The sequence below is a fragment of the Eleutherodactylus coqui genome, chromosome 5 (assembly GCF_035609145.1).
Source record: "Eleutherodactylus coqui strain aEleCoq1 chromosome 5, aEleCoq1.hap1, whole genome shotgun sequence".
Taxonomy (NCBI): Eukaryota; Metazoa; Chordata; class Amphibia; order Anura; family Eleutherodactylidae; genus Eleutherodactylus; species Eleutherodactylus coqui.
The window spans coordinates 249,321,835-249,583,037 of NC_089841.1; the positions used below are offsets into that span (position 1 = coordinate 249,321,835).

Consider the following 261,203-nt stretch of genomic DNA (forward strand, 5'->3'; position numbering starts at 1 on the left):
GCCGCAGCCAAATATGTAGTTGTGTGGACTTCCACATCCAAATCTAAGGGCTTATTCACACAAATACATTCGCACTGCATATGTGTGCAAAATTTGCGCGCGTAATACGTAGCGAATAGAACCCATTTCATGATTTCAATGGTTCCTCCACATGAGTGTATTTTGCATACACATTCTGTTTGTGCACAAAATATCCAGCATGTTCTATTTTTGCGCGCATCGTGCACGAATATAGCACATATTAAATAACTAAAATGACTGGCCCATACAAATCAATAGGAGCGTGCTTGTGTGAGGGGTTTTGCACACACAAATATGCAGGGCATGCATGCACAAAATATAGAGGATGCACGCACAAAATGCAATGCAAATCACGCAAATGTGTGCGTAAAAATGGTTACGCCTTTGTGAAGCTAGCCTAGCAGCCCGTGTCACGTGAACGTACGCGTATTTTTCACACATTTCTGCGAAATGTTCGTTGCATTTTTGTTTGCTTTTCAGCGCATTTTACTGAACTTTTTGCGTGCACAAGTTGTGTGCAATTAGGCGCGCAAAAAAATATGCACCGATGCGCTCAGCCATTGAAATGGCCAATCAGCTTAATGAGTTCCAAATGTGTTCTTTTCCTGCGCGACCAAAATGTGCGCGCAAAATTTGTACTCGTGAACGAACTTCTTGTAAGTCAGCGGGTTCTGTTTTCTGCAGATTTAGCTGCGTCTTGTGGTGTAATTCCGTCCTGTGAGAAAGGTCCATAAAAGGAATAAAATATAATGAATTATTGGTCGCCACTCAGAAAGAGTCACTAGAAGGGCTTTATCACACAACCGTATGCGTTTTTCCGTTCACCCGTACACGCCGTAAAATCACATAAATGCATTGCCACGATCGAGTCTTGAACTTTAGCCGTGTATTTTCTGCCGTCCACACAGGCGGCTGCTGCGCATCGGCAAAAAAATACGCTGCAGCGCGGAAATCCCTCGATCGGCAGAAATCCTTGGAATGACTGCTAATGCTTACGTTTTTTTCCACTTCCATTGAAGTCTATGGAAGCTTCATGCGTATCTCATCAAAAGATGGGGCAAGAACTATCTTTTGATGCGGTGTATAAAATCAGCATCCGAAAACGGTCGCCGATCTACTTTTTTTCCCAGCAGGGTTTTTTTACACGACCGAAAATCATTCATCTGAATGAACACATTGGAATCCATTGCTTCGGATGGCCACGGTCTTTGGGCGATTTTTTTTGATGTGGCTAAATAGCTGCGTATATACGGCTGTGTGAGAGTGGCCCAAGACAGTAAAAATTGCTGGGCTAAGCACATGCTTGCGATGTGTCATGCGGCCTATTCCGTCCCGTGTGAAAGGTCCCTGAGGGTGCATTCACACATTGTGGTGGGGCCTTCATGGATTGGAGTTATTTTTTGGCACATTCCACAGATGCCCGACTGACCTGAGATCGGGGAATTTGGAGGGTAATTCGTCACCTTTAACATATTTCACAAACCATTCCTGGAGACTTTCTGCAGTCTTGCAGGGCACATTATCCTGCTGATAAAAGCCACTGCCACTAGAGAATACTGTTGTCATGAAGGGGAGTACTTGGCCTGTAACATTGTGATTCATCAGTCCAGATCACCTCCTTTGAATTTCTCCATGGTCCAGTTGTCATGCGGTGGTGCCTATTGTAGGCATTCTCATCTGTGGGCAAAGGTCGGCATGGGCACTCTGATCGTTCAGTGACTATGCAGCCCCATAGCGAGCGTCTACTGACATATTTCTATCACAGTCAGCAGTAATTTCCTTCTCTCTGCAGGCATCAGTGAGCCTGGGCAATGGGTATCCATGACCATGTCAACAGTTCATCAGTTGTCCTTCCTTCGACTACTTTTGGTAAGTACTAACCACTGCATTCTGGGAACACCCAACAAGACCTACCATTCTGGAAGTCCTTCGTCATTTGTCTATCACAATTAGGTACTTGTCCAAGTTGCTCATATCCTTACATTTGCCCATTTCTCCTGCTTCCTGCCTTAAGGCTGGTTTACACGGGCCTATGATCGCTCAAACGACAGTTTGAGTGACAGCTTTAAGTGATCATTTCCCATAAACTATAGCCCAAGGCTCTTATCTGCGTTCACATCCTTTGTTCTACACGAGGAAACAATGCATTGAGAACTGCTGATAAGAATGAACGACGATTTTTAGGTTGGACTGAATTTAAAAATCAGCTAGCAGTGCCCGAAAAGCGCACGATGGGCACTTGTTTAGACGCGCTGATGATCGCTAAAATGATCGCCAATAAGCGATTTTTTTTTTTTTAGCGATCATTGGCTGGTGTAAATGGGCCTTTTCACATGGGTGGAACCTTTCCGCATTCTGCTCCTCCACTGTGTAAAGAAACTCCTTGTGTGTGTAAAATTTGGGTTTATACACATTTCCCCAATTTGTGTGCGCACAAAAAAATAGAACATGCTATATTTTCCTGTGCATTTGCACACTAAAGGTCCCCATAGAAGTCTATGGGGGGTGCATAAATATGCGATCAGTCTGCAACAGGAAGCACAATACGCTGCGCGATTCAGTGAGAAAAAGGCAACTGGAACTCATTAGGCTGAATTGCCATTTAAATCGGGACATGTTCATCGGCCGCGCACAAATAAACATGCCCTCTGAGCCCAAAAAGTACAGTAAACTTTGCCGATATGAACGCAAACACATTGCGCTGAGGCGTGCGCAAAAACGCATTATGCCAGTGTAAAGAAGCCCTAAATCTGCACCAAAATCTGCGCTGCTCAGTTTTTGATGTGGAATAAAAATGTCTTAGTACTGCCCGCGATTCTGCATCAAAATGCGCAATAGTGACTTCTGGCTCTTGGTACGGAATTCGCAACGGCGTTGGATTAAATTCTACTTGTGTGAAATAATCTATATACAAGTGGTGAGGGCATGGAAAAATGTTGAGGAGTTGCAAATTTTTGTGCAAGTTTGTGCAACGCCAGAATTCTGATGAATCCCCCTAAATATAGATATATATATCCTTCATCCTAGTATCCTTAGCCTTTTAACTCTGACAGCAATATAACATATAGGGAACCCCAAATATCACAGGCTTGCCCCCAAGAACATGGCCACTTCATGAGCAGCCAGGGTAAGGGGGCAGGGAAGGGGGGGAGTCACCCCTGCTGGCACCAGGCTTGGGGGAGACCCTTCACCTCTCTGGTGACGTCACAGAGTCCCAGGAGTGGGGAATCCTCAGCTGGGGAGGAAGGAGGACACAAGAGGCGGATTCAGCTCCTTCCTCCTTCCCTCTCCAGGCAGGGAGGGGGGATCGTGTGCCCGGAGTGCCAGCTGCCGCTTCTCTGGGGATAGCAGCCACTCTGCTCCCTGGATTACTCCTCCTGGCACTGCTTGGCATGGAGTGACACTTCCTTCCAGCAGCCTGGAACTTCTCTGCTGGCTGGCATTAGGTGATGCCGATCGGACAGCCCTCCGCTCAGGACTGCTGCGCCCAGTGCCACCCGGCAGACAGGCTACGGGACCCCAAGCAGCAGCAGCAGCCGCCAGCAGGAGGCGGTGACAGCGGGGGTGGAGGAGGAGGAGGGCTGCTGCTGCCGTTCCCGATCTGCCTCAATCCCAGGCAGGCTGAGACAGGGGCCGAGGCTGCAGCGGCCACCAGCAGGGACGCCGGGCACTGGGGCACCCTGCAGCCGCTCCCGCCCGCTCTGTCTGCCCCTTCCTCCTTCCTCTCCTCTCCCCCCTCGTCCCCTCTACCTCCTGCTGCTCCTTCCTTCCTACTCCCAGCTTTCCTGGAGCCCCCAAGGACTAGATCCAGATCTCGGTCTGGATTCATCATGAACCCACAACAGCAGCAGCTGCATGGCATGACTGGGGTGCCCCACTTCCACCAGCTCCAGACACCCCCACCACCCCCTGCCCACCTCATCCCAGCTGCGCTGCGTCTGCCAGGCATGGACAGAAGTGATAGCAACCCCCCAGAGGGAGCAAGGCAACCCCACAGCCCACCAAGGAGGAGCCCGACCAACAATGACCACCACCACCATCATCACCATCACTACCACCACCACCATATACGACCTCCGGCAGGTAGGAGCAGATGCTACTCTGACAACACATACTGTCACTTTTATTGCTACAAAAGTTTACAAGACGGGGGGGGGGGGCGGCGACGGCTCGTGACCAGCCTTGGTCAAAAAGTCCTCAGCACTGGCATCCAAGGGCATGCTTGTTAACCCTTGCATGGGGTTAACACATTCAGGAGTTTGTTGCATGATTTCCTAAGGAAAGAGTTGAGTTGTCTTTGTATCCCGAAGAGAAGGAGTTAAAGTAGTTTTGGATATAGAAACATTGTTTAAGGGTGAGTCTGGAAGTTCATGGTTGTGTGTTTGGAGATCTGTTCAGAAAGGAAGGAGTTAAAAGGCATTGATTCAGGGCAGCTGAAGGGTTAAGGTGGCAGCTTCTGCACAGTTCCTCTTCTCTCCCTCCTGTCACACATTCCTGTCAGGCTGGACACATGCTCCTGTGGGTGGGTGGGGGTGAGAAGGAACTTGTAAGGATGTTACTGCTGCTACATTCCCTTGGCACTGATTATTAACTAGCACTGTTTTTTTAGGGCACGATGGCTGCTGAATGGGGCTCATATGGAGCAGATGGCTAATGATATACATTATATAGGTCTACTGCATATCAGGTCATTGTGGCCCCAGATCCTACATGTGAAGAATATTATTTCATGCAAATAAGCGCAGTTATATCCGTTTACAGTTATGACCGAGAAATCAGTAATAAAAACCCATGACGATATTACTTATAGAAAGTGTATATAGACCGCAGCGCTTTATCACCAGTGGGGCACACAATCCAATATCCCTATCATAGATACTAGGGCTAATTAATTAAGGTACTAATAACCTATCAGGATACCTTTGGAAAGCTCGGGGAAAACCATACAATGATGGGTAGACCATACAAGCGCCATGCAGGTGTCACTCTTGGTTTGGCTGTGCTGCATGGTAATTTGTCGCTGTCGAAATCCATACCAAAATCCACATGTCTATAGGGGGATTTTACTCCCGGATGGCAAATTTCGCTGTGTGTTTGCAGAAGAATTCCGCCCATTTATACAGCCCCCAAGAGCTTGTTCACACCGGTGTCATAGGATCTGTTTGGAACCGCCATCGCTGATTTTTGCTAAAAACAAAAAAAAGACAAAAATCCAATCTGGCAAAATGTAGTCAGTGGGGTCGGATCAGTGCCATCCAGTTCTGTATATGATGGTTCCTTCAGCCAGGGGTTGCCTTTTTTTCCTGCTCCCCGAACGCTGATGTGAAGCAGCCCTTACAGAGTTAATCATCTCAGCCCTGTTCTGTCAGTCTACAAGGATATCATCATGTGTTACTTGTAGGCTGTTTCCTCGTTCTCATCACTTGTTTTACAATATTGGTTCATGTTGATGAAAACCTCCATACATTGTATCTTATTTCCATCTCATCCTTGTCAGCTAGTCTGTATGGTGAACACTTCCATAGTGGTTGTGGCATTCCTAAGGGACCTTTCACACGGGACGGACGGACGGTCGCAGCCAAATCCGTAGCTGCAGAATTCCAAACCAAGCTCCGCAGGTCTAACATACAGATTTGGATGAGGAATTACAGGCGGGTTCTAAGCCATTTTCAATTCTGTATCAAAATCCACAGGTAGCCTGCAGATGCTGGTGCGGAATTTCCGGCAGCTTGCGGTGCGTCGTGTGGCCTGTTCTGTCCCGTGTGAAAGTTCCCTTATCAAATATTGTTGACTGTTTGGCCAGTTTATGTTTCTTTTGTGGTTGGTCTGGTGGTGGCTTGAAGATGTCTTTCTTATGTTGTTTTAGGCCTATTTCACACAATTGTAAGCAATGTTACGTTCGGCCGTAGGCGCTCTTTAGCTGCGTATTGGCTACCGTTTACATAGCCAGCTGCAGCGTGTCGGCAAAAAAATACACTGCAATCCCTCGATCCCTACTAATCCTTAAAGGGGTTGTCCCGAGGCAGCAAGTGGGTCTATACACTTCTGCATGGCCATAATAATGCACTTTGTAATGTACATTGTGCATTAATTATGAGCCATACAGAAGTTATAAAAAGTTTTATACTTACCTGCTCCGTTGCTGGCGTCCTCGTCTCCATGGTGCCGACTAATTTTCGCCCTCCGATGGCCAAATTAGCCGCGCTTGCGCAGTCCGGGTCTTCTCCTCTTCTCTATGGGGCTCCGTGTAGCTCCGTGTAGCTCCGCCCCGTCACGTGCCGATTCCAGCCAATCAGGAGGCTGGAATCGGCAATGGACCGCACAGAAGCCCTGCGGTCCATGAAGACAGAGGATCCCGGCGGCCATCTTCAGCAGGTGAGTATGAAGACGCCGGACCGCCGGGATTCAGGTAAGCGCTGTGCGGGTGGTTTTTTTAACCCCTGCATCGGGGTTGTCTCGCGCCGAACGGGGGGGGGGGTTTAAAAAAAAAAAAAACCGTTTCGGCGCGGGACATCTCCTTTAAATAGGGCAGCTGTCGTCTTTTCCCAGTGTTGGACGCAGGAAAACGTTCTCCGCCTCTTTCTTTTTCCAGCTCCCATGGAAGTCTATGGGAGCTTCCAGTGTATCTCAGCCAAAGACAGCGCAAGACTGATCTTTGGACGAAGCGTATAAAATCGTTGATGGAAAGCAGCCGCCGATGTTCTATTTTTGAAGGTGCAATTTTTTTTAATGCGGCTTTAAATTGCTCACCTGAATGGGTACATTGGAATCCAATGCTTCAGATGGTCGCGATTTTTGCCCAATATTTTGACGCAGCTATACAGTTGCCTATATACGGTCGTGTGAATAAGGCCTTGGGGTGGTGTCACATTGCACTTGAACGTCCAATCGGAGGTTCAGTCTCAGATGCGGCACAAAATACTGTAAGAAGAAGCTCTGCATGTAGGACTTTCTCTTCCAGTAAAATGTTGGGCAGCTGAGCGGAAACAGAATGGACCCCATTATAGTCAATGGGGTCCGTTTGGCGCTGTTTGGTTCCATCATAAGACAGACCCATTTGGCTAGAGAATTCCCCTTTCTTTCCCTCCGAACGGAGCAGGAAAAGAGAACCCTCGATGCAAATGTGAAACCACCCTTAGTTCACCAAAACTGAACCAGAAAGAGACCCAAAGAAGAGTGTAGAGTGCGCCGTCACCCCCAACATGGCAGTTGATGATTATAGCACAGTGACTCATTGTACTTGGCAGAAAACTTTAGTAGATCAGTAGAATGCACAGTAATTTGAGAACTATGCCCCCCTTCTTTTTGACACATGAATATTGCATTTTCAATTATGCCATAAAACTGGCTTAATTGAATAAAAAATGGTCACCCGCTGTATTAATTGGGCTAGAACACCGATACTGTATTTTTGGGTCATAGTTACATTCTCCTCTGTCGGAAATATTTCCATGCATGTTTCAAAAAGAAGTCCAGTTTCCCCCATTTATAGCAATCCGTCTGTAAGCGTAGGTGAAAAAGATCTGGCAGTGAGAGGGTCAAGAAAAGTGGGTGGGGTTTAGCAGGATGGGCCTCGCACAGGATGACAGATGTACCATTAGCCAGGGCGACACTCATGTGACATACTGCCATACTGCACACAATGATCGTCAATAGTGTCATGTTGTGACGTAACACAACTGCGACACTGCTGTCACAAAAAAATCCAAGTTGGATGTTGGTTGCAAGTCGCTTTTCCACCATTGGCATCTATGTAAGTCATGTGACCGCAACTTTCCAGTGATTTGGCTGGATTTTGTTTTACAGCCAATGCAGTTTAGAAATAGTTGAACAACTTTTATGCACCTTGTTGTGGTGCGACACATATAGCTGCGTGGCACAGAAATAGCTGCAAATTATAGTGCAAATCTACCCCCGCTCAGAGTAGGTGAGGATTTCATTTTTTGGTGTAAGGACAGCCCAAGATGTGCCAAATGTTTTCAGAGGTGTTCCTCTTAGTTTGGCATATTTGACTCCAGTGAACTTCGGTTTAACCCCTTGAGTGGCACGCCTGGAAAAGTTCCGTGACGAGCTCCACTGCTCATAGCAACATAGCCCGGAAGATTTCCGGGCTATGTATCACTATGGGAGCTGCAGAGCACAATGCCACAAGCTGTGACAGTGTGCTCTGCCTGCACAGACCCACACAGAGCAGTGCAAGGGCTTTGAAAAACCAGCAGAAGATATTGCCGACATGTCGGCAATGTCCTGCTTTGTTTACAGGTTGCCATAGAGACCATCGGCTTGTCAGAAGCAAGCCGATGGTCTCTGTGGCAGGGAGAGCTGGTTGTTAGCTGTCAGAGGACAGCTAGGTACTAGCTCTTACAGCAGAGATCAGAGAAAACCTCCGATCTCTGCTGTGTTAACCCTTTACATGCTGCAGTCTATGTGACTGCAGCATGTAAAGGGCTGTCACTGCAGCATGTAAAGGGCTGTCACCATCGGACCCCTGGAATGTGATCAGGGGTCCTGATGGGTCCCTGTGGAAGTCCCCTAAAGGGACAAAAAAAAATAAAAAATTTTTAAAAAATTAAAAAAAAAAAAAGTTAAAAAATGTTAAAAAAAATAAAAAAAACACTTGTCTCCCTTTACTTTGTAAAAAATCAAAAATACAATCACACATGTGGTATCCGTGTGCGTCGTAATGACCCAGAGAAGGAAGTTAATACATTATTTAACCCCTTAATGACATGGCCCCTTTTTTCTTTTTTCCCCATTTCTTTTTTTCCTCCCCCCTGTTTAAAAAATCACAACTTGTCCCGCAAAAAACAAGCCCTTATATGGCCATGTCAATGGAAAAATGAAAAAGTTATGGCTCTTGAGACGCAACTGCAAAACTAGTTGAAATTCAATGATTAGACCATTTTAAAAAACCTGCCCTGGTGGGCACGACAGGGTGGTAGGAAATCTGCCACTCAAGGGGTTAAGACTGGCAAATTAAATCTCATCTATAGTGTTTTGCGCTAAAATATCTGCATGTTTTTTCCTTTGTGCTTATAAGAGGGTCAGGATGCAACAAAAATAAAATATTGGGCTTTTCACATGGGTGTCAAGAATTTCTTAAAATGTACCTTAAATTCTATAGAAGAGCCGTTATACTGAGGGAGTCAGCGCAATAAGCTTCTTCTAAATACAATACGTTGCATAGCAGATTCTGTATATCATGGGGAAACCATAGACGCTCCATGCAGGTGTTATTCTTGGTTTGGCTGTGCTGCAAGGTAATTTTTGGAAATCCATATCAAAATCCACATGTCTATAGGCGGATTTTACTGCAGCATGGCAAATTTCGCTGTGTGTTTGCAGAAGATTTCCGCCCCTTTAAACAGCCCCTAAGAGCTTGTTCACACCGGTGTCGCAGGATCTGTTTGGAACCGCCATCGCTGATTTTTGCTATAAAAGAAAAACAAAATAAAAAAAAACAAGACAAAAAAGCGCTGCACGCATCTATTCAATCTGGCAAAGTGTAGTCAGTGGGGTCGGATCAGTGCCATTCAGTTCTGTATATGATGGTTCCTTCAGCCAGGGGTTGCCTTTTTTTCCTGCTCCCCGAACGCTGATGTGAAGGAGCCCTTACAGAGTTAATCATCTCAGCCCTGTTCTGTCAGTCTACAAGGATATCATCATGTGTTACTTGTAGGCTGTTTCCTCGTTCTCATCACTTGTTTTACAATATTGGTTCATGTTGATGAAAACCTCCATACATTGTATCTTATTTCCATCTCATCCTTGTCAGCTAGTCTGTATGGCGAACACTTCCATAGTGGTTGTGGCATTCCTAAGGGACCTTTCACACGGGACGGACGGACGGTCGCAGCCAAATCCGTAGCTGCAGAATTCCAAACCAAGCTCCGCAGGTCTAACATACAGATTTGGATGAGGAATTGCAGGCGGGTTCTAAGCCATTTTCAATTCTGTATCAAAATCCACAGGTAGCCTGCAGATGCTGGTGCGGAATTTCCGGCAGCTTGCGGTGCGTCGTGCGGCCTATTCTGCCCCATTTTTCCTTTGTGCTTATAAGAGGGTCATGCTGCAACAAAAATAAAATATTGGGCTTTTCACATGGGTGTCAAGAATTTCTTAAAACGTACCTGAAATTGTATAGAAGAGCCGTTATACTGAGGAAGCCAGTGTAATCCTCTTCTAAATACAATACGTTACATAGCAGATTCTGTCGCTTATGCCCAAACGATGATTGCTATCCCTGCTGGAGTAGGATGTGCTGTGCATAAAGTATAACCGCCTCGTCATATACTAGGTGTATCTCAGGCCGTCCGTACACCTAAACGGAGATCTACACCATCTACAGGCTGGAGTAAGATTCTGGTATAATTTATGCCAATTTTAGGTTTAAATTCTACTTAACTTTAGGGGGCCTGGACCGCCTCCCCCTTCTGAACAAGCCATGCCTACTTAAAAAAAATTATTGCAAACTGGCATCAATTTTTTTGTGCTTTTTTACACCAGTTTTTGCATCCTGCTCTGTCTCATAGGCTACCATTGCCATTAGGAGAGCCAATGCTGTAGAATTTAAGGGGATTCTACAGTGCTGGCTAGCTACAGGATATGAATCCTAAGCAGGGGCGTAACTATAGAGGGTGCAGGGGATGCAGTTGCACCCCGGCCCAGGAGCCTTAGGGGACCCATAAGGCCTCTCTTCTCCATATTGGGAGCCCAGTACTATGAAAAAAGCATTATAGTTGGGGGCCCTGTTATAGATTTTGCACCAGGGCCCAGGAGCTTAAAGTTACACCTCTGATCCTAGGAGAAGGTGCAGAGTGGTCCTAGTGTATCAGTATGAGCAGCTCTCGGTGTGGACTGTGAATGGTCCTTGCTACTATTTAGAGAAACAATTATTGTGCTCACTACTGTTATTCTATACAAGCAGAGGTACCTGATCACCTTAAAGGGACTATATCACAAACATTTTTTTTGTATTGATTAAAAGCAGGTAGAGAAACACTTTCCATTTTTCTGATCTGTTTTTATTCTCTAACTGTAGATTTTTGTGTTCTATAGTCTATACATGGACGCCCATCTTTCCTGAGCTATAACAGCATTTAGAGAGATGCTTTACAGCAGCTTCATGGGCCATTCACACAATGGACAGAAGGGGACCTATTGACTTGTATGGAGACTGTTCTAGGCATGCTCTGTGACCTCTACATGGGTCATTTTGCAGGGAGGAGGAGTAGATAGTCACAGCTTATAACTAGCAAAGCTCAGATCAGGAAGTGACAGACTATTATTAGGCTCTGTGGTCAGAGTGAAAAATGCAGGATTTTAGGATTTTCTTTAAAGTATAGATTGTGACAAAAAAAAAATTAAATTAAAAATTCTTAAAAAAACATATTAAAAGGGGTTGCCTGGTTACTGGCCAACCCCAATGTGAAAATAATAAAATAATAACATAAGTATACTTGCCTATCCGCAGATGCTGGGATTTACTGCTGCAGCCCTGCTGCGGTCCTGGTGATTCCTGTGACCAATGAAAAAAAGTGTCGGAAAGGGTCCAAAACACATAGTAAATGTGGCACAAAGCATGCCTGGTAGTTTTCTTACACAATTGTGCCCATTAAACTGCTGGATTTTCAATAGTAAGTCCCTAGGCGTTACCTCTAGCTTCCTATCTGCTCCAGTACAATTCAATGCAATCAGATTGTTAGGCCTCCGGCTCCTTCACACGGGCGTATATGTGCATGCAACATGTGTGCGCGCAATATGCAGAGAGTAGAACCCATTGATTCAATGGGTTCATCACTGACATGCACGTATTTTCCTGTGCATTTTGGGGGCGCGGTATGCTCTACTTTTCTGCGCATTTGCACAGAAAAGATCCCCATGGAAGTCAATGTGGGTGCGCAACATGCAAGCAGATGGAACTAATTAGCCATTTCAATCGGTGCGTCTTGTTTGATGCGCACAAATGAACGCGCCTAGTGGGGGCAAAGAGTACGGAAAAACATGTTCCACTAACATTGTGCTGAGGCGTGCGCAAATGTTCATCCGCCGGTGTGAAGGAAGACTAAAGTAAAACAAAAGTGCTTCACCTTTTCGCACTACAAAATGTGAGAACAGCCCGACAACCCACGGAGCGCACAAACTGTTGCCGACATTGCTACTTATTTTAACCCCTTGAGGACCAGACGCTTTTCGGGTTTTTCCTTCTTCTTTCTTCATCCCCACTTTCAAAAACTCATAATTTATTTTCCTGTAAACTCTTCTGATAACAGTCGCTTTTTCTGGGACAAGTTGTGTTTTTTAATGGAATCATTTAATATATCATACAACGCATTAACAATAGAGATGAGCGAGCGTACTCGGCCATGCCCCTTTTTCGCCCGAGTACCGCGATTTTCGAGTACTTCCGTACTCGGGTGAATAGACTCGGGGGGCGCCGTGGGTGAGTGGGGGGTTGCAGTGGGAAGTAGGGTGGAGAGGGAGAGAGAGAGGGCTCCCCCTGTTCCCCGCTGCTACCCCCGCTCCGCCACGCCTCCCCCCGCCCCCCGGCGCCCCCTGAATCTTTTCACCCGAGTACGGAAGGACTCGAAAATCGCGGTGCTCGATCGAGTAATTACTCGAAACGAGTAGGTTCGCTCATCTCTAATTAACAACCTTTCAAAAATTGAGTGGAGTGAAATAAAAAAAAAACACAATTGTGGCTTTTTTTTTTTTGTGGAATCTGACTTTTACGGTAGAGAAGAACAGATTACATGCTGACTTTATTCGGGGGGTCAGTAGAATTACGGTCGTGCTAAATTTATATAGTTTTCATTATGTTTTAATAGTTTTTTAAGAATCTTCTTTGTCGCCACATTGTGTGCACAATATCTGCCAGTATTTCATTTCTTTTAACCCCTTAAGGACCAGCAGCTTTTAATATTGCGCTCTGACTTTCAAAATATCATCATGTTTTTATTTTTTAATTTTATGTTAAAGCAACTCTCCAATCCTGGAGAAACAAAGATGGCCGCACCACTTCTCTAACTAAGTGATGCACACCGTGTATTAGTATGCATCGGTAGTCTAAGACACTACATGCTGATGTGACTGGCCAGTGTGTCTCATGTGGACAGCACTAGCCAATCAAAGCAGGTGTAGTATAGTGTCTTAGACTAATGATGTATACTAATACACAGTGTGCATCAGGTAGTCAGAGAAGCTGGTGCGGCCATCTTTTTTTCTCCAGGCCTGGTGGGTTGCTTTTAATTTTAAATTTTTTTTTATAGCTTTGATTTTTTTTATATTTAGGCTTTAAAGGGGGGTGAGTAAACCATAATGCTTAATATTATCTCTAGAATTTAATTTTTTGTTAATCACAATTCCTTTTAATTTCAGTCCCCATAGGTGACTTGAACCTCCAATCTTCTGATTGCTTGTATAATATACTGCAGTACTTCTTTATGGCAATGTGTATGTATGTGTATGGCATAACAGACCTGGGAGCCTTCCAAAGGCACAGGTTGTCATGAAAACCCATCAGCACCTTACGATCGCGTCGCTGTGGGGTCGATGAAACGCCTGACCCCCCCCCCCTCCCCCCGCTAATCAGATACTTAGGTGCTTTTGATTGCGGAATTTAAAGAGTTAAACAGCGGAGATCAGAGCTAACTCTGACCATGGCCGTTGCCAGCAGCTTTCAGAAACAGCTGCCGGGTATGTAGTGAGCTCAGTTTCCGAGCTCGCTTCCTACCTCCCTTGTGGAATCCCTCCACAAACCCAACAAAGCAGGAAGAGACCCAAGACTGAGCACCTTAGAACATTTACTGAGGTGGACACAGAATAGAAACAGCAGGTGGCGCTATTCTAACATCAGTTCTGGAGTATTTGCAGATAGAAACACTTTTTTAATAAGTGTAAATACAAAAATATTTATAACTATGGGCTGGATTTATCTACAAACAATATTTTTTGTGGGACAACCCCTTTAAGGCAAAAACCGCTACAGCCAGATGTCAGCTGCAATTCAGTGGGGAAATTTTTTTGGTCTTTATTTTTTGGGGGTTTTTTTCCACACTTGTCACACATTTTTGGATTTGTATTATTTTTTGTGATCGCAGCGAGCTGTTGCTTTGGCAGTTTGTTTTTGGCATTTTTCCAGAGGCTTCTCTATAGAGCATGAAGAATGGCAGAAAAAAAGAATATATTGAAAATGTGTAAATTTAAAAAAGTCACTCATAAAGTTTTTTACAAGCAAAAAAAATACTGCCACATAAATTTAGTATGTGAAGAAAGCCTAAAAGTCAAGTACTGAAAATCATCGCCAAATGGCTTTGTTCTACACATATATATGGTATACAGTTTGCTACGTGGTTGAATGGAGTCCAGTCAGGAAGGGTCTCATCTCTCCTTAAGGAGAGAACCTAGAAGGTGTGTGAGGAGACCTAGAAGGTCCGGCAAGCTCCTCTGGGAAATATATGCAAATAAGGAAGATGGAACATCTACAGCGCCACCTATTGGATGGTAGCATTCCTACAAATCAATGTCCAACCCTTTATACAGGTCTTTAGAACAATGATTGGGAATTGACCAAAAACCAGAAAACCATACACGGACAGCTGTTTCGGGGTTTTTGCCCCGTGCGGTAGGATTCAGGCTAGTGAGAGGCCTGTGATGTGGCTGTGGAAAGACTGACTGTAATTTTCTTGGAAGGGAGTAATATATAAAGGAAGTGAGTCCAGATGAACGTCTGCTCCCATCTTCACTACCGCCAAGTACATTTACACATTTACTCATGATTGGTATTAGCGGCTATGTTAATGCATTTTAATATGGCGTTTAAGTTTAGTGTCCCTTTAAGAGGAACTGCTGAGAGAATGTGAGTGAGAGCTACAGTGTGCGCTGCCAATACAAGCTGCATGCAGGCAAGCACACAGCAGGAATGCACATGTGAGAGAAGAAGGAAGGGAGAATTAACCTCTACATGGGAGGACTTTGCTGTAGTCAGTAGTAATTGCCTGCATTGCTTGTAGCCCTGCTGCTGGGCACAGCTCACTGAAAACGTTCCTCTCATGCAGCGCTACTGAGAGAGCAGTGGCGCCGGCTGCTGTTCCCATCCCTCGTAGGACGCAGCACCCATGCAGGCTGCTATATGACCGTCCACGGCCGCCTCCTTCCTGCAGCTCTACTCTGACACGAAGAGCTTGTTTGTGTCTTTCTAAGGCTACATTCACACGGGCGAACGTGATGTCGCTGCGAGAAAATCGTGGCAATACCGCATTCTTGTACTTGAGATGTTTGAGCGTCAGCGATACCTTTTCCTGCAAATAATCTCGCTCCGTGCTGCTTGCAATTTTCTCGCGCAAAAGACACTAATGTTACAAAGGCATCGCATCGCACAAACATCGCAAGTTCATGCAATATTTTGGAGGCCCCATAGGGAAACCTGGGCGAGGAAAAAAGGTGTGCACATTGGCGCTGCGTTTTCACGCATCAGATGTTGCCTATAAGGCGTGCTTAATTGCGTTTTTACTGTACTTTTTGCACACACAAATCGTGTGCACGCAACAAACCCCACAGCCACGCCGTTGTACAATTTTTTTCATATGATCTATTTCCCTGAAATGCGCAGGAATATAGAACAGACTGCATATTATTTGTCATGATAGAATTGCGCACGCATAATATGTGCTTCTTATAGAGCCCATTAAAATCGATGGATTCTATTTCCTGCATATTGTGTGCGCAAATTTTTTTTGCATGCAAATATGCTTGTGTGAATCCAACCTTAGGGTGTTTCACACGGGTGAGTTTCTCCGCGCAATACTGAAATGGGCGGAATTCGCATGAGTGTTTTTTCTCTTGCAGCGACACTGCGAGATTGTAAGATTGCTGCATGTCCTTCTTTTCGGGTATTTCATCGCACTCGCTTGCCATACAATTTGCATTTCTCACATGCAAAAAAAAAAAGAGGACCAGCTCTATTTTGCTCTCAATTGCGATTTTCCGCTCACAGAGGAAAAATCACGGCATGTTCTATTTTTGTGTGGATTCTGGGCAGATGCTTTCCATTGAAGTCAATGGAAGCCTTCCGATCCACAGGCCTGCAGCAATGACTTTGTGGAAGGGTTGTGGATTCCATGCACATGTCCGGTGGCTCACCGTGCGGACCATCTGCGGTACAGAGATAAGGCAGGTACGCACGGATGCCGGCTGGGCACAGGGTCGTATTCCACTGCAGAATTCCGTATGCGGAATCCGACCCGCCTGTGTGCAGCCGGCATTGTGTCCTGGACTGGAGTTAGCCCTGATCCTGCCAATTCAGAGGTATCTGGCTGTCACAGCCAACTCCTGCTGTAGATGCCACAGGCGCAGCTCTTGATCTTGTGCCATCTACAGTATATGCTACATGTGTGACATGGGGTGAAAAGGAGTTATGGGCCTGAGTCTAATGTCTACACACAGTAATGGATCACAGAGGTTAAAAATCAATCCAATCTTTCCAACCATGTTTTGTGGATAAAACCCCCGTTGTTCCACAGTGTCACCCTTCATTGTCGGTGGATTCCATGTATATTGGCAGGATCTGTCAACAAATATCTCATTTTTATGGCCAGCCTAAGAGTGGTCGCTATTTTGGAGGGACCAGCCAATCATCCAATGTGTTTGGTAGGCCACCAAATCTCCCATGATGCCAGATGTAGGGGAAGATAAGTATCGGGCTCTTGGATTTCAACGAACGTTCATCCTATAGACCCCGCACATTGTAATAATAAGAGATTAAGGTGGCCAGACACATTACAGAGAAGTTGGATGATGGCTGAATAAACTATTGTTATGCCGATGTAAACATATTCCTTCTACATGATGTTGGTCGTTACCGTTGTTCAAAGAGGTCATACATGCTCTATTAAAATCAGGCAAGTGATGAGCAATGTATTGCCAGAATAGGCTTTATAATAATGAGTTGGTATTGATATCCCATGCCCACCCATTGGTTTAGCAAATGAGCGATCCTCCGCAGTGCAATGGTCTTTCACAAACGATCATGCGTGTATTGAATGAGTGACGCATATGCATGCAACAGATGAAAATTTTGGACTTGACCGACTCCTTTTCGAAAGGTGACGGTCCTTCATTGGTCAGCCAAAACAATCTTTTCTTGTTAACCCAATGATCGTTCATTCTAGTTGAAATCATCCTTTTTCATACCCCATAGTCTAATATGACTGTATTCGAGACCATAAATGAAGACCTCTCAGTATCTGAGGGCATAATAAAGTTTTCAACCGTAAAATATATAGGCTGAGAGGAGATCGGATAGAGAAGGATGAGGCTCGGCTCAAATGTGCTCTGGAGCAACGGTGCTTGTACTAACTGGGGCTGGAGTGTAGCTCCTGTATATGGGAGGCACAAGCTGCACGCAGCGCAACACTGGGGGAGCTAATTTAATTTATCCAGTGCCGGTGACATCATAAAGACAAGAAGTCCCTGGGAACAAGTCACATAGAGCGAGGAATCCTCATCAGGGAAGGACATGCCACAGAACCGAGTGCTGGATATATAGCTGAGAGATGGATTCAGCTCCTTATTCCTTCCCCTCTCCAGGCACAACACAAGGAGGAGGGGGATTGTGCGGATGAAATGTAGGGTTTCTTTTCCCAATTTATCTCAGTTCCAGCCAGACTGAAACAGGGGCTGAGGCTGGAGCAGCCACCAACGGGAAAGCTGGGCTCAGCAGCAGACTGCTAACCTCTTCCCCCAGCACTCCCCTCTTGTGCAGATCACCCGTCTTTCCCTTCCTGATCCTCCTTCCAGGCTTTCTGCTTCCTTTCTGCTCACATCTCCTCCTCCGCCTCCTCCTAGTGCTCTTTGCTTACTATTCCCAGCTTTCCTGGAACCCTCAAAGACCAGATCCAGATCTAAGTCTGGATTCATCATGAACCCACAACAGCAGCTGCATGGCATGGCACCTCACTTCCGCCACCAGCTCCAGACACCCCCACCTCCTCATCTCATGTCTAATGGCATGCATGGGCCAGGTATGGACAGACATTATAACAACCCCACAGAGGGAGGAAGGCAACCCCACAGTCCCCCAGTAGCGACGAGAAGGAGGGTAAACAGCCTGATCACCAATGAACATCTCCACCACCACATACGACCTCCAGCAGGTAGGAGCAGGTTTTACTCCTTGCATGACATTAGAACTTGACTTCTCAGATATGTCACATATGTTTTCAAAAAGTTCCCATTTTCAGAAGTCGTGGGTAAAACGCCACAAGCTCATCCTCCCAAAATAATGTACAATGTTACAGTTGGAACCACCTAAGATTAATATAATGTATCTTTAGTATCTTCTTCCTCAACATTGTAACGACTGTCTATAATGACTATGTTGCCCTAATTTGACGTTATCTAGGAACACATCACATGACAGGACATTAGGTACAATATCATGAAGGTTACTGAATTATCGCTTTTTGCAACCTGAAGTAGTCTCCAAGGAAATCTGTTCCATGGTAGTAAATTAGTTATGTGCGGTAGGGGTGAAGCTGTTGTCAAGCCATGGTACATCTGAATGTAGAAAAAGTGTGAGCTTTTATGCTTCATGTCACGGATGGGAGAAGAGAAAGAGTGAAATAAAAGTATATGGATTGTTGATATTGATAAAGCGTAGATAAGGACAGCTGTGCGGCTCAATGGGTTAAGGCAGTAGCAATCACACAGTTCCTCTCCCCTCCCTCCTGTCATACATTCCTGTAATGCTGGACTCATGCTCTTGTGGGGAGGGGGGGGGGGGGCAAGGATCTTATTGCTGCCTTCGTTTTATTACATGTAGTATTCAGTCTGTTGCTTCATTTGTGTGTTTTATGCGATCAGGCTACAATGACTGTTGGATGTGACAATAACTGATTAATATAATACTTGTAAAAAAAATCATCCCTCCCTTAAAAGAAGTTGTTGGAATTGGAAGAAACTTTCTCTCTGTGATCTGTGTGATTATAACGTGGATATAAGTGATTACAATATCAGAGCAAAAGTGAGGCTCTCGTACCCTGTTGTACCGCCTCTAGCTTGGATACAAGATGTGATATGGGCAGAGATAGAGGCTCTAGTACCCTGTTGTACCGCCTCTAGCTTGGATACAAGATGTGATACAGACAGGTATAAAGACTCTAGTATAAAGACTCTAGTGCCCTGCTGTACCACCTCTAACTTGGATACAACTTGAAATGCTAAAAATGAATAAAGCATGCCGAAGTTTACAATTAACTTTTCTTCATAATCTGCCATATAGGTGCATGAGCTATAACGCTATTACTGCCCATTATATGACTTGTATTCTGTATATTATCAATTTTCCCCTCTGCAGTGGGTCCATCTGACTCTGGGTCCCGCTGTACTAAGTTCTATGGACTGTGCACAGAGAACTGCAGATTCTGGCCTCTTATGCCACTTTTACACATGTGATGAAAATCGTGGCGTTTTGCTGTGATTTCACTTTCGTTTTCCGACACAGGTTCCTGCCTCTGACAGCTGGTTTTAGCGCACCCCGTCATTGTGATAGAGCAGACAGTGCTCGAAAACCGAGGCCCCATTGAAATCAATGTGAGCGTTATACCAGGATTATTACGGCGTTCAAAACTCTGCGGTGATCACGGGAAAAAGGGAATGGTGGGAGTGGCCTAAATGTCTGCAAGGCCTCGTTTACACAGGCTACAAAATTTTTTATATCAAAATTTTTGCTATGCTTCGTAGTCTGAAAGAACCCATTGGAATCCATGGGCTTCACATACATGCGTTTTGTAGCGATGATTTTTTAGCCCGTGTGAACAAGGCCTAACACACAGACATAAAATCATCATGTAATTCAGTGTAGGGCAAGAGTGAGCAGTGGAGATGTGATTTTTGCAGCTAAAACACAATAAATAGCGACTTATTATGAGCTTGCAGCCGGTGTCTGTGTGCTTCTCTCCTCTCCTCTGCCCTGCACTCTATACATTTCAATGAGCACAATGATTTGTTCCCCTCCTCCACCCGTTTTAATATCTCCACATCAATCAATGAACAGCAAGCTTGTAGGAAACGAGCCCCCTAGTGGCCAGCACTTTACAGGGATTTTTCAGCACAAAAACATCATTTGAGGTAAATAAAATAAATAGCGGTTTTGCTTGTTATCACAGTGGTTGCCATATAAGCACAAGTTGTTTGAAAAGTGAGCGACCAATTAAGATTTTTCCATTCGTCCTAATTTAATGGTAATGTGAAGTTTTTGTTTTCTAATTTAATATTAAGTCCAGAATGTTTATTTAACACTTTAAGTACCAAGCACGGTAAAATTATGGCATTTGGTCTTGGATTTTAATCCTGGCCAAAAGTAAAAATATTGCGCAGGATTAAAGCTCCTGTTCCTGCAATGTAGCAGGTTGGGTCACCAGGTCACAGCTGAAGACCCAGAGAGGGCCACATAGCACTCAGTGAGCACCATGCTTGACTCCACAATTAGGTAGCAGACCAGATCAGCCTGCCGGTGAATACTGTCACTACAGGGGGATGTTTACCCCTATAACTGGGGCTCCTATGGATGCCCCAGTTAAATTGGAAAATTGTGAAATGAGAGAAAAGAAAACGACAATGTGAAAGACTCCCAGAAGTCTTCTAGAACGTCATGAGGGACATAGATATTAAAAAAATAGTTCCAGAATAAGTTTAAAAAAATTACATAATAAAATAAAAAGGTGTGTGTATGTATATATATATAAGAAAACGACCCACCGCCAACCTAAACTGTCGCCATATGAGTCCTGTTATCCAAAACTATACAAATTTTATATCAAAACGTCCGAAACAATATTATTAACCCATTCCTGTACTTTATTTTAGTGTAAAAGTACTAATTTTAAAAATAAACAACTATACATTCTTAAAATTGCTTATATTTTTGCCCCTAATAAAACTAAAAAATGTAAAAAGATGTAAAGTAATAGCCCTATATGTCACAGAAAAAAAGCAGCAAAAATAATTTTGGTAGCTGAAGAAAAATCCTATAGGGCAGTAAAACCACCACATGGGTAAAATCCCTAAAAAGTGTCTCGTTCGTTAGGACCAAAATAACCTGGTCCCTAAAGGGTTAAATATTGGAGAATTCATGGACCGCCAGTGAAGAGCAAAAATACTACTCTACAATAAAAGAAAATGGAGATCCAGGGTCATTTACTTGATAGCATATTTGATGTACTTGAGAGCTGCGCCTGAACCCCTACAGACATGCGCACATTTCTTCTGCTTATATAGTGCTGTATAGAGTTAACAGCAACCATCCCTAAAGTATCAGATCTGTTATCTACAACTGGACAATGTCATACGAACCTTATTCATCTACAAACATATCTCCATGAACTCAGTGGGGTCTTAGTCTAATAAGGGGACCCCCCAAAAACAACAGTTCATTTAAAAGGTCCATTGCAATTGCTTCTGGAATAAAGATAAAGCCAAAGCTGTAAGCACTCTCCCCTGGAGGCTTCACCTAACCCGCTCTGGAGGACATACCGCAAAGGATGGCAAATTACAGAATATATTTCCCATTATTTTCCTTACTGATATACAGATGCCATCAATGCTGAAATACCTGTTTCTTAACGCCTTGAGTGGCACGCCCGGAAATTTTCCGGGGACGAGCTCCACTGCTCATAGCCATATAGCCCGGAAGATTTCCGGGCTATGTATCACTATGGGAGCTGCAGAGCACAATGCCACAATCTGTGACAGTGTGCTCTGCCTGCACAGTCCCACAGAGAACAAAGCAAGGGCTTTGAATAACCAGCAGAAGATATTGCAGATATGTCGCAATCTCCTGCACTGGTTTGTTTACAGGTTGCCATAGAGACCATCGGCTTGTCAGAAGCAAGCCGATGGTCTCTGTGGCAGGGAGAGCTGGTTGTTAGCTGTGAGAGGACAGCTAGGTACTAGCTCTTACAGCAGGGATCAGAGAAAACCTCCGATCTCTGCTGTGTTAACCCTTTACATGCTGCAGTCTATGTGACTGCAGCATGTAAAGGGCTGTCACTGCAGCATGTAAAGGGCTGTCACCATCGGACCCCTGGAATGTGATCAGGGGTCCTGATGGGTCCCTGTGGAAGTCTCCTAAAGGGACAAAAAAAAAAAAATTAAAAAAAAAAAAAGTTTAAAAATTATAAAAAAAATTATAAAAACACTTGTCTCCCTTTACTTTGTAAAAAAATCAAAAATACAATCACACATGTGGTATCCATGCGTCGTAATTACATCATAAATACATTATTTAACCCCTTAATGACATGGCCCCTTTTTTTCTTTTTTCCCCATTTTTTTTTCCTCCCCCCTGTTTAAAAAATCACAACTTGTCCCGCAAAAAACAAGCCCTCACTTGGCCATGTCAATGGAAAAATGAAAAAGTTATGGCTCTTGAGACGCAACTGCAAAATTAGTTGAAATTCAATGATTAGACCATTTTAAAAAACCTGCCCTGGTGGGCACAACATTGTGGTAGGAAACCTGCCACTCAAGGGGTTAAAGGGATAATACCATCAGAACAGCCCATGCCCATATATCCTAACATACCCAAGTCACCCAAGGACAGCCATTTGTCTGAAAGGCCACCATGCAATAGTACAGGGGGTGGACCAAAATATGGAAACACCGTACAAAATGCATGCCTTAATTTACATGGGATTATAAATCGTATTTCAATAAGACATGTGGAGACCGATTTAAAGTAGAGATAATATGCAGATGCTGCCAGGTAGAAGTGAACATCTGCCTTAACAACAAGGCTCCATTGGTCAGGGGTTTGAGCCACTCAGCTGCTGTTACCACCCGGTTCCCAAAATCACCCAGAGCGGGGCAAGAGGTGAAGTCAACACAAATTTGGCGGGAAAACTCTCAGACAGCAGGAGTCAAAAAGGCAGCTCAGTGCTAATGATTAAATCCCATGGATGAACTGATACTGGACTTACGAATTTTGGTTTACAAAGGTTGTCTATAATGAGATAATAGAAAGTCTATGAATCCACACACCGTTTTGCTTGCTCTCCAAGGAGATCTGAGCGGAGTTATTCGGAGCCTAAGGGCTCATGTCCACGGGGAAAATAGGATTTAGGATCCGCAGCGGATTTCCTGCATGCGGATCCGCACCCCATAGGGATGCATTGACCACCCGCGGGTACATAAATACCCGCGGATCGTCAATAAAAGGCATTTAAAAAAAAATGGAGCATGAAAAAATCTGGACCATGCTCCATTTTCATGCGGGTCTCCCGCGGGGACGGCTCCCGCGGGCTTCTATTGAAGCCTATGGAAGCCGTCCGGATCCGCGGGAGACCTAAAATAGGAATTAAAAGCATTTACTCACCCGCAGCGGACCGCGAAGCTCTGCTCTTCCTCACGGCCGCATCTCCCTTGCTTCGGCTCGGCGGATGTGCCCGGCGCATGCGCGCGGCACGTCGACGACGTGCCGGCGACGTGCCGCCGGCGTCAGGAATTCATCCGCCGGCCGAAAATGAAGATCCGGCCGTGAGGAACAGCTGACCTTCGCCGCCCGCTACGGAAAGGTAAATGCTTTTAAATTTCTATTTTCAGCGCTCATGTCCGCGGGGCAGGAGGGACCCGCTGCAGATTCTACATGTAGAATCTGCAGCGGATCTGATTTTCCCCGTGGACATGAGGCCTAAAAGACACTGTCTTTCTGACCTTTTGTTTCAGCAGTTGTTGGGGGGCTGAGCACCAGGACCTCCACGTCTGAGATGACACTATGATATGTCATACAGTTTATGAAATGATAGTTAGGCTTTAAGGACATTTTAATGAAGAACTTTAAAATAGACTTATATTTACTTGGTCAATTAAAGGGAATGAAAATGACCTGTTGTTTAAATCAAGTTTTATGTAAAACATGCTTTTTTATTTTTTGGGTGATTTAAAAGAAAAAAAAATCCATGTTATCTATATAAAAAATAATTCTGAAATCTTGCAGTTTGCACAAGTAGGCTTAAAATTAATTTAACACTTTCTGTTCTGTCTGGAGAAAACTTGTGTGGAGAAAACTTTTCAGCAGTCATCTCATTATCATCACTGGCAAGATTACAATGAAAAGTGACTCCTATATATAGATAACACAGGATCCACTATTCAATAGGTGAAGGTCACAGCTTATCTGCTTCACCTCCCTACACATTGATCTCCGCACGTCACAGAGCATGTCTAGAACAGTCTTCCATAGAAGACAATGAGTCCTCTCTAGTCTATTGTAGATAGCAGAAAGGTTAAAAAATTGTGTATAGGGCGCAATCTGGATATATGTGATTGCACAAAGAGGATATTACAAAACTTCTCTTTTAAAATCAGCTTATATGCGACTTTTGAGGTCAGCTGATCTCTTCCTCAGTACTCCGTATTTGCTAGGGACATGCACCATGGCCTGGGTGCTGAAGGTTATGCCTTATATCCAATTTTTTTATTTATCTGGTATCTATTATCCATATTACCACCCAGAAGGTGTGATGGTACTTGGAGTCAGCTGCACCTACCATATCATAGAATCATAGAATGGTAGAGTTGGAAGGGACCTCCAGGGTCATCAGGTCCAACCCCCTGCTCAGTGCAGGATCACTAAATCATCCCAGACAGATATTCGTCCAGCCTTTGTTTGAAGACTTCCAGTGAAGGAGAACTCCCCAACTCCCATGGTAACCTGTTCCACTCATTGATCACCCTCACTGTCTTATATCTAATCTGTGTCTCCTACCTTTCAGATGAAAGGCCATATTATTAGACTTGGCTGTCAGAGTGAAAATGTAAGATATTATGATTTTGCTTAAATATACATAAGACCATGGACAATTTAAAAAAAGCACCAAAAATGTAAAAAAAAACCTTGATGTAAACAATAGGCCATTTTCCGATGCCACATTGCTTTTTAACCCTTTCCAATCTACTGTCTGATGTCTTCAGACATTCTGATTGAAAACTGTACAGCTCTGAAGTTGGAAGACGTCCGGCAGGGTATTCATACTGTATATTACTAGATACTCTGTTGTCGGGGGCATCTTCAGCGTGTCCCATACCGCAGTACTGGCACTAGCCAGCAGATGGCACCATTGTATAATGGCAGAAAGGGAAAGCCCCCTAGGAAACCCTGAATCCAAAATTGGATTGCAAATGGTTAAAGGTATGACTTATCATTATGTTGTCCTACAAATTTTGCACAAGGAAAGCTCAAGAATTTATAATCATTAGTGATTGCATTTAGGCAATGATGCAGGGCTTTTTACACTGAACGATTATCATTCAGATTCTCTCTGGATTGCGGAAATGTGAAGATGATCATTTAGTGTAAATGCCTCCAGCGTCGTATTGTTGTTCAGGTTCAGCAGACATGACAATAAAACAAGGATCGGCCCATGTGAACAGGCAGTCATTCATCTATGAAGGACGGCCTGTTTACGGTGAATGAAGGTGGGTGGGTGGAAGCAGTCTCCGCCCCTGGTCCCGCCTCCATTCATTGAGTGCTGATCACTCTTGTATGAAAGCACAGGAACAATTATCGCTGTTGGGAGCTCAAGGCCCTGACAATCATCCCGTGTAAATTGACTCAAAGTCTCTATTTGGTGGTTTTTTTGTTATTTTTGTTGCATTCCTAAAAAACTTTTTGAAGAGTTCCACTTTGTTGTTAACCTTCCAATGAACACTGTATGTTTGCTATTCCTTGTATGACAAGAAAACTCTGACCTAATTTTAGCTATAAAGCTTCCAGAGAAGGTTTTGATGTTGTTAGCACTGCAAGCAGAAAATATAATTCTGTCCGTCGCAGCTCGCAATATAAAGCTATTATTTAATTTCCCTTTAGCCTCTGGAAAATGTAATATTAAAATTGAAGCTTTTTTTTTTTTTCCCAGACAAAATAGACATTTAGCGAGCCAGCGATATATGTGTGGGTTTAAATAGAAAAATGCACTTGTTTACTAGTGACGGCGTCCAGCAATGTGCAACTCAGATCTCGCCAGTTTAGGATGGATCCAGTTTCCCTTCCGTTTTTTCTTGTTTGGTTTCTGGAATCCTTTCCTATTCTTGGAGAGCCTGCCAATGATAGCAGAATGGGAGGGGAGGGGACTGCGCCATTCACAGAGCAGTGTGAGCTCCATAGTGTGGGAGGGGAGGGGACTGCGCCATTCACAGAGCAGTGTGAGCTCTATGGTGTCCCTTTCACAGGGAGGCCTATTCACACAGGGCAGATTTCTTGCAGAATTTTTTTTACCTTAATGGCGATATTTTTGCAGCACAGAGGAGGGTTTCTGCAGGTCCTATTCGGATGCATGGGACAGTCACAGACATTTCTACAAATATATACCTTAAGACCCCCTTCACACGAGCGCTCACGTATTTGTGGACCGAAGGATTTTTTTTGCGTTCATATTGGTGTATTTTATTGTACTTTTTCTGCTAGCAAGACCTGTTCATTTGTGTGCAGCAAACAAAGACGCACCAATTGAAATGGCCAATTAGTCTGAGTTCCAGATGTGTTCTTTTTCCTGCGCAATTATGCCGTGTTTCACATATTTTCTATCATATTTTGCGCGTATTTACGCATCCACATTGACTTCTATGGGGGTTTTTGGTGCACAAATGCTCCTAAAAATAAAGCGTGCTGTGTTTTTTTCTCGGTTTTCTTTTTTATGCGACCAAAATGCACAGAAAAAGTCTGCAAACTTGAACAAATCCATTGAAATCATTGGGTTCTATTCTCTGCATATTGGATGCGGACATTCTGCACGCACGAATACTCACGCAAATACGCCCATGTGAAGGAGCCCTAAAGTGTTACTTGTTTACCTTAAGGCCGCCTGCACACAAACAGGTCGGATTCCGCATGCAGGAGGCCGAAGCCGACCGTGTGGCCCACCGGCGTCTGTGCATACCTGAATTATCTGTAACGCCGTCGGACAAATGCGCAGTACAGATTTCTTTTTAAAAACCCCTACTTTTTCCGTGTCATCGCCTAGCGATGACTCAGAATCCGCAACCTTTCCACAAGGACAATTGTGGAAAGATCACGGGTTGTATGGCTTCAATGAAAGCCGTCCGCGTGGAATCCGCGGAAAAATAGAGCATGCTGCGATTTTATTTACGCAAGCGGAAAATCAGGCGCTGTCCGCTTATGTGAGCAGACGTGAATGCTCTATTGATTTGAATTTGTGCAGAACGCTGCGGATCACCTGTGCGGTAGACTATGACGGATTCCGCAATTTTAACTCGTTCGTGTGCAGGAAGCCTAAAGTTCCTGGTCAAACTGAAAAGGCCAGCTCAGACGGGCATATTGTAACACGTCTGTAATACAGATCCGTAATATGGATATGTTAGAGAGGACATTACCACCATATGACATCAGTATGTGATCAGTATTTGCCTCTGTTTATCTTATCTTCTACTGGTCTAATACTGATCCATATTTGCCCAATAGAAAATACTACCAATATGGAGGCAAGAATGGGTCCTGCTACATTTAGATGCATGATTAGATACATAGGTTTATATTAGCTCCGTAATAAGATCCTCAAAACATGGATCAAACATGGAGGTAAAATATGCTGGTCTGAAAGCGACCTGTCAAAAAGTTTTCTTTTTCCTGATACCAAAAAAATTTTTTTTGCCGAATTTAGAAAATCAAACCTAGAGAATGGATTTTGAACCACATCCGGCTACATCAGTGATTAGTGCTTCACAGTCAGCTAAGGCTTTGCTCACTTCTGCGTCATGGTTTCCGTTCTTAACAGAACGTACGGTTTACTGTCCGATCCATCACACAACTGATACCACCAGACCCCATCTGTGGTACATTGGGTCCCATTGTGGTGTTCCTCCATTTAACAGGAAGCATAGTGCTAGATATATTGCTAGTTTCACCATTAAATCTGACGGAATCTGTCGCAGAGGCTCCAAATGGGATCTCCAGTGCAGATGTGAGCTCAACCATTCCACAGTATGAAAATAACTCCAATCTATCCAAAAAAACAGCAGGTAGAAATATAAACCGCAACTAAGTCACCTGTTAATATCGACCCCTGATGAAAGCAGTTTGGGTGGAAACACATTGGGTCAAGACTTGGGTCTACAAGGATCTATTCTAGTACCTTCCCCCTCCCCAATCTATGGACCGATGATGATTGAGGAGGTAGAAGAGGAAACACCTTCTCCATTATTATAGAGTACCTTCTTTCTCTTTAGTCTATGAGCTCAAACAGCAACAGACTGAAGTGATAGAAGAGGAAATTGGATGATTTTGATTGGCATAGTATGTCCTATGTCGAGTAAGTGAAAGCACTCCATACTGGACTTGATTTTAAAAAAATGTAAAAGAGATTTAATAAGATTTGTATTTTATATAAATATTTTTTTCTTAGTAGTAAGCTTATCAGTGATTCCCTTCATTTGTGGCATAAAACCAGATAGTTGGACTCTTCAGTTCTGGTGATGTTATGGAAATATGTGCAGAAGTAGGAGACCCATGTATCAACTGAGTATTTTTAACCGGTGACTTTTAGCAACAATTTTTATGAAAAATTACACTTTGATGCAAAATTGTATGAAGGATCCTCCGTATAGGAAATATGGTATATAAGATATGGGGAGAGGTAGGGGAAGGAGGGGGGGGGGGGGTGTTATTATTATTTTTCTTTATTTTATAATCGAGGTTTCATTTGTACATCTCAAAAGTGTCAAAATTGTCCTCAATTGGGGTGCAAAAAGTCTCAAAACTCCTGGCAGCAAAAGGGAAGAATGCTACTATTACAGGAATAACCCCAGTCATTAGACTGAAGAGCTGGGCTACGTGCTCCACCCAATCAGCTGCTCTCATCTCATCTACAGTGGAGGCTTTGTTCGGAGCCTTCGTTGCAGTCTCGAGCAGATTTGACAAGAAGAGTTGCGCTCTTCTTGCCATCAAAGAGATGGACGCCATAAGTCACTGGGGGGCTATGAGGTGCTGGTGGCATCTGTTGTGCAACAAATCTAGCACTTCGTTGTGGTTTCAGATATAAATGAAATCCACCATGCAAGTATGTACAGAATTTTAGGTACAAGAAACTCAGAATACAAGATGTGATATGGACAGGCATGGAGGCTCTAGTACCCTGTTGGGCTGCCTCTAGCTTAGATGTAGGATATTATATGGACAGGCATGGAGGCTCTAGTACCCTGTTGGGCCGTCTCTAGCTTAGATGTAGGCTATTATATGGACAGGTATGGAGGCTCTAGTACCCTGTTGGGCCGTCTCTAGCTTAGATGTAGGCTATTATATGGACAGGCATGGAGGCTCTAGTACCCTGTTGTGCTGCCTCTAGCTTAGATGTAGGATATTATATGGGCAGGCATGGAGGCTCTAGTACCCTGTTGGGCTGCCTCTAGCTTAGATGTAGGATATTATATGGACAGGCATGGAGGCTCTAGTACCCTGTTGGGCCGTCTCTAGCTTAGATGTAGGCTATTATATGGACAGGTATGGAGGCTCTAGTACCCTGTTGGGCCGTCTCTAGCTTAGATGTAGGCTATTATATGGACAGGCATGGAGGCTCTAGTACCCTGTTGGGCTGCCTCTAGCTTAGATGTAGGATATTATATGGACAGGCATGGAGGCTCTAGTACCCTGTTGGGCTGCCTCTAGCTTAGATGTAGGATATTATATGGGCGGGCATGGAGGCTCTAGTACCCTGTTGGGCTGACTCTAGCTTGAATACAAGATGTGAACAAATGCATATGGAGGCTCTAGTACTCTGTTTGCAGCCTCCACTTTGGATACAAATAGTGATATGGGCAGCATGGAGGCATACAGGTTCCATATGGTATCCTGCGGCATATTGACCCACATTTGCTGTAACTGAGCCTCAAGATTGTGCAAACTCATAGGCTGTCAAACTTGGCGACCTTACTAAAGCTGCTAGTGCTTGTTGGACAATCATAGGATCCTCTCTACTGGTGGTCTGTGAGGGGCGTCCTGAGCCCGATCACCTTGTGTGCCCTCACACATCTACTGGTCCCAACTCCTTCTAACAGTCTGGTCAGACACTCCCATCTACTGGTAGTCTGTCAGGGCGTCCTGAGCCCGGTCACCTTGTGTGCCCTCACACATCCACTGGTGCCAACACCCCCTTACAGTCTGGTCAGACGCTCCTCTCTACTGGTGGTCTGTAGGGGCCGTCCTGAGTCCGGTCACCTTGTGTGCCCTCACACATCTACTGGTGCCAACACCCCCTAACAGTCTGGTCAGAACAGCCTGATGGGGGATAATTCATCGATACAACCATCCAGCTTCTCACATTCCAATAATGCGCCCCTCTCAGACTCTGGTAACCGGGTGAAATGTCTAGAGGCGTCTAGTGGTCAACAAGCTCCACACAAGCAGAAGAAGAGGTCACTACACACAAGGAGGCTCCAAGAGCCTTTTATGGCCTCCAGTGACAAGACCGTTCATCTAATCACCACAACTCTCATCATTTACAAATCTGCCTGAGATGGAACCGCAGGACGGGTTTTGCAACAAACGACAACTTCCTCTAGGTGATGAATTTTTTCTGACAGTGTCTATGCCTCATAATATACATTGATCTCTGGTTCAGATCTATTTTAATAATTGCGATTACCTCTAAGTATTTAGTATCACCATCGGCTCCTGTTCTATTATCCTAAATACATGTCATTGATTCAATGTTGTTACCAAAAAGTCCGAGGAGGGAGATATTTTTTCTTAGCACCGTATAACCTTTTTTTTTTAAAGCAATCCTATTTAAATACTAAAAGCAACAAACCAAGAAGCGCACCAACTTCTGTTAACTTATTCCAGTTTAACGAGCTGCTATATCACAAGGGAGTGAAATGAGCTACTTGAAAACTGGATGTTTTCCTTTAAAACGAGCCTCCTCGACCCTTTTCTTCCTCCGTTCTAGATTTTTTTTCTTGCCAAGCGAGCATCCTGTTGGCATTTTTTCCCTGATTAGTAATGCTTGACTACATGAAGTAGTGACACACGGCTTGAAACGGTGACACCCGGGTCCTTTTCATCTCCACTAGTTGACATGTGTCAGCCGACCATTTTACCAGTGGACCAATAAGAGACTTTTAAGACAGTTGACATTGCAGCTTCTGAGCTGTTTCTCGTACCGGTGAGAATCGGCTGGCAGTTTGATTTTCTCCAGGAGGAACAATCTCCTATATATGCATTTCCTGGTTTTTAGGTCTAGATTATAAATCCTTCCTGTCATATAGTTGTACCGGATTTATGGAAACATATTAGTGGGTATTTTCAATGAAAAATGCATTAAAGAAATACAACGGTGTACGTGACAGTAGTGCCGACTGTACCACCGCTTAGTAGGTCAGGAGCCATCTTTAGTCACATAGCAACAGAAAATTATGCATAATGTCTTCAATTAAGTTGTTTTTGGTTTGCACAACAATTTAGTTTTTTTTTTTTCATAACCAAGTTAAATGTGTTAATTCTCAGAAAATGGCAGCTACGCTAAAAGCGCGGCTTGTGGAATATCGCAGGCAGGTTTGCTGCCAGCATTGTCTCATTTCAATATAAGGCTTTGGTCCCAATGGTCATAATTGTGGCCTTAGGGTGGTTTCACGTCTGCACCAGAACTTTCATTCAGTGGTTCCATCGCAGATCCGGCACAAAATACCGCAAAAACTAGCACTGCATAGAGCGCTTATTCTTCTGGTAAAATGCCAGGCAGCTGAGCGTAAACCGAACTGACCACATTATAGTCAATGGGGCCCATCGGCGCAGTACAGTTCTGTAATAAAACAGAGCCGTTCAGCCGGGGGATTCTCCTTTCCTGCTCTTTTATGTTAAAACTTGTCACCTTTTAGAAATTACCTATTTGGTAATTATGATGTGATGCAGTTATTATTAACCCCTTAAGGGCGCCGCCATTTTTGTTCATTTTTGGGGGGGTTTCTCCGCTTTTAAAGAATCATAACTTTTTTTGGTTCATAAATGTAGCTGTATGAGGGCTTGTTTTTTGCGGGACGAGTTGTATGTTTCAGTGATACTATGAAATGTACCATGTAATGTACTGAAAAACTTCTAGGTGGAGTAAAAAAAGGGGGGGGGGGGGGAATTCCGCCACCTTTGTGAGGCCTTGTCTCTACAACATACGCACTGCAACAACAATGACATGATACTTTTATTCTATGTGATTGCTTTTTATTACATTTTGTCTTGGAGATGGGGTGACGGAAAAAGCTAAATTCTAGCTTTTTTTTCTGATGATGTTCACCGTACGGGGTATATGCGTTACTTTGCTAGATCAGACTTTTATGAATGCAGCGATACCAAATATGTTTTTGTTTTTTAATACTTAGATTTTTTTGTATAAATATGGCAAAAAGGTTTTTACTTAAACTTTTTATTACCTTTTTATTTTTTTATAATTAATAAAACTTTTTAAACTGATCTTTTTTATTTTAGTCCGCACAGGAGACATGAACTTGTGAGGGTTTGATTGCTCTTGCAGGATGAGGTTATATCCTAGCATTACATTATAGCAGGGTCTATTAAGCCACTCCACAGGCATGGCTTGATAGGCAATCTGTAATGGCAGCTATGGGGGCTTTCAGAAGACAACTGATCGGCACCCCACAATCTCATCATGGGGGGCTCGTTCAGGACCCCCAAACATCAGTTGGGGCATTTAAATGGTTAGCAGCTGTGATCAGCGGCGGGGCTGATCAGAGCTGTTGTGGGCGGGTGTCGGCTGTGAGAAACAGCTGGCATCCACATTGCATAGAGCCTGATCCCGCTCCCGATCCCTCTCCACACAAACCCAGAACCTCCATGACATAAATGTGCGTCCTGAAGCGATAAATGATTAATAATACTCCAGGAAATAAAAGGCATAGAATAATAAAGCAGATGTGATATATACAGGGTTATTCAAAAAGAAGGAGCAGATTTGGAGATTTAATTACAAAAACTGCAAAAGAGAGGGACACAATCCCCCCGTGATGAAAAGAGGAAGAGGTTCAAAGTTTTTTATGACATAGCAGTAAGTTCCATTTCCTACCACATTGCAGCGCTGGGTGTCTCGTTAAAGTTTTATGGTCCTTGAGGTGCGTATCCAACCAAGTTCAACAAATTTTCTGTGCCACTCATACAATTGTTTCGATGAGGCGGCTGTTTTTTAAATCGATGCCAGAATTCTCTTTGTAATTCAACAATGAAGCAAAGAAAACTATTTCTCCTGTCGTGTCGCCATTTTCCTGTAATGTGCAACAAGAAACAGCGCTGCGGTGTGGCAGTATATGGAACGTACTGGTATAGCATGGTAAACCTTGAAGCTTCCTCTTTTACAGTGATGTGAGGATTGTGTACCCGTTTTTTCTAGTTTGTTTGTAATTAAATCCCCACATCTGCTTCATCTTTTTGAATAACCCTGTATATCCACATTGCTTCCTTTTTGCCCTACTGATACAATTTTAAACAGTTGAGTATCGTATCTGTATTTTTACGTTTCAAGGGATTTTCTAGGACTTACATGTTGATGATCCGCCCTTGAGATAGGCCATAAATATCAGATCAGTGGGGGTCTGCGAACTAGCATCCCCACCCATCAGGTGTTTGGAGGGGTTGCGGTACTCGGGCGAGCACTGCAGCTTCTTTACCGAATACCGTACATTGGACTGTATAGCAGCTGTATCTGGCATTGCAGCTCAGTCCCATTGAGAATGCTGAATTTATTTACCTGATGAGACTGGAGGAAATGATTGCAGCTGAGACGTCCTCCTAGTCTAGTTTTGCTTCTATGTGGTTCCCTTGCTCCAGCTTTTGGGAGTCTCCCTCATTTCGGACTTGTGTTTCCCAGTCTTGTACCCCTTGGTGTCTTCTTCTTGTGTTTTTAGTTTGGATTGGTATCTAAAAACTGTCTTCCCCTTGATCTCTGTTTTAACGCTTCATATACTTTGATGGTCTATGTTTGTGGAACTCAATTACTGTTTTCTAATTGTGTTACTGTGGCCAAAGCACCATTCCGTCAGAGTTAATAACCTAAAACGCCTTCAGTGCCTTTGACTGGAAGACATTTTGAAATCAGATGTTTTTTTTAATACTGAACAGCGCCACCTAGTGGTCAAATTTTCATGCAAATACCAAAACTAAAACCAAAAATTGAATAGGATAGTATGTAATACAGTAATTCCCAACCTTTTTACCCTGCAGGGAAATTTATGTTCCCTGTAGGGAAATCTTATAATTACTGCGCCCCAGGTGGGAAAACGTCTAGGGAACCCCGCGTCACCTCTGAGAAGATATCGATGTAGATTAGAATGGGAAACAGCTGAAAAGCCAGAAAGCAATAATAGGATGGGATGCCGTGTCCCTGTTTGATGGGGACCGCCAGACGCGTACACCTTGGCTGGTACTCTTATACTTGTATATGTACCTACTGAACATTTCTCTTTTTGGCAAGCTTTCCCATTTCATGCTTTCACCTGTATGGTTGTATTTAGATTTCCCCCTCACTAGTCCTGCCACCACTGGCTGCTCTCTTACTATCTTCTGTTACAAACATTTGACACATGGTGCACTACTCTTCCAGAATGAGCCCATTCAGTTGTGTCGTATGGGAAAGTGCAGTAATCTTTAATAGACATCAAAGTGTGAGACTTCAGAGCGGTCTGAGAGAACCACACGTCTCATTCTCCAAATGTGTCCAGCAGATCCTTGTTTTTAATTTGGTATAATGAGAAGAAGGAACTGTATACTGAGTCACCGAGGGACACAAAAGGAAACAGCAGGAATGGCATCCATTTACTGCGGAGAAATAACATATTAGATCATAAAGAGACAAATCAACACATTGATTTCTGGGGAGAATCCATGTATTAATAAAACTGACAAATTACGTACGGTAGTCTCATCATTTCCAGCTAAAATCTGTACAATGGCTGCAAACCTCATCCTCAATATCTATCTATCTCATATCTAACTATCTATCTATCTATCTATCTATCTCATATCTATCTATTTATCTCATATCATATCTATCTATTTATCTATCTCCTATCTATCTCCTAATCTATCTATCTATCTATCTATCTATCTATCTATCTATCTATCTCCTATCTATCTATCTATCTATCTATCTATCTATCTATCTATCTATCTATCATCTATCTATCTATCTCTTATCTATCTATCTATCTATCTATCTATCTATCTCTTATCTATCTATCGCATATCTATCTATCTATCTAATCTATCTATCTCATATCTATCTATTTATGTCCTATCTATCTATCTAATCTATCTCATATCTAATTATGTATCTATCTCATATCTATCTATCAATCTATCTCATTATCTATCTATCTATCTCTTATCTATCTATCTAATCTATCTATCTCATCTCTATCTATTTATCTCATATCATATCTATCTCATATCTATCTATCAATCTATCTCATATCTAATTATCTATCTCTTATCTATCTATCTATCTCATATCTATCTATCTATCTAATCTATCTATCTCATCTCTATCTATTTATCTCATATCATATCTATCTCATATCTAATTATCTATCTCCTATCTATCTATCTATCTCATATCTGTCTATCTCCTATCTATCTAATTATCTATCTCATATCTATCTATCTATCTATCTATCTATCTGTGTCATATCTATCTATCTATCTAATAGCTATCTATCTATCTATCTATCTCATATCTATCTATCTATCTATCTATCTATATATCTTATATCTATCTCATATCTATCTATGTCATATCTATCTATCTCATATCTATATATCTATCTATCTATCTCATATCTATCTATCTATCTCATATCTATCTATCTATCTATCTATCTATCTATCTAATATCTATCAATCTATCTCATTATCTATCTATCAATCTATCTCATTATCTATCTATCAATCTATATCATTATCTATCTATCTAATCTATCTATCTCATATCTAATTATCTATCTCATATCTATCTATCTCTTATCTATCTATCTATCTCATATCTATCTAATTTATCTATCTCATCTCTATCTATTTATCTCATATCATATCTATCTCATATTTAATTATCTATCTCCTATCTATCTATCTATCTATCTATCTATCTATCTATCTCATGTCTATCTCATATCTATCTATCTGTGTCATATCTATCTATCTATCTATCTATCTATCTATCTATCTATCTATCTATCTATCTATCTGTGTCATATCTATCTATGTCATATCTATCTATCTATCTATCTATCTATCTATCTATCTATCTATCTAGCTGTGTCAAATCTATCTATCTATGTCATATCTATCTATCTATCTATGTCATATCTATCTATCTATCTCATATCTATCTATCTATCTCATATCTATCTATCTATCTCATATCTATCTATGTCATATCTATCTATCTCATATTTATCTATCTATCTATCTCCTATCTATCTATCTATCTATCTATCTATCTATCTATCTATCTATCTCCTATCTATCTATCTATCTATCTATCTATCTAATCTATCTATCTCATATCTATCTCATATCTATCTATCTGTGTCAAATCTATCTATCTATGTCATATCTATCTATCTATCTATCTATCTATCTATCTATGTCATATCTATCTATCTATCTTATATCTATGTCATATCTATCTATGTCATATCTATCTATGTCATATCTATCTATGTCATATCTATCTATCTCATATCTATCTATCTCATATCTATCTATCTATCTGTCGGTGTTTTCATATGAGCGAGTTTCACGCACAAATTCCATCCCTAGTAATATGGACTGAACTCGCGCATGTTAATAGCACATTGATTTCACCTACTGTCTTCCTTGGCGCAATTTGTGTTCTAGGAGACCCTGTGTGGGGCTGTGAAAACCCTGTGCTGCGATTGACCCCCTACACCAATTTTTTGGAGATTACCCAGTGTGACTGTACTCCCATGCATTGCGGGGAGGCTTCAGTTGCATTGGGAAGCTAGTGGAGTTCAAATTAGTGAACCCAATTTTACTCCCATTGACCTTAGTGGGAGTCTGAATCAGCCTTTCTGATTCACGATGCGTTTGGTGAAACTGGCTTGATCCCGGCACAAACGGATTATTCCAGTAATCGCTCATCAGTAAAATACAGCCTATAAGTGTATGTTCACACAGGGATTCGTTGCAGATATTTCTGAGTCTGTCTCTTTAAATTGTTTGCAGAAATCCATGCGATAGCCGCAAAAATTGCCTGTTTAGATGCATGAAACTGATTTTCTGTGGCAGAAATTTCTGCAACCAACCGCCACATATGAACGAGTGGAAATTTGTTTAATGAAATCAGGTCAATTTCACCCAAATCCTCCCCAAACTTCCCAGTCAGAGAGGTAGTTCACTGTCAGCTGCTCTTGGAAAACAAGCAGCGCTGCAAGGACTTGGCGGCTCACAATGAGCTGCCTCTCTGTGCGGTTCGGGGATCAGGGATAATATTTCTTCTTGTGTAGAATGTTTCGCTCTTCTTAATGTAAATATATGAATAAGAGCAGAGAATAGCCCGAAGCAGAAATCAATGTACTTAGTACATACTGCTCAAGGTCACAGATGATCCAATAGCTCTGAATGAGGGAAACCTTCTACAATCACAGAGGCCGCTTTTACACCATGATGTATTCATAATTGTAGTAGCTCACGTTTCAACATGAAGTCGCAAGAAAAAGTAAGTGAACCCTTTGGAATTCATAAAATGTAGTCTGATTGTTATCTGATGAAACTGAATGCAGACAAACAGTTGTACCGTTCAGTGGTTTTATTGAACAAATTGAGTAAACATCCCCAGTGCGGGTGTGAAAATAATGAAGCTTCAATTTAATAACCTGCAGATCCCCTTTAGTGGCGGTCTCCTACACCAAACATTTCTTTTAGCAATTTTCAAGTTGAAGAGGAATTTTGGACCGCTCCTCCCTGCAAATGTTTCTCAGTTCATCGAGATTTCTGGGATGCCTTGCACACACAGCCCTCTTCAGATCATGCCGCAGTATCTTAGGGTTAGGACTCTGAGTAGGCCATTTCAAAACACAAATCATCATTTTTAACCATTCTTTAGCTGATTTACTTGTGTGCTATGCGTTATTGTCTTCTTGCAACAGCCAATGTCTCTTCAGCTTGAGGTCACGAGCGGCTGCCCTTACATTCTCCTGTAAAATGTTTTGATACACCTTGGGCCCCCTGTACACGGGAGTTGCGGAATCCCGCGGCAAATCTCAGCCGCGGGAGCCGCCGCTTGGGTGCAGGAGTCGGCAGACAGGCTGACCGTGGAGATTTGGGCAATTAGCAGCATCCTGCGAATTGCCGGCTGTGAGCAGAGAATCGCAATGATTCTCCGCTCATGGACACGGGGCTGGCACTTTCCATAGCAACGCTATGGAAAGTTTCAGATGGCGTGATTCGCCAGCGATTTACCGCCGGCGAAATCAAGGTCGTGGACAGGAGGCCTTAGAATTCATTGTTCCCTCATTGATTGGAGAAACCCAGGCTCCAAGGCAGCGGAGCAGCCCCAAGCTATGATGTTCCCTCCACCGTACTTGACAGTTGGGATAACGTTTTGTTGTTGGTGTTCCTTTGTGGCATTCTTCCATGAACTCCATGCTTATTTGGCATTTTTCTAATATTGGGGACATGAGCAGATGTTTTTGGAGTTTGTAGAGTTTTTTTGTAGGTCTTCTGCTGTTAGCCTTGGGTTATTACTCTTCTTTTTCAGTATGGCTCATTCTGTCCTTGGAGTGATCTTTGCAGGGTGTCCATTCCTAGGAGCAGGAGCAACAGTCCTGAATATTCTCCATCGGTAGATTTGTAGATAGAAAATACATGACACCAACATTTATGCATCTTGAGCCTGAGAGTGGCTCCTAATCTTACATTACACCTTTAGGTCTTTTTATATTTCATTCTGGGTTGAAAAGGAGGAAAGGTCTTTTAACCGACGAGTTGCATCTCACTTAGAAGCACCAATGACTGGTCAATTGACCCCTTAAGGATCGGGTTGCTTAGATCCTAAAGTACCAGACACATTTTAGGGATTTTACAGCCCTATATTAATTATATAATAATTATTTATGTCTTTTGTTTTTTTTTTCATGACATATAGGGCGATTTTTATATCTTTCTTTACTACATTCTTTTCCCGTTTTTAGTTTTATTAGGAGTGAAAAGCTAAACAAAAGATTTTTTAAATTTATAGTTTTTTTTTAAAATTAGTATATTTACACAAAAACGAAGTACAGGAACGGGTTCCTCATTTTGTTTTGGACATTTTGATGTATAATTTGTATAGTCTCGGATGATAGGGCACATATGTCGACGGTTTTGGTTGGTGTTGGCGGTGGGGCGTTTTCTTTTTTTATATATATATATAATTTTTTTTTGAATTTCATTCTGTAATTTTTTAAACTTCTTTTTATAACTAGTTATTTAACATCTCTGGGGGTTATTCACATTTGTCTTTTTTTTTCTATTTCACACTTTTCCACTGTAACTGAGGCAACCATAAGATCCAAGTTACTGGAGAAAACATCCTCCTGGAGTAACAATAGTCACTGGCAGAGCTGATCTGGGTCTACTAGAACCCTGCAGCTCTGCCATAGCAGTGGGCACCTGGTGATCATGTGATCGTCGTGTCAAATAGCGGAAGTGACATTTCCTCTTTCTCTATTCACTACAGAGCATATAGCACTGTCATTGCCTTCTCCTCCGGGTCCTCGGCTATGACTAACCACTGAGGACTCGACCTGTTCCTGCTACATTACAGAAGCAGGAGCTTTAATCCTGCATTGTATTTCTACCCTTGGCCGGGATTAAAGCCCAGGACAGAGCATCGTAAATTTACGGTGCTTGGGCCTTAATGGATTAAAAGGACCTCATTATAGTCAATGGGGTTTGTTTTGGGCCGTTCGCTTACATGATAAGACAGACCCATTCAGCCGGGGGATTCCCCTTTCCTGCTCCCATAACGGAGCAGGAAACCAGAACCCCAACGCTGGTGTAAATGCAGCCAAAGACCTAAAGAACAACTAGAACTAAGTCCCGTGAAATGTCACTGAACAGTAAGTGGGACTCTCTGGGTAGTAATAGATGCAGATAAATGTGGCAGATTTGCTGTCATCTGTTGGTATCATGCTCACGGTTACATAATCAGCCCGACTCGTTTCATCCCCTGGGAACAGCGATTTGATTTGAAAGCATATTTATTTTTGGAATAAAGGATGACTTTCCTTGCAGCGCTCCGCCGCATCCATCCCGCACCCTTCCCACAACACAGGAAACTACTTGTTTTTTTGCTGTGGTAAATCATGACAGGTTTGTTTGTACTTTGTTTTTCATTTATTATTACAGTCTCCTAGATGCAAGCGCTTCGTGGGCTTCAGAGCAGTCAGCAGACGCCTATACAGCTCTATGGAGGAACACACGGTTTATATATGGTTTTTCTATTAACCCCTTAGTGACCGCCGATACGCCTTTTGACGGACTGTATGGGCGGTCTGTGTGTGAAGAGAGATCGTGGAGTGATCTCCATGCATACATCCTGGGTGCCGGCTGTTTCTTACAGCCAACACCCGACGGCAACAGCACCGATGAGCCATGCAGCTGATCGGTGCTGGTAATCTTTTAAATGCCCTGAACGATGTTCATGGGTCTCGTATGGCGCCCGCAATGAGATTGCATGGAGCCGTGTGGGTGTCATGGTAGCAGGGAGCCTTCTGAAAGGCCCCAGGGCTGTCATGGCAGAATACCTATGAAGCCATCCCGTAGGGTGGCTTGATAGACTGCCTGCCTGATCGCAGTATGATGTAATGCTATGGCATTACATCATACTGCAGGAGCAATTAAAGCATCACTAGTTCTTGTCCCCTGTGGGACTGTAAAAAAAAAGTAAAAATAATAGGAAGGTTTTACTAATTATTATTTTTAAAAAGTAATAAAAATTAAAAAAAGTCTTTTGCCATATTTGTAAAAAAAGAATCTTAATAATAAAACAAAAATACATAAAAGTCAGATCTATCAGAGTAACGCATTATTTTCCCCCGCACGCTGAATGTCGTTTGAAAAAAAGAAAAAATAAAGAACGCCAGAAATGTGCTTTTTTGGTCACCCTGTCTCCAAGAAAAAATGCAATAAAAAGAAATCAAAAAGTTGTATGTATTCCAAAATGGTACCAACACATTTTCTCGCAGCAGGATGTGAGCCGTGCCCCTGCAGTGACCACCGCGGCTCACCTCCTCCCAGCGCCGTCTTCGCTCTGCGATGTGCCAGCTGCGAGGCTCGCACAGAAATGGGACATGCCGTAATTTGCTTACCGCATGAGTTTTCACGCAGTCAAATCGCAGCTGTCTGCATAGGATTGCATTATCTAATGCAATCCGATGGCAGCGGGCATGGGCGGAAATTCTGCGGGAAACCCTGCCGCGGATTTTCCGCCCGTGTGCAGGAGGCCTAAGTTTGGTATCGTAGTAATCTTACTGACCCATAGAATAAAGTTATCATGTAAATTTTGTTGCAGTTTGTGTGCCGCAGAAACAAGACGCACTGAAAGATGGTGGAATTTCCTTTTTTTTTCCCATTTCCCTCCACTTAGAATTTTTGAAAAGTTCTTCAGTACATTATGGTACTATTGAACAGTTTGAACAGTTTTTTGAACGAAAACCTAAACCCCCCCCTGAGCGACCTCTATCAGAACACCCCTTTAAAATACTAACGTTCCGCGCGGAGAACGTGATGCTCGTCTCTATCGCAGTAATCAGATTACGAGCCGTAGTGCCGATTCTTATCATGGCGCAGAGTCGTTCATTTGATTCTTGGATATTACCTTGATGAGATTTTGGTGCGATTACATTGCATTCAGAGTTTAATGAGATTTATGAAATTTGCACTTTTACTGCCCTGGAAGGAAAATTACATTCTTTTCTAAAGACACCTAAAATCTGACAAACGTAACTGGCCTAATTAAATGTAGCCGGTTTCTAATAGAAAAGGGATGATTGCGGTAAAGTCAACACAATCTATCAGCTTTATGTCACCTCTCTGTATGTGAATGCCGCTTTGCCTTTTACCCACAAAATTAGGGCTAGAATGGAGACATACGCACTCCATAATGTGTCTGCTTTTAATCGATTGTGCGCCGCTTTCTTCATCTACTCCGCGCCGCCGCGAACGGCTCTGCCAGGTGTTAATTTCACTGTCTAAAAATGTGTGAAAATAATTCAAACTTTCTATGTATCTTCATACCGGACTACGTAATATATCACAACAAGGTGGGCTTACGGTGAATGCATCCCCCATGCACTTATTAGCCTTTGTTTCTGATAGCAATCACTTCTGTAAAAGCCATTATCTTTATGTACGATTATTTCTACAGATCTTCCAATAATCTTTAACAAAATGAGCAGAGCAGTAATTACCGGCGCAGCATTTATACTTTCTGCTGGTTTCTCCCTCTGTGTTTAGCCTTAAGATATTTTATGTGTCCAAGGCTCATGTAGAGATGAGCGAGTATACTCGCTAAGGCACATTACTCGAGCGAGTAGTGCCTTAGCCGAGTATCTCCCCGCTCGTCTCTAAAGATTCGGGGGGCGGCGCCGGTGACAGGTGAGCGGGGGGGGGGGGGGGGGAGAGGGAGAGAGGGATCTCCCCTCCGTTCCTCCCCGCTCTCCCTTGCTGCTCCCTGCCCCCCACCGGCCCCCGAATCTTTAGAGACGAGCGGGGAGATACTCGGCTAAGGCACTACTCACTCAAGTAATGTGCCTTAGCGAGTATACTCGCTCATCTCTACTCATATGCTATATTTATTGCTAGAGCTGTAATAATAACTAGCTCGCACTATCCCGTCATCTCTAAACTAATTAACCTGGCCACGTGGATGTTTCAAAACTCAAGGACAACCAAATCTTAGGCTGAGTGCAGAGGCGTAACTAGAGGTTCTTGGGCTCTGATGCAAACTCTGTAACGGGTCCCCCTACCTACCATGCGGCTTCTTATGTGATGCAGGGGCATTTGGACCTGTTAGGGCTTCAGGTTCCGGTAGTAACTTTTACCCCCCCCCCCCCCCCCCTCTATAGCTAAACCGCTGGCTGCAGTATGTCCCCCACATAAGAGTAGAATCGCTCTAGCACTTTGTTCTTCAACTCATATTTGTCAAAGTAAAGCAATGGATCCCTTGATGGGTCTTACTCATTTCTATGGAATTCTAATGAATGCTGAAACGCTCCTTTTGGCCGCAGTTTATATTCATTCCGTCGGACTCTATTCCGCTTCAGTGTTTCCATGGCCTGTAATCTGTGACTGATCTAGTTTTCTCCCAGCTGACTATATTGCATTTTCTTAGGGAAGCAAGCTCTTATTGTTCTGCATCCGTGCAACCAACATCCATGTAGTATTTAGAGGTGCCATTAAAATGATACAAAAAAAAAGTTTACGGAAGGTTATCTTAACGAGCTCCTCCAGATGTAAATTAATGCTTAGGTGCTGTGACTGTCTACAACTTTTCTCCATTTACTAGATTAAGGCCTGATGAAGGCCCTGATCTGGTGCCAAAACGTGCAGCATTTATTCTTTCAGTTTGGTATGAACTGATACTGGTAGATCGTCGCCCATCTTTGCTGCTCAATCTGCCCCCTTTCTGGTCTGGATCTAGGCCCTTTTACATGGAAGGATTACCTTTCAGAAAATTGTTTAAACGAGTGAAAGTGAACGATAATCTTTCAGTGTAATCGCAGCCAACAACCGAACGACTAACACTACATTTTTTATGGCGGCATAAAAATGTTTGTTGGCTCATTCACTTATCGTTCAGTTTAAATAGCACACGCTCAGTCGTTCTCATTCACTAATGGCTCATTCAAACGATAAATCATTCAGTCATTCTCATTCACTAACAATGTATCTGCTGTATAAACAGGCTATACGAACGAACTCTGACGTCATTTACTTGTTCAAATGAGAAATCAGCCCGTCTAAATGGGCCCCAAGTGTATTTCCTGCCAAGCAGAGCTCATCAATATTCATTCCAGTGCCATTCACACCTGTATGAGAGGGGGGGTTGATGTCACTTGCTCCTTTAGAGTCCAGTAAAGAAGCCCTTTGTTGCAATAATAAAGAAGCTACCAAGTTACAAATGGACGTCAGTTTTTCATACACCTCCACCATTGTCTCCCATCCTGCCTCCAATACACATCATCTAGACATGCTGACCGCGATGCCCCTCCATTGATATGAGACAAAGAAAAAATCAATAACAGGGATTACAGGTCATCCAAAGGTCCCAGCTTGACAGCAATTATATTTTCAAAACCGCATGTGTACCACGAAGTCCCATCACTGTGCGAGCCTGCAAACCACAGAATTACATACCTGGGAAGCTAATCATCTGTCACATATCCTGGTATCCTCATGTAGATAAATTCATGATATGAAATGACCACAGCTTCTCTATTGGAGTGCCCCCTGGGGAGATATGGCTGAAATGTTAAATTGGGCTCCATCCCTATACTCAGCCAGCCCATTGATGATGTCATTAGAAGGGCAGCAGAGGAGTGACTCAATGAGGGCTTTAAAACTAAGGGGTCCCCTCCCCAAATTGTCAGATCCAAATGTAGGCTGTCCATCTTCTCGCATTCCCCTCCCCCATGACTATGTGAAACAACTGCTATTATCTATTATTTTATTACTTTTTGGTTTCATAGTCCTTTGTGTGCGTTTGTAGCTACTCACCTTTCTGTAAATATCTCCGTTTGTATCTTTTTACCTGAAACACTGTTCACACTTTCTAGAATACCTATGAAAAACGGGCAGTGGTAGTAGTCAAGTGTGTTGGATGGGGTGGCCCATAGAGATATGGCAAAAAATAAAGTGGCAGCTATACAGCAAGCAGCCCTCCCAATTTGATACATCTGCTAATAATAATGTTGGGGTAGAGTTTTTGCTTTAAATTCCAGCTGCAAGATTGTGCCAAAGCTTATGTATATTATGAGAAATGGCGCTTACAGGAAAGATTTCCAATTACACAGCCTACAGTATTAATATTAACTATTTGATTTTGCAAAAGGACCACCAGACTTTAAAACATTGAGTATTGACAATGGCATCTGTCCTTACAATCTACACATTTGTGCTGTTCCAATAAAAATACCTCCAAATATAGGAAAATAGTCAAAATTACAACACAAGTACTTGCCAGTCATTGCTTAAGGACCGGACAGCAGACTTCTTGGTCATCTGTGTTGGAACAGCGTTGCCATTTTCTTCCACGACTTGAAGCAACAGTTGTTTTTCTTCTTCGTCATTAGTAAAAAGTCTGAAACTCCATGGTCTTTGAGCCCAACCTTGTCGTAGACATAAGAAGCTGAAGCTCTGCCCCAAATAAAGGTTTGTTAAAAAGGAAAAAATTTGAGTGCGTCTTGCTTTGTAGTTGAAAGTTGAGTTTCTTCGGGCAAACCTAGGTTGGAGCATGCTCCATCTTGCATGAGTACAGGATATGGGGAGGTGGAAATAAGTTGACTATGCTGTCTGCCCCGGGTGGTGATTGGCGGATCGGTAAATCCCATCATGCATGTCACTGCTGTATAGTGATTTTGTTATCATTTACTAAACTTTTTAGCATGTCTGCAACTTTTCTCAATCGGGAGTCTAAGCTTTTCCTCTGGAAAAAACTAAGCGGTGGCACCAATCTCAAGAAGCATTTTTTTAATACACAACGTTTTCCTACCAAGATTATCAGCGTGCTCTTGACTTCTCCTGCCTTCTGTTTATTGGCTGATCTGGTACCATTGAGAGCTTTATTGGCTCTCGTGTTGCATATATTTCCTCCCACTCTCAGGTTTCCCTGTCATTCACATGGAGGAGACCCTTTCATCCCTCTTGTATATAGAATCGTAGAGCAGTTTTTCCCATCCAGAGTTTTGTGGAAACCTGATCTTCTCAATTGCCCAGACAGGAGATAAGCAGCAGAAAGTGTCACTTTAAATGTAGCTTGGTGTTGAATACTCTTGTATAAATGAGTGAAAAATGTTCTAGAAGTGATATGTTGCGTTTCTGCGGGGCTTCTTCACCTTGCCTGCACAAAGGGACTAAGAAAGGGGTAACACCAAGACATGACGGTCCAAAAAGGACCACACTCGCTAGCAACTTTTGGGGGAGTGGATCCTGCCTATAAGCAGGGTGATTGTCCTAGCATGAACAGTCCTGCATCTCGTACCTAAGAGCTCCTTCACATGGGCGTATATGTGCACGTGTTTGGAACACACAAAATTTGCGCTAGCAATACACAGAGAAGAGAGCTTATTGATTTCAATGGATTCATTCAGATTTCCTTTTTTTGCGCACACAAAAAAATATAATATGCTCTATTTTGGGCACACGTGTCCACCAAAGGGCCCAATAGATGTCTGTAGGGGGAGTGCAAATGCGCACGCAATATACAAAGGAATGTGCGAAAACAGCGCAAAACTACAAGAAAAAGAACACATCTAGGCCTCATTAGACTAAATAGCCTTTTAAATCAAGGCAAGGAGGGGGAGAGGGCATTGCATACACATATGAACAGGCTCTGCATGCGCAAAAACGTAGTGTACAATGCACAGACACATGCTTGAATCAACCTTGCTCATAGCACAAATATATTGCGCTGAAGCGTACTTATTTGCAATAGGCTCATGTGAAGGAGCCCTAAAGGTCTGGTCTGCACACCTACAGACGGAAGGGGATAAACAACATTAAAAAAAATGGATCCCAATCTGGATCCTGGGAAACGCCAACAGAACATAGAGTCTAGCCAAGATACCAACAAACAAATTACTGACACAACATAGAGCTAGATTCACACACCAAACTAGATCCGGACAGAGAGAGGCACAGCACGCCCCCCCCCCCCCCCCCCACAGACAAACAGCTAGACTCCAGAAAGACTCAACACCCAGAAATGGGTGTAGCCAGCTTAAATATACTCACCCAATGGCTGATTGGCCAACCAGGGGACATACCTCCTTGTCGACCAATCAGTCCAAATACTATAGGAGCTGTTACAGCAGATTGGAGAGGAGGGCCCCATTATGGTATTTCCAATCTCAAAGGGACCTTTTGCAGCAACATGTAAAAGGCAAACAGCGGAGCTGGAGGCTATTTTTGCTTAACTTCCGAAAAAAGCAGGTTATGATGAGTTGACCTTTGACTCATTCAAAGACACTTGGAATAATACGAATAAAAACTTCAACCTACTTTTTTTGCTGTCACATTGTCTGCCTGTGATTGTGCCAATTGACTAATGTGGTAAATCTGGCCCAATGTTATGTTACCCATGTAAGGCTGCTTTCATATCTGGGTTTCGTTTCCTGCTTCATTATGGGAGCAGGAAAGGGGTTCCCCTGGCGGAACGTATCCATATTATGATGGAACTGAACGGACCCATTGACTATAATGGGGTCCTTTCAGCTGACCGGCATATTGTGCCGAATCTGCGATGGAACCTTCAAACAGAGGTTCCTAGTGGAGATGTGGAAGCAGCCTTAGTAGATGTTCTTCAGAATAGAAAGATTATTTCAAGGGTTCCCTTACGGTTGAAAGGTTGGTAATCTCTGCCGTAGGGTAGGAAACACAATCTGGCATCGTCTGCCAAATTAATATTCGGCAATCTGATACTTTGTGCACACGGGAGCTTATTTCCTTCTCTCCACTGAAAAACACATGCATACTTGGCTAAGTGAGTGTCCATGTTTATGGGGGAGTCAGAAGGAAAAGTTCAGACAAACTAGCAAATGGCCAACATCCATCCACAAGTATATGGCCGGTTTTAGAATAATTTCCTCCGATGAGACCAATGTAGTCCAGTCCTACACTTTTTCAAAGCCTTTACATTTACTCATTTAACGCTCTAGGATTAAGGCTGCCGTGGGGCTTCCATTTTCCGGGGGGGCAGGAAAGGGGAATCCCCAGGCCGAACGGACTGGTCTTGTGATGCCACTGAAAGGACCGAATGGACCTCATTGAGTATAATGGGTCGGTTCAGATTTCCCGGCATTTTCCCGGAAGAAAAAGCGCTGCATGCCTCGCTATTTCTTCCGGTATTTTGTGCGACGAAGGTTCCAATGCAGACGTGAACCCGGCCTAACATAGACTCCTCATTACACTTGTGATCTCGTTACTTGTCATTAATCTCGGAATGAAACAAAATATTTCTAGACTATTAAGGCATATCCAATGCCGTTTGTATCGGGTAGCTCGAGGGCAAAATGGCATTTAAAAGCTAAATAGTTCTGCAAATCTTATTGCTGCACGGAGGTAGTCTCTAAATTAACTCATAGGCGAATGCTACAACAGCATACTTACACTGGGTCTAAATGATTTTGTCATTACATTACAGAATAGCAGAATACAAACCAAATCAATTTTGTCAGTCCAAGAAATCCCCAAGTCTTTGTGTACAAAATAGCCGGAGGCAATCTGTTAACACTTAAAAGATAATGTGAGAAGGAACTAGAGAGAGCAGCGCGCTCCTTACAGAAGCAGAAAAGAACACGTGAAGAATACCTAGCGCCGCTTCCTTTCCCATTTCGGCTTTGTTCATAAATCTGCTCGACTACATTAAAATCAGCCTGCGCCCGGCTATCCTTCAGATTTCATTGCCATAAGTCAAATTCTCGTGTTCGGAAATTAAGCCGTGGAGATCATAACTGTAAAATATACATTAAATATTTGGATCATAACATTCTTCTAACTTTGGGCCCCTGTGTATGATATTATTCATCACGTACTTATCTGGAACGGACAGGAAGGGTTTTGCAGGCTATGTGTGCCCTTGACAGGGGCTTTACTCCAGGATGGTACAATCTGTTTAGCTAAAAATAAGCTTAACGGTGAAAAAAAAATATCTGTACTCAGGCAGTTCAGAACGGGAACAAGGTGTGCAATTGTCGAATTGTTCAGACCTTGACCTTGAAAAAGAGGCTCCTTCTTTCTAAAGCTACACAGTTGGCAACAAGGCCAGACGCTGGCATCTCGGTGGCATGCAATGCTTTGTTAAGTAGTTGGCAGTGGATCAGCTCGGAGATCTCTACCAGGTAGACAGAAAACTTTGGTTTAGTTCTCAAAGTCATTCCAAAAACAACTTCATGTTTTACCCAAGGCTAGAGCTACTGTATATGGAAGGCTAGAACTTTTTTGCCGCTTCACGATGACATTTGCTTGTGCAGAATGGGCATGCCTAATAAGCATATAATGGAGCCCATTGATGTCATTGGGTTTGTTGGCATTTTTGTATTTTGCTGCCCGCATATTGGTTGCGCAAAAAGAAATAGAACTATTTTTCTGTGTATCTGCGCACCAGAGGTCCACATAGACGTCAATGGAGGATGCGCAAATGCATACGCAAGGAGATGCATTAAACGCTGGGAAAAAAAATCACATCTGCAACTCATTAGACTCACATGGGCAAGCACAATATCAGTTCGTAAAGATGGAAGAATACCTCTACAGCGCCACCTATTGGAAGGCAGCATTCCTGCAAGTCAAGACCAGACTTTTTAACCATTCCCAGTCATTTTTACAAGACTTGTTAAAAAGTCTGATATTGACTTGCAGGAATGCTGCCTTCCAATAGGTGGCGCTATAGAGCTATTGTTTCATCTTTTCATTTGCATATTTCCCAGAGGACATTGGATGGCCTTAAAAGTCTCCTCACACCTTCTCGGTGTTCTCTCCAAGGAGAAACAAATACCCTTCCTGACCATCAGTCCCAGAACAAATACCCTTCCTGACCATCAGTCCCAGAACAAATACCCTTCCTGACCATCAGTCCCAGAACAAATACCCTTCTGGACAAATGTCGCATTTATGAAACTTCAATTCTGGATGCGAGCACGATGCAGTTCTGCTTAAAAAACACATCACATCTATGTACTTATGGTCTTCATGCACATGAAAAAAATCGGAAGTACTTCCAATACTTTTCATTGTTAGAAATTGCATTATTAGTCTGGCTTCACACGGCTATATTTGCGCGCGCAATTCGCAGAGAATAGAACCCATTGATTTCAAAATTATGCATTTCAGTCACATAAAAAAAAAACAAGAGCATGTTCTATTTTTCAGTGTATTTGCACACCAAAGGTCCCCATAGAAGTCAATGAGATCATTCAGCTAATCAAATCATCGCTATAACCTGTGAAAAGTTTAGCAAAAGTGTGCTTACTCTTTAATGGGGTTTTCCTTTTACTTAAAGAGACTCCGTCACCTACTTTTAGCCCTGAACATAAGTGAGCAATGAGTCCGGAGATGTGTTATACTTACCTCCCTGTCGTTCCCCTGGTGTAAGCTCTGGAAGCCGTCACACAACTACGCATTATTTCACCCACCTCCTTGCATATTGCGCACATATTTGTACTCCCCTTCCCCTCTGACTTCTGTGGGGACCTTTTAGTGCAAATATACGCAGAAAAATAGAGAATGTTCTATTTTTTTGCGTGTCCGAAATGTAAGTGCAAAAAAAAAAGAAACGTGAACAAACCCATTGAATTCGGCGGTTTCTATTCTCTACAGATTGTGCGTGCAAACACGCCCGTGTGAAGCCGCCCTCAGGGAATACGCTGTGTTTGGGGAACTGGAGCACACTATATTAGAATGGAAGTAGATCAAGGCGCTCTCAGAAATGACAACTTAGAAGTTGGCAGTAGTGCGAGCTCTATAACATGACAATCAAGGGAGGAAGAGAATTAATGGAGGAAGGGAACCGCTAACATTAAAAAAAAGTCTTCATTACCTCCTGTATACTTGCCAGCTGTATTTACCAGAACAGCTTGTTGATGGCACAACTTCCAGGCGAATCTTCAGCTGTTCTTTTGTTTTATTATTTTTAATATAGTGCTTATTAAAGATGCCGCTTCTCCAGTCTGCAAGCTCCTCTGCACGTGGACCTGACGGCTAAGATCAGCTTACTTGCTTTACATTTACAGTCTTATGTCTACATGAAAAATGTGGAGCCTCTACAATAGTTACACATTTAAGAACTGTGCTGGCCTGCGGTTGGATGGTGTCTAGTCCACATCTGACAAACTCAAGTAGAGATGAGCGAGCACACTCGTTTAAGGCTGATACTCAAGCGAGCATCGGTCTTCTCAAGTAACTGATTACTCATCCGAGCAAATGCGGTCGGGTGGTGGGGAAGAGCGGGGGGGGGGGGGGGAGAGTGACAGAGAGCTCTTTTTCCCCCCCGCCCCCGCCGCCTTCCCCCGCATTTGCTCGGATCACTAATCACTTACTCAAGAAGACAGATGCGCGCTCGAGTATCACCCTGAAACGAGCGTGCTCTCTCATCTCTACCCACCAGCCAAATCCGGCCCACGTTGATGTCCGGACTCAGAAGGATCAGCTCTGCACTTTCCCTGGAGGACGCAGCCAGTGCTCGGCAAAGATGGCAGTGCCAGCACTTGGAGGGGGTACCATCTTGTTTTCTGAGCTCCGCTGCACCTCCACACCGTACTGTTCATCAGCTCACAGATGGCGGCACAGTACTGACAGCCCTACCGGGCACCCTAGCCACCCTCCAAAATAGGAAGCTCAGACCTAAAGAGGTGGGAGGTGGAAACCCATCATAGTGCTCCACAGCCATGTTAAGGACTACTTACATCTAGAGGTCAATCACACGGGCGGATGCAGTTTCAGTCCGTGAAATATGCAGCATTTTCATGGGCAGAAACTGTGTATATTCACTGCATATTTGGACCTTCTTGCTTTTTTCTACTTTTGTGCACATGTATTCGCTGAAGTTTTTCATGTGTGCAAAAAAACATGAAGGTCCCGTAGAATTCTTTTGCCTTCATGCATAGATATGCAGCGATTGTATCCCATTGACTTTAATGGGCAATTTCGGTCTGTAATATGGAACATTAAGACATGCTGTGATTTTTTTCATGCATTATAATATGGACCGCAAATACGCCCATGTAAGTGAACCCTCAGCCCTATGAAGGCAACCATAATGCCAATGTGGCCTTCAGTGAAAATGAGTTTGACACCCCTGGTCCAGGGCCAACCCACTTTAGCTGACACATATAGTGCTCACATAATATAATACATAATATAATACGGCATACCAAATAGTGCTCATACAATATATCCATAAAGTGTCGAATTACTTCACCCAATCAATAAACTATGGAAAGAAGCCAACCGTGTGCACTCGCTTCCCATAGGTTTGGGCAAGAATTCTGGAGTGCAAGGTCCAATTCTACAGGCCAAGAGAACCAATGATGTCGCCTAAGTAATCATAGGTGATGTACCCCCTGCAACCCTATAGGTTGCAGATCCCCTAAGGCTGGATCTCTAGTTAGCAATGATGCCTTGTAACACTGGGGTCCTGGGTTCAAATCTAACTAGAGCCAACATCTGCATATTGTCTTCATGGGTTTACACTGCTAGGGTAATTGGTTTTTAATTGACATTGACCCAAATGTTTGTGTTTTTGAGAGAGGGACTGTAGTGAATTAGGGTAATTTCTGTGTATATTGTGGTATTAAAGAGCCTCTGTCACCATCTTTTTGCACCCCTCTCTGAGCGCAGCATAAAGTAGAGCCTGTCGCGCTGATTACAGTGATATGTCTGCTTGTAGATCTGTGCAGTAATTTTCAGAAACTTGCATTTAATTAGTAGCAGCCAGACACAGAAGTAGTCTTGCATATTCATGAGCTGCAGCCAAGTCACACCCACACCCACTCCAGCCAATGATTGGCAGCTTTCTCTCTATGCATGCTAATAAGCAGAGGGCAGTAATTCAGTGACTGGAGGTTGGGGTGAGTGCAGCTAGCCTACAGCTCATCAATATCCAGGACTACTTTAAGTAGTCCCCAATGTATTTGCTGCTGATAAAATGCAAGTTTCTCCAAAACTACTGCACAGATCCCCACAGCGGACATATCACTGTAATCAGCATGCCTATTGCTACTTTATACCGCCCTCAGAGAGAGGTGCAAAAAGATGGTGAGAGAGTCTCTTTTAAATTTGATATATATCGTTATGAGATAGATATATAGGAGGTAAACGAAGGATTAAACTAGATGTATCTAGATGTACCCACTATATAGGTCATAGTGAATCATCATTGCAGATAGAGCTCACAGCCATGATAATCCCCTGAGTTTATACACATTTAGGGATTCCCACACAGTCTTATCTCATGGAAACCTCGCAAACTCCCATTCTAGGGTCTATATAGCCATTACTAGTTTAACCATTTATGGAACTCTTGTGGATGACCAAATGCACAACACATATGGTTTAATGATTACATTTCATACTTACCTTCCCCATCGTTCCCGCGTGTCAGTGCTGGAAGTTGCCCCCAAATGCATTGAGGGGGCATTGCTAAGTAGTCTGCCCATTCTAATTTTATAATAGTTGGACCAATGTACGGAGTGGCGGCTTTTAGCGCTGACATCGGGGAATGACGGGAGGTAATTATAACACTTACATCCCTGGACTCAGCGGGTCACCTACCCTCCGCCCATAAGCTTAGCTCATAGGGCTACAAGTAGGTGATAGATTCTCTTTAACATATATAATGTTAATAAACCGTCACCCGTCGTATTGCAGGACATTATAGCCCATTTGTATCATTAGTCAGTACTTTCTTCTCAGCGTTGCGTCTTATGTCTTCAGGTATTACGGGAGAATTCTGTGGCATACTACAAGATTCTTCTGTTTAGTTGATAATAAATTTTAGGAATGTGAAGAGCTACAAGATTTGCAGTAAGTCTTAAGTGCCAGATATGGTACTTTTTATTTGGAAGTATCTATTTTTCTCCTCCTGAAATAACCAGACGACCATAAAGTCATACTTTTGTTTTATTGAAGCCTCATGAACAATCAATGTTTTGCTCTTTTTATGGAGCACAAATCATGAGCTACTATAATTAAATTTATTTGTGCGCGGCGGCGCTATCATCTGTTAGAAACGTGGAGAACAGTGGCGTGCTGTGTCTTTAAGATCTGTCAGTATATTGGCTTTAAAAGAGTTTTCTATGTTGTGAAGAAAAAGTCAGCTTACTAAATCTGCTGTAGTTACCATCATGAAGGGTGTTTTGGACTGTGATCTTGTTTTGTACTCTAATTAGTTCCCTGTATATAGTATTTAGGAGAGTAATAAGAGCTCCCAGAAAGGTGCGTCTGCTATTTATTATTATAATAGATAAGCGCCGAAAATTGAATGCATCATATATTGTATCTGCGGGTTCCATCACTATATAGTGAAAGGGGTGAAACTTGGGATGAAAATATGCAGCTTGTATTTATTGTTTCTTTTGCAGTAAGTGGAGAGGCTTTAAAATGTTGGGGAAGCCTGGGGTGTCTTCACTATTACATGTTGGGGGAGTTCTGGGTGTCTCCACTATTGTATGTTGGGGGAGCTCTGGGTGTCTCCACTATTGTATGTTGGGTAGCTCTGGGTGTCTCCACTATTGTATGTTGGGGAGCTCTGGGTGTCTCCACTATTGTATGTTGGGGGAGCTCTGGGTGTATCCACTATTGTATGTTGGGGGAGTTCTGGGTGTCTCCACTATTGTATGTTGGGGGAGCTCTGGGTGTATACACTATTGTATGTTGGGGGAGCTCTGGGTGTATCCACTATTGTATGTTGGGGGAGCTCTGGGTGTCTCCACTATTGTATGTTGGGGGAGCTCTGGGTGTCCCCACTATTGTATGTTGGGGAGCTCTGGGTGTCTCCACTATTGTATGTTGGGGAGCTCTGGGTGTCTCCACTATTGTATGTTGGGGGAGCTCTGGGTGTATACACTATTGTATGTTGGGGGAGTTCTGGGTGTCTCCACTATTGTATGTTGGGGGAGTTCTGGGTGTATCCCCTATTGTATGTTGGGGAGCTCTGGGTGTCTCCACTATTGTATGTTGGGGAGCTCTGGGTGTCTCCACTATTGTATGTTGGGGGAGCTCTGGGTGTATACACTATTGTATGTTGGGGGAGTTTTGGGTGTCTCCACTATTGTATGTTGGGGGAGTTCTGGGTGTATCCCCTATTGTATGTTGGGGGAGTTCTGGGTGTCTCCACTATTGTATGTTGGGGGAGCTCTGGGTGTATACACTATTGTATGTTGAGGGAGTTCTGGGTGTATCCACTATTGTATGTTGGGGGAGTTCTGAGTGTATCCACTATTGTATGTTGGGGGAGGTTTGGGTGTATCCACTATTGTATGTTGGGGGAGGTCTGGGTATATCCACTATTGTATGTTGGGGGAGGTCTGGGTATATCCACTATTGTATGTTGGGGGAGGTCTGGGTGTATTCACTATTGTATGTTGGGGAGCTCTGGGTGTCTTCACTATTGTATGTTGGGGGAGCTCTGGGTGTCTTCACTATTGCATGTTGGGGGAGCCCGGGGTGTCTCCACTATTGTATGTTTGGGAGCTCTGGGTGTCTCCACTATTGTATGTTGGGGGAGCTCTGGGTGTCTCCACTATTGTATGTTGGGGGAGTTCTAGGTGTCTCCACAATTGTATGTTGGGGAGTTCTGGGTGTCTCCACTATTGTATGTTTGGGAGCTCTGGGTGTCTCCACTATTGTATGTTGGGGAGCTCTGGGTGTCTCCACTATTGTATGTTGGGGGAGTTCTGAGTGTCTCCACTATTGTATGTTGGGGAGCTCTGGGTGTCTCCACTATTGTATGTTGGGGAGTTCTGGGTGTCTCCACTATTGTATGTTGGGGGAGCTCTGGGTGTCTCCACTATTGTATGTTGGGGAGCTCTGGGTGTCTCCACTATTGTATGTTGGGGGAGTTCTGAGTGTCTCCACTATTGTATGTTGGGGGAGTTCTGAGTGTCTCCACTATTGTATGTTGGGGGAGTTCTGAGTGTCTCCACTATTGTATGTTGGGGGAGTTCTGAGTGTCTCCACTATTGTATGTTGTTGAAGCCCAGGGTGTCTCCACTATTGTATGTTGTGGGAGCCCAGGGTGTCTCCACTATTTTATGTTGGGGGAGCCCTGGGTGTCTCCACTAGGATAGTCCATATCACTCTATACAGGAGATACCCAGGTTATACCAGCATGCTCCATAGCACTATATACAGGAAATATATAATTTATACCAATTGTACATATATAACTGTATACAGGAGATACCCAGGTTATACCAGCATGCCCCATATCACCACATACAGAGAGATATATAAGTTATACCAGCTGTACATGTATAATTATATACAGGAGATACTCAGATTATACCAGCATGGTGCATATCACTATGTACAGGAGAAATATAACTTATACCAGCTGTACATATATAACTATATACAGAAGATACCTAGGTTATACCAGCATGGTCTATATCACTATATTTTCGTGCCGGTCTCGCACCAGAATCAGAAGAATCACACTATGCTCTACTTGCTAATACGGTACTAAACTTTTTTCGCATCAGAATAGAACATGCAGCTGTGCAATCTCCCGTGCAGCACATGGATAGCGTGCGATGTCAGGCGCAGCTCGCTGTTACTCGTGTGAATGTACCATCAAGGTGTGCATGTACCCTCAAGGCCCATTCACACGTGCACCAAAATCAAAATGTGAACAAACCAATTGAAATCAATGGGTTCTATTCTCGGCATATTGCGCACTAATCCTTTCATTTCTGTATCAAGGAGCCTGCAATGATCTGTTCCTTTAGGTGAAAGGATTGTTTTGTACAAGTTAATGGGGTTAATTCAGTCAGTTATGAGTTTGCAGCAATATTTCCGTATGTGACAAGAAGTTGAGTCGGTACATTCGCAGAGTTTTGTATCCTCACGGTCAGCCGCACTACATTATACTACACACATAAAGCATCCACGGCCGCCTGTCCACGGGCGACTTTACATTGTGTGATCCGCAGCGATGAACCGCATGCGAATCACGCATGGAATGCTTTCCATAGTATGCTTATGGAAAACGCAGCCCGCTGCCCATTAGCGGAAATCCATTGCTGAAGCTTCCATTGAAGTCAGTCCTGCGATAAATCGAAATGACTTTTAATATTCTTCCGCAGCAGAAATCCGCTTGCGAAATCCGACCCGCCCATGGACAGATGGCCTACATGAGACCAAGGCCATGGGTGCGGGGGTAATTGGCAGGATTCGCCCATATGGGACCATTCATAAACAAGAGAATCAAACCAGACATTCAGGAGTTAAGAAAAACCATAACCGATAGGAAGTCAAAGGAAAGAACATTTTAAGTTAGGCCATCTGAACCAGCAGTGAAGAAAAGTTCAGTGTGAACTGACCTGGAGATCAGTTGTACTGGATGTACCGCGGTCACACATCGAGCTCTTGTGAGAGTCCTCAATGCAGATGAAAGTCTTAAATTATAGCATTACGGTGACTGCAGGAGCTCGGATCCAGCTCTTCGCTTCCCGTCTCCTGATAACCGGAGCCTTCCACGGAGTCCGTATGTTGTCATACTTCATATTAGTTTATAGGTCATAAAACGGTTTATAGCGGCTATAACATAAGCGCCGTCCTTCACTTCATCCTTACACTTGTACCTATACTTTATCGGATGCCGCAGCTTGGATGTCATTCTATTTGGATTCTTTTTTGTCATTCTGTATTTCTGTGATTCGAAGGAAGGAGGATGAACCGGTCTTCTAAGCAGCTCGTAAATAACCACGCGGTCAGATATATGTAGATTAGGGACCTTTCGCACAGAATAGAACTATGCGGCAGGACACAACCAGATCCACAGCTGCAGAACACCATACAAAAATCTGCAAGTCTAACCATGGATTTTGATGCAGAATTGCAGGCAGGATTTAAGCCATTTTCAAATCCGCATCAAAATCCGAAGTAGCCTGCGGATTTTGGTGCGGTAATTACCACGGCTTGCAGTGCGTCCTTCGGCCTATTCCGTCTCTCAGTGGATTTTATAAAGATTTAGGGCTGGGATCAACAGCGAAATCCTCAAGATATATATGTAAAAATATATGCATAGAATTCTAGAATGGTAGAGTTGGAAGGAACCCCCAGGGTCATCGGGTCCAACCCCCCTCTCAGTGCAGGATTTACTAAATCATCCCAGACCGATGTCTGTCCAACCTCTGTTTAAACACTTCAATTGAATGAGAACTCACCACCTCCCATGGCAACCTGTTCCACTCATTGATCACCCTCACTGTCAGAATTTTTTTTCTAATATCTAATCTGTGTCTCCTCCCTTTCAGTTTCCTCCCATTGCTTCTAATCCTTCCTTGTGCAAATGAGAATAAGGCTGATCCCTCTGCACTGTGACAACCCTTCAGATATTTGTAGACCGCTATTAAGTCTCCTCTCAGCCTTCTTTTTTGCAGGATTAACATTCCCAGATGCTTTAACAGTTTCCAATAGGGCTTGATTTGCAGACTGCTCACCATCTTGGTAATTCTTCTCTGAACTTGCTCCAGTTTGTCTATGTCTTTTTTTAAAGTAGGGTGCCCAGAACTTGAACAGTATTCCAGATGAGGTCTAACTAAGGAAGAGTAGAGGGGGATAATGACCTCACGTGATCTAGACTCTGCTTCTCTTAATACAACCCAGAATTGTGTTTGCCTTTTGGCTGCTGCATCACATTGTTGACTCATGTTCAGTCTGTGAGCTAGATCTTTTTGAATACTCTCTCTCTTCCCTAGTGTTAGCTATCCCTCCTATCTTTGTGTCATCGGCAAATTTGATCAGTTTCCCATCGATTCCCTCCTCCATATATAAAAATGTTGAACAACAGCGGGCCTAGGACAGAGCCTTGTGGTACCCCACTTGATACACTCTTCCACTTGGATGTACAGCCATTTATGACCACTCTTTGAGTACAATCACTCAGCCAGTTTTGAATCCACCTAACAGTTGCCTTGTCATTCCCATATTTGGTCATTTTTTCAATAAGTATGGTATGAGATACTTTGTCAAATGTTTTACCAGAGTCAAAATATACTATATCCACCACATTTCCCTGATCAACCCAGTCAGTGATTCTCAAATGCAAAATAACAAAGTGTGTCAGCAGCACCAGAAAAACCCAATCTGGGTAGGGCCACCAAATGCAACAGCCAGCTAAGAGTCCAAACTTCACTCCCACAGAAGCTTGAGAAAGGCCTCACGGCCGAAACGTTGCTGTCTCTGTGTGATGGGAAAAAAACAAGTACATTTTATATGCACTTCTCCATGCTGCCAGGATTTTCTTCTACACCCAGTCGGTGATTCTGTAATAGAAGGAAATTAGATTAGTCTGGCATGACTTATTTGTTAAAAAACCCATGCTGGCTCTGGTTAATTACTCTTTTTTTATCCAAGAACTTGCATACATGCTGTTTAATAATTTGTCCAAAGATCTTTCCCAGTTTAGAAGTCAGGCTCACAGGCCTGTAGTTTCCGGGAATCTCCTTCTTCCCTTTTTTGAAGATGGGGACAACCTTTGCCCTTTTCCAATCTTTTGGTACTTCTCCTGTTCTCCAGGAATTTTCAAAGATTATGGCAAGTGGTTCAGCAATTACCTCTGCTGCTTCCTTTAGTTTCATAGGATGTAATTCATCTGAACCTTGAGATTTGAATTCATATAAGTTAGCTAAGTGTTCCCTCACCATCTCTCTGCTTATAGATAGCCTGCATTCTTTTATTCCCCCAATAGCACAGGGAGGATCAGTTGATGTTCCATCTACTTTCTGAGAGAAAACAGAAGCAAAATAGGAATTCAAAAGAGTTCGGCCTTCTCAACATCATTTTAAACCAAATCACCATTTTCATCTTGTAAGCATCTAATAGCATCTTTGACTTGTCTTTTGCTTTTGACTTACCCCCTAAATCGTTTTTTATTGCTTTTGGCCTTTCTTGCAAGGCTCAATTCATTATCAGCTTTAGCTTTTCTGACACTTGCCCTACAGTTTCTGCAGACCCCATTATATTCTTCTTTAGATATTCCCCCCCTCTTTTCATTTGATAAACTTAATTTTCTTCCTTTTTAACATATTGATACACAATATACAAGTATACGATATAGAAGAGTATAAAATCTATCATTTTTCTGAAAATGCATCCGTTTTACTGGATACAATTATGTTAACCCCTTAACACCAAGGGTGTATTTACGTCCTGGGTTTGTGGGGTTCATATGGTGCGAGATAGCAACAGCCACGATAAGCACTAATGCTGATCGCGGCTGTTAACCCTCTAAAGCCCCAATAATTGTTAACAGCTCTCAAATGACCCGTCCCCCCCAGCCACCTGTGATGTAATCGCGGGGTGTTGTTCAGTTGCCATAGCAGTCAAGGGCCTTTTAAAGGCCCCCAGGGCTGCCATGAATAAATGCCTGTGGCACGCCTTCATAGACTGCCTGGACTGCCTGCCAAAATGCGGTATAATGTAATACTATGGAAGAATAAAAAAGTTATGGTGGCAGAAAATAATATAAAAAATTAAGTACCTTGGAAAAAAATAAAAAGTAATACAGCAAAAGTAAAGCTACATAAATTTGGTATTGTCGTAATTTTACTGACTCGTAGAGTAAAGTTATGTCAATTTTGATGCATCTGTATGCCGTGAAAGCAAGACCCCCCTCAAAGATGGTGAAATTGTGTTTTGTTTTGTTTTCTTTCCATTTCACAGCACTTTTAGGGCTCATGTCCACGGGCAAAATAAGAATTAAAATCCGCAGCAGATTTTAACTCTTCTCCTGCCCGCGGATCCGCACCCCATAGGGATGCATTGACCACCCGCGGGTAGATAAATACCCGCGGATGGTCAATAAAAGGGATTTTAAAAAAAATGGAGCATGAAAAAATCCGGACCATGCTCCATTTTCATGCGGGTCTCCCGCGGGGACGGCTCCCGCGGGCTTCTAGTGAAGCCTATGGAAGCCGTCCGGATCCGCGGGAGACCTAAAATAGGAATTTAAAAGAATTTACCCATCCGGAGCGGACCGGTAAGGTCTTCTCTTCCTCACGGCCGCATCTTTCTTGCTTCGGCTCGGCGGATGTGCCCGGCGCATGGGCGCAGCACGTCGGCGACGTGCCGCAGCCGTGACGAGTTCATCCGCCGGCCGAAAAAGAAGATACGGCCGTGAGGAAGAGAAGACTTTCCCCGCCTGCTACGGATGGGTAAATTCTTTTAAATTCCTATTTTCAGCGCTCATGTCCGCGGGGCAGGAGGGACCCGCTGCAGATTCTACATGTAGAATCTGTAGCGGGCCTGATTTTCCCCGTGGACATGAGGCCTAAAAGCTTTACAGTAAATTATGTTGTAAATTAAGGTCCCCTTCATACAAGTATATGTATTTTTGTGCACCTGAGTGCTGTGTTTTGGCAGAATGAAAAATGCATTTTTTGCATGCGCATATTTTACTGTACTTTTTGCGCCCGCAAGGCATGTTCATGGCAAAGACCCGCAAGGTATTTGCGCACCACAAACAAAGACGCACCAATTGAAATGGTTAATTAGGCCTTATTAGTTCTAGATGTGTTCTTTTCTTGTCCTTTTATGTGTTGCATGCATCTCCTGGCATATTACACGCATTTTTGCGCACCCCCGCTCATTGACTTCTATGGGAACCTGTGGTGTGCAAATCTGAAAAAAATAGCGCATGTTCTTTTTTTTTTTTTTTTTTGCGCGCGCGACCGAAATGTGCATTCAAACTACGTTCAACAAACACAATAAAATCAATGGGGCACACAATTTTGCAATTAAAGAACAGTTTTCCCTTCAGTACTATACGGCCAATTGCAACCAATTTGTAAGTCACGTTGCGGAAACTCAAGTGGCCACTCGGTGGATCCCTACCCTTGAGTTTCCGCAACATAAGATATGTTGAACTTGTGGTCAACAGTATATTAGTGTCCAAAACTAATTCACTACACATGAAGTTCTGTTATTGGCCCTATCCATCATTTTTTACATGATCTGCATTGTTCCATAAGCAGGGTACCGTAGGACCTCACAGAAGTCTGTATGCGCTATTAAAGCTTCATGCAATCTGGAAGCTGTGTGGAGTCGTAAAAGAAGTGTTTGCATTAAAACTTGCATAAGTAATGAATATGGGGTCTATGTTATGTGAATTACAGCATAGAATTCTATGGGCTCTCTATGGGAAATGTGTAAAACGCATCGAGAAGCAATAGTGCAGGAGATTGCAGTGTGTTGTGCTATTTTTATGATAAAGAAGTCTTCCCTTCTTAGTTGCTATGAAGTGAGCCTGTGCTGAGCTAAACAATATTGTTTATTCTTTATGAACAAACTTGATATCTTTGTGGCCAGCTGTAAGTGTGTCCGATCCCTAAAAAGATACATAATTATATAGAAAATGATGTAATGACAGTGAATTTCAGCACAACTTGTCCACTGCAATACACACCCGCTCTCAATCAAAGAACAGATATGTCATCCAAGCTCTTCGTGTGCCATGGCGTTTAGGTGTACGTTTGCACGTTACACGAGCGGTAAGTTGGCATCTACTTTCCCTACCTAGAGTCTTATGTGCCGTGCGATGCGTGTTGTGCCAGAAATGTCGGGTGCGTCTTGCTGTTGAGGCGTGTGAACTACTCCTATATATATATCCCCAGGGACGCAATACACATCAGCCATCCAAATGATCAGCAAAAACATGATTCTTCTTCTATTGCCCAATGATCCAATTTTGAATCCACTGTAGGCAATTTTAACAGTGCACAGGGTCGGCATGGGCACTGTGACCAGTCTATGGCTGCCTGGACCCATATGCAGTAAGTATTGATGCACTGTGTGTTGCAACACCTTTCTATCATAGCTAGCAATAACTATGTTAGCAATTTGTCCTGTAGAAGCTCTTCTGTAGGATTGGACCAGATGGGCTAGCCTTCTCTCACAACTCACATCAAGGGGCCTTGGTTCACCAGTTATCATATCTTAGACACTTTTGTTACGGACTGACCACTGTACCTGCCCATGTAGACATCACAATTTAGCCCTTGGCAAAGTTGCTCAGATCCTCGCACTTGTCTATATTTCCAGCTTCCAACACATCAACTTCAAGAATTGACTAGTCACTTTCTACCTAATATATCCCATCCCTGACAGGTGCCATTGTAATGAGATAATCAATGTTATTACCCGTCAGTGGTTATATGTGATGTATAGATAGATATGATACAGAATGTTATGCGAGTGTATGGTGCCACAATAATCTGTATTTTATATCAGTGGCTTGAATAAAGGGATTGTTTTATTCAAATTAAAGTGTTTTGTCCATTAGAATACAACCCCCCCCCCCCCCGGCAATTCCCTGTCTAATATAGCAAACAAGAACATGACCCGGGTATAACGCATCCGACCTGCTGTGACCCACAAAACCTCCCTCCTCCCCAGACGCCATTAATCACATAACGCTTCTAGTTTGGATAAATTGGCCACAGCAGCCATTTATTATCAAATATTACCAATTCTGTAAAAAACACTCAACCTTATGAAAAAAACACAAAGGAAAGGGAGGTACTTGGAGCCCCAACCAATTCTGTCACCTCATCAATCAGGGAAATTTTCCTTAATACCTCCCGCTGCACATCAACCAACTCGGGAGACCAAAATTTCTCAACTAACGTCTCCTGCCACAAGCCAACTGACTTGGGAGGCCCAAACGCACCCAGTTGCCTCTAGTCACCTACCTCCCTACACATAGGCCCACTAGCCATTCTCAGGCTAGACACCCAACAGGGGCTCCACCCCGTCAGAGCCGAGAGGCGGCAGACTCCCCAAAACTCCATGAAAAAAGGGGGAAGGTAGCTATGCAGCTCCTGCCTTCACCCCCACCCCAAATTTCTGCTGACTCCAAGAACCCCACTTTAACTTCTGCCATGACAGATCACCACCTCTTCCCCCCACTATTCACCACCTTAAAAAAAACAAAAGTTCACCAAATGGCGAGCGGGTGGGACTTCCACGCTGTCCCGTCATCCTCTTCCTGCCTTCAGCTCCTTCCTCGTCCGTTGCTGCCCTGGAAGTGGCTCCTCCTCCTGTTGTTTGAACACTTTCTCTTACCCCCCCCCCCCCCCCTTTACCAGCAACCTCTACTTTTGTTAACCCTTCCTTCCCCGTTAACCATGTAATGCCGCCTGCATGTATAGCATTTATTTTTATCTATAGCCTTGCAGGCTTCAATTCCGGCGCGTCTTACGCACCTGTCTTGGGTTCCCGAGACACAACAGACAGCTGGTACTGGCATCGGCAGTAGCCTCTGGGTAGATGAACCGGGCAGAAAGATGTGGTCAATCAGAGGCCACAGTATCACATCCCCAAACTCCTGGGATCATGGAGGCCAGGGTATGTGTGCTGATGCCACATTGTTGGTTATACATAGACATTCTTCTGATGGGTGGTTTCACATCTGTGTTGGAACCTCCCTTCAGATGTGCCATTGCAGATCCATCAGAAAATACCAGTAAAAAAAGCTCTGCATGCAAATAATCAATTCCATTCGCAACTCTTCGGTTCCATCATAAGACGGATCCGTACGGCCAGGGGATTCCCCTTTCCCCTGAACAGAGCAGGAATCCGGAACTCCCGATGCAGATATGAAGGCAGCCTACAATACTTTTCCCTTTTGTACTTACATTTTTGTTTACTTGTTTTATTGGATGTAACTGCAGAATGTTTCTCCCAGATTGTATATTTTCGGTTAAATTTAGACGTGTTCCCATATAAACTACCACACTGTATTTATCGTACATGTTCTCATTTTCATGTCTCCACCCGGAAGCCTGGTTACTATAGTAGCACAGTATGCAGACTGTTCAGTAGATGGAATCAGGATTGTTTTTATCTTTACTTTAGAAGGAAAGTGTGTTTGTACGATGCATTTCAAAGACAACATGTATACGAAAGTGGAGAGATTAGAATGTGCATCCATCTCCGTCTCATTTCAGGAGGAATCCAAAAAGTTAAAAGTAAAAGAAAGTATATATTTATTAATAAATACAAGGTATCTTTGGAATCGGACATGAATAAAAGTAAAAACTGAGCGTGAGATTTTCTCCCATTAAATGTTTGGCGCAGCAGATCTCTTGGAGTCACGGTCCCCATGCTCTTCTTACAGGGACCGAATTACTGTCAGACATGTAGGCCAGTCTTTTTTCTGGTCAAATTTTTTGTCAAATGCTAAAACTTTCTAAGGGCGCTTTTATGTGACAGTTTTTGTGTTCAATTTTTTGTGAGGCAAAACAGTCACGTGAAAGCGCCCTAATTCCTAAGATGGGTTTCACATGAGCGATAAAATCGCACGATGCGAGAGCGCATGAAAACGCAGAATTATAAAACCCATGCTTTTCAAAGGTTTCCTTCATATTTGCAATGTTTTCACTCTTGCGATGTTACGTGAAAATAAATCGTGGCATGTCCTATCTTACTGTAGCATCGCAGGTGGCGTCATTATTCCTAAGTGAACAAGATTGTCCCCCGAAAGCTTGGAAAAGTTCAAGTTTCTGAACATGAATCGGGTATATATATATATATATATACATATATATATATATATATATATATATATATATATATACTTTTTTTTTTTTTTTCTATCAATTAGTAAAACTTTATTGTTCCTTTTTTTTTTTTAGTCCCCAGAGGGGACAACATCTAGCGATGCTTTGATCGCTCCTGCAGTATGATGTAATACCATAGCATTACATCCTACTGCTATAGGGCAGACAGTCTATCAAGCCACCCCACGGGGATGGCTCGAAAGACATTCTGCCAAGAAAGCCCTGGTGCCTTTCAGAAGGCCCCCAGCTGCCATGATACTCACACGGCTCCCTGCAATGTCTTGGGGAATTTATATGCCTCTCAGAATTGACAGCGGCATTTAAATGGTTAATAGCTCCGTTCAGCCGCGCGGCTGAGTGGAGCTGTTGCTGCTGGGTGTCGGCCGTAACAAACAGCCAGCGCCTGCGCTGTATGGACCAAACCACACTTTTTGCCCAAATTCAGCAAACAGGCTGAACCAAACTTTTGAAAAGTTTGTGCATCACTATTCAAATATCACGGTGTGAAAAATTTTAAAATGCAAGGTGTTCCATTCAAACCTCCCACATTTTATTGGTTTGCAGAGCAGAAAGTGTGAATGGTAGCTAAATGAAAAAAAAATTACTGTAAATGCAAGAACAAATCACTTTTTGGGGGCACAAGTTTTAACAGCAGATTCTTGTTTATGCGGCTCGTTGTCCGTCTTCAGTTGTTTGCACTTTATAAGGATACATACGAAGCTGCTTACGCAGTACTCCATGCACAGCCGTTGGTACAGTGAAGGAAATAAGTATTTGATGCCTTGCTGATTTTGTAAGTTTGCCCACTGTCAGACATGAACAGTCTATGATATTTAGGGTCGGTTAATTTTAACAGTGAGCAGGGGCGTAAGTAAAGGCTCAGGGGCCCTGATGCAAAACGTGAGCTGCCCCCCCCCCCCTCTATCTGTGTCTGTACCCGTACCCATACCTAAAGCATGCTGCACAGAGACATAACTTGAAGCTTCTGGGCCCCAATGCAAAACCTGTAACAGGGCCCCCAACTATAATGCTTTATTCATAGCACTGGGCTCCCTATATGGAGAAGAGAGTCCTTATGAGCCCCCTAAGGCTCCTGGCCCGGGTGCAACCGCATCCCCTGCATCCTCTATAGTTACGCCCCTGACAGTGAGAGAGAAATAATATGCCAAAAAATCCAGAAAGTCACATTGTCTAAATTCTATATATTTATTTGCATTTTGCCCAGAGAAATAAGTATTTGATCCCTCTGGCAAACAAGACTTAATACTTGGTGGCAAAACCCTTGTTGGCAAGCACAGCAGTCAGCCATTTTTTGTAGTTGATGATGAGGTTTGCGCTCATGTCAGAAGAAATTTTGGTCCACTCCTCTTTGCAGATCATCTGTAATTCATTAAGATTTTGAGGCTGTCGCTTGGCTACTCTGATCTTCAGCTCCCTCCAAGTTTTCTATGGGATTAAGCTCTGGAGACTGGCTAGGCCATTTCATGACCTTAATGTGATTCTTTTTGAGCCACTCCTTTGTTGCCTTGGCTGTATGTTTTGGGTCATTGTCGTGCTGGAAGACCCAGCCACGACCCATTTTTAATGTCCTGGTGGAGTGAAAGAGATTGTCACTCAGGATGTTACGGTACATGGCCCCATCCATTCTCCCATTGATGTGGTTAAGTAGTCCTGTGCCCTTAGCAGAGAAACATCCCCAAAACATAATGTTTCCACCTCTAGCTTGAGAGTGGGGACGGTGTTCTTTGGGTCATAGGCAGCATTTCTCTTTCCCCAAACACGGCGATTTGAGTTAATGCCAAAGAGCTCAGTTTTTGTCTCATCCGACCACAACTACTTCTCCCAATCACTCTCAGAATCATCTTCAGACGGACTGCACATGTCCTTCTTGAGCAGGATTTTATAATGTGTTACCAATGGCTTCTTGGTGACTGTGGTCCCAGCTGCCTTGAGATCATTAACAAGATCCCCCCGTGTAGTTTTAGGGTGATCTCTCACCTTCCTCATGATCAAGGATACCCCACCAGGTAAGATTTTGCATGGAGCCCCAGATCGATGCCGATTGACAGTCATTTTGTATGTCTTCCATTTTCTTACTATTGTACCAACAGTTGTCTGAAGTATAGTAGTGTCATAGAAGGATGATAAAATATGGTGATGTAAAAAGTATTTAAAAAATAGTAAAAAAAAATAATAAAAACAAAAACATCAAAACCCCACCTTTCTTCCTTTACTATGTAAAAAAAAAATCACATCTTATTGCTGTGTTTATAATGGCCCAGAGAAAAAACTTATTACATTATTTAATCCACAAAATGCACAACATGAAAAACAAGCAAAAAACATGGTAGCCCTAGCTAATTTTGTTTATCTCGCCCTACAGAAAAACGGAATAGAAAGGGATTAAAACCTTGCATGGATCAACAAATGGCACCATTGAAAAGTACAACTCATTCCGCAAAAAAACCCATACGCAGCACCATTGACAAAAAAACTAAAAATGTTAGGGGGTCTTTGAAAGAAAGTACCTCAATGCGTTTGGTATTGACATAGTTGTACTGGCCTGAAGAATTAATTTAACATAACATTTCTGCTGCGTGCCAGAATTGCAGATTTAGTTAATCTGGCCACTATAAAAAAATGGAATAAAAAGCAATCAAAATGTTATAAGTTCCAAAATTTGGATAAATGAAGCCTAGAGTTCATCCCACAAAAAACAAGCCCCCATAGAGCTCTGACGATGGAAAATAAAGCTGCTATGGCTCTTGGACTGCGGAGACACAAAAGCAAATCTTTTTTTTTTTTTCTAAGTGTTTTTTGTGTTCAAAAATAGTAAAACATTAAAAAAACTGTATAAACTTGGTATCGCGGGAGTCGCGGTGACCCAGAGAACTCTGGTGAGCGCAGCTCTGGATGAACGCATTACTATATAGGAACTGGGATCAGATTTTTTTGTCCATTGTTAATGTTCTTTACAGGCAATGCTCCTTACTAACTGGCATTTGATAACCACTGGCTGTGTACTCGGTGCTTCGCTTCTAATGTACGGTGTATTCATCTAGTGTTTAGGACATCTGTAAACCAGTCCTGGCTCGGGTGGTGACGTACGGAAGTTGTACAGTAAGTTATGTTCTCTACACATGGAAAACATGAAGAATGGACCAAACATATTTCTGCCTTGCTGAATTGGTCTGCCCTTGCTGTACTGCTCTCTGTAACATGTTAGTGCAACTATTCGACAAGTTATAGCTCATTTTCTAGAATTTGCAGTAGAACTGTAGTATTAGTGGTGCCCCAAAAATACCCATCGTACATAGAAGCAATATATATATATATATATATATATATATATATATATATATATATACATACATTTTTTATCTACATTCTTAAATGGTGTAAAGTTCGGTATTAGTGTATCTTGACACCTCCGGAAGCTAGGGGTTTGACAGGGCTTCCATGGAGGAACGCCCTGTCACACCCCTAGCTCCCAATTGGCTCAAGAATACCGCTGCTGCTGGCAGTGTAGTGTCTCTGTCGCTGTTTCTCCCTGCGTACCCCGCCGCTCCAGGCTGCTTACTGTCCCCGGCACTGTGCTGGCCTCCTTCTGCAGCAAACGCAGAACACGCCGCCCTTTTCAGCCTTCCGCCGTTGTCTGACTGGGCGCCGGAGCCCCGGCCAGTCACTCCTCCGCAGGGCCTTGCTGCGGTGCCGCTGAAGACGCTCCTCCCTGTTGTGTCACTCACTCCTGTGCTGGGGCTTCTGGAAGTGCCGTTGCTGACAACCCCCGTCGTGCTCCTCTGCTGGGTCTTGTGCTGGTTGGCACTGCTGACACTCACTGGCGCTGTGTCCCGCTGCTCCTGCTTGCATGCCCTCCGCTGTCAGCACGGCCGCCACTCTGCCTTCACTCCGCCATGTTCCACCACTGTCTTCTCGCCAGCCTCCAATGATGGCACAGTGGACAGTGACAGCGCAAGAGCCACCAAGGGAACAATGCCGAGCGGCGGAGGGGTCTTTCAGAGGAACCAACAGGGGAGATAATGGCCATGGGAGATGATGGCCACCCATTGTCCTGGGCAGCCAATCCTGGTGGTGGCGTTGGCTCAGGGCGTGTATCTTGTCTCCACCTATTCTGCTGGTGGCGTCAAGATACACTAATACCGTAAAGTTCTTCTAAGGGTCTAATTATTATCTAAGTAAATATCAGTAGACTTGTGAGCCACATTGGTGAGCACTACCATGCAATGTCCCACAACATCCCACGTCTCACTTTCAAGATTATTCAAGGCAGTTAGGATGTTGGCTAAGAAGCTGAGATTTGGATCCACATAATGCAGTAGCATTAAAACTGTTCATTTGCAATAAACATTGAGAAACACATTTCATCCACCTGCAATTTTTTCACTTGGAAAATGAAGCATTACATGGTGTCCATTAAAGTCAATGGCCTGTCATGTAATGTACCTGGTCCTCTAGACCAGGGGTGTCAAACTCATTTTTACATCAGCCTTATGGTTGTCTTCAGAGAGCCAATTGTAATTGTAAGAATGTATAGTAATAGTGACCCCCCATAGTGGCTGTAGTAGTAATGGTGACCCTCATAGTGGCCCCAGTAGTAATAGTGACCCCCATAGTCGGCCCAGTAGTAACAGTGACCCCCATAGTGGTCGTAGTAGTAACAGTGACCCTCTTAGTGGACATAGTAGTTACAGTGACCCCCATAGAGACACCGGTAGTAACAGTGATCCCCATAGTGGCCCTAGTAGTAATACCGCCCCCCCCCCCCCCCATAGTAGCAGCAGTAGGAATTGTCCTTCATAGTGACCCCGGTAGTAATATTGCCCCCATAATGTCCCCAGTAATAATAGTGACCCCTATAGTGGCTGCAATAATAATTTTCCCCTATAGTGACTCCTGTAGTAATAGTGCCCTCATCGTGGCCACAGTAGTAATATTGACAGCCATATTGACCCTAGTAATAGTGGGTTCTATAGTGGGTGCAGTAGTAACAATGACCTCCATAATGGCCTGAGTAGTAATAGTGAACCTCATAGTCGCCCCAGTAGTAATAATGACCACATAGTGGCCCTAGCACTAATAGTGACCCCCATAGGTGGCTGCAATAGTAATTGTCTCCCATAGTGGCCCTAGTAGTAATAGTGACCTCCATAGAGAACCCAGTAATAACAGGGTTTGGGTTTTCTAAAGCAGACACCCTTTTAATTGAATCATGTCCACATTCTAGCACATAATGCCATTATGATTGTGGTCATGTAAGTGCTTTTGCCTAGTAATTAAGTATTTCTTGTCTGATACGTCAATATAGAAAGTTATGTAAAATACCTCTTGTATTGTACCGTTATTTACAAATGCCAGATGGTTGTTGGAATCCGGAAACGTATTATTACCTTTCTGCACGCACCTTCCCTCTAGAAGAGGTTATGGCTACTCTAGCACACTGGGACCCAGTAAGGTGCCAATCATATAAATGTTCTCTCAGGCCGCTCCGCAACAATAGACATTAAAAAGCAACACAAGTGCAAAGATTGTTTTAATGCTCCATAATACATTTCATATTCAAAGCTTAGACTGCAAATAAGAAGCTGGAGGCTCGGGGACATTTCTATGTGGGTGTATGCAAAATCTGTTTACTTCGGAGCAGTAATAAGTTCAGCGAGTTTTATTGGTCCTGGAATGTGCAGCAGTTTGTTCTTTACTTATATACTAAAGACATCATAGACTCCAACATGCCATCAGTACAATGACGGACCCCCTCAATGAGATGATATCCCCCTACTGCAAACTATAAGAAGTTACCGAAGAGTTCTGAGGCCATGTGAAACCAAAAAGTTGCAGGCGGAGTGCAGTCATAGCGGTTGCAGAGCTCTCTGCAGAGTCCTAATTCTTTATAAAGAGCTGTGTGTTATAAGTAACAATGTATCACCTGTCATAAAGACATGAGCTGCAGTACTAAACACGATCCATGGAAGAAAGAAGCTAGGTTTTTCTAATCTTAGACAACCCTTTTAACTCTTTAATAGAGATGAGCGAGCGTACTCGCTAAGGCAAATTACTCGAGCGAGTATTGCCTTTTTCGAGTACATGCCCGCTCTTCTCAAAAGATTTGGGTGCCGGTGGGGGGCGGGGAGCATCGGGGAGAGCAGGGAGAAACGGGGGGGGGGGGGGGGGGGAGGCGAGATCTCTCTCTCACTCTCTCCCCCATGCTCACTCCCCCAACTCACCGCTGACCCCCGCCGGCACCCAAGTCTTTTGAGACGAGCAGGTATGTACCCGAAAAAGGCAATACTCGCTTGGGTAATTTGCCTTAGCGAGTACGCTCACTCATCTCTACTTTTTAATGATGCGGCCATTTTATCATTATTTGGTCTTTCCTCCCCACTTTCCAAAAAATCATACCTCTTTTATTTAGCCATCAGCGTAGCTGTCTGAGGGCTTGTTGTTTGCCGGGCGAGTTGTATTTTTCAGTGGTACTATGTAATTTACCATTTAATGTATTAAAAAACTTCAAAGAAATTTAAGAAGTGGAGTAAAATGGGGAAAAAAACAAATTCAGCCATCTTTGGGGGGGGGGGGGTCTTGTTTCTATGGTGTATACACTGCAGCAAAAATAACATGATGACTTTATTCTACGGGTCGGTACGAGTACGATGATACTAAATTTATATAATTTTACTTTTGCTGTACTACTTTAAAAAAAATAAAATATCTTTAGAAATTTTTTTTTGTATTTTCAGCCGCAAACTTCTGACAGTTTAACTTTTTTATCATCCCGATGACATAGTTGTGTGAGGGCTCGTTTTTTGCAGGATGTCTTGTAGTTTTTATTGCTACCATTTTGTTGTACATACAACTTTTCATTCGCTTTTTGAAAAAAAAAAATTCTAGGAGACGGGATGACAAAAAAAATGTGCAATTCTAACGTTGTGTATTTTTTTTTTCCGTATGTGGTAAATAATGTATTACTTTCATCGATCAGACTTTACAGATGCAGCAATACCAAATATGTTTGCTTTTTTATTTAGATTTTTTTAAATTATTAAAATGGCAAAAGGAGGGATTTTTAAACTATTATTACCTTTTTATTTTTTTTTAACAATTAATAAAACTTTTTAAAACTGACTTTCACTTTTCTTTAGTCCCCGTAAGGTACTTGAACTTGCAATGGTTTGATCGCTCCTGCAGTATGATGTTATACCATAGGACTAAATGATACCACAATCTGACAGGCGGTCTATCAAGCCACATCACAGGCCCAAAGCTGCCATGGCAAGTGAACAGCATTCCCTGATCTCATTGTGGGGGACAGGGGTGCATCCGGGACCCCTGGAATCCCATCAGGGCATTTAAATGCCGCTGTCAGAATTGACGTCGGCACTTTAAGAGTTGACAGCCGTGATCAGTGTGGGTGCTGATCATGGCTGTTGCTGACTGATGTCAGTTGTCAAAGTCAGCCAACACCCTCATCCTATGTAGCAGTATTGACTCTCGATCCCTCTACATACAAGCTCTGAACCTCTATGTACATCATGGAGCGTTAAGGGCTTAAGGGAAAAATTCCTGTCCACCATTGACTGATTGATATGAAACTGCTCCATCCCTTACAATGACCAGGTCTGCAGCATTCCAGTTGTGTCGGACACTAAACTGTGTAATACACACTGCAGCTGCTGAAGAAACTCTTTAAAAAAACAACAACCCGAGAACAAACTAGATGCTAATAAAACAAAACTTATACTCTACTTTTTTGTTACTTCTTGCTGCAGCATAACATGACCAGTCTCTGGGGAAATGGAGGGTAAAGTGCATAAGGAACGTTCTGGTTATGGTTAGCATCAGGATCCTAAATAAAAAGAAACAGAAGGGCTGATTTTAGCCACACAGGAACAGGCAATCAGGACTAATGTGATAGAAGCCAGGGTGGAAAAATCTATAATAGATGCAAAATGCTGATGATACAGTCAACCACATACTCAACTGTTGCAAAAGAATTGCACAGACGGAGTACAAACCAAGATAGTTCATTGGAACTTCTAAAAACTGCCTGCAACAAAGAACTGATGGGATGTTAATTCCCCAAAAGTGGTTTGAAAATACTGTGGGATTTCCCTATATCTACAGTCTTGGCCCATAACACGCCCAATTTGACCCTCACTGAAAAGAAAAGGCTCTGCTTGTCGACGTTTCTTTATCGGTGATCGCCGAGAAAAATACAGAAAATGACCTGATACAGGGGCATAAGTAAAGGCTCAGGGGCCCTGATGCAAAAAGTGAGCTTCCCCCTCCCCCCCTCTATCTATATCTGTACCCGTACCCATACCTAAACCATGCTGCACCGACACATAACTTGAGGCTCCTGGGCCCCAGTGCAAATCCTGTAACAGGGCCCCCAACTATAATGCTTTATTCATAGCACTGGGCTCCCTATATGGAGAAGAGAGGCCTTATGGGGCCCCCTAAGGCTTCTGGGCCCGGGTGAAACCGCATCCCCTGCACCCTCTATAGTTACGCCCCTGACCTGATATGATGACTTGAAGGTTGAAATACAGCATCTCCGGCACAAGCCGGCAGCAGTGGTAACCACACGTGCTGAAAGAACTCAATATCGGAAAAATTAACATCAGTTCCAAAAGGCCACACTGCCGCGCCCTGCATACATTTCAGGGCTCAGTCACATGGGCGCTGATCCGCCCGTGTTTCTGTACAATAAGACGGCTGCACTGCAGGTGCGGACGACTCTCCGCATCGGCCGGTGAAAGAACACATGGCCGGCAATGGAGCCGGTCATGCAGAGAGTTGTCCGCACATGGTGCGGCCGTCTAATCGTACGGAAACACGGGCAGATTGGCGCCCGTGTGACTGAGCCCTCAGGGTGTAACATAACGTCCTCCTGGGTTCCTGGGTGGTTCCCTATGTGTTATGAAGACATCCTACCAAACTGCGGTCTCGCTCTTGTGTGGAACTGCATAATAATATCATTATTTAATAATCATCATCATCGATTCTCAAAGTTTCCATAGCAGACAGAAAATAATAATCTGCCCTGTGAAGCTGCCCGTCCAAAGAGGCATTTGGGTGGTATTTAACAGAAAAGCAGATGTGTGGTCTTTACAGATGGAGCCTTTCTAATCTGTCAATCCTGGGATTTGGCTAATACCAGGTTAGAGAATGTTTCTTATTAGAGAGGTCTTCTGCTTGAAGGTTATGGCACTGTAGAGAATTGTGTATTTCGAGAGGTGCGGGGCTAAAGACTTAATCTGGATTATAGAGTGTTGGACATGAAACATTGGTGCTGTATGTTGCCAAACCGGAGACTATTTTTGCAGAGCGGAGAATAAGTAAAAGAAACTTGTGGTTCAAAAATGGAAACATATTTTTTTCTGTATTATAACAAGTTAACCAGTTGATTTAGTCAATTAAAGCATGTAAGGCTGCCTTCACATCTGTGCTGGAGCCTCCGCTGCAGACCCGGCACAGGATACCAGGAGAAAGAGCCATGCATGCAGCACCTCCTCTGCTGGTAAAATGCCGGGCAACTAAGCCGAAACCGAATGGACACGTTATAGTCAATAGGGTCCTTCAGGGCTGTTTGGTTCCATCATAAGATGGACTTGTTTGGCCATGGGATTCCTCTATCCTGCTCCCATAACAGAACCCCCGATGCAGATGTGAAAGCAGCCTTACCATGACATTGGTGGTGGAAAATTGATCATTTTATTATTAAAGAGCCTCCATCCAGCTTCCAGCGCATCAATGGAAGTCTGCTTCACTGCAAGACCTCTGTCTGTTTGTTCTCTCAGAATAGACTGAAGAATGGCTTTTGTCACAGGCAGATTTTCCATTCTGATAGCTTTTTTAAAAAAAAGTGACTTTCAAGGTTTAAGACAAACATGCAATCAGATCAAAAAAGAGATGTTTTGGGTCAAGGTTACTGAAGTATTAAATGGCATGTACTACTTTAATGGATGTGAACCCGTCCCTGTCTGTTGTCTTCATGTGTCTGTCAAAGAAACAAGAATTCTGCTGAAATGATAAACTAGCGTCTATATAATATGAACTCCAGGCAACAGACTTCATTTATGTGTCTGCTATGAATAAGGATACGGTCAGAAACACGGAAGGGAGTTGTATGCTGTGGCGTGTGGCATATATGATGGGTTTTAATAGGTTCAATAAAAGTCATCGTTTTTAAAAGCATTAGTTGACCCTTGGTGCTGGATTCATGATGGGTAATTCAGAGGTTCCACTGCAGATCCGGCACAAAATACCGGAAGAAAAAGCGCTGCATTCCGCAAAAAGCCAAGCGTGAAGTGAACGGACCCCATTATAGTCAATGCTTCGCTTGTAATACCAAGTCAGAACACTGCAGGAGGAATGGAGCTTTCTTCTTTCTGCACACATCAACACTGAGTACAAATGCACTGGACTGGCGCATAGCTAATTTGCAGGGGCTCTGGGTACTGGACCCCCCATCAATCTATTGATGGCCTATCTTGAGAGTAGACCATCAGTAGATTAAAGCTGGAGGACCCCTTTAAAGTCTTATATTCTAATACGCAAATGAAAAATCAAATATATTCTTTAGTTGCTATTGATGATAAATATTTTTACGTTGAAAAGGCAAAAGTGTAATAGAGGAGATACCAATATTGGCTAACTAGAAGCATTATATTTCCAAGCAGAGGGGCTCCTTCATGAAGCAGCTGATAAACCAATGACAGAGAGGAAAGCACAACATTTAATCCATCAACTCTTTCCAATCCAATTTGTATCCTGGTTTTCCTAGAGGGCTTACTCTTTTTCTGCCGTTATGCAATGGCGCTATCTGCTGGCTAAAGCCAGCACTGCATGAGGTGACACGTTGGATAGGCTCCGACAGCAGAGAGGCTGGCAATATACAGTAAGAGAACCCCGACGGACGTCTTCCAACATCAGAGCTGTACAGCCTTAAATCATAATGTCTTCAGACGTCAGACAGTGGATTGGAAAGGGTTAAGGACCAAGTACCGTAAATATACAGTATTGGGTCCTGGGTTTTAATCTCAGGCGATCGTAAAAACTATGGTGTGGGATTAAAACTCCTGCAATGTAACAGGAGTAGGCTAGGCTCTCGGCTGTCGGTGACAGCTAAGGACCTGGAGGAGAAGACAGAAGCTGTTTTTAACCTCTTCTGCTTTCTCCGTTACAGGCTACTTAGCACTCAATGAGCGCTATGTAGAGAATGCAGGAAGTGGCAGTGCCGTTTCCTGCAGGGCATGACTTGATCGCTGGCGACCCCTGGCATATAAGAGCTGCAGGGTCTTAGCAGACCCCTGACCAACTCTGACAATGACTACTGTCACACTGGGATGTTTCCCCCTTTTACTGCGGCTCCTGTGGTCGCTCCAGTTACAGTGGAAAAGTGTGAAAGAAAGAGAGACATTAAAAAAGTTACAAAAATAAGTTTAAAATATCACATAATAAAATAAAAATATAGATGAAAAATAGAAAACGGACCAACGCCAACATGAACTGCCCCCACGTGCACCCTGTAATCCGAGATTATCCAAATTATATATCAAAATGTCCGAAACGAAAGGACGTACCCGTTCCTCTACATTATTTTAATGTAAATATAATAATTAAAAAAAATTAAGAACTATAAATTTAAAACATTTTTTTTTTTGCTTTTTTATACATTACTCCTAATAAAATAGAGGAAAGAAAAAAACTTTTGTGAATAAGGGTATTTAAAAAATAACAGAAAAAAAACGCAGCAAAATACATTTTTGGCCGGCCAGGAAAAAAAATAACATAAAACCACCACATGGGTAAAATTGCTAAAAAATGTCTGGTCCTTTACGACCAAAACGCCCTAGTCCTTAAGGGGTTAAAGATGTTACCCCAATATATTGGTACCTGGGACTCTATATCATTAGGCCTGTTTGTACACAAAAGTGTAACTTAGATTTTTCTGCACAACATGGCTGTTCATTAGTGGCGGCTAACAAGACCACCAATTTTTTGGGTCCAGTATGTGTCCCAGTTTTGAACCAGACCTTGAGCGACTATGGCAAGGGGGGCTTCTGGATTTGCATCCACCATATATCAATGAAAAAGGGGATGTGCCTAGAGATTAATCCCTCTTAGGTGAAATTGCTACACATCAACAAGCAAGATAGCTAGAGGCTTCCCATCACTCAACAGTCCGTACATGACGCCATCCCGATGGATTGTACGGTGATTCACTAGATACTATCTGGTTATTTCTGGTCCTGTGAATTGCTACGTTGTCTTTTCATTCCCGGTATCAATGGTGTCATAATAATGAGGTTTACGTCTGCAGTACAAAAGCCATATTGAGCTCTCAGTCGTGCGCACCTTGTTTTTGTACACTTTTGACTCTTTCGCTGAGGTTTCACACCAATTTGGCTAAGAGTTCCGCCGCAGAGACTGGTGCTGTTATATGTTTTCACAGTCTGAGATTTTCATTAGGGCACTTGTGTAGGATATGTGTTGGTAGAGCTTATCTTAAAGAATGCTAATTTTCCCATATTAACTAAGGTGTATTCTTGTTAGCTGCTTCCTAACTTTTTCGGTAGCGCAGCCAAAAATAATATAGTCTACATGGTTTAGATTCTGGACCTGCATGTTTTTTTCCACAGCTCAGCAAGGTCAGCAAGATTCCACTCAAGTTATGCAGACCAAGCTTAAAGGAGCCGTTCAGAAGGAACATGTTGTACTGTGTAAAAGGAACCATGAAACTAAAAGCAGGAAATTGCCTTTAAATTGTATCTTGCTTTTTTTTTGCCGATTATTATTAGTTTGAAACCAAAAATTCAAAAACCCCAACAAAGTGCCTGTTATAACGAGCCAACCCTGATTGGCTCTGGGAGAAACTCTGACCGCCAGTTTGTTGTACCAAACACTGAGACAGACTCTTATGGAACAGTTCTAAAAGAGCTGAAGCAGACCCGGTGTTGGCAGCACCCACGTTGTTAAAGGGGTCTTCCCAGAATCAATATTTATCACCAGTCTTTAGATAGATGTCTGGAACTCCACTGATCATAAGGGTCTCAAGTCCCCTGATTCTTCTCACTGTGCAACCGCAGTCAAGTGGCAATCAAGCATGCTGACTGTCATTGGAGGGCTGTACTCAGCTATTTTTGCAAGTCCAATAGACGTTGAATGAAGCAGCAGTTCACATGCTCAACCGCTTCTCCATTCAAGCTACTCTTCATTCCAGGGGTCCAATGAGGAGAAATGGAAGACATGTATCAGAACTCAAACCCAGGACCTCCTGCTCTCAGGTCAGCAGCTCCCCCTGCTGAACCATCCAGACATCTGGACAGTCTCTCTGCTGAGCTTAGCCATGAATCTGTACTCCTGGTCTGGTTTCCTGTCCTAGCCCGCCCTGCTTCTGATTAGAACTTCCTATAAAAGCCTGGCCCTTCCTCCAGCTCCTTGAGAGATTATTGTGCTCCACAGCCTTGGTCAAGCTTCACTTCTGCCTACTCCTCTGCTACTTCATCTAAAGACCTACAGTTACTGACCTCTGGCTTTCTTCCTGACAAAGCTACCCACCTTCTCCATTTGTACCGCAATACGAGACCTCCTGATACCTACCTCTGGCTTTCTTCCTGACAACGCTACCTGCCTCCGTCACTTGTACCATGACACAAGACCTACAGTTACCGACTCCTGGCTTTCTTTGATCATTCTCCAGACCTGCAGCTACCACACCTACGGCTCCAATCCAGTGCCAGAATGCTAGAACATGGGGCCCTTGTTCTCGTAATTAGTGGGAGTCCCAGCATCGGAGCCAGCACTTTGGCAGTTATCACCTATCCTATGAATGGGTGAAAAATGTTGATTCTGGGATAAAACCCTCCAAAAACATCAGTGGAGTACATAGCACTGGCCTTTATGAGCTTATACAATTTACATACTCATTTTGTCAGAAAGCTGAAATGAAAACCCTTTGTCATGTTGCTCTGCACATACGTGAACCTGCCTTGTTGAACATGCTAGCTTAGCTGTAGAAGCAGATTGATGTATAGTTTTATGGGAGAAGATTCAGCATAAAGCCTCATGTCCGTTTCCCTACTCAGTTTTGTGCGGAGCAGTAACAGGGCACCCATAGAACTAAATGGGGCTTTTACTGTAGAAGAGTCACTCAGACAGCACATCCAACAAACTTGACCTGTTTGTTCACCCACTGCAATGTTTGAGTTCTCTTGAACCTTTCTCAAGCAATCAAGGTTCAAGAAAACGGAAATGTTGCAATGGGTGAATAAACAGGTGAAGTTTTTTGGATGTGCTGTCTGAGTGAGTTTGCTATGATGGTCGGTTATAACTGAGGTCTTGGATCAGGCTTCTGGAAGACTTATGGATTGAATCCCAGTGCTGTTTCATTATCATTGTGGATTGGGCTTTTATTGTACTTTTCGAATGCTCCAATTTCAAAATGGATATATGTGAAATAAATTGAGAAATAATTGCCTCTAATTTCAACTAACTTCCTAAGGTTTGCTAACGAGACCAACTACAGCTTGGATTTGTCTGATAGCAGCTCCCTATTTCTCAACAGACATGCACCCAGTAGAGGACTACATTGTATTAACATACTGCCAGAGACATAACTGCAGGGGCAAAGAGGCTCGCCTACATCCTTGGCCCACCCAGTGTCCCCAGGGGAACGCCATGTCCTTGGGGGGCCAATACACTCAAAACCTAAGGTGGAGCAGGGAGCATTATTACTTGCAATGAGGCAAAAAGTGGGCATCATTACTATGCAGGGGCACAAATAGCGCATTATTACTAAGGGGGCACTGAGAAGATCCCTATTACTTTGTGGTGTAATAAAGATGGCAGTATTATTATTTAACCTCTTAAGGACCAGGGTGTTTTGGTAATAAAGGACCAAACGCTTTTTAGCGATTTTACCCACGTGGTGGTTTTATGGCCCTATTTTTTTTCTTCAGCTACCAAATTTATTGTTGCAGTTTTTTTTCCCCATGACATATAGAGGAGTTTTTTTTTATATCTTTTTTTCCAATGATTTTTTTTTCCTCATTTGTTAGTTTTATAAGTGGGAAAAAACTAAAATATATATATATTTTAGTTGTTTTAACCCTTTCCAAACCGCTGTCTGACGTCTGAAGACATTATGATTTAAGGCTGTACAGCTCCGATGTTGGAAGACGTCCGTCGGAGTTCTCTTACTGTACATTGCCAGCCTCTCTGCTGTTTGAGCCTATCCAACATGTCACCTCATGCAGTACTGGCTTTAGCCAGCAGATAGCGCTGTTGTATAACGGCAGAAAAAGAGTAAGCCCCCTAGGAAAACCAGGATACAGATTGGATTGGAAAGGGTTAAGTTATTGTAAATATACTAGTTTTAAAAATAAAGTCCAGGAATGGGTTCCTCATTTTGTTTCAGATGTTTTGATATATAATTTGTATATTCTTGGATTGCAGGGTGCATATGGCGACGGTTTTGGTTGGTGGTGGCGGTGGGGCGTTTTTCTTATCTATTTTTTTATTTTATTCAGCAATTTTATTTATACCAATTTTTTAACATCTATGTCCACCATGATGTCATATAAGACCTCTGGGGTCATTCACACTGTCATTTTTCATTTTTTTTTATTTTACACTTTTCTCCTGTAGCTAGTGCATCCATAGGAGCAGCATCCGCAATGGTCGCTGACACAGCTGATCTGGATCTGCTAAGACTCTGCAGCTCTGCTTTGGCAGGGAGCACCTGGTGGTCACATGATTGCCGGGTAGAATCGTGGAAGTAACACCTCCGCTTTCTCTCTTCCATAGATAGTGCTCATTGAGCGCCATGTAGTCTGTAAGCAGTTTTTAATCGCTTCTGCCTTCTCCTCCAGGTCCCCGGTAGTGACTAACAGCCGAGCACCCAACCTGCTCTTGCTGGATTGCAGGACCAGGAGCTTTTTAGACCGCAACGCATTTTTTATTATCAGCTGGGATTAAAACCACGGACCAAGCTCCATAAATTTACTGTGCTTGGTGGTAAGGGGTTAAGGTACAAAAGATGGCATTGTCACTGTGCCGTGTACTATAACCATCTAGGCCACAAGGGAATTTGCTGCTGATAGCTGTCAACCACCAACTATTGCATGTCTATGGCTAATATAGGTAGAGATGGGTAGAGAATGCAGTTGTGGGTATTAGTGTATCTTGACGCCACCAGGATTTACTGGTGGAGTCAAGATTGACAGGGGGTGACACCCCCTGTACGTGATTGGCTGGAAGAGCTTGCTGTGCTGCAAGGTCCTGTTAGCCCAGTAAACTGAAGCAGCAGCCGAAATGTTGGGATTCCTTTACCTGCTTTTATTGCTGATCCGTGCATTGGGACACCTAAAACACACTCCCCTCGCCTGGCAACAAGAACAGACCCCACTGCTATGCAGGTCAGCTGAAACACCCTCCCCGCCGTCAACCCAAAAGAAGACTCCCCGCTTACATTCATGGAGGGCTGCACATATCTTTCTTGTTGGCCCCGCGCAGGAGGCGTGCATTGCCATAGCTAAAAAGGGCTCTCCGGTGGCAGGCAAGAGCACTGCACCCCGCTGTGTGTGACAGCACTGAGCAGGGTGGCCGTCAGGGAACCCACAGGGCCGTGAAATGCGTTTCCCGGCAGCGCGGCTGAAGGCCTCCCCCCTTCCTTTCCTTACCGCCACTCGCCATCTGGCAGGACAAAGCGCTGGGCCGTCCACCCGCAGCAGCGGAGGGCGAGATGTTCAGACATGCCTCGGCTGAACACTGCCTCAGACAGCAGAAGTAGGAGGCCGACAGCTGGGAGGACGGGGGAGAGCCGCTTACAGCGCTTCAGGTGAGCACCGGCTAACTGATAGCGAGTCCTCTTCCCCATGCACTTTAGCTCATTCCAGGATCTTAGCGTCTTGGCCCAATCAGGAGCCAGGGGTGTGAGAGGGGCGTTCCTCCTGTCAAACCCCTAGCTTCTGGTGGCGTTAAGATACACTAATACCGCAGTTGTGAATGTGATATTTATATGGAACACTGCAGGCTATGATTGAGCTTTAAGTTAGATGGAAACAGACAGAGAAGGTTTTCTGGGTTCATGTAAATAAAGCTTAGGCCGAATGCACACGGGCATGCACGGACCCCATAGGGGAATCCCACATGGAATCAGATCGTGGCCGGAGACCCTGCGTACCTGTCCGTGTCTTCTTTCTTTTGTACTGCGGATGTGTGCAGGGTGTGCCGGCTGTCACGCTGGTGCACATGTGCAGTACAGATTTCCCTGTGCCCTTGCTAGGTGATGACGTGGGTCCCGCAATCTTTCCGGAATTGATCGGACGGCTTCCATTGACTTCAGTGGAAACACGCAGTGCAGAAAATGCTCCGAAATGGAGCGCGCTGCTATTTTATTTCTTTCACGAGCGGAAATCGCAGTTGATTTCGGCTCATGTGCGTGGAACACTCACTTTTGCATTGCATCCTATGGACAGACATTGCTGCAGATGCCCGCTGCGGATTCTGCAGCAGAGATCCGCATTTGTGCATTTGGCCTCAATCATCGTATAATGAAAAGTAGTGAAAGATACCTTATGGCTGAAAACCCATACAAACCCCTATGTATCGAACAGCTGAAGGTTTGATACACTGGTGTGGTCTGAGGGGCTTAAAGGCCTCTCTTCAACATAAGAAGACTGCAGCATAATAAATGGCAGGTGGGGGACCCTGTTACATTTTGTCATTGGGACCCAGGTGTCAATGTGGTGCAACTGCATTGATAAATATCCCCAATAAATCCAATCTAGGTGCGAGGACTCCTGACTTGTAACCCCCTAGACACACTGATACATTGTAGCACAATGATCGGAATCGGCAAGGGATTTGAACTGCTGATTTATTTAGCGCACAAAGTATTTCCCAGACTGAATTCAATGACAGCAAACTCTTAATTCTAACGAGTATTCATTTTCTACAGGGTTTCAGCTTCTTGATGTGAGTGCAAATGTTCAATGTTTCCATTCACTAACAGCAAGCAGAGATATTTAAATTTACAAGCAGTTGAACCGAAAGCTATTTTAGAAAGTTACATAATTGTATGATATTCAGAGGTTAAGCTGAATTTAGATAACATTAAAAAAAAAACCCTATCTGAGCCCCTCAGGCGAGTGGATGCGCAATTGCGCTATGAATGCGTCTTTTTTTGTGTGGGTATTAGTGTGTTTTACTGTACTTTTTTGTGCTCGTAGGACATGTTCATTTGGGTGCAGCACCTGATTTAAATGGCTATTTAGCCTAAAATGTGTTGTTATTCCCGCAGAATTGCTCAGCGTATCGCACATCCCGTTGTGCATTGGGCGCAGATTTGTGCACCCCCTATAGACTTCTATGGGGACCTTTGATGAGCAAATATGCACAAAGTAAAGCATGCTGTGTTATTTTCCACCTACAGAATGTGCGTGCAAAAAAGGAAATGAGAAGGAGTCCATGGAAATCCGTGGGTTCTGACCTCTGCGTATTGTGCGCACAAATACACCCGTGTGAAGGAGCTTTAATACAAGAACTTTTGGTAACCTGGCATTACCCATATTTTGTTTTGATTCCCATATTACAGTTATAAGTGCACATTTTTTATACAATCTATGGATATTTGACCTATTGGTTAAATGCACTGTAAGTAGCATTACATACGAATAGACGTTTTTACTGGGGTTTTTTTTTTTTTTTTTTTAAATGATTCTTTCGAACTCCCAAACGAGAAGTGATAATTTTCGACATATTGCACATTGTAAATTTTCAGTCACTCAGCTTTCCAGCATTAATCCACTTCACACACCATAATCACAAGTGGAATAGTGGCTGAAACCTTCTGCTTATGGAAGTATGGATCTCAGGAGACCAATGTGCCTTGTAATTCCAATTTTAGAAGAAGTAGCTAAAGCTGAAGAAAACAAGCCAGACATTTACATTTCTGGCATATATTGCGAACATTGATATACTGAAGGAAAACGACTGCCATTCTTCCTCGTAACTTAGTATATGAAAATCAGCATGAATACAACAACAAGCCATCTACAGATCGGTAATGTTCCATTTCTAGGGAAACTATCCTGTTAGTCATTTTAATAAATGTGAACATTGTACTCTTTGTCAAAACACTCCCGCCCCTAGAAGTTGTCGTTTTGTTGTAAAACCCGGCATGCAGTTACATCTCAGGCAGATCTGTAAATGATAAGAGTTGTGGTGATTAGATGAACGGTCTTGTCACCGGAGGCCCTAAAAATGGTCCCCCCGTTGGTCTATAATGCGGCTCTCGGAGGCTCCTTGTGTGTAGTGACCTCTTCTGCTTGTGTAGAGCTTGTTGGCCACTAGATGCCTCTACGACGCAGAGAAGAGATTTCACCCGTTACCAGAGTCTGAGAGGGGCACATTATTGGGGTGTGAGAAGCTGGATCGATAAACTGTCCCCCACCGGGGCCGTTCTGACCAGACTGTTAGGAGGTGTTGGGACCAATGGATGGGGGCACACAAGGTGACCGGGCTCAGGACCCCTGACAGACCACCAGTAGAGAGGAGCGTCTGACCAGACTGTTAGGAGGTGTTGGGACCAGTGGGTGTGTGAGGGCACACAAGGTGACCAGGCTTAGGACCCCCCCAACAGACAACCAGTAGAGAGGAGCATCTGACCAGACTGTTAGGAGGTGTTGGGACCAGTGGATGTGTGAGGGGACACAAGGTGACTGGGTTCAGGACGCCCCCTACAGACCACCAGTAGAGAGGATCGTCTAGTCATCTTACAAGCATTAACAGCTCCAACTATTTTGTTGTCCGCCATCCAGACAAGGGGCACCATAGTTACAGGCCTCTGTGTCGTTCAGAAACATTTCCAGGTGCTTTGCTGAAGGACATTTGGCCTCACAACACATTACATATATTGCCTTTGACACCCACCATCACCTCCGTTTGCAGTGGTCTTGTGAATGTCATAACTGTACTGTAATGAAGTGGAACCGGGTAGTCTGCAGCGACGAATCCAGGATTAGTTTCAGCACTGACAACTGCTGTGTTCTTGTCTGGAGACCTAGGGGCGATTGGCTCAAACCGGCCTTTGCCATGAAGTGGCACACTGCCCCTTGCTGTTGTGATGGTCTGGGGGTCCATCGCATATGACAGTCGGTCCCCTCTAGTAGTGGTACAAGGGACAATAACAGCTCAGCGATATGTTCAGGACATCCTGCAGCCACATGTGTTCCTCTCATGAGGGCTTCCAAGAGGCATTCTCCAGCAGGATAATACTCAACCAAATGTAGCAGTTAAAAATGCTTCTGCCTTCTCCTTTGGGTCCTCGGTTATGACTAACAGTCAAGGACCCTTCCTGTCCCTGCTAGATTGCAGGAGCTTTATTCCTGCACCATAAATCTACCATTAACCAGGAATAAAGCACAAGAACATATGTTGTAAATTTATGCCACTTGATCCTTAATGGATTAAAGGGGTTGTCCCGTGCCAAAACGTTTTTTGTTTTTTTTTGCATAGGCCCCCTGTTCAGCGCAGGACAAACCCAAGGGATGTGTTGAAATAAAAAAAAAAATGTTACTTACCCGAATCCCCTCTCTGCAACTTCTTCCTTCTTTTCCTCCAAGATGGCCGCCGGGATCTTCACCCACGATGCACCGCGGGTCTTCTCCCATGGTGCACTGTGGGCTCTGTGCGGTCCATTGCTGATTCCAGCCTCCTGATTGGCTGGAATCGGCACACGTGACGGGGTGGAGCTACGTGATGACACGTAGAAGGGGCGGAGCCAGAACGCGTGCGTGCCCGGACCGATCAGAAGGGAGAAGACCCTTCTGCGCAAGCGTGTCTAATCGGGCGATTAGACGCTGAAATTAGACGGCACCATGGAGACGGGGACGCCAGCGCAGGGAAGGTGAGTATATAACTTCTGTATGGCACATATTTAATGCATGATGCATTAATATGGCCATACAGAAGTGCTTAACCCCACTTGCTTTCGCAGGACAACCCCTTTAAGACTAGAGATGAGCAAACGTGCTCATCTAGAGCAATTACTCGAACAAGTATCACGTTTTTTGAGTAACTGCCTACTCGGGCAAAAAGATTCGGGGGGGGGGTTGCAGGGTGGGGTAGCAGGGGGGAGCTGTCTATCTCGCTCTCTCTCTCCCCCCCCCCCCCCCCCCCACAACACCCCAAAAGTCAAAAGACTCTCAGAAAAAAAAGTCTTGGTGTTTTATGACAACCAATCCGTGTTCAAATTTCATGAAAATTGAGGTTTGGTGGCTAAAATAGCAACAAGTTACTTACGGAGGTAAAAAGGGGGAATCGTTGGCGTATAACAGGTGTGTATCGACAGAGGGATAACGGCCCGAATAATATATCCTCATCGGGGGGTTGGATGTGTATTTTTTTAACCTACTATTATACTTTTAACTATTTTTAGTCATACAGATGATTATGCTGTTAAAATGTAATGCAAGGAAGCTTCATGGACGGTATTAGGATCCTCTGAAGCAGCAGCTGTGCCCTGCATGTTATTTACATGGTAAATATGCTGACAGTTTGTAGATCTGCCTGGAAATTAACTCTCCGGCTGTTTTCATTTACGAGGGCGAAAACCAATACCTTCTCATAGTGCCATATGTACCTGACATTGCCATATGTACCTGACATTGCCGTATGTACCTGACGTTGCCGTATGTACCTGACATTGCCGTATGTACCTGACATTGCCGTATGTACCTGACGTTGCCGTATGTACCTGACATTGCCATATGTACCTGACATTGCCGTATGCACCTGACATTGCCGTATGTACCTGACATTGCCGTATGTACCTGACGTTGCCATATGTACCTGACATTGCCGTATGTACCTGACATTGCCGTATGTACCTGACATTGCCGTATGTACCTGACGTTGCCGTATGTACCTGACAATGCTGTATGTACCTGACATTGCCATATGTACCTGACATTGCCGTATGTACCTGACGTTGCCATATGTACCTGACATTGCCGTATGTACCTGACATTGCCGTATGTACCTGACGTTGCCATATGTACCTGACATTGCCATATGTACCTGACATTGCCGTATGTACCTGACATTGCCGTATGTACCTGACGTTGCCATATGTACCTGACATTGCCGTATGTACCTGACATTGCCGTATGTACCTGACGTTGCTGCAGTCTTTCGCTTTTTAATATTTCCCAGGTCAAACAGGTCTGTAAAACAAAATCCTTGTCCACAAGGGAAGCTGAAGATAGCAGCCCCCACAGTTCAGGAAGCCCAAGTCATGATCATTTAGAGAAATCAACGGAAACAGTATTCCGTAATTCAGAGAGGTCCAAATGAAAAATAATTGTCACATGTAAGGAATATCGGTCCGTCCTGAAGCTGTGCAGCGGCACAGCACATATGTGAGCCTCTCAGTGCAACGACAGCCAGCCCGAGACGGAATAACCAAAGCCTTTGTAGATACTGAAACCGGAAGAAAGGATAAAACGGGACCATGGTGCGCTTCAAAAAGGAGGACCAAGGCCAGGAGATGGAGTGGAAGAAATTTATTCAGCAGCACATTTTGGGGTCGGAATCAGGGTGAAAACAAGAAACGGCAGACAAGGACAATCCTTCATGTACCAAGCCAATCAATGGGTTGAAAACAACTGGAAGTTAGATCACTTACGTCACGGCTCCCGGCAATACCACTAGTCCCTACACTAACCAGGAGTCCAGCGACATAACCAAACAAAACCACAAGACACAAACCTTTCTTGCAGCCACCACGGATAGAACCTGCTCATGCCACACACACAGAGAGAATGAGAACAGAGAAAGCTGGACAGACCCACACCCGGGAAGACAGCTTTATGTGTACTGACCAGGAATGATTTGCTGACTGGAGACATACACACACCCAGCCAGCACAATCCCCACACCTGAGCAGGAGAACTCCAGAGCACCTGTAGAACCACAGATGTCAGGGGACAGATGTGACAGAAACAAGACGAATGTCAAGGAACAGACTCTCCTAATTTGGCGGGGTCATCCCTACAAATGCAAGGTGCACCACGACACCTGACAGCCTGGAAGGCCTTTGTGTATATCCCTTCATGGGACATCCACTATGGAGAGCGCCAGTTGCATCCCATGCAATACAAAACAGTGATCTGGGATAGCAAATAGGGTGAAAATAAGAAAAGAGGTAGACAGCGCTCAAGGACAATCCTTCATGTACCAAGCCGATTAATCGGTAGAAAACAACACTAATATGTCTTTAAGGGGTTAATAATGAGATCTGCCTCGATCCTGTGGGATCTGCCATTCATCATGGTTCTTGTAATAATAGCAGCCATTATCCCAGCATTGAGATGGCTTTAAGGAATGGGGAGCAGTAACTTTAGGAGAGCCTACATCTGTGTTACCTTACCTCCACGTCATTCACAAAGTTCTATTCTGCTCCCCATCAGTAGAACGCCGCTGAACTCTTATTTTTTACACTTGCAGAATTTAACTTTATTTCCTAATTTTTACAAAAGAATAAGAAATCCCGGCTCCAAGAATAAAGCTGGGTGAAAATCCTGACATTTACAAATTAGCTATGGGGGTGCTTGTAGAACAAATATTTATGGTGCTCTGTTCTATACAAACACTATCACTCAGTAGACGACATGGCCTGCTTGGCAGGTTGCCCAATGTCGCTTGTTTATTTCCACATCTTGGATCTCGGTTCACGCCAGTTGGGACAGATTATTATCTTATTTTCCCAGAAGCTATCTTATTTACACCTACTCTATAAAACATCTTTCAGCTTCTCCAATACAAAGTGTATTACTAGACATTCTAACCATTGGCGTTCGCAGTCCCGGAATACAGATTATTTTCTCCACATCACCTCCGTTAAGACTAATATGGAGATGTAAAATATGCATTTTGTTTCATTTCCATGAATGTAGAAGTAGTCAAAAATATTAATAAAATCATCATGTATATTGCATGCCCGCCTCCTGACAGTGAGAAGTTGGTGCTTTATACAAGCTTATTATTTCGGTCCTCTTGTTATCTTTTAAATCACATTTTTTTTCTGCAGCCGTGAAAGACTCTGCAGCTATGAATTGTAAATATATTAAGAGGTGCTGCCAGAAAAACCCTATGTTATTGCCTTTCCCTGCTGGACATTGTACAAAAATGCATGGTCCTTATAGTAGCTTGTTCTTATTGACCAGGGGAGTCCAACTCCTTCTCACCGAGGGCCACATCAGCATTCTGGTTGCCTTCAAAGAGCCACTTATAAGGGCATGGTGTATTTGCACTTCATATTATGCGCAAAATACGGACAGCTTAAATACCATTGATTCGCATTGGGGTATTCAGACATGCTTTTTTTACAACATGTCCTATTTTCATCCATATTATGGACCGAAATTGCCCCTTTAAGTCAATGAGATCACATAAATATGCAGTAGATCCATATGATACCTACGACCTTCTTGCATTTTTTTTGTTTGCCCACATGATAAATGCAGTAAATATGTACTATGATGGCTTTTCCCCCCTTCCACCTCTTTAGTACTGAGCCTCCTAACTTGGAGCGTGGCTAGGGAGCCACGTAGGGGGTCAGAGCTGTGCCTCCACATGTGAGATGTTGAACAGAGCGGTGTGGAGGTGCGCAGGAGCTTAGAATCAAAGATGGCACCCATTCCCAGTGCTGGCACTGCCCCCTCTGCCAAGCGCTGGCTACTTACTCCAAGGAAAGTGGAGAGTTGGTCCTTTTGCATCCAAACCTTGTTGCGGGCCACATTAAAATACGTAGCAGACCGGATTCGGCCAATGGGCCTTGAGTTTGAGTTGTGTCCTCGAAGGTAGCAATGTGTCCTAGATATAGTATTCTATCCTACTGCAAAGATACAAGAGCAGGACTACACAATCATTTCTCGAGTGCATTGTAGGAATGTATCACTCTAAAGAGCCATATTAAAACTTGAAGTGACCCTCTACCTCTGTCTAATGTGTATGGCCACCTTAACTCAATGGGTTGTAGACACCCATACCGGCTCGGCAGAGCTCCTAGAACGTTCAGAGCTGCATTGACTTGTAGTTAGCTTTTCCTACAACAGATTGAGCTGCCTGTCTAAACAGGCCACACGAGCGAACGAGTTAGTGATGATGTCACTCGCTCGTTCAATTGATAAATGGAATTGTCGAAAAGGACCCTTATATGTGCATTGTGAAAACGTTTACCTATGAACCTGGACAGTTTTTCTAGGGGTGTCTTCTTTGCTTTCGGTGCCGTTTGCCGCCGGACATTGTAGCATTATGTCAGATACTTCGAGCAACAGATTGTAAACTGCCACTTTTTAATAATATTATTGGCCGTGAAGTTGGTAGTCTGCGGCTGTAGAGCAGCTTACCGAATTGTATCTATCACCTCAGTGAACAGAAAGTTATCCTTTGAGTGAAGATCTCTTTGAATATACTGGAAGTGTCTACATTTCTACATTCTATAGCTGAGCAGTCTTTAATGTTGGTTCTAGAACAGTGACAACTTTTAGTTAAAGGGGCTTTGTCCCAGTAAAACATTTTTGTATGCTTACCTATTCCTCCCCAGTGTGTTTCCTTAATAGGTCTTCTCCTTCCCAATGTTTTCCTGCCTGCTAGATTCCCATAGGTCAGTTGACCACGCTGATTCTATTGCTTCTCCTAAGGTAGCGTACATTCACAGACTCATACTTCCGGCCAGGGCAATGTACGCTACGTCACTAGTGTTCATTCCTTGACCGGAAATGCTGAATCCTTAATTTAAAAAAACTGTTTTGTGTATAATCTATCACAGCTTATGCGGAGCAGGGCAGAATAGTGGAGAATGTGAGGTGAAGTTTTTAATGCCAAAACCATGTTAACCCCTTAAGGACAAAGCACAGTATATTTACGGCTCTAGGTCCTGGCTAGAGTTGAGCGAACGTACTCTGTTGCGTTGGATGCTCGTTCGAGTATTAGCGTACTCGATGGTGCTTGTTATTTGAACGAGCATCAAGCCGGTTTCAACCCCGCCCCAGTTTTTGGCTTCTCCCTGCTGTGACGTGCCTGTTTTGCATACCACCCTCCCCCCCCCCCCCCCCCCCCCCCCCGCCGCAGCGCACGCCAATGGCAAATTTTTTGTCTGGCAGGCAGGGGAGAGAGAGAGAGACACACGAACCTAGGGAAAAAAAATCGGCACCTGGCGTCCCACATACAAAAATGCTTGAGTCTCCCATTGCAGTCAATGGGTTTCGTTACTCGAGTAGAGCTCTCGAATTTTACAAAAAGCTTGACTAGAATAACGCGGGCCCGAGCATTTGTGTGCTCGCTCATCTCTAGTCCTGGCCTTTAATCCCAGTCGATAGCAAAAACATAGTGCAGGATTAAAGCCTCTGCTCCTTCAATAAAATAGGAGCAGGTTGGGTCTTCAGCTGTCAGAAACAGCTGAGGACCCAGAGGAGAAGGGCGAAGTGGTTTCTAACCACTTCTGCCTTCTCCTTCCCAGGCTACATAGCGCTCAATGTACTAAAGAGTGGACGTGGAAGTATTACACTTCCACTATGCAATCTGGTGATCACATGACTGCCGGATGCCCTCTGTCAGTCCAAAACTGCAGGGTCCTGGCAGACCCTGAGCAGCTTCTTAGTGACTATGGATGCTGCAGCTACACTGGAAAAGTATGAAATAAAAAAATTAAAAAAAAGACAATGTAGATGACCCCCAGAGTTCCTATAGAACATTAAAGAGGACATGGATGGTAAAAAACATGGTTAGAAAAATAAGTAAATAAAATGAAAATATATACTTTAAAAAGATGTCCCACCACTGACGCCAACCAAAACCATCTCGCTATGTGCTCTGTAATTCTAAACTGTACTAATTATATATAAAAACATCCAAAACAAAATGAGGAAACCCATTCCTGTTCTTTATTTTAGAGTAAATTTACACATTTTAAAAATAGGCAACTATAAATTTTTTAAAAAAATCATTTTTTTTAGCTTTTTACCCCCAATAAAACTAAAAAAACTGAAAAAAAGTCTGTGAAAAAGATATTTAAAAATAACCCTATATGTTACAGAAAAAAAAGGGCAGCAAAACCACATGGGTAAAATCCCTAAAAGGTTTCTTGTCCTTTAGGACCCAAACAGCCTGGTCCTTGAGGGGTTAAACTGTTTTCAACAGGTGTAAGACAATTGTAAAGTTTGTAGGAGAGTTCTATCACAACACAGATCTCCCAATCCTTGCTTGCATTTCTTTTGACTGAATGTCTTATGACATTGAAAGAGCTTCTATTAAAAGGCTGCGCTCATGAACTAGTTAGTATGGCATCCGCTTCCACACATAACAGTGTCTTCTTGTCATCCCCGTATAATGCTGATCACCTTTAGAGATTTCCTCTCACTCTGTGTTCTTCCCTAGTTGAATAATTTATTGTACCTTGATGCTATCAGATCAGTTGTTTTCAAGAAAGGTTTTGCATAGAGGGAACATTTATCAAGGTTTAACTTCCCATTCTTCACCAGCAACAAAATTGCACCGTGTTTATCAAAGTTAAAAAATGGTAATTTTATTTGTCAACAGGTAATAATGTCCTAAAAACAGACGATTCTGAAAGCATTTGAACTTGTATTCCTGCATCCTTGAACTGCTTCCACTTACTTTAACTTTACCCAGACTTGTCCTTTTCACATGTTTACTCATTCAGTGATATTCAAGCGGGAAACTAAATATTCCAAGCAGGGGCGTAACTAAAGGCTCAGGGGCCCTGATGCAAAAGGTGAGCTGGGCCCCCCCTCTATCTGTACCCGTACCCATACCTAAACCATGCAGAGGCATAACTTGAAGCTTCTGGGCCCCAATGCAAAACCTGTAACAAGGCCCCCAACTACAATGCTTTATTCATAGTACCGGGCTCTCTATATGGAGAAGAGAAGCCTTATGGGCCCCCTAAGGCTCCTGGGCCCGAGTGCAACCGCATCCCCTGCACCCTCTATAGTTACGCCCCTGATTCCACGTAAAAAACAATGCAACACAGCTCGTTAAAATGTGCGTCCAGTGGAATATCATGTACTTGTAACTCCTCTGCCATACACTTTGTCAGTGCCATACCCACCATACAGGCAGACCACACAACCACTAATGGTCTTTGTAGCCTGTCCGAGTACTCGGTCCGATCTAACAAGCACAGATCGCAATGGATGACGATCGACGCTCATTTCACTTTCCTTCACACGGGTCAAGAATGTGGGGACGATCAGCGAATAGTTTATGCTTGGTAAAACCGAACAATCAGCTGATGAATGAGAGTTTCCTCATTCACTGGCTGATCTTTAGTCCTTTTACACGGCCTGGTCTTTGGGTGAATGAGCATTCAAAGGAACGTTCGGACCTTGGTAATCAGCCCATATGAAAGGATCTTAAGTCTTCGATCACATCTTCATTGTGGCATTCCGTTTCCTACTCTGTGGATGCATCCGTCACAGACTTGAACAAGAGAGGGGGACCCAACTGCTTACGCTGCTTCCATTCACATAGGCATTGAGTGCAATACAAACTTGCAGCTGCTATAGAGGGAGCTTTCCACATCATCATTGACTTCAATGGGAGCTGCATAATTCTGTATGCACTGAACTCCCTCAGACCAAGATGCATCATTAACACTATAACTATACACTATGCATTATAACTATACATACACTTATCCATAAGAGTTGTTATGGGGAAGTTCATGTAAACTTATGGGTATAAACACCTCCTGGTTATCCTTCAGGACTCTGTATTAACTCGTTAGAGACCGCAATACACCTTTTTACTGACCTCACTAATGAGGTTTTAAACATAGTAACATAGTAACATAGTAACATAGTATGTAAGGCCGAATGAAGACATTGTCCATCTAGTCCAGCCTGTCTATCCTACTGTGTTGATCCAGAGGAAGGCAAAAAACCCCAAGGCCAGAAGCCAATTAGCCCTTTTGGGGGAAAAATTCCTTCCCGACTCCCTAATGGCAATCAGACTGTTCCCTGGATCAACCCCTAATAGTTCCTACCTGCCTATATACCAGGATTGACACTTAACCTAATATTTATATCCTGTAATATCCTTCCTCTCCAGAAAGACATCAAGTCCCCTTTTAAACTCCTCTATCGATTTTGCCATCACCACTTCCTCCGGTAGAGAGTTCCACAGTCTAACTGCTCTTACAGTAAAGAACCCCTTTCTATGTTGGTGATGAAACCTACTTTCCTCTAATCGTAGCGGATGTCCTCTTGTTACCTTTGTGGTCCTGGGTGTAAACAGATTGCGGGAGAGATCCATGTGTTGTCCCCTCATGTACTTATACATGGTTATTTGGTCGCCTCTTAACCTTCTTTTTTCTAGAGTAAATAGTCCCAATTTGGATAGCCTCTCGGGGTATTCCAGTCCCGTCATTCCATGTATTAGTTTGGTTGCCCTTCTTTGAACCCCCTCCAATACCGTAACATCTTTCCTGAGCACCGGTGTCCAGAATTGTACGCAGTACTCCATGTGAGGCCTGACAAGTGCCTTATATAATGGAAGGATAATGTTCTCATCCTTCGCCCCTATACCTCTTTTAATGCACCCCAAGACTTTATTTGCCTTTGCAGCAGCTGACTGGCATTGGTTACTCCAGTTTAGTCTATTATCCACTAATACCCCCAGATCCTTTTCCATATCACTTTTCCCTAGTGGTACCCCATTAAGTGAATATTAGTGACATCCGTTCCTCCTGCCCATGTGCATAGTCTTACATTTTTCAACATTGAACTTCATTTGCCATTTTTCTGCCCAAGCCCCCAGCTTATCCAGGTCCGTTTGTAGCCGCACATTGTCCTCCGTTGCATTAATTATATTGTATAATTTTGTGTCATCTGCAAATATTGACATTCTGCTGTGCAGCCCCTCTATCAGGTCATTAATAAATATGTTGAACAGAGTGGGGCCTAATACTGAACCCTGTGGCACCCCGCTAGCGACTGTGGTCCAATCAGAGTACGAACCATTTATTACCACCCTCTGCTTTCTATCGTTGAGCCAATTTTTTACCCACTTACACACGTTTTCGCCCAGTCCGAGCTGCCTCATTTTGTATATTAGCCTATTATGTGGCACGGTGTCAAAGGCTTTAGAGAAGTCCAGATATACAAGATCAATAGATTCTCCCTGGTCCAGCTTAGAGCTTACTTCATCGTAGAAACTGATCAGATTTGTCTGACATGAGCGACCCTTCATGAATCCATGCTGGTGAGGAGTTATTCCCTTAATCTCCTTGAGGTACTCATCGATGGCGTCTCTCAGAATCCCCTCGAAAATTTTTCCCGTTACTGAAGTGAGACTTACTGGCCTGTAGTTACCAGGCTCACTTTTGCTCCCTTTTTTGTAAATTGGAACCACGTTGGCAATGCGCCAGTCCAATGGTACTACTCCGGTCTTGATAGTGTCTAGAAATATTAGGTATAGCGGCCTAGCTATCTCGTCACTTAGTTCCTTTAGTATCCTTGGGTGTAATCCATCTGGGCCCGTGATTTATCAATTTTAGTTTTCTTTAGACGCTTCCGCACCTCCTCCTGTGTTAGGTATGAGATATTTTGTGAGGGATTCGTTTTATTCCCCTGCATCTCGTGTGGCATTTCCTTTTCTTTGGTGAACACACTTGAGAAGAAGCTGTTTAGTAGATTTGCTTTCCCTTCGTCATCATCAATGATTTCTCCTGCATTGTTTTTTAAAGGGCCAGCGCTCTCCCTGCAAATCCTTTTGCTGTTTATGTAGTTGAAAAATAGCTTCGGGTTGTTTCTGCTCTCTTTTGCGATCCGTCTTTCTGCTTCCTCCTTGGCAGTTTTGATCATATCTTTGCATATTTTGTTTTTTTCCCTGTATGATTTTAGCGCTTCTTCGCTGCCTTGTTGCTTTAGTAGTTTGAACGCTTTCTTCTTTTCGTTTATTGCCCCTCGTACCGTCTTGTCGAGCCACATTGGTTTCCTTTTAGCTGAGTTTCTTTTATTTTTAAAGGGAATGAACTGCTCACATGAGGCGATTAGGATCATTTTGAACTTTTCCCATTTTCCCTCCGTACTGATATTTTTGAGGATGTTGTCCCAATTAATGTTACCGACAGTAGTTCTAAGCTCCTCAAATTTTGCTTTACTAAAGTTTAGTTTCTTTGTCTCTCCCTGATAAGGCTTCCTATTGATTGACAGCTGGAAGTTGATTATATTGTGGTCGCTGTTCCCCAAGTGCCCCTCAACCTGCACCCCCCTTATACGTTCCGGTTTGTTAGTTAGTACTAGGTCCAGAATGGCCCTCCCTCTTGTTGGTTCCTGCACAAGTTGGTTCAGGTAATTGTCTTTAATTACTCTCAAGAACTTATCACCCCTGTGAGATTTGCAGGTTTCGTTCTCCCATGTTATATCTGGGTAATTAAAGTCCCCCATGATAATTACTTCATTTCGTTTTGACACCTCTTCTATCTGCCTTAGTAGTAAGTTCTCAGTTTCTTCTGTTGCTTTTGGTGGTCTATAGAAGACCCCTATCAGGATTTTGTTATTTTTTCCTCCCTGTATTTCTACCCACAGAGATTCCACCTGTTCGTCTCCTACCCCTATATCCTCCCGTAGCCTCGGCTTCAAGTTCGATTTGACGTACAGACATACCCCTCCCCCTTTCTGGTTCCTCCGGTCTCTTCTGAAGAGATTGTACCCCTGCAAATTCACCGCCCAATCGCACTTATCATCAAGCCATGTTTCAGTAATTCCGACTATGTCATAACTTTCATCAGTCATTCTTGCTTCAAGCTCGCCCACTTTACCGATCAGACTTCGTGCATTCGTGATCATACAATTTATATCATTTTTTTTGTTTTTTAAATTTGTTTTGTTGCTATTCGTACTTATGGCTGATCTATCAGTTCTAACTGTACTAACCCCACCCCCTGCTCGTCCCCCATTCCCTTTGCTTGGACCCAGATCGCTAATTACACTGGCTACCCCACTATTTCTCATTTTGCCCTCCCCCCCAGTCCCTAGTTTAAACACTCCTCCAGCCTTCTAGCCATCTTTTCCCCCAGCACAGCTGCACCCTCCCCATTTAGATGCAGCCCGTCCCTACGGTAGAGCCTGTAGCCGACCGCAAAGTCAGCCCAGTTCTCCAGGAACCCAAATCCCTCCTTCTTACACCAACTCCGGAGCCACTTGTTTACCTCCCTAAGGTCCTGCTGCCTTTCTAGTGTGGCTTTAGGTACAGGTTGTATTTCCGAGAAAACTACCCTGGAGGTCCTCGCCCTGAGCTTGGACCCTAAGTCCCTGAAATCATTTTTGAGGGCCCTCCATTGACCTCTAACTTGTTCATTGGTGCCAACGTGCACCATGACTGCTGGATCCTCACCAGCCCCCCCCCCCCCCAGTAATCTGTCAATCCGATCCGCGATGTGTCGAACTCGAGCGCCAGGAAGACAACACACCGTTCGACGATCCCGGTCTTTATGGCAGATTGCCCTCTCTGTCCCCCTAATAATTGAGTCCCCCACCACTAGAACCTGTCTAGCCTGCCCTGCGCTCCCCGTCCCCGTCTCACTGGAGCAGTCATCCCCCTGGCGTTCAGAGTGCGTGTCGTGCTGCAGCGGTGCTGGCTCTGTAATGGCATCCCCCTCATCTGCCAATCGTGCAAACTTGTTGGGTTGTGCCAGTTCAGGACTAGCCTCCCTGGTTCTCTTCCCTCTATCCCTCCTTCTTTCTGTCACCCAGCTGACTGCCTGCTCCCCCTGCACTTCCGTACTACCATCCGCCCCCGCCTCTACCCCAGCGAGTGCCTGCTCAGTGAGCACCAAACTCCTTTCCATGATGTCAATGGCTCTCAGTGTTGCCAGTTGCCCATTTAGATCCAGAATTTGGGCTTCTAAATGTTCGACGTGCACGCATCTTGCGCAACAGTATGCACCCTCGATCGGCTGATCAAGGACCGCATACATTGCACAAGTAGCACACTGGATGACATTGCCAGGCATGGAGCTCATCCTAATGGGGATCTACAATTTACTTGTGGAAGTAGTGAAGATAGACTTGTTCACACTCCGCTCACGCGCTGCTGCAACCGCTCAACCGCTGACCCGCTGCTGCAACCGCTGACCCGCTGCTGCAACCTCTCACACCCTTCTGCAACCTCTCACACCCTGCTGCAACCGCTGACCCGCTGCTGCAACCGCTCACACCCTGCTATAACCGCTCACCCGCTGCTGCAACCGCTGCTGCAACCGCTGACCCGCTGCTGCAACCGCTCACACCCTGCTATAACCGCTCACCCGCTGCTTCAACCGCTGCCGCAACCGCTGACCCACTGCCGCAACCGCTGACCCGCTGACGCAACCCCTCACCCGCTGCTGCGACCCCTCACCGCTGCACCCGCTGCTGCGACCCCTCACCCGCTGCTGCGACCACTCAACTGCTCACACGCTGCTGCAACCGCTCACTCGCTGCCGCTCTCGCGCAAACGCTTACCCGCTGACACGCGCTCACAAATTATTTCCCCCCCCCCCCTCACAAACACTTAGACCCCCAGACACACACACACACACAGAAGACACAACTAACCAGATACACAGAAGACACACAGCTCACAAACACACACAGAGGTAGATACTTATCAGCACACTCTGCCCTCCTGTCTCAGCTGCTTCGTTCTGGTCCCCTCCGCTACTGCCGATCTCTGATTGCTGCCCCCGCACCTGCACCTGCTTCTGCTCCGGCGGCCGCTCACTCCACCTGTCACTCTGCCCTCCTGCTGCTACTCCGAGACCCGCTCCGCTTCTGCACTCCTCCTGCCGGCTCCTGTCACCTTCGGGCGCCGGTATCGGCTCTTCCGCTGGTCCGTTGTCTCCCTCAGACCCCCCGCTCGTGCCTCTGCCTCGGCGCGCTGCTACTCAAGCAACTGCACATACATCTTTTTAAGGTGGTGGCTTGGCTGACTACTGACAGCCAGGCTCCTGCTCTAACAGCCCATAGTAGAGAAACCTCAGATCATGGTAATTAAACCCCTTAAATGCCACAATTGCAACTGCAGCATGTAAGCAGATGACAGTGCGAGTACTGAAGTACCAATGGGCTCCCATGGTAGCCGGAAGTTTGACAAAGGCCTTCATTTCTGCCATGTATCGCAGCTGCTTAGGCCCCACCCCCTGCAGGGTCTAATAACCTGCTGTCATAGGCTTAGTAGAATGCACTACATTAGTAATGCAGTGTACTATTATAGCGATTGAACAATCGCATCTTCAAGTCCCCTTCAGGGACTAAAAAGTAGTGTTAAAAAAATTAATAAAGTTCAAAGAAAAAAAATCCATTAAAAAAATTTGCCATTTTCACCTCAAAAAATAGTTTTAAATGGATAAAATACCAAAAAATGTATTTGTAAAAGCAACACATAATGGGTATTACCGCATACGTAATGACACATAGTAACATAGTTCGTAAGGCCAAATGAAGACAATGTCCATCTAGGTCAGCCTGTTTATCCTCCTGTGTTGTTGATCCAGAGGAAGGCAAAAACCCCAAGAGGCAGGAGCCAATTAGCCCTTTTGTGGAAAAAAATCCTTCCCGACTCCCTAATGGCAATCAGACTGTTCCCTGGACACAGACAATGAAAATATTCTGTTATTTATCTTGCATGATGAACATTGTAAAAATAGCTGAAAAAAGTAACACTGGAAATGTTGTTTTTCTTCTGTTTGCTTCCCAAAAAATCCAATCAAAAGCAATCCAAAAGTCACATGTTCCTCATACTGGTACCAATAAAAACTACAACTAGTCCCACAAAAAAAACAAGCCCTCACAGCTCCGTTGCTGGAAAAATAAAAATGTTCTGGGTCTTAGAATGCAGCGATGCAGATTCAATTGTTTTTCTATAAAAACATGCTTTGGTTGTGCAAATATAGTAAAAAATAAAGAATCTCTATAAACTCGGTATCGCAGTAATCGTGCCGATCAGGTAAGACAGTTACATGTTATTTTTACCAAATGGTGAACGCCGTAAAAACAAAAACCCCAAAACAATGGCACAATAAAAATTCTATAACACATTACATGTACACCAGAGTGCGGTCGTTAAAATTTCCAAGGTGTCCCACTAAACACAGGCCTTCATATGGCTACAGCTATGAGTTATGGCTCTTGCAATGTGATGATGAAAACCACTTGGTCCTTAAGGCACAAAATGGGCTGGTCTCTCAGGGGTTAAAACTATGGATTTGTTGTAAAACTGATATTTGCCAGAATTGTATTCCACAGACTACCAAGACCAAGTGGAGGAAAGCCAAGAAAAGAGGAAAGGGGTAGGGAAAGGGCAGAGTCTGTGGCAGGATTGTAGCTTCATATCTCCAAATATGCCCATCTTATAGATTTCAATGGGTCCTTCTGTTACGTCCGCTGAGCGCACCTCGCCGCAGCACGGACGCGGAAGTGATATTGCGTTCCCACAGGACACTCAACTGGAACACCAAAAAGACAGTGAACTGTATACTGGACTCAGGGACAGACAAATGACATAGGACAAATGGCCAACCACTCACCACAATTCCCCACAAGCATAAGCAGATGAAATTGTTGTAATAATTACAAGGAATTAGTTCATGCATCAGTCAATAAACTTAAGCCGCGAGCCCAACTTCAAGGGCCCTTGTGTCTTGCTGTCCCTACTCTAATGAAACAACATGAACCAGAACCCTGCCTGCAAGCAGACCGATCGCCGCGATAAAGGTGGCCCTGTGCTGGAACCTAAGGGCCACACTAGCTTAGATATGAAACATGATCCAGCAGCACAGGACACAGTTCACACTCCAACACACTAGGGCTAGCATGCCAGACAGAACAAACACAAAACAGGACTGTCCACACCTGCTGGCTGGCTACCTGAACAGACACTTGACAAGACACTGTGGGGATTGGCTGGCAGGAGGAACTCAACATCCAGCCAGCTCAATTATCCCTCACCTGTGAAGGTGTGCTCCTGGAACCCTGTAGTACCACAGATCCCAACAGCACAACCTGACACCTTCTTGCTGACAGTTTCCCTCTACTTCCTGTTAATTTCATGTTACTGGTTGATGGTAGATCTCGTAGACTGAAGTCATATGGAGTTTTGACATACACATTGTTAATGACCATCTTGCTTTCATGATGCACTTTGGTTCTCCTCGCCCGGTCCTATAGCGTTCCTACGAGACGAGCGCTCCGGCGCTTCTCATATCTCTGTCTTCTCCATATGTTTTTCTAAACAAGATACAATGCATCCGAATTATTCAAACACTTCAGTGTTTCTAGTGTCATATTTCAGCTTTGAGCTCATTAATTAGGCAGCAAAATCATTATGTCTTCTTGAGAGTCTGGGGATTTTTGTTTGCCTTTGAGAAATCATTGAAAATCTCACAAAATGCAAAAAAAAAAAAAAAACAGACAGAAACTAATTCTGTCATGAAACAAAATGAATGTGTTTTTGATTCCACTCATTTATTTATTTCTTTCCTTTCCATGTAGTTATTATAAAGCCGGGCAGATTAGTGACAATATGTATGTTGTAGAATGGATACTATGTCTCTAAGAGCTCACATGAAAGTAACTATTAACAATGGGACAGACATGATAGAAGCGCATTAACCGTTTGTGCGCCACTCAGCCGCGGTCGGCATTGAGCTGGTTGGCATATAACTCAGAAGTCTCTGCAGAATAGGAGATGTCAGAGGACAACAGACTGCATAGAACAGGGGCGCCAAACTCCTTTCCACCAAGGGCCACATCCTCATTATGGATGCAAAGGGCCGTTTATAAAGACTCATTCACACAGGGGGCGTATTTTTGAAACCTCATTGATTTGCATTGGCGTATTCAGACATGCGTTTTTCACAAGTTGAGCCTCTACAGGGACCTTTTCACATGGGACAGAATTGTCTGCAGGACGCAGCGCAAATGCAGGTTTTGTCAATTAGTGCGGATTTTGTGGTGGTTTTCACTGTAGAATGAGTTCTGCGGAACGTCTTGCGTTTTACTCCGCGGACTTTAATTGCAGAATTCCATCATCTGTAAGTTAGAAATCTGCAAGAACAATTCCGCAGCAGAGACCTCCGCTATGGAATTTAATCTTGTGGTTTTTAAGTAAAGACGCGCAGATGTGGAATTCAAGGGATGGGATTGTGACGCAGAAATGTCCGTGCGGACTAATTCCCTCTCACGTAAAAAGGTCCCTCAGTGTTTCCTGTGTGGGCTGGAATGCTCTGCAGCTCGTCACACCTGTCTGTGATGGTGGAGGCAGCAAGCGTTGCAGGAGCTGGCAGCCTCTCAGCTATGTGAAGCCTGGCACTGCCCACGGGGGCCATTCTTGACCTCAATACTGAATAGTCGTAGCAGATAGAACATAATGCCCAACAAACAGAGCTGCATCTTTGTAGCAGAGTCATAGAAGAGATCGGAGTTCTTATTATTATGCTGTATGTATCAGCTGTATTCAGACATGAGAGCAGGTTGTGCTGTAGGCCCCCTTCACATGAGCGTATGTGTATTTGTGCGCACCTGAGCACTGCAAATTTGCGGAATGAATTATGCTTTTTTGCCCACGCATCACGTTTCTGACTGCACTTTTTGCACCAAAAGGGCATGCCCACTTGTGCATGGCAAGCAAAGATGTACCAATTTAAATGACTAATTAGTCTAATGATGTGTTCTTTTTCCTGCACAATTACGCATCCCCATTGACTTTTATTGGGACTTTGGGTGCACAAATGTGCAGGAAAATGCGTTTTTTGTTTTTTTTTGTGCAACGGAAATTCACAGGAAGAATTCGCGCACGTGAACAAACATTAAAGTCAACGGCTCTATTGTCTGCATATTGGGTGCACACATACACCCATGTGAAGTGGGCCTTAATAACCAAATATTTGCAGCCCGGGTGTAATATTCTGTATGTAGTTAGTAATCACCTTCTGTGATGTATCACATGAGGTGCTGCAGCAGCCGGTCCTTGTTTCTAGTAATCTTATTTCCCTGAATAGATCCTATTAGAAATACTTGTGTCTTTTGTAGCCAATGTATACTTAAAGGGCCACTCTAGCGAAAACATGTTTTTCCATCCCTGCCCCCTCACCTGATTGCCTCACACTCTGGAGGTCTCCTTTGTATATTGCAGTCACTTTCATACAGTGCAGCCACTTGTCTGATGCTTATTAGGCATCCTCTTGGGGCTTCTTTCACATAAGCGCATATCGGTTGGCCATCTCACGGCCGGCTGATATGCTCTGTGATCTGATGCATTGGATTCCAATGCATCAGATCCCATGGACGTATGTGCAAGATGTAAAAACGCCCGGCCAGGCCAATATAGCGCCGGGCTTTTTTACGTTGAGGCCAAAACATAGTTCTGGAACTATGTTTGGGCTGGAATACCCCCTCACATTGCACAGACCGAGCGGGGAGGAAGATAGGTAAGCCTGCGATGGGGAGGGAGGGGGGGGAATGGGTGATGGCCATATGAACAGGAGCACAAAAGGTTTGATTTGTGCACCCGTTCACTAGATTTTTTTTTGCCCCCAAAGTAGCGTATATCGGCCAGATTTACTTTCTTATCTATCTCATGATGCATTAACTATAGGTTAAACCATTTCTGCCTGCTGGGGGGACAGTTCAACTATCATTACCTTCAAAATTCAAGGTACGGACCATAAATATCTAGTCAGCAGGATGAGCTGTGATCTCCTCTGTTATAAATGTGTGATAAGGAGCTGTGTGATCATCATCAGTAAGAGTGATAGTAAATAGATTTTCCTGGAATCAAGATTTCTCACCCATCTACGATGTCCTCACTTAAAGGGGTTGTCCCGCGGCAGCAAGTGGGGGTATACACTTCTGTATGGCCATATTAATGCACTTTGTAATGTACATTGTGCATTAATTATGAGCCATACAGAAGTTATCAAAAGTTTTATACTTACCTGCTCCGTTGCTAGCGTCCTCGTTCCCATGGTGCCGACTAATTTTCGGCCTCTAATGGCCAAATTAGCCGCGCTTGCGCAGTCCGGGTCTTCTGCTGTCTTCAATGGGGCCGCTCGTGCAGAATGCCGGCTCCGTGTAGCTCCGCCCCGTCACGTACCGATTCCAGCCAATCAGGAGGCTGGAATCGGCAATGGACCGCACAGAAGCCCTGCGGTCCACAGAGAGAAAGGATCCCGGCGGCCATCTTCAGCAGGTGAGTATGAAGACGCCGGACTGCCGGGATTCGGGTAAGTACTACCCGGTTTGTTTTTTTAACCCCTGCATCGGGGTTGTCTCGCGCCGAACGGGGGGGGGGGGTTAAAAAAAAAAAAAAACGTTTCGGCGCGGGACAACCCCTTTAAGCTTGAATGGAGACGTGTCAACACTGTTACTCCATTCATAGTCTATTGAACTGATGAAGATAGCATATTGTGCGCATGCTATAACGCCACTCCATGCAGCTTCCTCCACCCTGTATAGTGAGGAGCAACATGATCCCATCTCTCATGATGGGTGACAGTCCCAGTGGTGAGCCCTTTTCAGTAAATCTGTGATAAATGTCTATTCTGGAAAAGACCCTTTAATTTAATGCATATGAAAGCCTTAAAGGGGCTGCCTGGTTTATAAAACCCATTTTTAAATACAGTATTAGAGCATTTTGTACTCATTTGGAGCCTCCATCAGTAAGTCAGAGGAGGAAAGGGCTATAAAGAGAGTTTCTCACTTCGTGGGACCCAGACTTTGCATATATTTGATGTTAATGGACACCATGTGGTACTTCAGTTCTCTTGCAGTGGCCACAAGGGAAATGAATATTTCCTACCAGCTTTCTGCATTGATTGATGTGGATCCCAGCACTGGGTCTATCTGTGATCATCTTATGGGCAAAACTTTAACTGCAGAATTCCATCCCCTGTAGGTTAGAAACCTGCAACAACAATTCCACAAGACGCCCTTATTTCCGCAACAGAATAAAATTTTGCGGTTTTGAAATCAAGACTTGCGGATTTTAACGGATTAAAGCCCCACAGGGATGACACTGATGCAGAAATGTCCGTCCTGCGTGAAGAGTCCCGGAATATTCAGGAATTTTTTTTCCTTCTTGGAAGATTAGATAAATGACAACAACAATATGAAGAAGAGAAGTAAAGTGGATCAAGATGCAGTAAATTAACCTTTTGAAGCCATCGACAATCAAGCAGCTGAAGAGGGTGGTGATTTATATTATGCTAATAAGACTTTCCTCTGGATTCCTTGGAGTCTCTTGAAGCTCCTTCCTGCAGCCGTTCACAAGAAGAAGAAGATGTGCACATGATGAGAGTAGACGAACATCCCTTGTGGCGTTGCGACTTGCAATGAACACAAAGCTGATACTTTCCTGGGCTTAGGCCAGATTCACATGGGTGTATGCATTTTTTCGCATACATGAGCGTAGCGTTTTCGCAGACCGGACAACGCAAATCAGCGTATTTTACATGCCCGCATGTTCATTTGCTCGCGGCAAACAAAGACACACCGATTGAAATGGCTAATTAGTCTGATGAGTTCTAGATGTGTTCTTTTTCCATTGCAATTACGCAGCGTTTCACGTATCTCCTAGCTTATTGCACGCAAATTTACGCGCCCCCCCCCCATTCCCCATCTCATGTACGTACAAAAACTCGCATGAATGCAGGTCCATGCATTGTGTTCAATGGAGCTGCGGCTGCTGCCGGCGGCTCCATTGAAAGCAATGCTCTGCCGGCCCCTGCATTCTTTTTCAGAGCTTTACATATAAGCCCTTCCCTGAAAAAGAAACATTTTAGTACAAAACAAAAAAAATAAATAAAAAAAACTTACCTCTCCACCGCTGCCGTGACCCCTGCGGGCATGAAGAACACTTCTGCCGCATGCGGCAGATGTTTCCTTCATCCCTGCTAGTTAAAAGAATTCCCTACTGCTACATCTGCCACATCTGTGACAGATGCAGCAGAGGAATTCTTCAATTCTCTACCACAGCTGTCACACATGTCAGCTGTGGTGAGCACCTCAGCCAATCACATTTAGCTCTTTTAGCCCCCGCTTGCTGATAGATCAGCACCACAGTGCAGGGGACAGCAGGAAAAGATGCTGCTGTGCCCCGCAGCTGAACCAAGATGATTATCTATTTTCTTTTTGTTTTTTAAACCACTTTTACTTGATTTTCAGGGAAGGGCCTATATTTAAAGCCCTTCTCTGAAATCAATTGCCGGGAGCAGAATCCTCTACCGCAGCTGACATGTGTATTAGGTCTTCATTGAGGGGACCATAATATGGAACTAAAGTAAATCTGCTGGACTAATCACATGGCCGTATTTTTTATGGCTGTTTTTCAGAAATGCAACATGATACATTTTTTGCATATTCGCCTCAGTATTTTTACTCTTCTCTTCTCTATTGGGGCAAATACGATGACGTACGAATATAATGTCTTTTGAAACTCATCCATAATGCGGATTCGTATAACGGACGTGTTTTTATACACTCATTTGAAAACAGTGCCACAGGTACCCAGCAAGGGGTACCAGGGGCACCAAACAAGACGGTCTTCTCCCTCCATGTAGTGAGTCAACAGACTGAATATTTGAGTATGTGTTGAGGTAGAATGTCTGGTCACCAGTGATATAAACGGCTGCTATATTTCACCTACTAACTTATTACCTGCTATCAGACTAGTTGCAGCAAAAGGGATGAAGGAGAAAGATTAGTCTGGAGGAAGGCTAGAGTTACGAGAAGACAAATGGTCAGAAGTTTAAGTAAGACCAAAAACTCGGAAAAGTGGAAAAGTAATTTCTGTTCGGCAGGCCATGAAATCACTTTTTGAATATTTTTAAATGGAAGGGAAAACTCTCAATGTACGTATAGATATGGCCGGGGGGACTGACTACTCTGCCCCATTAATGACTGCAGGCTCACATAAATCTCTCTGTCAGGTAGACATGATTTCTTTTTTTGCTCTTGTCATTTACTGACAAATAAAATTAGAATTACTGTAGACTATTCTTATTCCACAATTCTTCACAAATTTACAAGCAGAGTGGTTTATTTGTATCATATATTCCATGTGCGGAAAAGACTTTGGTTGTTATACTGTACACATGGTGAAGTTAGTCGGCTATTCACCTGCATTGACTGAAAGGTCCAATGTTCCATAAAGAATGAAGGGTTAAGGAGTACATTTTTAGGGACAATTAGTTTTTGGACTCTCTAAGTTTAAAGGGATTGTCCATCTGTAAATTATTATAGACCATCAATAGCCCTCCCTGCCTATCAGCTGTTCACCAGTCAGCCATGTCAATGTACGGAGGGGGAAGCACACAGCTTCATTCACACTGCAATGGTCTGCAATGGTATTGGATGCAGAGTTCCCATTAAAATTAATAGAAACTGCCTGCAATACTATCCCTGGCCATTTCAGACTGTAAGGTTGTCCACGTGCAATCCTCTGCCGATCAGCTATTGCTGGCCTATCCTGAGATCCCACCCACTTATTTGCCTATCCTGAAGTCATCTACCCAAGGCCCCCCCTTCCCTGCCACTTTACAGCAGTACGTCTGTGTTGCATCCTGGCTGCTACATTACTGGGTCACTAGGGTTAGTAGAAACGTTTTTGTTAATAGAAGAGACTTGGCGATGTATATAAGTGAAGAAGAATTGATCCAACCACCCTTCTTACTTATGGGGTTAGGGCCTATCCAGGGGTGTAACTATAGAAGAAGCAGTGAATGCGGTGGCAAGCGGGCCCTGGAGCCATAGAGGGCCCATAAGACCTCTCTTCTCCATATAGCATTATAGTTGGGGGCCCTGTTACAGATTTTGCAATGGGGCCCAGAAGCTTCAAGTTACGTCTCTGGGCCTACTCATTGCGCTGTCCACTCGGTCAGCTCTCTTCCATTTGGCCTCCTCCCCTTGAGCTGCGGAACTTGTGTAGGGGGAGAGATAGCCTGCAGGAAGAGGAACCTGGAGCGTTCAACTTTCTCTACACATCCTGATTTTCCACGGCGCTCAGCACCTCATGCTTCTTCTCCCTGACTCTCACTATATGTAAGAAGTTCCTTATGTACTGCATATTATGTTTGTCCTTCTGAGTAGTAACACTTCAGGGCTCAACATGACAGATATGAAAATATGTATGTAAGTAAATACACAAACATCAATTTTGGGTGCTGAGTTTGGTGTATTGGCTGGGGAGAACTTGTCTATGTAAACTCCACGTGCCACTTGATGTATTGGCCACAGTAGTCTTATGCATCCTTTACCCTAAAGAAAAAAAATAAAAAATAAAAAAAAATATATATATATATGTATAAATACTAGCTGATATAACCGGCTTCGCCCGAGTTAATTTGATACTGGTGTTTATCTGGTCTTCACACGGAAAATCTTATGAAGTCGTGATTACTTTAGAGATACCGGAAAAACATATGTTCACCATTTTGCATGGTTCTTTGCGTTACCCAGGAAACACCACGTGGAGGTAACCATGCGACGTTTCCTTTATATAAAATGACATCGGGAAGTGAGAGAATTAGATTCCGTTCGTAAAATTTAGACACTTATTCTTTTGCACTTAGAATTGAATAATCGAGTTGCGACCTAATAACTTTTCGTATTTTTGACATAATCAATGCTCGTGCCAAATTTCAAATTTCTATGACATTGGGAAGTGAGAGAATTGGATTCCGTACATAAAATTTAGACGCTAATTCTTTTGTGCTAGAATTGAATCATCGAGTTGCTACCTTTTTACTTTTCCTATTTTGCACATAATCAATGCTTGTGCCAAATTTCATGTTTCTGAGACATCGGGAAGTTGGAGAATTAGTGGTAAGTCAGTCAATCAGTCAGTCAATAAGTCAGTCAATCAGTGAGTCAGTCAGTGAGTCAGTGAGGGCTTTCGTCTATGTATATATATATATATGACTATTTAATAATGAATATTATTTTGGTTTTGTTGTAAGTGGTGGTTGGGGGTGGGTTACCCAAGCTGAAGTGTTGCACTGGAGCCCATAAGCCTTTAGCTACATCCCTGAGTGGTCATATAGTTATATAAAGTTGGCATCCTTTTAATGGATCTGTTTTCTTTTTTTTTTTTAAGAAGATGTGAACATTAGTTGCCTCTCTGTTTATACCCTTTAGCAGGGCAGACCCAGCTGTAACCTTTACAGGTACCCCTACATGTCTGCCATTGACTTCCCTTATGGAAAAAATATACTTTAATGGAATAAGGCATATTTTTACAAAGAAACAGCTGAGGCACCAATCTTCTGGCAGGTTTCCATCTGTCCTTATATATAACTTTATCTTGGTCACACAGTAAAAATAAAGTTTAGAGGAAAAAAACAAAAAGCAGATGGCCCACATTTGGGGGTGCTGTGCGCATTAATAAGTGATAGATTAATTTGCTTAGTGCTCCCTGGTGCTTCTTCCATCTGGCTTAAAGGTGTTTAAAGGTTATTTTTAATGTAATTTCATTAATAAATTTTTTTTTAACTAGCATGTACAGAATTCGGAGTCTTTTTGCAAAAATTTTCTTGAAATAAATAAGTCAACGCACTTATTCAAACTGTTTCTAGGCAACCATCTTAAAAGAATGCCTTTCTACTGTAACCCCGCATGGTCCGTCATATGTAAAGCTACATCCACAGCATCGGACTACTTTCTTCTGCTCAGCTTTCCTTCACAGAACTAATATTCATAGCGATTTTGTTGACAGAATTAAAAAAATCACTTACGATCCTTTTTACAGTATTAAACGTGGTTTTCCTATCTCAGCCCTTCATGGTCGAAATGAGAAGCTGGTGGTAGTCTCCTGATCCCTTCAACGGAGGTAACAGAAACAGCCAAAACGGCTGCCTTATACGGCTTCTAGAACTCCCATTGAAGTGAATGGGTGTGACAGAAACAGCTCAACATGCTGTGCTACACTTTTTCTATTCGCTTTAACCCTTTCCAATCCAATTTGTATCCTGGTTTTCCTAGGGGGCTTACTCTTTTTCTGCTGTTCCACAACAGCGCTATCTGCTGGCTAAAGCCAGTACTGCATGAGGTGACACATTGGATAGGCTCCGACAGCAGAGAGGCTGGCAATATACAGTAAGAGAACTCCGATGGATGTCTTCCAACATCGGAGCTGTACTGCCTTAAATCATAATGTCTTCAGAGGTCAGACAGTGGATTGGAAAGAGTTAATGGGAGTTACGAAAATGGCGTAAGTCTTATTTCCGTTACACCCAGAAAGTTGGTTAGGAAACCGCCATAAAACGCTGAAGGACATCAATTTATGCTGCAAAATGTCTCTGCAGCGTGTGGATAGAAAAGTAATACATTTATAGTACAAACATTGCATGCTATACTTTGCGACTTTTAGCAGGTGCAGATCGCTAAATAAATGTAACAGTTTAACACTTAAATAACAGGTTTTTTTGGAGGGTCTTCCCTATTAATAAGCTGTTCATACAGTGTCCTGTTGGGATATATGAAGGAATGTGACAGCAAGTGTTCAATTCCCCTGTAGCGCCTCTGCAGGAGAAGCAAAGTATTGCACAGCTCCTATCAAAAACAATGGTTTGTCTATGCAGGAGTGTGCAGAGTCCGTCAGACTCAACATCCCGTGTTGCTGCTAGTAAAGGCCCTTTACTAAAGATTTGCCTTATATATAAATTGTATCATTGTGAGCAAATTAGCTGGGTAGTACCCGGGATAATGTGCCACAGGGCACTCCTTTAATTCAAACAGCTTGGACATGGGTTTTCAAACTCAAAGTGAGATTTTCTTTAACTTGAGGTGCAGCTTTACAGACATTGGCCACTTCAACTAGTAACGCAAAATAAAACTTGCCTGTCCAGCCTTATATAAATTGACCTTAACTGCCGACTGGTGGGCTACCCCTCCCCGCCTAGTCACATAACATAAATTTAGTTGTAGTCCTGTACTCACACAAGTTTTCACAGCAGAACAGTGATCTTTACAGAACTATATGAGCGTTGTTTTCTCACTACTTAGCAGCACTTGTCTAAGCAAGGCCTTACGAGCAATAATGCACTGCAGTACAGAATGACTGCAATGCATTGTCATAGCAATCATAGCTTCACAGGTTCAAGTGTCCTACAGGGAGACAAAAATGTAAAATAAAAAAAGGAAATATAAAAAAAAAACATGAAAAAAACTAAGAAAACCCTTTTTATGCCCTTTACCCTCTTTATAAAAAAATGAAAATTAAAAAAAATACATATTTGATATCATTGTAGCCGTAGTGACCTGTACAATAAACTGAATAGATTATTTGTCCTGCAAAGCAAAAACTGTAAAATAAAAAAAAACTGAACCAAAATGCTTTTTCATTTTGCCTCTCAAAAAAAATGCAATAAAGTGAACAAAAAAGCCATATTTCCCCCAAAACAGTACCAATAAAAACTACAGCTCAACACACCAATAAAAAAAGAGCTCACAGCGATGGAAAAATAAAAAAGTTACGGGATTTAGAGTGCAGCGATATAAAAAAATAAAAATAATTTTAAAAAAAGGGTTTATATTGTGCAAAATATATTGTCGGGCTTATTCAGACGACCGTATATTGGCTGGGTTTTCACACCGAGCCGATATATAGTGTCCTCGTCTGCAGGGGGAGGAGGACGGAAGAGCAAGGAGCAGGAACTGAGATCCCGCCCCCTCTCCAGCTCCTCTCCACCCCTTGCAATTATTTGCAATGGGAGGGGCGGGACGGAGCTAAGTCCCTGAGCTTAGCTCCGCCCCCATTCCGCCCTCCCATTGCAAATAGTGGTGAGGGGCAGGGAAGGGGTGGAAGCTCAGTTCCTGCTCCTGGCTCTTCCATCCCCCCTCCACTCCTGCAGACAAGGACACCGTAGATCGGCTCAGCGTGAAAACCCAGCTGATATACGGTCGTCTGAATAAGCCCTTATCATGTTATTTATGCTGTATGATTAAAAAAAAAAAAAAAGAAAGAACAATGTCAGAATTAATGTTTTTTTTCTCCCTGTCCTCCAAAAAAAATGTATAAAAGTTTTTAAATACATTGTGTATACCCCAAAAATAGTACTATTAAAAACTACAGCTCACCACGCACAAAAACAAGCCCTTATACGGCCATGTAGACAGAAAAATCAAAAAGCGCATGATTTTGAAAAGTGGAGATGACAATCCTCCTCTCAAAATTGTTGCGTTCGTATGACAAAACAGGCTGTGTCACTAAGGGGTTAATATCTGCGTTGACAGAACTGCAATTCTGTCTCTTTTAATAAATTGCAATCTGGTGTCCTGAAGGAAAAATCTGCATGAACGACTGTTGTGGATCCTCTGGATATTCATCCTGCCTGGATCCTGCACGTGATAATACATGTGAGCGCGGCCTCATCCGTCAGCGGCCGCGGAGTGCAGTAATAAGCGTGTTTACAGATAACACGCCGCCGCTGCTCTCGGCTGAGAGGCCTCACAACATTTCGAGGAAACATTTTGTACTCGCAGCTCTGCCTTCTTTTTTCTTTTCTTAAACACACTTGAATTTTGGCAAATAATCCCATGTGAAATATTTTCAATTATTTCCGCCGCGGTGCGAGGGCCGCAGATCCTGCGAGGATCGCATTGACCTTTTTTTACAGACCTTTTCTGTGGAGCCGTCACATGCTGTTACTGTATTCTTTCAGTTGATCTACTTAAAATATCATTTTCATTTCCTGCCCTTTAAAGAACAGTGTACCCATTTATGTACATTTAAGGGGCAACAAAAGCCTCAAAATTACATTTCCCTTATAAAGCAAAAAGGGAAAATGTGGTTTTTTTTATACTTTATTTAGTTTTTTTTACTTTAGTTTTGTGAAAAAGTAATAAAATACATTTTCCTCAGTTATGCTAGGCAAAATCTAAGGGCAGAAAAAGAATTATTAGCATCAGATTGACCATAAAGGTGCCACATGACAGATTCCATTCATTGTAGCAATCCAAATCCTGGGTACATGCTTGTCTGCACATAACCACAATGTTAGGTGACTCTTCAGAATAAGCTGCCATGTGTGTACATGAGGGATAATGCGACATCTGGCCATTAAATTACTGTTATATGATTATTGCATCAGCTTGCCTCTCTGTAGGTTGCATTTCTAATTTTCAGTTTTCCCTGAGCTGGTGGGTGGAGACAAGCTGCTATGATGTGTTAATACACTGTGCACATAGGAAAGCAGAATATCTTCTTCTCTATCTCTTTGTAGCACAGTTTCATACATAATACCATCATGGAGGACACAGTGTAGATGTGAGTCCAGTAGCTGTGAGACAAGAAAACGCTTACTATTAGTTGCAACAGCATCTCTGTGTGTCTCCATTTGCCTCTGTCTTCCTCTAGCAACTCTCTCCTCCTACTCCCTTCTTTTCTCCCCATAGACTTTTATGGGCAGCGTGAGACAACAGCAATTAAAGACCCACCCCATTCCTGTAATCCATCTTGTTACTAAAGAAGGACTTGACATGACAACACGCAGTAGACAGCAGGTTAGAAGGGAGTAAAACCTTTAGTGGTCAGCGGTTAAGAGGGATTTTCAGCGCACCACGTAAGCTGTCATATAAGCAAGTTTGTTCCAAATGCAGTGCCTATTACTAACATTCAAACTGGTCATATACTAATGACTATATGTGCTTGAAACACTTATTGCTGTTGGTCAACCAAACACATGTGTCTGAAAAACTTGGTCTGATGTGCCTAATTTTCCAGTCGTTGTCCGGTGCAGTCATTGACATGCTTGGAAAAAACGTTTGTGCCAGGCCACAGATGTCTACCGATTAAGGCAGAAGCCCAATCCAGATGACCAATCAGGACAGAGATCAGTCTGGGATTTGTGGCTTTGATTTATGGCATTTTTGCCGAGAACGTCGACCTTCACAGGTTAACTGTCGTTGGAAAGTAGTTCGGGAAATCACTGTCTGAAATATCTAGGTTCTGGCCAGACTTTGTTGCCAAATGCAAGACAAAATTACTATTAATGATCAATCCAAATCATAGGGAATATGATTTTAAAGCGTTTTGAAGTGGATTGCTTTGGAGCCGTGTATGTGAGGTGTATGAGAGCTTACCACTGGCTATACTGCGTGAAAAGTGTTATGTCCGATGCCAACTCAAAGATTCCATTTGTAGGACTCAGTTATCATTTCGGTTGGTATGTTTTTGAGTAATCGTAATAACTGTCCAGCGTAGAAGCACAGAATGAGGCCTCTTGCACACCAGTGTATTATCGCAGCTATTGCGCCAAAAATTGCGACCATTTAAAGCATTGGATTGTAATGCATTTGTTCAGATGCATGATTTTACGTAGCATAAAATCGTCCGGCCGGAAAAGATAGCATATTTGGTGCGCATTCCAGATGGCCGCTTTTACGCGCAGCCAGAATATGCCGGCCGTTCCCTTAGACTCCTATGGGAGCCTATGAGAGCCGTCAGAAAAAGGAAAGGGGAGGGAGTTTAGCAGTGGCTCGCGCTGCTAAAGTCCCTCCCCCTCATCTTGACAGCAGCTTCCATAGGCTAGTGAGGGAGGGAGGGGGAGGGAATTTAGCATGGCAGTGCTAAGGTCTCTCCGCCTGGCCCACGGAATTCCGGGCTGCAGTGTATATACGCCGCAGCATGGCCGTGCTAGCGAGTGAGAAAAACTGAGATTTAGCTGCGACTTGGTCACGGCTTTCTCCCATTCATGCGATTTTCGGCTGCATTGCAGGTGGACGATAATGGCAACCCCCGTGTGAAGAGGACCGATACAGGATAGAGCTGTCACTCATCATTGGAATAAATTTAATAGCACCGTCACATACGCACTTCACAACACGGGACTTGGGTGCAACCGCTAGGGGTTGATCTATCTCAGCCTCATTCTTGTGCACTCCTTCCATTCAGGCTACCAATTTAGCATAGATCACACTCCAACACAGGTCATACACCCCAAACTCTTGCGCCCCTACCCCTGGTGGAGGCTAAGGGACCTGCATACACACAGCCACAATCAAAGGCTTACCACCACCCAGGGATAAAGGTCAGAGCTACAAGGTCTGCTCTTAGCGAAATTCAAATGACATACAATATATGCAAAACAGTACTGAAAATAAAGTAGAGAAACACACAGAAACTTACAGGCGCTCTAAACACTCGCGGCAAGACAGCCTGCATGCACAGTCTCTGCAATAGATCGGCATTCCTTGCTACGCAGTGAACGCTACGTCACTAGTGATGTAACCTATGCTGACCTACAGGAAGGAGAATGCCGAGAATGGATGCTCCATAACAAGAAGAGGAGAATCCGGCTGGCAGGAGGTGAGGTAACCTGGGGGATTGGAGAAGATCGCGGAGGAGAAGATCCGCTAAGCAGACTGACGGGGGAGGAATAGGCGAGTATTGATTTTTATTTTTTTTTATGACAAAACCCCTTTAAGCAAATCCCTGAGTTAGGATTGGAAAATGAGGTAATAAGGTAGAATACAGTGAAAATTAAACCTTCTTGTATTTCCTCCCCCGACTAGTGATGAGGCTGCTGAGTTGGCTTGCCTAATTTGCATCTGACTTCCTTGCCAGTTTGGCCGGCTAGACATTGCTATCCCGGATAAATGAGTGGCAACCTACCAAGTCCCTACCAAGGCTTGTCCAGTTCAAAGGTGAGCCAAATGGAGTCTGGATACATCACATATATACAGGTATTACACACCTCCATCACTACTGGTCCTACACCTCTGTACACTCGCCCACTAGCTAGTGAATAAGAGCTTTTCTTTAACCCCTGCTGTACATACTTCAATACATTTCATACATCCAGTATAATCCCATTGATAGACTATCCCCAAGCCTTTAGGAGCTGCAGAGATGGTAGTACTGCTAAATGTAAAGTCATTACTTCATCCGGGTTCACACAGGGGTATTTGCACACATATTTGTGGGCGCAATTCAAAGAGAATAGAACACATTGTTTTCAGTGGGTTCATTCAAATTTCCGTATTTGGCGCGCACATTTTGGTCATGCAAAAAAAATAGAACATGCTATATTTTTCTGCATATTTGCACACCAAACGTCCCCATAGAAGTCAATGGAGGGTGCAAATGCACACACAATACACATGGAAATACAGGAAACACTGCGTAATACTGCTGGAAAAAGAAGGCATTTGGCGCTTAGTCACCCTTTCCAATCCAACTTGTATCCTGGTTTTCCTAGGGGGCTTACTCTTTTTCTGCTGTTATATAACGGCGCTATCTGCTGGCTAAAGCCAGTACTGCATGAGGTGACACGTTGGATAGGCTCCGACAGCAGGATGTCTTCCAACATCGGAGCTGTACAGCCTTAAATCATAATGTCTTCAGACGTCAGACAGTGGATTGGAGGGGGTTAAGACTAATTAGTCATTTCAATTGGTGTGTCTATGTTTTCTGGATACAAAAAAGTACAGTTAAATACGCTGATGCGTGACAAAAAAAGCATCGTTCATTCTGCAAATCCACATACACTCGTGTGAAGCCGGCCATAAGGGCTCTCATGTGATTGTTACCTCCTGTACGCCGCGCTCTTATTTTCTACGCGGGGCTCATACATCCGTACGTAATACACTGTGTACTTGCTATGTGCCGACAATCCCTCATACACTATCTTGGCGTGTATGTGCATGGAACGCACACGCACTTCGCATTCGGTGTGTGCAAGGCAGCGTGAAAACAATGTAACGATTCTTACCGCGTATTACGCGCGCAAAAGCCGAACTCACAAAGCTCAGTAAGCAACGCTCACGTGAAGCCAGACATTAGAGGCATGAGATAAAACCAACTTGTATTCTGCGTCCTCACTTCCGTAACTCCTTGAGATGTGTCAGCTATCAATATTGTACGGCTTCTCTCTTGCTGCACAGACTTTTCCATATCTTCTAGCACTTACCTCCGTTGTGCTGGAAGAATACTGTATAATGTCACCTGAATAAATAGAGCTGCATGGTGGAAAATACTAAGATTCTTTACATATATGACTGATAGAAACATTTCCCTTTCTCTGTTATGAAAGCTAATGATCAGATCGCTTCATTCCCTTTCAGCATATCTGTCAATATAGCCTTGGCTCCTGATGTGTCTAACTCATATGATTAATATAGAACATTGATTCTGTTCGTAGTGAACTATATCGTTGGTTGGATGGCCTTTTATACCATTTATATGTTACATGGAGGGAAGGAATAGTAGTTACACAATGTCATGGGGCTTGAATCCATCGGGGTCTTCTTACCCTCTTGTGCATTACAGCTACCAACCTAGTTTAGTGGCCGCTGGTTATTGTGCATGTTTTTTTGCAAGTATTTCCTTTCGATATTGACCATCATGCAGTAAGTACTTACCTGCTTATGCACCACCAAATATAAAATTGGCAAATAAAGTCTATCCGTAATGGTTGGCATGGCAGCTGTGTTGCAGTAAAATAATTATAGCTGTTAAGTTTGATAGAAGACTTAAAGGGATTGTCCTACTTCCTATTCACTTCAGTAAGATTTAGCCTGCAGTACCAACCCGGACCACTGTGCAATGTATGGAGCTGTCTACTTCCTAAAGCAAAACAGAAGTAGGACAACGCTTTTAAGTCCAGCCTACGATGCATGCTGTTCCCGGGGAAGGCAACCCCTCACTATGAAGTGGATGCCAACTGCCCCATATTACAAGAGGAAATTCCTTCTGGACTCCAAATACAGCAGTCAGAATAATTCCTGGATCTATGTCCCATCTCCATATTTGTAGTACCCTTAATTTTCAATATTTTTTACTTTCAATCAAGGCATGCAGGCCACTCCTGAACTTATACAATGAATGAACCATCATAGTATTACAACCATTACAACTATTATATGTTTCATGTTGGGAGGAAGACATAGACAACACTCTTTCTGATAAAGACTGCTTCCAAATTTGGATATTAAAGAATAGTTGTGCCCGTAACATCTTAAGACCCATTTACACGCAAAGATGATCGCAGAAAGTACATAAGGACAGACTCCACCACTTCTCATTTTTTAGTGGTCTCCTGCTTTCAGCTTTAATCACGGCATCATGAAGCTTGAAAAAACGGAAACTATTTGTATTGGCACCATGTAATGACAGATTTATCTTCCATCAACTTCTTCTGAAGTGATGTGCAGCCCCTCCTGGTGATAGCGTCTGACTGCCAGCAGGTCCGCGTGTGCAAAAGGGGCTGTCCATGCGGGAAAAGCCTTTTAGCGCCATAGAGCCTACACTGCCCTGCAGCAATCAGTCCCCAAGGGCAGATCTCTAGAGCTACACCATTGGCACTGGTGGGTTTGGGCACATGTACATTGCATCCTATGAAGACATCCCTCGTCCGTACCAACACATACAGTAGATCCATTGGTGGATTCTGGCGCAGAGTATTGGAGGTTATCCATGTGGTGTTTGCAGGTACATGTCGCACCGTATGGTTACAACGGGGTTCACTGTCGGCCAATGGTTTTCTGGTTGGCCTTCATGTGGGATTATGCTGATGTCTGTTGCTAGTCCAAGGCCGGCTTCACATGGTGGTATTTTGCACACACAATATGCAGAGAATGGAATCCATTGATTTCATTGGGTTCGTTCACATTTGCATATTTTGCGCGCTCATTTTGGTTGCGCAAAAAAAAGAACAGCATGCTCCGTTTTTCTGTGTATTTGCGCACCAAAGAAGTCAATGCGCGAGGACAGGCGTGAAACAGTACGTAATTCCGCGGGAAAAATAACTCATCTGGAACTCATTAAGACTAATTAGCCATTTCAATCGGTGTGCCCTTTGTTTGCCGCGCAAATGAACATGACGTGCGGACGCAAAAAGTATGGTAAAATACGCCAATGTGCACACAAAAAAAGCATTGTTCATTCCGCAAAAATGCTACGCTCATGTGCGTTCATACATGCATACACTTGTGGAAACGCTTGCTAAGCACTTATTCAGACGGGCGTATATCAGTTGGGTTTTTACACCCGGGCGATATACGCTGCCCCTCTCTGCAAGGGGAGGAGGCGGGACGGGACGGGAGCAGCGCACTGAGCTCCCGCCCCTCGCCACTGTTTGCTATGGGAGGGAGTGGGACAGGTGGAACTTAGCTCCGCCCCTGTTCTATTGGGTTCTATTCTCTGCCTATTGCGTGTCACTTTTGCGCACGTAAATACGCGCCCTTGTGAATCCGGCGTACACATCTGTACAGAAGACCTGCAGATGAAAGCGTGAGATTGGTAGAGTGCATGCCGCTAAATGCTGTAAAACGTAACAGATGGTGATTGAGGTGAGAAGCTGAGATAAACTTCTCATGGTACTCTAAGTCATTCCAAACATATGGACACTTATTTTAATATTTCAGTCTAATCCGTCTTCCTCCCTCCAAAATAATAGCGTATTTATTTCATATCATTCGACCAAACAGATGTCCGGCGGAGAGTTTAACGAGCCTAAGGAGCCTAAGTAGGTCACTCACTATCTGCTAGTAGAGCGCATCCATTATTTCTCTTCTTCACTTTGTAGCTTTGTTTCTTTGGGGCTCAATGATTGCAACTTAGCTGCATTGTCTAAGGAAAGTCTGAACTAGTCTTATCGTTGTCCCTCATGCTTTACACTGCTGTTCTGTCAGGTTGACTGCTACCTATGAGTTATCCGGAGTCATTACCTGCGGCTGATTTCTGTTATAGGATTACAAACTCCAAGAAACTAAACCGCAAGTAAGAAAAAGTAGCTTATCAGATAATAGCCGATATACAGCGAGCGGCTCGTGCCTGGAAACCTGCGGCAGGTTTTAGGATGACAATATCGGGCAGAGTTGGCGGTCTTACAGGGTAAATGGCTGTTCTCACAAGAGGGGCAGTAATCCTGCAGCTTCTGCCTTTGTAACTCTGCTGCTTAAAAGTAGAAGTATTAACCCCTTAAGGATACGGCCTATTTTGGCCCAAAGGACGCAACAATTTTTTTAGAGATTTTCATCTCCGGTTTTCAAAAACCATAACTTTTTTATTTTTCCGCCAACATGGCCGCATGAGTTCTTGTTTTTTGTGTGTAGAAAACTGCAGTTTATATTGAAACAATTTTTGGGGGTACTTTTAATGTATTCTAAAACTTTTATTAATTTTTTTGCCATTATATTTTTTTTTCAGTGTTTATCATGCAGCATTAAGGCTTATTCTCACCAGCGTATATCGGCCGCCGTTTTCACGGCCGGCTCATATATGCTACCATCTAATGCATTGGAATTCAATGCATCAGATCACACAGGCGTACTCCCACTGCGTAGAAGCGCCCGACCGGGCACTTTTACCCTGGGCAGGAAGGATAGTCCTAGAACTATCTTCTAGGCTGGACAACGGCCGCAGCCATAGACTCCTACGCAAGCCAATGGCAGTGGCCGGAGAAGGGAGGTAAAAGGGAATTTAGCAGCATGACTGCTAAACTCCCTCCCCCTTCTCTCCTCCGATTGTTTGCAATGGAAGGGAGCAGGACGGGGGCTTAGCTCCACCTCATCCCGCCCCCCTCCCATTGCTGGCTGCAGACAAAGGGCGGGAGCTTAGTTCCGCCCCAGTCCAGCCCCCTCCCATTTGAAACAGCCAGAGGGGAGGAGAGAGTAGGCGAGCCAGTGAGGAGGAGGGAAGGGGAGGCAGCTTAGCAGAGCTAAGCTGTCTCCCTCCGCCCAACGGCATATACGCCAAGCATCACATGGTAGCGTATAATGGCCAGCTGTGAAAACGCAGGCCGATATACGATCATGTGAATAAGCCCTAAGTGACATGATATGTTTTTTCTGCGATTACGATGATGTCAATATTATAATTTTTTTTTTAGATTTTTCCACTTTTGCACAATAAAACCCCTTTTCTGGATTTTCTTTTATTTTTTTACATTGTTGCATTCAAGGTCCCATAACTTTTTATGGAGCTCTGTGAGGGCTTGTTCTTTGCATGACAAGCTGTAGTGTTTATTGGTAGCATTTTGGGGTATATATGGCTTTTCTGATCACCTTTTTTTTGGAAGGCAAAATAAACAAATTAAGCATTCTGCCTCTGGTCTCTAGGGTTTTTTTTACGGTTCTTGCCGTGCAGGATAAATAGTGTGTTTAAACTATTGTGCAGGTTATGACGGATATGATGATACCAAATATGTGTGACTTTTTTTTTTTTTTTAATTCAATGGGGGAGATTGTGCAATAAAGGGGCTTTTTGTTATATTTTTACCTGGACACCTTTCTTGACCACTATAATATTACATGTTACAGTCACTGATTATTGTAGAAGGGTCAGTGATCCGGGGATTATTCCGATTGCCAGATTGGAGTCGGGAAGGATTTTTTTTCTCTTAAATGGGGAAATTTGGCTTCTGCCTCATTGGGATTATTTTTGCCTTCCTCTGGATCAGGGGCGTAACTATAGAGGGTGCAGGGGATGCAGTTGCACCCGGGCCCAGGAGCCTTAGGGGGCCCATAAGGCCTCTCTTCTCCATATAGGGAACCCAGTACTATGAATAAAGCATTATAGTTGGGGGCCCTGTTACAAGTTTTGCACTGGGGCCCAGAAGCTTCAAGTTACGCCTCTGCTCTGGATCAACATTTTGGGGGGAAATAGGCTGAACCGGATGGATGGATTTCTTTTTTCAGGCTAACATACTATGTTATGTTATTCTCACTTGATTTTATGCTGCACCGCAGGCTGGATTCAGACGAATGTATATCAGCTGGATTTTCACGCCCAGCCGATATACGGCGTCTTTCTCTGCAGGGGGGGGGGAGCCTGGAAGAGCCAGGAGCAGTGCTCTGAGCTCCCGCCCCCTCTCTACCTCCTCTCCGCCCCTCTGCCCTGTTTGCGGGATGGGGCGGGGCTAATTCTTGGACCTTTGTCCCACCTCCGTCCCACCCCCTTTCATTGCAAATAGTGCAGAGGGGCGGAGAGGAGGCAGAGAGGGGGCGGGAGCTCAGTTCCTGCTCCTGGCTCTTCCATCCTCCCCCCTGCAGATGAAGACACCGTATATTGGCTCGGCGTGAAAACCGAGCCGATATACGGTCGTCTGAATCCACCCTTAGGGTCACATCTTCAATTTCCATTCTGGGAAGCTTCGATTGTGAAGGGGCAAGCATCTGTAATAAAGTAGCCATTCACTACACATTGTGAAGCAATAAGCTATTATGGTAACATGGTAACTTTATCGAAAACCAACTTTTTCCTGCCTAGTAAAATGTAAAAATCATTGTCGATATGATGATAAAATACCGTAAATATTAGAATATACTGTATAAGGCTTTTTCATATTCTTAATAGCTTTTGTATAACGCTGTCCCCCTAGGAGGGTGGGATATTTTCACTGACCTCTATTTTCTTAAACTGACTTAGCAATGCGCCTGCTATTGAGTCTATTGATGTCAGGCTTCACCGACAGACAATTTTATAGAAAGACTAGACACGATGGAGGACTGAGGTTACCATGTCAACCATTTACAATTAAACTCATTGGAACCAGACCTTCAAAGCTGACTTTTAAAACTAGTATAACCACATATGATGTATTTATCTAGTGGCGTTATGTATTATTAGATTCAATTGATTCTCTGAGATGTGAGAGTTTTCTTCCTGCTCCCTCACCTGTACAATCAGATGGGATAAGCATATCAGCTAAGCAAAAAAAATAAAAACTTTCCCCAATTAAAAAAAAAAAGTCCATCTCCTGGTAGACCGTCACAGCATGATCTCCAGCACCAATCAGCAGCTGAATTCCATCATACTGCTACAATGTAGTCACTGTATTACCAGTGTTCTAATGCTGCAACTCTACTGCTGCAAAATGTGAACCGCCTTAAAGCAACCCTCCGAGTCTGGGGAGACGAGGATGGTCGCACTGCTTTACTGACTACCTGAGTCACACTATGTAATTAGTATGTATCATTAGTATAAGCGCTCCTTCACACAGGCTTTGTTGTCACATAGAATAGGCGCATGAAAAAATCGCGTCTATTAGAACCAATGGTTTCCTATAGAAACATTCAGATGAAGACATTTTAGACACACAAAAGACTCGCACCTTAACCAGATCCGTGACCGCAATGCCCACATCTAAGGTCTGTACTGCGAGAAAAGATAGGACCAGACCTATCCTGGTGTGTGATGTGCAGGAGTTTCCATAGACTCCTATGGGAGGGGGAGTTTAACTGTGTCCGACGCTCCGAAAAGAAGATTACAAGTCATTAGGAGGATTTCTGCCCACCGAGGGAATTCAAAAAGCAGCGGTACACCCGCTGTAAACTCCTGTTGGACCCTGCAGGGATAAGGGGAAGCCCCGAGGGTTCCCTTAAACCTTGCAGGGACTGACAGGAGTTTACAGCGGAACATTTAAAATGTGCTTCTGGTCAGAAAGTTTTAAACGTCTTGCTGTAAGCAGCGGGAAATTCCTCCAGCAGTGGGGGGGGGGGGGCAGCAGGGGACTCCCTCCACTTCTCTCTTCAGCAGCATAGTGGGGAAAGAGAGGCGGTGGGGCTAGACGCTGCTCCAGTGAGTGCACGATTTTCACACACATGAAGCTCGGATCTTCTGCGCATGAAAAAATGCCCGTTCACGTGATTTTTAGTGCAGTTTAGCTGCAATTTTTTTGCTTGCCTATTCTGCGCTAAAACCAAGCCCGTGAAAGACTCCCAAGTCACTATGCAACTACTTTGAGTAACCAGTGATGCCCATTTGTGCAGTGCTGGCAAATTTCAGTCACGCAAAAAAAAAAAACGCAGCATGTCATATTTTCCTGCGCAGTTGTGTACCAAAAGTTCCTATAGAAGTCAATAGGGATGCGAGAATGCACGAAAAATACGCTACAAGATGTGGGACACACTGCTTAACCCTTTCTAATCCACTGTCTGATGTTTGAAGACATTCTGACTGAAGGCTGCACAGCTCCGATGTCTGAAGACGTCCGGCAGAGTATTCTTACTGTATATTACTGGCCGATTTGTTGTCGGGGGCCTCTTTAGCATGTCCCATACCGCAGTACTGGCTATAGCCAGCAGATGGCGTCATTGTATAATGGCAGAAAGAGAAGGCCCCCTAGGAAACCCTGAATCCAAAATTGGATTGCAAAGGGTTAATTGTTCAGGAAAAAGAACATCTCTAAATCTTATTACTCATTAGTCATTTCAATCGGTGCTATCATCGGTGGCGCAGTCTTTTCAATCAATTTTTGTGCCGTGCGCCAATGCACATGCCTTGTGCATGGAAAAAGTACAGTCTATGGAAGCTTCCAGCATATCTTGGCCAAAGATCTTTGGATGTAGCGTATAAAATTGTTTTCGGTCACAGATGTGCTATTTTTGCTGGTGCAATTTTTTTAATGCGGCTACAAATCAGCCATCTGAAGGAATAAATTTGAATCTTAATGCTTCAGATGTTCGCAATTTTTGCCCAATTTTTGGACGCAGGTAAATAGCTGCATATATACAGTCATGTGAATAAGGTCTTAGACTGCTGATGCACAGTATGCACAGTGTGCATCAGGTAGTCGCAGAAGTGCTTCGGCCATCTCCAGGCCCGGAAGGTCACTTTAACACCAGTCATCACTTCCTGTAATAAGCTTTGACAGCTAACACTTCTGTGATGAGTAGTTGAGTTCTTTATTGACAACTGGGAGGGCTTCCAATAATCTCCATATTTACACTGCAGGACTGCTACCTACCAGCTGTAAACTAATATGAATTTGTATATCAGCTTACACCAGTTTTCTGTCTTTTACGGTAGTAGCAACGTTTTTGTCCAAGTGTGACATTGCAACTTTTTGCTTTTTTTGCCCGCACTTTTCTAAAAGTGGGAGCAGCTAAGCAAGAAAAAGGGGCAATGGCCAAGAGGCTTACCCTAATTTATATCAGAACCTGATTGAAATGATAGTAGAACTGATTCATATTCTGGCATGCAGACTGGCCAGACGGGCGCCAAATGTATAAAGAGGCGGGCCTATGGTAATAAATTTGGAGCTCCTCACTGCAGGGCACGTCAGACTTGGCTGGTGTATAAAATACCGGTATGGGTAAATTTCCAACTCGGTTTCATTTGTTGAGAACTCCTGCAGTAATCCAATGGAAGAATACCAGTTTCTGAGAGTTGTAGGAACGGGTTTCTTTTAGGACTGATGATTTTGGACAGACCGCTATGATTTCACTGCAAACAAGCCAAAATCAAATTAGTTTTTCAGCTCATTTTTTACTTTATGTTTTGTTATTTCTCATTGAGGCCACTTTCAGGCAGGCGTAGTTTTCCTCCATGTTTGCAGATTAGGGGCCAATATGGAGCTAATGTAAATCCATATATCTGTCTGCGTGGCTATATTTTCACATCCATGTTTTACAAACGCACTACTGCTGGCCATCTTTACCTCTGTGTTTCCACTCATTGGTATTATTTTCTTTTGGGCAAATACAGATCCGTATTAGAGGGGTTTCACACAAACGGATTCTAATTGCGGAATCTTCGATCGCAGCCCGTGCGGCGGATCTGCGGCAGAATACAGGCATTGAAAGGCATGGACTTTCAATTTTTCCTTCACACTTGCGTATACAAATTGCGTATTCTGCGAGCGGAAGAAAAATCGCAGCATGCTCTATTTTACCACAGACTTCGCACGAACAGCCTCAGTTGAAGACAATGGAGACGTTCGACCTGCAGCCCATACACGATTAACATTGCGGATGGGCTGCAAGTACCCGCGTTAGCGACGGCGCAGGAAATGCAAACAATGGAAAAATAAATTGTACTGCGCATGACTGCCAGCAAGTCGCTGTGGTCATCTGCAATATGTGAGATATCAGGTACGAAGGGTGACCGGAATCCGCTGCAGGCCTCCTGCATGCGATATCCGACCCATTGATGTGAACCAGGCTTTGGGTTGTTTTCACAAAAGCGCTATGGTTAAAAAAAAAAGAATTAAGAATAAATATATGTTTAAAAAAGAAACTGAAAAAATGGTGGTGGGGGGGGGGGGATTAGTTTTAAAAAACCGCCCTATAAGTCAAAGAAAGAAAAAAAACAGAAAAAATAATTTTGGTAGCTGAAGAAGATAAAATAAGGCAGAAAAACGACCACATGGGTAAAATCCCTAAAAAGTGTCTGGTTCTTTTGGACAAAAACACCCTGGTCCTTATGGGTCAAGAATGGGAGGTACATTTTTTTCTGAAAAATGTGCCTTTTTCTGTGTGTTGGAGAAGGGACATTAGACAGTTCTCTTCAGCAAGGCAGGTACTTCTGTGAATAGATACATTTTCTGCATGTGTACAATATGTTGCCGCCACATAGGAGCCTATGAATACAATGTATGGCGTCATAAAGCTTTGCAGAACTGTGTTAGACATAATGTAACAACGTGTGTTGCAGAAACATTCCTCCAGTCTGTGGAATGTTCAATAAATAAGTCAAACACCAGAAATAAACTAGAAAAGCGCAAAACTCTGGATATTTCATTCTCTGGCATTTTGGCAACTGGTAAATTTCATATATTGAATCTGTAATTGCTGCTTATGAGACAATGAATCCTGATATATGGATCCTCATAGTCACAGATTACAAGATATTGTGAAGTGAGCCGATACTCGGCTGATTGTATCTCCAGGCATTCATCTCAAACTTAAATTCTACATAAAGCATTGAGTAATTTGTTAAAGGGATGCTGTCATCAGCGCCATGCTGCCCGAACTACAGGCATCTTGAACCCCGAGGCGGGCCGCGCTGGTCTCTCCCTGTCCATTGCATGCAAAGTGAAAGCTCTCTCCCATATTGTGCATAGGGAGACAGCTGTCAGTCTTCATACTGTGGGTGGGGAGAGTCTGGCACGGTCCCCCCCGTGACTCAGAGTCAAACTTCAAAGTGTATTTATTCTGAAATGTTGCAATGTTTCAAAATATAACCTGGGGGTAACAGGTATCCCCCCAGGGTCATTATTCCTGTGGCTTGGGTGGCATGAACCTGAAGACTGAATCCCTTTAACTGCTTACTTATTGTATACTGAATTTGAGCTAGATGTTGTTTTCTCCTTGAATCACAACCAAAGTGAACAATCAAATTCTATTCTAGTTTTCGGGAACCTGTATGCAGGTTGGGGTGGTTTCACACCTGCACCCAGGGTTCCGCTTTCCTGTTCCGTTCAGGGAGCAAGAAAGGAGACTTCCCATGGCCGGGCAGGTCCGTCTCTAAACAGAACCAAGCAGCGTTCAACCGGCACCATTGACTATAATTGGGTTTGTTTTGTTTACGCTTAACTGCCTGGCTTTAACCCTTTCCAATCCACTGTCTGATGTCTAAAGACATTCTGATTGAAGGCTGTACAGCTCCGATGTCAGAAGATGTCCGGCAGGGTATTTTTGCTGTATATTACTGGCCGCTCTGTTGTCGGGGGGGCCTCTCCAGCATGTCCCATACCGCAGTACTGGCTCTAGCCAGCAGATGGCGCCATTGTATAATGGCAGAAAGAGAAAGCCCCCTAGGAAACACTGAAACCAAAATTGGATTGCAAAGGGTTAAGGCAGCAAAAAAAGCACTTCCAGCCTTTTGAGACAGATCTGCACCGGAACCTCAAGCTGGAGGTTCCAACGCAGATGTCAAACCGGCCTTGTTCTTGTGACATGACACTTTACATACAAGTGTGTGACTACCACCACAGTGGACTACTGCCTGGAGTACAGAAGCAGCACGTAGTAGCAGAATGTATCAACCAAACACGTGTCCACAAAACAATGCAACATTTTATATAGGTTAAAATTGCAATGTTGTAAATATTTTGTGCGCAAAGGTAAAGTATTCCTTTAATTTTTAATTGTGCATCAAGGACGCCTCATTTGCTCCTGGAACAGGCATTTAGATCTGGGGATGAAATGTTCTAGGTGGAAGTTATCACAAGCAGCTTCATGTGAAATGCAATCTGTTGCAAGTCTTTTAAGTTGTCCAGGGAATGAGAACTTTAGACTGGAATGCTGAAGAGTCTCTGTTCCTTCTTGTTCTGTTTGAACATAAAGGATCGCTTACGCCTACCAATTCTTCTCCTCCTTCACCTGCTCACAAGGCAGAACAAGGGCCATGGAGCAGCTGCCATTTACTTTCAACTTCTTTCCTTTCGGACCTCCAGCTGTTGGCCTCCTTTTTCTTTCAATGATGCTTCCAGAAACACAATTCTTTTACCACACTGAATCAATTAGACAAAGCTGAAACTGTTCAACTATTTTCTAGACATATACTGAAATATACGATCATCCAACTGCCTGCCCATCCAATGGCTGAATAGTCCTCAGTTGGCCACTGATCTGTTAAGGGAACATTACCCATACCAACAAGTCATACAAATAAAACAAGTCCCAGTGGTTGATAAACAAATTGCTAACTATTTATCATGGGGCACTGCAAACCGGTTCTGTGTCTTAAAGGGCTTTTCACTGTGAAGTGGTCAGCGCTTGTAACTGCAGGCATGGCTTGTGTTGATTTCAATGAGAGCTTCACTTGCAGTTACAAGCGCCGGCCACTACACAGAGGTCAGAGCAGAGACGTGCACTGCTTCCACTCCAACCCCTGTGTAATTGCAGCACTGTCAGCGGGCGCACAGTCAGCTGATTGGTCGGGGTTCCTAGTGACAGACTCCAGCCGATAAACTATTGAAAATAGGTCATCAATAGTATTCTCCCTGGAAAACCCCTTTAAGGACCAAGTAACTTTCATCATTGCATTGCAAAGGCCATAACTCATTGACATGGTTGTATGAGGGCTCGTGTTTTTGGGGACAAGTTGTATTTTTTAATGGCACCACACTGGGGTACATATAATGTGTTGTAGAACTTTTATTACATTTTTTCAGGGTCAGAAGGAAAAGATGTCCAGAAACTCCGCCATTGTTTGGAGGTTTTGATATCAAGTTTGTGTAGATCTTTTCTTACATGTTTTTGCACAACAAAAACACGCTTTTAGGGCTTATTTATACGACCGTATATCGACTTGGTTTTCACGCCGAGCCGATATACGGTGTCCTTGTCTGCAAGGGGGGGAGGATGGAAGATGGGAGGGACGAGACAGGGGCGGAGCTAAGTCGTGGGACTTAGCTCCGCCCCATCTCGCCCCCTCCTATTGCAAATAGTGGCAAGGGGCGGAGAGGGGGCGGGAGCTCAGTTCCTGCTCCTGGCTCTTCCATCCCCCCCCCCCCCCCCCGCAGACAAGGACACCGTATGTCGGCTCGGCGTGAAAACCAAGCCGATATACGGTCGACTGAATAAGCCCTTAAAGAAAGACAATTGAATCTGCATCGCCACATTCTAGGACCCAGAACATTTTTCCGACAACTGAGTTCTGTGAGGTCTTTTTTTTTTTTTTTGTAGGAGTAATTGTAGTTTTTATTGGTACCATTTGGGGTGTATGTGACTTTTAGATTGCTTTTTATTAAGTTTATTAGGAGGCAAACAAAAAAAAATAGTAATTCTGGCGTTACTTGTTTAAATTATTTTTACGGCTTTAACCAAGTGCGAGGGGGGTTAGGATATGCCATGGCACAGATCCCCTTTAAACTGGGCATCTATTAGATTTATTAGTCCTATATAAACAGCAGGGTCCTGATTAGTGCGATAGTTGCAAAGAATATGCTGTATACATAAAAAGTTCATGTTTCTTCATGTGTGCACCAGTATATAGTATGAGTAAGGCCAAATTAAAGCTGGTGTATTTGCTGTTTTTAGAATCACGAAACATTGCTATTTTTACCAATGTGAGACTTCTTATGCTAAAATGACATGTTGTATAAATGCGCTCTACCTTTCATGTGGCGCTACACTGTACTAGACATTACGGTGGAAAGATTTTACGCCAGTGTTCACGTCATTCAGACATACGTGCATTACAGATTTGCCATTTTTTCCTTTTTTGCAGCCACAAAGCACTTTTCTAAAAGTTCGGTAAAGTTTAGTAAAAATAGGGGGCGTGGCCTCCGCAGCCTGGTGGATTATTATAGTAAAAGTCTAGTCCACCAATAGCTGGCATGGATCTCAGTCTGGCACACAGACGGACCAAACGGGGCAAATTTATTAAGACACTTGAGTCTCTGAATTAATTTGGTGCACATCATTCCAGCGTAGTGTTTACTTAGTTTGGCGTGTAAAACACTGGTAAAAGTAAATTTCCTCCTTTTGAAATTTTGGTACAACCCCTTTAATGAAATGACTTCAGAATCTTAATTCAAGTTGTGGTCAATGATCATGTGAACACTTGTTTTTTTCCTGTCATCCATTATGTTCCTGTTCTCTGTAACGTCTCTCCCCAGTGAGTGGAGCGTCATCAGTCATGATCATTCATGAGGGCTAGGTTGCTCCCCAGAGCTTACTGCGTTGCACTGCTATGGCACACAAGCATACCAGATGTTTGCAACTGCGCATGCACTCCAATTACCCTGTGCTAATAAACTTAGCATAGTGGCATGGAAGAAAGGGCGAGCTAGAGAGACTGAGGGCAAAGAAATGATGGAGACTTGCACATCGTGAGATATGTAGTTTTCAGGGTATCACTGACACTCCAGACATGCCTTACGTCAAGAAGAGAGGGAGCAAAAATGATGTGCGCTTGGAACTGAGATAAAAGGGATAAGGGTTTAAAAAATAAAATAAATATGATTTTTTACATCAACTTACACTGTATAGTAGATATATAATCTTTTATTTGTTTTTCTATCACTGGCGTAACTATAGAGGATGCAGGGGATCTGGTTGCACCCAGGCCTAGGAGCCTTAGGGGGCCCATAAGGCGTCTCTTCTCCATTTAGGGAGCCCAATACTATGAATAAAGCATTATAGTTGGGGGCCCTGTTACAGGTTTTGCATTGCGGCCTAGAAGCTCCAAGTTACGCCTCTGCCCTTCACTAAACCACAGCCCCTCACTAATCTGCCAGCCAAATACGGGAAGCCAGATCATGAGGGAAGTAACCAAAGGTACCTCTATATGGGCTTTCAGAGAATGGAGATGGAGCAGCTGGAGATCTCTTTCGTCCGCTTCCATTCACTGCAAACAGGCAGTCATTCAGAGATGAGTGACTGCCTGTTTACACGGCCCAATAGTCACTTAGCTCTTAGGTAAGCTAAAAACCAAAGGACTCCCAACAAGTGAGCGATTTCTCGCTCAGTGCCCTGTGGGTGGCCATGTGTACACAGGTGATTTATTGCCAGAATGGCCTGTTTGCAGTTATCATTCGGGCAATAATCACCCTGCGTAAAAGTATTTTAACACGTTAACAATGTGGTGTTTTTTTTCGGGGGGGGGGGGGTGTTAAAAAAAAATCCCAACTCTTTTATTTATCCGTCCACGTAGATATCTGAGGGTTGTTTTTTATGGGCCGAGTTGTATTTTTCAATGCAACTTTTTAATGTACTGAGAAAATGTAATAAAAACCTCACAGTGGAGTGAAATGGAAAACACAATTCCACCATCCTTGAGGAAGTCTTGTTTCTACGGTGTACATTCTAACAATGACCTGATAACTTTATTCTATGGCTCAGTACGATTAATACCCTAACAAATTTATATCCTTTTTTTTTTTTTTTTTTTGCTGTGCTACTTTTAAAAAATAAAATTACTTTGAAAATAGATGAAATCATCTTCTGCCTCCACCTTCTGACCGCCGTAGCTTGTTTGTTTTATCGCTGACATAGTTGTGCGAGGGCTCGTTTTTGCAGTGCATCCTGTAGTTTTTATTGGTACTATGGAGCACATACGACTTTTTGATCCTTTTTATTACATATTCTCTTGTAGATGAGAACATACACCGTGCGGGGTAAATGATGCATTACTTTCCTAGATTGGACTGCTATGGATGCAACGATACCAAATGTTTGTTTTTTTTATTTAGATTTTATAATTATAAATATGGTTAAGGGCACGGTCACATGAGCGTAGGCGTATTTACGTTCGCACGTGCGCAGCGTTTAATCGCCGGAAAGAACGTTTTTCGGCAATCATGACCAGAGCTAGAAAGCGTATTATCGTTTGTTCCTACTTTGCAAACTATCTTTTCGGCCATCGAATATGCGTTGGCGCGTATTTCGGTCGCATATGTTCCGTTTTTTTTTCGGGTTGCCGTTTTTACGCGCCCGTGCGAACGGGTTGCCTCCTCTCCGCCCCTCTGCACTATTTGCAATGAAAGGAGGCGGGATGGGAGCAGGGCTAAGTTCCGAGAATTAGCCCCGCCCCTGTCCTGCCTCTCCCCATTGCAAATAGTGCAGAGGGGCGGAGAGGAGGCAGAGAGGGGGCGGGAGCTCAGTTCCTGCTCCTGGCTCTTCCATCCCCCCCCTGCAGATGAGGACGACGTATATCAGGCGTGAAGACCCAGCCGATATACGTTCGTGTGAATGCAGCCCCCAGCAGTTTAAATTTATTTCCATCACCTTTATATTTTTAAATAATTCTTAGAAGTCTTTTAAACAGATTTTTACTTTTTTTTTAGTCCCCATAGGGGGCATGACCTTGCTATGGTTTGATCGCTCCTGAACTTTAATGTAATACCATAGTATTACCTCATACTGTGATCTGACAGGCATGGCTTGATAGGCAATCTGCAACGGCAGCCCTGCTGTCTTTCAGCAGGCTTCCAGCTGCCATGGCAACCGAACGGCACTCCGCAATCTCATTGGGGCATTTAAATGCCATTGTTAAAATTGACAGCGGCATCTAAAAGGTTAACAGCCACCATCAGCATGAGTGCTGATCGCAGCTCTTGCGGGTGGGTGTTGGCTGTAAGAAACATACAACACCCACGACTCCCCACTCTCCTCCATGCAATTCCGGAATCTCCGTGATATAACTGTACGTCCTGGAGCATTAGGGGTTAAGCAAGAAATCCTGCAGACTGACAGATAGGCATTTATCCTATTTACTTTTCTCATTCATTTTTAGGTTTAGAGTTCCTTTAACATATATATATATACACTCTTTAGGTTTAGGTGTGTTTTCTTGGCTATTAATAAAAGCAAACTTCTGACTGAAGCAGACTGTCCTGTCAAAGAATATATTATGAGCAAAAGATTGAAAACAAGTATTTGCATTATTACAATTGGTGAGACTGATTTGCTGCTATTAAGATTAGGTTACTTTGTAGAAACCAATTAGTTTTTGACAGCTGTGAGATTGGATCTTCAACACCAATCTGCTAACTGAATGTGTCTGCAATAAACCACATAAGATATCAGCAATTTCATCCCTACCTACAGTAATTAGTCCCAAAATATCCTCATTAAGGGGACGCTTTGTAGTCTTAGAGAATAGGAGGAAATAGTAACATTCTTATTTGCAGTAGTTGTTTAGAACCTTAATTGTGCCGCGCTGACTCACGATTTCTGTTATATTAGTTCATATACAGGTTCAGTGTACGGTCTAACATAGTGATTGCCACATGCATCCGAAACCCATCTACATGCAGGGCCTACCTGCAAAAGTCAGTTTGAAAATCAAGCCCATTACATGTGGGCGTGGTTTTAAATGCATGCTGCTGCCACCACATGTGGGCATGGTTCTGGATGCATGCTGCTGCCACCACATGTGGGCGTGGTTTTGGATGCATGCTGCTGCCACTACAATGTGGGTGAGATTTTTAGATGCATGCTGCCGCCACCACTACATGTGGGTGTGGTTTGGGGTGCATGCTGCCACCACTACATGGGCGTGGTTTTTGGAGGCATGCTGCTGCCACTACATGTGGGCGTGGTTTTTGGAGGCATGCTGCCACCACTACATGTGGGCGGCGTGGTTTGGGATGCTTTCTGCAACCACTGCATGTGCTCATGCCCTAATTCAAGTAGGGTGGAGGACTTTAAACTTCTTTGGTGGTTATGTGGTACAGTAGACTTCTCCTGGTGACTACAACCTATCATCATCAGTCTGGGGCAAACACATAGCGGTGGTCCATGAGTTGTAGCCAATCCTTCATGTGTTTACTTCTGCCTGTCGTATAAGGGAATGTTCAGGCATTTAAGAAATGCTGCAAATTTTCCTTAATAGATTTTGCTGTAGGAAATCAACAGCATTTACAGTACAGTGTGGAGGGATCTCAATAAATCCTCCCTTAGGCTGCCTGCAGACGGCCGGGTCGGATCCGGCTGCGAGAATTCACTCACCTGCTCCCGCGGCCCCGGCTCTTTCTTGTGCCGGCTGCCGGCGAGCCCCGCACAGAAATAGAGCATGCCGCGGTTTGTTTGCCGCGTGAGATTTTGCGCGGCCAAATCGCGGCTGTCTGCCTAGGATTGTGTTTTCTAACGCAATCCTATGGCAGCTTCCATGGGCGGAAATTCCACGGGAAATACCGCTGCGGAATTTCCACCCGTCTGCAGGCGGCCATACACTGAGGAAAAACTCAGCGTAAATTGACCTAGGCTGTGGATTTTTCATCTGTAGCATATCAATTTGAGGGCTCTTTCACACGGCTGTAGGCGTTTTTACGTGCGCCTAGTGGCACCATAAAAACGCGTGAATGGGCGCACAAATCTAACGTTTGTGCGCCTGTTCAGACGGCATAGGCCCCGGCATATACCTGCAATGCCGTTGGACCTCCCCTTCCGCCCCCCCCTCACTGGCTCACCTACTCTCTCCTCCTGTACGGTTATTTACAATGGGAGGGGACGGGGCAGAGCTAAGCTCCCACCCCCTTCCTGCCACTTGTCCGCAACCAGTAATGGGAGGGGGTGGAGCTTAGCTCCACCCCATCCCATCCCCTCTCATTGCCAACAGCTGGAGGGGAGGGGAGAGGAGTAGAGAAGAGGAAGGGAGTTTAGCAGCCACGCTGCTAAGCTTCCTCCCACCTTTCTTCTCCAGCCGCTGTCATTGGCTCCCATAGGAGCCCATGCCGCGGCCGACGTATTTTGGCCCAAAAGAATTCCAGGACCATCTTTGCGGGCCGGCATATATTTATACATAGTTATTAGAGCGCCTCCTTGTTACAGTTCTGGTTATAAATATATGATGAGAGATCTCTGTATTGTCCACTGATATATTTATACATAGTTATTAGAGCGCCCCCTTGTTACAGTCCTGGGTATAAACAGATAATGGGAGAGATCTCTGTACTGACCCCTGATATATCTATACATAATTATTAGAGCGCCCCTTGTTACAGCCCTGGGTATAATAGATGATGAGAGAGATCTCTGTACTGACCCCTGATATATTATACATAGTTATTAGAGTGCCTCCTTGTTACAGTTCTGGTTATAAATAGATGATGGGAAAGATCTCTGTACTGACCCCTGATATATTATACATAGTTATTAGAGTGCCCCCTTGTTACAGTCCTAGGTATAAATAGATGATGGGAGATCTCTGTATTGTCCACTGATATATTTATACATAGTTATTAGAGCGTCCCCTTGTTACAGTCTTGGGTATAAATAGATAATGGGAGAGATCTCTGTACTGCCCCCTGATATATTTATACATAGTTATTAGAGCGCCTTCTTGTTACAGTTCTGGTTATAAATATATGATAGGAGAGATCTCTGTATTGTCTACTGATGTATTTATATATAGTTATTAGAGCGTCCCCTTGTTACAGTCCTGGGTATAAATAGATAATGGGAGAGATCTCTGTACTGACCCCTGATATATCTATACATAGTTATTAGAGCGCCCCCTTGTTACAGTTCTGGTTATAAATAGATGATGGGAGAGATCTCTGCATTGTTTCCTGATATATCTATACATAGTTATTAGATCGCCTCCTTGTTACAGTCTTGGATATAAGTAGATGATGGAAGAGATTTCTGTATTGTCCCCTAATATATTATACATAGTTATTAAACCGCCCCCTTGTTACAGTCCTGGGTATAAATAAATGATGGGAGAGATCTCTGTACTGACCGCTGATATATTTATACATAGTTATTAGAGCGCCTCCTTGTTACAGTCCTGGGTATAATAGATGATGAGAGAGATCTCTGTACTGACCCCTGATATATTATACATAGTTATTAGAGCGCCCCCTTGTTACAGTCCTAGGTATAAATAGATGATGGGAGATCTCTGTATTGTCCACTGATATATTTATACATAGTTATTAGAGCATCCCCTTGTTACACTCCTGGGTATAATAGATGATGGGAGAGATCTCTGTACTGACCCCTGATATATTATACATAGTTATTAGAGCGCCCCCTTGTTACAGTCCTAGGTATAAATAGATGATGGGAGATCTCTGTATTGTCCACTGATATATTTATACATAGTTATTAGAGCGCCACCTTGTTACAGTCCTGGGTATAAACAGATAATGGGAGAGATCTCTGTACTGACCCCTGATATATCTATACATAATTATTAGAGCGCCCCTTGTTACAGCCCTGGGTATAATAGATGATGAGAGAGATCTCTGTACTGACCCCTGATATATTATACATAGTTATTAGAGTGCCCCCTTGTTACAGTCCTAGGTATAAATAGATGATGGGAGATCTCTGTATTGTCCACTGATATATTTATACATAGTTATTAGAGCGTCCCCTTGTTACACTCCTGGGTATAATAGATGATGGGAGACATCTCTGTACTGACCCCTGATATATTTATACATAGTTATTAGAGCGCCTTCTTGTTACAGTTCTGGTTATTATATATGATAGGAGAGATCTCTGTATTGTCTACTGATGTATTTATACATAGTTATTAGAGCGTCCCCTTGTTACAGTCCTGGGTATAAATAGATAATGGGAGAGATCTCTGTACTGACCCCTGATATATCTATACATAGTTATTAGAGCGCCCCCTTGTTACAGTTCTGGTTATAAATAGATGATGGGAGAGATCTCTGCATTGTTTCCTGATATATCTATACATAGTTATTAGATCGCCTCCTTGTTACAGTCTTGGATATAAGTAGATGATGGAAGAGATTTCTGTATTGTCCCCTAATATATTATACATAGTTATTAAACCGCCCCCTTGTTACAGTCCTGGGTATAAATAAATGATGGGAGAGATCTCTGTACTGACCCCTGATATATTTATACATAGTTATTAGAGCGCCTCCTTGTTACAGTCCTGGGTATAAATAGATGATGGGAGAGATCTGCATTGTTTCCTGATATGTCTATACATAGTTATTAGATCGCCCCCTTGTTACAGTCTTGGATATAAGTAGATGATGATAGAGATTTCTTTATTGTCCCCTAATATATTATACATAGTTATTAGAGCGCCTCCTTGTTACAGTCCTGGGTATAAATAGATGATGGGAGAGATCTCTGTATTGTCCCCTGATATATTTATACATAGTTATTAGATCGCCTCCTTGTTACAGTCTTGGATATAAGTAGATGATGGGAGAGATTTTTGTATTGTCCCCTAATATATTATACATAGTTATTAAACCGCCCCCTTGTTACAGTCCTGGGTATAAATAGATGATGGGAGAGATCTCTGTCTTGACCCCTGATATAGCTATACATAGTTATTAGAGCGCCTCCTTGTTACAGTCCTGGGTATAATAGATGATGGGAGAGATCTCTGTATTGTCCACAGATATATTTATACATAGTTATTAGATCACCCCCCTGTTACAGTCCTGGGTATAAATGGGTGATGGGAGAGATCTCTGTACTGACCCCTGATATATTTATACATAGTTATTAGATCGCCCCCCTGTTACAGTCTTGGATATAAGTAGATGATGGGAGAGATTTTTGTATTGTCCCCTAATATATTATACATAGTTATTAAACCGCCCCCTTGTTACAGTCCTGGGTATAAATAGATGATGGGAGAGATCTCTGTCTTGACCCCTGATATAGCTATACATAGTTATTAGAGCGCCTCCTTGTTACAGTCCTGGGTATAATAGATGATGGGAGAGATCTCTGTATTGTCCACAGATATATTTATACATAGTTATTAGATCGCCCCCCTGTTACAGTCCTGGGTATAAATGGGTGATGGGAGAGATCTCTGTACTGACCCCTGATATATTTATACATAGTTATTAGATCGCCCCCCTGTTACAGTCCTGGGTATAAATGGATGATGGGAGAAATCTGTCGCCCCCTCAGTCGTCTTTTTTTTTTTTAAACTAAATATTCCCAATTTTGATAACCTCTCTGGGTATTGTAGTCTGTCCATTCCACTTATTACTTTAGTTGCCACCTTTGTACCCGCTCAAGCTCTGATATGTCCTTCTTGAGTACCGGTGCCCAAAACTGTATACAATATTCCATGTGTGGTCTGACCAATTAAACCACTCTAACTGGGTTTTAAATTCACTCACCATTAAAAAAAACATATATAAGCCTCTAAGGGGCAAGTCAGCACAGATAGAGGTGAGCAGCCTATTAGTAGATTATGTAAAAAGGTAAGACCTAACACGCTCTAGCAGCACCAAATACCACAACGAAGCATAACATACCTCTTCAGCAGACTCCAGACTGCCACTGACAACCTGCGCACTCATGGTCCTATGACCAAGGTCCTTAACACCTTCTACCAATGGAAGCTGCACTAGGCTGGTATCATGCAGGGCTGGCCTCGTCCGTGTAGCTCCTGCTTTGACATTCCACCTGAATGTCCATCGACTTATTGGCATTACAACATCATTTAGAGGAGGGAAGTCCAGATCAGTCAGGACGTTATACACACGGCTCTGTTACAGGTTAATGTTATGTAGGTATATGCTGTGGGCACATACTGTCCTTTGGTGTGTATAAAATATACATACTACTGTCACGAGGTATTCCTAGAGGAAAGACCTATATCTATTGACAATTTCCATTTTGTGCAAGCAAAGTCTATGTGTGGCATTAGCCGAAATAATATATTAGCTCGTTTTAGTATGAGCAATTCTCTAATACCGTGTTATTATCCGAATCACTTCGTCATAAGTGACAGAGATCTGATTACTCTGCGGTGGTCAGGGGCTTACAGCAGCCTTGCTCAATAATATCCCTAGAAATTAATATGCTCTATATACAAATGGATTTTCTAATTATGCTCATAGGTCTGTAGTGCATCTTAGCATGTGGTAGAGTTGCAACCAGGCTGGATCCAAAAAGAGGATAAGTCTCTGCCTATAGGAAGTCACTCTTTCATACTTTTCCTAGATTGACCCCTTAAGGACCAGCGTGTTTTGGTCCTAAGTGATCAGACACTTTTTAGGAATTTTACCCTGGTGGTGGTTTTACTGGCCTATTTTTTTTTTTCTTCAGCTGCCAAAATTATTTTTGCTGCATTTTTTTTCCGTGAGATATAGGGCGGTTTTTCAATATCTTTTTTCACAGGCTTTTTTTTTTTAAATTTTTTTAGTATTTATAGGGGCAAAAAAAACTTTAAAACCATTTTTAAAAAATTATTATAGTTGTTTATTTTTAAAATGAGTATATTTATGCTGAAATAAAGTGGGTTTTTCATTATATGTGTATATTTTTTATTCTGTAGTCTTTTACAGTCCTATTTTTGTAACTATATTTGTTAACAACAATGTCCCCCCATGACATCATATAATGTCCCCCATGACATCATATAATGTCCCCCATGACATCATACAAGTCCTCTGAGGGTCATTTATATTCTCTTTTTTTAATTTCACACTTTTCCACTGTTGCTGGAGCATTCATTGGAACCCAAGTTGCAGAGGAAACCATCCCTTTAGTGTAATACTAGTCACTAGCTTAGCTGATCTGCTAAGACCCTGCAGCTCTGTCTTCGCAGGGAACACTCAGCGGTCATGTGATCGCTGGGTCAAACAGCAGAAGCAACACTGCCGCTTTCTCTCTTCATTACACAGTTCTTATTGATCGCTATCTAGCCTGTAAAGAAGAAGGCCGAAGCAGGTAACAATCACTTCTGCCTTCTCCTCTGGGTCCTCGGGTGTGATTGACAACCAAGGACCCAACCTGCAACTTCTACAATGCAGGAGCTTTATTTCTGTATCATAATTTTACTATTGGCCAGGATAAGGGCTCATTCACATGGCTGTGACAGACTCCACCAGCGGAATATTGCAGTGGAGTCCACCACGGCGCCCCCCAAAACCCCCATACTTACAACTCCGGATCCTCTGTACGCGTCCTGCGTGGAGGGCCGTCGCGTATGCACAGTACAGCACGTGATGCGCCGGCAGTGTCAGAGTACGCGGACGGCGGTGAGCAAGGCTGAGTATTCACGCTATACTTCTGCTGTGCTACAGCGGAAGTATAGCATGACGGCGGCTTCCATCGACTACAATGGAAGCCCGCCCCGCATATTCCAGCGGTAAATAGAGCATGTCGCATTTTCTTTCACGCTGCGGAATTCCGGGGTATGAACATTGAGCTATTAGGTTCAATAGAAGTTAATGGCTACGGGGTAACGCGGCAAAAATCCGTCCGTGGGCATTAGCCCTTAACCCCAGGACCAAGTGCCGTAAATATACTGTGCTTGGTCCTTAAGGGGTTAAAGAACCACTCCTGAATGACCAGGTCTTAAAAATAACCTGAGCTTTTATTGCCCTATACTTACCCTTCAGCATAAAATCAAGTGAGCACATTTTCCGTGGATCAGTTTCAGTGTGAATCCACAATAAAATAGGAAAATCGAGCAATCTGAGCGACTTAAAAGAGGCCGGTCACCAGTGCTAGACTAGCTGGGGCCGGCGTGTCCAAACTGCCAACCCTGTGGTATTTTCTTGTGCAGCAGTGCTGGGGAGTCGGGAAGCCAAACCTCCGACTCCTTCATGTACGACTTGTGTTTAAGTTATAAATTTACTGTATTCAGATGGTAATATCAGCCTTTTCATGGCCAATATGATCAAATAATCAAACTTTTTAGAGAGAACAGGAAATCTATTTATTGGAAGACAATTTCGGAACACGACACTTTACTAAATTCTTACGAAAGAAAATATGCAACAAATTCTGCATTGAATCAATTATACTATATTTATACTATATATTTTTATAAGCCAGAGTCAGAATTGGTCCATTTCTACAGACTCTAACTCCGACTCCTCCAAAATGGGTCTCTGACTCCACAGGCTTGCTGCTGAATATACCAAGAATAGTGTCATTGAGGAAAATTAACCAGCGATAGGAAATCCTATGGATGTTAACAGCTCATCAGCTAAAGGGGTCAGAGGAGAATGTCAAGAATCGTTCAAGAGGAAGTGTATAGTCAAGCAAACTGCAGCCGAACACAATGCTGGTGCTCCATCTAACAACTCATCGTTCCTTAGCACAGATGGACTATAACAGTGGACAATCAGTTGGGAGCGCCACTGTTCTCTAATAGAGATACTAAGACATGACCTCCAGTGGGCAAAAGAGCACATTGTAGATAGGGGACTACATTCGGTGTTGGCACAGCCCCTTTACTTGCCAAAAAAGTTTCCATGCAGATAGGAACTACATGTAAGGGTGGTTCCGTTGCAGATCCGGCAAATGCAGGCAGCTGAGCGGAAACTGAACAGACCCCATTATAGTGAATGGGATCCGTTCGGTGCTGTTTGGTTACATCATAAGACGGACTCGTTCGGCCAGGGAATTCCTCGCCGCAGATGTGAAAGCAGCTTATCATAGTAAGTAAGGCTTAAAAAAAGACATGTCCATCCAGTTCAGCCTATCATCCATGTAACATGGTGCCGAGCATAGCCTTGAACACATAGCCTTCATCTGCAAGAAACTCTCACCATGTTTTCTTGCAGGTTTCACCTTCTAAACAGTAAAACAGAGGCAGAAGGAAAGGTAAACTTTGTGCTGAAGTGGGGTAGAGAGCATCTTGAAGAATGTGAGTGCCCTATAATCATTGCCACTCTAGAATTAGAATTCTCCCTGCAGTTTAAGAAGTCGGATGACAGACGTTTGCATGACTTGAAGCATATGGTTACAGCCAAAGATAGAAACCGTTCTCCCACTCTTTTCTGTGAAAAGAACTGTGCTTAGCAGGGTATATTAATACGGGCTGAGCAGCAGCCTTCAGCGCTTGTTGCATTGACACTGGCGCAGTGCGGATAGCCTGAAAACATCTGTAATGCAGTCAGGGGTGTCCTCTGCTTATCATCAGGTTTGTGCTTTACGTTGCTACCACGGCATATGCTCATGAATGCTTCCACATGTAGATGCCATCTTCTATCTTTGCACATTAATTTACTAATAAAATTAACTTCTGTAGTTTCATCATTATAGTATTAATAGCCTCCTTTTCTTAATTAACAAATGTTGTACTTTACTCCGTGATCGTTTACACAGACAGTGAAAAGTTTATATTAAGAAAATCAATGTTTTGTGGAAATGTTGTAGAAAAGAAAGCAAGTAACTCTTCCAGGTAGCGGTATAGCTGCCATAGAAGTAGGCCACAGGTTAGACGGCTATAGATCCCAGTGTAGGTTTGCCAATGGAAGCCAATGCAGTCACATTGCAGCTCATAAGTTGCCCCGACCCGATCATTGCAAGTCTGGATTTCTTGTGATTGTTGGTCTGCAGCGGCTTGCAGGCCGCAAAGTAACCACCTTGACTTCCATTAGTTTGCAAGATCGCCGGGCTACACTGCGATTTTTATCCACACGACTTTTGTTGGACCGAATTGCCTTAGCCTTTTACAGCTTCAATGAGTTCATTGCAGTGGACTTTCCCTAGTAGGAACTGCAATTGGCAAGAAATGTATCATTTAACCAGGGTTTTTTTGGACATTTTACATCACCAGTAGCCAGGATGATTTTCATACTTTTGATCTGTACAGATAAGTCCTAAATAGCACAATTCTAAAATCATACTCAACCCTCATAGCCATATGTTTTCTGAAAGTAAACACCATGCACATTTAAAGATGTGACTCTGAACTTTATACACATTGGCACTTTCATTTAATTAAGAATATTTTTTTTCCAAGCTCACAACCCACGTCAAGGGTCCTCATGAACTTGTGAGTCCCTAAACTAACATCAATCAAAAATCACAGAAAAAAGGAACATATACCACCAAAAATATTGCAGAAAATGGCCATATACTTACTGAGATACTGGTACAAGAGGGCAGGTAGAAGCACCAACCATCCCCCAACATTCAGACAGCCAAACTGCTATATGGAGGAACATTGCACAGGTGAAGGTACTGATGAGCAGCCATTCACACACCTTCCTTATATTGAGGGGGGCGGCTGCTTAGTACTATGCTTGTATACAAATAGAGCATATACAGGATGTCAGGCCACATCGTACATGTAGTGTTCCTTCATGTAGCAGTTTGGCTGTCTAGTTACATTTCCTGCTCTGTTCAGAGAGCAAGAAAGATGAATCCCCATGGCCGAATGTCTCCCTATCAAGATGGACCCGAACACAGCACCGAACAGACCCCATTGACTATAATGGGGTCCGTTTGGGCACGAGGGCTTATAGTCTACAAGGGAAGCCAAAGAAGACAGTAGGTGAAAATAAAAAATGAATGATACTGTGGTGGCGGTAGGGTTATTGTAGGTTTTATGCTTTTCTGAACAGGTGGGTTTTCAAGTTGCATATGAAGAAACGCCTGTTTGTTTGGGATGCTGAGCTGCATGCTATGTGAGATGCCCAAGAGAAATCTTGGAAATGACTGTGTAAGTTGCAGACAAGAAGAGATGAAGGATATGAGGATTGGAGATTATGTGTGGTCAAGTTTCAGGAAAGTAGGTCAGAGATTTATGGATTCGACGGGTTGTGGATAGTTTTGCATATCACTTATGATAATTCCAACTGGATTCTCTAGGCAATGAGCAGCCAGTGAATGGTTTGGCTGAAGGGAGAGAAAGAGGAGTAATGGGGAGAGAGGTAACTTATCCAATAAGCAGAGTTGAGGGTGGGTTGGGGGGAAGGCAGCAAAGAAAGAGGATCAAGGAAAGGATCATAAGGATTGTATTGGAGAGATGGTTTCAAGGTGAAGATGACAGGAGGTGCTAAGAACTTGTATACATGGTTAGAAAGACCTGGTGGAATCAAAAGTTACCTTAAGACAGCAAGCTTGTGGGACTGGGAAAAGTGTGGAGCCATTAACTGTGCTGGATGGTTGAGTGGGATGAGGGAAAGATGATTAATTTGGTTTTCTCTATGTTGAGTTTTAGAAAGCGGAAGAGAAGAAGAATCTCTATGGATATTTACTGGTTGTGTAAATAATTGGGTTAAACATTCTTGCAGTTAAGATCTACTCATTTATCTAAACTAAGTTATTTTACAAGGCCTTCTATTTTCCATCAATTCACCCATAGTGTAGAAAAGGCCAGCAATACGTAGTGTATATACATGTATACTATTATTGTTAAATGTTTGGTGCATTGTGCTGTAAAAGCAAAAGATCGAAGGATATATGTCTAAGTACTTTAGACCTCGGAATGTTATTTTATCATCATGGCACATTTTTCATGAAGAAATGTGTTTTTATAATGTGTCTTGGCCATTGAGATAAATTATTGCAGTGATTTGAAAAATCCCTATTTACATGGCGGTTTGTAGTCATGCCCTCTCCCTTGGATTTACACTTTGTATTAGTACCAAAAACTTGTAGTCAGAGGTGTACATAGAACCCACAGTAAAACTCAGAATTGCTCCCCCAAAGGAAAAAAAATGATATTAGAGACAGCATATCTATAATACACATACTGCAGCTCAGATCTAGTATACCTCTAACCAGTGCAGTCACCAAATAATAGTCCGATAGATACCAGCTCTACACAGTGATGGTTATTGAGTGTGGTTACCTCCAGTGCTAACAGATTATGTCTTTTTTTACTGGAGTTATCCATTTTCATGTTTCTTCTCTATCCGAGCCCAGATTGCCTTCATGACCTCTTTCAGCCACAACGCATCTCTACACAGATCCCAATGCCCCTCTTAGTTACCCCCTCCCAGACAGTACTAGTGCCTCCTTTGTAGCTCTAATCCAATAATATTCACTCTGTTGCCCTCACCTTTGAATGTATAGGTGTTACAGAACTAAAAAAGGTTATTATTATTAGATCTTGTCATCATTTGAAGAAAGGCTGGGTCCACATCTGAGTTGGGACCTCTGGTTGGAGGTTCTGTCACAGATCCAGCTCAAAATACCGGAAAGAAAAGCGCGACATGCAGCACTTTTTCTTCTGTCCTAAAAGCTGGGCAACTGAGCGGAGACAGGCAGACCCCATTATAGTCAATAGGATTCGTCTGGTGATGGTCGGTTCTGTCAAAGACTGAACTGTTGGGCCTCAGGGATTACCCTTTCCTGCTCCCCAAATGGAGTGGGAGGGTGAAATTCCCAATGCAGATGTGAAATCCCCCTAAATTTCTTCCACCCCAAATTCAAAGATCAGAAAAGAGATCAAACCGGGAAGCAGATTAGCCTTTCACTCCCCCCTTTTACACAAGCCAACCAATCACCGTGAATCAGCCAAACCAAATAACCAATCACCGTGAATCAGCCAACCCAAATAACCAATCACCGTGAATCAGCCAACTCAAATAACCAATCACCGTGAATCAGCCAACCCAAATAACCAATCACCCTGAATCAGCCAACCCAAACAACCAATCACCGTGAATCAGCCAACCCAAATAACCAATCACCGTGAATCAGCCAACCCAAATAGCCAATCACCGTGAATCAGCCAACCCAAATAACCAATCACCGTGAATCAGCCAAATCAAATAACCAATCACCGTGAATCAGCCAAATCAAATAACCAATCACCCTGAATCAGCCAACCCAAATAACCAATCACCCTGAATCAGCCAACCCAAATAACCAATCACCCTGAATCAGCCAACCCGAATAACCAATCACCGTGAATCAGCCAACTCAAATAACCAATCACTGTGAATCAGCCCAACCAAATAACCAATCACCGTGAATCAGCCAACTCAAATAACCAATCACCGTGAATCAGCCCAACCAAATAACCGGGAAGCATATTATAAACCTTGAAACCATTTGGATCAGTAACTGTAGCAGCCCCTAACTATTTCCTTATTCTGTCTCTACCTTAGGATATTTCTGTATAAACACACTTAGAATTCGTCTGCTATTGAACACGGTTATGGAGTGTGGCTATTATTCTCATGCTTTGGTGTATTGTTAATGTTTTTCAGTAGTGTAGGCAAACACTAGGGCAAACAAAAAGCAGAGCAGTTGCCCGTAACAACCAATCAAATAACTTATTTTATTTTCCCGTCTTCCTTAGTACAATGACAGCTAGAAGTTGACAATTACTATAAACAAACGCTCAACTTTTTGTCTGCCTATCTCTATATGCTAAGCCAACAGTATTTACTGTGCATCTCCTAGACCCATATTACGCTGACAGATATTGGAATGCAATACTTCAAACAGTAACGTAGCATTTAGCTGTAATTTTTTTCCCCTCCACCCCAATGCTGTATTTATCCGCGGATGCTGATATTCCTGTATGAATACATTTCAAGGGAAACTCTCAATTAGAATTTTAAACAGCAAGTATCCTGCGACTGTATCCAGGCGAAATCTCTAATCAAGTATTTCTCTGTGGCATTTCTTAGCAGAATGCATATTATTAAATTAGGACTGCCCCTACCTATATACAACTAATGACAGAAAAATTACTAGCTTTGTTTTCTGAGTGATTTCCCTTTATATTTTAACAATGTGGAGAGGTTCTTAAATTCAAGGGGCTTCAGATGATCATAGACTGTGCCTAGCGGAAAATATGAATCTGTAAAGCGGCGTTCGCTGTATTTTTGGCCCAGACTACATAGATGTAAAATCTTTGAAGTATTCTTTGTGTGCTTTCAATTCTACCGCACAAATAAAGTGTTTTTTTGTTTTGTTTTTTTTTGGGGGGGGGGGAGGGTTTGGTACCAAACAAATATGTCAGCATTATGTGTTTAAACAAAAAAAAACTAATTTAACAAGTAGGAATTATTAATGTTACTCTATTTTATGATGTTGAGCCCTGGAAGGATCTTATATCCGCTAATAACACCATTTTACTATCTCCCTCCACACATTAGCTTACTACGGATCTCGCTCTACGTAGACTGATGTCTTTACACTGACTCTTTACTTCTGGTGTTCTCGTGAACTCTATGGTGTCCTATGCCCCTGACTAGGACAGAGGGAAATTGCTTGTTAGCCGCTCTCACTATGTAAGGAAATACTGAAAAGCCCAGACATCTTGCGTACGGTACTTATCTTGAAGCTTCTGTATTTTCGTATACAGAATATGAGGATAAATTGGTTCCCACGGTCCTTCTGTGATGCCAGAAGAAACCTGTGAAAGTGAAATAAACTAAAGACCACTATCAGATTACACAATAGGGCAACTAGGATAAAGGTACTTTTACTCAGGCCGATAGTCACCCAAATAATTGCTTATAAGCGATTTCGGGCAACTGATGGCCAGCGGCAGGTCACTGAGCGAGAAGCCGTTAAGTTATGGCTAGTCATTTCAGTTCAGCTCATTGAAATGGAACGACTGTTGAGCGCCTTCTCGCTCCGTGTAAATAGGAGTCGCTCTATATAGGAGAGACTTCTGTTTACAGTGAATGAAGGCGGTCGGGCCGGAACGATACCCGGCCCACTCTACCTCCATTTACTTGTAAAACACAAGAGTAATATTCGCTACCCTGTTTCCCTGAAAATAAGACATACCCTGAAAGTAAGACATAGCATGATTTTCCAGAATTTTTGAGGATGCAAAATGATTTTTCACGCTTTTTGAGGATGCTTGAAATATAAGCCCTACTCCAAAATTAAGCCCCGCTAACAGTTAATTTAAAAAGTCAATTTAAATAGTGTCCAGGCAGCTATACATGTAAAAAAGTTAAACCTTTTTGAACAAAAATTAATATAAGACACTGTCTTATTTTCGGGGAAACACGGTAGTACAGCTGTCAAGGGTTTACGTGCCGACAGACGCACCATGCAAAGGTACCTTCAGAAAGATTAGATGAGTGGGACGCCTCAATAAACTGAGTTGAAGTATAAGGGCTCCCACCCACTAGCGTTTTTTTACTGCGAAATTCGCAGCGGGTTTTTTTTTCTGCAGGGGTCTTTGGGCTATGGGAGTTGTAAAGCTAAAATCGCGATTGCGCAAAATCGCGATTTCGCGGTAAATCGCGATTTTGCGCGATCGCGATTTTAGCTTTACAAGTCCCATAGACCCCCTGTAGAAAAAAAAAACGTGCGAATTTCCCAGTGAAAAAAAACGCTAGTGGGTGGGAGCCCTAATGTATTACTTTAAAGTGGAACTCCAGGAAAAGTTTAATTACATCGGGGAACATAATTTTTGTTGACTGAGATGTTGGAATTCTGGGGGGTATTTTGGGGACATAGATTCTAAAAATTATATTAGTTTTTCTCCATCAGGTCTGCTTACTAAGATATGACATGTGTCCATATAAATGTATCCATGTACCCATATTGTATTATACACGTAATGGCTGCCAATCAAAAGCTGAAGGTACAAAGATAAATCCCAAGAAGCTGAGAACATGAATGAAATGAATTTCTTCATTGAGATGTCAATTAAACTACATTTCTGTGATTTCCTGCGATAAGATGTTCCTGGACATTCGCGCTAGATGTTTCCCCAGTAGTCCGCCATCATATGCATCTCCCATCGCCCGCAGTTCTGTTCTTCCACGGTCACCAGTAGTCCGCCATCATATGCATCTCCCATCGCCCGCAGTTCTGTTCTTCCACGGTCACCAGTAGTCCGCCATCATATGTATATCCCATCGCCCGCAGTCCTGTTCTTCCACGGTCACCAGTAGTCCGCCATCATATGCGTCTCCCATCGCCCGCAGTCCTGTTCTTCCATGGTCCTTATTTCCTGGTGAAATCGTTCCCCTTGTTCATCACTTACATCACCAAGATAATCTGGAAATCCATCCACAATGAATGGCGGTCCAGCTATCTGACGCTCCTGTTACACCAAATGTTCAGAACCAGAAGTGAGCTTCTCCACAAGTTTACCGAAGTTTACAGCCCTATAGATCCCAAGGAAATGCTTTGCAACCCTACAAGACAACAACCGTGCCTCAAGATTGTCCACTGAATCTTGGGAACGTTGGTCTTTCATGAGTTCCCGGATTTGTGGTCCATTGAATTTCCCTGCTTTTAGCTTCTCCATGTTCATCGCAGGATGTTTTCTACATTTGTAGCCGAAACACGTTCCATCTCCCTTCAATGCCCTTAGACATTGTTTCATCAACCCAAGTGTGATGTGCAGCGGCGGCGATATATATCATATGTACTAATAGTAAGCAGATGCTGGCGGGAAAATATAGGACATATAACAAAAACAGATAATGACATCAGGAATATCTCAAAAACTACTAGAGCTCCTAGAGCAAAATGGATGGGATTTGCAGAATCTGCTGCACAAAAATACCCAGAATAAGGTCTAAAATTCCAAAAACCATGAGAATAGTTTATTTGTTCCCCAGTGTAATTAGTGATGTGGGTCTACTAGGGTCATTTAAAAGATCAACAGGATGTTAATTCTTTCACGCTGGTCTCTCAAATGGAACTTTCCAAGGTGCACTGTAGACTATAGGTCGGCATCACCACAGGAAATAATGGGGCAGTATGATGGCTCAGTGGTTAGCAATGTTGCCTTGCCCTACCAAGGACAATATCTGCATGGAATTTGTATGATGTTCCTGTGTTTGTGTGAGTTTCCTCCGGGTGCCCCAGTTTTTGCTTGCTCCAAAAACATGCTAATATGTGTACTAAGACTGTGAGCCCCAATGGGGACTTCCAAGGGATATGCAGCACTGTGGAATAATTATTTGCCATATAAATGTGTAAAGTAAATAATTAAAATACCTGCACGTTGCTCGGTTATGGGGGAGAAATTGTTGAATTGATGCCCTCTTCTCAGTGCTCCACAAATCAGAGAGGTGCAGTTCAGGCAGTAACTCTAGAGCAAGAAGTGATGCTGGAGAAGGGAGTGTTTGCAGTGTTACCTATACAGCCCAGCAATATGTAGCCATTTGTTTTTGCCCGTGGTTCTAGGGATCTAGAGTGAATCGAGAACCTTGGCAAGTTATATTAGTACATGAAATAAACCTAGAAGGTCTATGTTATTAATGCATTTTAATTTTACTTAGCACTCGTTCACACAGGCGTATTTTCAGTCCGTATCACGCGGGCAATATGGACCTATTGGTTGGGTTAATCAGATGTGCTTTTCTTATACACGTAATTTTTATTTTTTAATGCAGCATGTCCTGTTTTGGTCCATATTTACAGACTGAATTCACCCATCAAAGTCTATGGGATTGGGTAAAAATGCAGCAAATACGCAGTTGCATGTGTATCCAATGCATTTTTAAGAAAAAGTGACATCAATTGTGCCTTCTACTGTGCTACTACTGACATCAGCACACAGTCATGGGGGCCAGTAGTACAGAACATGGCAGCTGAGGCCACTGATTGACTGCAGCAGTCATTTGCCGTTTCTTGGGTCTATAAGGTCTATGGTACTAAAAATGATCCAACTTTTTCACAGTTGGCAATTCTTGGACAATGCAAGTGTCGTATAGTTTACTTTAGCACTGTCCTCCCATTTTGCATGTGGGGGTGATACAAATGCATAATATTTCCATGCTTCTTTTTTGAATAGCATTTTCATAGCAAAAATAAAGAATGAACAAAGCATGTGTTGTACTCAGGGAAATCTTGACTCGTGTGAGCGTGGTGTACTGCCGTGGGAATTACATGCAAAAATAATATCTTATTATTCTTGAAGAAGGTGTTTGCCTAAATGTTTCTTCACAGAAATGTATTTACTATGGCAGTAATAGATAAATAAAAATGTAGCATGAGTTCAGCAAAGTCTCTTTGCCTCTTCTCTTCTGTAAGCTCAAAGCCAAGGCTTGAGTGGAAGACCCAAATAATCAGAGGCAGACTGATTTTCAATTATGCACAGCTTGGCAACCTATTTTGTTGTTGTTAGCCATTTAGACATTTATGACCCTCAACGACCCTAAACGCGAGCTCCTTCCATGTTTTTTTGGTTGTGTGATATCCATGCCAGTATCTGTCATCATGTCTTTTTTTGCTACTGATCTGTCCGAGAGTTAAAGACCTTTCTAGTGAGTCTGCTCACATTAAATGGCCAAAATCCGTGATCCTGAGCCAGGTCATCTTGGCCTCCATGAGCCTGAGCCCAGTCATCTTGTCCTCCGTGATCCTGAGACCGGTTATCTTTTCCTCTGTGAGCCTGAGACCAGTTATCTTTTCCTCTGTGAGCCTGAGCCCGGTCATCTTGTCCTCTGTGAGCCTGAGCCCGGTCATCTTGTCCTCTGTGAGCCTGAGCCCGGTCATCTTGTCCTCTGTGAGCCTGAGCCCGGTCATCTTGTCCTCTGTGAGCCTGAGCCCGGTCATCTTGTCCTCTGTGAGCCTGAGCCCGGTCATCTTGTCCTCTGTGAGCCTGAGCCCGGTCATCTTGTCCTCTGTGAGCCTGAGCCCGGTCATCTTGTCATCCGTGAGCCTGAGCCCGGTCATCTTGTCATCCGTGAGCCTGAGCCCAGTCATCTTGTCATCCGTGAGCGTGAGCCCGGTGATCTTGGCCTCCAGTAATATATCTGGTCTTATAGAATTCAGCACTTCTCTGTTTGTTACTCTCGACGTCCAGGGCATACGCAGCAGTTTTTACCTGCACCACAGCTCCAACGCATCAATCCTCCTTCTATCAGCTTTTTTCACAATCCAGCTTTTACCTCCATGTATGGCTATGGGGAAACGATGGTTTGCACTATCCTGCGTTTAGTTCCTATGCCGATATCCCTACTTTTCCAGATTCTGTCCATGTTTTGCATCGCGCTTTACCCTTCGTCCCAAAGCTATCCTATGTTTTATCTCTGGCATAGAGTCTCCATCCTGGTCAATTTTCGAACGAAGAAGATGAAGTCTCGCACACATTCTATGGCCTTGTTGTCGATTTGGATTATAATTTGGCCATTTTTTGCTGTCATCATAATTTTTGTCAAACTATTTACTACTCTGCAATTGTTAAGTAATGTTTCCTAAGCAACCACTTCCTTTTACCTGACTAAGCTGTTCACCTCGACTAGCACTGTGTTGACGGGACTTTTACTACTGATGTTCTATCCTCAGGATAAGTCATCAATAGTTGATCGTGGGGGTCCTCCACTCAGGATCCCCACCGATCAACTGATAGTACAGCCCGCTGTCAGTTTAGCAAGCCAGATGCCATCATTGGTAATCAGGGCTGGAAGTGTAATAAAATCAATGGGAGCTGTTCCTCCTATTATACCTCTGGCTCCTCATTTCATTCAAAGTGGAAGCATAATAGGAGGCATCACTCCCATTGAATTTCAATGAGAGTCAAGCCGTCTATTACACTTCCGGCCCTGACCGCTGATGACAACTGACAGTGGCAAAAGGATCAGCTGATGAGTGGGAACCCCAAGTGGTAGACCCCTGTCGATCAACCTATCCCAATCATCCATAGTAAAAGTCCTTGAATACCCCTTTAATCAAATTCCTCTAGACAATTTTTGGGTGGAGAACCCATTTAAAAGTAATAAAGTAAAAGTTGTAGACAAGGTGCTTTTGTTATAATACAAGTCGGTGACATTCACAAATGTCACACAACATAATGTTACAGGTCTCAGAAGAATGTCCAGCAAATCATATAGTCTGCTAGAAAGGTCATAGAAATACTTTGGCTAGTGTACCGTGTGCTGGATACGGGTTAAACAGATGTTCTACAGAGAGCTGAATTTCAAGTGATTTCTTCCTGGGATAATCTAATGTTTATCGTTAGCTTTGCAGAGTTCCAAAATGTATACAACAAGGGAAATTGAATGCTATCATTTTAATGCAAAACATTATTTGTTTATCCTCATCCAAAAATACGGCATATTGGATTAAACTTTCATATTTTTAGACAGACACATTGATCTGATCTTCATGGGGTTGTTACAACAAAAGAGAGGTAATGTAGTAAGAAGCGAGTTACGCATTTCTCTTTTACACCAGGCAACAGAGTCAGACTGTCTTGTCAGTGTACCAAAGCTGGGGTCTGGCCCCAATACAATAATGGGTCCCAAACTTATCACACAAGGAATCCAATTTGGAGCCGACTTAGAAGCCAATCATATGCTACTAGATTCTATTTATTGAGCTGATTCACAGATGACTTATAAAGAGTCAGGGGGGGGGGGCTGCGGGGGTCGGGGCGGTGCAGGGCAGCGAGGGGGAGCGGGGAGGAGAGTGAGAGAGATCCCTCTCTCTCTCTCCCTCCCGATCCCCTCTGCAACCCCCTGCTCACCCCCGCGGCCCCCCCGAATCTTCAGGGACGAGCCAGCAGGTACACGAAAAAGGCGATGCTCTCTTGAGTATATCGCCTTACCGAGTATGCTTGCTCATCTCTACTGACAATGCTTTTGCCTTCACTTTCATTCTATCCTTATAGCTCCATGGTAAAATAGAGCATGCTGCGGTTTTTCTTATACTTGCAGAATACGAAATTCGTACCCGCAAGCGTGAAGGAAAGTTTGAAGCTAGATGCCTTTTAATGCCCATGTAATACCGTGTATCGTCCACGTAGACAGAGATTGTGGAATCCGCAATTCAAATCCTTAAACTGAGACCAGCCTTAAACTGAAACAACCCCTTTCAAAATGTGGCCACCATGGCAATCAGCCAAGTGGGAAGCTGCAGACTCTCAGGCATTTTTCCTGGAGCAGCGACTGAAGTGCAAATGTAATAGAAGGGAAATTTAAGGCAGCCAGAATGAAGGCCGTTTGCCCATATGGTCTGGTAGGGCATATGGACAGCAGTTATCTTCGTGAGACAACCCCTTTAATGCTATTAGTTTCTGGCAGGAATCAAAAATAAGCTGCCATGTGTATATAAGAAATAACACTATTTCTTGTCATTGTATGATTTGTATATGGCATTTATCAACAGTTTTCACCTCTGGAGGTTTTCTCTAATTTTCAGTTTTCCCTGAGCTTCTGTGAGGAGCCTGCTGTTATGATGTCTTCTATAAACTGTACATAGAGAAACCTACAGGTTCTGCTCTCTGTCTGTAATACACACACACAGACAAAGCATTGCCATGAAAGGACATTATACAGCAGCACTGAGCAGTGTATATTTGATTTTAGTAGATGACAATCACTTACTGTTCCTAGCAGGAACATCTATATAGGAGTCCGCCTTCTCGCAGCTCACTGCTCCCCATTGCTCCTCTGCATAAATTTCTCTGGGCATCATGAGTCATCACCCTCCTTGATGTCCTTCGCTCATCTTGCTAGCTCTGTTGCTAGAGATAAACTTCACTTGACAATGGTCAGTGGACAACAAATTAGAAGGGTGAGAGACCCCTGGGGCAGGAGTTTTTCTACAGCACAAAAAATAATTTTCAAATTCTGTCTTCGGACCGGAAGATATGGGGTATATTTCCTATAGTTGATGTTCTCTGCCATCTCTTCATTTCGCCGGTTCCAGGTCCTCTTGTCAGGTGTTCAAGATGGCAGACATGATCATTAGACTACTTAATCACCCATAGTGCATTGGTATTGTTGGACTACCAGTGCACTGTAGCTGCTGTCTAATTGGTTAGCGCTGGTCACGAGATCAGCACTGGTCAGTAACAGAGAAGTGCATAGTAACCACCATAAAAGGGGGTTCAAATTGGGAGAACAGAGAGACAGCAGAGAAGATCAATATAGGGAATACACTATTTTTAGTTCCAAAAGAGAATTCCTTCCTGAAACCGGAGGGTTGCTTTAAGAAATATAATTTGCACTTCTAGTTATCACATAGACAATGACCTAAGTATAAGTTGTTTGAAAAGTTGGTGACCGTTTAACCCTTTCCAATCCAGTGTTGGCCTTCGTCTGTCATCAAGATTTCCTGGCATAGCTCTGAAGTCGGACGAAGGCCGACACATTTTTTACCAGTATACAGGACAGCGCTCCGATGTGGAAGGCTGTTCTGTATACTGTAACATACATATGCAGAACAGCCTCCGACATCGGAGTGCTGTCCTGCATACTGTTAGAAACATGTTAGAAATCGGTGCTATGCAGAAAATCTTAATGACGCTCAAGGGCTGACACTGGATTGGGAAGTGTTAATTTTCAAAAAATTGCTAATAAAGTCATTCTGACGATTCATTTTTATGTGTTTCTATTGAGTAATTCAAAGGAATCCATAAAGCGCCTTCCCACCAAAAATAAATAAGAGCTGGAGAGTATGCGGGTGGCAGGAAAACTGGATTGGGAAGGGTTAAAGGGGTTGTCTAGGATTAGAGAATCATAATTGCTTTCTGTAAATAACAGCAATGCACCTGTCCTCAGGTTGTATATGCTATTGCCATTTAGCCCATTGACTTCTACAGTGTTAAGCTACAGTATCGGACATATACGGTATACTAGTCTCAGCTGAGGCAACTTGAGCGCTTATCAGTATGAAATAGATTTGTGAATTGGAAGTTTGGGGTCTTCTAAACATTTCTCTCTGGAAGACAGAAGTAAAGTTTTATATTAATAGACAACTCCTGCATATATCATAAAGATGAGCAAAGGCTAAAGCTTCCCACTTCTCTACTTTGCAGACTCTAACAGGAATTGGCATGTAGCCATGACTGAAAGCTCTGCTGTGTTTGTGGTGGTATTGGGTGAACCTAGTTGGAAACAATGTTGCTACAGAAGATGAAAACGAAACAAATAATTTGTAAATACCATCATTCAAATATGTAACGTGTGTGTTTGTACAGGCAGAACAACCTTTTCTTTACAATTTGACTAAATCATTTAGTTAGGCTGATCTCACATCGGCGCCGGAGCTTCCAGTTTTGTTGCCAATCTGATACACAAAATACCAGAAGAAGTGTTGCATGGGACACTTTTCCCGGTAAAATGCCGGGCAGCTGAGTGTAAACCAAACAGAACCTCATTATAGTTAATGGGGTCTGTTCGGTTCCATCATAACGCTGGGTTCTCACAAGGCGGAATCCCGCCGGAAATCTCGCGGTTTTACCACAGCGAAAAACCGTGAGATTTTTGCCAGGAAAGTGCTGCTTCAAAAGCTGTGGCACTGAGCCATTGGTTTTGGAGCGGCTTGGCTGCATGCTTTTCCGTTGCAGACGGCGCTCCCATTGAGAGCAGCGTGGTCGCAACGGAAATGAAAAAAATAGACATGCTGTGGCCGGGAAATCCACGCCGCAGTGCTGGCTTTACCGTGACAGATTGGCCGTCCCGTGCGGATGAGATTTTTGACAAATCTCGTCCACATGGCTTGCCAATCCCGGGATTAGTGGCCACAGGCGGATCTGCCACAGCGAAATCCTGCACGGAATTTCTGTGGCCAATCCGCCCTGTGTGAACCCAGCCTACGACGGACGTGTTCGACTAGGGGATTCCACTTTACTGCTCCTCCAGTGGAGCAGGAAAAAGGAATCCCTGATGCAGATGTGAATCCACCCTTCCATGCAGTTCTAATGAAGGGTAAGTTACAATGAGAGCTGACAGTACTTTGGGTTTTAGCTTTAGTCGTCTTAGTGAGCATGAAGCACAAGAGAACATGCTGCTTGGTGTAAAACACTGTACGCTACTTGATTCTTGCTGTAGGTTTAATAGTGTCTGCATAGTCACCGTTCAAAGCGATTTGCTACAATGAGTGATATATCTCTTTTTATTATTTTTCTTGTGCAGGTCATTTGGGCCCCTCGTTTCAGTGTCAGCCAGTGCATCAAGACCACATATGCAACGATGACAGCGAAAAGGTACATGTGCCCTTAAAAGCTCATAAATAACATGACAACCTTTCACACTTTAAAAAGAAATTCAATAATTGCTCATTACTTAAGCAATAACACATGGCGAGAAGTGCATTAAACATTTCAGCGCACAGCCTGGGAGCCTCCGATGCCTTAAGGAGGAAGCTTAACCTTTATTAAAGAATGTTTCTCATGAAATTCAAATATGTGTCTACATATAACCTAATATATTTATTCATGTGCATTTTCACGTCTGCGGATAAAAGCAGAAAAAGAAAGGAATTGCAAAAGAGACACAAAATAGGAAATGCAGCAAACACTGGTGAAGCCGACATGAGCGGATTACTTATAAAAATCGGAGCTGTACTATACAGCGCCTCGCTTAGAAACATGTTAGATGTTGGATGCTCGTTGGTTTTGTGTGATATCTATATACGCAGTATCCTATTGTGTGCCAGTAGTAGATCTGTACAATGCATTAGTACATAGCAGCTAGATTGTAGGGTATTTATGATCCTGAAGCTCCTGGGGCTCGGTATAAAAGCTATATCCATGACCGCCTGTTAAGTGGCAATGACATCATGTGACACTATACATGATGAGATCACTTTTGATTAATTTGGTAGTGAAACGGACAGCTCCATTTAGCAAGATAAGGTTAATGTGTCAACCTGCCTCTACATTGCTTATACTCATATCACTGCTGTACTCTTGGGAGGGGGGCAAGTTGGCACCTTAAGCATACAGATTATAATATGATTGCAAATCTAAGATGTCATGCACATAGCAGAGTCTATATGGTAGCACACTTAGGTTTCTATGCAATGGAGCCATAGATACAACGTGTGCTGTTGTATGATGCCTCTTCATGGAGCCAGATTATGGAAATATTTCCCCTACCCCCCCACCCCTACTGTAAATGCTGCTTCTAGGGGAGAATAATACATTTTAATGCCACTTCTAATGGAGTCTGATGAATCAGATCTCAATCCGATCTCAATCCTCAGTATGACACTAGTGGCATAGGGAGGTAACATGTGCTAATGTATTTCTGTGCCATATTGTGGTTCTGTACAAGTTGGAGCTGAGCTGTTATACAGCCATGTGCATGAGCCTTTAGATGTGTGATTTTCACCAAAACTTCACAGAGGTATCAATCAGGTGGTTATTGACAAGTACTGGACTATGGTTTTTGCATAAATTTCTCTACTGTTCATCTACATGGGGGGTGGACAAAAATATGGAAACACCGTACAAACTGCATGCCTTAAATTATATGGGATTATAAATTATATTTCACAATACTACCAGTAAATTTTAACAAAAGGGCAGCTCAGTGCTAATGATTAAAACCCTATGTGGTCCCAGGATCCATATATGTGTAATACAGCAGAGTAATTAGGCAGTGCTATAGTTGTTGCGTAATGTATTGATCTGCATAACAGCACCAACATGTGGTAAATGTCATTTCTCTTTGAGACAGCGTTCTGTGCAGTTGTGAGGGAATCATGGCAGAGCTGACGGAATTCCAACTTGGTCAAATCTAAGCACAAATACTATTGATGACTTATCCTCAGGAAAGGTGATCCGTAGTTGATCGTCCAGGTTCCACCGGTGAACTGCTGAGCGGGCACATGCTGTCAGCTCCGCTACACACAGGAGTTAGAATTGAAGCTGCTGCTCCGACCCCTGTGTAGTGGCCGGCGCTTGTAACTGCAGGCTGGGGTCTCATTGAAATCAAAGGGAACAGTGCCTGCAATTGCAAGTGCTAGCCACTACACTGGGATCGGAGCAGCAGCTTCCGCCCTGACTTGTGTGTAGCGAAGATGACAGCATGCGCCCGCTCCGCCTATCGTCCGGGTTCCCAAGTGGCGGATCCTGACCAATCAACTATTGAGGACCTATCCTGAGGATACGTCATTCATATTTTTTGTGCCTGGAAACCCCTTTTACACCAAAGATCTGTATGTTTACCTGCTTAGAGAATGTCTGTTGTTTGAAAGACTGAACTCATACATGCATATAAATAATTGGAAGAGGTCCGGAAGCAATTCTTTTAATGCTCAAATAAAATTACAGTTAAAAGGAATCGGTCATACAATTTGTTATCCTCACTGTAGGCAACATAAAGTAGTGACAGGCACACTGATTCTAGCAGTGTATCACATATGGAGTAATGTGCAGCGGGCTTTAAGAACTTACAGTTTGTTTCTGAATGTTTCTTCAGCTCTCAGCAAGAGGAGTCCAGTTTATTCATGAGGACCTAGTAGCCCTGGCCACCATCCAGGACTGACAGTCCTCTAGCTATTGCACTCATAAAGCTGTCAGCCAGGGATGATTTGTGGGGCCACTCGGTCCTCATAAGTAAACTCGACTCGTCTCTTGCTAGGAGCTGCAGAAACAAAGCTGTAAGTTCTTAAAAATATTCCTGCACATTACTCCGTATGTGACCGACTGCTGAAATCAGCATATCTGTCCCGACTGTATGCTGCCTTCAGCGAGGACAACATGAACTACACGACAGGGTCCCTTTAAGATATAAAACCATTTAGCCATGATGAATATTTGGTTAAAAAAAAATGCTTCACGGGTCTAATATACATGACAAAACAGCTATATGTTCCAGTTATGGATCTAGAATAAGGGTGGTTTCACATAGGCGCTCGGGGCTGTTTGAGAATCAGGAAAGGGGAATCTCTGTGGCCGAACAGCTCCATCTTAGAATGGAACCGAACAGTTTCCAAAGAATCCCTGCATTAGAGTCCTGTTAAAGGGTCGTTTACACTGCCCGACCATCGGACAAGACTTTTTGTAAGAACATTCATTTGCCCGCTATTCGGGTTGTGTGAAGCTGCAGCGTGTAAGCCGACAAGTAAGCAAACACTTGTTCATCAGCTGATGCATCATAGTTGTTTTATCACCGACATTAAAACTGTATGGGGGCAAACCATCGTATATATGATCGTTCACCCCCATACAGTCTAAAACAGCCAGCGTGAAGGCTAGTTAACCCAGTAAGGCCTATTGCCCACGGCCGTGACTGGCTCCGCAAGCGGAATTCTGCAGCGGAGTCCGTCACGATGTCCCCACAGAGCCCCCATACTCACCTCCGGATCCGCTGCCCGATGCCCCGCAATCCGTGCCGGCGCGCATGCACAGTACAGCGCATGGCGCCGGCAGTGTAATACCATACCGTCACATGACGCGCCGGTCGCGTCATATGATGTGGGTGTCGGTGGGCAGGGAAGCGTTTTCACGCTATCTACCACTGTGCTACAGCGGAAGATAGCGTGACGGACGGCTTCCATTGTCTGCAATGGAAGCCATCCACGTATACGCCCGTGGCAAATAGAACATGCCACGGGTGATTACGGGTAATTTCACGCTGCGGAATTCCATGGTGGAATTCTGCACCGTGAGCATTGCGCTATTAGGTTCTATAGAACCTAATAGCTGCGGGGCAACGCTGCAGATTTCCGCCGTGTGATTGGCGGCGGAAATCCGCCCGTGGGAATTAGGCCTAAGGACTGTGCGCTGCAAATTTACGGCACTTGGTTCTGGTCTTTAATCTTGGCCAATGGTAAAAATACAGCATGGGATTAAACTCGTGTTCCTACAATGTAGCAGGAGCAGGTCGGGTCCTCAGCTGTTAGTCACTGCTGAGGATCCGGAGGAGAAGGGAGAAGCAGTTCTTAACCACTTCTGCCTTTTTTCTTGCAAACTACATAGCGCTCAATGATTGCTATGTAGTGAAGAGAGAAAGCAGAAGTGGCACTTCCGCTATTCGACCCACTGATCACATGACCAAGGTGTCTTCTATCATGGCAGATATGCAGGATCCTAGCAGGCTCAGTTCAGCTCTGTTAGTGACTACTGTTACTACAAGGGTATGTTTTCTCTTGTAACTGGGGCTCCCATGGATGCTGCTCTTATATATATTTTAGTGTAAATATACTCATTTTAAAAAATGAGCAACCATAATTTAAAAAAAATCTTTTTTTAGCACTAATAAAACTAAAAAACAGGAAAAAAGATATTAAATAAATAGCCCTGTTTGTTATGGGAAAAAAACCCTACAAAAATAATTTTGGCAGCGCAAGAAAAAAAATGGGGCTGGAAAATCACATGAGAAAAATCCTTAAAAAGTGTCTGGTCCTTTTGGTCCAAAACATCCCGGTCCGTAAGGGGTTAAAGCTCGTCGTGGGAATTATATCTATCAATGTAAAAAGACCCTTAGAGACACAAGGATGAGGTTTCCTTAGAACTTGTATTCCAATTACTTCAGAATCAGCCCTATTAAAGCCTGCTGTGGCCAAGGTAATCGCTCCTCTATGCCCCAATCCTCACTATAGTACCCAAATGCAGAATACACGGCGAGTGAACCATAGGAAAATAGAGAAACAACCCCTACTTCTTAGTTTGCTCCATCTTCTTCTGTTAGTTGGAGTTTAAATGTTGTTTGCGTGTAAATGGCAGCTATTATAAGCTCCTCACGTATTTATTTCCATTTTCTTAGAGGTTTAGGCACTTCCAAGGGTGAGTCTCATATTTAAACATTTGGAATGTGTATTGATATGCTCAAGCCATATGTCATCTGTAAACAGCTATATCCATCATTCTCCAAAAGTGACCTTCTGTTCTGCTGCTGATAACAGCGCTCTGTTTGCCTTGCTGGCCTACTGCTATAAAGAAAGTTTTAGCTATGAAGAAGGGAAAGGGAAGGTGATGGGGAAACAGGGGGCTCTCTCGAAAGTAGGAAGTACTTTTGGGGACCATATGAGTTGTGCTATAATAAACCTTGTCAGTTTTTGCTCACCTGAATGAGATGAGCTCCAACATGGACACAAATGTATGAAGCGCTAATCTGCATTGTATATCCCAAGGTCTGTCTTCTGCGCTTCAAGCCTCTTTAATGCTAACTCCAGAAAACATCTGATCAATTTCTAGGATGCCTTGTCACTGCGCATCAAAGCTGGACAGTTGTCATGAAAAGTATATATATGATGAATTATAAATAGTTTTTCAGATCCAGTCCCACAGATAAAGTTTTCAAGCATATGCTGATTAATGAATAACGAGTTCAGGCCCATTTACACGTAGCGATTATTGATCAAACGACAGCAGGTGAGCGATCATCGTTGCATGTAAACGCTGCCGTCGTTCACTATTCAGGTGAACGATGATTGTAAGATGAGCTTAAAATCCAACATTCAGCCTGAGAGAAGATAACAAAGACCGCATGCTATGTTCTCCATGGGAGTCAGAGATTACATTGTTCTCTGCCGACAGCTCGTGCAAGAACAAAGGAGCTGTGCGCAGAGCTCAGACCGCGAGCCGTGCTCTGCAAACAGCTCCTGGTACCCTTTTACACACAAATGAAGCTAATAAAGTGTTAATGGACCTTTGTGCCCATTAACACTTTATGCAAAATGATCACTTAAACTGTCCATCTTTCAATCGTTTGAAAGATTGTCTTTGCGTGTAAATGGGCTGAGCTGACAGTCAAGGATTTTATGGGAGTTAACCCGTCAGACGCTGCAGCTGTGCAACACATTCAGAAAATGACATGACAGCTTTGAACAGTTCATCCACATAAGACAATACATGTATGACATTTATGGAGGGGACCAGGATGGTGTTCTGGGACACTAAACAATGGCTAATTAGACCAATGGTTTAGACATCCTCCATGGGGTGATTAGTGAGGAACGGGATTAGGGAACGTGTGCTGGCCCTTTAAGAAGGGGGACAGGAGAATGTGTGAGCCCTACGGGAATAGGCTGGGAGTGAGCAGAGGAGTGTTGTGCAAAATGTGAAAGTTGGCGGCACCTGACCACAACCCCAGGAGCAGGTGAGCAGCAATAACGCAGCAATAACACAAGTACATTCACCACTTTGCACTTTTTTAAAATGATGTGCTAAATTCTCTAGTTTTGCTTTGCATGTGGCTGGTCTAAATGTCCGTGCAAATAATCCGATGGCAAACTGATCGGCCGCACCCTGACTGATTAGAATCTAACAAGTCATGCCATTGTCTCACACCAACTCCAACATGCATCCTCAAGGTGACTATACATGAAAGATGGATGCTGGCTGTCATTTCAGCACGATCAGCTGAAGATCTAATGTGTGTGGGCTCGACTGGCCACAAATAGCAAATGGATACAGTAGAAAGACGTATAGAACATGTAAAGAGATACCTTGATAGAGATAGCTGTCAAGTCAGCCATTAGTTGGGCCACACTTATCTTATGCCACCTTTAGGGCAGGCCTAGATGCGCTTATTCACCTACATTCAGATGGACTGGCATAATTATATGGGATGCAGTTGCACCGGGCCCAGGAGCCTTAGGGGCCCATAAGGCCTCTCTTCTCCATATAGGGAGCCCAGTACTATGAATAAAGCATTATAGTTGGGAGCCCTGTTACGGGGCCCATTGGGGCCCAGAAGCATCAAGATATGCCTCTGCATTAAGGAGTTAAGAGAAGTTGGAGGGCCCAAAGATAAACTTTTGCACCCGGGCCCATGAGCCTTTAGCTACGCCTCTGTTCTGACGCCTTGGGCATTGTAGTCTTTTTAATAACTTTCATCTGGTTTAAGCATATTTATAATCTTCATACTTCTTAGAAAGAAAATGCTTTTCCATATGCCCTATTATGGCAACTGGACAGCCAATGGACAGACAATCTGTAAGAGCAGCTCCCGCTATGGGTAATACAGTACTGTGTAAAAGTTTTAGGTAGGTCCGGAAAATATGCTGCAAACCATTTTTTTCAAAAATAGAAGGCGTCGGACTCCAAATTTATTATGCAACGACCCCAAACATTAGTCAAATGTCATTAAGAACTAAAATCAGCGTAAGAAAAACAGGGGGTCCTGGAAGTGATGCTACGGCCCCCATAGAGCCCTGATATCAACATAATCAAGTCTGTGTGGGATTACATGAAGAGAAGGATCTGAGCGAGCCGACATCCACAGAAGATCTATGGTTAGTTCTCCTAGATGTTTGGAACAACCTCCCTGCCGAGTTCCTTCAAATACTGTGTGCAAGAGTCCCTAGAAGAACTGATGCTGCTTTGAAACCAAAGGGCGGTCCCACCAAATATTGATATGCTTTAGATTTCTTTTCTGTTCATTCTTTTGCATTTTGTTAATTGACAGAAAAAAACTGTAAACACTCCTGTTTTTTTTTAACACATTTTTGCTTTGCAGTATTTTTCCAGACCTGCCTTAAACCCTTGCACAGTGCTGTATATGCCTGTAAAAGCCTGCCATTGCCACAAAGCCTTGTTCACATGGTAGAATTTTGCCAAAGATTTTGGTGCGGTTTTAGCTGTGAAATGCTATGAAAATCCGCGCAGTAGTACAGAAGGCTTTCCGCATTCCGAAAACAAAGAATTGACAAGTCAACTCTTTACATGGTTTCCACCATTAAATTGTGTTGGGTGGCTGCATGCAGATTTACCCCACTGACTAGGCCACAGAGTATGTCTATCATACTCTATCATACTCTCCCATCGAAGTCAACAAGTCATCTCCAGTCTACAGGTTGCTATTGCCAATGAAGCTGCTCTAAAGCGTATCTTTAAATGCTGTAGACTGCCGAGCTCTCCATGTGGGGTATGGAGAACGCAGCTGGACTGCTCTGTTCTCCATACCCAGCCCGTTATCAAGGAGCGGGATACAGCTGAAACAATAGTATCATCTGTATCCCGCTGTGAATCCCTGATAAGGCTCATTGCTGTCTTTCAGCATGCTTAATGACAACGATGAGCGACAGCTTAACGAAAACTGCACGATGTAAGTGCAGATAGACACAACGATTATCGCTCAAAAGACAGCTTTTGAGCGAATTTTGAGCGATAATCATTGTGTCTAAATGGGCCTTAAGGCACACCAGTTTTCTAAAAAAAGAGGCATGGGTTGGTGTAGATGACAAAAAGTTGTAAACTTTTTTGCAGAAGTATTGCTTGTGCCACAATCTGTCACTTTTAACCCTTTCCAATCGACTGTCTGATGTCCTCCTGCATTCTGATTGAAGCTTGTACAGCTCCAATGTCAAAAGATGTCCGACAGGGTATTCCTACCGTCTATTGCCAGCCACTCAGCTGTCGGAGCCTCTCTGGCGCACACACACTGGCTTTAGCCAGCAGATGGCACTGTTGTATAACAGCAATAAGAAAAAGCCTTTTAGGAAACCCTGAATACAAAATTGAATTGGAAAGTGCTACATACCATTTTAAGCTTCATAACTTTCCCCTTTAGTTTCCAATATTTCATGTAGAATTACAAAAATACAATAAAAATACAAAATTGGTTCCTTAAAGCGAGCATACGGAATAAGCTTTTAGCTTGATTCACATGGTGTTTGCGATCAGTAGGAAGTGACTGACAAAGACCTTTCTTGTGTGGCCTGACTGCAATAAAATATGACTCACCGTCTAGAACATTGCCACATTATCAGCGCTTCAACACATTAGAAGAATGAGAGTTGTCTATGACTGGACTATGAGAAAGGAACATTTAAGAAGAGTTACTTATCTGTAAAACAGTGTTAGGCTGCCTGTAGACATCAGGGACGTCTTCGAAATCAAATGTTTATAGAGATAATTAATCGGTATTGCACAACCGCTCATAAGGAGGAGAAATAGATTGGACATGATGGATTTTCCTGGTCTGAATCTTTGTTTCCTACGAAGTGTTTAATAGCTAATTGCTAATTGGAGGGGCTGTCTGGGACTTTAGGCATTTTTTCTGTTGATCGTCTATCCTTAAGATAGTGCATCAATAGACGATTAGCAGGGATCCACTGCTGGAGATCTCCACCAATCATGCTGATTCCTGGCACCTGCTGTCAGTTCAGACAGCCCTGGGAGCAGATATGCTGTCCATACTGGAGCAGCACAGGATGGTAGTGCAGGCGCAGCTCCTATTGAATTTGATAGATCAGGACCCTACACAATCAGCTGATTGGGTGCCCACTGTTAGTGCCGCAATACACAAGGGTACGGAGCTGAAGCTGTTGCGCCGATCCCTGTATAGTGGCCGGCGCTTGTAACTACATCTTGATTTTATTAAGATCCCAGCCTACAATTATAAGTGCGTCTGCTCCGTACCGCTGTGTATTGCGGCACTGACAGTGGGCCCCCAGATCAGCTGATCGGCCAGATCCCAAGCAATGGACCCCACTCGATCAACTATTAATGACCCCGGAAAACTCCTTTAACACTTCTTAGTTTACTGCTTAATTCCATATGTATTTCTTCATAGTTTTCATGTCTTCAATATGGTCAGTGTTAAAACTGCAAGACAAGAATTTCTAAAAAAAAATATGTTGTAACATCCAAAAACTAAAAATTGTTAAAAAATATGATTAACATAAAAACTTAAGTTAAACAATAGGTCATTTGCTGATGACACATTCGCATTAAATGATATAAGGAGCAAGTAGGGCTTACATAAAATAGTTTCCATTATAGATAGGCTTTAATGGGGTTGTCAGGGATTTTTTTTCATTAATGACCTATCCTCGGGATGATCAGCAGGAATCCCGAGCGGCTGATTCCCGTCACCCGCTGTCAGTATCGCAGTGCAGGAAACAGTTTGCACCGCCCATACTGTAGCATCCAAGGTTGGTAGTGCAGGTGCAGCTCCTACCGAATTCAGTAGATGCTGCTCTTGCATCACCAACCTGGGCCGCTACAGTATGGATGGGACATCCGCTTCCAGTGCTGTCTGTGCTGTCAGTGGGTGTCAAGAATCAGCTGATTGGTATCCCAAGCAGTGGACCCCTGCCGATCATCTATTGATGACCTATCTTGAATATAGGTCATTAATAGAAAAAATACCAGAAGTCCCGGACAACCCCTCTAAGCTGGCCACATACATAAAAAATTAAATGAAAGACCTTACAGTTAACAATGAAAATGTCAGGTCCTCAATCACATCCACTTTGGGCTTGGCTGAAAATGCATGTTATTCCCATGAAGACTGAGAGAGACAATTAGCTATTACTGTGTTTCCCCAAAAATAAGACTCTGTTTTATATTAATTTTTGTCCCAATAGAGGCACAGGATCTTATTTTCGGGGTGTGTCTTATACTCACCTAGCAGGTGCCGTACCGGGTCCCTCACGCTGGTCACTTGCACTCCAGCTGGCTTCCGTGCAGTCCTCAATGCCGACGGAACATCTCTTGCTGGTGATGGGGCTTGACTACCCCACCTACAGCAAGTGATTGCACTTAGTTCACGAGTGCCGCCTCAGCCAATCAAAGCCGGCGCTCGATGAACCAATCACAGCCACTTAATGATGTCATTCAATGAATGGCTGTAACTGGTTCATCGAGCACCGGCTCTGATTGGCTGAGGCAGAGCTCGTGAACCAATCGGAGCAATCACATGCTGAAGGTGGGGTATTTAAGCTCCGTCACCAGAAAGAGATGCTCCTTCAGCATTGAGGACTGCTGGAGCGCCTGCGACCTGCTGGAGGAACCAAAACGGTGCCTGCTAAGTGAGTATTGCTTTTATTTCATGTAGTGTAGCCAGGGCTTATTTTCGGGGTAGGGCTTATATTTCAAGCTCTCCCCCAAACATCAGGGTAGGGCTTATTATCGGGGAAACACTGTAGACACTTCTGTTTTTTCTCATTTTGTGGGAAACAGAGAATCAGACCAAGCGAGCTACATGCTACTTTCCTGTTGACCCGGTACTGGCTGTCAGCTATCACCCCAAGAATCACACCAATGAATTCACCCCAATGCTAGTTCCTTTTAAGATTCCTACATTTTACAAAAAAGTATTTTTTTTATTTTTTTTTTACAAACTGTTCTGTATTGGAACTGAATTTAAAAAAATTATTTTTTAATTTGAAAGAGCTTTCACCCTCAAATTACTGGAAGTTTCACTCAAAAACTGAAAATTCAACGTTTAAAGTAATCACCTAAACCCAAAAATATTAATACCTGGGCATTCTGGCGAGCTTACTGGTTCGCTCAATGGGTTCTTTCCTACCATAGAGAGGTTTTTTAGCCTAAGGCTGCATTCACATTGGCGAGCGCGAGATATTGGGCTGAGAGACTTTTGGCTGATATCACGCTTGCGATTTTCACGTGATGTGAAGTGTTTTTGAAAGGATTGCAAGTGTTTCCCATTCACTTCAATGGGAAACATCGCATTGCACTCACATGCACAACGCATGGTATGCAAATACCATGTGACATCTTTAAAGGTCCCATTGAAAACAATGGGTGAGGTGTTCCGAGGAAATGCCTCAAAAATAGAACATGCTGCAATTTTTTCCTCACTTGTGTGAAGAAGAGAAGTAACAAGGCTGTCATGTCTCAGACCTTAGAGAAAAAAAATTTGACTGATCTCTGCATTCGGGGACGCCAAGTAAGTACAACTTTGGATGGTGGGCGACCTCTAAAAAGTCCCACAACACTGACTGATCAGTTCTCCAATGAAACTTCCCTTAAAATTTTTGCCTCGAAAGAAAAATGCTGAACAAGCTGCTGAATGGTTAATTATAGCAGCCTAACGACAAAAAGATGTATTTTTACTTTTTGATTGTGTAATATGTAGTTTCAAAACATTTACAAGGCTGGAGAAATACTTATAAAAATAAAGATAAAGTCCAAAGCTCTTTTGTGAACACCAGCAGGAAAGTAATTTTACTAGCTTGTAATTGCGCTGAACGTCTCGTGAACACAGCGAAGGATTTCTTAAAAGAAAGAGAAAAAAAAAAATTTTTTCAGAAAAAAACAGCCTTGGGTTGTGGTGAGGCGAATAAAGCAGCTGCATTTCAGCTTTACGGTTCTTCACATGTAGTAATATTTCCTGTGTTTCATGTCTAACATACTCAGACCAACAAATCATTTGGTTCCCCCTTGAAAAGTGTCTTGACATGACCAGAAAAATATCTCAGCAGGAAGAAGGAAAACCCTTTCCCAAAGTAAGATGTTTTCCTTCTTCATTCTCCTGGGATCCAAACGGAAGGGAATATGGGTCTGTAACATGGTGCTATGAATGAGGCCTATGATTGTCTTGTCCTGCTCAGAGCATTCCACTGCAAATGCAGAAAAGTGATGGAAATGTACAAACATACCATATCTGAACATAATGCTGAAGGGATGAGGAAAGAATTAAAAATCAGCGTTGTCACTGACCCATCAAATCCTGCGGATATCGTTTTTTTAGAATATCAAGTCCCAGAGTTGACTTTCAGGGGTGACGCATAAAAAATACCTCCTGGGTTCCTAGGAACCTGTCCTCAGAGCACCATAACTTCGTTTACGGTGCTCCTAGACAGTGACCGTTCCCTTTAATATGTCATTTGTACCGCACAGTGAACGTCGTAAAAACAAAATCCAAAAAATTGAAGAATTGCTGTTTTTTTTTTTGTTTGGATCACTACATGGCGGGGGTCATGGACAACTTACCGCCACTTTAATTCATTGTTTCATGCTTTATATTTATTTATATTGGTTTCGCAGGTCTTGCGCAGTAAAAAAAATTGCAAAAAAGTGGCGAAAAAGTTTGTAATATTAAAATACTTTACTAGCTCTTTGCCACTGGTCATCCTCACTCTAATGTGAAGATTAAGCTATGTTGACAATATGTACACTCCTTGTAAAAAAAAAAATCCAGACCCTAGAAGGAGAACTTTCTGTGTGTGATTGTAACGTTGCTATAAGTAAGTAATCACAATATCAGAGCAAAAGGATCATTTATTGCGGAAAACTGAACACTTGTAGGGAGGCTCTAGTACCCTGTTGTATCGGCTCTAGCTTGGATACAAGATGTGATACAGACAGGCATGGAGGCTCTAGTACCCTGTTGTACCGCCTCTAGCTTGGATACAAGATGTGATACAGGCTGGCATGGAGGCTCTAGTACCCTGTTGTATCGGTTCTAGCTTGGATACAAGATGTGATACAGGCGGGCACGGAGGCTCTAGTACCCTGTTGTATCGGCTCTAGCTTGGATACAAGATGTGATACAGGTGGACATGGAGGCTCTAGTATCCTGTTATACCGCCTCTAGCTTGGATACAAGATGTGATACAGGCAGGCATGGAGGCTCTAGTACCCTGTTGTACCGCCTCTAGCTTGGATACAAGAAGTGATACAGGGGGCATGAAGGCTCTAGTACCCTGTTGTACCTCCTCTAGGTTGAATACAGGATGTGATACGGGGAACATGGAGGCTCTAGTACCCTGTTGTACCACCTCTAGGTTGAATACAGGATGTGATACAGGCAGGCATGGAGGCTCTAGTACCCTGTTGTACCACCTCTAGGTTGAATACAGGATGTGATATGGGCAGGCTTAGAGGCTCTAGTACCCTGTTGTACCGCCCCTAGCTTGAATACAGGATGTGATACAGGCAGGCATGGAGGCTCTAGTACCCTGTTGTACCACCTCTAGGTTGAATACAGGATGTGATACGGGGAACATGGAGGCTCTTGTACCCTGTTGTACCGACTCTAGTTTAGATACCAGATGTGATACAGACAGGCATGGAGACTCCAGTACCCTGTTGAGTCGCCTCTAGTTTCGATACAAGATGTGATATGGCCAGGCATGGAGACATACAGGATCCGTTTGGTATCCTGCATCATATCGCTCCACATTTTTTGCAACTAAGCCTTTAGATCGTGCAGACTCGTAGTCTGTCAAAGTTAGCATCCCAGATGTTCCCACACATGTTCTATTGATCATTAATCTGGCAATCGGGCAGGAGATGGGAGGATGACAATGTTGTGGAGGCATTCCTGTGACATCCTGCTGGAAAATGCCTCTCGGAAGCCCTGCCATGAGAGGAACACATGTGGCTGCAGGATGTCCTGAACATATCGCTGAGCTGTCATTGTCCGTCCTTCCACTACTAGGGGTGACCAACTGTCTTATGCGATTGACCCTCAGACCATCACACCAGCAATGGGGTCAGTGTGACTACACATATCCTATTTTATTTTTTGACTATTTTAAATTTATCCCCATGCTGCCCATAGTAATTTTGTAATATACTTCCATGATGAGCCCGATCTCATTGCCAGCGAACTGTAAAGTTACCACATCCTCCTGGTCCTATATACGTCACAAACCATTGCCAAGGGCCTGTGAGAGCTACTGTGGTATGAAACCAAATGTGCTGAGATTTTGGGGTGCTAGGCCTACTAGAGAGGGATTATAAATGTACAGTTAGTGGCTAGCTGGCCAGGTGTTGGTTTTGTTTATGCACTATGACTATGTGAAATCCTTGCTGTAAAGAGAAGCAAATAAAGCTGGTTAAAGCTAAATTAAAGAGAGTCTGTGAACTGGAATCAAGTTCCTGTATGTGCGCCAATCATCTCGCTCAGCAGACGGCATTCCTGTGAATTGACTAAGTTTGTGACCCTTTTTACGTACAGTTTGTGCGGTTTCTGTGAATTTGTCTTATATCTCATGTGTCATTTTCACCAATAGGAAAGAGTGGTCCAAATTATTTTTTTTTTAATAAAATGAGAGTGCTATGTAGTCATAATGTATCGCAGTGGAAATGCTGGGTGCTCTAAACACCAACTCCCTGCGCTCCCCTCCTCCACACAGGCAGGATTATTCATATTATGTTAGCAGAAATTAACTCAGCTCCTTTGCTAAATGTAATTAAGGGTTTCTGCAAAATAACCTGACATTTAATGGGAAGTAGACATTTTACTTTTAGATAACGCACATCAGTAAGTCATTTCATACAAAAATGTGAGGGTGTCTGCCGTAGAAGTATCAGGAAAACGAGGGCAATGGCAAAAACCACATCTTACTAATACAAGTAGTATCTGCTGTGATGGGCGGTTGTGTTCCTTGTGCTGCTTTTTTTGCATTTTGGAAACCAAAAACAAAAAAGTATTGATTTAATGCTTTGATGAACGGAATTCATAACCAGATTCGGCTCCTTCTAACCAAATTATTACAGTATTATAGTAATGTTCTGTTGAACATTAAAGGGGTTCTGAGTAGAGCTTGATGCTCATTCGAGCATTAGCGTATTCGATGGTGCTCGTTACTCGAACGAGCATCAAGCCTGTTCAACCCGCCCCAGGTTTTGGCTCCTTCCTGCTATGACATGCCTGTTTTGGCCCCTCCCTGCCGTGACGCAGCGCGCATCATTGGCAAATTTTTGGGCTGGCTGGCTGGCGAGAGAGAGAGAGGGCGAGAGACAACGAACCTAGGGAAAAAAAAAAAAGCTCGGCACCCGGCGTCCCACATACAAAAATGCTCGAGTCTCCCATTGTAGTCAATGGGGTTCGTTACTCGAGTAGAACTCTGGAATTTTATGAAAAGCTCGATTCGAATAATGCGGACTCAAGCATTTGGGTGCTCGCTCATCTCTAGTTCTGACATGAAAAAAAATTTTTACTTACCTTGCCTGGCTATGACCGATCGTCAAGCATGTCCCCTCCGTCGGACATCTTCTTCTGTAGCTTCTTCAAGCAGAGCTGGAGTGGTCAAAATGACCGCTTCCTGCTCTGCTCCGTCCGTGAGCCACTTCTGAGGTGAACAGACGGGCGCCACATCTCAAGCAGTGCTTGCTGTGGGCGGCCTGTCCGTCCTGGCTGAGCTCCAAGTTCTGTGCATGCGCAGTGGAGAGGCAGCCTGTCCTGACTCCTGTCAGAAGGCACCTGTCTACTGAGCCTGCACGCAATCCCGGAGGGGGGCGGCTCGTCGGAGGAAGTTGAAAGCCTGCTGGGAGATGAAACCCGCTGCACAACAACAGAACCAAAAGGTAAGCATAGGTTTTTATGCTTTAGCACACCAAAAATGGTGGGTTCCCTGTGTCCATTAGGCAGACCAGGGAACAATGGCTGCTAAAGCATAAAAACCTTATTCATGTCAGAACCCCTTTAATGCTAGAGTTACACAACGACTCAGACACAGGTTGTACGACCAAAGATCGCAGTGTAGCTTTGCCACCTTGGAATCTAACAGAAGTCAAAGTTGTCGTTTTGTAGTTCGCAAGTACCACGACCATGACCTGCAGACTGCAAGAAATCCAAAGTCAATGAATTTCTTGTGATCTGCAGGTTGTATTCTTCAATTACCATTTTATTATTAATCAGATTATATAAAAAACATAACTGCACCCTGTAATGTTTACAAATATAGTATGTGAATGAGAAAGTGGAGTAACCGCCCCGAAAAGGGAAACCCCACACTTTAACCTGACCTGTCTCTGACTATCTTTTCCTAATTAAAACTAGGGAGGGGATAAGAGGGGGGAGGTATTGGATACCCAGGTCAGGAACAAAAGAGACCTGACCCAAATAATCAAAAATAATATTATTATTGCTACTATTAATAAATATGATTTTTCTTTTTTTGGATCAGATCTCTTTTTTTCCTGAGCTAAATATTTAATACCTCCACCTTTTCTTATCCCCTCCATATTTTAATTAGGGAAGGTTAGGGACAGGCAGGTCAGGTTCCAGTGAGAGGTCTCCCTTTTCTTGCTCATCTAGATATTATAGTTTGGGACATTATAGGGTGCAGTTAGGTTTTTTATATAATTTGATTACTAATAAAATGTTTATTAAAAAGATGCAGTACACTTTTCTGTGAATCTCTAAACATTTTTGTTGCTGTAACTCTATATATTGGACTGTGGGGAACATGAATTCCTAATATTCTGTGAGCAATCTGCAGGTTATGGCAACTTGCAAGCCAAGGAGCGTCTGTAGTGACTTCTATTTTACTGTGAAGTCTACACTGCAGTCCTTGTCCCCACGAGCTGTGTCTCTGCTAAAGTGGGCGATGTAAGACCTCTTCTAATCTTGCACAGCGACATTTCAGGAGATGCTATCAGTGGTGATCTGTAAGTTCAGGCCTCAACTAATTCTTAAAGGCAATGTATCATCAGAATAGGTTACTATTAGAGATGAGCGAGTATACTTGCTAAGGCTAACTACTTGAGCGAGTAGTGCCTCAGCCGAGTATCCTCCCTCTCGTCTCTAAAGATTCAGGGGCCGGCGGCGGGCGGGGAGCGGCGGGGGAGAGCGGGGAGGAACAGAGGGGAGATCTCTCTCTCCCTCTCCCCCCCCCCCCCCCCCCCCGCACCCCCATGCTCACCGCCGCAACTCACCTGTCACCCGCGCTGGCAGCCGAATCTTTACAGACGAGCGGGAGGATACTCGGCTAAGGCACTACTCGCTCGAGTAGTTAGCCTTAGCGAGTATACTCGCTTATCTCTAGTTACTATTTTAATCATTTTTTTGTATAATCAACATGCTTTTATTTTTTAAACTCTTGAACTATTCCAGTTTTCACCCTTGTCATAGAGCTGTTAGAATAGACTTTGGTTCCTTTGGTCTGTAGCTCACTTGCTAGCTTTGCTGGATAGTTTAAGATAAAGTGAGTAGATTCTTCTCATTATCATTAGAGGGTGGGGGATTTAATGTCGGAGGCATCACTATATATGCAGATAATGATCTGTAGGGAGAACCACTGTCACTATCTGGTCTCTGCGATATGGGATAGGAGTTCCTAAATACTGTAAGACTCCATGACATTTCTCTTTCAATAGACTCCCTCTGACTGCCATGAGCCACACTACGCTTGCTGCACTATCTATAGAGAAAGGGGTGCGTTTCTCTCCGGACATTTATAAAAAGTAAACTGCTACAACATTTAAATATAAAGAACCAAAATTTTAATTTTCCTCTACAGAGTTCTAGGGAACCTGTCACCTGCCTAAGGGTGAATGCACACAGGCGGATTTGAATTGCGAATTCCGGAGCGGGTGACCAATTCCGAATTTTGCAGCAAATACCGCCCATAGAATGCAATACGAAATGATTCTTCTTGCACACGAGCTGAAACCAATTGCGCTTTCTGCTCGTGGATGAAAAATCCCAGCATGTTCCATTTTCCTATGGATTCCAAATGGATGGCTTCCACTGAAGTCAATGGAAGCCGTCTGAGCCGCACCCCATCCGCGATGTCATTTGCTAAAGATTCTGCGGGAAAAGCAGCAGTTAAAAAAAATCTGTACTGCGCATAACCGACGACGAGCCATGTGGACTATTCACAGTACAGGAAAAAAGAAAATACAGGTACATGCGGATGCCGGCTGGGCGCAGGGGCGGATTCCACTGCCAGCTTCTGCATGCAGAATCCGACCCGCCCATGTGCATGCGGCCTAAAGTACCATAAGCTAGTTTATGCTGCTGTTAGGGCAGGTGACAGGGAGCCGGGTGCTTAACTTTTCATACTCATCCGCTTCCTGTTTCGTGCTGTGCCAGACTGTTAAGCCTGTGCTCTGGCCCAAAAATCTGACTCTTTTCAAAGCCCTGTTTGCATGCTCTCCCATTGAGTTGTATAGGCCAAAAAAAGGTCCAAAATCAGACAGAAATAGCGCACATTCATTTGAACAGTTGTATGTACGGGGCTCGGACGGAAAGTCTGAGAAAAAAAAAAACAGCACGTCCTATCCTTGGACGGAAATAGCAAATGTAGATATTCGGAGTTGTGATTCAAGTTGCGCCCAAGAATCTCAGGCCCAACTTTAAATTCGCCCATGTGCATGTACCCAACACTTCGCTTTTGATTTATCTATAGTATATCAATATCTGTCATAATAAGCCATACTCAGAGTATCAATATCTCTATAAGTATGACTTACGGTATCCCTGTCAGAGACTCTAGAGGAATTGAACGATGCCCCAGTCAACTAGACTTTGTGGGGATCCCTTTTTTGCAAATAGGTCTTTGGGGTAGACATTACTTGAAATGATGCCAATGACTGTGAGAATGTTCTGCCACACTTCCTGTTATGACATCACTAGATAGTGTCTGAATGTTAAATAGAACTTTCTATTTGACAAGTCAGTGACTAACCCAAAAGACAGAATGAATGTAAATGTTGTAGACAGCATTAACATTAAACACTCTGATAACATGGCTAGTACAACTGAATGCTAGGATTGATATACTCAAGTATCAGTCAGACGTTTCTATGCGTGGAACTATAATTTGATTCAATAGTGCTGTCAATGCTGAGCTGTCAGCTCATATCTAAATTTCTCGTCGGTGTTTGAGGGATAAAGATCCAGTGTGGAAACAGCAGAGAACACATATTGTACTCTTACGTCTTTCATGCATGCACTCTATAGCTGCCAACAAATCTGGAACCTCCCACTTACTGGCTTTCTGACATCATCAGCTGAGGAAATCCCTCTATGAATGTGCAAGTCAGAAAGACTGCTTGCACCCACTCTAAGTATGTGGCAACGTCATTCCGCTATGCTCGGTCCATGGAAAAATGTAAAAGTTATGGGACTTTGAATGCAACGATGTGAAGAAAAAATCATTTCCAAAAAAAGGGGTTTTATTCAGCAAAAGTGAAAAACCTAAAAAAAAAATAAGGATTTTGGTATCATTGTAATCGTACCAAACTGCAGAAAAATGCATGCCGTCATTTATGCTGCAGGATTAACGCTGTAAAATTAGAAACAATGTCAGAATTGATGTTTTCTCTCCCTGCCCTAAAAAAAAATAAAGTTTTATAAGTCATTAGGGTTTGTTTGCGTTTTTCTCTTTCTCTGTGTTAAGTTGGACCTGTAATGATATGAAGGATTTGGGAATTGACTGGATACTTTTAAGACAATCTGAAGGAGAAGGCAGGTCTAGAATACTTTGACATAACGTCATGTTCCAACTTTTAGATTTTGTATGTAACATAGTAACATAGTATGTAAGGCCAATAAAGGCAATGTCCATCTAGTCCAGCCTGTCTATCCTTCTGTGTTGTTGATCCAGAGGAAGGCAAAAAAAAACCAAGAGGCAGGAGCCAATTAACCCTTTTGGGGGGAAAATTCCTTCCCGACTCCCTAATGGCAATCAGACTGTTCCCTGGATCAACCCCTAATAGTTCCTACCTGCCTGTATACCCGGATTAACACTTAACCTAAGATTTATAACCTGTAATATCCTTCCGCTCTAGAAAGACATCAAGTCCCCTTTTAAACTCCTCTATGGATTTTGCCATCACCATGTAACCCTATTCTAGCAATTTTAGATGCTATTTAGTACATGCGGTCCTGCAAGACCCGATTTGTTGTTTGTTTGTGGGTTTTTTTTGTTTAAAATAACAAATCTCCGATAAAAAGATTGAACATAAGTTTTGCAATACATTATATGTACACAAAATGGTACCAATAAAAACTACAGTTTGCCGCACAAAAAACAAGCCCTCATACGGTTATTTTGGCAGATAAATAAAAAAGTGATGGCTTTTGAAAAGTTCAGATGAAAATCCCCCAAAATGGTCTTGTCCTTTTGGGCCAAAATAGATGATGTCCTTAAGGGGTTAACAGGCTGAAATGGACTGCACAACTGAAGAAAGGAACTTTTTAACCCATTATTTTAAAAAATGGATAAATAAGTAAAAAAAAATCAGATAAAAATGAATTTCTGACTATCTGTGTTTTTTTCTCAGAAATCATCTTTACAAGCTGAATAAGGTAATATTTAACTGTGGGACTCAGTTGTGCACCCATGAAGTATTTATGGTTAGCTCTGTGATGGTTTTGTATAAATGGATGTATACTGCTACAAGAAAGTAGAATCCCTTTAGTTCATATAAATTACTAAAGGTGGTTTCACATCAGTGTTGGATCCTCCGGCCGGAGGTTTCATCACAGATCCGGCACAAATATTGGAAGAAAAGGCGCTGCATAGTCAATGGGGTCTGCTCTGCGCTGTTCGGTTCAATCCTAAGACTGTTTAGGCATGGGGATTCTCTTTTCCTGCTTCCTGAATGGAGCAGGAAAGTGGAACCCTGAGCGCAGATGTGAAACCATCCCAAGAGGTAAAGAGACAAAAGTTTGGTACGGTGTTAGCCAGTAGAGCAACATGTGTTTGTTCCCAGCAAGAGAAACCAAGTAATCTTGTAGATATGATACCTTTTAATGACTAGTAAAAATAAATGATGTTATAGCGAACTTTTGAACCTACACATCCCTTATCGGTGGACTAATTAAGTATTTACTGCTCTACTCATCCTGTCCTGGTATTGCTTGAAGTGCAAATTAATCACACCATGTCTGTGCCTTTTCAGATTTATGAATAGGCATGTATGTATGTGTATGTATATGTATGTATATATATATATATATATATATATATATATATATATATATATATACCTCTTCGGATCTATTCCATAAGCCTGACGAAGGACCCTAAGAGGTTGGAAAGCTCGCTATAACATTCAGTTTTTTTGTTATCCATTAAATGGTATCATATCCACAAGATTACTTGGTTTCTCTTGCTGAGAACAGTCACAATATCCTAAGACACCTTGAAGGATTCTTGGTTCACATTTAGCTAAATATGTATCAAAACCATAAATTAAAATGCACATATGAAGCTTGTGGTAGAAAACACCCACTTTTTTGTTAATACACTGCAAGGTAGATGTCTGTGAATTCCACAGCATGTCTATGATCGCCACAGGACTCTCAGCCAGGTCCAGCATATCTTTGATAATGGAACATGGATAAGTCTCGGGGTTTTCATGATTTTTTTCCCCTGACCTCATGAAAATGTAAATTTGCTTACCCATCTGTTTAAACATATGCTGGTATAAAACATGGCGTGATTTGCCATGAATTTATGATTGGGGTGGATAGCCAGAGTTGTGATGCCACATTGGTTTTTACGGTGTACAAATAAAGTTAGATGGGAGAGATGTGGGTTTATTTTCCAGTTAGCAGAATAATTTGTACGGCAAGTGGGATTGATAGCTGTTCTTAGTGTTTACGTACCAGAACATTTGCAAGTACAGTTGGCTTAAATTGATTTCTTATATGCCAGTGGCAGGGGAGGCTTACATTATATCACTAATGGGCCTCTGAGCCAAATGTTTTCTGAGCAGATGCAGTCCCATGGCATTGATTGCATTATAAATATCCTCCTGTTATAAGCTGAGTTTTCATTCCTAGATCATAATGACTTTTGCTGTGTTTGTGTGCAAATGTGTTAGACCTCGCATCACTCTCAATAATTGTGTAAGAGTTTCTAGATGCTACTCATTAAGGTCCATTTACACACCTGCATTTTTAGTCTATGGCTTCTTATATTTCGCCAATAACATCAATGGATCCCAGTAAAGAAGAGCAGGAAAACTTCTTCCAGCAAAAATACTGCTATTTATGGACATCGTAAAAGTGGTGGTTGGGATGCTCAAAACCTCCCCAAATTTGCTTGAGTAGAGCGCCTCGGCGAAAGCAGCTTTCACTCCAGAGGACTTGGCAAAACCATGTATTAGACTGCCGCCTGTTCATTTGAGTTGGTGCTATGTGGTACTACTTTTCCCTTTTTGTTGCCAATCACAATTCCTTCTGACAATGTCAGCAAATCACCTTTGGATCTTCTCTTAGACAAAGATTAGTCCTGTTAGCACTTGATATGGCCAGGCGGTACAGGGAATGACCTGCAGGGGGCTGTAAACAGGCCTTCTGTGTCCTGGAAGGTGTGCTAATCAGCAGGGACAGCTGAACCTAAAATTTCCAGACACATTCAGTCCATAGCTGAAAGCTGAGGCAGAGCTGATGCAGAAAGCCAGAGCAACGCTATTGCTGAAAGCCATGAGAGAGAGAGCTGGAGCTACTCCTTGAAAGGGTGGCTAAGAGGTGGCTGAAAGCTTGACATCTGTGAAAGACCAGGCAGTGGGCATGAGTTTGAGGGTGAAGGACGTCCCCAGTCTGACAACCAGTTGGGTACGTGTAGTGGCGCTAGGCCACTGTGTTGTAGTAAGTGAAGGAACTACTGTTTAGTGAGCGCCTAGACGGGCAAGTGTTATGTTAATAGCACAAAGTGTATGTGCTGCCAGTGACTGCTGCTTTTCCAATGTTTTTCCACTAGATTTCCATATTATTGCTGAATATTCAAGAAAATAAAGTTTTTCAGACTTTTACCATGGACTAAGTGAACCGCTGTGTCGTCGCCGACCCCACCTCCCACGTAGACATTGCCACAAGTGTTAAAGCTCTTTTACACGGGTCAATAAAAGGGATAAATGTTTCTCCAAATATTCGTTCACTAGATTACTCCCCGTGTGAAGCTCCCCAAGACCAGCCAAAAAAAAACAGTAAGCACCTGGTGATCGGGTGATCCTTTATGCGGCACCAAAAAGCATTTGTTAGTGGCACCACATTTCCCTGTGTAATCAGGAATGTGTCGCCAGAAGTAATGGAACTGTATGTGCCGAACGATTGTTCAGGCACATATAATACTACAGAGTACTCCATGTCAATGGAGCTGAAAGCGCACAAACCAACGTGTTCGTTCCTGGCAGAAAATCTGCCAGTGTAAAAGAGCCTATCCAACGTGTCACCTCATGCAGTATTGGCTTTAGGCAGCATATAGCGCCATTGTAGAACGGCAGAAAAAGAGTAAGCCCCCTAGGAAAACCAGGATACAAATGGGATTGGAAAGGGTTAACAATCATTTTGGCAACCCGTCTGTAATAATCTGCAAAGGAGTTAGTCATGTTTAAGATTTTTGTTCCATACTCGCTAGTCCACGAAGATCTTTCCATGAAAGAACATTCATAGAAAGATCATTCGTCCTTGACCATATGTTATCACACATGTAGAGCCGGTTTGAATGATTTCTTTCTAACGTGTATGGCCACCCTAAGAAAAGGTGTTCCAGAATTATTGCTTTGTGAGGAATACAGTTATTTACAAAAAGAGATGTGTCAGACGGGTGACCGGTCCTGCTTGGTAACACTTGTAATGAGTAGCTGTATCATTAGTCCCATAACTTGGCAGTTCTAAGGGTGGTTGATATTGCATTTGCATACCCTGCGCTGTTCAATGCAACCCATTGTCTGTTAGTTCCACTTCAGGCTGTGCAGAGACTGCGCTGCCCTTTTGGGAGATTACTGACATGAGTTTTTTCTCTTAAAGTAGTACCACCAGTTGTGTTATTCTGCTTTCACAGTGGCGGGGTTTCCATTTTCCTGTTACATTATGGGAGCGGGAAAGGGGAATCCCCTGGCTGAACAAATCCGTCCTATGACAGAACCGAACAGCGGCGAACGGACCTCATTGACTATAATTGGGTCCATTTGGTTTCCGCTCAGCTGTCCGACATTTCATTTCCGGCACGCAGTGCTTTTTCTTCTGGCATTTTGTGCTGAACTTGCGACAGAACTTCAGAATGGAGGTTCCAACTCAGATGTGAAAGCGGCCTTATTGTCTTTAAATTACGGCAATTCTTGCACTACTTCTGCATGCATAAAACTGAACGACGGATTGGCCCGTGTAAACAGGCAGTCATTCGTCTATAAAAGACTGCCCGTTGACTGTGAATGGAGGTGGCCGGGCCGGTACAATTCTGGCTCACTCCATCTACATTCACCCAGTGATGCTTGTTCCTATGTGAATGCACAGGAATGATTAGTGCTGGGATGACCTGTTGGGCATCTGTGCCTGACAGGTTGTCCCATGCAGAAGGGCCCTAAGTTAGGAGCTTTCCCATCATATGCATAATTCCGCGTTTACATGGAAAATCGAGCGAAAATGAATGATAATTGTTCAGTTTAAACGCAGCCACAAACTGAAAGACAAATGAGAATTGAACGCATCTCATTCGTCATTCAGTTTCAGCCCGCATAAAATCATTCATAGGAATGTGAAACCCTGAACGATCAGTGAACGAGAATCATGCCTTCTACACAGGCTACACGAGCGGGAATGAGCTAGTGGTGGCGTCACCAGCTTGTTTGCTTGGGCAAACGAGTATCCTGACATTCTCATTGTGTCTTAAAGGGCCCTAAATTAGGAGCTTTTCCCAGCATATGCATAAGGCTAGGTGCACAGATACAATGTGTACTGAGCCTAATCTTGTTTACTGTGTCCACACATCACCATTATTTGTATCCGAATCATGATCTGCATCAATGTTCATTTACCTAACTGCTAAATAGAAATACAGTAAATCGCCTACAAACAATTACAGCAAAAATATAGAAAAATAGTCAAGGACCAGACCCGACAGTGTGTAGACTTTATTTACTCCACCAAATAAGACAATCCATTACTAATATAGCAAGCCCTGTGGCCAGCAAACTATGTAAAGGTACAAATGTATGGAGTATATTATTATATCACGTTTATAAAGAACTAGCTGATATACCCGGCCTCGCCCGAGTTAATTTGAAACAGGTGTTTACCTCCTGTTCGCACAGAAAATTTTATGAAGTCAAGGTTACTTTAGAGGAACCGAGGAATGTATACACATTAAGGAGCGTTAGATTCTCCTCAGGCTGCATGTACCGATATCCCTCTGCAGAATGTGCCACCCCTCCTATTCTCCTCATTTAGAACCTAAAGAATGGTCGTGGCAAATTTCACGCTTGTACAACACTGGGAAGTTACATTACATAGGAGTGCACTTACTTTTGCAATTAGCATTGAATAATTGAGTTGTGACCACTTTACTTTTCCTATTTAGAACCTAAAGAATGATTGTGCCAAATTTCATTTTTGTACAACACCGGAAAGTTAGAGAATTAGATTAGGTACATTACATAGGGGTGCCAACACTTTTGCACTTAGTATTGAATAATCAAGTTGTGACCCCTTTACTTTTTCTATTTAGTACCTAAAGAATAGTTGTGCCAAATTTCATGTTTGTACAACATTGGGAAGTTACATTACATAGGGGTGTTTTTGCAATTTGCATTGAATAATTCAGATGCAACTCCTTTACTTTTCCTATTTAGGACGTCAAAAATGTGCATCCTAAATTTTACGCTTGTACGACATGGGGAAGTTACATTAAATTGGGGTGCCAGTATTTTTGCAATTAGCAGTGAATAATCAAGTTGTGACCCCTTTACTTTTCCTATTTAGGACGTAAAGAATAGTTGTGCCAAATTTCATGTTTGTAAGACACCAGGAAGTTAGAGAATTAGATTAGGTACATTACATAGGGGTGCAAATACTTTTGCAATTTGCATTGAATTTTCAAGTTGTGACCCCTTTACTTTTTCTATTTAGGACCTAAAGAATGCTCCTGCCAAATTTCACATTTGTACGACACCAGGAAGTTAGAGAATTAGTGGCGAGTCAGTGAGTCAATCAGTCAGTCAGTGAGCTTTAGGGTGCGGGCAGACGAGCGTAGGCGTATTTACGTTCGCACGAGCGCAATGTATAATCGCCCGAGCGATCGTTTTCACCGATCACGACCAGAGCTAGAAAGCGTATTTTCGTTTGTTCCTACTTTGCAAACGGTCTTTTCGGCGATCGAATATGCGTTGGCGCGTATTTCGGTCGCATATGTTCCGTTTTTTTTCGAATTGCCGTTTTTACGCGCCGTAAAATCGCCCATGTGAACGAATACATTCGAAACCATTGCCTCAGATGGTCACGTATATACGTTTGGTCGCAAAAACACGCCGTTTATGCGCTCGTCTGCCCGCACCCTTAGATTGTACTATTGTATGCTACAGTAATCCTGCAGTATATTCCTTGGTGATATCATTCAAAATGAAAAATAGATAGGATGTCGGTATAATACAAATACTCTCCATACACCCAATGCACTGTAGGTATGGTGCCTGCAACTTAAAGGCCGCCTGCACACAGCCCGGTCAGATTCCACATGCGGGATCCTGCAGCAGAATCCAACTCTGTACCCTTCCAGCGACTCTAGTGTACCTGTCCACTGTCTTCTAATCTGTGCTGGCTGGCACACGTGCAGTACAGATAACACTACGCCTTTACTAGGCGATAACGCGGATCCCGCAACCTTTCTGCAGTGAGGATTGCGAAAGAGTCGCAGGGCAAAGGGCTTCCATTATCTTCAATGGAAGCCATCCGCACGGGAGCTGGACAGAATCGCAGCATGCTGCAATTTCTCCTCCGCAATTGATTTCCGCCCATTATGGATCCATAGGCACTTTGTGTGTCCATATGGCACCGTATGATCTACATACTTTTATAATAATATGTTCTAATGTGTCACTTACAAGGTACAGTGTAGGTGCTGTATTAGGATTCACATCTGGCTTGGGGTTTTAGTAGCACTGGATTACATAGCATGCAAAATATTAGACTTTAATGTAGTAACCAGACTTGCAAGAACTTAATGCCAGTTTTCCATTACTAGTGAGTGGCGGCATGTATAGCCAGCACTATCAGCGGGAAAAGAACGAAGCCATCAGTTTGGGTGAGCACAACCCTAGTTAGCTGTGCGGGGATCTTAGCGGGGAGGGCTGAATAGTAGACTCTGCGCTTGATTGATTTGGCAGTGGCTTCTGTTCAGTCGGGAGCTGCATTCATTATATACATAGTGAGCTGGAGTCGGAGTCTCCTGCGCATGTTTCACTGCCAGCTCTCTCCTAGTCTGGCTGACATCACTGGCAATGTGCTGCTGCAATTACTAAATAGCAGAACTTGTCCAAAAGCAAGCAACTGTTTCAAAAGAAGGTAGCAAAATACGACCAGCCGTATAGAAACCTATCTTTCAGGCACTATAGGTTATTACAATCAATGGCACAAACTTCATGCTTTCTTCTATGGAAGGAATATTCTATATAACCCAGGGAGAAGTTCTCACAGGGACGCTGCAAGCAGCTCAGAATGATACCGAGTATCTCGTCCAGGAGAATGCTACAATCGTGCCATTCAGCAGAACTGTGCATGGCTTTTCCAGTGCAGTAGTAGTTTAAATGAAAAATGTCTCCCATGAGTTACCTATGTAACATAGTGTGTAAGGCTGGAAAAAGACACACGTCCATCCAGTTTAGCCTACTACCCCCAGTGTTGATCCAGAGGAAGGCAAAAAAAACCCTATGAGGTAGAAACCAATTTTCTTCATTTAAGGGGAAAGAATTCCTTCCCGACTCCAATCTGGCAATCAGAACAATCCCCGAATCACCGTCCCTTCTGGAGTAATCAGTGATATAAGTGAAATATTGTAGCGCTCAAGAAAGACATCCAGCCCCTATAAGGCTTGGTTCACACAGGGCGAATTTGCCGCGGAAATTCAGTGCGGGCTTTCGCTGCGGCAAATACGCCTGCGGCCGGTAATCCCCAGGTTAGCAAGCCATGTGGACGAGATTTGTCAAAAATCTCGTCCACACAGGACGGCAAAGCCGGCAGCATGTCTATTTTTTTCCCCACTCTCTATGGGAGCGCCGTCCACTACGGAAAAGCAAGTGGCCAAGCTGCTCCAAAACCTGCGGCTAAATGCCGTGGGTTTTGTAGCTATGCTTATCCCGTGGAAATCTCGTGTTTTTTTGCTGCGGCAAAACTGCGAGATTTCCGGCAGGATTCTGCCCTGTGAGAACCCAGCTTTCTACTCTATTATCAAGTTCGCTATGTCCTCAGGCACCTACAGGATACGTGATAAAAGTCTGGTGGGTGGGGGGGGGGCTCACCGCAGAAACCCCCCCCCTTTGGCCAGTGAGGAGAAATTTGGAGTTATGGCCACTCATGCGGGGTGCCGCTTCATTTATTTTCAATGGGACTGCCAGAGACAGCCAAGTACAAGGGCTCGGCTATCTCCATCAGCCTCATTGAAATGGAGTGGCAGCTACGCATGCTTAGCCATTGCTTCAATCTGATGTAATCTATGGGTGGGAGAAGGACCCCCACAGTGATGGGAAGAGGGGGGGTATGGATTCCCTGTTTTAGGGATTGGTGAGACTCCCACCAATCAGACTTTTATCACCTATCCTATGGATAGGCAATAAAATGATATTCTGGTAGAACCCCTTTGAGTATAGAGATATATCTCACTCCGTGCTGTATAACTTGTGGGCATGTGAGCTGACAGGATCACCACCTTCATGGTAAGACAGTTGGCACATAAAGAAATTCTCATTCCCGCACACTGGATTAGATTTAATGCTGTGCGCAAACAGTTTATTATCTTCACACACAGCAAAGCCATTCACACTACAACGCACAGATAAACCCTAGGCCGTCTAGCTTCTGACTGCACATGCAGTGTCCCATCGGGCCCTGGGCCCAGTACTACTTCTAAACAATTAGAATTCGTACCATCATGGCCAACCCTCCCACAGGCCTTGGCATAGCCTTCCATTCCCCTGACTGGGAGCATGTGGAAAAAGTTCAGTGAGCTCTTACTGAGCTCCCCCAGATGGCTCCTAATGAGCTTAACTGTCAAGCGCAAAGCAGAACCTCAAATGTATATACATAGTCAATATAGAAGAAGCGCGGTTCATAGTTGGTACATTTCTTGGTGCTTGCAGGGTGCTGCATCCTTCATGTAGGTTTGCTTTTGCATTGCAGTAAGTGTGGTTTCACATCAGCCCTCGGGGAGCAGGAAAGGGAATCCCTGCGGCCGAACGACACCGGATGGACCCCATTGACTATAATTGGGTCCGTCTGCTTTCCGACCAGCTTTGGGACGGAAGAAAAAGCGCTGCATGTAACACTTTTTCTTCCGGTATTTTGAGCTGGATCTGCGACAGATCCTCCGGCTGTAGATTCCAACGCAGATGTGAAACCGACCTAACATGCACCCGCGTAATACATTTTATTTCACTTTTTGGGTGTTGTCTTTTTTTTTTGCTGTGTACATTTGTGGTGCGGTTGCCACCATGCACTCCTACTAGAGTTGAGCCAACGTACTCTGCCGAGCTTGATGCTCGTTCGAGTATTAGCGTACTCAATGGTGCTCGTTACTCAAACGAGCATCACACTGTGTTCGACCCCGCCCCAGTTTTTGGCTCCTCCCCGCCGCGACGCAGCGCACGTCAAATTTTTGGGCAGGCAGGCGAAGAGAGAGACAGAAAACGAACCAAGAAAAAAAAAGCTCGGCAACCGGCGTCCCACATACAAAAATGCTCGAGTCTCCCATTGTAGTCAATGGGGTTTGTTACTCGAGTAGAGCTCGCGAATTTTACGAAAAGCTCGACTCGAATAACGCGGACCCGAGCATTTGGGTGTTCGCTCATCTCTAACTCCTACCCATTTGTCCAAGGTTGATTCTAATAAGAGAGGATTAATAATGGCTGGATCCTACCTGCCTTGAGCTTATTATGGAGGCATAGTGCGGCGAGTTTGCTAGTTTGATCAAAATGTGCACCTCAGATTTATATGCATAGTAACCTATTGCTGGAAGGAGGAGTCCGATATATTCTGTATCATAGCCAGGAGTTCTGATTGACAGCGTCTTCACTAGATTTAATTATAGCTGTGTGGGAGGACAGGAAGCCTACATCACATAGATCTCTTTCTTCTGGTGCCGGCTCGCTTAAGGTTTTTTTTTTGTTTCTTTTATTAAAAAAAAAAGTTTAAAATTGGGTATTATCCATAATCTTGAAATAAATGAGATTTTATTGTAGGCCATATTGCCCAGACGAAGAAAAAATTATACATATAATCTTATGATAATAAATGTAAAGCACACTACATCAATGTGGGAGAGGGGAGTTAAATTAGGCTGCCTGTCCATGGGCATTGCGGTATCCTGGGAGCAGGAGCTGGCAGACGGATCCCTGCTGTCAGCCTATCTGGCAGATAGGCTGATCCCGGAGAATCATGGCAATTCGCAGCATGCTGCAATTTGCTGGCTGCAAGCGGAGAATCGCTATGATTCTCCGCTTGTGGACAGAGGGGCTGCGCTTTCCATAGCAATGCTTTGGCAATTCAATACCGCCCGTGGACAGGCAGCCTTAGTGTATCCTCTGTTCGTGGCAACAGAATCTGCTGACACTGCATAAGTGATGGGTAATGCATGGACAAATCTGCATCCTTTTCCATGTAACATGTAAAATACTGAACCAGATACACAAATGCACGGTATGGATTTAGTCTTAGGGCTCAGAGAGACTAGGGCTTTTTGTTTTTTGCACACCTATGTTCTTTTTTTTTTTACATGTGCAGAAAATAGTGTGTGCAGGCCTTCAACACCACCCCATTGAAAGCAATGAGATAAAAGCAAGTATTTTCGGGAGGGTGGCTTCAAATATAAGCCCTACCCCGGAAATCATCCCTAGCTCTTACAAAATAAATAAAAACTTAAAGGGGTTGTCCCGAGGCAGCAAGTGGGTCTGTACACTTCTGCATGGCCATAATAATGCACTTTGTAATGTACATTGTGCATTAATTATGAGCCATGCAGAAGTTATAAAAAGTTTTATACTTACCTGTTCCGTTGCTGGCGTCCTCGTCTCCATGGTGCCGACTAATTTTCGCCCTCCGATGGCCAAATTAGCCGCGCTTGCGCAGTCCGGGTCTTCTGCAGTCTTCTATGGGGCTCCGTGTAGCTCCGTGTAGCTCCGCCCCGTCACGTGCCGATTCCAGCCAATCAGGAGGCTGGAATCGGCAGTGGACCGCACAGAAGAGCTGCGGTCCACGGAGGAAGAGGCCATCTTCAGCGGTGAGTAGAGAAGTCACCGGAGCGCGGGGATTCAGGTAAGCGCTCCGGTGAGCTTTCTTTACCTCCCTGCATCGGGGTTGTCTCGCGCCGAACGGGGGGGGGGTTGAAAAAAAAAAAAACCCGTTTCGGCGCGGGACAACCCCTTTAACTCACCTAGAGGCGCTGTCCGGTTCTTCTCCCCATCCCCTGCAGTCTTCTTCTGTATTCTGGTGACCGGGGATTGAAAAATCCCCGCCTCCAGAAAGCGCTGCCTCTGATTGGCTGAGCGCTGTGACCAATCAGAGGCAGTGCTCAGCTGTCATACAATGAATGAATTCATTGAAACCAGTGGGATATCATCGTGGTCCAGAAGCTGTAGTTTCTGTTGGTACCATTTTGGAATACACACATTGATCAATTTTATTGCCTTTTTTGAGAGTCAAAATGCACAAAAAGAAAGCATTTGGCTCCTTTTACTTCTCTCCTTTGGCTTTCTCCACCATAGAGCTTATAGAGACCAGGTGGACCCCATCATAGTCAATGTTGTCCGCCCGGCAGTGTTCAGTTCAGTCCAGAGACAGAACCGCCCTTTTCTGCTCCTCGAATGGAGCAGAAAAGCAACACCCCCAGCGCAGGTATAACAGCAGCCTTACCTAAAACATTACAAGTATTTGACTTTTATTAGAATATGAGGCTACATTCACGCAGACGAGATGCACAAAATTCACACGAACTCTTTTTGAACTGACTTATTCACATCGCATCATCTCCTACCTTTTGACATTCCATTGTTTTCAATAGGACATTTAAAGACATCGCACGGCGGTGGTTGCAAGTGCATGGTTTCCCATTGAAATCGACGGGAAATACTTGCGATCCTCTGATGTGCGGCAAACCCATGCCTGAGGAGCGCAATTTCACAAAAGTGAGGCGAGAAAACGCTTTGCATCGGTGTGTAAAACACACATTGACAAGCGGGATATCGGGCTGAGTTTCTCATACTCGCCTCTGCAAATCCAACTGCGGATTCCATGATCGTATGATCTGCGGTAATACACTGTTCAATCCAATACGGAGCCAGCGGCCGGGTGAGTGACGTATCTGTGCGAGGCTCTGCGAGCCCCGCACAAAAATAGGACATGCCACGGTTTGTTTGCCGCGCGACATTTCGCGCGGCCAAACCGCGGCCGTCTGCATAGGAGTGCGTATTGTAATGCACTCCTATGCAGACTTTCAGTGGCGGAAATCCCGCCGCGGGATTTCCGCCCGTGTGCAGGCGGCCATAGGCAGGGTCACTGCCAGGCTCACATCTGGATTCCGCATACGGCTGTGTGAGCCCGGCCTACGTGGTTAAAGTTACATGCTCAAATCCTGCCAGAGCGGAACTCCTCAGCCTGGACTCACACGACCGTATGCTAATTGCGCTTTAGCTGCAGTTTTTGTGTGCGTAATATGCATTAGCAGCAATCGCCCATACACTCCCATGTGCAAATCAGCCACGCAAAAATACGCAAGTGAAGAAAAAATTGCAGCATTTGCTATCTTGGCGCGTATGCACGCCAAGATAGTGCATGAGGATTAGCGGCAGGTAGTGTTAAGGCAGCAGAAATGCAGTCCTCAGCTCTCACTCACAACCTGAAGGTTGAGGGTTCAATTCCTGCTTGGTTCAGGTAGCCGGCTTAAAGTTGACCCTGCCTTCCGTCCTTCCGAGGTCGGTAAAATGAGAACCCAGCTTGCTGGGGGGTAAAAGATGACTGGGGAAGGCAACGGCAAACCACCCCACAAAAACAGTCTGCCAAGAAAACATCACAATGTGACGTCACCCTAGGAGTCAGTCACGAATCGGTGCTTGCACCAGGGGACTTTACCTAGCAAGTACGCATTACTTGCATCTCTGGTGCACAGCTAATTACGGTCTTGTGAGCCCAGCCTTATTCTAACAAAATCTGCATGTGTTCAAGTCCAGATGGATACTGTATGGATCCAGAGTCTAATGGATGGATATTAATTTTTGCCCCAAAAGAGGCACAAGGTCTTATTTTCGGGGAACGTTTTATTATACTTACCTAGCAGGCGCCATCCGGGTCTTTCCCGCTGCTCTCCGGAACGCCAGTGCACTTCTTGCAGTCCTCAGCCACCCATAGATCGCTTCCTGATTACAGGATCCATAAATCCCGCCTCTAGGAAGCAATGGCTGTGATTGGTTCTCGAACGCTGCTCAGCCAATGAATGCAGCGCTTGCTGAACCAATCACAGCCATCGCATTGTGGAGACGGGATTTATAAATTGGCTGAGCTGCAATATTGATTAGCCAATTCATCAATACTGCCTCCACAGCGCAATGGCTGTGATTGATTCTCGAGTGCTGCTCAGCTAATCAATGCAGCGCTCGAACCAATCACACCCATCACATTGGTTCATCCAGTGCTACATTAATTGACTAAGCATCGCTCGAGAACCAATCACGACCATTGCTTCATGGAGGCGGGATTTATGAATCTCATAATCAGGAAGCGATCAAGAAGTGCGCTGGAGCTCCGGTAGGAAGAGGGAGGACCCAGACCGAGTCTGCTAGTTAATGCATTGCTTCTATTTTTTTATGTAATGCAGCTAGGGCTTATTTTCGAGGTAGGGCTTATATTTCAGGCCTCCACAAAAATCCTGAAAAATCAGGGTAGGGCTTATTTTTGCAGGTAGGTCTTTTTTTCAGGGAAACAGGGTAAGGAGGGCAACCACTATTTACAAAAAGCGACTCTCCGCACTATTACATAGGTACTAATTATTATTTTCACAAATGTCTTGGGAAAAAGCAGTGGAATGCATTGACGCTGCTGACGTTCTTCTCCGAGATGAGCTCCGCCTTGTTTAGGAGTCTATTCCACAACTGCAGAATTCTGCGGTCCTCAAAACGGCCAATGATAGAAGGCTCCCACATCATCCATTCTCTACCTTGGCCTCTTTCGGCCAGGATCAAGCATAACGACGGAGGCAGCACGATGACATCATCACGCCGCCAGTGTGATAGAGAAGGCCTGGGCAGCAGGACAGGAAGCGCTCGGCTTCCTACAGGGCTGCTGTCGTAGTTAAAGGGGTACTCGAGAGGTAGGGCTTTTTTTCAGTTTTCACTCATGCACTTTATAGTTGAAAGTCCAACGGCTTGGATTCCGACATCCCGGGTCCCGTTTGCCCCACTTCTGGCCACTGCTCCATCCAGAATGATGTCACATTGCATTAAGCGCCGGCCGTGCAGTGCTGCTCCATTCATTTCAGTAGGGCTGATGGCAACAGCCGATCCTGGGTCGACCCCCACAGGCTTGGTTGACCCCCGTACCTCCCTGGGTTTGCTGGGTGCTGACGCGGGCCCAGGTTACTAGCGTTAGGGGGCCATCAAGTTTTTGCTCAAAGACCTCCAACAACTTTGATCAGTTTCTGCATAAAGACCGCGGCAAATCTTGTCGCCGCTCTCGTAGGACCGTTCCCGCAAAGAACCGATTCCGTGCAGTGGAAAGAAAGCAGACACATAAATCCTGCATAGGTTTTATTTCAGGGCTCTTTCACACGTTTTACGCACGTAATAGTAATACTCCGTGAATATAACCCATTGGTTTCACTGGGCTCGTTCACGTAAGCGTATTTTTTCACAAAATATGCGATTGCGTGAAATACGAAGCGCAACCTATTTTGGTGCACATGACGCACCGTAGAAGCCCATTGAAATCGGTCAGCGAGCATTAATGCGTGCTAAATATGGAGGAAACCTGAGTATGCAGAAAATCCATATAATTGTGGGCGTTCTTTTTTTACTCGCGCATTAAAGCGAGTAAAAAGGCTACCGATGGCCAGAAAAATGGAGGGCAGCAGCGTATTGTGGCCTGTGCCAAGGACCGAGAAACATATGTGCCCATGTGAGTGAACTGTAAGTCCCCCTTCATACGAGCGTATGCATATTTGCGCCAACCTGAGCGCTGTGTTTTTGAGGAACGAGTGATGCTTTTTTTGCGGACGCACTGGTGTATTATACTGCAGCTTTTGTGCCCGCAGGACATGTTCGTTTGAGCTCATCAAACTAAATGTCTGAAGGGGTTCCAGACGTTTCCTTCTTCCAGCGGAATTGCGTAGCGAGTTACGCCCCTCCTTGGGTATGGCGCGGGCATTTGTGCACCTCCCATTGACTTCTATGGAGATCTTTGGTGCAGAAAATGAAAGCATGCTGCCTTTTTTTTGTGTGACTGCAGAGAATACATGCATGTGGACGCACACTATTCTATGTGTATTGCGCACGTAAAGATGCCCGTGTGATGCCAGCCTAAGGGATCACACAGGTTCATAGGCACGCAACAATATAGGGCTTGCTGTGTTTCTTTTTTTTTACGTGTGAAGAGAACCGTAGGTGTGTGTAGCCCAGCTGAGATCAATAAGAGCTTAGCGACACGTTTTACACCCGTGTGAGTGCGCCAACACGTGAAGAGCCCGCTGGCCTGACCTATGTGATAACATTTGGCCTGCTGCCTTTCTATGACAGGAAATGTTGAGTTTGCTGTGGGTATTTGTGTATGTGCGGATGCTGGACCCTTCTGCCATGCCTTATACTGAATTGTTTACATCGTCCAACCCCGCCACACACGTCAGACTAGACCTCTGCCCGGCCCAAAGATGGCGGTCGCCTCCCGTGACGTCACCAGAGGCACAAAGGTTGAGTCAGCAGTGACTCAGGTAGATGACTAGCAGCTGAGCGAGCTGGCAGGTGTCGCCCTTCGGCCATTTTCTAGGAGAACAAAAATAACTGCAAGTGTGAACGAGCGTTTCATATCCGACGGAGTCGTCCCAGCACAGCCGTCACTCCAGCAGACTTACTGCGTGGCCGAGCCACCGCCGACATGTTTACTGCTGGCACCGCCGGTCATTAACCCCCCTGAGTACACCCCGCCGCCGCTGGCCGACCGCTGGCCGGCTCCCCATCCCTTCTGCGCTGACGGCCGTTAGTGAGCGCGCTTCCTGGCGGGGCGGGGCACGTGACGTCAGCGGCCCAGGATCGGAGGCGGCGCCGAGCTGTGCCCAGGCCCCGAGTCTACAGCGAGGAGGAAGAAGCAGCAGAGCGAGCAGTAAATAAAGAGAATGGAGAGGGGCGGGCGGAGGAGCAGCGAGGAGCAACGGCCGGGGCGCGAGTGCTAGCCGTGTGTACCGAGCCTCGTCCGCCGGCGGAGGCGAGTTGTGTGTAACGTTATGTACTCTGTATGTATATCTCCTACTAGCATGGCGGGTGGGGGTGGTGTGTACTGGGGCGGGGGGAGGGGAGGCAGGTAGCCGCTTCCTGGCTCTATATACCCCACGGGGAGCTCTCCGTGTATTGTCCGGGCTGTAGACACCGGGGGCCGGGCGGAGGGTTGTACGGGGTATATACAGAGAGTGTGGTTGGGTATACAGTGGAGTGGGGAATATACAGAGTATTGTACAGTATATACAGAGTAAACACTGGGGCATATTGTGCTGTATACACAGAGTAGTGTACTGTATATACAGAGAACACACTGGGGTATATTGTACTATATATACAGAGAGCAGTAGGGTGTATTGTACTGTATATAGAGTAGTGTACTGTATATACAGAGAGCAGTAGGGTGTATTGTACTGCATATAGAGAACACACTGGGGTATATTGTACTATATATACAGAGTAGTGTACTATATATACAGAGAGCAGTAGGGTATATTGTACTGCATATAGAGAACACACTGGGGTATATTGTACTATATATACAGAGTAGTGTACTATATATACAGAGAGCAGTAGGGTATATTGTACTGCATATAGAGAACACACTGGGGTATATTGTACTATATATACAGAGTAGTGTACTATATATACAGAGAGCGGTAGGGTGTATTGTACTGTATATAGAGAGAACACTGGGGTATATTGTACTGTATACAGAGTAGTGTACTACATATACAGAGAGCGGTAGGGTGTATTGTACTGTATATACAGAGAGCACACTGGGATATATTGTACTGTATACACAGAGTAGTGTTATATACAGAGAAAACACTAGGGTGTATTGTACTGTATACACAGAGTAATGTACTATATATATATAGAGAGAGAGCAGTAGGGTGTATTGTACTGTATACAGAGTAGTGTACTGTATATACAGAGAGCACTGGGGTATATTGTACTGTATACACAGAGTAGTATACTGTATATACACAGTGTAGGGTATGTTAGACTGTATACAAAGTATTGTACTATATATATGGTGTAGGGTATATTGTTTATACAGAGTATTGTGGGGTATATTGTACTGTATATACAGAGTAGCGTAGGGTATATTGTACAGTGGATATAGAGTAGTGTACTGTATATACAGAGAACACACTAGGGTATATTGTACTGTATATACATAGGGTGCAGTAGGGGCTACACAGAGTATTGTAGGGTATGTTGTACTGTGTATATAGAGTAGTATACTATAAACACAGCAGAGTGGGGTATATACAGAGTATTGTAGGGTATATTGTACTGTATATGTAGTGTAGTGTACAATATATACAGAAAGCACACTAGGGTATATTGTCCATATTATATGCAGAGTAGTGCACTGTATACGCAGCACAGTAGGGTATATACAGAGTATTGTACTATATATATGCAGCACAGTAGGGGCTATTTACAGAGTAGTATACGCAGAGTAGTGCACTGTATACAGAGAGCACAGTAGGGTCCATTCACAGAATATTGTACTGTATGGTATATACTGACAGCAGTGCAATAGGGGGCTGTGCGCCGGGCGCTGCGCGGCGGGGGTGGTGTGCGCTGCGCGGCGGGGGTGGTGTGCGTTGCGCGGCGGGGGTGGTGTGCGCTGCGCGGCGGGGGTGGTGTGCGCTGCGCGGCGGGGGTGGTGTGCGCCGGGCGCGGCGGGGGTGGTGTGCGCCGGGCGCGGCGGGGGTGGTGTGCGCCGGGCGCGGCGGGGGTGGTGTGCGCCGGGCGCGGCGGGGGTGGTGTGCGCCGGGCGCGGCGGGGGTGGTGTGCGCCGGGCGCGGCGGGGGTGGTGTGCGCCGGGCGCGGCGGGGGTGGTGTGCGCCGGGGGTGGTGTGCGCCGGGCGCGGCGGGGGTGGTGTGCGCCGGGCGCGGCGGGGGTGGTGTGCGCCGGGCGCGGCGGGGGTGGTGTGCGCCGGGCGCGGCGGGGGTGGTGTGCGCCGGGCGCGGCGGGGGTGGTGTGCGCCGGGCGCGGCGGGGGTGGTGTGCGCCGGGCGCGGCGGGGGTGGTGTGCGCCGGGCGCGGCGGGGGTGGTGTGCGCCGGGCGCGGCGGGGGTGGTGTGCGCCGGGCGCGGCGGGGGTGGTGTGCGCCGGGCGCGGCGGGGGTGGTGTGCGGCGGGGGTGGTGTGCGGCGGGGGTGGTGTGCGGCGGGGGTGGTGTGCGGCGGGGGTGGTGTGCGGCGGGGGTGGTGTGCGCCGGGCGCGGCGGGGGTGGTGTGCGCCGGGCGCGGCGGGGGTGGTGTGCGCCGGGCGCGGCGGGGGTGGTGTGCGCCGGGCGCGGCGGGGGTGGTGTGCGCCGGGCGCGGCGGGGGTGGTGTGCGCCGGGCGCGGCGGGGGTGGTGTGCGCCGGGCGCGGCGCGGTGGTGTGCGCTGCGCTGCGGGGGTGGTGTGCGCCGGGCGCGAGAAGCCGCCTGCTCTAATATAGAAGTTTGTGTAGTTGGATTCCATGCGGTTCAGCCCTTCTACATGGGATCATTACTGTTCTACGTACGGGCCGTTCGGTTCGTGGTTTCCGTAAATGAGCGCCACTGAACAATCCGGGTTGTTTTTTTTTAACGCAAAAACCTGTTTGTGTTGAAACTGACGGCTGCGCAAACTAGCAAGCGGACAGCGTTCACTGGCGTTTATCACTGTAACCGCCCCTCGGGGTCATTCACACGGGCTGAGATCGCACTTGTCCAATTGCCGTTCTGCGTGCGAGCACAGTGCGCTTGTTTTTTCTTCACTCCTTTCTCTGCGTACCTGCGATCCGTTCACGTGCCTGAAAATCGCCAGTGCATCCAATAGTCTCCAGTGGTAAAGATCCTGCCGCTGTCGCACGGCGTGTTCGTGCGATTTTTAATCTTTTTTTAAGATCCCATATCAAAACAGCGCATGCAACGATTGGAAAAAGCGTAAAAATCTGTCAGCGTCACTGTGTGAATGATCGTTCTTGCGAATAACCACAATCTAGGTGTTATTAACCAGATCCGTCCGTATCACTATGAGATGCGACTGGCGTGTGAATGCGCCCTGAGAGCGATGCCCCCGGGCCGCACACTGCGGGGAGGACGGGCTGCCTTTGTCTCTTCTGCAGCCCATTCTCCTGGATACATTGTGTAGATGCAGCCGCTGTGATACAATGTATCAGTGCGTATTTGTAAACAGATGGAGACTATTGTGCTCCACAGAGCTCAGCCCGGCTCATCCTGGTGTGTGCGCCTCTACCCCGGTGTGCGCTGGCTTTACTGGCACGGACACCATGTGCAGCTATTCTACTATTACGGGATATTTACGCGCGCCGCTCTGTCATGTGGGTGTATTTCAGTTTGCTACTAAGTTTTATTGTGCTGTTACTTTTTCCATGGTGGGCTGGAGGGTGCCGCTCGTGTCGTAGCCTTGTTATATTACATTGATCTGCAGTTTTCCTTCCAATATCCGTTATTTTGACACGAAATGTTTTATAATGTTGTTTTATATATCGATCTGTTCTTGTTGATGGGTCGCAGGAAGCTCTGGGTTTATATTGTATGTACTGCATGGATCAGACTCTTTTACTGCTTGCCAGCACTTAGTGATCCTTAGGCCGCTCTCACACCCGTGTGATTTAATTGCGCGTTACATGGTAATATATGTGCGCATAATACGTGGAGGATGGAGTCGATGGAAGTAGATTGATGTTCATTGACACTTTTGTGTATGAAAGAACGCAGCATGTTCTATTTAATCGCCTACTATGCAATGAGCCCTGTTGCTCTCTATGGGCGCATAATGAATGATGTACATGCGCAATTACATTACTTATGTGTGGCGGTTATACGCAACGTCGCTAAGCGACAGAACGAATTGGTTAAGGAGAACGAAACAAGTCGGACTGCACGTGGCGGTGTAGGTGAGGTACGCCGTGCTGCGCTGTGCACACTCGTGTGAGCCCGGCCCTTAGTGCAGGGCTGCCAAATTAAGTTTCATAGAGGGACACAAAAGCCTTAGGCCGGCTGCACACAAAAGGATTTTTGCTGTGGAATCCGCGGTGGTGGTCCGCAGCAAATGCTGTCCATAGCATGCTATGGGAAGTCAATTCCTCCTGCACATGAGTGGAAATTAGTTGTGATTTCTGCTCGCAGAGTAAAAATCGCAGCATGCTCCATTTTTGCATGGATTCCGTGTGGATGCGGCAATGGAAGCCGTCTGACCTGTGGCCCGTACACAGATAACATTGGAAAAAAATTTGTACGGCGCATGTCCAACAGTGTCTCGCAGCGACCATTTACAGAACAGCCAAAGAAGAGGAAATATAGGTATTCAGGGTTGCCGGCCATGGTCAGAGCCAAAACCCGCATGCCGCATCCGTTTCTGCTGTGTGCCGTTGGCCTTACGGTTGCCTTCAAAGGGACTATTTATAATTGTAGGACTGTATAGTAATAGCCCCCCTCCCCTCCCCATAGTGGCTCAGTAGTAATAGGCACCCCCCTTCCTTTCACTGTAGTGGCTCAGTAGTAATATGCACCCCCTCCCCTTCCCCGTAGTGGCTCAGTAGTAATAGGTACCCCCCTCCCCTTCCCTGTAGTGGCTCAGTAGTAATAGGCACCCCCCTTCCCTTCACTGTAGTGGCTCAGTAGTAATAGGCACCCCCTTCCCCGTAGTGGCTCAGTAGTAATAGGCACCCCCTTCCCCGTAGTGGCTCAGTAGTAATAGGCACCCCTTCCCCGTAGTGGCTCAGTAGTAATAGGCACCCCCTTCCCCGTAGTGGCTCAGTAGTAATAGGCACCCCCTTCCCCGTAGTGGCTCAGTAGTAATAGGCACCCCCTTCCCCGTAGTGGCTCAGTAGTAATAGGCACCCCCTTCCCCGTAGTGGCTCAGTAGTAATAGGCACCCCCTTCCCCGTAGTGGCTCAGTAGTAATAGGCACCCCCTTCCCCGTAGTGGCTCAGTAGTAATAGGCACCCCCTTCCCCGTAGTGGCTCAGTAGTAATAGGCACCCCCTTCCCCGTAGTGGCTCAGTAGTAATAGGCACCCCCTTCCCCGTAGTGGTTCAGTAGTACTAGGCACCCCCCTCCCCTTCCCCGTAGCGGCTCAGTAGTACTAGGCACCCCCCTCCCCTTCCCCGTAGTGGCTCAGTAGTGCTAGGCACCCCCCTCCCCTTCCCCGTAGTGGCTCAGTAGTGCTAGGCACCCCCCTCCCCTTCCCCGTAGTGGCTCAGTAGTGCTAGGCACCCCCCTCCCCTTCCCCGTAGTGGCTTAGTAGTGCTAGGCACCCCCCTCCCCTTCCCCGTAGTGGCTCAGTAGTGCTAGGCACCCCCCTCCCCTTCCCCGTAGTGGCTCAGTAGTGCTAGGCACCCCCCTCCCCTTCCCCGTAGTGGCTCAGTAGTACTAGGCACCCCCCTCCCCTTCCCCGTAGTGGCTCAGTAGTACTAGGCACCCACCTCCCCTCCCCTTCCCCGTAGTGGCTCAGTAGTACTAGGCACCCCCCTCCCCTTCCCCGTAGTGGCTCAGTAGTACTAGGCACCCCCCTCCCCTTCCCCGTAGTGGCTCAGTAGTACTAGGCACCCCACCTCCCCTTCCCCGTAGTGGCTCAGTAGTACTAGGCACCCCACCTCCCCTTCCCCGTAGTGGCTCAGTAGTACTAGGCACCCCACCTCCCCTTCCCCGTAGTGGCTCAGTAGTACTAGGCACCCCACCTCCCCTTCCCCGTAGTGGCTCAGTAGTACTAGGCACCCCACCTCCCCTTCCCCGTAGTGGCTCAGTAGTACTAGGCACCCCACCTCCCCTTCCCCGTAGTGGCTCAGTAGTACTAGGCACCCCACCTCCCCTTCCCCGTAGTGGCTCAGTAGTACTAGGCACCCCACCTCCCCTTCCCCGTAGTGGCTCAGTAGTACTAGGCACCCCACCTCCCCTTCCCCGTAGTGGCTCAGTAGTACTAGGCACCCCACCTCCCCTTCCCCGTAGTGGCTCAGTAGTACTAGGCACCCCACCTCCCCTTCCCCGTAGTGGCTCAGTAGTACTAGGCACCCCACCTCCCCTTCCCCGTAGTGGCTCAGTAGTACTAGGCACCCCACCTCCCCTTCCCCGTAGTGGCTCAGTAGTACTAGGCACCCCACCTCCCCTTCCCCGTAGTGGCTCAGTAGTACTAGGCACCCCACCTCCCCTTCCCCGTAGTGGCTCAGTAGTACTAGGCACCCCACCTCCCCTTCCCCGTAGTGGCTCAGTAGTACTAGGCACCCCACCTCCCCTTCCCCGTAGTGGCTCAGTAGTACTAGGCACCCCACCTCCCCTTCCCCGTAGTGGCTCAGTAGTACTAGGCACCCCACCTCCCCTTCCCCGTAGTGGCTCAGTAGTACTAGGCACCCCCCCTCCCCTTCCCCGTAGTGGCTCAGTAGTACTAGGCACCCCACCTCCCCTTCCCCGTAGTGGCTCAGTAGTACTAGGCACCCCCCCTCCCCTTCCCCGTAGTGGCTCAGTAGTACTAGGCACCCCCCCTCCCCTTCCCCGTAGTGGCTCAGTAGTACTAGGCACCCCCCCTCCCCTTCCCCGTAGTGGCTCAGTAGTACTAGGCACCCCCCCTCCCCTTCCCCGTAGTGGCTCAGTAGTACTAGGCACCCCCCCTCCCCTTCCCCGTAGTGGCTCAGTAGTACTAGGCACCCCCCCTCCCCTTCCCCGTAGTGGCTCAGTAGTACTAGGCACCCCCCCTCCCCTTCCCCGTAGTGGCTCAGTAGTACTAGGCACCCCCCCTCCCCTTCCCCGTAGTGGCTCAGTAGTACTAGGCACCCCCCCTCCCCTTCCCCGTAGTGGCTCAGGAGTACTAGGCACCCCCCCTCCCCTTCCCCGTAGTGGCTCAGGAGTACTAGGCACCCCCCCTCCCCTTCCCCGTAGTGGCTCAGTAGTAATGGCCCTATCGTTTGAGCGAGCAAATAATGTCATCATTCACACGCTGAGTTATCACTGGAAACTGCCAATTTAGGCGATGGTCATGCTGTGGACACCCATTCAAATAATCAATAGCACAGCAGCACTCCGTGAGATCCAAATACCACAATGTTGGGAGAAGGAAGAAAGTGATGCGCAAAAGCTCAGCAATGAGGACCTGATTCCTTTAAGTCCTCCAAAAAACCGTCAGTTCCAAAAGATAGCAATGAGCAGCGCCTGAAGTGGCTAAGTTTCCTTTAAAAATGCATCGGCAGATGCTTCTTTATTGAGTCAGATAAGTCCAGTAAAAAAACACAACGTTTTGACCCGACTAAGGGTCTTTTTCAAGTGCATGTGGACACCCGGCTGCCTACTGGGCACAACACACCACTCACGTGACAGACTCTCTTGGTTTTCATCTATGAACCATTATCTGTTTACTGTGAACGGAGGCGGTCTGTGCGATCCCCGGCCGCTCTCCCTCCGTTCACAGAACCACGATCGTTCCTGTGTAAGGCACAGGAGGGCTAGTTGGACGGTGGTCCGTGGGGCGGCTGCAGAGTCCCAGAAATCATGAAAGTGAATGATTGTTCAGTTTAAAAGTGAGCCAACACCTTGCCCAATGAGATTAGTCCGCTTTTCATTCGCCATTCGGCTTCACCCGTCATGAAGATCATGGTCGGCTCGTTCACCTCTTGTTGCTTTCAAAGCATAGGAATGTGAAACGCTGATGAACTGAATGAGTCAATGATCTGTCTGTCTGAACGGGCTGCGTGGACGAGCTGATGTCACCTGTTCACTCGGGCAAACGAGAATCTTGCATTACTGGTTGTGTTAATGGGCCGTTACGTAGACAAGTTATGTGACTGTCAGCCTGCAAAGCCTTAAAGTGATCCTTGTCACCTCCGTGTGCTTCCGTGACTCATGTAGTGATGTGTGGCTTGTCATGTGTATATCCGCCGGCCCGTGTAGATCGTGTCTGTCAATGAGCGAGTCACAAGGAAAACCCCATAAGAACATATGTGATTTCTCTGGTTATATGTACATCACCCCTATACACACCAGCTGTCAGCTGCAGCTGAAGACGGCCGGCGCTAGACTGCCATCAGCATCTTTCTGGTGGGTTTCAGTAGAGCGTTACAATATGTATGAGGTGTTCCACACAAGTTCTTTATTAGCGCCTGCTTGTCTTGTGTGTCCTTGGAATAATCCCCTTTATATGGCGTTTGCTCATCTGGTTCTGCCTCCGTTGGGGCTCATGTTCTTTACACCCCTATTTCTGTATTTTGGAGTGTGGTTCCTCAACTTAAGTGCCCAGAGGAAGAACATACAAACTCCGTGCTTATGTTCTCCTTGGTGGGGTTTGAACATCGGACCCTAGCGCTGCGAGTCGACAGTGCTAACCATGGAGCCACCATGCTGCCCGCCTTGCAGGACAGTATACAGCGTATTACACACGGTTTAGCATAAAGAGAAATCTAAGTGATCGGAGCGAGTTCATTCTCAGAAACCTGTCGGGGTGCAGTTAGACGGCAAGTTTCATTCACGTGCGATATTGTTCTCGGACCGACGTTGCACTTGCAAAGATGCAGTTTTCGGTTATCCAGGTGCAATGCGCTTTGTGAGAAATACGCATCATACTTTGCGATTTATTCACACGTGAAAATTACACTTTACAGAAAGGAAATTGTGTGAACAAGAATGTGATGCAATCGCAAAAGAAAACCTTTTTTTTTTCTTAAGCTCCTATTGGGAAGAATGGGAAATATCAGCCAAGAATCGGGCATGCTGCAATTTTGCTCACATCGCTGCTTCTCGCAGCAGTGCGGGAAAAAGATCGCACATGTAAGCGCCCCTTTAAGAACGATGGGTTAGTTTTCCGTATGATTTCTGTGCTGCTTGTAAAGCAAAGACGTTGTATAGGAAAATTCCCTGCCTAAATGCCCCCCACAGGCCGCCCGGCCTTCTGGGTAACTTGGCTGTCCGTCTAGTTCTTGCTCGTGTCCTTCCGTAATCTAGTAACTCATGTACAGTCGGTGTGATGCGACTATCTTGTCGGCTCGGTGTTACTACATGTCCTGTGGAAATCTTCATCACATCTCGTTGCTGAACCAATAGATTGCATATAGAGTTATTGGTCAAGTTCTAGTGATTGCACGTTTTTCGTCACCGTGCATTAAGGCCGCCTCACGCCGGTCAGGATGCTGCTTATTCTGCAACTCTGTTCTGTTTTGGAGCAGGAAACTGAATAAATGGATCCAATTTTCCCCCATTGATTTCAATGGGTTTAGAAAAAAACAGAAAGTTTTCAGTTTTGCTTCTGTTTTGTTATTTCTCATTTTCCAAGAGGAACTAACAGAACGGAAACAAAACTGTAAGCTTTCCGTTTACCTTCCCTTTATAAGAAAACCCGCTGAAATCCATGGAGAAAAAGACGGATGCGTTTCTTTCTTGTTTCTCTGCTCCAAAGACCGGACAGACTTATAACTATAAGAGCGGCTTTATTACCCGGGGATGTGGGGTTTATTTACAAGTATGTGCGGCTTTCATCATCTCTGAATCTGAAGGGTACATTGGGAATATCTGCAGTTGCAAAATGCAGCATGCAGACTAGAGTTGTGGTGTGATTAGATGGAAAGTCTTGGCACCTAAAGCCCTAAAAGTTCTCTAGAGCCTCCCTGCCCCCCATATCACATCTTGTATCCAAGCTAGAGGGGATACAACAGGGTACTAGAGCCTCCATGCCCGCCCGTATCACAGCTTGTATCCAAGCTAGAGGAGGTAAAACAGAGTACTAGAGCCTCCATGCCCACCCGTATCACATCTTGTATCCAAGCTAGAGGGGATACAACAGGGTACTAGAGCCTCCATGCCCGCCCGTATCACAGCTTGTATCCAAACTAGAGGCTGCCCAACAGGGTACTAGAGCCTCCATGCCCGCCTGAATCACATCTTGTATCCAAGCTAGAGGGGATACAACAGGGTACTAGAGCCTCCATGCCCGCCCGTATCACAGCTTGTATCCAAGCTAGAGGCTGCCCAACAGGGTACTAGAGCCTCCATGCCCGCCTGAATCACATCTTGTATCCAAGCTAGAGGTGGTACAACAGGGTACTAGAGCCTTCATGCCTGCCCGTATCACAGCTTGTATCCAAGCTAGAGGTGGTACAACAGGGTACTAGAGCCTTCATGCCTGCCCGTATCACATCTTGTATCCAAGCTAGAGGAGGTAAAACAGGCTAATACAGCCTTCATGCCTGCCCGTATCACAGCTTGTATCCAAGCTATAGGCGGTACAACAGGGTACTAGAGCCTTCATGCCCGCCCGTATCACAGCTTGTATCCAAGCTAGAGGTGGTACAACAGGGTACTAGAGCCTCCATGCCTGCATGTATCACATCTTGTATCCAAGCTAGAGGAGGTAAAACAGGCTACTACAGCCTTCATGCCTGCCCGTATCACAGCTTGTATCCAAGCTATAGGCGGTACAACAGGGTACTAGAGCCTTCATGCCCGCCTGTATCACATCTTGTATCCAAGCTAGAGGAGGTAAAACAGGCTACTACAGCCTTCATGCCTGCCCGTATCACAGCTTGTATCCAAGCTAGAGGCGGTACAACAGGGTACTAGAGCCTCCCTACAGGGGTCTGTTCTCCACAATGCTCCTTTTGCTCTGATATTGTAATCACACAGAGAAAGTTTCACTCCTTTCTGACAACTTCTAGGCGAGGGGCTGTTGCTGACAATATGTGTGTATAAAGATGGTTGGCAAAAAACAAACCGCTCTTTTGGGTTTACACAGACAGATTTCTATCCAATCGCACTGATCTTACAGATCTGGGGTTGATCTGAGGTGGCTGTTTGCACACACAGATATCAGCAGAAAGCCAAGCTTCATCATTCTGAAGTCAAACCTTCTGTCCTTCCTATCAATGCGCTTTACACCCTGCAAGAACCAATATGGTTGGCAAACAAACCTTTATGCATGACAATTAGTGTTTTTTCTTTTTTTTTTTCTTCAGATGAGACCGATTTTTAGTTGGATAAATTGTCTGTTTTAACACCAGTTTAGGACTTATTTTCTATTTTTCCCACATCTGGCACACAGACCCATCATGGCCTATGATGCTAGATACAAGCCAGTCTTCAGAGACCGGTGGTCTGCAGGTCCAATTCTGGTCCGTATTCCCTGATGAAAGTAGGGCATGCAGTGTGCACGGTCCGCACTGACTGGACAGCGGACGGACGGGGTGCATGTGAGAAGCTTGAGTGCACCTTACACCCGTCCATGTGAACAAAGCCTTAGACCAGACCCGCCCATTCAAGTCAACGCAGAGAGCAAAAAATGGATGCCATCCATGCGCTGTCTGTTTTTGTTTTTTGTTCCTGTTATGTTCTTTTAGTTGCATTAATATAGATCTGGGTTTGTTTCAGGTTTTTTTTTTGTTTTTTTGCGCGTACATGAAAAAGGTATGGCAGTGTAAGAAATTAAAACTGACCTACAGATTACATACGGCCTGAACATTGGGTAGAAGCTGCTCACGTATGTGTCAAAGCACCGGATATGTATGTTTGTCAGGAGGTGAAGGAGTTAATTGTGCGTTTGGCTATAGCAGCGGTGTTACGTTGGTGACCCACAAGCATATTCCTTCCACATTTCTGCCTCCGTGATAGAGGCGAGCGTCCCGGGCTGACCGCGGGCATCCTGACCTGAACTCCAGGCATCGGAGGAATAAATGCGGCCAGAATACACTTGTGCGTCACCGGCCTTGGGATGAGTCTGGAAGCTGGTGATGTGCCCTTGGTTATGTGTTTTATGCCCTTGAGATCCAGTGTGTGACAGTAGAAAGGAAGGAGTTAATTTAAAGTGACCCTCCACTCCTCAACAAAGATGGCTGCACTGCTTCTCGGCCTGCCTGAGGGGTTTGTGCATTAGTCTGCATCAGTAGTCTAAAGCCCTACATGCTACTACGATGGGCCAATACCGTCCATGTGAGCATCGCTGGCCGGCCAGAGTAGCAGTTTGGAGTCCTTATGTGATTATTGTTCAGATTCTCGTTGGATTGCGCAAATCTCTGCGGTGTAAACGCTGCCAGCGACTGAACGATAAGCGAGAATTCATTTGTTCATCGTTCAGATTGTGCATTCAGAAAGCTCATCAGCCTGTGTAATCAGGCAGTTGTATCAATGACTGCCTGTTTACTGTGAATGGAGGCGGGCAGTCAGAAGCAAACTCCGCCCCCACCTTCAGTCACTGAGCAATCGTCACTCCTGTGTGAAAGCGCAGCCGTAATTATTCCTGGAACGGCTGTCGGCGCTTTGGACTACCCTTGGGTAGTAATGCACAATGTTTGTCAGGCTGTCAGAGGATTAGGGTGTCATTCTTTGTCCCGGACCGGAGGGTCACTTTAACCCCTTAGTGATGCGGCCTATTTTGGCCATAAGGACACAAGGATTTTTTTGGTGGATTTTTTTTTCCATTTTTGCACAAGTTATTTTTACATCGCTACATTCAAAGTCCCATAAAAAGTTTTCTTTTTGCATGGAGTGATCTCTGTGAGGGCTTGATTTATGCGTGACGAGTTGGGGTTTTTATTTGTACTGTTTTGGGGTACATACGGCTTTCTGATCACTTTTATGACGTTTTTTTTTAGGAGGCAAGACAAACAAAATAAGCATTTTGCTTCTGTTTTTTTTTTTTAAAGTTGTTTTTGCCGTGCAGGGTAAATAGTGTTCAATTTATTGTATGGGTCATTCCAGATACGATGATATCAAATATGTGGGATTTTTGATATGTAATTATTTTTTTAATACAAATACAGGAAGATGCGCCAATTTTATTTTCTTTTAAACACTATCTTTATTTTTTGTTTTTCTTTTACCCTTCTTTTTTTTTTTTTTTATATCCCTGTAGGAGACTTGAACTTTAACCACTCTGGTCACTATGCTAAGGCATTGCAGTTCTTTTGTACTGCAATGCCCTAACAATCACAATAGCGATCATAGGCAATGGCAAACCGGGACGCCAATATCTGGCATCCTGTTGCCATGGCAGCCCATCAGCCCTCCGCGACTTCATCAAGGGGTCCATTGATGTCACAGAGGGAGCGCACTCCCTCTGTAAACCTTTTACATGCTGCTATCTACATGGGTCATGGAATGTAGGGTGTTAACAGCGGGGGTCTCTGTCCTTATGTACCCCCGCTGTTGCAGCAGGAGGCTGGTTATCAGTAAGTCAGCTCCTGCTGCAGGATGGCGCAGGCAGAGCTTCTGATCCAGTATCATCCACATGACGTAAGTTTACATCCTGTTGCATTAAGTGCCCTGCAGCCGGGACGTAAAATTATGGTATTAAGTGGTTTAAGGATAGCGGCAGTCAATATTAACCCTATCCAATCCACTGTCTGGCCTCTAAAGACATTGTGATTTAAGGCTGTACAGCTCTGATGTTGGAAGACGTCCGTTGGGGTTCTCTTACTGTATATTGCCAGCGCCTCTGCTGTCGGAGCCTATCCAACGTGTCACCTCATGCAGTACTGGCTTTAGCCAGCAGATAGCGCCGTTGTATAACAGCAGAAAAAGAGTAAGCCCCCTAGGAAAACCAGGATACAAATTGGATTGGAAAGGGTTAAAGCTGGCTAAGTTTAGGACATTTGTGCAGCTTCTGCGCAGTTCTGGTCCTCGTACACGGGCAGGCTACTTTTCCTTGCTGCTGACCGACATTAAGCGTGTTGTTCAGCACATTCGTTCCCCTTCTGTTTAGTTATCCGTACCAGATCCCCCTTCTTAAAGCGTCGTTACTCTAATTACACTGGTCAACAAATCCAAAAAAAAATTCTGGTTTGGAAACAGGTTGATTCAACTAATTTTGGGGTGCTGAATTGAGTGGAAGAGTCAGATTCTATCTATCAGGTCACATTTGTGAGATACGTAGCACTATTACATAGACAATATTACGTTATTGACAAATATGGTCTGGTTTTAAATACAAGAAAAACCACTCAGAACTCAATGTTTTTCTGGTAATGGATTTGTGAATGAAACGCAAAAAATACTGATATACTGAGGTAAGAATGAAGAGAAGTGCTTCATGCAGATTACAACAAACACCAAACAGCAGTACAGATGTTGGTAACCTTCCTGCTCAACAACATTGTTCTGCCATCTAGTGACCATTTTTAGAACTTCATCCAGCGTGTATTACATTCCAATAAAGAGTTTAGCTCAGTCACAGATTTAATTTTATATAAATAATTCACAAACACACAAGCCTTGTTCAAAAAAATGGGACAAATCTAAATGACATAAAAACCTTACGTGATAGATCATTTCTAAAGGTAAATTCAGATTCTACACCTAAAAATCCATAAGAATTGATATCACACAGCAGATGCACAAATGCTGTTGCGCAGTGTTCTCCGCTCTCTCACAACCCGGTTTCAATTGTGAATTCTGTGATATTCCGCACCCATTGAAAAATAGAACGTTCTCATATCTGCTCGGAGAAGATGGCAAATGCGATCTCCGCGAGGGGATTTAAAATCGCAGCATGTTCTATTTTTCTGCAGAATCCGCACGGACAGCTTCTATTGAAGTCAATGTACGCTGTACGACCCTCCGCCTATCCGCAGATGACATTGCATGTAGGCCGTGGGTACCCGTGTCATCAGCTAGCAACGGCGTGGGAAAAACAAACAGTAAGTAGAAAAAACCCCGCACTGTGCAGGACTGACAGCGGGCGTCTGCAGAACAGAAAAGCGAAGGTACATGGGGTCACCAGCCGGGGTCCGAGCCGGATCACTGGTCTGAGACCGGCCTTAGCAGGAGTGATGGTAATCTCGGAGCAGCATGGCGACCGCAAGTAAACCTTGTAGGTTGGTTTCCATTTCAAAAAACTGTCTGATGTTGGAATAGTTCATGTATCGCGAATGCCTTTATACACCGCGCGGGCCTGCGGTCCGCCTTTATACACCGCGCGGGCCTGCGGTCCGCCTTTATACACCGCGCGGGCCTGCGGTCCGCCTTTATACACCGCGCGGGCCTGCGGTCCGCCTTTATACACCGCGCGGGCCTGCGGTCCGCCTTTATACACCGCGCGGGCCTGCGGTCCGCCTTTATACACCGCGCGGGCCTGCGGTCCGCCTTTATACACCGCGCGGGCCTGCGGTCCGCCTTTATACACCGCGCGGGCCTGCGCTCCGCCTTTATACACCGCGCGGGCCTGCGCTCCGCCTTTATACACCGCGCGGGCCTGCGCTCCGCCTTTATACACCGCGCGGGCCTGCGCTCCGCCTTTATACACCGCGCGGGCCTGCGCTCCGCCTTTATACACCGCGCGGGCCTGCGCTCCGCCTTTATACACCGCGCGGGCCTGCGCTCCGCCTTTATACACCGCGCGGGCCTGCGCTCCGCCTTTATACACCGCGCGGGCCTGCGCTCCGCCTTTATACACCGCGCGGGCCTGCGCTCCGCCTTTATACACCGCGCGGGCCTGCGCTCCGCCTTTATACACCGCGCGGGCCTGCGCTGCGCCTTTATACACCGCGCGGGCCTGCGCTGCGCCTTTATACACCGCGCGGGCCTGCGCTGCGCCTTTATACACCGCGCGGGCCTGCGCTCCGCCTTTATACACCGCGCGGGCCTGCGCTCCGCCTTTATACACCGCGCGGGCCTGCGCTCCGCCTTTATACACCGCGCGGGCCTGCGCTCCGCCTTTATACACCGCGCGGGCCTGCGCTCCGCAGTGCTGTACAGAGATTGGCATCAGTAATGGCATTGCCTGCATTAATGTACCAAACTGATATATACTTATCTCCCCCACCCCTCCATGCACACCCGCCACGTTTTTGAACTCATAGCGCTTCGGATGTCTGTGTTGATGCCAGGAGAACCGTCGGTGAGGCTACAGTCTCTCATTGGCTGCAGCACTCAAGTGACCTCCTGTGACATCATCTGTCACAACAATCACCGGGACCGCTGCGAGCTGCAGAGCTGGATTCCGGCAGCTGCAGGGGTTAGGTATGTCAGATTGTTGGTTTAATGCAGGCAGTGCTATTACTGATGTAAAGGGGTGACTCTGCCAAAAACTGGTAGGTTCTGTTTGTATATTTGCATCAGGTAAACATCCATTGTGATGCGGTTTTTAGAAACTTGGTTTGTGGACCTCCTGTTCCACAACTTTACTTCATTTTTATTACGTGCGGCTCAAGCAGACTAGATCCGGGTTGTGTCCGTCCCCCGGAGAGTTTAGTGGGGGTTTTAAATGACGCGCCCCTACTGTCCAGTGTGCCTTTTATGGGACTGAAAGAGAAAAAAGAACTCTGTCCTATTACTGAAATCAACATCCGTTTTACCGGATCCATCTCTCTGGTCTCTCTCTGGTCTCTTCACTTGAGTTTGCATCAATTAAAGCGTGCCTGAGATTTCAACAAGTTTTCTAAAAGACACCAGGCCTTTCTTACTCATTTTCTGTACCCCGTTTCAAAAATGTTTTGATTTTAGGGTGTTTCTCCCCATCTCTGCTGTTTGCATTCCACTTTCAAGGAGGGGGTTAGGTAGCAAGCCCAGCATTATGGTATTCCCCTGACTTCCCATGATGCCATGGACTGTCTCTGGTCCAATCAGCAGAGGGGCACTTTCTTAAATTCCCAGGGTGGTCAGACGTTTAGAGACGTTATGGCCAGACAGTTAGTAAGCCACTAAAGTGTGTGTGTGTGTGTGTGTGTGTGTGTGTGGCGCGCTGTTATAGCAGCAGAGGTGGTGACTGTAGACATAGTAATCACACTGTCTGCAGATCTGTCAGCATGCAACCCATCAGTGCAGGGGAGCGGCTTGTGAAGATGGCTCCTCCCTCTGTTGCTATGGAAACATCCCTATGTTAGCGTTTTAAACATTTTGCTCTTTTTTAAATTTTGAAAAGTGGGGGGGGGGGGCGGCGATATATTAAAACCAGATATATTCATAGAGCGTTTCTTTTTTTCGTTTTTGTGGAGCATTGTGGGGGGTTTGGGCTTGAACTGGGCTGAAACCTGTAGTGCAGTTTATTGCATCTTCTTCAGGGCCCCTTTGGAAAACTTGCCACAGTGCTTGCCGGTCCAGCAAGTCTCAGATGTTAGATACTAGATGGTAATTTACAGAGTTTTCTGTGCTTTCTGCGATCTGCTTAGTGTGATTAATAATTGGGTGATGTGTCCTCTAGTCCTGCTGTGGCCCCTGCAGATGGCCATACTTCACCTGTTCTCTGCGGCCCGTATACATCTCTAACAAGTCCTGATCTTCTCAGAGGTGCATGTAGGGTTCTCAGACTCGGACTACATTCACACAGGCAAGAACAACACCGCTCCGTGAAACTCTGCCCGATATCACATTTGCCAACGTGATTTTCACACGAGGCGTGTAAGACTGTTTGATCTCCAACCTCCAATAATGGGAGGCACGTAACTTAGTTGGGTTTCTTGTAGGCAGCGACGACTTGCCATCTTCAGTGCAGAAAACTGCATGGAGACCCAAAGCCGGATGAAGCTCTAGGGGTCCGTATACGAGACCTCTTTGGTTGGTTTGACATTAGTTTCTAGAGACCAAAGATGTTTCCATCGCACATATTGACCCCTATAGTTCCGTCCTGCTCTCCTTCTGTGTGCAGAGAAGACTGGAAGCCAAGATGGCGGCTGTACGGGATGGATGCGCAGTGTGACGGGGGCCCAGTGTTTACCACAATGAGGCTGTACTTCAGGGATCTCTAGTTAGTGAGCGGAGCGCTAACCCTGAATTCACTTAATTTTGCCAGTCTACAGCCCACCGTCCTCCACAATTCTGCATCTAAGGAGTGATCGTTCCTTCAGCTTATTACTTATGCATGATGATTGGATGTGTTGGATGGATTACAAGCGTGCCGGGTATTATGGGATCATATTCGGCTCACTTATATTTTCTAGTCCGACTTGTCTGGCATCCGCATTGCAAACCTTTTTAGATTACAACTCCGAATTGGACTAAGGGCGACTCCACACAGGTCAGTTATTGGGCAAAACACTGAAATGAGCGATTTATTTTATTTTTTTTAGTGATTGTACCGCAAAAGAGAGAGCCAATTAGTTGCTACGAACTTCATGTCAACTCGCTGAAAACAAAAGGTGAGCGACTGTTCATAGTGAATGGAGGCCAATGACCAGAAGAGCTCTCCGGCGCGCTCCACCGCCACTCGCTGAACAACTATCGCTCCAGCATGGAAGCACAGCAGCGATACGTCTTGGCATGACGGTTGGGACCTGTGCGCCTGACAGTCATCCTATGTAAAGTAACCCCGAGACCGAATGCCCACGGACCGATTATCGCAGCGGAAATTGTGGTCAGACACTTGCTGCGATTTCTACAGAAATGTCCGTCCATAAACATGCTGCGTAAAATGATTCTCCCCCATGACCACAAGCGTAAATCAGCTGCTCTCAGAACACTGGGCAACAAACAAACATTTAGTTATTTTTTTTGTGTGTCTGAGAAATCGGTGGTATTTTCACATTATGTAGATAACAAGCAAATAGTTAACTGTTATTGAGCCAAAACTTTGGTTGTCACATTGCTGACTTAGATTATATGTACAGTGCAGGTTCATGACCATAAAAGCAAAGGTTTTTTCAAAATAAAAGGTATTTTTCCATTATATTTCACAATAAGCTAACGGGAACAATAAACTTTTCTTAAACACAAAAATTGCGCTGCATAGTGTAATATCTGATTATAGTAACTGCATAAAAATGCAAGGTTCTTGACTTACTACCGGTATGATCAAAACACAGGGCCCATCTGCCACGTCCAGATGAAGCTTATTGGATGGATTTGATCAAAATAGAAGTTATAAATCTCCCTTTATTTTTTTTATTTTTAAGGCAATTCGTATAAAACAATTCAATCTTAGTCAGATATTGGGCTGCTCTGACACCGGCATTAGGACTCCATTTTTGGTCAGAGAGAAACTGAAAAACAGGGAAAAAATCATCTTTTCTTCTCCCCATGGATTTCCCCCCCTCCCCACACACACACACACACACACACACACACACACACACACACACACACACACACACACACACACACACACACACACACACACACACACACACCACCCTCCAAAGAAAAAACAGGCTTCCATTTGCTTCAGATTTCCATGGGGTTTTTTTTTTCTTCTGGACAGAAGCTTAACATTGCAGACTGTGCCATTTTCCTAGGTTTAAAAAAACAAAAAACAACCTCTAACGGAATCACACCAAAGCTTTTCAGTTTTTAAATTCCGAGTTTTTATTATATATGTGTATGTGTGTGTGTATATGTGTGTGTATATATATATATATATATATATATATATAAATTTTTTTTATATATATATATATATATATATATATATATATATATATATATATATATATATATATATATATATATATATATATAAATTTTTTTTATTTTATTGTTTTATTTTTTTTTTAAACCCCATAGAAATCAATTGGGGAAAATAATTTTTTTGGTTTTCTCCTCTCCAAAAATGGAACAGCGAAACAGAAACTGTGAACTGAGCCCCAACACAGGTGTGAAGCCGCCTTAGATGTGTATTGGTGCCGATGCATGTACTGCTGTTACTGTATGTGGTGCAGCCGTGGGTTATGGGCGCCTTCACATCTGTTAGCAGTGCTGACCTTTTTTGTTTACTAGAGACAGACTCCACATAACAGTGGTCAGCAAATTAGAGGGAAGGGAGACCCCTAGTGGCCAGCACAAGTACCTCATTCTAGGTAAATAACTAGCAAAAATGCTGATCATTTTATCGCGTTGCTTAGCTCATAAGCATAGATTTGTTGAATAGTTAATGACTATTTAAGGCCGCCTGCACACAGGCGGGTCAGACCTTGCATGCAGGATACCCGCAGCGGAGTTCGACCCAGTGTCCGGCCGGTGACCCTAGTGTATTTCTCCGCTGGTCTTCTCCTCTGCTGTGAGTGTGCTGGCTGGCGCACATGTACAGTACAGAAGGCACCACAGCGTTAAAATGGCGATGACGCGGCTCCCGCAACTATTCTGCAATGATGATTGCAGAATGGCCGCAGTACGAACGGCTTCCTTTGACTTCAATGGAAGCCGGCCATGCGTATCTCACACAACGTCACAGCATGCTGCGCTTTCTCATCCACGAGCGGAAAATTGCAATGGATTGATGCTTGTGGGCAGGAAATCGCGTACAGAGGGTCCCCTACTTGGTTCCGTTCCAGGAACCTGTCCGCAAGTACATTTGTTCGTATGTCCGAACAAATGGTTGCATGGAGGGGATCGCGGGTGGATCCCGCTCCATACAACGTCGGGTGGTGGCTGTTCTTACAGCCGGCACCAGATTCGACGCCGCGCTGCTTGTCAGACCTGTTAACACTTTAAATACCGCGGTCAGAATAGACAGCGGTATTTAACGAGTTAACAGTTCCGATGAGCGGCGCGGGGTGTCGGCTGTAAGAAACAGCTGGCACCCGATGTTCAGGGGGGCCCGTACAGTGTCCCGCGATAAGATCGCGGAACGCTGTGCACTTGCTAGGCAGCCACACCGTGTCCCGCGATCTGACCGGACAGGCTTGATAGAAGCCGGTCCCTGCACAGTATGATGTAATGCCATAGCATGTCAGTGCAGGACAGATTGTTTGCATCTTCGTAACGCGAACGTTCGCAAGTAGGGGGCTATCTGTATTCTCATAGCATGCTGTGGGCCGGATTCCAACTCTGGATTTTGCAATGCAAACCCACCCTTGTGCAGGAGGCCTAAATCAGTAAGTAAGCTTAATATTGCCAAAAATTGGGGTTAACTTACCGGCCTTTAGCTCTGCGATCACTGTTTTCTTTTACTCGTTTTAGAATATTATGCCTTAACGAATCCTTAAAGGGGTTGTCCAAGGCAATATATATATTTTTAAAGCCAGGTCCTCCAAGGCAAACAATAATACTTAATAAACCAGCCAATGTCGCCTCCTATCCCAACCGGCAGGCTTTTACAGATTTACAGGCTGCAGCAGCCTTGTGTATGACGCCGCAGGGTGCTGCCAAAAAAAACCTCAATGAAAGTGTGCAAAAATGCAGTATAACAAGAGAACTTCCTACTTACCTGTAACTTAACATCTGGCTGACTTGCTATGTAGTTTTTTTTTGTTTTTTTTATGTTAAATTTTTCATTTTTTCATTTTTCTGGTGTTTTTTTGCTAAAGTGTTGTCAATAATAATGAAATTTGCTACAAACTTTGGAGGAAGTTTATTTAAACATGTGTGCCCGAGTTCTGATAGAAGTGTGTGTGGCGGAATTTTTCTTTAATTTTTGTACTGTAGCTGAAAAATGGTTAAGACATAGCTGGATGGGGTGCAGCCTTGACAATAAGTCATCAATAGTTGATTGGCTGGGGTCTGCCACTCAGGAACCCAGCCAATCAACTGAGCAGGCACATGCTGTCAATGTTGCAAATGCATAGGGATTTGAGTGGAGGTCGGTGCGGTACTGGTGTGTCTTGCCTCCACCAGAACTATGGGTGGAGACATAATGAATGACAGTACCTGCCCGGTTTATGCACCCAGGCTCCTGATTGGCTAGGGTGGCTGTGTGTGGTGTGATGGAGCCGGCTTCAGGAGCTGGCTGGCCGAGGAGCAGCATGAGCGGGCATGAGGGAGGCTGATTTTGGACTTGTCCAAACTGTTGCCAAGACTCAGCGCGCGGTATCTGGGAGGGGACAAGGCAGAGCGGCGCAGGAGGAGGGCTGGAGATCACACAAATTTCTGCACTGTTGGAATGGCAGCGAGGAGACAGAGCATAATAGCCGGGAAGGGACAAGCGACAGCGGCGGGGCGAGTGACCACGGACTGGAGGGGAACCCAATGGGAAGCATAGGAGTCGGGATAGGACAAGCCAGGGATTATGGCACAGCTGCATCCCAACTCACAGCGTGTTTGGGACTGGAAGGCTGCCGGGGGAACATTCACACCAGTGGGCAAAAATGCAGATTAACTGAGATGCCAAGGCAACACTGAGCACAGAAGTCCCGGTATCAGCCAATCCACTATTGTGGCCCTCCCATATAAGTCTACCAGGTCAACCCATGTCTCCACCCATTCTTCTGGTGGAGACTAGATGTATCGGTCTGTGCTCCCACTCGTGTAGTGGTCAGCGCTTGTAATTGCAAGTGCAGATGCGATTGCTGCACCTGATATTTACAAGTGTCACCAATACACGGATCGGAGCAGCAGCTTTCACTGCAATCCCTGTGTATTTGCAGCACAGACAGCATGAGCTACCTCAGCTGATCGGCCGGGTTCCTGAAGGGTAGACCCCAACTGATCACCTATTGATGACCTACCCTGAGATAAGTCATCGATTAGTATTTGTGCCTGGAAAACCCCTTCAAGTGTCAATTGTTAGGGTCTTGCTACGTTTCTTAAACGCAGCTCTCCATCTATGCAACACCTCTACTGTCATATGTCTTACCAATGGGAGACTCGTGTGTCTTAGGACTCTCTCCCGTTTTGCCATCCTATATGACCCAACCCCAAATGGTATTTAGTGTGTTGTTGGTGAGTGAGGCAGATGTCCCCTAATGCAGTCCCCTCCCTTTTTGCGCACGCTCTCGAACCTTCTCCCGTTTGGCCGGGTTGTGGGACGTTTCTTTAAAAAATTTAAAATTTCTCTTGTTGATGCAGCATTAAAATTAGACAACTTTTTACCCTCCTTTTTGTTTCAAAGGTAGCCGGATTTAAATTGGTTTGATGCATTTTCTTTCAGGGGGAAAAGAAAGGGGAAATGCAAACGGGTTTTTTTTGGGCTTTCAAAGGGCTTGAATTGGTGTTTGCATAAGGCAATTTGTATTTAAAAGGCGTTGGTGTAGTGTTCTGGCTTTGACATGCAAATGGTGTTGGAAATTCAATTTGAGCAACTTTGATGAGATTGCTGTGCTTGGTGTAATTTCTCCAGTATTTCCCGAGTAGTTATGTCAGATGTGATGCTTCCATCGCACTAAGTGTTTTATATCTCATGCACAATGTTCAGTTTGTTTATGGGGAAATAACACAAAGCTACTAAAATTACATCTTGTACAGAAGGGAATGTTTTGTTCTTATCCTGGGTGAAGTTATTGGCCGCAAAGCAGGCAAGAAAGAAGCGTCGATTGGACAGATTTAGTAACTCTGCTAGATTTGTGTAGTCTGTGACGATGGCGTCTGACGGGAACATATTTATGTATCGCTCCATGTATAAAACATTTGGGACTGCAAATAAATCTAAAGCTCTAAAAGGCATCGACTCGTTAGACTTCACGTCGCAGGGGCTTCCTGACAGTCACTGAATAGGCGACCGGCATGCATGAGTCGCTGACCGCGTGGTATATGTGTGCGGGCTTTGGTTAAAGGGACTAGATTACCTGGATTTTTTACAAAACCAGATGATGGAACATTTTTCCATTCCTCTAATCTGTTTATTTTCTGATTTGTAGAATTTTTTTTTTTTTTTTTTGTTGCCTATACATGACTATGGGGCGGCCATCTTTCCTGAGCTTCATTTAACAGCAGCTTCATGGGCCATTCACACGCTCGGGCAGCGTGTTTAGACTGCGCGGTTCTCGGTCTCCAATCGCTTAGTGTTTTACATTCCTTTGAATGATCCGTCTTTAACCCTTTCCAATCCAATTTGTATCCTGGTTTTCCTAGGGGGCTTACTCTTTTTCTGTCTTTATACAACAGCGCTATATGCTGGCTAAAGCCAGTACTGCATGAGGTGACACGTTGGATAGGCTCCGACAGCAGAGAGGCTGGCAATATACAGTAAGAGAACCCCGACGGACGTCTTCCAAGATCGGAGCTGTACAGCCTTAAATCATAATGTCTTCAGAGGTCAGACAGTGGATTGGAAAGGGTTAAACTACACGATAAGCGAATGAGTCGGCGATGGTTTTTATGCCGGTTGAAACTGAACCACAAACCATTCCCGTTCGTCATTCATTCGTTGGCTTGAATTTAAACTGAACGATTAGTGTTGAGTTTTGCGCATTTTAACGTTTTTCTGAAGGATAATCACAGCATTACCAAGTAACGGTGTAATCCTGCCTGTGATGTCCGGGAGATGACTGCTGAAAGGTTTTCTCTATGGAAGATGTTTGATACCCGGCAGGTTACTTTGCAGCCGTCTTTCTAACCACATAAGCTCTATGCAAATGTGATTTTATATGATGTGCCGAACAGTTAATGTTTCCATAAGTGTGCTGTATGAGTAATGTGGATAACGATGTAATCATGTGGCCAGTTAATTATGTTCAGGTGTTTGATTAATGGTGCTTTTAACGGAGTGTTGGTTTCTTACAATGGCTACGAGTAAGGGGCTTTTTCATGGGCCATTAAATCATTCAGATGACCACATCCAGCGGGAATCTAAGGCTAGGTTCACACGGGGCCGAATTTTGCTGCAGCAAATCCGGCTGCTAATCCCAGGGTTAGGCAGCCATGTGGACGAGAATTTGCAAAATTCTCATCCACGCGGTGCGGCCAATCCGTCCCGGCAAAGCCGGGCGTATCTGCGTTGCAGCGGCGGATTTAAAATATGCAGCTTTTTTTTCCCTGCTGCGGGTTTTTAAACTGCGCTTTTCCTGTAGAATTCCCACATTTTATATATATATTTTTTGTGCAGCCAATCCTCGAATTCCGCTGGAAATCCGCCCGTGTGAACCCTGCCTTAATGTTACACAATTAACAGTGCGTATCAGCTGTAGGTACCCTTGACGGCGCGGGAAATACAAATGTTTGAAACCTGTACTGCGCATGAGCGCCTTCGAGCCTCCGTGGTCAACCGCAGTACAGGTACTTGTAGAACGCAGGGTCATCAGCTGGAGTCCACTGCAGGCCTCCCGCATGCCGAGTCTGACTGGTTCGTGTGAGCCCGGCCCTCTGCAGAGCGGGCTCACATACTTGACGGTTTTCAGTTTCCGGTGCTTGATAATGGCTGCAGGGATCGCAATGCCTTTATTCATAATTCTTCCCGTCCTGTAGACACCAAGTTAGACAATTTTTGTCTTTTTTTTTTTTTCCCCCCCTAAACCCTTATTATATGAGGAAGCTACATCCTTATCCTTTATATACTGAGTGTTGGCTTGAGGGCTAGCTGCTGCAAAGTTAGCAATGCGAAGGTGAAAATGGTTTATACTGCCCAGCTTCTGGGTGATCCGTAGCCTCATGGTAGCTGTTGGGTGACCGTATCCATATTATGCTATGTCTGTAATAATGCTAAATTGGAACACAGTTAAAACAAAAATTCAGTTGCCGGCTTTTTCACTTTTTCAAACTTTTATGCGTTTCAGAACGAAGACAGTCCCAGTCCAAAAAGACAGAGGTTATCAAATTCAGTCTTTGATTACGCAGCACCATCGCCTGCACCATCACCGCCAATGCGACCATGGGAGATGTCATCAAATAGGCGGCCTCCTTCCGCCCGACCCAATCAGCACCATTTCTCAGGGGAAAGATGCAACACTCCTGCGCGCAACAGACGAAGGTAATCGCTGGCTTCTCTTTGGCATCATGAACGCACCAGTTGGGGCCGCAATCTACAGTACATTTCAGGGCTAGGTTAAGTCTGTAGACATGGATGAGGTGTCACCCAGTTTACTGTCGGGGGCTCTGGGTGTAAAATGCTTCTGAACGGTGACCAAATTAATTTTCAGAAACAGAATTCATTGTGGTTCTCTGGACTAATTGTAGGTAGGAACTTTCAAATGTTGATCCAGGGATTATTCTGACTGTCATCATGGCACCTAGGCTATTAGAAGTGGGGGCTTTTGCCCCACTGTCCGCAATTGGGCAGTGCCAGTAGATTGCCATGACAACCCAGGGCCTAGTAAAGGCCTTCATGCCAACCATGTATAGAAAGCCTATTGAGTTTTGCCTGAAAGGTGTAAATAGAGAAGTATTGCAGTGTATTATACAAGCAATCAAGATATCTCATTTTCCAATCCCAGGGTGGTGACCTCATCAGCTCTTTCGCACTCAGGCAGCCTGTTTAGAAGCTTTTACGCCTTTTGTCCCCAATGCTGCCTTTAGACGAAACTATTATCAGTCACAAAACTGTTCAAACTAATGGCGCAGTTCTCCTTCACTTCGGTCAGTGCTTCCCATTCATATGTGAAGCCTCAAGCGTTCAGTGTTTAAACTGCCCGACCAGCGAACCAGCCGCACGCCTTTTTATACTGGCTGAAACGGAAATTATTCCCGCTCATCGTTCAGTCGTCGGCTCGCATTTAAACAGCGATTTATCGTTCGCTTTCATTCGTTTGAAGAATTTTGTTAACGGTAATTTTTCTGTGTAAACGCAGCATTAGGGACAAAAGGCGCAAAAGGTTTTAATTTAAAAGAAAAGTCGCTTTAACCCATTAGTGACTGCATAATGTATTGGGAAGGTATCGGCTGTTTTGAAACACGCAATGTCTGTGATTGGAACTAGCCCAGATTGTGGTGGTGGTATAACTACTGAGATGCCGGGGCCAATCGCTGCCTTAGATTACTCCTGTCTTTTAAGTTTCTGAATACATTGTGGTACCATTAAAATCTACAAAACCTCCTACAAAAAATAAGCCGTCACATGTTGGTGCTCCGTGGGGTGGGGAGTACCGAACTTAGAGCCGTCATCTCTGTGTGTACAGAGCAGAGGGAGGGGCAGCGGATCAGCAGGCAGAGATGATGTGTGAGTCTCTCCTCGGCCCAGGAGGGTTTTTTTTTTTTCATGTAAACACCCCCTTTATGAATCAGAGAATATATTGGGGGGGGGTCTTTTACTTCAACTCCTTTTCTGGGATCAACACTTGCTTGTCTAATCACTGCTCTGTTTAACCCCATAGATGCTGCAGTCTTTGCTGATGGCGACATCTAAATGTTTACAGAAAAATAAATAAGTGTTTTTTTTGGTTATTTTTCTACATAATGCATTAAATATTGAAACTACAGCTACATTGATGAAAAATAAAGTTATGAGTGTTAGAACACAAAAGGGAATACGATTTACTGGTTCTTGAGGATAAAATGAGTTTTGTCACTGAGGGGTTAACAATTGACTTACGGTGACTTGATTTGTGCGTTTATATTTACATCAGGCATAAATTCAAATTGCCTAATTAGTGCTTGTCGTTTAACACAATTTCTGTGTTTTTGTTGGTCCACCCGCTTTTTGATGATTGACCACAAGTTCACCAATCGGATTGAGATCTGCGCAGTTTCCAGACCATGGAGCAAAAATGTCAATGTTTTGTTCATGGAGCCACTTTATCCTTGCTGTCACTTTTGCCCTGTGACACGGTACTGCCATCATGCTGGATAAAGCATTGTTCATCACCAAATTGCTCCTGGATCATCAAGAGAAGTTGGTCTTAAAGGATGTGTACGTCTTATTCATGGCAGTGTTCTTAGGCAAAATTGTAAGTGAGCCCGCTCCTCGGATGAAACGCAACCCCACACGAGTGTTCTCAGGAGGCTTTACTGTTGGCATGACACAGGACTCATGGGAGCGCTCACCTTCTCTTCTCCGGGCAATCATTCTCACGATGTCCCAAGCAGTCTGAAGGGGGCTTATTTTTTCTGATGAGGCGCCCTTCAGACTGGGACATAGTGATACAAATGACTATATGTAACAGACGTTGTAGTCCCACATGCCCAGTTCCCCACTCCTGCCTAGGTACAGGTGAGAAGGAAAAAATAGTAGAGACGTTTGTTACTTTGAAGTTGCTTTTAGTTTTTTTTTTTCCGTTTTTTAATTTATTTAGTCTTTAAAGTAATTTCTGTTTTTATTAGCCCTCCAGTCAGGCGGCAAAGAGGAAGAAGGGATAGACTTTCTCGTCACAATTCCATAAGCCAAGATGAAAACTATCATCACCTTTCCTATGGTCAGCCGCCGGCGGTAGAAGAACCGAGGGCTTTCCACCCACCGAATGTATCCCCACGTCTGCTTCATCCAGCTGCACATCCACAACAGCAGAACACCGTGATGGTTGACATTCATGAACAGGTACGCTCTTTAATGTATTATACGGGTTACCAACCATGCCAGTTCTCCCCACTGTAATGTTTTCAGTCGACTCCAGAAACTGCTCATAACTTGGTGTTTGTTTAAATCTTAAAATGGGGAAATGAGTTTCCCCAAAGCTTCTTATCGCTAATCGCTTCTGAGTGCCTCTACACTGAGAAAATGGGTTATTTTTTTTTCTATTTTAATTGTTTAGTCCTTAATCTATTAACACGTATAAAAGGCCAATAAAAAATGCTTTCCTGGATTGGCAGACTCTACCACTTTGTTCAAATGGTCATTTACTTTTTGTGGACCTGGTGTCCGTGTAGAGGCGTCTCACAGGTAAAGGTACCTTTACACGGGACAACAGGCGGGCGTGTAAATGCCTGCAAGTCGTTCAGAGGATGGAAGCGGAGTGGCTGGAGATCTTTTGGTCTCCTGCCTCAATTCACTGCAAACAGGCAGTCATTCATAAATGAAGGACTACCTGTCTACACGGGGGGTGGGTTTGCTTTGTAGGTGGGCTAAAAACCAAGCGACTGACTAATGAGGAATTTCTTGCTCCATGGCCTCTCGGGGGCCGTAAATACATGGGATGATGGTCGCCTGAATTTGCTGTTTCCAGTGATTATTTGGGCAGTAAGCGCCCTGTGTAACGTTCCCTTAGCACCGCAAGTTTTGATATAATAGTCCCTACCTGCAGTTGCCAACAGTCTTTACAGCGTTGTAATGCTATTTTGCTACAGAAACTGCATTTTCTAGTTCTGCTTTCCTGGCAGAGGGCACTGCTGTCCACCTCCTTATAGACTTTAAGATTAAGCATTACCAGTCCAAAAGCCATCAGAGAGATCAAAGCAGTAATCAGGAGGCAACTTCTCTACTGTTCTTCTAACTTTCTCCCAGTGTATTCTAGCAGTGCATTCCTTATTTGTGTAACTTATTGCTTGTTTTGTGGAAACCCTTTTTCTTCCAGATTCACCAGGGCACAGTGCCAGTTTCATATACGGTCACAACGGTAGCACCACATGGAATCCCACTTTGTACTGGACAGCACATCCCTGCTTGCAGTGCACAACAGGTTCCGGGCTGTTCTGTGGTCTTCAGCGGACAGCACTTACCAGTCTGCAGCGTGCCTCCTCCAGTAAGTCAGACACTCCGACATTAATGTTATGACATTACATCATGCTGCAGGAGCCATCAAAGCATCGCTGGTTTTTGTCCTGTCTGGGGACTAAGAGAAAAAATAAAAGTAAAAATAGGATTGATTAAAGTTTTACTAATTAATATTTTTTTTAAAGAATTAAAAAAAAAAAACTTTTTGCCATATTGAAAATAGAATCTAAATAACAAAAACCAAAACACATATTTGGTATCGCTGCGTCCGCAAAAGCTTGATCTATCAAATTAAGGCATTATTTACCCCGCACGATGACAGTCGTCAGAAAAAGAAAATCGAACGCCAGGAATGTGTATTTCAGTCACCCTGTCTCTAAGAAAAAAATGCATTGAGGAATAGAACACTGAAGCTGGAGACTTGGAAAGATCTAAATGTCTGTGAATGCCGTCGTCCTTGTTGTACCCTCTATATAAATGGATTCCTGCTTTGTTCCAGTTATTAGGGTGTATTTTCAAGTATTGTGGTTTCTAATTCTGACTACGTAGCACTAGAACATGGTTGTTATGTAAGTTTTCAAATTTATTTTTTTTTGCAATTCACATTGAATACTCTAACTTATATAGTTTTTTTTCTGTTTTACAGATGCTTCAAGCTTGCTCAGTTCAACACTTACCAGTTCCCTATGCTGCTTTCCCTCCCCTCATCTCCAGTGACCCATTCCTATTACATCCACCACACCTTTCCCCGCATCACCATGCACATCTACCCCCTCCTGGCCAATTTGTGCCCTTCCAGACGCAACAGTCTCGCTCGGTAAGTAAAGACCCATTCAGAGGAGACAACAGTTGTCTGACTGACTGCACGAGCTCTGACGTCACCGCTAAGGTCGTTGGCGCTCGTGCAGAACGTTCAGATAGGCAGAGAACACCGCTGGATTGCGGGCTTCTAGCTCAGCTTTCCCCTTCTAGGGGAAGCGCTGAGCTGGGGAATATTTACACGCCGCGAGAAGTTCGCGATTCAGCGATGTTAAAGGGGTTGTCCTGCGATAGCAAGTGGGGTTATGCACTTCTGTATGGCCATATTAATGCACTTTGTAATATACATCGTGCATTAAATATAAGCCATACAGAAGTTATTCACTTACCTGCTCCGTTGCTGGCGTCCCCGTTGCCATGGTGCCGTCTAACTTCAGCGTCTAATCGCCCGATTAGACGCGCTTGCGCAGATGGGTCTTTTCTGTTCGGCTTGGCTGGGCAGCAGCTGCGTTTTGGCTCCGCCCCCTTGTACGCGTCATCGCGTAGCCCCGCCCCCCGTCACATGTGCCGATTCCAGCCTCCTGATTGGCTGGAATTGGCACACTGACGGGGGCGGAGCTACGCGATGACGCGTACAAGGGGGCGGAGCCAGAACGCCGATGATGCCGGAGGGAGCCGAAGGTAAAAGAACCATCTGCGCAAGCGCGTCTAATCCGGCGATTAGACGCTGAAACTAGACGGCACCATGGAGACGAGGACGCCAGCAACGGAGCAGGTAAGTGAATAACTTCTGTATGGCTCATATTTAATGCACGATGTATATTACAAAGTGCATTAATATGGCCATACAGAAGTGTATAACCCCACTTGCTGCCGCGGGACAACCCCTTTAATGCTGACTGGAAGTCGGCGATAACGAAAAGTGAATGAATGGTAAACTTTTTTGCACAGGACGATGATCACTCATTTTCGTTCTTCTTGAGGGCTAATCGCCCCGTGCAAATGCCCATTGAGGCTCTCTAGATTACTGATGCCTCACTAATGTTTTATTAACTCTCCTGCAGCAGGCAAAAAAAAACCATTCTGTATAGTGGAGTCTATAAGGATATATGCTCCTAAAATCACACCAAAAGCTGCATGTTTTACATGTGAAGTTTATTCGGGGCAGATTGAGCATGGACTTTACTCGTTGCACGAAATCTGCAGTTAAAATCCTCTATTTTTATGCGATATAACCCTAAAAAAACAACCAATAAGTTTTGTAACTTACCTCAAGAAAAGCTGTAAAATTGTGGTTAGTTGGGAAATGGGAGCAGTCCCAATCATTGCCTACCATAGTACTAATAGTGATTGTAACACTACTTGCAATACACAAATGAAATGTTTATAGGACCTCCTACCATTTCTGTGTAATATCAGTGAAGTCTTACATAGTACAACCTTGTAGCTACTTTTTTGTGAAGATAGAATGAATAGACCCATTTCCTGGTAAAATAAATGACTTAAATGGTAGATTTTACCGGCTATGAAGGTATATTTGTTGTATTCCATTCTGTATTATGAATATTCATCTATTATTATTACAACTATTACTATTTTTTTTTTTCTCCCACTTCCACCAAACCGATTTCTCTTAAAATTTTGCATACGTTTTCAGTATTGATGACAGTACAATATTTCTTCAATTTTTACCGAAAATACTGAAACCCTGATGGAGGTGCCCTACTTCTCGCCTCAATGGTAGCAGCAAGTGGGTTAGTGCCTTAACAAAATATCGTAGAGGGGTATGAGCAAAAGTAGGTTTGTACAACGGCTCTGATTCCAGGCTGCACCATAATTTCGACGGCTGTGTCACTTTAAAATCCAGCGGGTGCGCATGGATTAGTTCAATCAACTTTTTCTTAGCTTTTGAAGTCATTTGTAAAAGGGATAATCATAGTTTGCAGGTAGTCGTTTAACTATATTGACTCTGTTCAAGCTTGCGGAAACTTTAAATTACATTTTTGAGCTTCGCTTACGTATAAGTTAACACTCTGACTTGAATTAATTCACGGGTGCCTCGCCATTTTATTTAAAGTGACATAGGACCTTTGAGATTGCGGTACAAGAAGAAGTGTTATTGATCAAGTTACATAGTCTTTTAATACAATTTCTTTTTTCTTGTTCTGTTTTGCAGCCTCTGCAGAGGATAGAGAATGAAGTAGAACTGTTGGGTGAGCATCTACCTGTAGGAGGATTTACGTATCCCCCGCCTGCTCATGCACCAACGCTACAACCCTCTGCACCATTACAGTTCATAACCCATGATCCTTTGCACCAGGAGGTTTCTTTTGGAGTTGTAAGTAAATTTGCCAGTTATGTTGCTTATATAAAGTTGCAGTATAAATGTAATTCATACCAGCTTTCAAGTGACAGCGGCATTCTGCAAGAACTCGTACAACACATTGTATTGCTTTAGATTAGAACTGACAATAGTTTAAAGGGGTTGTCTCGCGAAAGCAAGTGGGGTTAAGCACTTCTGTATGGCCATATTAATGCACTTTGTAATATACATCGTGCATTAAATATGAGCCATACAGAAGTTATTCACTTTCCCTGCGCTGGCGTCCCCGTCTCCATGGCTCCGTCTTACTTCAGCGTCTAATCGCCTGATTAGATGCGCTTGCGCAGAAGGGTCTTCTGCCTTCGGCTCGGTTCGGCAGCAGCGGCGTTCTGGCTCCGCCCCCTTCTACACGTCATCGCGTAGCTCCGCCCCCGCCACGTGGCGATTCCAGCCAATCAGGAGGCTGGAATCGGCACACGTCATGGGGCGGAGCTACGCAATGACACGTACAAGGGGACGGAGCCAGAACGCCGCTGCTGCCGAGCCGAAGGGAAAAGACCATCTGCGCAAGTGCGTCTAATCGGGCGATTAGACGCTGAAATTATACGGCACCATGGCGACGGGGACGCCAGCAACGGAGCAGGTAAGTGAATAACTTCTGTATGGCTCATATTTAATGCACGATGTACATTACAAAGTGCATTAATATGGCCATACAGAAGTGTATAACCCCACTTGCTTTCGCGAGACAACCCCTTTAAGTTATTAGTTGTACTACAAAAAGTCTAAAGGCCATTTACACGGCCCAATGATCGCTCAAATGACAGCTTGAGTGACAGCTTTGAGCGATCATTTTGCATAAACTTTTAGTACCTACTTAAGAGCAATTAAGTGTGCAAATGAAGCCTCAGCTGAAAGCAGTTAATAGCCCAAGGGCTCTTATCTGCATTCAGATCCTTTGTTCTCCAGGGGAACACAATGCTATCAGCACTCCCCGTGTAGAACTGCTGATAAGGCTGACAGACGATTTTTAGGTTGGACTGCATTTAACGATTAGCTAGCAGTGGATGATGGGTGCACATTTAGACACGACTATCGCTAAAACAATTGCCTGTTAGAGATTTTTTTCTTTTTCTTGGCGATCATCTCTCTTCTTAATGCAGACCTTCCTCAGTGCCCAGTCCTCGAGTGAAATCCTTCTTTTCTGTAGTGCTTCTATAGATTATAAAGTTTGTTTTGAGCAGAGGAATCCTTTACAAATGCCATAATCGGAGGCCCTTGAGCAACTTCTTATAAAGCTTAGTATAACCCCGTAAAACTCCAGCCAGTTTTATACCAGAGCCGGACACAACTGATGCCATTTTTGTGATTCCTGTTTTTTTTCACCAGTCTGCATGCAGCATTTTCCCATATGGTTTAGGGAGACATCCGGCATTAAAAACTGATGCACCTGATGCCAGAACTGTCTCCATAAAGGGGGGGGGGTGAGACGGAAATGTGGAAATGCGGCCAGAGTTTTGGTGATATTCTTATTGTAGGCATGCAATACTGTTTGCTGAACATCTAGGTGATTGGACAATACTGCAGAGCGCTTGTAAAAGATTTAGTTTACTAATATATTGCTGGAGACATTCATATTGTTTGTAATCCTTTCAGCCGTATCCTCCTTTTATGCCTCGAAGACTTACTGGTCGTAGCAGATATCGATCACAACAACCAATACCACCACCACCTTATCATCCAAGCCTTTTACCTTATGTTCTGTAAGTATATCATGTACAACAACATGCACCTCAGTGGAATGAAAATACGCACGTTGCTCATATAGATGTCATTGGGGAATCTGATTTTAATGCCTTAGTGACCACGCTATCATGTTTTTATGTCCTGCCGTTGCAGGACATGTAAGGCCTCATGTCCACGGGGAAAATCAGGCCCGCTACGGATTCTACATGGAGAATCTGTAGCGGGTCCCTCCTGCCCCGCGGACATGAGGGCTGAAAATAGGAATTTAAAAGAATTTACTCATCCGGAGGGGGCGGGGAAAGTCTTCTCTTCCTCACGGCCGGATCTTCTTTTTCGGCCGGCGGATGAACTCGTCACGTCGCCGGCACGTCTCCGACGTGCCGCGCGCATGCGCCGGGCACATCCGCCGAGCCGAAGCAAGAAAGATCCGGCCGTGAGGAAGAGAAGACTTTCCCCGCCCGCTCCGGATGAGTAAATTCTTTTAAATTCCTATTTTAGGTCTCCCGCGGATCCGGACGGCTTCCATAGGAGCCGTCCCCGCGGGAGACCCGCACGAAAATGGAGCATGGTCCAGATTTTTTTCATGCTCCATTTTTTTTAAAATCACTTTTATTGGCCATCCGCGGGTATTTATCTACCCCGCGGGTAGTCAATGCATCCCTATGGGATGCGGATCCGCGGGCAGGAGAAAAGTTAAAATCTGCTGCGGATTTTAATTCTTCTTTTGCCCGTGGACATGAGCCCTAAGGAGGGAGATAGGTTATGCAAGGAGACAGCAACATCGCAGGTGTCAGCCATGGCTTGATAGACTGCCTGTCAGAATGCAGTATGATGTAAAGCTATGGCATTACATCATACTGCATAAGCGATCAAAGCATAACTAGTTGTGGTTCTCCAGGAGGACTGAAAAAAAAAAAAAAGTAAAAATAAGAGCAATAAAGTTTTATTATTTTTAAAAAATAATTTAAAAAAAAAAAACCTTCTGCCATATTTATAATTAAAAAAAATCTAAATACTAAAACAAAAATACATATTTGGTATCGCTACGTCTGTAAAAGCCCGATCTATCAGAGTAATGCATGGTGATCGTTGTCTGAAAAAAAAAAAAAAACTCCAGAAATGTACTTTTTTGGTCACCCTTTTCCCAAGAAAAAAATCTAATAAAAAGCAATCAAAAATTGCTATGTATTCCTAAATGGTACCACCGGAAACAACAGGATGTACCGCACAAAACAAACCCTCCACTATATCGGCTGAAAAATTAAAAAGTTATTGTGCGCAGAAGGTGGAGACAGAAAATAATTAATTTAAAGAATATCTTTTAAAAAAAATATATAAGTTGTAAAGCAAAAAAAACTATAATACATTTGGTATCGTAGTAATCGTACTGCCCCATAGAATAAAGTCATCATGTCTCTCCACTTAGAATTTTTTAAAAGTTTTTCAGTACATTATATGGTTCAGTAAATGGCACCATTGAAAAATACAACTCGTTCCGCAAAAACCAACAAGCCCTCATACAGCGACGGCGATGGATAAAAAAAGGAGTTACGAATTTTTAAAAGGGGGGGCCAAAAAAACTGAAATGAAAACAGTGTGGTCATTTAAGGGGTTAAGCTTCATCTTGTATGGAAGTCTGTTTACCTCGAGTATGTCAGTTGAAGGGAAAAATAAGCATGCTACAAAATGTCATCCCCTTAGGCCTCCCTCACACAGGGCGTTTTTTCAGCAGGCTGCTTTGAAAAACACTGTGTTTTGAAAGCTTCATGTTCTATCTTTGGGCGTTTTCAGCTGAGTCTCCCATTGAATTAAATGGGCAGTGTTTTCTGCTTTGCTGAAAAGTCAGCGTTTTGCAAACGCCCCGTGTGAGGGAGGCCTTAAGCTGCAGAACACTGAGGAACATTTTCATTTCCCTTAAGCACCCACTCTATGCTGTAGTGTCACTCTCTATAGATCGGCTCATGCTGAACTACACTTTTAATTCTCCTTTTTTCAGTGTTGTGATGCTTTGAGGTTATTTAATAATCTGTTTTTATTCTTTAAGATCAATGCTTCCAGTGCCTCCAACTGTGGGACCAGCCTTTAGCTTCGAGTTGGACGTAGAAGATGGAGAGGTGGAAAACTATGAGGTTGGTGTATGTATTCGGAAATATTTTTTCGCTATTAAAAAAGATCACTTTCAGAAACTCTTAAAGGGGTATTCCCATCTTGGCCAATCGTGATGGTAATGGGAATACTTATTTGTATGAAGTGGTCAAGAGTTATGAAAACGGCTGACTAAACTGTCTTGACATGTTTCCGTAACTCCAATAGAAGTCAACGGGAAATGTAGAAACAGTGTAGCGCAGCCCACTCGGCTGCTTCCATAATTCCCGGCCACTGCATTCAGCTAGGCCAGGAGCTGTGGGGGGCAGATCTTAGAGGTGGGAACCACATCAGCCTTTTTTTTTTTCCCATGGCATGACTTGTGGCTATGCCATAAAAATGCCAGATAGGGATACCCCTTTAAGTAATTGTTAAAGGTCCTTGTCCATAATATAACTATTGTTAAACAAGTTAATGAAAACTTTGACTTGCAAACTATTACCATAACCCTTTCCAATCCACTGTCTGACATCTGAAGACATTATGATTTAAGGCTGTACAGCTCTGATGTTGGAAAACATCCATTGGGGTTCTCTTACTGTATATTGCCAGCCTCTCTGCTGTCAGAGCCTATCCAACATGTCACCTCATGCTGTACTGCCTTTAGCCAGCAGATAGCGCCATTGTATAATGGCAGAAAGAGAGTAAGCCCCCTAGGAAAACCAGGATACAAATTGGATTGGAAAGGGTTAAACTGTATATTCCATAACTTATCTCCCGCTATTTATTACAATACATGTGATTGTTTTACTTATTTCCTTTCCATTGTAGGCATTGCTAAATCTCGCTGAACGGTTGGGAGAAGCTAAACCACGAGGATTAACAAAAGCAGATATAGAACAACTTCCTTCGTATAGGTTTAACCCAAACAACCACCAATCGGAGCAAACCTTGTAAGTTTTAGTTAACGTGTAAGTGGTCGTCGTTGTGGGTCTTGGATGCTACCTATCTTATGAACTAGTGGCTTCCATCACTTTAGGCTTGCCTGCAGCTGGCCACAGACGTAATATGACTGCTGGACAAACTGGCAATAATCTGTTGCCTGGGTCATCTCAGAAAGACTACCCTTTTTTCATATGGAAACCATTGCTCCGGGTCCAGCTACCCACTTTCCTGGCAATGGCTGTCCATGTTAATACATGGATGACCCAGGTTCGCCAGAACAAGAGCCTATCTGCTTTTAGCTTCAAGAGGGAAGCCCTGAACAGTGGGCTCACCTCTTTGACATCCATAAGCCGTAATGGTAATCTCCGAGCGAAAGAATAGCCTCTGGTACTCCATAGTATAGTCTGTTAGAGAAACTGGTGTGTGCAGGCGTTGGGTTTATAGGATTATGCAGTGCAGGAGCTTTTAGGAAATATCAGTTTCTCCATTACTGCTCGACCAAACTGTGGAAATCACACCCGTAACCACATATCATAGAGACTGTAGTAAAGCAGCCGAACAACTGGGCTGGTGGAGCCAGATTTACGGATACTACGTGTTATGGTGCTGGATTGGTACACATTAGGTATACAAACACATTAATACCCAAGGATTAAAAATAACAAAATGAAAGGAAAATGAGTTGGGGAGGCACAAATTTGGATACGAGGTACATGGACCGGGATCGTCTTTGTTTTGGGAAAGATAAGGCAACTGGCTGTAGAAGTTGCTGCCTGGATGGATTCCAAGGCTGGAAGGGTCCGGAGCACCAGACACTCTACTGCAGTGTTTCCCCAAAAATAAGACTGGGTGTTATATTTATTTTTGCTCCAAAAGATGCGTTGGGGATTATTCTCAGGGGATCTCTTATTTTTCCATGATGAGGCTAAGGGATAACACTCCAGAATACAAAAGATCAAAATTTGCAGTATTTAAGATAAAATTGGGACTCGCATGGTGTTTAAGGGCAAACCCAAATTAATCAGGCTGACTGCAACCCCCTGCCAGTGTCCCAGGATTACTGTTCCATGAACAATGATCTACAATAAGCGTTGGCAAGTGCCGGACTCTCACACACAGATTGGGAGGTCCTGCTGGCGTTACTCCTTCCACAGGTGCCTTGCATTCTGTTAGGTCCCTTGGAAGTTCCAGCTGCATTCTTCTGCATTTCACTGTAGCCAAGTGTAGCGGTTGGCTCCCCCTGGTGACCGGAAGCAGCCACAGCTCTCTAATATAATGAACTCTGGAGTGGAGGGACACCAGCGGAATTACCTGATCTATGTGCGGTGGGCCGGCACTTACCAATGCTGATTGTTTTGGGTCCTGTGGGGTCTTTTGACTGCGATTCTTTTGAGGGTGTTTGCCTAATTTTTTTGGTGATTTTTTTTTTTGGGGTGATCTGTCCTCAGCAAACTATTGCCAATTGATTTTATTTTTTTACATGTATAGCTGCCTGGACACTGTTTATGAACTGTAACTAGGGCTTATTTTTGGAGTTGGGTTCATTTCCGGCAAACTCAAAAATCCTGAAAAATTATGCTAGGGCTTATTTTTTGGGGAAACGGTAGGGTGAGTATAGGCCAGTCTGTTAAAGTGGTACATGCTCCTAGAGGAGGTCTTTTTGTTCACACGCACACAGGACAACCTGAGGGAGCATAAAACATACCTCTCCGGACTCCCCGTTCCTTCAGCTTTGAGCACCATAATGTAGTTTATGCTGCTGACAGAGCCCCTTTATTGACTCCGTTCTTCTCTTTCCTCAGGTGTGTAGTATGCATGTGTGATTTTGAGTCAAGGCAACTTCTAAGAGTCTTACCGTGCAACCATGAATTCCATGCCAAGTGTGTCGACAAGTGGCTTAAGGTGAGATTTTTGTCACCGACTGTCGCAAAAGAAAATGTTTACGCTCGAGTGCTGTCCTCAGTGTTATATAGTGAACTAGTGCTGCGTTGTCTAACTTTATATATTTATTTTCTTTTCTTACATTTTTTCCTTGTTTTCTTACGAGTTTCTTCTTCTCTATTGCTAGGCAAACCGCACCTGCCCTATATGTCGAGCCGATGCTTCAGAGGTGCATCGCGATTCAGAATGACCAGTTTTAGAGCACAAGTCCAGCTCGGGTGTTCCTAGTCACGTGTATTGGTGTATTTTTCATAATGCACATGCACAACAACCATCCATTGAACTTAACCCGTGTGGCTTCCAGCCTATTATTTACACAAAAGGGTCGACGGACCTCTTTTTGCACTGTGTGATTTAATCAATTATAAAGCTTCTAATTAGTCTTCACAATTATGGGATTGTTATACTAACCGTGTGATTGGGACTCCAAAGATTATTATTTTTTATATTCCTTAGCTTATTTTGTGTGTGCACTAACATTCCCTGGTTTTCGTGTGATCATTCCGAGTGTTTTTTTTGGTTTTTTTTGCTGCAAGATTACGTGGATGTGATCTTTTAGCATGTGCTTTTATATTTAAACCGGAAAAAGAAAAAAAACCTAAAAACAAAATACAGTGGTAGCTCCAAACAATTTTAGCAATCTACCTTATTCTAGAGCCTTCAGATACTGTGAGAGCGGACGGATGGAATGTAAGACTGTGTGGTAGTGGCCATGTTGCTTTTGTACGTTTGCTTGTGTCAAGCACAGGAGCATATGTATGGTTGAGAACATATATACCAGCATGTACTGAGAACGTATGTGTGTAGTATTACTTATGCTGCAATGTATAATCTTGTGTGTTATTTAAACAGTACTAGTACTGTACACTGGTTTTATTTTTCTTTTGTTTTTCAGTTGCACACTGAATGCTAAGGGTGTAGCAATCTATAGGCATTTCATATCCCTTTCTTGCTTTTTCACTTTGACTTTTTGTCCATACAAGTTTACCACTTATGCCGCTTTTTGCTTATTTGTGCCACTGCAGGGAAAAAGGAGAAGTGTTTTTTTTTTTTCAAAGACTACAGTAACGGGATTGTCCGGTAGCTATGTTTTTAGTCATTGACTGCTGGGCAGTAATAAAGGAGCCTATACTATGTAGACAGCAGCTGAGTATGGACTCATTATTGCCTCAACAGTCACTGGGGTTAAAATATATATATATATATATATATATATATATATATATATATATATATATATATATATATATATTATACACGCTGCTGGACAACCCCATTATTATGTGTCCATATTAATTTAGCAACTAAAATACACTGATCGTTTGTTTTCTTTGTCATGTATTAAAGGGGTTGTCTCGCGAAAGCAAGTGGGGTTAAGCACTTCTGTATGGCCATATTAATGCACTTTGTAATATACATCGTGCATTAAATATGAGCCATACAGAAGTTATTCACTTACCTGCTCCGTTGCTAGCGTCCCCGTCTCCATGGCTCCGTCTAACCTCAGCGTCTAATCGCCCGATTAGACGCGCTTGCGCAAAAGGGTCTTCTGCCTTCGGCTCGGTCTGGCACGAGCGGAGTTCTTGCTCTGCCCCCTTCTAAGCGTCATCGCGTAGCTCCGCCCCGTCACGTGTGCCGATTCCAGCCAATCAGGAGGCTGGAATCGGCACATGGGGCGGAGCTACGCGATGATGTGTAGAAGGGGGCAGAGCCAGAACGCCGCTGCTGCCGGACAGACGCGAAGGCAGAAGACCCTTCTGCGCAAGCTCGTCTAATCGGGCGATTAGACGCTGAGGTTAGACGGCACCATGGCGACGGGGACGCTAGCAACGGAGCAGGTAAGTGAATAACTTCTGTATGGCTCATATTTAATGCACGATGTCTATTACAAAGTGCATTAATATGGCCATACAGAAGTGCTTAACCCCACTTGCTTTCGCGAGACAACCCTTTTAAATTGGACATGTGTTCTAGTGATCACACTACTTGTGTACGTAAAGCAACAAAAACTGAAAATTTCAGCTGTAGAGCTAAAAATTCAGCAACCACCAAAGATTAGTTTTACATGTTCCTTGCCAATCCAGTGAACCACTAGCATTGTCAGGTCCAGAGCAGCTGTTCTCGCGCTCTGCCAAAGCTACCATAAAAGAGGGGGTGGGGGGGACACATTTCTTGTACAGTGTTGTCTAAACTTTGGTAAAAAGGAAAAAGTTTGGTCCTATGTTTGCCCGTAGAAAAAAAGTTACTGCTCTCAGAACAGATAAGTAATCTTGGGGATAAGGTAACTTTTAATGACTAAAAAAAATTGTGTTTAAATAGACTTGAAAGCTTGCTGTTCGGGTCTCTTGATTAGGCATCATATAAAGGTGTTTTTACATGGACTGAAGTAATCACTCAATAGAGCGATTTAATTTTTTTATTTTTTACAGGCGACTGTCGTCCCGTGTAAACACAGGACCTGGCAGGACAAGAATTGCCCACTTGGCAGAGTCGCTCTGTTTTTAGCTTGCCTAAAAACTAAGTGACCATTGGCTCTTTTAAAAGGCAGTTGTTAATCAAATGGAGACTGGTAGCCTGAAGAGATGTCGGCATGCTATCCTTCAGTGAGTGATACTCACTGGAACGACTGTCAGGTTCTCAAACGCCCGTCAGTCTTTCCATGTAAAAGTGCGCTAACAAAGTTTCTGAAGAAATGCCTATATATATTTTTCTGTGTAATGAGTTTCTTTAGATGATTTTATACCATGCCTAATTAAGAGACCTAAGTCTCAAAAGCTTACTGCTCAGCAGCATTTCTTTTTCTTAGCCGTTAAAAGGTATCCTATCTACAAGATTCTTTGTTTCCTTTACTGAAAAGTTAAAACTTTGAACATGGACCCAATCTCTTCAGGATGGGAAGGGGGAGCTGGATTTTTGGCTTCTGCCTGACTGTGAATTTAAAGTTAAGAGGTTTTAAAGGGGTTGTTTCTGTCTTGGACCCTTACCCTGTTCCACCACACTTTACTAAACTGGCCCTGCCTCCCAGAAATGGCCGGGTTTTATGGAGATGGACGAGACTGCATACTTTGCTATGCCGCGTATAACACTCCCCTTCACTTCTGTGGGAGTTACGGAAACTTCATAGCACAGGGCATTTGGCTATAAAACCCAACCATCTCTCGATGTAGTGGGTTAAGGGGCCAAGATGTGAATACTCCAAGGAAAAATTATACATTAGGTGGTCTTTTTATCTTTGTCAAATATAGTACACACATTCACATAGAATGTTATATCTAGGCAACAACCTAATCGCCTCTCATTACCGCGCCATTAGGCCGAATCACGCATGCAGTTTTTGTGGTAATTTTTATTGCAGTTTTTTTTTAGCCAAAGCCAAAAGTGGATTCAAAGGGATGGAGAAATGAGAAGAAAAGACTTCTACACTGCAGCTCATTAAAATGAATACACCACAAACGAGGCAAATAAACAGGCTTTGTGTTCATACATATTGCCTACCAATGACATGAGCCTTGATTTCCCCTCTTATTTCATATTAATCACCAACTAGCTTATTTTTATTTCTTTCCGAAAAATGAACCATTTTGGATGGTGTATCGCAATTACTAAACTGTAGAGCACTTCCTGATGGATCCACTTCTGGGTTTGACTAAAAAAAAAAATGCTCAAAAAAATTCTCTTGTCTGTTTTCAGCCTTATACTGCTGTTCGTGTCTTAGGTTGGTTGGGTAACAGTCATAACCTAAAGAGCCTATATGTCATGTATACCAGTGCATATCTCAACTGATTAGGAACCAAAATGTGGTGATCATGGGCCATAACGTACTAATTATATATTTTCAAGGATGCTGTAACAAATAGTTGCCTTCAGAGTGCGTGTTCACAATAATTGTTTGCTCTAATCTTATTGCCAGTTGCTTATCAGTTCCAACATTTTCTAATGGCACAACCTTGCCAAGGGCGCTTTTATCCGGGATGATTACCGTTCAAACGAGCAATAATCGGTCGGTCAAAAGCGTGAGCCAAGGAAGGTTAAGCGCTCACTTTTTTTGTCCATTTTATGCAGACACAATCATCGTTGGCTCGTTCAATTTAAACGCCGTTTGTTCAGTCCTCCTCATCACCTATACAGAGACTGAACGATTCTTGTAGGAACGAGCCAACAATGTATCTGTCTGTATAAACGATGACATCACTCGTTCGAATGAGAATCGGCTCATCTAAAAGGACCCTAAATCATTGAAACCGTTAAGTTGAGTTCACATGTGTGTCTGACTTTCTTTTTTCGCATAGGAGCAGAGAAATGACGTTTAAGCTGTAACGGACCCATCACTTGGTTAACAGCGGTGCGTGACCGAGCCTGTTGACTTGTACCGGTGTCCGTTGGGTTCGGTCATGGTGTCCGTCATTTTGTTGCATTGAATAGCTCTGCATGCAGCACTATTTTTTTTTTTTTATATTAATTGTGAATAAGTCTAACAGGCTCCCGTTACCCAAATGTGAACGGTTGCTTAAATCAGTTTAATTTAAATTCTCGAATTATAGTCAAGTGAGCAAATCAGCATTTTAGATTGAAGGTACCAAGTCAACTAATGAAGTGATGTATAACTTAAGGACAGTTTTCTTGAGACATGTGCTTGTTTTAATTTTTGCGTAGTTTCACCCCTATAAAAAATGGCGACACTCTTACCAGCCAAACCAATGGATCTCCTGCATGTCATAGAAGTCGGTTGTTGTAAGTCCATTTAATGGCTCCTGCACATGAGCAGTAACACCTCACCCTTGGGGGTTTTTGTAATGCCAGATTGTGTATGAATCATGACGGACTCCATCAGACACTGCATAACAGAATCCTTCTCTACTAGAAACATTGTTTTTATGGTAGTGACCATGTTGCTTCTTTGATGCATTTTTTTTTTTTTTTTTTACTTGCACAAGATGAATTGAAAAACATGTGTTCGTTAGCCCATTTTGGACATTTAATATTTTTGTTGCATTAAATCCGTTTTACTGATTTTTTTTTTTTCCATAATTTTCCTTTTTTTTTCTGCAATGTTAATGAAATGGTTACATTTTCCATTGGTTGCAATAGCACAAGCAGCACAAATATTAATATTGCTGTATTTTGCTGCCAGTCCTAGCTTTAAGTTGTGTGTATGTTGTGTCCTAATTTTGTGATGCATGTCTGACCCTCGTACTTGTCACAATTCTGTGTCTCAAGACAGTGTTATCCCATCATGCTGCTTGTCCTTTTTTATCCGAGCTTGTGGTTCAGTGGACTAAGATAAAAGCACAATTTTGCCTGTGGTTTTTACACAATGGTGCCTCCATTACCTAAAAGTGAAAACCCACACAAACAAAAAAAATCATGTAAATGCCACAATATCAAACCAAATGGACAAAAGTTGCTTTTATGATCGTTTTTAAATCGAACTTTGCTTAAACTAACCAGCCACTGGACGTCATGTCATATTTTTTTATTAAACCATGTAATTGCAGAAGTTGTATACCACACTCCTCTTATAGTGCTACAAATACTTTTTATATACTGCGGAAAAAAAAAGTTTTTACCTGTATAGACTTAATAACACTACTACACTCAATATTCACTTTATTAAAGCATGCAAGCATCGCACTTTTTCTAGCTTAGACTGAGATAAATGCAAAAAAAAAAAAAAAAAAAAAAATGAAGAAAAAAAACCCACAAGTCTAGGGTACACCTTTTAATATGTAATATTCTGTTCACTTTTTTGGCACAATGCAAGTTACTGATTTTATTTCTGATCTTTGACCACAAATTTGTTTAAAGAGCAGGGTCACTATTCAAAGGTTTTTCTTTACATTTTTTTTTTATTGCACTCTGGAGGCTGGTACTTCTGGAATGTTTTGGAATTTAATTTTGTATTTTATTTTACTTTTTTTTTTGCATGGGTCTATTGTAGACATGTGCTGACTTGCTTCCTGTGGTTAATGTATTGAATAGACCTATATCTATTAAGAAAAAAAGCACACATGCATGTGTTCTGAACCAGCTCGGACTGACTACAAACTTCCTTTTTTTTTTTTTCTTTTAATTTTCACTAAAGACCAACATGTCCAGGAGCCAGAGGATGTTTCTCAGCTGTTACTGCCATATGTTCTATATCTCATGCCTCTAGCCCTAGCCTGCAGTAGTGCTTGACCTGCAAAAGAATTAACACATATGTTGGTTGTCATTTCCCTAAACTTTTTGTCAGCTGTTGGCTTCAGCATCTGTTTTTTTTATTTATTTTTTTTGCATTTCCTTTTCATTTTTGCATGAAATCTTTTTGCTTTTTCATGTTTTATGGTTCTTGTCTAAGAGTGGTTATCAAGGCCTATAGATGTTCAGGGTTTTATTTGACATTCATTTTGTTTCCTTCTCGTCTATTTTTTTTTTATATGCTTTGCCACTGTTACAGTATTTTTATCCCCCCATCCCCCTCCTACATCTTCCACCCAAGAAATGTTCTCAACTGAATTATCTTTAGGCCTTACAGGAAGGAGCCTTTTTGCCTGTTCTCCCCTCTTGGTACATTTACAGTTACCTCATTTTGCTATTTATGTGTTTTGTTTTTTTTCACATTTGCCAATGAAAGCTTATGAATTTTGTTGGATTCATATTTTTCTTTTAAATTGTTCTCTATTGTATCATTTAACATGACATGTAGTTTTAAATGTATTATAAATATCTGTAACCAAATCATTTGAAGGCTTGATAAATTTTTAACAAAATTTGTACATTTTTTATGAGAGTTACTAGTAATGCTTTACTAAGTAGTGCAATGATTTATTTTTTATTTTTATTTTTTTTTTACCCCCGTGTCCAATTTTGGAGTTGAGAGAGGGTTGTTCAGTAATAAATGTATGATGTACACTTAAGACTGCTTGTTTGTGTTTTGTATAGTTTGAAAATGATTTGTTATCATTCTATATTTCCTGTAATAAAGATCTTAAGTTTCCCCTCTGAAATCGGTCGGCTTCACGGGGGTGTAAGTCACTGTGTACTTGCTGCGTGCTGCCAATCACCATGCACTATCTTGACGTGTATTCGTACATAATACACACCAAGATAGAACATGCTGTTATCTTTCTTGCATGTGTGTGTGTGAATAGCAACATGGGAGCCTATGGCAGATGGGTACAGCATATTACACATGCATGATGTGCTGTCACCACACGCTCATGTGAAGGAGCCCATAAACCTATCGGAAGCAGGATTATGCAGGTCCTCCAAACACACTGGACCGACCCCCCCCCCCTCCTGTTGAGGAGATTATAGTGTGCTCCAAATTATGGTTACAGGAGCTCTTGGTAGACTGAAACGCTTTTGGACTCTTTGTATTTCCTAAAAAAAAATACATTTCCCCATCAGCTCCACGACCACATCCCCTGAGATCGCTGCCACTTGATAGGACAGGAACACACACAGGGGTTTAGAGCTTCCCTCCCCCTTTCTCACCCTCCTCAGGGGTTTTTCCTGTCCTATCAGTAGTCCGGTTTCAGAGAGGTGCTGGGATCTGTCAGGACTTCCCAGCATGAAGATTCATGATGCTTACTACTGGTTTGGAAGCAACGGGGTCTGTTTTCCATTCCTGAGGACCATCTCCCGGGTCACTGCACGGGCAGTTATCCAAGGCTGGATTCCTCTTCACCGCGGCCTGATGTGGTTATACGTGTGAGATGGACTGCATCTTCTCCCCCTCTGTGGTGCTGGTGACTGCTTGATGACGCGGTCACATCGGTTGAGGGGGTGGAACAGGTGACAGCTATGATGGCAAAGTTAAAGAATCTGAGAGAAGACAAGAAGAGGACATTATATAGATCCTAGTCGTAGGATAGGATTCTGGTCCATGTAACTGCAGTGCCTAACTAGTATGAGTAATCCAGTGTCGGACATCCCTGAACCTCCTGCTAGCTCTGGTGTTGTAAGTAGTCCGATGGATGCCTCATGCAAACATTTATTTGTGTGTATATACATTTGTATCTTTTCCCTGCTGTTCATTTACCGGGGTCAAGAATATGTCCAGGTCTGCGAAAAGCAAACTGAAAAAATTAGTTTGCATGAAAACATACCCTGCCAACATACCATTTGCCAACATACCCTGAACTGTTGTACAAGTTATGCATAGCCAGGATTATTAAAGAAGAATCTGGATGCTTCATGGAAGATATTGGGCTGTTAGTCAGATATGCTCAGTCCTAGCGGCCCAGGACGCACCACCTTCTACTTCCTCTATTCGGAGACAGGTGAAGAGATCAAGTAGATCGGGTAATTACTCCAACTCCGATAAAAGTATAACCTCAGAAGTCGAGGAGGACTAAAATCGAAACGAGTCCTCAGCTGATAACGAGGATTACAAAAAATTGCTATTTACCCCTGAAGAAATCAGCAAACTAATCAAGGCTACCCTCACTCTGGAGGAGCAAAAAAAACAACACCCAGGATAAAGTTTTCAGGGGGCTGGGCAAGAGACAGAAACATTTCAGTTTTATGGTAACATTCAGAGGCTAATTAAGTAATGCAGTAAAACTGAGGTGGGATCCTTCATCCACGGGAGTATTAAAAGATGCTACCACTTCTCTGAGAATTGCACCGACTGATAAGCTGTGTCTAAGGTAGGCTTCCCAATGGCAAAAGTTGCTAAGTGTACATCCTTACCTTTTGAGGGCACTACACAGTTAAAAGGCCCTAAGGACTGAAAAGCTGAGAGCTTCCTGAAGAAAACGTGGGAGGCAGCCTCAATCCTGCTTAGACCTGTTGTGGGCAGCTACTTGTGTGACCAGAACACTTAATGTCTGGCCGAGTCAGCTAGAGTTTCACATTCGGAACAAAACCCCATGCAAGCAAATCCTAGATTCACTACCGGTCTTCAAGATACAAACAAGCTTCCTGGCAGACGCTTGAGCCAAGTCTGTTAGATTGCATGCACGGTAGCCATGTCTTAACTCCATCCGGAGAGTCCTATAGCTTACTTATTGGTCAGAAGCCCTAACAAATTGTGTTTCTTACCCTTCTATGGGCAATTCTTGTTCGAGCCAGACTTGGAGAAAATACTAGCTAAGGCCACATATAGAAAGGCTTTCCAGAAGAGAAGCCACAGGAGAAGACCCTTTTTTTTTTTCGTTTCTCCGGACAGACAAAGGCAAGATGGCCTCTGGAGCTACGCAAAGCGAAGCAGAGGAAGAAGCTTCCTCTTCAACCCCAATCGGGAGGAGCCTCAAACATCAAGACCTGACGCCGTCCCAGTGGGGACAAGATTATGAGCATTTAGGAGAGATGGGCACAGCTCTGCGAGAGCGCCTGCATCCACATGTTTTAAAAGGAGGGTACCAGCTCAAATTGCTTTCTCAGCCAAACAAAACTTACTGGTAACTTCTGGCATGAAGCCCCAATTTCATCTTCTACAACAAGGGGTTTGGGACTTACTGCAACGGTAGGCAATAACTCCAGTTCTCTCGATCGAATGGAGCACAGGCAACTAGTCCAGACTATTCTGAATCAAAAAGCCCAGTGGGAAATTTCGCATAAATATAAACCTAAAACCACTGAACAGTTAAATAAAATATAGGAGGTTCAAGATGGGAGACAAAAAGTTCCAATTTAAAGCTGATAAAGGGTGCCTTTATGGCATTTATAGCCCTAATGAATGTTTACTTCCACGTCCCAATTCACCCCAAATCCTATAAGATCCTCGGGTTGGCATTACCCATGGGAGGAAAGGTGCATCTCTTTCAGTTCACATGCCTGCCATTTGTTTTATCCTCGGCCCCCTGTATCTTTACAAATATGATTGCGAAGCTGGCAGCCAGCCTAAAACGAACGTTGGTCTTAATAGTCCCATACCTAGATGACATCCTAGTTGAGGGCAAAACCATAGATCTCTTGATTACCCATCTAACTGCAACCATCCAGCTCCTGCAACATCTGGACTGGGTAATCAACTGGGAAAAATCTTAACAGCTCCCAGCCAGAAGAAGTCCTTCCTAGGAATAGTACTGGATTCAGTGAAACAGCATTCCTTCCTCCCCAAAAACAAAATTCAGAACTTACAGCTTTAGATAAGTGTTTATGAAGCAGAGGGTCTGTTCCATTCAGTCAGCCATGTCCCTTCGAGGGAAGCTAACCTCCTATATCCTGACAGTAGCTTGGGCCCAGTTCTACACAAGGATGCTTCAAGGAGCAATCCTCCCTAGACAAAAAAAAAAAGACAATAGGGGATGCAGTAAAAATGTCCTTGCATTGGTGGCTGTTCATCACAAACCTATCAAAGGGGGTATACTGGCTACAAGACCCACTAATACAATTACAGATGCCAGTGTCTGTGGCTGCGGAGGGGGGAGGGGAAACTCAGATAGGGGACCTAAATTTTCAGGGAACCTGGTCCCAGTTGGTCAGCAGCAAGTCTTTGAATTTCAGGGAGCTCTATGCAGTCTGGATAGCCCTTCAGCGATCAAGAAATATGACCGAAAAAAGAAGATATTTTTGGACATGTCATGTCATGGCAGTAGCCTACATTTGTCAACAGGGAGGAACGAGGCACCCTTCCCTGCAGAGCATCACACAAAAAATAGCAGTACACATCCTTTCCATCTCAGCAACGCACTTGAAGGAAGCTGTAAACATAAAAGGGGATTATCTCAGCTGCCAACTCCTGGACCCAGGAGAATTGGTTTGTTTCATTTCCCAGAATGCCTTTTAGACCCTAACCAACAAATGGGTGATCCCACAGATGGACCTATTCACTTAAAAAAGAAACCACAAAGTAGATTCTTTTCCCTCAATCCAATGGACCACCCAGTGGCAGTAGTTGCACTAACACAGAATTGTGGCATGGGGCTAGCCTATGCTTTCCTTCCAATCCTACTGATTGCCAGGGCACTTCAAAAGTTCCTTCGACAAAGGTGCACCCTGATATTAGTGGTGCGTTTCTGGCCCAGGAGAAGCTAGTTTGGTCTATTGAAAAGCTTTAGTTTGCAGGAGCCAGTGCACCTGCCAGCCCATCCAGACCTTCTGACAGAACTTATCAGGCCTCCATCTCTCTCACCATGGATACTGAGACGTCTATGCTGATAGGTAGGGACTTTTCGGAAAGGGTGACGCAAACGTTTTTATCTAGTAGGTTTTGTTGGTTGTAGCTTTCGTATCTCAAAACATGGAGAAAATTCATGTCATGGTGTGACGTAAATAATTCCCTGTTTGCATCACCGGACATTTCTCTTATCTTTGAATTTCTCCAAGAGGGCCTAGATGTGGCCCCTCCCAGCACACTAAGGGTCCAGATGGTGGCTCTTAGTATTTTTTACGACACTAAACTAGCGGACATTGGATGGATCACTAGATTCCTAAAAACCCAGAATTAATCCATTCCCCTCATGGAACTTGAACTGGGTTCTGGGAACCTTATCCTTGACTCTGTTTGAACCCCTAGACTCTATTTCCATTAGAGCCTTGACCCTAAGGATGGCCTTCTTAGTAGCCATCACTTCGTCACGGAGGGTGTGCGAGTTCCAGGCCTTAACATTCCATCACTCATTCTGTAGAATCACCGCAAATGAGATCATTTTCAAACTAGACTCCTCATTTGTGCCTAAGGTCGTATCATCCTTCCACATAATAATTACCTCCTTTCTGTAAAAAACGACCAAGAGCAGAAATTTCACTGCCTTAATGTTAGAAGAGCTGTACTGCAGTACATCAGCTCCGCAAGTCAGTGGAGGCTGGACAACAATCTGTTAATCCAGTTTTTTGGCCACTATAAAAGTAAGAAGGCAGCTAAAAGCTCTATTGCTAGATGGATCCGCCTAGCCATCACCAAAGCCTAGGCAGAGCTAGATAAAACGATCCTGGAGAGGCTTAAAGGCAACTCCACTAAAGCAATGTCCCCTTCGTGGACTGAACAAGTCTCCGCTTCTGTAGAGCAGATATGTAATGCAGTGGTATGGAAAAAAACTGCACACATTTACTAAGCACTATAAGTTAGATATTCGAGCAGATGAGGATTTGGCCTTTGGACAAAGGTCCTCTCGCCTGTAGTCCCACCCTGATTTAATTTTGTTGGTACATCTCAGGTGGTTCTGTTATGGAGACGACGGGGAAAATGTAGATTAGACTAGACTTGCTGGTAATCGGGTTTTAAGGAAGTTTCTATTATGGCACCCGTACATTCCCCCCCCCCCCCCCCCCCAAAATACTTTGCTAAGATCTTAAGCATACTGTTACAGGTAGTTAGGCTCCTTCGCTTGTCTGTTCGTTATAAATCACTGAGGGTGGGAAAAGGGGAGAGTGCTTCAAACCTCTGGGTGTTCCTGTCCTATCAGGATGAGTCTAATCTATCTTTCCCACTTCTTACAATTGCTTTACCATCATTCTGTACTTTCTGGTTGCTGTTAACCAAGACATGTGACTGCTGCAGCCAATCATTGACCACAGCAATGACCTTCTATAGCTAACGATTGGCTGAAGCAGTCAGCAGCAACCAGGAAGTACAGAAGGGCTGAGAAGCAATGTTAAGTAGTGGGGAAACTCCTTTAAGTGGATGCCAACCTCTAAATTGATTTCAGGTGGTTGTATCCCCTCCACCATGCTTTACAATTTGCAGTATGCAGTATTAATATTTTACTTACTATATTGGGAGAGATGTATAAAAACTGCTACAACAGAAAAGTAGTTGCCCCATAGTAATCAGATTTCACTTCCTTATTTTTAAAGATAGCTTGAAAAATGAAAACTGTGACCTAATTGGTTTCCATGGGCATAGACATTGAAGCAGTTTTGATACTTCTCCCACATTATGTACCCTAAAGGTTCATGTTCTGTATTTTGTCGGCTTTAGGCTTGGTACAAACAGCACTTGCGTGCGCTCAGCCTTTCGTTCCGCCTGGATGAAAGCAGCATTCAAGCAGAACTCTGGATAGAACCAGAAACTTACATTGGTTATAGGTATATTCTGGGCAGATACAACTCCTCACTGTCGAATACATATATAATAAGTAAAGCACTTCCTTTTTTTGGCCTTTGGCCATGTGACCTGTACCGTGGACAAGGTCACTATGGAACCCTAGCCTAAATGTGTGTATTTGCTAAAATTTGGAAAACCAATGAAGGATGTGCCAAAATTAGACAGGTAAAGAAAATACGTAAAATTTCATCACTCAAGGCTAAAAAAAAAAAATTTGTAAACTGGTACCTTACTTGAAGCATGGGGTCAGTGTCCTTTTGATAAAATATGCCTCTTCAAGATGACATCAATGCAACATACAATAGGAGAAGGTCATGCAAATGAGAGAAAATCCTGAATGTCTCTTTTCAATGACGTTTGGTTCCATGAATTATCTGGAGCTATTGTTATTGAGCATTTATAACAGCAGACCACCGCGATCAGATGGTCCTCAGAAGTATGAGAAGGCACGATTACATTTTTATGGGAGGTGGCTGCATTGTCCTATTAAATACCTGGCTGCCTTTTCTTTAGAACACGTCGCATAAGACTAGAAGCAATTGGATGAAACAAAGGGAGGAGACACAAATTAGATATTAGACAGTGAGGGGGATCAATGAGTGGAACAGGTTATCACAGGAGGTGGTGAGTTTTCTTCAGTGGAAGTGTTCAAGCAAAGGCTGGACAAATATCTGTCTGGGATGATTTAGTGAATCCTGCACTGAGCAGAGGTTGGACCCGATGACCCTGGTGTAGTACCTTCCAACTCTACCGGTCAATGATTCACACTGCTGCACACAGCCTGCCTTCCAGAAGCAAGGTCTCTTATGTAGCACCTCAACATTAATATATAGTCATCTAATAACTACTATTACTCAGCCTGATGAAGGGTAGTAAACTGAAACATTGCCCTATTGATGTACTGCAAATACAGAAGTTGCTCAATTGGATCTGAATTTCATGGATGAAATAACATTTTTTTGAAGCAGACTTTTGAAGAAGTGCTGTTATATTTTTTTGATCTGTGGCTCCATATTCTGTGAGGGACCATAAATCTGGAGCACTATTGTGAAGCTATTCCTTCATTGAACAGTTATTTGAGGATTTTTGTTTCTAAGATGCTACAAAGCACCGTTTTTGGGGATAGATTGTTCTCTCCGCATACAACCACCTGATATCGTCTACAGTTTCCCCACCAACTCTTGAGTTCTGAAATGTGCCAACCTCAAGGGCAGTCTGGAAGCAGATTGGGGCTTTGTCCAACATTTTTATGGGGCTTTGTTCAACCTTTTTTAACCTAGCAATCTTCTACCATTGTCACCGGTGCACCGTTTTTATTTTTCCCCTCTATGGCATATGTAGTTTAATAGTGGATTTAAAATGGCCTGCGTTTTATTTGAAAGATAGACAATTGCCGAGCTAGTACATTATAATACGTGGGAGGTTATCAGGCTCTTTGGTCTTTTCTGGCCATTTTCACACGGGCCAGAAATGCTGCAAAATAGCTGTAGAATTTTTGCAGCTTTAACAAGCCATGTGCAGGCAATTTAAAAAAAAAAAAAAAAAACTCACTCATGGTGTGCAAATTTTCTGCAAAGGATTTACATTGTTTTTGACGCGGCCCTTTTTTTTCCATTTAAATTTTTTTACCACCTTTAAAAAAATTCATAATTCCATTATCAATCGACGTTGCTGTATGAGGGCTTTTTTTTTTTTCGCGGGACGGGTTGTATTTTTCAGTGATACCATTTAATGTACCATGTAATGTACTGAAAAACTTTAAAAATTCTAAGTGGAGTAAAATTAACCCTTTCCAATCCAATTTGTATCCTGGTTTTCCTAGGGGGCTTACTCTTTTTCTGCCGTTTTACAAAGGCGCTATCTGCTGGCTAAAGCCTATACTGCATGAGGTGACACTGGATAGGCTCCGAAAGCAGAGAGGCTGGCAATATACAGTAAGAGAACCCCGACGGACGTCTTCCAACATCGGAGCTGTACAGTCTTAAATCATAATGTCTTCAGAGGTCAGACAGTGGATTGGAAAGGGTTAAAAGAAGACATTCCAACATCTTTCGGTGCGTCTTGTTTCTACGGAGCACAAACTGCAACACAGATGACATGATAACTTTATTCTTTGGGTCAGTACGATTACTACAATACCAAACCTATAGTTTTTTTTTTTTGTTTGCTTGTTTTTTTTGCTGTACTACTTTTATTTTTTTTCAGAGACATTTAATTTTTTCTGCCACCATCTTCTGCGCGCAATAACTTTTTTTTTTTATCAACATAGTTGTGCGAGGGCTCATTTTTTGCGGGATGTCCTGTAGTTTGTGTTGGTATTTTTGAATGCGTATGACTTTTTGGTCTGGGAGATGGGGTGACAAAAAAGAAGTGCATTTCTGTCACTTTTTTTTTTTTTCAGACGATGTTCACTGTGTGGGCTAAATAATGCGTTACTTTGATAGATCGGACTTTTGCGGACGCAGCGATACCAAATATGTATTTTTGTTTTATTTAGACTCTTATTATAAATATGCAAAAGTTGTTTTTTTTTAAAACTTTTAATGCTTTCTTTTTAATATTTGGTAAAACTTTGATTTTTACTTTTTTTTTTTTAAAGTCCCCACAGGGGACAACAACGAGCGATGCTTTGAAAGTATTTTAAATGTTGCAGTGACGTAATTTCTTAGCTTGGGGAAAGCCCCATGTAAAAGAAATACAAGCTACCAGTCATTGCGATACTGCGCTAATTTTGCTGTAAAGATTTAGCACATAACATTATCATACTTTGTGGTCACATTAAACAGCAATGTCCGTCCTTACGGTGACCTAGAAAAAAGTGTGAAAGAAAAAATAGCCAAGTTAAAATTGTGCAATTTGTGCATTTTCCCAATGTTTCCAAGAAATGTTGGTATTGCCACATCTGTAACAACCAGTACAATAAAGGTTTTTTTTCTGTAGAGCAAACACTGTGAAAACAGTCAGTCAAAATACTGTGTTTTATCATTTTGCCGCACAAACATGCAAACGTGAACAAAAAAAGTTGTGTTCCCCAAAATGCTACTAATACATAATGTAGCCGGTCACACAAAAAACAAACGCTCACGCAGTTCCAGCGATGGAAAAAAATAACGTTACGGGTCTTTGACTGCAGGGATGCCGAAAGTAAATTTTCCCTCAAAGGGTTTTTATTGTGAGGTAAAAAATAGATAAATATATGTAATGTAAATTATGATATCGCTGTAATCATATTGACCCCCTACAAAGTGCTATGCCACTCATACCGCATGGTGAACGCTTTAAAAAAAAAAAGGGCAGAATCAATGTAGTTTTTAACTGTGTTTCACCCCAAAATTAATACAATCCATTCTATTAGGCCGGCTGTCCACGGGCGATGCAGTATCCTGCGGCGAAGCTCCCCCCGTGGGAGCCGCCGTCCAGGAGCAGGTGCCACCGCCAAATCTCCGCCGGTCAGCCCCATCTAAAAGATAGGCTGTCTGCGGAGAATCGGGGCAATTCGCAGCATGATGCGAATTGCCCACCGCAAGCGGAGAATCGCAATCATTCTCCGCTCGTGCACAGGTGCCGGCGCTTTCCATGGCAATGCTATGGGAAGCGTCGACCGGCGTGGACAGGGAGCCTTATGTACCCTAAACTGATATTGATATAAACTACAGCTTGCCACACAACGATCCAGCCTTCATATGGCTGTGTTTATAGAAATATCAAGTTGTGGCTTTTGAAAAGTGAAGGGGAAAATATCCAAAAAATGTCTCCTCCTTAACTACAAAACTCGCCTGTGTTAGAGATTAGAATGGGAAACGCAGTCACGAAGACCGTCTGAAGGGATAGTCGTGGCAAGGAGCACAATCTGCCTGGTACAAGGTGTGAGATGCTGGGGCTCCTGCTCTCCCGCTCGGAGAGTGCCATGCTTCTACTGGTATTGGGCTCCTCTTATGCTAGATTTTATGCGTTAATTAGAGATGAACGAGCATACTCGATAAGGCAAACTATTCGAGCGAGTAGTGTCTTATTCGAGTACCTGCCCGCTCGGCTCTAAAGATTCGGCTGCCGGCGGTGACAGGTGAGTTGCAGGAGTGAGCAGGGGGAAGCGGAGGGGAGAGGGAGAGAGAGATCTCCCTGCTCTCCCCCGCCGCTCCCCGCCCCCTGCTGGCACCTGAATCTTTAGAGACGAGCGGGCAGGTACTCGAATAAGGCACTACTCGCTCGAATAGTTTGCCTTATCGAGTATGCTCGCTTATCTCTAGTGTTAATGTTAAAGGGTTGTGCACAGATTTTGACAAAGCTAAATGTGTTATGTGTTTATTTCGGGGGGATGAATGTCTAACATGTACCCCTTATGAGAAAAGCCTGATATGCCTTCTCTCCTTTGTGCCCTCAACCCAATGATTGGTTGAACAAACTATCCCAAATATTGACTCAAGCAAGGAGGAGCAGCTGTCCACCTTACTACCTTTTTGTTGTAACCGGTAGCTAGTAGTTATCGCTCTGTTATGGAACAACCATTGGTAAGTTGAAAACATTGCAACTGAAGACCTCACAATTTTAGGGCCACTTTCACATGACAATATAATCTATGGGGAAAAAAATCTGATTTCAAAAGCATTTTACTGCAAATTTGCATTTGAAGATGTTGTGGATCCGCATGTGGATTTTCCATAAAGCTTTCAGCCTCATTTGACATCCATTTTCAAAGGTGGAGCTGAATTTCAAGTGTCATTCAAAAGGGTGTGAATACTTATGTCGATGCAAAATGTTAGTTTTTAATTTAAAAAAAATGTACAAAGATTTCGAACATTGTTTTCACCTTGTCATTATGGGGTATTGAGTGCAAAATGATGAGGAAAATCTTGAATTATTTTTTAATTTGCACAAGGCCACAGCTTAAGATGTGAAAAAAAGGTGAAAAGGTCTGCAGAATTTCTGAATGCATTGTAGGTAATATGGATATAAAAAAGCAAAGGGCCAAAGACATCTGTGGCAACCTCTGAAGAGATGAGTTTTTTTTCCAAGAGAAGCTGTCGTGTCGATCTGGACTGGATGGAGAAGAAAACCACAATGCTGTTAAGAGATGATGTCACACGTGAGTCACAATGTCATTGTGTATTTTCTGAAACTGGCTACCTTTGATTAGTCATGTAATTACAGACTAAACAGTGGAGTGATGATGGGTAGGAGTATTCTTGTTTGTGATATGACAACTCCCATCTTACAAGTCATACTAGGAAGTACAATGAGGCAGAAGCCAATTTAGCACATATGGGGGGAAAAAATCCTTTCCAACTCCTATAATGGCAGTCAGAATAATCCCTGAATCAACATTTTGAACTGAGCTTGGATCTGGTGCTGTACTTATGTAATTAGGTGTCCTACTAATAATGATTACAATAATATATATTTGGAGTATTGTAATTAGTTTATTGGACTATTAGTCTAGTGATAATTTACAGTGTACATTTCACATCCAGAATTTAATCACCCAGGTAGGGAAGATGTTATTAAAATTTTTGAGTCCCACCCCTAAAAGCCCTTCATCCTGATAGATTAAGTGTCGTCAGGGGTTAGTACTGGGTGTGGCCAGGAGAGAGGATTAGTTTAGTCCAAGGCTTATAAAAATTGCTGTGCACTGCCTAGCTTGGCTCTCCTTCCTTCCCTGTAAAGTTGGAAGGTATGTAAATATACTTTTACACACACACAAATATATAGATGCTTCCCCACCAGTGGGACATGCAACCTAAGGGGAGGAGCAGCAGGTATCCAGCAGCTGCCAGCAAAAAGAAAAGGCTGCTAACTCAAGCTTTTTCTTGACTGAAGTAGAGGTGCCGTTTCTGCAGAGAATATCTGCCAGTCATTCCCTTTCTCAGTTGTTATTGTGGCCTGCCACGGCAACTGCAGCCCGATTATATGGAGTGGGCGATTTGGGCATCTATGAGACCCTGGGAGTTCCATTGCCCAGGTGGATTTTAATATTTTAGCCTCCCACCGGTTGTGGTGCTGGTTATGAGGCAGCACCAGGAAGGACTTGAGGCGGAACCACGTTAAGTATTCTCCAGCACTCTTGCTTGTAGGTGTAATGAGATTCAGAGAGCCAATAGTTTTTAGCTGTGGCACTGCAGGACTGCTGTCTTTCAAGGAACGACAGTGTTGCAGCTGATCAGCAGTGGTAGCATTTAAAGAAGGGCTCTAGGCAACTGCCCAATTTGCCCCGCTCCCACCCAATGCTTGCCCTGTTGGTATAATTTGCAAATAGATGGTTATTGCTACACAATTTTGTAGGAAAACCTGCTGTTACCTGCAAAGTTGTACAGCCATTTACCAATCAATCTGTAAGGGTATGTTACCACGCCGTGGAGGGAGTCCGTTTTCAGCACGGATCTCACCCGCTGCATTACAATGAATGAATTCTGTGATGAAAATCCGCGCCATTATTTCTACAACAAGTAGAGCATGCTTTCAGTTAAAAAATCTGCAGCACGACTTTCTTCCACTGAAGATTTTTTCACCTGTAAGTGAAAGAGACAGAATTTCTATAAGACATGAGCATAACAGGGCAGAATTAGATATAGCGAGTCAGGTCTAATACACCTCTAAATAACGTGGTCACCATACATTAGTCTGATAACGGGTCTACACAGTAATCGTTAAAGTGCAGTTTCCTCCAGTGATCACAGGTGACGTCTTTTCCAATTGATGTCGTCCACTTTTATTTTTCTTAACTGAGCCCAGACCACCATGAAGGCTTCTTCCATCCATGGCTCTTTTGTGCACACTCCACCCCATCCTGCTTATTCTTCAATGCAGCAAACAAAAATAAACCAGTTGATGGCTCATAAAATCTTATATCTCCTGATGCAAGGAACCCATCCGACCCAATGTCATGCCACATGAAAAGATCTAAATCTGATCCAGCACTCAGTATAAAAGAACATCCCTTCTTTATCAGTAAAAAATTAACAGGAGTCTGTCACCTGCCTGATGCACCATAAACTGACTTCTGGTGCTTTAGGCAGGTGGCAGGTTTGCTTGAAGAAGCCCTGAATATTAGGGCTTGTTAATACCAGGCGAGTTGTATTTTTATTAGTACCATTTAAAGGACCATAAAGAGTTAAAAGAAAGACGGCGCCTCTAGAAATGAAGTCAGTGAAATGCAAGAAAATAAAGCACCTTAAATGTATAAGCTCTTGAATATAATTTGCATAACTCATCCCCTGCAGTCCTGGTTGTTTATACTTTTTTTATTCTGTTTTTATAAGTTTTTAGTGCATTGTTCGTTTTTCTCAGTAACAAATACAAATAACGTGCTATTTAGCATTTTATGTCCACTTTCGATATGTGACCTGCTGGATACATGTAGCATTCCATTAAAGCGCACACAGGGGTGTGTTCCTATTGTGGCATTGTGGTCACATCCAGTCGTTGGAACGCACACCGGATGTTGGTGCCTCTTCACTGAAACGTACACTTATACACCATATTATTTGTGAAAATGTGTGCCAACTATTACGTATGCTTTTACGGCCATCCCGTATGCTACTTCTTTTCTATATATATTACTTTGTTGTATTCATTATTACTTTATGTGCTTGATAACCGAGCACTCTACTCTGAAACGCGTCGCACTGTCACTGCTTTATTGGCGTTTTTTTATTTATTTTGTATTGCTACACGGTAATTGACCTGATCCAGTAATTCTTGGGAAAACAATAATAAGACCTTATTATACCGCTTTCTTGGATGATAAGGAGGGTCTAGGCACACATTAGACTCTCCCTCAAGTAAGTACCCGTCTAGTTTATTACACATACTTCCAAACACCCTCTGAACGCAGGAACGTCTTGTTGTTTTGTCCTTGTTGTTTGCACATTTAATAGACTATAGAATGTCTAGGGGAGGGGTGAAATGGAAAAAAATGCAATTGCACCATTATTCTGGGTTTTTCTTTTACAGCATTCATGGTGTGATAAAACGGATATTACTAGAGATGAGCGAACGTACTCGGATAAGCACTACTCGTCCGAGTAATGTGCCTTATCCGAGTACCGCTGTACTCGTCTTGAAAGATTCGGGGCGCTCCGCTGCTGACAGGTGAGTCGCAGCGGGGAGCGGGGCAGAGCGGGCGGGAGAGAAGGAGAGAAAGATCTCCCCTCCGTTCCTCCCGGCTCTCCCCTGCAGCTTCCCGCTCCGCAGCGCGTCCCGAATCTTTCAGGACGAGCAGAGAGGTACTCGGATAAAGCACATTACTCGGACGAGTAGTGCTTTACCGAGTACGTTCGCTCATCTCTAGATATTACCTTTTTTTAAGGGTCAGTACAATAACAGCAATTACACCATGTTAATGTAATTTTTTATATGTTTTACTACTTTAACTAAATTAAAAACCCTGTTTAACCTCTTAGTGACCACACTTTTTTGCTTTTTAACATTTTCGCTTCCCCCCCCCCCTTTTAAAAAAATCGTAGCGCCTTTATTTATCCATCGACGTCGCTGTATGAGGGCTTGTTCTTTGCGGGACAAGCTGTATTTTTCATTGGTACTATGTAATGTACCATGTAATGTACTGAAAAACTTTTAAAAAAATCTAAGTGAAGAGAAATGGAAAAAAAATGACATTCCTCCATCTTTTGGTGTGTCTTGTTTCTCCAGCGCACAAACTGCTACAAAAATGACATGATAACTTTATTCTATGCGTCAGTACGATTACTACGATACCAAACTTGTATTGTTTTTTTTTTTGCTGTACTACTTATATATATATTTTTAAAGATATTTAATTTTTTTAATTTCCTGTCTCCATCTTCTGCGCGCAATAACTTTTTTTGTATTTTTCTATCGATATAGTTGTGTGGGGGCTTATTTTGTGCGGTACGTCCTGTAGTTTGTTGGTACCGTTCTGGAATACATAAAACTTCTTGATTGCTTTTTATTAGATTTTTTTCTTGGCAATGGGGTTACCAAAAAAAGCGCATTTCCGGCATTTTTTTTTCCGGACAACATTCACCATGCGTGGTAAATAATGCACTACCTTGATAGATAGGAATTCTACGGATGCAGCTATACGAAATATGTATTTTTGTCTTATTTAGATTTTTTTATTGTAAGTATGGCAAAAGGTTTTTTTCTTTAAACGTTTATAACAGTTTTTTTTTTTAAATTATTAATAAAACCATATTGTTCTTTTTTTTTTTTTACATTTTCTTTTGGTCCTCCTGGGAAACTACAACTAACGATTTTTAGATCGCTTATGCTGTATTCTGACAGGCAGCCTATCAAGGCACCCCACAGGGATGGCTTGATGGGCATTCTGCCATGACAGCCCTGGGGCCTTTCAGAGGGACCTTGGCTGCCATGACACCCACACGGCTCTCCCGATCTCATCGGGGGACCCTCGAATATCGGGAGATTTATAGGGTTGACAGCCCTGATTGGCCGCACGGCCAAATAGGGCTGTTACCCGCAGGTGTCACCTGTAATAAACAGCTGATACCCGCGATGTATGGAGGGAGATAGCAGTGCTATCTCCCTTCATACACGTCCTGCCATGGCAGAACTTAAAAACACGATAGGCTGGTCTCTAAGGGTATAATGATTTTTGTTGATATATTCCAAGTCCCATAACTCTTTATTTTTGGTAACACGCTATTTTTCAGCACTTTTTATCAAATTTTGGGGGGGGAGACGGGGCAAGAAAAGACTTACAATTCTGGCATTGTGCATTTCATTAAGTTTTCTTAATGTTTAAACCAGAGGCTTAACTTGAAGCTACTGGGCCCCCAACTACAAAGCTTCATTGATAGTATTGGTTTGCAATATGGGGAAGAGAGACTTTATGGGCCCCCTAGGGCTCCTAGATCTGGTGCGACCGCACCTTCTGCACCCCCTATAGTTACGTCCATGGTAGACTATATTATGCTTTTTGTTATTTAAAAAATAATTTACTTAACTTTATCATTTATTTTAGTCCACATACGGGACTTGAACTTGTGATCATTTCATCACTTTTACAATATATTACAATTAGGGATGAGCGAGTATACTCGCTAAGGCACTACTCGCTCGAGTACTGTGCCTTAGCCGAGTATCTCCCTGCTTGTCCCTAAAGATTCGGGGGCCGCCGCAGCTGACAGGTGAGTTGCGGCGGGGAGCAGGGGAGAGCGGGCGGGAGAGAGAGATCTCCCCTCCGTTCCTCCCCGCTTTCCCCCGCCGCTCCCCGCGCCGGCCCCCGAATCTTTAGGGACAAGCAGGGAGATACTCGGCTAAGGCACATTACTGGAGCGAGTAGTGCCTTAGCGAGTATACTCGCTCATCCCTAACTACAATACTTCTATATTGCAGTATATAGTAGTTTTAATCCCTTAATGATGCTGCCCTTTTTTTTTCTATTTTCGTTTTTTTTCTCCTCCCTTTTAAAAAAAATCATATCTTTTATTTATCCATCGACATCGCTGTATGAGGGCTTGTTTTTTGCAGGATGAGTTGTATTTTTCATTGGTGCTATTTAAAGTACCATATAATGCACTGAAAAACTTTTTAAAAATTCTAAGTGGAGTAAAATGGGAAAAAAAAAAACACATTCCGCTGAGATTTCTGTCGGGATTCTGCCTTGTGAGAACCCAGCCTAAAGGCGACATACATTTTAGATCACGCTGTATGCAATTTCTCAACTAGCAAGCGCTCAACTATTTAGGTAAAAGTAGCTGTAAAATGACTTTGCATTTCCTATACATTGAGCGCTTGCCTATCAAGCAATTGCCTACAGCATTTTGATAATGAAGTAAGCTACGGCTCGACTGGCAATCACTCAGCTTTTTTGGAAATGCAAATTCATGTTAAAAGTAACTGCAATATAACTTGGCATTTCCAAATGTTGAGAGGTTGCCAGTTGAATTGCCTATAGCATTATCTAAAATAGAAGTAGCCATAACATGAAACTCAATTGAAACTCATGAAACTAAAACATTGAGCAGTTGACAGTCAAGCAGCTGCCCACAGCATTATCTATAGTAGGAGTATCTGTAACACAGATTTACATTTTCAAAAGCTTGAGCGGTTGACATTCAAGCAATTACCTATAGCATTCTAAAATCTATAGTATCTAAAATCTAAGTGGCTGTATATTACATACGGCTATAGTCAAATGCTCAACTAGCAACTGATAAACTGTTCTGGAACTGCAAACTCATGGCTACTTGTATCGCCGATAACACTATATGCAATTGCTCGAGCAGTCATAAGGTGATGATTGCCATGTTCAGACACGTCTGTGATGGAACCTTCTGGCTGGAGGTCCTGACGCAGATGTGAAACCACCTTTATATTGTGGACAGGCGTATTTTAATATTTTTTTTTACAGTCCATTTGGTTAAAAAGTCCTGGAATATCCGTTTAATGTCAGCCTATTAAGCCCTGCCACAAGCAGTTTTTGTTCCAGCACTATATCTATGCAGTAAGCTTGGTTCTGATACTGTACCTACTGTATGCAGTAAGCTTAGCTTGGGAACTATATGTATGCAGTAAGCTCAGTTCTGGTACCATATCTATGCAGTAGGTTTGGTTCTGATACTGTATCTAGATGGTAAGGTCAGTTCAGTTATGGAATTTCATCAGTAGGTGTCAGATTATTTTAAGCCATTAGACTGGTGCCGAGCAACGATCTTCATACAGCAGGGGGTCCATGATGTGTTTATCTGCCCCTACTTCTGCGCGGACCTTAAGGCAGAGATTCACACATGCAGATATTGGTGTAGTTCTAGCATATCTGTGTACCGCACAGCTAATTTTTCTGACCACACAGCATACTACTAACTAGTAAAATGAATACACCCTTGAATTAGGTACCAAATTATGACATACTTCTATTAATAAGCTGAACCTTGACCAGGTGATGCTCATTACTCCATTACTATTTCCTATCTTTATTTTGCAAACCTATAAAGGTAGTTTATTAATCCATGAAGGACCAAGCACAGTAAATTTATGGTGCTTGGTCCTGGGCTTTTAATCCTAGCCGATAGCAAAAATATAGTGTAGGATTAAAGCCCCTGCTTCTGCAATCTATCAGAAGCAGGTCGGGTTGTCAGCTGTTAGTCACAGCTGATAACCCAGATGGAGAAGCGGTTTTCAACCCTTTCTGCCTTATTTTTTCTTTAGTACACAGTGCTCAATGAGTGCTATGTACAAAAGAGTGAAAGTGAAAGTATTTCTTCCATTACACAAGCAGACAGTCACATGACCGCCAGGATCCCCTGGTACAGCAGAGCTGCAGGGTCCTAGCAGACCCTAATCAGCTCTACCAGTGATGCCCTAGCTACAGTGAAAAAATGTAAAAAAAAAACATGTGACTGTCCCCCCAAATAATTGCATAAATAAGTAAAACAAAATGTACAGAATAAAATAAAAATATATACATAAAGAAAATAACCCAAAGCCGACGCCAACTAAAACCATCGCCGTATGCGCCCTGTAATCCAAAGTCATACATATTATATATCAAAACGTCCAAAACAAAATGAGGAACCCGTTCCAATACTTCATTTTAGCATAAATATACTAGTTAAAAAAAACTATAAATGTTTAAAAAATTACTTTTTAAGCTAAATACTTTTTTTTTTTAATACTAAAAAAACGGGGGGAAAAGTCAGTGATAAAGATATTTAAAAAATTAGCCCGATATGTCATGGAAAACAAAACGCAGCAAAAATAATTTTGGTAGCTGAAGGAAAAAAAAAAGGGCAGTTAAACCACCAGATGGGTAAAATCCCTAAAAAAGTGTCTGGTCCTTAAGGGGTTAATAAGCCCTGATTGCATTTATTTCCTGCCACCAGTCATAAAGCATTTTTCATTCTTGTAGTAAAGATTTTGCAGATATTCTCGCACAGTTTGCAGTAATCCAACGACCGCACATATACTAGTTCCCCGGGTTACTTTGTTACTGTTGAGTCACTTCCCGGAGTCTGGCTTGCACGCCACATCATGCTCTGGAGCAAAGGTTGTGTCTGCAGAGTAAATGTGCTTGGGTGTGTCTAATACAGGTGAGTTACATAATGTCCCAATACGATCTGAAACGGCTAGAAGAGAAAAGCAGCGGTCATTTCTCAGACCCCCTTCCCTGGTATGACTTGGGAGAGCTCAGAATAAGGTCATTGCCTCTACTGTAAGATGTAAATCTCCAAAGAGTATTGAAGGAAGACCCAGTTTAGGAATATGCTAATGTTTGTAGACAATTGATCGAATGACATGACCCTCCATGGTGAAAGTGATTGCACCTCGTATCGGACTGGTAACATGGAGAAAATTGTTATTCTTTTGGTTTATGATGTAGATCAGGGGTCCCCAACTCCAGTCCTCAGGGACCACCAACAGGTCATGATTTCAGGATATCCTATAGTAAGAACACCTGTAGTAATGTCTCAGGCACTGACAATAATTACATCACCTGTGCAACACTGAGGAAATCCTGAAAACATGACCTGTTGGGGTCCCTGAGGACTGGAGTTGGGGAACACAAACAATCGCAAGTTCATGTCCCGTATAGGGACCAAAAGAATTTTAAAATCTGTTTTTAAAAACATTTTATTATTAAAACAAAAAGGTAAAAAAAAACCTTTTGCCATATTTATAATAAAAGAATCTAAAAGAAACCAACTGAAAACATATTAGGTATCAGTGCATCCGTAAAAGTCCGATCTATCGAAGTCACACATTATTTATCCCGTACGGTGAATGTTGTCAGAAAAAAAATACACAATGTCAGAATTGTGCTTTTTTTTGGGTCACTCCATTTCCAAGAAAGGTTGTTTTTTTTTGTCCACCAAAATGGTACAAATAGAAACTACAGGATATGCTTAAAAAATGAGCCCTCACAGGACTGAGTCAACAGAAATAAAAAAAGGTTATGGTGGCAGAAAATTTTTTTTCCCAAAGTTATTTTATATTTTAAAAGTAGTACAGCAAAAAAACCGACTATATAAATGTGGTATCGTAGTAATCGTACGGACCCATAGAATACAGTTATCAGGTCATTTTTGCTGCAGTATATGCACCATAGAAAAAAGACATCCCCCAAACCGATCCCAAGATGGCGGAATTGTACTTTTGTTTTCCATTTCACTCCACTTTTTTAAAAGTTTTTTTCAGTACATTGTACAATGGTATATCACATAGTACAATACAACTCATTCCGAGAAAAACAAGCCCTCAGACAACCACGTTGCTGATTATTTAAGAGTGGGGAGGAAAATTTCATTGCCGAATGAAAAAATTTGATCGTGGACAGAGAAGAATTTGGAGAGTTGTGAAATGTAGTCAAACTACCCTGCTAAAGAATAAAGACATCATCAGTGTAACGCAATGTTACGTGTGTGTATACATACATTTTATATATATACGTACGTACGTACGTACCCTGTTTCCCCAAAAATAAGACAGTGTCTTATATTAATTTTGGTCAAAAAGGTTTAAGTTTTATACATGTATAACACTATTCAAATTGACTTTTTAAATCAACTGTTAGCAGGGCTTAATTTTGGAGTAGGGCTTATATTTCAAGCATCCTCAAAAAGCCTGAAAAATCATTTTGCATTCTCAAAAATTCTGGAAAATCATGCTATGTCTTATTTTCAGGGTATGTCTTATTTTCAGAGAAACAGGGTATATAACACAATGTTATATGTATAGCATAACATTATGTTACATGTATATTTATAACAGTGTTATATATATATATATATATATATATATATATATATATATATATATATATATATATATATATAAAACAACACAATGTTACAGGTATGCATATATATAACATAACACAGTTACGTGTGTGTGTATGTGTGTGTATGTGTGTATATATATATATATATATATATATATATATATAATATATATACGGTATATATATGTAACACAATGTTACATGTATGTGTGTATGTGTAATATATAGCATAACACAATATTACATGTATATGTATAGCATAACACAATGTTGGTGATACAATACATTGATGTACACAAAAAGATGCACAAACTACTCATCGAAATGACCACATAAGTAGGTGCGGCGTTAGTCCCCACAGCAGTCCCTGCTATCTGGAGATAAAATTGATTTAAAAAAAGAAAGTCATTTTTTTCTTAGCACAAATTTAAGTAATTCCAGAAAAAAGTGTTTTTCAGCTTCTAAATAATCTCTAGTCTGTGCTACAATCTCAGCCACTGTCTCTGTACCACAATTATGTAGAATATGGGTATAGAGGCTCTGAACATTCAAAGCGACCAATAGCCATCCTGATAGAACGGGACAGATTTCTTATATATTAATAAGGAAACTGTCTTAGAAGGGAAACTAAACTGGAACGGAACAAAAGAGGTTATCAATAAATATGCTT

The 261,203-nt window shown here is 43.8% G+C and overlaps 1 protein-coding gene across 4 annotated transcripts; it reads left to right on the plus strand.

Annotated features, from left to right (window-relative positions):
* The first annotated feature begins 3,405 nt into the window (after positions 1-3,405).
* Positions 3,406-233,983, plus strand: RNF38 (ring finger protein 38). 4 transcript variants are annotated; one of them, XM_066604470.1, is made up of 12 exons: positions 3,406-4,104; positions 157,307-157,377; positions 219,237-219,430; positions 221,716-221,929; positions 222,903-223,070; positions 223,689-223,859; positions 225,978-226,139; positions 227,781-227,887; positions 229,915-230,005; positions 230,787-230,908; positions 232,703-232,802; positions 232,969-233,983. In XM_066604470.1, the coding sequence occupies exons 1-12, from the start codon at positions 3,471-3,473 to the stop codon at positions 233,029-233,031; spliced, it is 2,097 nt and encodes a 698-aa protein (XP_066460567.1). In that variant the 5' UTR covers positions 3,406-3,470; the 3' UTR covers positions 233,032-233,983. The 4 variants fall into 4 exon arrangements, with proteins under 4 accessions (XP_066460567.1, XP_066460568.1, XP_066460571.1 ...); XM_066604471.1 differs by having other exon boundaries at positions 3,407-4,104; positions 229,915-229,999; XM_066604474.1 differs by lacking the exons at positions 3,406-4,104; positions 157,307-157,377 and adding an exon at positions 193,796-193,954.
* Positions 233,984-261,203: the final 27,220 nt, after the last annotated feature.

Bases quoted from the DNA above. Each gene is read 5' to 3' on its own strand.
- RNF38 (XM_066604470.1), top strand. From the start codon at position 3,471: ATGCCGATCGGACAGCCCTCCGCTCAGGACTGCTGCGCCCAGTGCCAC. The intron at 157,378-219,236 runs GTACATGTGCCC...TATGCGTTTCAG, and splicing joins GCAACGATGACAGCGAAAAG to AACGAAGACAGTCCCAGTCC. The intron at 219,431-221,715 runs GTAATCGCTGGC...TGTTTTTATTAG, and splicing joins CCTGCGCGCAACAGACGAAG to CCCTCCAGTCAGGCGGCAAA.